Source organism: Ahaetulla prasina, chromosome 1 (genome assembly GCF_028640845.1).
Source record: "Ahaetulla prasina isolate Xishuangbanna chromosome 1, ASM2864084v1, whole genome shotgun sequence".
Lineage (NCBI taxonomy): Eukaryota > Metazoa > Chordata > Lepidosauria > Squamata > Colubridae > Ahaetulla > Ahaetulla prasina.
Window position 1 is genome coordinate 337,034,812 of NC_080539.1, and position 266,213 is coordinate 337,301,024.

Here is a 266,213-nt window from a genome sequence, read left to right on the forward strand (position 1 = left end):
TGGAACAAGGAACATGAGTATTACACAATCATCCTACATGCACAGCCCTAAATACTTAAATTTGGTCTTCCCTGATCTATCACCCTCCAGAGATGGTGGATTAAAGCTCCTGCCACTTCCAGTCAACAAGAGGGAATGGGAATGGTGGGTGATATACTTGGGAGAACTCTAAATTAGTTTATTTCACAAGTCAAACAGGACAGAACCTTTCCGAATTACAAACACTCCACTATACTTACTTAAGCCTGTAAAAATAAAAAAGGGGTTCAGTTATAGCCAAGAGAGACAAGTGTTTGGACACACGATGGGTAGAGTATACCCATGGGTAGAGTATACGATGGGTAGAGTATACCTTAAATGACATGCCGAAATTTAAATTGAAGTCAACCCATTTCAAAATTTGACACAGGCCTCTGCCTACTAAATAAGGTAGATGGCATTAAAAGGGAACAAGTTGCCCCTTGGGAAACAATATGATTTAACAAAGTTGTTTCAGGCAGGAATTTTACACAATACAACCAAAGGAGAACCAACCACATAAACAAAACAGAAGGGTGGTAAGTGAAAGGAATTTATACAACCCTCCTTCAATCAATAAAAAGGGTTTGGTGCCAGTTCAAGAAGGACTTTGATTGCACAGTACATAGTCATCTGTTATGAAAGCTAAAGAAAGCTATGGTAATCAGAGGAGGACCAGGGGTCCCTAGCTGAGAGACCATGACTATTCACCTGAATCATCCCTCCCCAGAGAACTGCTGTGCAGTAAAAATAAATAGAGAAATGCCTTTAAAAATGAGCTTTCTGGAGGAAGAAGACTAGATTAAAAAAATAATTTTAAATAAAATAATAAATAATAAATTTATTTTAAAAAGGTAGCAAGCCTCATCATTGTTTCATCTGGTCCCTTTGGTGTTGCTAAACTAGATCCCACTAACGATCTCACATGATAGATCCAGGGGTTCACAATGTATCAAGAAACTTATTTGTGACAAAAATAATCTGAAAAGAGGGAGAGGAGAAAGGTTTAGGTTTATTTTAAACTGGAAAGTAAGGTTTTAATGAAGGGCCAGGGGAGGAAACAAGAAGATATGGGGTATTGGTTCCTTAGATGATAATGTATATGCTGTTTTGCTTTTTTCAAAATCTGATCACAAGCCAGCCTTGCTACTTTTGGGGATCCTTCTTACTAAATCCTCTGAGAACCTCTGACTCTGTTGTCACTCTTTTGTATCTGTTTTAATTATACTGCAAAGGATAGCTTGGCAGATTTAGTTGTTGTTCAGCATGACTGCAACAAACAGGAATCATTGTGCCCACTAGACTTTTCTTGCTTACCCCATATTCCACCAAACACAAAAAAACAAAACCTCGCATCCCGATCCTTACTACGACAAATCCTGTTGAAAATTCATTTGTGAAGGAAGCAGAGTTTACGTAGGAAACTGGTTTAAAGCCTTAAAAGTCTCTTATCACGATCCCCCAGCTATCTCTTTCTCCCTCTCCCTCTCCCTATCTCTCCCCCTCTCTCTCTCTCACACACACACAAACACACACACACACACTCACACACACACGGAAAATTATCCTGCGCAACGGCAGCACCTAGCCCATCATAGGATCTCAAACTAAGCAGGTTTGGAGCTGATCAGTAGTTGAATTAGGAATCCAGGCTTCTGTATTCGTTGAGAAACTACAAAGGTGTCCTGGAACGGGACGTGGCAAAGCAGTTCTTCCTTGACTCTGAGGAAATTGTTAAGGCTCCTAACAGGCACCAGAAGACAAGCTCGACTTCAGAGTTTGCAGGCGGGGGGAGGAAAGAACGAGAAGCAAGGTGGGGAAATCCAGCCGCGCTCATATGTCATCCCCAGCGATAGAACCGATCGCCAACTGGGAATAAAGGGCAACTCTTTGCGTTTAAGAGGGGAAAGAAAAGGTGGCCGAGTGCCTCCATCTCGCCAAGAGAAGCGCCCTTTTTTCCCGAAACGTTAAGCCAGAGTCTCAAGCCTAACTTACCCAAAATCTCCTTCCTCCGTTGCGTATGGGGCTGGTCAGTGTAAACCCACTCGAAATCCCCACGGGTGACTCGGTTACCCATCCCTACTATCACACTAAACAAGCTGGCCGCTGGTGCTGAACAGAAAAACGCGCTCCAGCGAGGCACCTTATATCAGCCCCGAGCAGCCTGGAGGCAGACCCCGCCCCACGCTCGCCCGCTTCAGCCACCGAGCTCCCAGGGCCGCCCAGCTAACCTGGCTTTGCGAATAGAATAGAATTTTTTTATTGGCCAAGTGTGATTGGACACACAAGGAATTTGTCTTGGTGCATATGCTCTCAGTGTACATAAAAGAAAAGATACGTTCATCAAGGTACAACATTTACAACACAAATGATGGTCAATATATCAATATAAATCATAAGGATTGCCAGCAACAAAGTTACAGTCATATAGTCATAAGTGGAAAGAGATTGGTGATGGGAACGATGAGAAGATTAATAGTAGTGCAGATTTAGTAAATAGTTTGACAGTGTTGAGGGAATTATTTGTTTAGCAGAGTGATGGCCTTTGGGAAAAAACTGTTCTTGTGTCTTGTTGTTCTGGTGTGCAGTGCTCTATAGCGTCGTTTTGAGGGTAGGAGTTGAAACAGTTTATGTCCTGAATGTGAGGGATCTGTAAATATTTTCACGGCTCTCTTCTTGATTCGTGCAGTATACAGGTTCTCAATGGAAGGCAGGTTGGTAGCAATTATTTTTTCTGCAGTTCTAATTATCATTATAATTATCATTATAAAATTATAAAATCGTTATAAAATTATAAAATCATTATAAAAATCATTATAAAATATAATTATCATTATGAATGGAGTCAGCTCCCCCTTTGCGTTCAGGAGAGCCGGTGGGGCGGCCACTTTTGCCGGCTAGTCGGAGCCCGCCGGCTTCCTTAGGCGCAGGGTGGTGAACGTTCATCGTTTAGAGTCGCTGCTCCTGGTCCAAACCAAGCAGGAGGCCCTTGGCCTGGGCTCGGCAATTCTGGAGGAACATTTGGGGGAGGGGGGTGCAAAAACCAAGAAAGGCTTGCTTGCTTGCTTATGTATATATCTATGTATCTATGTATGTATGTATGTATGTATGTATGTATGTATGTATGTATTTATTTATTTATTTATTTATACATATTAGATAATATATATAAGTGAATTGAATACATAAAATGAATACAATTAAAGGAAACATTAGGACAGGGACAGTGGGCACACTGGTGCTCTTATGCATGCCCCTTACAGACCTCTTAAGAATGGGGTAAGGTCAACAGAAGCCAGTCTAAGGTTAAAATTTGGGGAGGGGGGTTGGGATGAAACCACAGAGTCAGGTAGTGCATTCCAGGCATTGACCACTCTGTTGCTGAACTGCCATCGAGTTTGGTGCTGTGCACCTTGTCCCAAAGGTGCTTTTTTCCCCCAAGAGGCAACTGGGCTTTCTGGTTTTGCTTCTCATCGAAGAAGCTTCTTCAGCTCTGAAAAAAAGCACCTTTGGGACAACCATGACCTGGATGACTGAGAATCTCATAGACAAGAGGGGCTTGGTAACTGTGGAATGAAGTGACTGAGGAGTTAGTAGGAGGTGACCAGGGAATGAGCAAGAAACAGCTGGGATGAGGGACAACACAAGGCTTGGGAGAAGTAGGACCCTGGAAGAAGGATAGAGAGTGTCCTGCTTGATCAGGTCAGAGCCAGTGGGTTGTGGTATGCCTTCTAGTGCAGGGGTCTCCAAGCTTGGCAACTTTAAAACTTGGGGACTTCCAACTCAAAACTTGTGAACTTCAAGACTTAAAGTTGCCAAGGTTGGAGACACCTGTTCTACTGGTATGGCTCTTGGTTTAAGTGGTTTCTCAGTTAAATCCCAAAATATGAAGCAATTGCATTCTGATGCAAGAAGAATGCAGAAGTGTGCTACAATTAAAACGACTTCTGCAAAATCTTCAGATTAGCATGGTTTCATAACAACAATGTTGTGAAAAGTCTAGAACAGGAGAGAAAGTTGATATGGGGTCTAGATAGTATATATCCTGCAGGAATCCTCCTGAGAAAGGTGTCAAAGATAACATCAAAGGAGATGGAAGCTTCATTTATCAGACTGACTCAGATCAAAGAATGGTGCTCAGTTTCCTGATCCACTACTGGCAGGAGCTGCAGGAATATCATTGATCATTCAGATCTGATTAGCATGAAGAGTCAGGAGATTATATGCCTAAATTTAAATTCTTGTTAGGATGATAACATTAATAACAATATATTGTGGCCGTGCTTGGAGACAGCAGAAGAGAAGAGAAAAAACTGGAGATGATAGCAAAATACAAAGACCTGCAAATAGAAATAAACCAACTCTGACAAAAGAAATCAAGTACCAATAGTCTATGGAGATTCTCAGTCATCCAGGTCATGGCTATCCTAAGGGTGCTTGTTCAAGAAGCAACTGGACTTTCTGGCTTTTCTTTGAAGACATTTTGCTTCTCATCCAAGAAGTTTATTTACCTTTAACATCATAAAAAAAATCAACAACTGCCTATCCCAGGTCATTGGGAAGGACTTGATAAGTGGGCAAAAATACCAAATCCAGTCTGAACATCTGGCTGGCCATGCAATAAATAGAAAAGTATAGTTAAGAGTGTTCCAGTATGAATTTGGGCTTGAGTGTTTTCTCCAATTGTTCACCTTGAAGTGATTTGCAGAAGAGATATTATTGAAATTACAAGTATGAATTTGATTTAACTGTAAGCCAATAATATATGCTTGCTGTGTGTATGTGTATAATAAAATTATGTTGTGCTCAACTCTACTGAGCTGGATAGCGACAGAAATTCACCCAACAACTTTTGAGTTTTAAATGATTTTTGCTGAAGTAAGGAGCTCACCACTGAGAAGAATCGTGTTTATTGCTGTCATCATTGAATGCCTTTACAAGAAAGAGGTACCCTGGACAATGGAAAAACAAAAATGTGTACAGAGGTTAAGGGCTACAAAGTGGGAAATCCTAGGAAATCGATTTGCTGGCCAGTTCTGGAGAAGCTAAGAAGCTGCTTGTCCAATTTGGGATTATTTCTATTGTTAGGGAAAATGAGCTAAATTGGTTAAATGGGGTTACAGGTGACTTTGTCTGGGGCGGAGTGTGTGTGTTAATTTGGGTTTGATGGGATTAGGCAAAGAGAAGAACTGGGTTTGATCCTGGTCATATCCAAAAGCTGAGGGTAGAAGGAAGAGATACAGCAGTTGTGAAATCCAATTTTTTTTACTACCAGTTCTGTGAGTGTGGCTTGGTGGGCATGATGTGGCTTGGTGGGCGTGGTGTGGCTTGGTGGGCATGGTTTGGTGGGCATGGCTTGGTGGACATGGCTTGGTCGGTGTGGTAGGGGAACGATACTGAAAAATCTCCATTCCCACCCTACTCCAGGGGAAGGATACTGCAAAATCCCCATTTCCTCCCAACTCCTGGGGGAAGGATATTGCAAAATCTCCATTCCCACCCCACTCTGGGGCCAGCCAGAGGTGGTAATTGCTGGTTCTCCAAACTACTCAAATTTTCTGTTACCGGTTCTCCGAATTGCTCAAAATTTCTGCTACCGGTTCTCCAGAACCTGTCAGAACCTGCTGGATTTCACCCCTGAGATACAGCCTCCCTTTGCCTGTTAGGTTTATTTTTTCCACTAAGGTAAAGGTTCCCCTCGCACATATGTGCTAGTCGTTCCTGACTCTAGGGATGCTGCTCATCTCCATTTCTTTTCCTTTTTTTAGAAAAAGTTTCTAAAAACAAAAAATAAAAATATCTTCAATCCAAATTGTTGTGTCCCACTCCCACTCCGATGCACGAGTCAAGGAAGTCCATAACAGACTTGGCAATGAAGCCTTTGCAGCTTGCCAAGCTCCTTCAAGATTTATCAGGGCAGGCAGGAGTCCAAGTTGTGACTTCAGCGATAGAGTCCAATATCAGCAAACTAGCTAAGACTTTGCTTGACTCAAGGTTGGAATGCCAAAAGCAGGTCCTTTATATAGGGTGTGGGGTGTGGCTCCATGACTCAGCATTTATCCAGGCCTGCCCCATCCCTCCTTCTGCTGGCATTGCCTCTCAGATCTCCGGAAGCGAGGGCCACCTACTCTGAATTGTCTTCAGCTGGATCTGCTGTCAGTAATTCCAGCACCTGGCTGGCTTCCTCTGACGGCTGAGCCAAAGGAACACACGCCGTATGAGTGAGGTTTATCGGGCTTGTTTGTTCACTTCTGGCATCCTCTCCAGACATGGGGCCAGGGCCGGTGGCTGGAGGCATGACAGGCCGTTCATCTTCATTATCAGACTCGGAGTCTGATAAAAGGCATGGTTGGAGATGGGAGGGGCCCAGCTTTAACTTGTTCTTCTTCTAATTTAACCTCTAATAAATATCCATACAATTTCCTAATTAAATGATCATTAGTACCTGCCAAATTTTAACTAAACTAGTCAAATTATTATAAAAACCTTCTATTTTAGAGTCTTTATTGTATCTGGAGTGTATTTGCAAATAAGAAAACCAATTCACTTTTATACCTTCTGTTTCTAATTCTTGCATAGTTTTTAGTTCATCCTTTTCATTCAACAATTCATTGTATCTAAGAGTTTGTTCCTTTCTAAATGTTATTGAATATGAAAAAGCCTCAATAGTGGATACCCAGACTGGAATTTTTAAATAGTAGCTTTTCTTAATCCTTTCCCAGTTTAATAACAAAGCCTCTCTTATAAAATGTCTTCTAAAATACCCCTTTAGCTTGTCCATACCATAAAAAGCATGCCATCCCAATAACAAGCTGTGCCCTTCCAAAGTCAATATTCTATTATTCCTTAAAGTTATCCAATCCTTGATCCACATTAAATTTGCTGCTTATAATATAATTCCCAACTGGGTGGTCCAAAACCTCCTTTTATTCTCGCAACTTGCAATATCTTTAATTTTATCCTCGCTTTTTTACCTTGCCAAATATATTTCAACATTATTTTATTCAATTCCTCAAAATATCCTTTCCCCAATCTAATTGGAATTGTTTGGAACAAATATAAAATTCTAGGCAATATGTTCATCTTGATTGTTGATATTCTTCCAATCAGTAATAATTGTAAATTCTCCCATTTTGCCAAATCTGACACAATCTGTTGTTTGAGTTTACTATAATTATTCTCTTTCAATGTACTGCATCTTACTGTCAAATATATTCCCAAATATTTAACCTTATTTGTGATCTGTATCTCTGATCTTTCTGCTAGTTCAACTTTCTACTTCATTAACGTATTTTTTGTTAAAATCTTCGTTTTATCTTTATTTATTTTCAGACCTGCCACTTTCCCATATTCTCCTATTTTATCTATCAATATGGTTATAGATTCTAGTGGATCTTCAATAAAAAAACCAAACCATCCATGAATGCTTGCTGTTTATATTCTTCCTTTTTAATTTTCTTTTTTTTTCCAAAATATTTTTATTTTTTATAAACATGAAAAAAGTCATTGTGAAAAAATTATTGGTCAGGTACATCTTAAAACATATTAAATTTCACCCAAATTATAATCTAATACAATGTATTTTCTTCTTCTTCTTAAATTTAATTATTTTGCACAGATCTAATTAAATTCAAATTCAACCTATTCTGAAAGGTATTTAAAAGAAGTCTAGTCCCCAAGCTTAACTCCCTAAAACATCATTAATAAATCTTCTATTAAGTTTTTAAATTTCACCAATCAAAGCTTTATGTCTTCATTATTAATCAGAGATCAGACCATCTAAAAACTCTTTCTTAAAACTGCCCAGCGATCACATAGACAATTTCTTTCTTTTATAGGAGTAGTCCTGAACTCACAAAGACCACTCCCCCCATCATCTTCCTCTGCCTCTAAATCAATAACTTATATTTAAAATTTTTCTATCTCATCAGTTTTTAATACCTAACAAAAAATTTAACATTTAAAAGGGTAATTACTAATCATTTCCATTTCCTCCAGTATATTAAATTGTTTCCTTATAAGTTTTTATCAAATCATTTTATTACCTTATTCATAAAAACAAGGAAAAAAAGACTTTTTCCTCAATGTAATAACACTCATTTCCCTCTTATCCCAATTTATTCTGCTGTCTTTCCCTCCATTCCCCAAAACATCAATTATTTTGATGTTTTGGGGAATTATTATAGTTGTCACTTACATTTTAACATAAATATTAACATCTTCTAATTAAATTCTTGACATAATTCTGAGAGCAGCCATTAAGTCCTTTCAAAAAAAATGTCGTGTGACCACATCAACAGAGCCTTCTCCATGGGTATAGTCTGCTATTCCATTCTTGCATTTCTCCTCTGCCTCTGGATTCGCTTAAATAACAAATTCACCGCTTAATTTCTGTAATCCAAAGACAAGCCATCTATAGTTCTCTTCCAAAACTGTTGTGTAGACCCAGCAACACCAATCCTCACGGGAATAGTTATTAGAAAACTATTCTACGCTTGCTATCTTCCTCTGCCTCTAGATGTCTCATTGAAACAGTTGCGAATCACAAATAATAAGTAGCCATTTTGGTAACAAAGTTTCTTTGTTCTCAGTTGCTTTAGTATGTGGAGGTCAATTTTCCAATATTTTTCCCTAACTACATTATGGAATTAAGTTGTGAATATTTTAAATCCGGAGAAACAATTTTCCCTTCATTTTTCTTCACTCTTTAATTATCCTCTTTTAAGTTACAATCACAATTTAATACTGTATCCATTTTATATTTCTCAGCTTATTTGTCTTCGTAACATTTCTTTTCTTAAATAGTTCATTAAAAACGTCATTTTTTTTATTCTGAATAGTCCATTAAAACTTCCAGGAATCTCAAAACCATTATTTAGTAAGAGAATTTATTCCTTTTCTTATTTAATTAAGGCTCTTGACTTCCATTCCAAGCCCCATTCAAATTCATTCACTTTTCAGAATGTGTATTCTTTACATTGGTTTCCACTTTCACTTCCCATAGAATTTAGCTGCCAGTCTCAAGTTCTTTTCCCCGAGGCTTGTGCTGTATTTGAGACAAAGTATCTTTGTGAGATCTTAACTCACCTGACTTCAACAATCTACTCCTCCTGCCCGAATGGCTTTGTTGCAGCTGCCATGATGAACAATGGCTGCTGCATTCCTCCCTGCTGGGTCAGGGGAAAGAAATCCGGAGCTGCAGGGAGTTTGCAACCTGCCCGTTCGCTCCGGCGGCTCCCCCATTCTTTGGTGTCCCTTCAAGGCAGCTATGGTCCGATCCTAGGAATGGACAGACCCCCATATAGGGGGGGATTTTGGTGCACACCCCGAAGACACCAGGGTTTGCAACCGTCTCGCTCGCGGCACTGGCCACGCCTCCCCTTTTTAATTTTCATACCTTTTATTTCTTCTTCTTCTCTAATATTTCTATTTAGCACTTCCAGTGTTAACACAAACAACAGCGGAGACAGCGGGCAGCCTTGTTTGTTCCTTTTTTTATTTGAATCGATTCTGTGAATTCTCCATTTATTATTACTTTAGCTGTTTGCTTATGATATATAGCTTCTATAGCCTTGATAATTTTTTTTACCAAAGCCCATTTGTTCCATTTGTAAAAGCATAAAACGCCAGTTAACATTATCAAAGGCTTTTTGTGCATCAAGGAAAATCAAGGCCATCTGTTTTTCTGGATGGGCCTCATAGTATTCTAAAGTGTCCAGTATTATCCTCATATTATTTTTAATATGTCTTTTAGGCAGAAATCCATTTTGATCAGAATGTATAAAATCATTTAAATATCTTTTAAGTCTTTCTGCCAGTATTAAAGCAAAAAAATTATAGTCTGTGTGTAACAGTGATATAGGTCTTTAATTCTTGATTCATTGTGTATCTGTGTCCTCTTTCGGGATAAGTGTAATATATGCCTCTGTCCATGTCTCAGGTATTTTTTTCTTTTGCATCACTTCATTCATAACCTCCAATAATTGGAGGCTCAACGATTCTTGAAATGTCTTATAGTATTCTGCTGGCAACCCATCTGGGCCCAGCGCCTTTCCACTTTTTTGTTTTTTAAGTGCTTCAATTAATTCCATCATTGTTATATTTCCTTCCAACATCATTTCAATATCTTTGGGGATCTGAGGTAAATTTGCTTTCTGTAAATCATCTCCATTTCTAAGCTGAAGAACCAGCGCTGTCCAAAGACATCTCCATGGTCATGTGGTCAGCATGATTAAATGCCAAAGGCACATGGAACGCTGTTAACTTCCCACCAAAGGTGGCCCCTATTTTTCTACTTGCATTTTTTACATGCTTTCAAACTGCTAGGTTGGCAGAAGCTGGGACAAGTCACCGGAGCTCACCCCGTTACAAGTCACTAGGGATTCGAACTGCTGAACTGCCAACCATTTGATTGACAAGATCAGCATCTTAGCCACTGCCTCCCTTTTTCCACTACACTAATGCATATGCTATCTTGGTCCTGTTGTGTTCAGCCCCCAAAATTTGACTGAAGAGATGTCAATGTTATGGAGCATCTGAAGGTGGGAATTTCCTGTGATTTACTTATCTGTTCAGAAAGGCAGTAGGAAATTGGCACTTGCCTTCACAATCAGAGAATTTAGGGCTGGAAGGCTTCTAGTCCAAAACGCTAACTAAGGCAAGAGTCATTGTATAACAAATATAACAAATATATATATATATAACAAATATAACAAAAAGAGTCCTTTGTAAAACAAAGCAGAAAATCTATACAAAACAAAGCAGATGAGTGAACCAAAGCAGGCTAGCAAAAAACAGCGGGAAGCGGGCTGCTATTGATTTCAAAAGAAAGCAGGCAAGCAAAAAGCATTGGGAAACGGACTTCCGCTAATCTGCTGCTACCTTTTAAAATGACACTGCTACTGCTCTTATAACCAACACCGCTGCTGCCTTTTTAAACTGATGCTGCTGCTACCTTTAAACCGATGCTGCTTCTATCTTTTAAACTGATACTGCTATCTTTAAAACCACCACTACCCACCCTTTCATTACTTTCTTTCAATAATATTAACTAAATTGATTCACTGATTACTGATTTAGTGTTTAGTATAATTAGTTGATAGTTATTTCCTACTTTATCATTAATTGTCTAGTTGCTTACTTTATCATTAATTGTCTAGTTTATTAATTGATTGTCTAGTAGATTAATATTTTAGATAAATTGATTCATTGTCTAAATGATTAATTAATGTTATTAATGCAGCTTTAATTAATTAATTGCCTATCATATTGATTAATTACTGTTACTGATTACCAACAAATGAGATTAAGTAATCCATACCAGCAAATAACAGATGATGCATCTACAAAACAAATCCACCATGCCAAGCAAAATATCCAAAAAAGCCACTACTAAAACCTCCCCGATAAAACACATCTCTACCAACAACAACCTAGACGACTCCTGTACATGCTTTAAATGTTCTGCAACTATCAGCAATAATGAAGATACCATTAAATGCCTTACACGTGACAATTACACCCATCTCACCTGCTTAAAATTAACCAATTAGCAAATTTCATACAAGCATCAGATACACTTCTTTGTCAATGTCCATCATGTTTCCCTAAGCCAGACATTCAAATGTCCCGTCTACATCCATTGACTCCATAGATGCATGCTTAATAACACGTTTAGAAACAATTTTACAAGCAAGTTTACAAGCATATCTAACATCTCTTGAAAAAAAAATAGAAATGATAAATACCTAAATGCTCAAAATACTACCTCAACTCAACAACAACTACCCCAATCACAACCACAAGAACCATCAACATAACAATTAATTCAAACCCACTGAATAATATGACCTTACTTATCAAAGATGCCATTGAACATGAACCAAAATGTCCGAATGCTATTTTATTTGGCCTGGATGACAATGACGAATCTGATGCTAAGGTTCGCAACATTATAAGAAACTCCAATAAACCAAACATCTCCCCTGATGACATCATCAAAATTTCAAGAGATGGCCCTGAGTTCAAATACAACGATGGCTCAGTAGCTCCATGATTTTGCAGAGTTATTTGCAAAAATGAGTCCATCAAACGCATATTCATACATACGATAAATTCAATTGCCAAAACCAACATCAGCCATAACAAACTTCGCTCATGTCCCGACTTATCCATATTGCAAAGAATCCGCTCCCGTGAACTCCGATCACAACTTAAAAGACGTCAGGACCAAAGACATACTATGCTGACTGTATCAAAAGAAAGTCCCACAACCCACATCCTAACATCCAATCCTCCTCCATCGAACCCCCCATCATCCAAAACTAGGCATGCATGTCCCTAATTTCCTCTATATCAACTACTTCTGATCTTAAATTCAAGCTACTTAATGCAAGAAGCCTTGTAAATAAAATCCCCAGATTCCTCCTCTTACTAAATACCACCATATTTGACATTATATTGTCTGTGAAACTTGGCTGAATACATCCCTCCCTGACTCCATTACTACAGTAAGTAACTATCATGTTTACTGGCCAGATTGTGAAATCCGTAGAGGAGGTAGAGTTGCTACCTTCTACAAAAAGTCTCTACATCTAAAAAATATTCAAGTTACATGGGAACTTGCTCTTCCTGAGACCATCATCTGCAACCTGTCCTTAAATACCACATTACAATTCTTACAGAGTCCCAGATTACGACATCAAACATGGGAACAAGTTAACTTCACTACAAATCTGGGCAGCCTCCTGCCCACACCCAATAATCTTTCTTGGTGGCATTAATTTACCACTTATTAATTAGGCCCTAAATGAATGTACAACTGAACCTATACATGCAAATTTGTACAATACTGTAACTAATCTGGGACTTGTTCAACTAGTAACTAACAACACTAGACTCAACAACTGCCTTGATCTCATCTTCTGCAACAGTTTAAATTCAATTTATGGACTACAAATAAAAGAACTATTCTCCAACAGCGACCACAGCATGATTGACTTTTGTCTCAACTTACACCCTCTCAAAAATCATAATGATGGGATTCCCTATTATAACTTTAAAAAAGCCAACTATGATCTCATAGACAATGAACTCTCATATCTTGATTGGCTAATTCTATTCTCTGCCTGTAATACTGCTGATGACCATTACAACATTTTTTGCGCGAAGTCAAAAGAATTATTACACTTTATTTATTAATTTAATTTATTTATAATTTAATTTCTATACCGCCCTTCTCCCGAAGGACTCAGGGCGGTTTACAGCCATATTAAAATACAGAAAATAAATAATAAATTTAAAAAGAATTTAAAAACAAATATTTAGTAGGCCAAATCAACTAAAATGGTCTTAGACCTACTTAAAACCCCTTAAAATTTACAATTAAAATACACTTAGGCTAGTCCCGCTCGATGAAATAATAAAGTCTTCAGTTCCTGTTTGAAGGTCCGGAGGTCAGGGAGTTGGCCTAACCCCAGAGGCAACTCATTCCAAAGGGCCGGTGCTGCCACAGAGAAGGCTCTCCCCCTGGGGGCTGCCAACTGACATTGTTTGGTCGACGGCACCCTGAGAAGGCCCACTCTGTGTGAGCGCAGAGGTCGTTGGGAGGCTGTCGGTGGCAGAAGGCGGTCTTGTAAATATCCCAGTCCTAAGCCATGGAGCGCTTTAAAGGTGGTCACTAACACCTTGAAGTGCACCCGGAAGGCTACCGGCAGCCAGTGCAGGCCACGCAGGATAGGTGTTATATGGGAGCAACGCGGTGCTCCCTCTATCACCCGTGCAGCCACATTCTGGACCAGCTGGAACCTCCTGGTGCTCTTCAAGGGGAGCTCCATGTAGACAGCATTGCAATAGTCCAGGCGAGAAGTAACGAGGGCATGAGTGACCATGCGTAAGGAGTCCCGGTCAAGGAAGGGGCGCAACTGGCGAATCAGGTGAACCTGATAAAATGCTCCCCTGGCGACAGCTGTCAAATGTTCTTCTAAAGACAGCCAATCGTCCAGGAGAACGCCCAAGTTGCGCACCCTCCCCCTGGGGGCCAATACTTCATCCCCAACAGTCAGCGAAGGCGTAAGCTGACTGTACTGGGATGCCGGAACCCACAGCCACTCTGTCTTGGAGGGGTTGAGCTGGAGCCTGTTCTTCCCCATCCAGACCCATCCAGACCCGCACGGCTTCAAGACACCGGACCATCACCTCGACGGCTTATGTCCACTAATATCCCACAAAACCAGAAAAAATAAGCTACCAATATTAATAAGGAAATTAAAATCCAGAAAAAAATCTCTTTGATGAAAAACAAAATTAACTATGTAGCTAACTTCAAAAACTGCTACAGAAACCTATGCCAACAAATAAAGACTGAATGTACCGATTATCACATCAAGCAAGAAGAAAACCTTCTACGGACAAAATCCACCCGTGCCTTCTATAATTTTGTAAACAACAAACTTAAAGACTCGAGATCCATCCCACCCATAAAAGGACCAAACAACAAAGATTGTATTGATGAAACTGTTAAAGCCAATCTCTTTAACATGTTCTTCGGCTCAGTCTTTGTAAACAGCAATAACACACACCCAATATTTCTCAGCCGTACTACAGACAATTACAATGATTACAGTGATCTTATACATATTGATTTTACAGAATACAACGTTGCAAAGGCACTATGCAATCTAAAACCATCTCTATATATTGGGCCTGATGGACTATTTGCATACTTCTTAAAAAAGCTTTCCACTGCAATTCCCGAACCTCTAAGCATAATTTTTGAAAAATCTTTCAGTACCAGCACCTTGCCCTACCAATGGTCACAAGCCAAAGTCATACCTATCTTCAAAAAGGGAGACCCTCACCTAGTTGAAAATTACAGACCAATCTCTTTATGTTGCATCAACTGCAAAGTCATGGAATCAATCATTAACCAATCTATTACCCTCTACCTAGAGACAAACAACCTACTTTCTATCAAACAATTTGGTTTCAGAAAAAAATTAGCCTGTAATCTACAACTACTACATTGTAAAAACATATGGACTACACATCTCGATCAGGGCAAAGGAATAGATGCAGTTGACACAGACTTCTGTAAAGCTTTTGATTCGGTGGTACATGACAAATTACTTCTAAAACTAAAACCCTATGGCATTTCTGGACTCCTACATAAATGGATAGCTGTCTTCCTGCCAAACAGACAACAAGTGGTCACAATAGGAAGCACTCTATCAAATTCTGTACCTGTTAATAGTGGTGTTCCCCAAGGCAGTGTTTTAGGTCCAACACTCTTCATACTTTACATAAATGACCTTTGTGATCATATTAAAAGCAACTGTGTTCTCTTCGCTGATGATGTTAAACTATTCAACACTACAGACAATGCAACTACCTTCAAAAAGACCTTGACTATGTGTCAGATTGGTCTAACAAATGACAACTTCAAATCTCAACTAACAAATGCTCTATCTTGCACAGTGGCAAAAAAATAAATCAAAACATAAAATACAAATTAGATGGACATGACCTTATAGAAGACCCTCACTCTGTCAAGGACCTTGGAGTACTCATTTCTAAAGATCTAAGTGCCAGAGCCCACTGTAACAACATTGCCAAAAAGGCACTAAGAGTTGTTAACCTAATCTTGCATGGCTTCTTCTCTGGTAATATTGTACTACTAACTAGAGCATACAAAACATTTGCTAGACCAATTCTTGAATACAGCTCATCTGTCTGGAACCCACATTGCATATCAGACATAAATACAATCGAGAGAGTCCAGAAATATTTCACAAGAAGTGTCCTCCACTCCTCTGCTCGCAATAAAATACCTTATGCAACCAGACTCCAAATTTTGGGCTTAGACAACTTAGAACTACGCAGATTTCAGTCTGACCTAATCATAGTACATAAAATTATCTACCACAATGTCCTACCTGTCAATGACTACTTCAGCTTCAACCACAACAATACACGAGCAAATAATAGATACAATTTCAAGGTAAACCACTCCAAACTTGATTGCAAAAAATACAACTTCAGAGTGGTCAATGCCTGGAATGCACTACCTGATTCTGTAGTTTCCTCCCCAAACCTCCAAAACTTTAAGCTTAAACTGTCTACTGTTGACCTCACCCCATTCCTAAGAGGTCTGTAAGGGGCGTGCATAAGTGCACCTGGGTGCCTACCGTCCCTGTCCTAATATTCCTTTTTACTTACTCTTTTCATGTATCCAAATTATGTTTATACTTTTACCGGTTATCTTATATATGATTGACAAAAATAAATAAATAAAATAAAATAAATCTCATACAAATGGTTGTGCAATCTTTTCTTGAAAACTTCCAGTGATGGAGAACGTACAAGCTGTTCCACTCATTAATTGTTTGCAAGCTGTTCCACTCATTAATTGTTTGCACGGTCAAGAAATTCTTCCTTATTTCAAGACTGGATCTCCCTCTGAACTCCCTCCATCCGATTTCACCCAATTTTTTTTTTTTTTGGTAATCCAACTACTGTATATTCCTTTCTTCTTGAGGAAAATAAACCTGCATATTACTAATAGAATATGGTGGTAGACTTTAGGAAAAACCCTTCCATACTTCCACCTCTCACAATACTTGACAACACAGTATCAACAGTAGAAACCTTCAAATTTCTGGGTTCTATCATATCACAAGATCTCAAATGGACAGCTAACATCAAAAACATCATTAAAAAAGGACAACAAAGAATGTTCTTTCTGCGCCAACTCAGTAAGCTCAAACTGCCCAAGGAGCTGCTGATCCAATTCTACAGAGGAATTATTGAGTCTGTCATTTGCACCTCTATAACTGTCTGGTTCGGTTCTGCAACCCAACAAGAAAAACACAGACTTCAGAGGATAATTAGAACTGCAGAAAAAACAACTGCTACCAACCTGCCTTCCATTGAGGACCTGTATCCTGCACGAATCAAGAAGAGGGCCGTGAAAATATTTGCAGATCCCTCGCATCCTGGACATAAACTGTTTCAACTCCTACCCTCAAAACGACGCTATAGAGCACTGCACACCAGAACAACTAGACACAAGAACAGTTTTTTCCCGAAGGCCATCACTCTGCTAAACAAATAATTCCCTCAACACTGTCAGACTATTTACTGAATCTGCACTACTATTAATTGTTTCATAGTTCCCATCACCAATCTCTTTCCACTTATGACTGTATGACTATAACTTGTTGCTGGCAATCCTTATGATTTATATTGATATATTGACCATCAATTGTGTTGTAAATGTTGTACCTGGATGAACGTATCTTTTCTTTTATGTACACTGAGAGCATATGCACCAAGACAAATTCCTTGTGTGTCCAATCACACTTGGCCAATAAAATTCTATTCTATTCTATTCTATTCTATTCTATTCTATTCTATTCTATTCTATTCTATTCTATAATGCAAATTGAAGGGGACAGAACATCATGTGAGAAAAACAGTTTGTTCCTCCAAAACATCAGCAGTAATGTTAGGTCATGTTCCAATAATCAAGGTGGCATTTGATAAATTGCAAAAATATCTCTCTTTTTCCCCCTGAGGTCACCATCCAGATCTGCAAGTTTTCTTCATGGTTACTCCAAAGTTAATCGGTTTTCCACCTAAGTATCCACGTAATAAGCAAGAATGTGAAAACTTGACTTATTTTGCTTTCTATGGTTTCTTTTTTGATCCCTGCATGGTTTGCGGATTTGGTCATAGAAATATAAATAATAACTGGAGGAAATTATCCCAAAGGTGTTTTTCAGGAGGCAACGGGACTTTGTTTTTTCTTTTGATGACGTTTTGCTTCTCATCCAAGAAGCTTCTTTAGCTCCGACAGAATAGTGGGGAATGGAAGGATTTATACTCCTTGCAGACAGCTGGTAATCTGCATCTGTTTAGAGCAGGGGTGTCAAACTCAACAACCTCAGGTTACCCTGAGGACACAGATAAACCTACAAGTGTTTCAATGACCCTCTAAAAGGATGAAAATTACCAGCTGTCTGCAAGGAATATAAATTCTTCCATTACCCACTATCCTGTCAGAGCTGAAGAAGCTTCTTGGATGAGAAATGAAACATCTTCAAAAGAAAAACAAGAAAGTCCAGTTGTTTCTTGAAAAAGCACCTGTTGTGACTCGTCTTCCCTCCTCTCCTCAGCCAGGCCCCTCCCGTCTCCAACCGAGCCTTTTATCAGACTCCGAGTCTGATAATGAAGATGAACGGCCTGTCATGCTTCCAGCTCCCGGCCCTGGCCCCATGCCCAGAGAGGATTCCAGGAGTGAAAGGACAAGCCCGATTAACTTCACTCATACAGCGTGTGTTCCTTTGGCTCAGCCTTCAGAGCAGGAAGCCAGCCAGGTGCTGGAATCACTCGGCCCTACTCCCTCTGACCCCTCCCTTTCCCAGAAGCTGACAGCAGATCCAGCTGAAGACAATTTAGAGTAGGTGGACCCTCGCTTCCGGAGATCTGAGAGGCGACGCCAGCAGAAGGAGAGGTGGGGCAGGCCTGGATAAATGCTGAGTCATGGAACCACACCCCACAGCATCTAAAATCTAGGATTGATTTTATACTAATTTCTATTGACTTACTTTCCAGGGTGAAGAAGACCAAAATATGTCCAAGAACTTTAACTGATCATAGTCTGGTGTGGGTGGAATTCAATCAGGAAAAGTCAGATAGGAGATCTTGGAGATTAAATGAGAATTTGTTTAGATATGAAGAAAATGTAAAGGAATGTAAAAGACAAATGAAAGAGTTTTTTGTTATGAATATGAATAAGGGTACTCTGATAGAAATAGTTTGGGATGCAAGTAAAGCATATATGAGGGGAATTTTAATATATATGAATAATAAACACAGAACTAGACAGCAGAAGAAGCGTAGGGAACTAGAAGAGGAAATAAAAAAGAAAGAGCAACTACTTATACTTAATCCAGAGGATAAAAAAGCTAGAGAAGCAATAAATATACTGCGAGGACAGTTTAATATGCTTATAGTTGACCAGGTTGCAATTAATTTACAATATGTTAAGCACAATACATTTTGTAATGCTAATAAGCCAGGCAGGTGGTTAGCACATCTAATAAGGAAAAAACAGAAATCACGTGTTATTGGTAAGATAGAATATAAAGGCAAAGAAGTATATCAACAGAATTTGATTTAAAAAGCCTTTTTAGAATTTTATACAAAATTATATGCTAGTGACTCAATTCAAGGTATCGATATAGATAAATATTTACAGGAAGGAAATATTGATGAACTTACGTTAGAACAAAGGGAAAGATTGAATAAATCTATAACATCAGAAGAAATTATTTTAACTATTAAGCAGCTAAAAATAGGTAAAGCCCCAGAAACAGATGGATTAACTGCTGTTTATTATAAAAATGTACAACTTGAAATGGTGGACCCTCTTAAGGAATTATTTAATAAAATTCAATTCGGAGGAAATGTACCTCCATCCTGGAGAACTGCTTTTATGTCACTGATACCAAAGGAGGATCAAGTTCGTACTAAGCCAGAAAATTATAGGCCAATATCACTTTTGAATGTTGATTATAAGATCTTTGCTAAAATACTAGCCAATAAATTAATGTTGGTTATACAACAAAAGATTCATAATGATCAATCAGGATTTATAGAAGGGAGACAAATGAGAAATAATGTTAGACAAATTGTGAATTTACTAGAATATTTGGAGAGAAACAGCCAGGTCCCTGCAGCTTTTTTTTTTCTTGGATGCAGAGAAGGCTTTTGATCGATTGAACTGGGAATTTTTATTTAGAGTAATAGAAAAGATAAAGTTTGGGGAATGTTTTATACAATCAATTAGGGCAGTATATCAGAGACAAATAGCTCAAATAATAGTTAATGGTAGTTTAACAGAAGTTTTTAGAATTGAAAAAGGAACAAGGCAAGGATGCCCTTTGTCACCATTATTGTTTATTTTAACGTTAGAACCTCTATTGAATAAGATACGTGGGTCAATTAACATAAAGGAAATTAAAATTAGACATCAAGATTATAGATTAAGGGCATTTGCAGAAACCTGGTGGTTACTTTATCCCAACCAATACAATCGCTTATATATTTGATGGATATAATTAGTCAATATGGGAAGGTATCTGGATTTAAAGTAAATCAACAAAAGACAAAAATAATAACTAAAAATATGACTATACAGCAAAAAGTATAATTACAGAAAATAATGGGATTTCAAATAGTAAAAAAGGTCAAATATTTGGGTGTGTATATTGCAGCTTCAAATGTGAATTTATATAAAAATAATTATGAAGTTTTATGGCAAAAAGTGTAGAAGGAAATGGAGAACTGGAAAAAGCTGCAGTTATCTTTACTGGGAAGAATAACGGTTTTAAAAATGAATGTTTTACCCAGGTTTTTATTTTTGTTTCAAATGGTACCAATACTTAAAAAAGATACAAATTTGAAAGAATGGCAAAATGGAATTAATAAATTTATATGGGCTGGTAAAAGACCCAGAATAAAATTGAAAATAATACAGGATATACGTGAAAGAGGGGGTCTTAAAATGCCTAATTTAAGACTATACTATGAAGCAGCTGCCCTATCTCTAATTAGTGATTGGTTTAACTTAACAGAAAATAGAATATTGAATATAGAGGGTTATGATTTGTTATATGGTTGGTATGCTTACTTACTGTATGATAAAAAAGTGGATAAAGTTTTTAAAGCTCATATATTAAGAAATGCTTTGTTACGGGTTTGGAAAAAATATCAATATAAGCTAAACTACAAGATACCTATATGGGCATGTTCTAGACATGTAATACAGAATATAAGTACAGAACAAAAACAACTGGTAATTACCTATAAAAAACTTCTTTTTATGGAAAAGGGTAAGCTGCAATTGAAGTCTTTAAATATATTGAAAGAGGAAAAGATAATTCATACTTGGTTTCAGTATGGACAGTTGCAAGCCAGATGGAAAAACGATCAGAAAATTGGTATCATGCAAAATGAAGAAAGTTTGGTAAAACAAATTAGAGATCAAAGCCAATCACATATTAAAAGATTGTATAATGTATTGTTAGAAATAGACTCAGAAATGGAATTAGTTAAGGATTGTATGATAAAATGGGCACAAAATATTCAAGAACCTATAATGATGGAAACTTGGGAGAAAATTTGGGTTAGAAATGTTAAATTTACACAAGTACAAAATTTAAGAGAAAATTTTTATAAAATGTTTTACAGATGGCATTTAGATCCTAAAAAACTAGTGTATATGTATTCGAACTTGCAAGCTAAATGTTGGAGATGTGATGGGGATGATGCTACTTACTTTCATATATGGTGGACTTGTAAAAAAATTAAGCCATTTTGCATAAGAATTTGGTGGATTATACAAAATATTCTGAAAAAGAAGATAAAATTTACTTCACAATTGTTTTTATTGGGTATAATTATAGATTTTACAAAAATAGAGACTAAATTGACTTTAAATTTAATATCAGCAGCCAGACTATTGGTTGCGCAATACTGGAAGAAGGAACACTTGCCTACGATTGAAGAATGGATATTAAAAGTTGCAAACTTAGCAGAGATGGCGAAAATCTCAGCATTCCTGAAAGACTGCTCACAAGAAAGATACATATTGGAATGGAGAAGATGAATTGACTATATTCAAAATAGATGCCAGACTAAGAAATACCAAATAGCTTTTGAATGAACAGTTTACAAGAATTATGTTTATGTTTTTTTCTTTGTAAAAGGAGAGTTAAGGTTCTAGGGGAGGATGGGAGTTTACAGATAGTTAGCATAATTTAGCTTATGATTGTTAGATTTAATACCCTGTATTTTGTTCCGGGAAGTCCAGGGGTGGGGGGTTTCGGAGAGGCAGGGGGGGCAGAGGGGAGGCTGGGGAGAGGGGGGAGGGGGAAGGAGGGGTAAATCTTTGTAAAACTTTTTCAATAAAATAAATAAATAAATAAACAGAGTCTGCATCAGTGATGAAATGCAAATTTTTTTGCTACCAGTTTTGTGGGTGTAGCTTGGTGGGAATGGCTTGGTGGAGGGCATGTGACTGGGTGGTCATGGCCAACTTTTTTTTTTACTTTTTAAAGCATTTTTTACTACCTATTCTATTCTATCTTATTACTACCTATATTGATATATTGATATATTGATCATCAATTGTGTTGTAAATGTTGTACCTTGATGAACGTATCTTTTCTTTTATGTACACTGAGAGCATATGCACCAAGACAAATTCCTTGTGTGTCCAATCACACTTGGCCAATAAAATTCTATTCTATTCTATTCTATTCGCCCGAACTGGTAGTAAAAAAATGCTTTAAAAAGGTTTTTTTAAAAAAGGTTCTGATGACTGTGCAGCACAGCTGTGATGGACCTTTTTTTACTTTTTAAAGCATTTTTTTCTACCTTTTCACCTGAAGTGTAGATGTTCACCTGTAAATGCCGTAAATGCTTCTCTATACTCTCTTGTGGTAGCAGCCAGGCTCTGTACAATTGTCTTAATGATTGCACAATTTGCATGCTGACGTATTCACATGCACACTTCTCAATTTCATTGAATTGTATTTTTATCTGGCTGTTAACCGCCCTGAGTCCTTCGGGAGAAGGGCGGTATAAAAATTAAATAATAATAATAATAACAATTATTATTATTACTATTATTATTATTATTATTATTATTATTATTATTATTATTATTATTATTATTATTATTATTATTATTATTATTATTATTCATCTTCCAAACATAAAATGATGTAGGCCAGTGCCTTATCATGCTGTCATTGATCTGCATCTGCTAATGGCCCCTGAGGTGGATTCCTAACAATATCCCAGAGCTCCTTAGCCTTCAGGAAGCATTCCATTTTTTCCGCCAAAATAATATAATTCTTCTGTCCCAATTGAGGCAGAGAGCTCTCCTTGAAATCAACAGCCATCCTGCAAGCCTTCTCAGCCTTGTTCTCTTTTGCTTATAACACAGGCTGTCCCTCAGCTTCAGTCATCAGTTCAGTCTTACTGTGTGTTTGGACTGGCTGGATGTGCTCTGGGCCCATAACCTGTCAGAGTTTGTAGCAATCCAGCCAGCACACAAGCAAATAATTTATCAGGATTCATTATATAGAAGAAACTTCTTTATATACAATAATATAAAACATGATGCGTGAATACAGTACCAGGCAGCTCTTCCAACATGGTAGAGAGAAGGAGAAAAAGCAAATACTCTCAAGCAAAGACAAAAGAACTCTCACAGCACATGTCTGAGCCATGTGAGACAGCTTGAAGCCTGGGCGTGGCTTAACTTAACTGTTGTTAAGTTAAACCACGTGCAGGCTTCAAGCTGTCTCACATGGGTCAGACAACAAATCCTGTGTCTCAGTCACCAAATAATTCTCATTGGCTGACTTGTTGCTATCGCTATTCCAGTTTATAAATTTGTATACACTGACAGAAGATACTGCAACTAAGTGGTATATAACTTCAACAGTTAAGGAACAAGAAGTCAAAAAATACACCGCACTTATCAAATGCTATGATGTGTCTATATTTACAAAGGACAGGATTTTGAAAATAAAGGTATACCCACTGACACTTTGGAACTGGGATAGGATAAATATTAATACTTTAGACCAAGGTTGTCAAACTCAAGGCCTGCAGGGCTGGATCCGGCCGATGGGGTGCTTAGATCTGGCTTGCGGGGCCACTCAGGAAACAGTGAAGGATTGGCTCGTGGTGCCTCTGCCACAGAGTTCCGTGTTTGCTGGCAGAGGGCTGCAGGAGGCCATTGCAATTGATAATGGATCTCTCCCTGGTCTTATCTTCCTCTGCTGGAGACAATGGATCCCCCCCAGCCCTGCCCAGACCACCACAGGTACCCCCAACATGAGTGTTGTCAAACTGGCCCCGTCCACCCAATCCATGCTCACCTACGCCCCAAGGTCAAACACAACCCTGATGCAGCCCTCAGTGAAATCGAGTTTGACATCACTGCTGTAAACCTTTGGCACTGGAGATGATGCCCGAGAATATTTTTATTTTATTTCATTATTTATTTATTTGTCACAACAGTATATGTAAGCATAAGCATGAAATAACTATACAATATATAAGCATATATATAAGCATAAGTATTAAAAAAACTATACAAATTGGATACAATCAAAGGGGACATTGGGAAAGGACGGTAGGCACGTTGGTGCTCTTATGCATGCCCCTTACAGACCTCTTAGGAATGGGGTGAGGTCAGTAGTAGATAGTCTTGTTAAAGCTTTGGGGATTTGGGGAAGAGACCACAGAGTCAGGTAGTGCATTCCAGGAATTAACAATACTGCAGTCAAGATTGGAGCGGTTCACATTAAGCTTAAATCTATTGTGTGCTCGTGTAATGTTGCGATTGAAGCTGAAGTAGTCTTCAACAGGAAGGACATTGTAACAGATTATTCTATGAGTTAAAATCAGGTCATATCTGTTGTGACTCGTCCTCCCTCCTCTCCTCAGCCGGGCCCCTCCCGTCTCCAACTGGGCCTTTTATCAGACTCCGGGTCTGATAATGAAGATGAACAGCCTGTCGTGACTCCAGCCCCCGGCCCTGGCCCCATGCCCGGAGAGGATTCAAGGAGTGAAAGGAGAAGCCCAATAAACCTCACTCATACAGCATGTGTTCCTTTGGCTCAGTCTTCAGATCAGGAAGCCAGCCAGGTGGTGGAATCACCCAGCCTACTCCCTCTGACCCCTCCCTTTCCCAGACGCTGACAACAGATCCAGCTGAAGACAATTCAGGGTGGGAGGACCCTCACTTCTGGAGATCTGAGAGGCGACGCCAGCAGAAGGAAAGGTGGGACAGGCCTGGATAAATGCTGAGCCATGGAGCCACACCCCACAGCCTATATAAAGGACCTGCTTTTGGCATTCCAACCTTGAGTCAAGCAAAGTCTTATCTAGTTTGCTGATATCGGACCCTATTGCTTGGACTCCTGCCTGCCCTGATAAGCCTCGAAGGAACTTGGCAAGCTGCAGAGGCTTCGTTGCCAAGTTTGTTACGGACTTCCTTGACTCGTTAGTTGGAGTATGGGTGGGACACGACAATATCGAAGTCGGCGGAGTTCTAAATTTTCTAAACCCAGTATTTCTAGTCTGATGGCATAAAGTATTTTGTTGTATTCAGAGGAGTGGAGAACTCTTCTTGTAAAATATTTCTGGACATGCTCAATTGTATTAATGTCTGAAATGAGGTATGGATTCCAGACAGGCGAGCTGTATTCAAGAATTGGTCTAGCAGATGTTTTATATGCTCTGGTTAGTAGTGTAATGTTTCTGGAGAAGAAGCTACGCAAGATTAAGTTTACAACTCTTAAAGCCTTTTTTGCGATGTAGTTGAAATGGGCTTTGGCACTTAGATCATTTGATATGAAAACTCCAAGGTCTTTAACAGGGTGGGGGTCATCTACAAGGTAATGTCCATTGAGTTTGTATTTAGTGTTCTGATTCTTTTTTCCAATGTATAAGACAGAGACAGAGATTTGGAGTTGCCAAATTTTTGACCATTCCGACACAAAGTCAAGGTCTTTTTGTAGGGTAGCCGTATTGTTGGTAGTGTTAAATAGTTTAATATCATCAGCGAAGAGAACACAATTACTTATAATATGGTCACAGAAATCATTAATGTATAATATGAAGAGTGTTGGTCCTAGAACGCTGCCTTGGGGGACGCCGCGATTGACAGGAGCAGGATTTGATAGGGCACTGCCTATTTTGACCACTTGTTGTCTGTTTGACAGGAACGTTGTTAGCCAATTATGGAGGGGTCCGGAAATGCTGTAGGATTTTAGTTTTAGGAGAAGTTTGTCATGTACCACTGTGGACAGTCGAGAAAACAAATGGATCAGTAAATCAAACCAGAGTTCTCACTCAAGATACGAATGATCAGCTCAAATTATCCTACTTCAAACATATTATGTGAAGACCCAGCTCTGTTGTGAAGGACACAGTGCTGGAAAACAGTGAAAGAGAAGAGGACAACCAGCAGAAAGATGGATAGACCAGATACAGCGTTGATGAGTGCACCATTGAAAGAGCTAAAAGACCATGTTAGGGATAGATCATCATGGAGAAAAATCTGAGTAATCCCTGAGAGGCCACAAGGGAATTCTTCAGTTGCTGGCATGACCTCACTGGGAATGTGACCTTAAAAATAAATCAAATCTAACATGAAAGGGTAAACATATTGACATTTTTTTAAACTGTTGTTTGATAATATTTTTGCACTGCCTTTTATGCATATAGATGTTTTAAATAAAGATAACACATTGATAACTTGAACAGACTAGCCTTTTTTATCACCCTTTCTGTTCTATTTTCCCATTTATTTATGACCAGGAACTCTTTCACCTGGCATCTTGCTCAATAACTGTTGAACACAGCCTTAAAATACAGTTGTAACTGATATTCTCTCTCTCTCACTCACTCTTGCTCTTGCTCTCGCTTTCTCCCCCCCCCTTCCCCCCCCCCCACTTATTGGTCTTCAACCCTAATAACTTTAGTTTACGTCTTTGGCCTGTAAAGCTTTAGATAGGGTAATGTTTGGAAGGGGTAATATTGTTTCTAACGTTTATACTGTAGGGCAATCTGAACATTTAATTATATTATGACCAATGCAACAAAATGAACTAGATAATTATCAGTAAGGGTCAAACATTTTATAACAGTGTTTATGTGCTTTCTCCAGATCACTAACCAATAATTCCCTCTGCTGCTGCATTTCCTTCCTACACTTTGTTCCTGATTTCCCTGATACTATGTATGCCTTATGTCGATGTGAAATGCATGCAGAATGCGGTTAGACCAGTGTGATTGGGCTTATTCGCAGGATATGACCATTACACCAAGCCCATATGGCAAGAATTTTTGCCTATTGCATGGTTTGCTTAACTTCCTAATGACTTTTGGAGAATTTTCAAAGAAAATCATTATTAGTACCTAATGTCTGGTTAGTATGAATTTGTAAATTATATGTTCTCTGACTAATACGATTACGGTCAAACAGATATATGGGGCATACAGTATGTACTAAGAACTTGAAGTGCTAGAAAGACCAGGAAACTCTGATCTTGCCTTAAGCATGAAAACTAGCTAGGTGACCTTAGCCATTCCGCTCTAAAAAGAAAAAATCCTTCTAATCAGTGCATATTCAAGTAAGCATATATGGTTAATATTCATATTCACCATTCAATTCTGATTAACTTCGATAGCTAACTCACAATACTACCATTGGCTTTTTTCCATCCAATAATTGTTAAATAATTATAAAGTATCTTTAGGGCTTATTCCAATGTATATTGTTTGAAAGGGTATATATGTCACATATATTACTATCTCAGAATGATGGGGGAGGGGTTGTAATCTGAAAGATTATTTCTCCCTTTTTTTCTAAAATGGAAATTGCAAGGCAAAAGTTAGAGGCTATCTTGTCCATTCATTTATGAAAACATCTTGAATGAAAAACATTTGATTGTTAACAATCAAAGTTTGAGGTTTTTTTCACATCCATGATTAACTCTGCAACTCTTAAGGTACTTTCACATTCATAATTAACTCTTGTGTACATCGATGGACCTTAAATATGCAAGTGTTGTGTCTTGCCCGCCCTCAGAGCAGCCGGGGCCTTCTTACCTGCTCCCGAACACTGAGGAATGTATGCCTCCCGGCCCAAGTCCTGGCTCCATGCCCACACAAACTGCAGAAGAAGGAGCATCTCCCGGCCCCAGCCCTGACTCCATGCCCAGGCAAACAGAGCAGCTAGACCCCTCCCCCTCCTCCACAGCATGTGAGCCTGAGGAGGGTTTATTCCCAACAGCTGCTGATTGGTGTGACCCTCGCATCAGAAGGCTGGATAGGTGGAGGCAACAGAAGGAAGGGAGGGGCAGGCCTTAATGAGTGCTGAGTCATGGAGCCACACCCCATGGCCTATATAAAGGGTCTGCTTTCTGGCAGTCTCTGAGTTGGGCAAAAGTCGAACTTATCTTGCTGAAGTCACTTACTGGTCTCCTGCCTGCTCTGAGGACTTTGCTAGGACTTTGGGCAGAGCTGCAGAGGCAAGCCTGATTCAGATTTCCCTGACCCGGCAGTCAGCGGAGGAGTGGGACATGACAGCAAGTGTATGCAATGAAAAAACCTCACTCCCAGTTCAAGGGTGGAATTCAGCCAGTTCGGATCAATTCGGGCGAACCGGTAGTTACGATTTTGCTCAGTTTGGAGAACCGGCAAATCGCATCACCAGCTTGCCCTGCCCAGTCATTTCTCATCTTGCCTGTCTTCACCTGCCATTGCTGCCTGCCTTTGCCCGCCATTGCTAACCTGCCTTCCACCATGGCCCTGATCTCCCTGGGTGAGTGAGAGCCTGCAAGTTCCAGTTGAGTTGACTGCTGGGCCAGACTAGGGCTGCAAGCCCCGGGTGAGTCAACTTCTGGGCTGGCCTGGCCTACCTGCCGCCACTGCAGAAAGCCCTGGTCAAGTGCCAACTCCCGGGCTGACCTAGATTGCCCCTGCTACACTGCCCCCACCTCCATCCCCGGCCTTGCCTGGCTAGCTCCACCACTGCTGCCACATCTCCATCACACACAGCATGCAGCTTAGCTAGCTACATGCTCCCTACTCTGTCCCCAGCTCCGCCACCACATCTACATCACACGTGGCATGCGGGGCTGGCCTAGCTAGCTAGGTGACCCCCCCCCCTCCTGGGTCAACTCCTGGGCTGGCCGGCCTACCTGCAGCCGCCTCTTTTTTTCAGTGCAAGAAGCCTCCAGCTGCCACTTTTTGCCAGCACAAGCAGGCTCCAGCCGCTGATGCCGGCTCAGTTCTGGCTGCGAAAGAATGGCAGCTGGAGGCTGCTTGCACTGGCAAAGAGGCTACACCTTTGGATGTTTTCTGATGTTTTCCAGGCTTGAAAATGGCCCCAAATGGCAGAAAAATGGCCTGAAAAACATCCGGTATTTCCAGCGCCTGCGAGGAACCCAGGCTTGGAGCAGTTGGAGCTTGTTAAGGAGGACCGCTCCTCCACCCCAGCCATTTGTAACATGTCCTTAGCTACGTCCTGCGGCAGGGCATGCCATGGCCGATTTATGCTGTTTGATCAACTGGGCAGCGCAGGTTGCATCCAGCCGGCGCCTTCCAATACCAGGCTGCTGCAGTCAGTGCCACCATCACTGCTGATTCTGGTATTGCTGCCATGGTTGTTGCTACTATTGCCGTCGATGCCGCCATACTCGGTGGTGCCACACTCACCTGCTGCATCCCGCCCAACGCGGCCGGTGCTGCCATCGCCGCCGATTCTGCCATTGCTGTCTTTCTTCGACATGCTCACCTTCCTCCCGCGGCTGACCGCTGGTGGCAGCGGGGAAGGCAAAACCAGGGCCTAGCCGTCCCTTTGATGGATGTTGATGAATATGCTTTCAACTACATGGAGAAGCATGCAAATGAGGCAAGCTGTGTTTGCTAATCCTTATTTTCTTTGAAGGCATATATGTGGTTTTATAAGGGCAACTCTGAAGATATTTGAGGATCAAAACAGCCATCATTGTTTGATTTTGTAAAAAAATAATATGGTCTATGAGTAATACATGCTACATTGTGAGTTTGGTAAATGCCATGGAGTTTATTTTGTGATGCCTGATGACTTAAGTTTACAGACTGGTTTTTCATAATGTTCTAATCCTCCCTTTGTTTTAAGAAAGGAATAAAAAAAGAATAATGATAGTAACTGGATAGTAGCTGGACATATGGTATTTTCCAATTCTACGCTACAAAACAGCAAGAAAGAGAATGGTTTTCTTTTGCCAAGTACAACGGATTGCCCCAGGCTGTATATTTAATTTGTGAAAGTGTGACATCTAGTGGCAAGTGACACAAATATCAGCTTATTCATTATTGTTGGTGGTGAGCCAGTTTTTCCATGATGCTAAAAATATCAGGAGTCTGGTAGCATCTTTCCCTTTAGAAAATTTTCTAATTGAAAAAGTACTAGTAGACTCCTCCTGATGTTTTTTTTACCAACATTTCAACAGGAATTCTCCTTTCTTCATTAACAATTTACAGCATCCCCACAGGAGCCTGGCTACCTCCACTTTCTTCTCTTTCCCCATTAGATTGGCAGGGTCTTAGATAGCAATAGCATTTAAGACTTATATACCACTTCACAGTGCTTTACAGCCCTCTGTAAAATGGTTTACAGAGTCAACATATTGCCACCAACAATCTGGGTCCTCCTTTTGTCTACCTTGCAAGGATGGAAGTTCTGAATTAACCTTGAGCTGGTGAGAATCAAACTCTTGGCAGTCAGCAGAATTAACCTACAATACTGCATTCTAAACCCTGGGTGCCACCACAGTCTAGATCAGACCATGGCTAATGTAGCTTTATCCTGCTATTTTCTAGAGTACAAAATATTAGCCAGCTACAATGAATGGAGGATGTACGATGAAAGTGAGAATGCATCTTTATGCTGGCAGCATTTATTATGACAGAAGGGCTGTGTTCTGTGAAGTATCACATATAAGGAAAAGTTCTTTGCTGTGTAAAGCACCACTATTGAGTAGTCTGGGGCCAATTAATACCGTTATATGTATCTCTTAGTTTATCCTGATTTACTTGCCATTACTAAAATATATGTAAAATATATCCCTAATAATTTATTTTGGGGATTATTTTGGGTTTGAACTTCCAACCGTTCAAACCTTTCCTGGAGACCTATAAGCGATTGGGATTTCAGGGGTGTGGGCAGACTCCATTCCATTGAATCTCCAAATTCCCCAGGTTTTTTGGTTCTCCATTGTGATTGGAAAGTAGGTTGGGAGGAGACTTCTGGTGGCAACGCAGGCTTCGTGGATGTCCCTTTGGGATCGTCTGCCCTGAGGTTTCATCAAACTGTTTCTGACAGCGCAAATCAGCTGTCAAATGGTTTGAAAATTCTTCCCCCAGGAGAAGGGGGAGAGAAGAGTGGTCAGATTTGGGTAGAGCTCCTGGGAGCCCCTGGAATCAAACCAGGGGCATGAAGGGTGAGAGCCCCCCTCCAGCCTGACGAAGCTCCGAACCCAGGGTGCTTCTGTTTACACAGAACGAGAAGCCGCGACCATTTCTGTGCCGAGGATTATTTTTAAAGAGAACTCAACGCAGACAGAACAAAGCAGGAGGACTAGCAAGAGGATTTACAAGTAATAAACCTTAACTTCTGTTTTCAAATAGCTTTCCTTTGAACTAACTTTCAACTTGAGTGGACCTAAAATGGTGTTCGCAATACACAAAGGAAAGTGAAAGTTAAAGAGCTGCTTGTTAAAGCCACTAGTGCTTTTAGCGATGTTTAAAGCCACTGTTTCTATTTGATAATGGACAGTTGGAACTAATTGGAAGAACTATAATTAGTTAATATTTTTGCTAAAGACTGTTGGAGATTTTTAAATATAACTACAAAAGGATAAAGGAAGAGTTTTTAAGACTGTGGTTGCAGAAAATTTAAAAAGACTTTTTAGAAGATGGCAGCTAAGCAATTAAAAACATCTGCTTCTAAAAGTGTTGGAGTATCCCCAGCAGCATCCCCAGCTCATGCAGCACATACTAAAGCATTACATTTGGAAGCATTACAGGAAAACCTGAAAGATTTTGTGAAAGAATCCCTGAATGATGCTATAAATTTGCAAACTTCCCTTATTGAAGAGAAATTTAAACAAATGGCAGATGAGATGATTGAAGTGAAAAATCAGATGTTGGAAATGAAAAATCAGATATTAGAAATTCAAGTAGGAAATAAAGAAATTAAGGAAGGATTAGTGTCAGCAGTTCAAAGTTTGGCATCAAATGTGATTTTGTTGGAAGAAGAGGTAGAGGAAATTAAGCAAGTTAATTTAAAGTTGGAAAATAAAATGGAGGAGGTTCAGACTAAAGACTGGATTAAAATTTTATTGGGGTTATTTATATTTTAAGATTTTAAATTTGTTTTAAATTTTCGGCCACATTATAATATGTTTTCTTTTAATTTCTTTTAATCTGTATATAGTGTATTTTTACTTGGCTGTACACCGCCCTGAGTCCTTCGGGAGAAGGGTGGTATAAAAATCAAAATAAATAAATAAATAAATAAATAAAATAAAAAGTGGAGAAAGCAGATGATGAAATTGTTTTGGTACAATATAGGGTGATGGAATTTGCTTTAAGAATTAGAGGGTTAAAGGAAGATAAACAGGAGAACTTGAGAGAAATATTTTCTGAAGTATTTGCAGAGATATTAGCAGTCCAACCAGCAGATGTGGCTTTTCAAATTGATAAAATTTACTGCATGAATTCTTGGATTGATAGGCAGAGAAAGTTGCCAAGAGACATAGTTATTTATTTTACAACAAGAAAAGTGAGAAATGAAATCTTACAAGCTTCCTGTAAGGGGGAGAAAATACAAGCTGCTGGTGAAGAAATTTTAATATTAAAAGAAATCCCTCTTAAAATGCTGAGAAGTAGAAAAGAATATGCTTTTCTGGTGAATGAACTTAAAAAGTGACAGATAGAGTACAGATGGGATATTCCGGCTGGAATAATAGTCTATTATGCAGGTAAAGCACATCGTCTCAATACTATTTGGAAAGCAAGAGACCTTTATGTTGATGTACTTAAAGCTGGAAGTCCACCTTCACCGGAAGATAGGAGGAAAGAGGATGAAGCAAAGAAAGGAAAAGAGCTGAAACAGATACAAGAACAAGCTGGAGTTATAGTTATGGAAGAAGACTTGTTGCAAGTGGTAGATATATCTAAAGTGGGATTAGAAGGTGCAAAAGAACAAAGGTTGAGAAGAGCAGCTGCTAAACATAAGGAACAAGAAGTAAAGGCCCAACAAGCTCAACTGGCAACTATCACAACTGAAACAGTGGGAGGAGCAAGGCCCAAAACAAAATATGATTTGCAACTGGTGCTTCAAAAGTTTCAGTCTACCGATAATGGCAGTTAGACTTTTATCTTGGAATGTTAATGGTTTAAATTCACCACAGAAGAGAAGGAAGATATTTCACTATTTAAAACAATTTCAAAATGATATTGTTTGCTTACAAGAAACAATATTAGAACTTCAGATCAAAAATATTTGATAAACTCAAGACTAGGTACACATTTTGCTGCTTCAGCTCCAGAGAAAAAGAATGGAATTGTTATATATAGAATAGAATTTTATTGGCCAAGTGTGATTGGACACACAAGGAATTTGTCTTGGTGCATATGCTCTCAGTGTACATAAAAGAAAAGATACGTTCATCAAGGTACAACATTTACAACACAATTGATGATCAATATATCAATATAAATCATAAGGATTGCCAGCAACAAGTTATAGTCATACAGTCATAAGTGGAAAGAGATTGGTGATGGGAACTATGAAACGATTAATAGTAGTGCAGATTCAGTAAATAGTCTGACAGTGTTGAGGGAATTATTTGTTTAGCAGAGTGATGGCCTTCGGGAAAAAACTGTTCTTGTGTCTAGTTGTTCTGGTGTGCAGTGCTCTATAGCGTCGTTTTGAGGGTAGGAGTTAAAACAGTTTATGTCCAGGATGCGAGGGATCTGCAAATATTTTCACGGCTCTCTTCTTGATTCGTGCAGTATACAGGTCCTCAATGGAAGGCAAGTTGGTAGCAATTATTTTTTCTGCAGTTCTAATTATCCTCTGAAGTCTGTGTTTTTCTTGTTGGGTTGCAGAACCGAACCAGACAGTTAGAGAGGTGCAAATGACAGACTCAATAATTCCTCTGTAGAACTGGATCAGCAGCTCCTTGGGCAGTTTGAGCTTACTGAGTTGGCGCAGAAAGAACATTCTTTGTTGTCCTTTTTTAATGATGTTTTTGATGTTAGCTGTCCATTTGAGATCTTGCGATATGATAGAACCCAGAAATTTGAAGGTTTCTACTGTTGATACTGTGTTGTCAAGTATTGTGAGAGGTGGAAGTATGGAAGGGTTTTTCCTAAAATCTACCACCATTTCTACGGTTTTGAGTGTGTTCAGTTCCAGATTGTTTTGGTTGCACCACAAGGCTAGTCGTTCGACCTCTCGTCTATATGCGGATTCGTCATTGTCTCGAATGAGACCAATCACTGTTGTGTCATCTGCGAACTTCAGTAGCTTAACAAATGGATCATTGGAGATGCAGTCATTGGTATACAGAGAGAAGAGAAGTGGGGAGAGCACACAGCCTTGGGGGGGCCCTGTGCTAATTGTACAGGTATTTGATGTGATCTTGCTTAGCTTCACCTGCTGCTTCCTGTTTGTTAGGAAGCTTGTGATTCACTTATAAGTCTGTTCCGGTACCTGTAGCTGGTTTAGCTTAGTTAGAAGAATGTCTGGAATGATGGTATTGAATGCTGAACTAAAGTCTACAAAGAGGACCCTTGCATAGGTCTTTGGAGACTCAAGATGTTGTAGGATGTAGTGCAGAGCCATATTAACAGCATCATCTGTTGATCTATTTGCTCGGTATGCAAATTGCAAGGGGTCTAAAAGCGGATTCGTGATGGTTTTCAGGTAGGAAAGCACTAGCCTTTCAAAGGTTTTCATGACTACAGATGTTAGAGCAACTGGTCTGTAGTCATTCAGTTCCTTGATGGTGGGCTTCTTCGGCACTGGGATGATGGTAGAGCGTTTGAAGCAAGAAGGAACATAGCACATCTCTAGTGATTTATTGAAAATATGGGTGAAGATGGGGGCCAATTGGTCAGCACAGACTTTTAAGCAAGAAGGAGTTATCTTGTCTGGGCCTGGCGCTTTTCCTGGCTTTTGTCTGTGAAATAGGTCCTGCACTTCCTTTTCTGTGATCACTAGGGGTTGTGAACCCAATGAAATGGGGTCAGTTGTAGGAGGCTTGGCTGTTGTTGCTGTGTCTGAGATGGGGGTTGTGGAGATAGGTGGCTGTAGTTTCCTTTCAAACCTGCAGTAAAACTCATTCAGGTCATCTGCCAGTTGTTGATTACCTTCAGCCTGGGAAGGAGGTTTGCCATAGCCGGTGATATTTTTAAGAGTTTTCCACATGTTTGCTGGTTCATTTGCTGAAAATTGATTCTTTAGCTTTTCGAAGTAGCTTCTTTTTGCTGCTCTTATCTCCCTTGTTAGTGCATTTCTGGCCTGATTGTACAGCATTTTATCACCTTTTCTGTAGGCTTCCTCTTTGGAATGTCGTAGCTGCTTAAGTTTAGGTGTAAACCAAGGTTTGTTATTACTGTGTATTCGCAAGTTCCTTGTAGGTACACATAGGTCTTCACAGAAGCTGACATATGATGTTACAGTATCTGTGAGTTCATCCAGGTCTGCAGAGGTATCTTTAAAAATATTCCAATCAGTGCAGTCAAAACATGCCTGTAGCTTTAATTCTGATTCCTCCGTCCAGGTTTTCACTGATTTAATTATTGGTTTTATGGCTTTAAGTCTTTGCCTGTAAGCAGGTACAAGGTGAATCATGCAATGATCAGAGTGTCCTACAGCTGCACGTGGTAAAGACCGATAGGCATCTTTTAGTGTTGTGTAGCAGTGGTCTAGAGTATTCTTGCCTCTGGTGGGACAATTGACATGCTGAAAGTATTTTGGTAGTTCTTTCCTTAAGTTTGCCTTGTTTAGATCTCCCAAAACAATGGCCAGTGAATCAGGGTGTTTGGCTTCAGCCTCCATGATTTGGTCAGCTAGAGTTCGTAATGCCTCGTTTACACAGGCTTGTGGTGGGACATAAACAGCAATTAGAAGAAATGAGGAAAATTCACGAGGCGAATAGTAAGGTTTGCAATTGATAATTAGAGTCTCTAAATTGTTGTCACAGAATTTGTAAATTATGTTAAAATCTTGACACCAGGTTGAATTAATATATAGGCATAAGCCTCCTCCTTTCTTTTTACCAGATGTTTCTGGAATCCTGTCTGATCGTTCAATTTGAAATCCTGGAATGTTCAGGCTGCTATTTTCAATGGATTCATTTAACCAGGTTTCAGAGAAGCATAGGACTGCTGAATTGCGAAAATCAGAATAGTATTTGTTTAAGAGGAGTATTTCATCCATCTTATTTGCAAGTAAGCGTATATTTGTTAGGAAAATTGAAGGCAGAGGAGTTTTAGTGCGAGTTCTTAGCTTGATTAAGATCCCAGATCGTTTACCTCGTTTCCTTCGTTTCCGTCGTTTGGTTTTTTTAGTAATCCATGGCTCCGTGGGAATTGCCTCCTCCTGTGTTAGAATCTCCTCCATGTTTGTAAAGACAGGCGGGGGTGAGATTAAAGAAAGCTGCTCCTTAAAGAAATGTTCCTTAATTTTTAGCAGATGGTCTCGTGAGTAGGAAATCCGTAGTGAGTCACAGAGAACAATTAGAAATAAAGAAACAATTAGAGAGCATTTCACCGAGGCAGCCTTCGTCGGCGCCATCTTAGTTTAACTAATATATAAAGAAGGGTTTAATAGCAAAATTAATTGAGGTGGACAATCAAGGAAGATATATTGCAATTGAACTTTTATTGGAGGGGAAAAAGATACTTTTAATTGGAGTTTATGCACCTAATCAACAACAGGAGAATTTTTTAAAATTTCTACATAATAGAATAGTATATTGGGATTATAGATCACATATATTAATGGGTGATTGGAATGGAGTGATGGATACTCGAAAAGACAAAAAAGGATTACAAAATTTTTCAAGTCGTGTGAAATTGCCAAAGGTCTTTTTTGATACGATGGAAGACTTAGAATTAAAAGATATTTGGCAAGAACGCAATATGGAAGAGAAAGATTTTACTTTTTTTTCTGATAGACATCAATCCTTTTCTAGGATTGATTTCTTTTTAATTACTAATGATTTGCTCTAGGGTGAAGAAGTCCAAGATATGTCCAAGAATTTTATCTGATCATAGTCCGGTTTGGATAGAATTGGATCAGGAAAAGGGAGTTAGAAGATCATGGAAGTTGAATGAAAATTTGTTTAATAATGAACAAAATGTAAAAGAATGTAAAAAACAAATGAAAGAATTTTTTGTTACGAATATGCAGAAGGGTACACGAGGTTTGGGACGCGAGTAAGGCCTATATGAGGGGAGTTTTAATACATATGAACATTAAATATAGAAATAGATTGCAGAAGAAGAGAATGGAGTTAGAGGAGGAAATTAAAAAGAAAGAGCAGTTATTGGCAAATAATCCAGGAGAAAAAAATAATAAAAGAATCAATAAATATATTACGAGTTTAATATGATGATGGCAGATCAAGTTGCAACTAACTTATAATATGTTAAGCATAATACCTTTAATAATGCTAATAAGCCTGGAAGGTGGTTAGCCTATTTAATAAGAAAGAAACAGAAACTACGTACTATTGGTAAAATAGAATATAGAGGTAAAGATGTAGATCAACAAAATTTGATTAAAAAAGCCTTTTTAGAATTTTATACAAAGTTATATGTTGGAGATTGTATTAAAGATATAGATATAGAAAGATACTTACAAGAGCAAGGTATTCAAGAAATTACAGTAGCGCAACAAGAGGAATTGAATCAATTTATAACCTCAGAAGAAATAATTTTAGCAATTAAACAGCTTAAAATGGGTAAAGCACTAGGAACAGATGGTTTAATGGCTGTTTATTATAAAAATTTACAAAATGAGATGGTGGAACCACTTAAGGAATTGTTTAAGTTAGGAGTACCTCCTTTATGGAGGACAGCTCTTATTTCACAAATACCAAAGGAAGATCAGGATGGTAATAAACCAGAAAATTATAGGCCAATATCACTTTTAAATACTGATTATAAGATTTTTGCTAAGATATTAGCAAATAGATTAATGCCAGTTATGAGTCAAATAATTCATAATGATCAATCAGGATTTATTAGGGGGAGACAAATGAGAAATAATATGAGACAAATTGTAAACTTATTGGAATATTTGGAAAGAAACAGCCAGGTTCCACCAGCACTCTTCTTTCTGGATGCTGAAAAGATTGAATTGGCATTTCTTATTTAAATTAATAGAAAGAATGCAATTTGAAAGTTATTTTATACAAGCTATTAAAGCAATATATCAGAGGCAAACAGCACAAATAATAGTTAATGGTAAATTAAGAGAATCTTTTAGAATTGAGAAAGGGACGAGACAAGGATGTCCTTTGTCGCCATTATTGTTTATTTTGACTTTAGAAATTTTATTAAATAAAATACATGGCTCAAATCAAATAAAGGGAATAAAAATTAAACATCAAGAATATAGGATAAGACATTTAAAAGTAATATAGTTAGAAATGCATTGTTGAGGGTGTAGAAGAAATATCAATATAAGTTAGATGGTAAGATACCAATATGGGCAATCCCTAGACATATGATAGAGAATATAAATATATTTAGACTCAGAAACGGAATTAGTTAAGGATTATATGATAAAATGGGCACAAAACATACAACAACCTATAATGTTGGAAACATGGGAAAATATTTGGGTGAGGAATGTTAAATTTACACAAGCACAAAGCTTGAGAGAAAATTTTTACAAGATGTTTTATAGATGGCATTTGGATCCTAAAAAGTTGGCATGTATGTATTCGAATATGCAAGCTAAATGTTGGAGATGCGACTGTGACGAAGCAACTTATTATCATATATGGAGGACTTGTAAAAAAGTTAAAGCATTTTGGATTAAAGTATGGTGGATTAGGCAGAATATTTTGAAAAAGAAGATTCAGTTTACTCCACAGTTGTTTCTACTGGGAATAATCACGGGCTGTACAGTGATAGAGACTAAGCTGATTTTAAATCTAATAACAGCCGCAAGAGTTTTGATTGCACAATATTGGAAGAAAAAAGATTTGCCTACAATTGAAGAATGGACACTTAAAGTATCAAATTTGGCAGCGATGGCTAAAATCTCTGCGTATTTGAAAGACTATACACAAGAGAAATATGTATCGGAATGGAGAATGTGGATTGATTATATTCAAAATAAGTATCTGACTAAAAAGTACCAAATAGCTTACGAGTGAATTTAGGAATTTTATTATATTAGTTTATATGTTTAATCGGGAGAGGAGTTGAGGCTACAAAGGGTGAGGAGTGATTATGAATTATGATTTATGTTGTATTTTAACTTATGATTGTTAATTTTATACCCTGTACTTCGTTCTGGGAAGTCTCGGGGAGGGGGGGAGGGGAAGGGAGGGTGAGGGGGTGGAAGATGAAGGATTATTAATGTACAGGAATGATTGAAGATATGTAATTAAAAAATAGAAATAATTTGAAATGAAATCGGGGCTGCTCAGCTGCCATTTCAGAACGGAATGGAAAGGGAGAGAGGAGTAAAGGAGCGAAGGAAGAAAGTAGATAGGAAAGAGCGGTAGAAGAGGGGAAAGGAAAAGGAAAGTAGTTTGGGAGAACTTCGCTCACCCAGGAAACCCACGCCCCTCCGGCGATCTCACCTCTGGTCCCCTTTCAGGAGTTGGGTCAGATGGCAACTTCTCCAGGAATCAGATCCGCTGGGCCGTGTTCCTAGCTCACGAGCCTTCTCTGCAGCTTCGAGGCTCCGCACCAGCTCTTCCGATGGGGAGAATCTGATATCGATGAGCTCCTGAGCCTCTGGCCCCATCACCTCCTCTAGGACTTCTTATTCTTTTCTTTCCATCTTTTTGCTGGGTTTCGCACCATCTCGGGGTTTTGGCGGATGCTCGGGCCCAGCACCCCCTAACGGCCCCCCTATTTAGGATTGGAGAGACAATTTGGTGTACAGGTTGTCCTCAACTTATAACTGGTCATTTAACAACTGTTTGCAGTCACAATAGCCTTGCATTTGGTGCTTTAAAACCCGTAAAAGCACCTCCAGTCATTATAAAACATCTGTCAGCTTTGGAAGCCATACTAGGCCAAAGGCTGCCACTTTCTCCAGTGTGGGAAAGTAGGAGTGGGGGGTGAGGGTACAGGGGGCTATTAGACATAACCCTGCCAGTCAAGGTCAGGTTGGGCTCACATCTGGAGGAGGAGTGGCCGGAGTGATGCTTCGACATGGGACGATTGAGGATTGGAACGTGTGACCGGCAGAGGGGTCATGAGGGTGGAGATTTTGGAGTTTCTATTACTGAGGGAGGAACCTGAATCCCGAGTTTTGGTTTAATGTCAGCATTCCAGAAAACCCCTCTTGCAGAAAAGACTCCAAAGCCAACATCTTTCAAAGTTCTTTTACTAGCATGGGTAAACTGGCACAGTTGGATGAACAATTTTTATCCATGGGCTGTCAGACTCCTGAATGTGAAATAACATCATAACTACATAGTACGATGGGCTTGCAGGGCTGGCACAATCTGTAACATATTCACACTGGTGTAATAGGACTGGGTATTTTGTTAATATGATTTATTGGGTCAGAGATTTTCAGTCTTCACTGTGAGTTGTATTGTGTTGGATGAGTGCACTGAGGGAGCTCAACCAATCTCATTAGACACATGTCGTGCACTGACAATAAAAATTTGAATTTGAAATTGAAATTAAATGAGTTGAAAGACTGAATTTCTGGCACTTGGCAACCTGTTCACATTTTTGACCAGTTGTCAAGTGATCTCCAATCGTATGATCGCCATTTGCAATTTTCTCTGCTGGTCTCCCCAGAAATCAAGGGGGAAGCTGGCAGGGAAAGTTGCCAGTGGAAAGGATGCTGTATTGGAGAGCTATTATCCCCCAGTGTACCCAGGGATTTCCACTTCCCTCCATCCAAGGAGAGGTTGTCCTTCCGCACACTGAAAGAATGGACCTCAAATCTAGCAAAAATGCTAGTGAACATCAGAATTTCAGAGTACTGACATTTGTTAGCATTCTTCCCTCCCCACCAAAAGGTCAGAAAGGCTCCGAGGAAATTGCTACTGAACATCAGCATTTTGAGTTTTTATGCTAGAACGCTAACATTTGCTAGCGTTTTCCCATCTGGAAGCGAGAGGGAAATGCTGGTGAATCACTGTGTTCTTATAGTCATTCTCCCTGGTGAAGTGGGGAGACACCCCCAGGCTTCCTAAGTGTGGTGGGAAGCCTGGGCCCCCTATACTGTTGTCCACTTAATGACCTGCGTGGTTGCTTAATGATTGCAAGTGGGAGAACCAGGATTGCAGTTCTTGAGTGCAGTGGTCATGTGATATCTAATTTAATGACTATTTCACTAAATTACCAAGATTCTGGTATTCCAAATTGTGGTCATAAATGGAAGACTATATGCAGTGGTTAAATATGTCAGGTTATAAATCAGGTGACCATGATTTCTTGTCCTGTCTGGACATTGGTCCAGTCACACTGGCCTAAGAAGCAGGCAATGGCAAAATACTTGGTAAATTTTGCCAAGGAAATTGCAGGGACTAGTTAGACAGTCACCAGAAGTCAATACTGATTCAAAGTGATTAAAAAAATTAAGAGTGCAAAGTAAAAAAAAAGAAAGCATATTTCCAAAAATGTTAATATAGATTTTCATTATTAAAAGCTGATATCCATCAGTCACACACTTTTGACACCACATTTATTACCTTTTTAATTGCATTGCTGTTTCACAGCTTAGTCGGATAATTACAGATAATTACACATCTTTACATAATACTTGTCAGCTGATTTTCAGAACTGTACCTCAGGCTGCAGCTGTTTAATTTACTAATTACAGTTCTCTCAAAGAGGAGCACAGGGATATATAAAACAATTAAAATACATATTGTATACATAATAATAGTTAAGGCAACCAACCATAAGATAAAAATACTTGTAAAATAAATTTGGTATGTGGCCTATCTTGGAACACCTTAGGACTGGTTCTCAGAAACTTCCAAAAATAGTTACCAAGTGCAATTTTAATATGATAAAAAGGGGGGAATTATCTGACAAAAGTAATCATATTAGCTAAATAAAGGGTAAATGAAATCAATTTTAGATTTTGTTTCCAATCTACTACTTTCTTGAGTCCTCTTGACACTCCGGCTCATGAAAGCTGCAGTTCCAAATGGACGGTACTTCTAACAAATTTGTGTAACACCCACTTTGATCTCCAGAAATGTACTTGGGAGTGAATAAGAGTGTAAATATTCAAAATGCTGATTATATTCTATAAAGCTGTAAGTGACATAGGGCCAAGCTACTTGCAAGACCGCCTCTCTCCCATTGTTCCTGCTTGTCTCACCAGATTTTGCAAACGGGCATATTCCAGGTCCCCTTCTATCATGTCATCTGGATGAACACAGGCGTTAGGCCTCTTGAATAGCAGCACCTGCCTTACAGAACAGAATCCCTCTGTTCTGTTCTCTGACCCTGACCCTCTTAGCATGCTGTCAAGCTTTGAAGACCTGGCTGCTTCCTCAGGCCTTTAGCTTAGGCTTCCTGTTGATATGGTTTTTCTGCTTGGGATATATTGCTTACTTAGGATGCAATGAATCAGTGCTTGTAACTATTGTTTTAATTCTTGTAACAAACATTGTTATGAGATTAGTGGCCATATAAATAATATAAATAATTACTTAGAGTAATTTCTTTACGTATTCACATCTTTATCAGATTTGCATGGCGAGTATAAAAGGAGGTTCAGAAATAATTTAATCGCATGCCTTTCAAGTTAATGCACTTTGTTTAAGACTGCAGTTTCACTCTTGCAGGCGATCAAGTCAATCTATCCCACAGTATTTATTTAAAATCTGTTTCATTTTCATCACCCTAAACATATTTCTTTTATTTCAGATTGAACTTCACATCATGCGGTTTTGTGAGATGATGTGGCAGGAGACAAAATCTGAGAAATCATTATTATAAGAATATATGCTGGTCAGTACAAATTTGGTGAGACCTTCTAGTGTAGGGCTAATATGTATGTTGTGATGAAATACCTAAAAGAAATAGAATTAACTCAAGAATTACTTGTAATTTTCTCTGCAATCCAACTCTACAAATTAGTTATAATGGAACCACAATGGTTGATATAGATTCTACTTAAACAACTTTTAAATTATAGAGATGGATGGATGGATGGATGGATGGATGGATGGATGGATGGATGGATGGATGGATAGATAGATAGATAGGTGATAGATAGATAGATAGATAGATAGATAGATAGATAGATAGATAGATAGATAGATATTATATGGGACTTAGAAAAAGTCCCTTGAACAGCTTTTCAGCATTGCAAAAAATTCTACCAACTCCTATGGTGGACATTTAAAAAAACTGCTAAAAAGATACTTTTAACAGGTGTCATGCTGATAGAGCAGTACAAAGAATGGGTTTTATATCATATCATTGATGGCTGGATTATGCTTGCAGACATCATAAATCACTGTAAGCAGAAATAGCTGAAGTAGGAATGCAATTGTATATAATCTTCGATATGGTTCAAAGTTACACATTTCCTATTAGCACCTTAAAATGAATTTGGATCAAATTAAGATGCTAAATTAAGAAATACAATGCTAAAAAGGAAAGTCTTCAGAAAAATTATTACCAGAGTAGAGTGCTCCAGAATTATATTTATAAAAATGTAGACCATCAATTTTGTTTACTCTTGAAATAGTAATTAGATCCATATGTTCTGCCAATTTATGATTTCATTATCATCAATGTCTTGGTCCCTGTAACAAGCATTTCAGCTTAGGGTTCATCTTAATGTCACAATGTGAAGATGCTCCACAAACCCCTTGTTGATGTCGTGACTGTACAACGTTCTCTTCAAACTGCCCTCCGTGTACTTGGGAAGCTGGTTTCCACTTACCATTTTTCTTCAAAAGTAGCATTCCCACTTTCTTCCAGCACAACCTATCCTCTTTGGTTCTTCTGAAGCATATCATACCAAAGTTAGGGTAGGATGGGGGGGCCTCTTCTGTTCCTCTTGGCCATCTAAAGCTGCTGTGGCATGTACATCCATGCACCCATTCACCCACCTTGATTCCTGACCACTGCTTTGCAGGATTATTTGCCTTCCATTATACCAAAAAGACATGGGAGGGAGATGGGCACTCCCACAAGGAAAAGTGTAAGCAGTGTTATTCCAAGATTGCAGGCTGCCTTATTGTGAAAGGAAGCTGGAGAAATGCAGGTCGGCCTCTACTTTATGGAAAGAGTGTTGGGAGGATTCAGCCAGAACCAGTACCAAAAAGGGCTCCAGTTGAGTAGGAGGACGAAAGGGAAGAAAAGCAGGGAAAAAGAGTCTTCTGATCTTACAGGCTGATCGCTCTATGGGACTGGAAACTTGGGGGGGGGGGGGAACCCTTGCTTTCTTGCAATAGGAAGAAAGGAAACTAGCTGGGAGGAACAAAGCAAAAGGAGAAACAGATCTCTTCTCTTCTCTTCTCATAAGAGAAGCAGCAGGAAAGGACTCCTTTGATGCCGGTCTTGTTATGCAATGGAGTGATAGTTCTGAGGGACAAAAAAATAATCAGCAAAAGAAATATAGTTCTTCTGCTGCCAGTTACTAATACAGTAGAAATTATTTTTAACTCTGCCTTTCCCCTCATTTCATTTCTTATTGGCTTGCACGTCTTGGCTGGTGCCTTAGAGTTACACTGCGGCATAGCTGCAGCTGCTCCTTAGCTCCCTTGCCTCAACCACCTGGCCATGCGACCCAGCCTACTTGCCTGCCTTTGCCATGGACTACGGTGTGGTGGCCTCCCGCTCATATGACTTGGCCTGCTCCTGACCGCTCCAGCAGCAGAACAGGTAAGCCAGGTGCCCCCTTGTGGAAGTGGGGCTGGGAAGGGTGCTCGACCTGCGTCTGCCACCTGGCCGGGCAGCACAACCTATCACCATCTGATTGCTGCAGCCTCGTAGGCCTCCACCTGCCTCCCACCTGGGCAGCCCGGCCTACCCCCATCCGATCACTGCAGCCTTGAGTCATAGGCCTGCGCCTTCCTCCTGCCTGCCTGACCTACCGGTAGATCCGCCTCCACCTTCTGCTTGTCTTGGCCACTTCAGCAGCAGGTAAGCACAGTCGGATGCCCCCTTGGGAAAGTGGGGCTGGGAAGGGTGTTTAACCTGCACCCACCCAGCCCCCGGCTGTGGCCTCACCCTGCAGCTGGTCCTGTAGGCCTGTGGCCACCGCCCTTGTTGGTGCTATGTGCACCAGGGAGACGCATGGCTTTTCTCCATGCCGAGACACTGGCTGGGCCAGCTGTAGCCGATGTGCCACATCATAATGGGCTCCAGAAGGAGGAGGGGATGCTGCCTCCCTCATTTGTGAAACACGCTAAGTTTAAGGGTGCTGCACCTTTGAGGCAAGGAGAGGCCAGGCAAGGTACCTCTTAATGTGAGTGATGTCAAGTTGGCCACTCCCACCCAATAACACCCAGTCACATGACCCACAAGCTACGCCCACCAAGCCACGCCCACAGAACTGATATTAAATTTTTTTGAATCCCACCATTTGTGTCACCAAAAGATGTAAACCACTGAAAGGCCAATCAGCAGTTGCAGTAAAATGATCAGCAGGTATGTCTCCCAAATGTTGAATTTCTGATTATCAAATCACAGCATGTTCAAAGAAAGTGTAGTTTTTTTTTCATACTCCTCCAAAGCAGTATGAAACTTTCAAGCTTTCTCTTGTTTCAAAATATGGGATACAATTCCAAACAAAATACTTGCTTGTCCAAGGTTTGATATCTTTGTAGCTTTCATTGGGCAACTTAGATACCTGTAGAATGAATATTGGGATTCTCTATATCCAAGTTATAAAGTTAACTCTGTCATGAAAGAAAAACATGCACAATATGTTAAATGAGTATACCTGTAAGATATAAATTCATAGCATTTTCTTTATCTTGGGATTTCTGTTACAAAGATAATGGGCATATAATTTGTTTTATTAAAGTGTGGAAAATATAAAGCATTGTTAAATGCAATAGTTTAAAAAGCAACTGTAAAATTATCTTGCCTTAATTTCCATTCAAAAAAGTAAACCTAATATTTAAAAATTAGTCATAATGAAGCATGTAGCATTTCTATCAAGGACCATGTTGGATTAGACCAAAGGCACCCTCTGAGAAGTCAACTATTAGAATAAGAAGGCAACATAATCATGCTTGCCCTATATCCCAATTAATAATCAGCACCATTTTGCTTCTGAATCTGGCAGCTATTAATGGCCTTATTCTGCATATATATTAAAAATTGTTCAGGTTTATTGTCCTTAATTATCTAGTTTTACCGTCCAAACAACTACCATGTTTCCCTGAAAATAAGAACCAGTTTTATTATTTTTTTTGCCTCCAAAAGAAGCACTATTTTCGGGGGATGTCTTACCCACTTACCTTAGAACCACTGCAGCCAGGTGACACCTGTCATGCCGCTGCCCGACTTCTGCAACCACTTGCAGCCACCCATGGCCAGATGCCATGCGGTGCACTGTTGCCGGTGCTATCGCTTGCGGTAGCACACCTCATGGCATATCATGTCATTGCACGCGCAAGTGACAGCACTGCTGCGCCTTGTGACGTCTTGCCACAATGTGCCACACATCCTGCTATGAGCAGCAGCACGGTGCAATGCACCACATGGCGTCCAGCTTCAAGCAACAGCACTGGCACAATGCACCATGTGGCATCTGGCCATAAGCAGCCAAAGTCAGGGAGCGGTGCAACAGGTGTCAGGGTGTAGGAGGCCTGACTGCGGCAGTCTTAAGGTAGATGGATGCGGGGGCACATGGGTCAGTTCCACCCCCTCACCCTTACCCTAGCTTGATTTTTACGCATGCACCTCGCCTCACCTCATACAACCACAGTGGGATGGAGTGAGTGGGATCTTAACTAGGTCTTATTTTGGGGGATAGGGCTTATATCAGGCACACATAAAAATCAAGGTAGGTCTTATTTTTGGATAGGTCTTATTTTTGGGGAAACATAGTATTTCTTGCTGCTTATTTCTTGCTTCATGTACAGTTGTTTGCCAAGTTGACAGTTGAATGAATCATAGGTATGCTGAGGGAATCAGTTTACCTTTTTAGATAATATCTGCGGGAAAATCAATCTCTGTATAAATATTAAGAACTAGAATCAATTTCATCTAAAATAGTCTGCTATCTTAGATAAATATTATCATTTAATAGTTGTCGTCAGAAAGAGAGAGAGGATTAATCCGTGCAAAGCTATAGATAAAAGGTAACTGGGAGGCTGTCAGTTAAGAAAGCATAATCATGTAACGCATACTAAGAATAATGAAATTAAGGCAGTGTTCATCCCTCTTGAAATATAGTTCTAATAGACTTTCCCAGTGGTCACTCAGCAAGTGTGAAACATCATAGCAGCAGGAGAATTACAAGAGGCATGTTAGAGCTGTGTGTTCTAAGCTGTAGAACTACTTACAAAGAAATATTTGTGAGATACAGTGTCTTGTGTATACAATTCAGTTCAACATTCTGACTCCAGAATGTCCCTGGGTATTCACAATAAAACAAGAGAAAGTAAGAGAACCCTTTTCCATACTGGAAGTTCCTGAGCCCATTTTAGGTAAATAGTGTCTTTAACATGAGCACAATATTGCATTCTCTCAAATCCAGTGACCTTCATCATCTAGCCACTCCATGTTCAAATATATCTACCCTCATCTCCCTTGCTCAAACACCATGGGAGTGCTTGAACAAACAGGCCAGTGACTGCTTCTGAAATTCATGAGGTCATCATTTCCTGTACTTTTACCCTGTTAACTAACAGGCTGCCCCTGTCTTCCCCATTATTTTTATAGCTAGTACAAGAAAAGATGGATATGAATGTTTTCTTTTCTGAGCTGAACTAATGGTTCCCCTTGCACATATGTGCTAGTCGTTCCCGACTCTAGGGGGCGGTGCTCATCTCCGTTTCAAAGCCGAAGAGTCAGCACTGTCAGAAGACGTCTCCATGGTCATTTGGCTGGCATGACTCAATGCCAAAGGCACACAGAATGCTGTTACCTTCCCACCAAAGGTGGTCCCTATTTTTCTACTTGCATTTTTTACGTGCTTTCGAACTGATAGGTTGGCAGAAGCTGGAACAAGTAATGGGAGCTCACCCCATTACGCGGCACTAGGGATTCGAACCGCTGAATGGCCGACTTTTCGATCGACAAGCTCAGCGTCTTACCCACTAAGCCACTGTGTCCCTAGTGACATGATTAGAGGCACTTAAATATTGCTCATAACATAGAACAGAAAGAAAAACAGACTTGTTCCATTGTTTCTGTTGAGGGATCTCTGCTATCTACTCTATTCTCCTTAACAATCATGCATTCCACTATTTACCAACATTTTATCCCAGCAAGGGGTGGTAAGAACTGGAATTTAAACTTTCTTGTCCTCCTCTTTTACCTTACTCATTATGTATTCTGATTATGGAGTTGAAAATTTGAGTTTAGAATTAGAATTATATAATATTACTGCTGTTTATAACATACTCTGGAACAAGATTGCAATTAAAATGACGCATACATTTCTGTTTCACAATTATGGAACATAACCAAAAAGCTAGAATCTTCTTGAAGTCAAACTCAGCTCCTGGGGACTTTGCCCATCTAGTTTGCTTTCTTGCTAATATAAGGAATTATTTGCCATTGTCGTCACTGGTTGTAGAGTCACTGTGAGTTGGTTACTATATAAATTTAATAAATAAATATTTCCTAGTAATCTGCCATCCTATTAGTAAACCGATATGATCCTTTCCTGTCACTGAAGATCTCCTTGCTTAAGTCTTGCTTAACATATTTTCATCCAGTTAATATTTGCAGGGAAGACTCACAGATTTCAAACAAAAACTTGACACAGAAATTGCACTGAGGTTTTATTGGAAATTAAACACACAAAGTAAAGTGGGCCAAATTAATTTAAGAATTTTTAATCTCGTCTTTCTTATTTTATAAGTAACTCAAGTCCAAACATCCATAATAGTATTCCTATTTTCCCCACAACCACCACCCTGTGAAGTGAGTTGGGCTGAGATTGTGTGACTGGGCCAAAGTCACCCAGCTGGCTTTAATCCCCAAGGCAGGACTAGAACTCATGGGTCTCCTGATGTAAGCCTGATGCCTTAACCACTAGGCCAAACTGCTTCTACTAAGGTTTCAACAACAACAAGAAGTAAAGGTGAAGCACCGAGAAAGGTATTCTTGCTGTAAACATTTAATGACAGTTGCACTCAGCAGAATGGGATGCGCGCTACAGTAACCATCCAAGTTGCAACATTAATTGCACTTTACCCAAAAGGGAAAATGACATTCTGTACGAAAAGCTTAGCAGAAACATGCCCGTACCATGCCTCAACGCATTGAATAACAGAGTGGGAACTCCGTCAGCTCAGGGGATCCCTAAAACGAAGAGCCCGAATAGCAAAATAGGGAACTTAGGGAAATCCTGCGCCGTTCTGCGAGTGGTCGGAGAGGGGGACCCCAAGCTTCCCCCCACCTCATTTTGTCTTTCACGGAAAAAGAAATCTCCCTCTTCGCGCCACGCGTAAAACGTCGCTAACTGAGCTGCAGTCTATTAAGCAACCGCGGTTTGTTTAGTTCGCACAAGGACCCACAAACTCAGCCGCTGTAGAGCGTGGCGCAAACCCGGACTGCGTTTGTTTGGGATCGTGAAAAACGAGATTCGACAGGACTGCGAGAATTCGGCAGAAATAAAAATAAAAAATAAAAATAATTAGGACGAACCAAATTTAAGATGGGGGCAGAAAATCGACAGGGGCTTCACTGCATTTTTCTCTCGCGTCTACCTAAAACAACAACCAGGAAGCTAAAGACGCGCCAACGTTCACCCTCTTAAAGTTCCCAGGTAGGCCGAGGCGACCCGTCTCGCTCCCTCAGGTAGACCAACCAACCCAGCCACAAAAGCTCTCAGGACCCGAAGAGAAAACAAAACGCCTTCCCAAACCTCCCGACGCAAAAGGCAATGGAACAGACCGGCCAACGCCAACAGTAACTTTCTCTCACGGCTCATTTACAAGAGTGGGCGTGACCACAGGAGCAACGGCTCGCTCTCCCTCCCTCCAAGAAGCCAGCTAAGTGGAATCGGCGGGGCAGGACTTGATCTGCTCAACTTCGTGGTGATAGGTCACGCTCAGGAAGAAAAGGGGCGGTCCCGAAGTAACCGGCCCGTTTGCCAGTTGGTGAAGCCGGAGAGTTTGTTCGAGGAGAGTTGTCCTTAAACCAAGCCGGGGATTGCGATTGGGCCAGGGCTAGTAGTGGGCGTGTCTCGGCGGCTACCGCGGCCTCCGCGGGTGTGGATGGCGGGTGAGGAAGAACTAGGGTGTCTGCATCTCTCGGCGGTAGTCTCGCGAGGCAGCGCAAGCGGGATTTGGCGGCGGCTGAGGCTGCTGCCTGCTTGCCTCCCTCCCACCCTCCTAACGAAGAACTGGTGGTGTTTGTGTGGAAGGGGGAGGAGGCGACAGCGGAAGAGAAGGAAGGAAAACCAGAGGAGCCTGAGTCCCACCGACGTCGGGCAGAGGAGTGGACTCGAGGCCCTGTGCTAGGCTTGGGCCCACCGCCGCCGCCACTGGCGGCTCAGCCACCATGGCCTCAGGAGATACCCTGTACATTGCCACAGATGGCTCGGAAATGCCCGCCGAGATCGTGGAACTGCACGAGATCGAAGTGGAGACCATCCCAGTGGAGACTATTGAGACCACTGTGGTGGGCGGCGAGGAGGACGAGGACGATGAAGAGGAGGATGAGTGTTGCGAGGACTGCGGCCCTCATCACCCGCCCCACCGCCGTCACCACCACCACCACCATCATCACCACCACCCTCCCATGATCGCCTTGCAGCCGCTGGTCACCGACGGCGACCCGAGTGGCGGCGGAGTCGGGGCCGGCGGGGGCCAGCTCCACCTGCACCACCACCCGCACCATCAGGAGGTGATCCTAGTGCAGACTCGCGAGGAGGTGGTAGGAGGCGACGACTCGGACGGTTTGCGGGCCGATGACGGCTTCGAGGACCAGATTCTCATTCCAGTGCCGGCTCCGGCCGGTGAGGATGAGTACATCGAGCAGACTCTGGTCACCGTTGCGGCTGCCGGTAGTAAAGGCGGCTCGGGCGGAGGTTCTTCCTCTGGCGGTGGCCGGGTAAAGAAAGGCGGCGGGAGCGGCAAGAAGAGCAGTAAGAAGAGTTATTTGACGGGAGGCGGCGGCGGAGCCGAAGGGGGCGGCGGCGCCAGGAAATGGGAACAGAAGCAGGTGCAGATCAAGACCCTGGAGGGGGAGTTTTCAGTCACCATGTGGGCCTCGGGTAAGTAGAGCGGCTGGGACGAGTCCGGCACGTTGCGGCGGGGACTGGGGAAGGTCTGGGGAGCCCCGGACGGTGCCCGGCAGGCTTCTTCCCCCGTTTTGTTTTGAAGGGAGGCCATGTTTGGATGTGTGTGATGGGCGCCGCCATGTTCATCTCGCCAGGGCAAGTATGGCGGCTTCCCCCGAAAAGATGGCGGGGTCTGCGCTGCTCCTGCCTGATTGCCCGGCTCCCTCCGGCGGGGGGGAAAAGGGAAAGAAAGATGGCGGCGGCCCCGCAAAGATGGCCGCTGGGACAGGCAGAGGGGGGAGGGGACACAGCGCGCGCGCGCCCGCCCGCCCGCCCTCCCTCCCTCCCTCACTGACTGATTCCTGGACTAGGCCGCAATGGCGTAGTTTCTGCAGTAGGAGGGAGGAGGAGGAGGAGGAGGAGGGAGGTTGGGGGCGGGGCGGGCGCGCGGCAACCTCGGCGGCCGGTTCCTTTGCCTTCCTTGCTCCGTTTCTTTCTCGTTCGCCGGCTCTGGCGCTCTTCCTGCCGCCGTCGCTTCAGCGCGCGCAGCCGTTGCCTTTTTCCCCCCTTCTGTCCTCGCAACTGAGTCGGATTTGGTTTTATTTAACCGCTGCTTCTGCTCGACATCTCTTGGCGCCCCCTTAAGGTTTTATCCAACTGTTCCTGGCGAGCTTCTTTCCAGTATAGTTCCTTCTTCTAAGTATTCTCAACGCGCAGGCTGCTTCTTTCAAGTCTTCCTTTGGATGCCCCTCCTAAATGTCCTTTTTCCTTTCCCATCGACGGTCATGCCTTCGCGGCGATTTGCTTCGCAGATTCCTCCTCATTTCCTTTTCCTCCTTTTTTCTTTTCCCTCCCACTTTCCCTTCCTAAACCTTTAGATAGCAACTCTTTCTCTGGTTAGAATGAGGAGTAAAGTAAGGGGACGAAGACCATTGCACCTGTTCTCTGTTTTGGAAAGGGCAGGCTATACTTTTAAAGCTCTCAGCACTGGTAGTGTTATAACAGTGCCTGGTTTCACTGTATTCTGTTTGAACTCTTCACAAGAAATAAAAGTTTTTCTGTACTGTTTACATGACATATACTTTGGCTTTAAATAACTAGGGTCTTGAAAGTATTCTAAAATAGCTGCTTTGGTTATTTTTAATACTTGTTATTATCCACCTTGAGAGAAAAAAGGCAAATTCTTTACCTCTATAGATACTGGTTTTAGATCTTTGACTCCAGAGCTGTTAACTGGGACATGTTTTTCACATATGACACAGCAAGAATATATGATTTAATAGTTTCAGTCCTGGACCCCAAAAATGGCTTTAAACTCTCTTTCCAACAACTTTAGAAGAAACTGCCATCATATAATCAGATGAATATAGTTGCTGCATGACAATTGTGAAGACCCTGCAGGTTTTTAGAACTTAAATTACTTTCTGTAAAAATGCTTTTTAAATGCATAAAATTAAGGGTAATTTTAGAAAATTAAGTTTTATTGCGATTCTCTGCTGTGTATAAAAGGCATTGAATTCTCATACACTTAGCAGAAACATAAAAAAGAATGCAGCTTATTTATTGCAGGAAATCTATTTTTTGAGCACACTATGCCTGCTGTGTTGATTAGAACGTTTTATATAATACTGTAAGTATTTTTTATGATCAGTATTTAAAATTCAATGGTTTTGTTTCAGAGGTAATATATAGTTTGAAAATATAATGATTGATGAGTTGATATAATCCCTAGAATAGAATAATTAATGGTAAAGGAGGGAAAAGTTTCCTTTTTGAAATTCATGGATTTTTGAAGAGGCCTATGTCTTTACTAAATTCTACAAAAGAAACTTTTAATCTCTTTTTACATTAGACATTTGGCCCCACCTAGGGGCCAAAAGTCTTTGTGGCTCACATTTCCTTTATGCTCTAGTTCAGGGGTCACCAACCTTTCGGATCTCAGGGACCACTAAATCCCTAATTTTAAATCCCATGGACTACTAATATGAATTTTTTAAAAAGATAAATAGGGCAATATAAAAAATGCAAATAATTTTTCTGCGGACCACCAAAGTTTTCTCACGGACCACTGGTTGGTGACCACTGCTCTAGTTTGTGTTGCTTAGAAACTAGTAATAGTTTCATCTAAAGCTAAATGAAATTGCTTACTTTTGAAAGCAAAAACTGATAATTCACAAGACATACCTACCTGTACTTGCCCATGAAAATACTTGTCTGTTTTATTTGCTTATATATATTTTATTTGTATTTCACCAAGTGACATTGGGTAGTAAATAATCTTAAATTAAAAACTTGAGAAGTACAAAAAATAAAACACACAGCAGCCAAGGAAAATACTATTATATTGTTGGCACGGCATGAGATAGGACCCTTTACACCCTTAGTGCCCCAAGCTCTGGCACAGAACCAGGTCTTTAATGCTTTGCAAAAAAGATCAGCAGGGTCAGGGCCGTTCTAATAACTGGAGGGAGAATATTCCATAAGGCAAAGGGTCTATAGTAGAAAAGGCACATCTCCTAGGCCCTACCGGCTACCAACAGGGTCTGAATCCTGCCCAAATGGATGGTTATGTTGTATGTGCTTAATAATTGATACCATTTATTACTACCTGTGCAGTTGCATTCTGCACCAATTGAAGCTTCCAAATGCTTTTCAAGGGCAGCCCCTTGTAGAGTGCGTTGTAATCCAGATTACAAAGTTATGACAATGAACCCAGAGGTTTTACTGAGTAAGCATAGATAGAATTGTACTTTCTGAATTTATATTTTATTGTTTTTTAATTGATAAGAACAAAACACGATAACAATGATGGAAATACTATGTAAACATTGTCAAAAGGAAATAACACATAAAAAGTGCTCTAAGAAAAAAAGAGAAACAATATAATAAAATACATATTATAACAATAATTGTTATACATAGAGAATAAATTCTGAGTATTATCTTTTTGTTCTGTTAGTTTTAATTTGAAGTCCATTGATAGTCTTGCTATAGAAGTTAAGACATATTCCCTTGGTCTAGACCACAGGTGTCAGACTCGTGACATCACGTGGTCACACGATGTATCACAACTTTTTCTCCGCTAAACCGGGAGTTGGTGTGGCCAGTATTTGAGGCGTTCGGGCTGTGTGTTTGACACCTGGTCTAGACAATATAGGAACCTCTAGTTCTTTATTCATTTATTAACATCTGCATATCAAATTGATTTATTGATAACAAATACTTATAAAAACCAATAGATTTTTTTTTTGTTTTAAAGGATTTAACAAGTTATTCTACTATCTCAACTGAAAATGCTGCTGGTCCAAACAATGTTGTTAACTAATGCTTAATTGTTAATATTTAAATTAGGTTATATATCTGATAGATGTTATTTGTCCCATAACAGTAAACTCTTAACAGTATGTTACAAATTCATCATCTGTTGGTCCAAAGTTGATACTCTACTTCCAACCAATTTTTTCATATTGCCATATTCTCCCAATTTTTAAAGTTGGATTTTCCATAAATTCAATTTGGCATGGGATAAAGGATCATTTTTTAATTAGACATTATGTTCCAAGATAGTACTGTATGATTAGTTTAAGTTTTCATTCTGTTGAAATCAGTGCGCTAAATTATTACTCAAATCATGTTGATTTAAATTGGAATTAAGTCTGAATCCAGCCTAATGAGAGATTATCATGATAAGAGTTGTATACACAGAAAATGAAATAATAAAAACTAGACTCTACTCATTTTAAAAATTAATGATTTATTAAATATAATTGAAATGCACACACACACACCAAAATATTGTATAATTTTCACCATGCAATACTTTTATTCTACTCTAACTTGCTCTAAGTTTTTTTTTTTTTTTACATTTATATCTCGCCCTTCTTCGAAGACTCAGGGCGGCTTACAGTGTGTAAGGCAATAGTCTCATTCTATTTGTATATTTACAAAGTCAACTTATTGCCCCCCCAACAATCTGAGTCCTTTGAATGAATCCTAAAATTAATCAAAGAACATTGCTCTTTACAAATATATCAGTTTGCCTTCTGATCAAATGTATAGGATATTATAAAAAGACTATGAACATTTTGGTTTCCATATAAGGTAGATATGGGAGCCTTGGATGTGCAAAAATACAATATATAGAAATAGTTAAATCTTACGTTATAGTAATTTCTGTATTACTAATTTAATTGCTGTATTATATTTTCAAATAATTACATTGAGTGATTTCATAGAATTCTGTTAATATTCAGAATATATAATCATAATTGCAAGATGTATGCCATCTGCCACAGATTTTGCTGCATGCTCCTACACAGGTTCAAGTATTTGCAGCTTTCTTCAATCTTCCAAATGTTAAGTTCAGCTCTCATAACTATTAGTCAGCATAGCTAATACGTCTGGAGAATGCTTGTAGAAGTCTGGTATATAGAATTATAAAACTAGATATCATGTAGAAAGAATTGAGTTCGTTAAAAAATCTAAGAGCAAATACAATCCGTGATTTTTACTTGAGTTCTTCAAGTCAGTGATTTGTTTAATTTTATACCTTGCTTATTAAACCATTTTGCAAAATGCCCATTTCTTAATTACCAAATTCTGATGTCAATTAGTTGTTTGATCTGTTTCTCTAAACTGCTTCTTTTTAAAGTTATATGTTACAGACCATTAGATTAGCAATGTACTGATTGAATACTTCATGCTTTTATAATAGTGCCATTAAAATAATTGTGCTCAGTTCAGGAACATTGAAATAAATTTTTATTAGTACATAAGTACATAATAACTTTATATTAGTATATAAAGAAATATTTTTGATGTAATATGTTTTGACATATTACCTTATTATTGAGTATACAGGAATCTTGCTCTGTATTGTCTATTTGACCATGCTTTTATCTTAATATTGTGACTTCTTTGGGGGTTTTCATGCTCCTATTTTAAGATTATCAAGCTCAGAATAGGAGTACTATACAGCTGTTAGAATTAGGGCAGATTGTTCTGGTTCACCCCTTGATGTTCTGGGCTTTCCAAAATTTTGTATGGTTTTGTATGTAACACTAAGTTATGATTTTAAAATGATCATTTGTTGAATATGTTCTAGTGACCTGATATACACGTAGTCCTCATTAAACACCCACAATTGGGACTGGCAACTTCATTGCTGAGCGACATGGCCATTAATTGGAGGATGGTTGCACCTAATCTGTGAAGCAAGTTCTGCCATGGCCATTAAGTGAATCACCTGCAGTCATTAAATGCAGTGTCATACAACCACAGCTTGTGATTTCTACTGGCTTCCTGATTGACTTTGCTTGTTGGAAGTCAGCTTTGAAGGTTGCAGATGGTGATCATGTGATAGCAGGATGCTGCATCCATCATAGGTTCAAGGATTATTCATAAAACTACTTTTTTCAGTGCCAATTGTAAGCTTGAATGGTCACTAAATAGGGCAGACATTAACTGAGGACTGGCTCTTTCAGATGAAATCATAATGGTCATAGACCAGTATAGACTTAGTATATATTTTTGTGTATATAAAAGATGTATTTATCGCACTAAGTTAAGTACATATAAACATGTTTAGGCTTGGTATTATATATTACAATCAATATTACAATCATCTCATTGTGTAGGGAGATTCACAAGTAGGTATCAGCTTTGAATCTGAAGATTGAGGAAAGCTGCACAGATACTTGAACCTGCTTGCGATTTTGTTGGATTTTGCTAGAATATATTAACTATTCTGCAGTAAACATTGCAGCTTTTGGATATCCAAATAGTCAAATCAGTTATAATATGTGAATCTGTCAGATGCCATAACTATTTTCTGACTTTCTATACATATATTTCATAAACCCCAAGTGTTATAATTTGGATGCCAAATAGATTGCAACATAGCTAGTTAGACTTCCTGTACCATTGCATTTATGTTACTTTACATAAGATCATGGCACTGAAGGTCCTACAGCCAAATTTCTCCACTCCAATCATGCATGTAGAACAATACATAGATTTGCCATGAAAATATTATTTGTTAAATTTATCTGCTGCCCATCTTGCCATGGGTGGATCTTGTGAGATTAAATTTTGTGAGATTAACATCTGATTATTGTTTGACTAGATAACCACTTTAGTAGAAACAGGACTGCTATAACATATCTTAATTTCAAAGGAACATCTGATAAAATACCCATGATGTTCTGATAGTTACTTACCATATTTTTCGGAGTATAAGACACATCTTTTTCCCCCAAAAAAGAGGTGAAAATTCAGAGGCTGAAAGAAGCTTCAGAAAAAAGCCTCAGAAAGGAAGCTTCAGGAAAAAAGCCTCCAAACAGAGCTTAAGAAAAAAAGCCTCTGAAAGGCTTTTATCTAAAATAATATGGCAAGCAACAAAAGAAGACTCAGTAAAGGTCTAACCAAACTATGCTAACAAATCTGGAGAATGACATAATAACCAACAGATCGGAAGAGGTTAATCTATATACCAATACCAAAGAAAGGAGATTGAACAGAGTACAGATAGTCCTTCAGAATAAAAGCCTCTGAAAGAAGCTTCAGAAAAAAAGCCTTTTTCCCCCTGAAGCTGTTTCCTGAGGCTTTCAGAGGCAGAAAAAAAAACTTTTTTCTGAAACAGTTTCAGAAGTTTCAGAGGCTGAAAAAAAAGCAAGGCACAGAGCTCACAATCAACCAAAATTGCTAAAATTCACCTCTGAGAACAGCTGATGGGTATTCCAGGAGGCTGATCCACCCACCAATCAGTTTTTTTAAAATTTTCCTCCCCAAAAACTAACTCTTATACTCCCCAAAATATGGTAATTGTGGTCAAATGTTCCATGACAAAATAAGTGGAAATAAAAGTCACTTGAAAACTGCATGAAAAAGAGTGGTTAGCAATGTAGTAGTCATTTGCAGAGGTATGAAAGAGAAGGCCATGAATTCAATTTTAGGTTCTGTATTGTTTCATCATTGTATCAATAACATTGATGAAGAGGGGAAGAAATATTGCTAGAAGTATAGATGACACAAAATAGGTGTGATACTTTTATGTATTCAGAAATAAAATTTAACATTTTTAGTGAAAGGCTTAAAATGATTGTTTTAATTATTAAGTATTGTGCTCCATACTTTGAGAAAGTATTCAGAAAATCTAAAATTTAGAAAAAGGTAATGAGGATTATTGGGGAACTAAATTTTAAGTCCTGGAAGAGAGATTTGAAGTAGCTGAAACAATTTAGCTTTGTGAAAAGACTGAGAATATGGGAATATGATACCATTCTTCACATATCTCTGGGCATATTGTACAGAGGAAGGCCTGGACCTGCTCTTTTATTATTACAGAGGGTAGAACATGGAATAATGGATTTAAGTTACAAGAAGGCAGATAGGTTAAAAAAAAGTTTTTTAAAAAAATCCTCCTAAAAGCAACAATAGTTTAATTAATAGTTGAGCAGTTGGCTTCCATTTATTGGATATATTCTAGCAGAAGTGTGATAGCCATCTGCCAGAAATTATCTCATTTGAATTCCTGTACTTGGTACTGTTGGACAAAGCATAACATATAGGAAATCTATGCCACCATCTGCCTATTTGAATTTTATTTCACAACTTCAGCTTCCACATAGCATAGTTAAACTTAACATCTTTCTTCCAATTTAAATATGTACTTACTTGCTGTGGATTCTCTATTTGCTGTTATATCTCCTCTATTCCTCCCCCTATCTTCTCATTGCAGTGCAGAAATAATCCTTGACCAGTGAGTTTGATATGTCCTAATAGACCAAATTCTCCAACGTGTCAAATATGATTAATGACTGCAGCTCTGCCTCAGACTCCAGTTTTCTTTGACAATGCCCACACTTCCAAGCTGCAATTAAAAAGTGTAGAGATTGGTAGAAGCTTTAGCACACATTCTCCAAGTCTGAGAACTGTTCATAAAAGAAACTTGGCTTATGTTCTCTTTTTGTGGGCAAAGTTCAAATCTACACAGGAGGATGCAATCTCTGGCAATGAACGTCATAATATTGGCCTTATTTCTCAAGGATGGTGATTTATCTCCCCTGAGTTGAGAACAAGGGAAAGGGTGTGTGTGAATGGTAGGGAGCCCTGAGGAGTCTGATGAGAACAGCGGAGGGGGGGAGGGATGATTCTATTTTGATGGCACTGAGAGCTAGGACTGTAGTATTTCAGGGGACTTAGCCTTCACTCTTAGGGATGCAGGACAGGAGGAGACCTCTGGCCTTGGATTGGGCAATGTTTGGACTTTCATGAGATGGATAGGTGAGAATATTATGGTGGAAATGGTCATGGGAAGGTACAGCAAGAAATGGGGAGTGAGCCATTCTCAGGAAACATGAGCCCACAGGTCATCTTTGTCTTATATTGCATTGCTAAGAAAAGCAGTTGTTAAGCAAATTATGTTGTGCTCTAGTTGTGCCTGTTTCTTGATGGGGAAGCTCTACTCATGGTTAGTTATTCCCCAGTAATTTCCTGGGTGGACTGTTGTAATGCAGTCTACATAAGGCTACCCTTGAAGTATATCAGGAAGCCTCAGGTGGCAGAGAATAAGTGGTGCAGGTAGTTATGTGTACTCCTAGAATGGCCCATGTTGCACCTCTACTCTGCAAGCTTTATTGGTTGCCAGTTTCTGGATCCAATTTAAGGTGGATTTTAAACACTAAATGGTAGTAGGCAAGTTTATTTGAGAGACTGCCTCTTCCCGATACATCTGTCCATCCCATTAGATCCAGCAGAAGAGATATGTTGTGGGTCCCATCCACTAAGGAGTTAACATCTGACAGGAGCCAGGTGATGCGCCTTCTCTACTGTGGTATCCGCCCTGTGGAATATCATCCTTTCCCCAGGTGAGATTGGCCATTTCTCTGCCATCCTTCCAGAAATCCCCCAAAATGTGGCTTTGTCAACAAGCCTGAGTCTTAAAGTGATCTGCTGAGGTGGCTTCATTGTTCATAATATCCAATGCTCTTAGTTAGCTTTTTTAATAATAACTTTAAATATTTTTAATAGTGTTATGTTTTAATATTGTTATGATTTTATTATACACTGCCCAGAATCACATTCTATCAGGTGGGCAGCCATGTAAATATGATTTGTAAATACTTCAGACACATTTACATTAGTATGAGTTCTGTATCTCAATTAATTGAGTTATAAATTTGCCTAGAGAGCAGAACTGATCTAGGAACAAAGTCTAGTCTCCTTATCCATATGGAAATAAAGGAAATGGATTATTTGCACAATTGTAATAGAGGGAAAACAGCTGTTTAAAATTAGTGACCTAAGTGACTGTATACTGAATAATTCTAAACCAAAGTGAATAATGAAATCCTAATGGGACAAAACAAAGCTGGAAATGAAAGTCATAATATATTCTTTGTTGGGTTCTATGCTGTATTCCATTAAAATCTTCCTCGATCCATCCTACTGCAAACTATTTTTCTTTCTGGACTGCGGGCGGCATAAGATTGTATTCATGACAAATTTATACAGCTATCAATCTGCTGCTGGATCTTTCAAGGTAGTAGACAGAGAGTCATCTCATTGTTTTGTATGCCACAGTATTATCTATTTACACCAACACATCATGCACACATCAAAATTTTGTAATTTAGTTATCCTAGCCTGTCTATTAAAAATAATATATAAATTTGGAATTATTAAGCTACTTGAGTCCTCATTGAAACAAAGATTGAAAATTTCTGATAATTTATTAGTGGAAACTATTCTTTAAATATGTTTATTTGAAAAATAATAAACTTGCAGTTTTGATAGCTAAAATAAAAGGAAGAGAAATTGCCAGAGAAATTTTGCTCAAATATATTTTTAAAAGTTGCTACAACTAATGTTAAGTTGGCCTAATTATAGTAAGTATGTGTGTGTTGTTTTATTCATATCTTGCCAGACTGGGGGTTTTGGTGTTAATTACATAGCAAGTATTCAGAATTTTTTTAAGTTAAGGGGGGAAATGCTTTATAAATGTATGATTGAATTAAGATAAATAGCAGATATTATAATATACAAATTATTGTGATATCTTAAAAAAGCTTTTTTGCAAAAGATGTCTTGCTTTAGTTGCAGTGCATTAGGAATAATTATGTGTCAAATGTTATAGAATAATTCATAACGCATGTTTTTAAGGAAATTAGTTTCTAAAAATGAATGCTCAATATACTTATTATATAATACACTTATTATATATGATTTCTTATACTTAAGTGTAAATTCTGTATTTTTGTCTAAAAAATAGCTGAATTTGTTTCTTAGTACAAACATTTGTCTAAGAAACATTTTCCACACTATCAGTGTCGTCCTTCGTGGATGTTAAATCAAAATTCAGTTTTCTCTAATCATTGCAGATGACAAAAAAGACATTGACCATGAGACTGTGGTGGAAGAACAGATCATTGGCGAGAATTCCCCTCCTGACTACTCTGAATACATGACGGGAAAGAAGCTACCACCTGGAGGAATACCTGGGATTGATCTTTCTGATCCTAAACAATTGGCTGAATTTGCCAGGTTGGTATTATAAAACTCTTTTCACAAATAATTATTCCGATTTTGAGCAATATGTGATTTTTCTGTTTTCAGTTAAAATCACTGAATTGGATCAATGCAGAGATGTAATTTCAATACAAAGATAGTCACTTTGATATTCACAGAAGGTTCAGAATAGAATAGAATTTGTTTTTATTCTTATTTAATTCTTATTATTCTTACATATTATTATTTAATAATTCACAGATGTTAAAAATTAATGTTTGCTGGCTGGACTAGCTGCCCCAGTCTCTAGATTTCACTTCTGGTTGGGTAGACACTTTGCTGTTAGTTTTTGAAAGGTCTCAAATGCTCAGGCTTTTAATTATTTCCTGTAATATATTGATTTTAATGTCCACCAAGAGATGTTGGTGGTTAGTATTAAAACAAGCACAACAAATGAGAAATTGCTATCTAGTTTTTCAATCACTTGCTAAGTAATCATTTCTGCAATTAATTCTATGTCAGTCCTACTGTCGTCAAAGCATATATTGTTCCTCTGGGTATACTTCTGAATTTTTAACTGAACCAAACTTGGCAGCTTTTTCTTATCTCATAGAATCTGAATTGTAGATTGTTAAATTCCTTAATTAAAGCAGTTAAAGGCAATTCATCAAGAAGCAATAGCATTAGAGTATAATGATTTATAACAGACGGTACTTCTGATAATTTATCTGCTATTCAACACTCAATGCTTGTGTTTGTTTTTTTTCTTGTAAGAATGAAACCAAGAAAAATCAAGGAAGATGATGCACCAAGAACGATAGCATGTCCTCATAAAGTGAGTGAAGCGATTTTGAGCAATTTATTTCAGTAAGAACCTTTTTAATATAGGAGTTTCAAAAATGTTTTTCTTATGTTCTGGGCTTTTTTTGCCAATATTTTGCAGTGTAGTTTAAATGTCTCCTATGGCGTATTAGAGTCATTGTGAACCTATGATGTGTGTCAAAGGTGACACACCATAATGTTTTGGGTGATATGCCGCCAACACCCAACAACTATTTTCAAAAGCAGGCTCCATTCATTCCACACCTCCCCCCCCCCCAAATGCATTTGTTTTACTTGCATTTCATTTTTGTAATTATTGAATGTTTCTTTATATAATACATAGCACCATACATGATTTGACTGTATTTTTTTAAATAAATGAACATGTAAAGAATTGTTTCTTTTTGGAGGGCACTGCACATTAGCAGAGTTATGTAAGGCATTTTATAAATTTTTGAAATGCTGAAGCCAAAAGGTTCATCACTGCTGTAGTATATAAAAAATTCTAATTCCCGTTTTCAAGAAAGAAGAGATTTTTCCTAGCAATCTCCCTTCATACAGAATTAGGTCATAAAGGCAGCAGTGGCCATGGTTGGGCTTTGCAGTATACCAAAATCAAACCATATTTTGGTTCAGTATAATTGTAAGCCTAGTCAGTGTATACAGATTAAGATGATGATAATTCTGATATTTGGACGCCTTGACAATTAAATAATTTACTTGTGTTGTTTTGAAGGGCTGCACAAAGATGTTCAGGGATAATTCGGCCATGAGGAAGCATCTACATACTCATGGGCCTCGGGTACACGTCTGTGCAGAATGTGGAAAGGCCTTTGTTGAGAGCTCAAAGCTAAAGAGGCATCAATTAGTTCATACTGGAGAAAAACCCTTTCAGGTAACTATTTCAAATATTCTAGATGAGACAATCATGACATTGTCATGAGAATCTAGTTAATTTCTCTTTGGTGTATATTCTGTTTTTACTTTATTTCTGAAGCTAGATAAACTGTATGATAGATAATATCCAGTTGAAGTACTGGAAGGAATTTGTTTAGAGGCTAAATTGTGTATTTAGAAAATAATTGGAGAAATATTAAAAGTATATTTTAGTCAGTATGTTCTGCTTCCTGACCATATCTCTTATTAAAATATGCTTTTTAAAAAATTAATATTTAAATACAAAGAAGCTACTTGAACAACATTTACTTCTGTACATAGATGATGTTAGCTGGATTATTATAGTAAGCTGTTAAAATGTTCTTGATAATCTTCATTGGTAATTTACATTAGTATTTTGTTTCAAATGGTTTAAAATATATCAAATTTCAGTTAATGTTTTCTAAATAATATATGTTAATTCCCCCACTTAAATATGGGCCACCACCATGTAGTGAGGGATAATAGGTAAGATAAGGCTATTAAGATTTTTTTTTACTATTGTCAACTTTAAGTTGCAAAAAGAAGGAAAGAAATACTTTCAATACTTTTCTGAATATTTTAATAAATGGAAGTATAAATAGAACATCAGAATCTTTTAGAACTTTCAAACTGTAGAAAAATCTTATACACATGTTTTGACTTAGATGAAATATAACTAAAAAAGGTTTTTGGTACCATATTTTTTGGAGTATAAGATGCACCTTAGTTTTTGGGGAGGAAAATAAGAAAAAAGCTGATTGATAGGTAGATCGGCCTCCCGGAATACCCCCAATCAGCTGTTCCCAGAGGTGAATTTTAGCAACAGGTTCATTGGTTGTGAGCTCTTGTACCTTGCTTTTTTTTTTTTTTCAGCCTCTGAAACTGTTTCAGAAAAAACTTTTTTTTCTACCTCTGAAAGCTTATGAAACAGAGCTTCAGAAAAAAACTGTTTTTTTTTCTGAAGCTCTGTTTGGAGGCTTTTTTTCTGAAGCTTCATTTCTGAGGCTTTTTTCAGCCTCTGAAACCTCTCTTTGAGTGGCTGGGCAGGGCTATATTCGGAGTATACAACACACCCAGATTTTAACCCTCTTTTTGGGGGTGAAAAGGTGAAAATTGTTATACTCCGAACAATACAATAGATTTGTCTTGGGAGTGAATTCTACAAAGTACTATCATCTCAGAGAAAATCTTGTAATCTCTCTGCAAAGAGGATATACTTACGTATTTCTTTGCTGTTCAACAGCACAAGAACATTTCCAATTTCATGGAACTCACTTATGAATAACAAAGACCCAATTTGAAATTGTATAGAATAGAACCTTTATTTCATGTAAATCTAATATTGCAAGTGAAGATCTGTAAACAAGTTGCTAATTTCTTGTGTTTTCTTTTCACCAGTGCACATTTGAAGGCTGTGGCAAACGCTTTTCACTGGACTTCAATTTACGCACACATGTGCGAATTCATACTGGAGATAGGCCCTATGTGTGCCCTTTTGATGGCTGTAATAAGAAGTTTGCTCAATCAACTAATCTGAAATCTCATATCTTAACACATGCTAAGGCCAAAAACAACCAGTGAAACTGCAAGAAGAAAGCTCTTGAACTCAAAACATCTTTTACCTTACAGGAGAATGGTTGAAAATAAATAAGCTTCCCCCTTTGTATATTGTTTCTAGGAAAGAATTTAAAAAAACACAAAAAATGAACCTTACATGCCTAAGGGACTTGTTTTTGATAAAGTAGCAAAATAAACTTTAAGGCAGCATTGCTCCAATGCTCCATTTTGCTCTGTAATTTGGTTTCAAGAGCATGGTGTTTTTGTAAAGTGTGATCCTACCTGGAAGAGACAGACAATTCGTGGACTTGCATCAAAGACAGTTCTTTCTACAAACAGTGCTAAAATTGGACTTTTCACATTGTTATAAATATGATGCTCACCTGTTGCTTACAATTTTTTAATTTTGTATTTTCAAAGTGTGCATATTGTACACTTTTTGGGGATATGCTTAGTAATGCTATGTGTGATTTTTTTCTGGAGGTTGATAACTTTGCTTGCAGTAGATTTTCTTTAAAAGAATGGGCAGTTACATGCATACTTCAAAAGTATTTTCCTGTAAAGATTAAAAAAAAGTTATATAGGTTTTGTTTGCTATCTTAAATTTTTTTTGGTTGTATTCTTTGATGTTAACACATTTTGTATAATTGTATCGTATAGCTGTAATGAAATCATGTAGTAACAAATATTAGATGTGATTTAATAGTGTTAATCAACTTAAACCCATTTTAGTCTCTTTTTTTGGGAAAAATACTGCCAGATGCTGATGTTCCGTGTACTTTCTCTTTGCCTGTTCAGTTAAGGAAAGTGGTGCTCAGTTGTAGAATGTATTGTACAGGCACTGACCTTTTAACAACACCTGATATGTACATCCCGTGTAATAGAGTGGGCAACAATAAAACAGTGGTCCTGAAGAATATGGCAGAAAATTATCTGTAAGCACAGCCTATTTTCTTCTGTTGTCCAAAACAAATTATAGTTCTTTAACCTCCCAGAAATTAGAAGATAAATAAAACTCAAGTTACCTTTACTTGTTTTTGCCTTCAATTAGATTTTTTTTATTTTTAAAAAAACATAAGTGTGCTTGTCTTCTGCATAGCATTCCATTAAATGAGTATGGAGTTCTGGTTTATCCAGATAATAATGGATTTTCCTGAAGTAAAATTTCAAGTTTTATTGGATTCCTTCCAGGATTACGTAAGCAAACATTTGCTGTGGGATTTCCCATTCCTTTTATTCTACCTTCAACCTCTCAGATAATGCTCCACAGGGTCTCCACCTTCAAGAACAGATCTGATGATTGCAAGAAAAAAGAGATTATGTTTTCAGCAGATCATTCTTGGCAGATACTGTGGAATATACTCATATTCCCTGCAATCAGTGAACGATGGGACAGGGTAATTCATGGAATGCTGTTGCTTTAAGGTAAGGTGGTATCAGCTGAATCAATTGTATGGTATGATACACTGGGCTTGTGAATTCTAACATATCTATGTAATTGAGAGATCTCAGATGAAAGCTGGTATTTAGCATTAGAATACTTTGGATTGAATTACATTAGAATAGCTGTTCTATGCAGAGCATGTCTATTGTTAAAAAAAACCCAAATTTATAACCAGCCAACTGAGTTTCTGGGTTAAGGAAATAATACTTTCTTCACATTAAAAAACCTGTTTTGGATAATTTTTCATTGTCTTCCTTTTGTCCATAATTCTGGCAACATTACTACTTTTGTAGTGGAAATATTATGGTCTTCTAGATGGACATCTCTTCTAATTAATGCTATTACACAGTTGGATCAGGTCAAATGGTTTTACTTGCTCTTGCACATACAAGAATAGAGATGAAATATGTCATAATTAAGATATTATAAATTATAGGTTCAGTCTGTTGCCTAAAATGCTAAAGATGTATACAGTGCAAACAAAACCACCTAATTTTAGAACTTGCAACCCCTGGGCCGCTGCCCACTACTGGGCCTTGAACCATTTGGAATCGAGCCATGGAAGTGGTGGGAGGTTGTGGAAAGTTGCTAGATGTTATAATTGAATGTTAATTTTATTGAAAAGTGGATTCTGAATATAATAGATAGTTCGTAAGGAAGATTAGGAAGTAGAAAATAACTATTTTATGTTTTGGCACATTATTTCTGTAGTAGTTTTCAAACAGATCTATTTCAATAGGTTTTGTAGGCTTTTTTAATACAGGATTCTGAAAATTTCCAAAGAGGATAATTTTGAAAGCTTATTAACTTCTAGCTGGAAGGCAAAACTTAAGATGCCTTCTGAATGCCCTTCTTCTTTGTAGAAGAAGACTTTACCTGTTAGCTCTATTTTAGGACCTGAGAAATAAGGTGGGCCAGATACTCTGAAACAGCTTCTGGGAGCTGATTGGCATGCCAGCAAGAAGGCCACAGCCAAGTAAGTTTCGTGACTGAGTTGAAGAAGCCCCCAGAAGATGGGTAAAGTCCATTTGGCCAATTGGAAAGTAAGAGTAAGAAAGTATATGTCTGGTTTCAGAACGAGAAGAATGTACTACAGGAGGTGAGCAAATAGCAGTAATCAAGACACTGATTTTCTACCACGTGAAGATTTGAAGACTCCTCTAATGTTCCCTACTAGAATCAAACTTGTCAAACTTGATTTCGTTTCAGGGTTGTATTTGACCTTGTGGGGACCAAGGTGGGCATGGCCAGCTTGACGTCACTCGTGTTGGGGGCGCCTGTTGTCGGCAAAGCAATTCTGCCAGAGAAAACTGGCTCCCAAGCTCTGTTTTCGGCTGCGATAGCCTCCTGCAACCCTCTGCCAGTGAAAACAGCTCAGGAGGGCCGCATGCAGACCTCTCAAGCTCCATTTTCGCTGGCAGAGGCACTATGGACCAGTCCTTAGCTGTTTACAGAGTGGCCCTGTGGGCCAGATCTAAGTACCCTGTGTGCTTGGTCTTGAGTGTGACATCCGTGAAGAAAAAGTACTAAGAATAATGAGGCAGCCATAACTCAGGTTATGGAAGTGCCTGCTTCCAGAGCAGATAGGCAAAACAATAGGAAGTCACATGACAGATGTCCTTTTCACTCCCTCTTAATAACGTTTCTCCCAAAATAAGACCTACTCTGAAAATAAGACTTAGTGAAGATCATCATCATCAGCTTGGGAGTGTGGCCAGCATCGAAGGTGGCAAAGTCGTGGGAGCCAATAGCGTCTGGCCACTGCCTGCACAGCGCAGGTGAGTTGATTACCTTTTCAGCAGGCAGGGAGGCAAGTGATCCAGATATACCACACAGGCCACAAGAAAACGAAGAGATGGGCCCAAGCAGGCAGGTGTCCACAGGAGGCCCGTCTGTGTGTTGGCACCGGCAGCAGACGGAGGCAGGGGCATGGGGGGAAGGCAGGCGATCTGGATGATGTTCACAGGCAAGCCGAGAGACATGAAGATAAGCCTCCCGTGGCCACCCACCCATTTCATCTCGGCTTGCCTGTGGGCCATGCGATACATCCAGATTACATGCCTTCCCCCGCGCCTCTGCTGTTGTTTGCTGCTTGGACAGCCAATTAACTTACCTGAGGTGCACAGCCCCAGAGTGCTCTGAACAGGAGACCAGCGGGCTGCAGCTGCTGCAAGACAATGTTGTCCCCCGCACTATCGGCACCTTTTGTATGTGCGCCAGGAAGGTGGGGCACCCAGCCGAGCTGGTCACCCTGAAATTGTGTTTCTCTGAAAATAAGCTCTAGTGCTTATTTTGGAGCCCAAAGCTATATCCACAACTAGGTTCAGTTTTTTGGTTTTTTTTTATTTATTTATATCCCGCCCTTCTCCGAAGACTCAGGGCGGCTTACACTATGTCAAGCAATAGTCTTCATCCATTTGTATACTATATACAAAGTCAACTTATTGCCCCCCAACAATCTGGGTCCTCATTTTACCTACCTTATAAAGGATGGAAGGCTGAGTCAACCTTGGGCCTGGTGGGACTTGAACCTGCAATATTGCAAGCAGTTGATGTTAATAACAGGCTGCATTAACTTGTTGCGCCACCAGAGGCCCAGTTAACCTGGCACACTTTCAAATGATAATACTATCATTGAATATTGAAACTACAGGGACTCTACAGGTAGATCTAAAGAGGGATCTGGCAACAAACCTAGAAAGTAATTAACTGAGTGCCTGTTACTGCTTATCTCTGCTTGGTAGGGGATAGGGACTCATTCAACTATAAGAGACCTGTGTGTGTTCCACCAGGCAAGGTTTTAGATCTTTTCATGTCCTTGGTTATTTTTCAAATTCCACTTGGGAGAATATGCTTTCCAACTCCTGGTTGGGAGTTTAACCCCACCTATCAACCTAAGGCTCAACTTAGGTTGAGCTAAATGAGTTCAGAACTATTAGAATACTTACATTAGGTGACAAAGGGTCAATAATTGTTAATCTTACAATGCAGGAGGCAGGCAATACAAATATTCCAATAGCAAGAGGCAGCACTCTTCATAAGGGAGATGGTTATGTCAGTGGCTTTTTACTGCAGGAATAATTTCCAGGGCAGAACTGTATACTTTATAAAACAAATAAATCTATATCCTCTGACATGGATTTTCATTGTGTGACTGTAAAGTATGACACTGACGTCTCCTGGGAATACTGCCTTTTGTGTTATGTGCTTTATCTCTGATGTTCTGGTGGCAACACAAGTTGACCTTACCAAAGTACCTTTCCCATCAGCAGAAGTTGGAGCAAATAATTCAACTCTAGGAGAAAATTATGAGGTCAAGGATTGTGGTGTAAGTTATTTTACTATGTTATGCTAAATTTATACATTATTCTTCCATTTTCACACATCTTAGTTTCAACTTCTGTTGTTACAATAGAATATACACTTGAAGGAAGAGCTAACCCACAATCACATAAAGTCAGTACTTGAGACTGGAGGAAGTTTTCGCTACAGAACAGGAAGAAATCTTAGAGGAAATTGAGTTAACTGTTTCCTGTTGGTGAAAAATACTTCCCGGTAAGAAATATATTGGTGAAGGCTTTTATACTTGTTTCACATATAAAAAATGAGTTTGAAACTATAAGCAGAGTAGTAGATTGTGATATTCCTGTATTTGTAGCTTTGTGTAAACGAGAAAGCAGGTGGCACTTTCCATTGCATAAGTATTTTTGCTGAATTGCCTGCCATGTCCTGTAAATATTTGACAAGAGAATTTAGAATGTACTGAGTGGGGGATTACATAACCTGGATGTGAGTTACTAATTTGGTTAATTAACAGAAGCCAGTAACTCTGCAATGCAGTTTTGTCTTGTTCCTGCTCAGCAGTATATACAAAAGCAAGTCTCTTGAAATCAGTGCCAGTTTACCTACCAATTTTCTGCCACTTTGGTATTCAAATTCTGTATTATTCAGCCCATGCTATTCCGGAATATTTTGGAGGAAAAGAAGGACTTAAAAGACTGCAAATAATCTTCTGCAATCATTAGATCTACATCTGCTAAATATATTTAAGATATAAAATCTTTTATTTCCCATAGCATGATGATAGATTGGTGTCTAAACTCTTCCTCAGACAAGCGATCTTTGTAGAACCACCTTGGGATACCTAGTGGAGTATATTGCCACATGAAGAATGAAGCATATGTACTGTTTCTCTTTTAGCTCTTGATTTACATAAATGCTTCACCATAAAGGGATCTTGGCTTGGTACCAAGGTGGGCAATCTTTTGCAGGCCAAGGGCAACATCTAACACTGAAGGGTTAAGAGTTGTCAAATGGGAAGGATAGATGGGGATTTTCTAGATTTTTAAACTATGTTTATTAGGATTCGTTATTAGGGTATGTATGTTTTCCACTTTGCAGGCGTCATAAGAGTTTTTGTAAATTCTTATTTATTTATTTATTTATTTATTAATCACATTTATATACCGCCCTATCTCCCGAGGGACTCAGGGCGGTTCACAGGCAAGTAAAAGACATATAAATACACACTAAAACCACATTTAAAAAACTTATTCTACAAAGCCGAATTAAAAAGCAATATAAATAATAAAAACCCATTTAAAACCAATATAAATTTAAAAACTAATCCAGTCCTGCGCAAATGAATAAGTGTGTTTTAAGCTCGCGACGAAAGGTTCGGAGGTCCGGAAGTTGACGGAGTCCTGGGGGGAGTTTGTTCCAGAGCGTGGGAGCCCCCACAGAGAAGGCCCTTCCCCTGGGTGTCGCCAGACGGCACTGCCTAGCTGACGGCACCCTGAGGAGTCCCTCTCTGTGAGAGCGCACGGGTCGGTGAGAGGTATTCGGTAGCAGTAGGCGGTCCCGTAAATACCAGATAGGTTTCAGTGCTTATCCTTGATATTATTTCCACCAAAGAAAGAACTACATTTTTAAAAAAAAAAGATTTATTGCTTTTATGTACAATAGTTACAGAATACTGTACAAAAAAAAGATAAGTCGTTGCACAACAAACAACTTGGGTTTCACATTCAATTTGAATGTCCTGCAAGTAGTGTCAAAACATCCACTATACCTGCATGGTATAGAAGCAGCAATCCAGTTTTATTGGTTTCTCCAGCGTAATTATTATTAAAATAAAAAGCTAGATTTTAATTAAAAAGAGTTCAGACATATTGCACCTGTCCCAAAAAATATCTTCCACTGCAGTTAGTCAATGGTACATTCTACATAAGAGCCTCTGTTCTATATCACACTGCTAGTTTTTCTACCTGTTTTTCTTCATCTTGTCTATTCAACAGCTGTAATAATGGCCTTCAATTGATGTTTTGGACCCATAACTATGTAGGCTCTGATCCAAAGCTAAATCTGCAAATGGTACCTTTTTTCCATTGGGCTTGCACATTCTTCATGGCAGCAGTGGAAAAAAGAATAGGAAGTACTTAAAAGCATGTGAGAAACATGGTGTTTAAACAATTTATATATTGCAGAGCCAAGTTAATGGTGCAACTGCAATTTAAAGCATTTATAAGGCTCTCTAATGACCCACTATATGTGCCAAATATTTGGTTGAATGTCAAAGTGTCCTTAGAGGCAATGTGAAATAGTATGAAGTTGTCTTACATCCTGCTTCTTTTAAATTTCAGTCTAAATGTTACTCCGAGTTCTTGCTGCTTGGCAATCTCACATTACATATAGTATTTCTTGAATGGGTAAGTGGCAGAGTTAATCCATGCTTTGCACTTGAGGAATTTCACATCATCTTTTTGCCCAACTCGGTTGAATGAGCACATTTACATTGTTATTGTGGGACACAGTTTGTGAGGAAATTAACCAGAGCAGACATTGTACCCAATCCTATAGTATTGTGCTGAATGGCTTCAATTTGAATTACAGAACCAAATTGGTTTAATTTGATTTTCCTCAATTGATCTGGAAAAATACTCTGCATGTCCAAACTCCCCCTCCAATGCATCCAATTCAAGTCCATGTGAAAATGTTGACATAAAATTAAAAATATTTTTTTTCTGCTCACAACAGTTCTATTAATTACGAGCAGATCTTTAAATGGGGTGGATATGGATAGAAACAAAACTACCTATAATTACTAATTAAGCTAATTGGTTAAGCTAATTCAGATTTCTTAATACTTATAGGCAACCCCTACTACAAAAGGAGATGCCAAAATTCTGATTTAGTGTAAAAAAAAAATTCTTCACTTAGTGATGTGGAATAGATGTTTGACTGGCCACTGTACACCTTACACACCTTGAGAGATATTATGACTAGGCCAATTATATTTATTGCTGTTCAGAAATCAGCCCAATTGGAGTTTAATCATCCAGATAAGTGTGTATGGCACTGCAACCTTAAACATTTGTTAATAAAACTCAATTAACTTAGTATTATTGCTGATGTTAATGAGACAATATTGCAGCGTTTTTATTTAAGAATGCTATGAAATAGGCTTAATAGTTTGTCAGGTCTCTTATCCACCAAAGTTTCCAAAACTACTGAGCTTGACTTGTGTTTTCAATATATAATTCCCTAAAACACACTTCTGTTAAATTCTTTTAAATATACTTTCATCCTTTATCTTATTACTTATAGATCATAATTATGCACATACACCCCAGTAATGAAGAAATGATAATTTAAGCACATCTATCACCATCACCCTAAAAACAATAGTCTACATTTTGGGTTGTAACATGATTTCTAGATATACTCTACCTTCCAACTCAAAACATAGTAACTAAAATATGTTTAAATATTTACAAGATGCAACTGCATACATTAAAAAAAAATTAAAAGCCAAATGCTAATAGAAACACAACAGAAAAACAAACCATAATCTAAAAATAGCAGGAAAGCATCTACATGACTTGAGATACTGATCCGATTGCATACTGATCAAATAATAAAGCATAGACTGTACTAAAATATTCACAATTAGCAGGAAGAGGCTACAGGCTTCCTGACAAGTACTGCTAATTAACAAGAATGGTAAAAAGTGTAGCTTACATCATCTAAAGAATGATTTGCAACAGGTTGTTAAAATATAGAATCAAGGAAAGGCTTGTAGTTCTCCAGTTGTTGTTCATCTCCATCAGTTCCCGTCAGGAGGGTCACTGATCAGATGTTGTAAATTATAAGCTAAAATTATTTGGAAAACACAAGCTCCCCTAGGATAAAGTGCAGGAAAATGAAACAGATGTTGGGTTGTTGTTTTTTTACTCTACATTTACCAGGACAATCGGCTCTAAATCGAATATAGTGGTCAGACAGCAATAACCAGAACAGAGAATCCATCCAGACCGTTTAATGTGTGTTGAGAGAAGTATGCTGCTGGCCCTAGTCCTAAACTCCCAATAAACATGAAAGGGACATAACATCTGTGCATACAAGCCTTTATTATCTGTTCAAAGCCCCATTTCTTCTATTGTTTGAATAGGAATTTAGCATCAGGGTTGATAGATGTAGTAGCTATTTTGACTTGTCTGCAATACATTGAAACTGACTTCAACTAATGACTGCATTGGATTTCCTTAATAATGTGCTGGCTGAGGATTGTAGGAATTGAAGTCAAGGCTGCACTGGAAAAATCCAGCAGATGTGGTTTGAGCACATGTTCAAAAGGCAAATCCTTTTATTGTCCCGAGTTTCTAGTGTCAACTCAGAGTTTTCCTAAAGCATTAAGCTGCTTTTATAAGTGAGATTTTTAAAAAGATGCTTTATACAGACCAAAATGTATACTCTTGGTATCCAAATATTCTTTTTTTAAAAAATGATGACATCTTACATGTAACAGGTACAACTTTATCTTCCAGTCAATTTAAAAACTTGAAGGTTGTTGCATCACTGGACCAGCTTCACATCCACTTAAATCACCTCTGATCTGGCCATCCTCCGACCTCATATATGTAAGGAATATTGTAACAGTGGCAAAAGTTGCAGCATTAACAGGGAAAGCCCGAAGCAAGGTGGATGTAAGACCCTTCGTGAACACCCTTGGGCCTTCATCCCGGTAGCTTTTTCTAATGCAGTCCAGAATACCGTGGTACCGTACGACTCCTCCAACTCCATCAGCCTGAAGGCGGGACTTGATTACATCCACAGGATACGTAGAGAGCCAGGAGACTATGCCAGACATGCCTCCTGCCAGAAGAAGTTTGGGAACAATGTAACTATCTTCCGCTTCGCACCCCAGATACCTTGTGAGGCAGTCATAGGTTAAAAAGTAGAAACCAAAGCTGGGGGTCTCTCTCAGAAACGTGGAAACCATTCCCTTGTTGATGCCTTTTAGGCCCTCCTTTCGATAGATCTTCACCAAGCAGTCCAAAGAGTTTTTGTAGTTCTTGGACTTCAACTTGTATTCCCCTGTTCCTTGCAGCTGCATCCGTGTCTTAGCCAGTTCCATAGGACAGCAGATCACACACTGAATGGCACCTGCTGCTGAACCTGCCAGGAACTGATGTACAGGTGTGTCTTTTCCGAGAACACGGAGAGCATTCCCTTGAACGCCAAAGACAAGGGCATTGATGAAGGTGAGGCCCATCATAGGCGATCCAATACCTTTATAAAGTCCAAGAGCCTAGTTGGAAAACAAAACAAAGAAATGATGAGTAGGAATTTTAAGACTTTTCTCAAGCAACATACATACAATAAGCTGTTAACATTCTGCACAAATGTTTTGTTTTGTACATGAATAGATAGATCTCAATTATCCTTTAGGCATGGCACTCCTAGACTGGGAGTGCCATGCCATACCCCAAATCACATCCCAAAGATCTGCTCTTTTTTCAGCAGCAAAACAATTAAATATTTGTGTGCAACCCCAAATGCCAAAGATACGCCACAATTTCCAAGTCTACACATTTCAATGTGCAGCTACAGTTTTCAAAAGTTCTGCTATTTCTTACCCTTTATCAGGGGTTTCCAAACCCCGTTTCCATCATGCATGCATAAAGAAACCTGCCCATTCCGACCTCTGGGCAGTTAACCCAGAAAGCTTGGGAAACTCTGCCCAATATTACATTTTTTACGCTTGGCAGCTACTTATTTAATATCAGAATATGAACAAAGCATATTCCACCTCCCTAATCTGGATTGGATTCATGTTCTAACAAAATAGAGACCATTAATGATCAGGAGATGAATCAACAACAATTACCACTAACTGCTGGAGTTATCTGCCGAGCAAATCCCTTTAGGAATCAAATGCACATCTTTATACAGCTATGAGGAACCTGAGGTTCCTTTCTATATGAATCCTGAAGTTTTCATCTTGCAAATGAGGAACTGAGATTAATAGTAATAGCAAGAAAAGCATCAATCTTGTGTGAGATTTGTTTGGGGGCATAAATTGAAATAATTCAGTGTTTCCCCCAAGCCTTCCAAAACTTTGAGGCAGAGAGGGATACTAATGAAATTAAGGATCCTGCCATAAAACAGGAACACATTCATATACATGGTCTACAGCAGGGGTGTCAAACTCAAGGCCTGCAAGCTGGATCTGGCCCATGGACCGGTGCCTCAACCCCGGCCCAGGCCAACCAAACACTAATCAGTAACTTGATGGCTGCCATCCGGGCCGGAACACGGTCAGCCTTAGATCCCATCTTAGCCCTGCCCTCTGGGCACTCACCACCTCCTGTGCTCATGGTCAAGGGGCGGGGCCAAGGCAGCAGGCATGGCTCTAAGGCTCCTATAGCCGCCATCCAGTTATAGATCAGCACCACGCCCACCACGAGCGCCTTCATGGTGGGCTCACCGGCCTGGCCTTGCAGCCCATATGCTCCCCTTTCTCTGGGACTGCTCTGCGTGGGAAAGCCACAGGCTCAGTAAGCACAGCCACCGGCAGCACCACCAATCTCTCCCCCTTCCCCCTGTTCCTTCCTGAGTGCAGAGAAAGGAACAAGATGGCTTTCCAGGGAGGGGGGGAGGGGGGAGGCAGGCAGAAAGGTAGGTAGGTGGGAATGAGGAGGCAGGGAACTAGCCAGCCCCCCCCCGCCACATCCACACACACCTGCCCCCCCAAAGTCAACCATAAGTCTGATGTGGCCCTCAATGAAATCAAGTTTGACATCCCTGGTCTACAATAATTACTATGCATATCTCTGGATATACTCCAAACTTGGGCCAGTTGTTTACTGCAATATTCCCACACAGCAATACTTCTGTTACAACTAGGTATTAGTGAATTTACATTTATTCACTACCTGCTAGGAGTATCAAACATCCACCCAATTTGCATCATCAAACTAAACTTAAATATGGATGGAACTACAGAAGAATGGCCTCATCTCATGGCTTTGGATGACAGTGAAGCCTGGTAAGCCTTTGGAGATTATCAGCCACAGTAAGATCTGTGCTACTGCTGCTGTTATTGTTTTGTGGCTTGTTATGGATTTTACTGTACTATACTATGATCTTTTCTAGTGAGGGTAAGAATGCAATATTTTTGTGCAATATTTCAGAATTTATCTCCAGAATCTTTTGAACATCCATCTGCTATGCCTTAAAGGAGCCACACCTTTTCCCATGATCATAATTCTGTGCTTAGTATCTGTTATGTAATTCTGGGACATTCATGGGACACAACTGTTTTCAGAAGGCGTAGGGAGATGTTACATTCACACAATAACAAATGCCAGCTTGTTATTGTATTCAACCGGATACGGTGTGTCTAACGCTGCAATGCTATATATACTTACCTGAGAGTAAGTCCTATTACACTCAGGATGCTTTATTTCCAAATAATCATGTATAAATTGAATCATAGAAATGTAAATATTTTAAGTGAGGCCTTCTTTTCTTCCTTTTTTTTCTTTTCTCAAGAAACCCAACATTCCCCATTTAATTAAGCATACTCACTTTCCATTGGCCTACCATTTTTAAAAAAACTTTTGGCCTTTATTTCCTTAAATGTTTTTCTGTATCTTGCTAAAGCTGGTCAACTGTTGACACTCACTGCTAAAGTTTAGTTATTAGAAAAAGCAGTTTAAAAGAATGTAGTAAAGTCTTGGTCTTGATCATTTCAGGTTGTGAGAAAGCGGATGGGTGACCACCAACAAGAGAAAACTAAGGTACAAGAAGGGTGAGGTTTAACCATCTAAAATCAATCAATCTAAATATAGTAATTATACAATTAAAATGTATTCATTTATGTCTATCTTACAAACATAAGAATAACTGACTTGGATTCTACTTAAATCAAGCTGCACCTGAATGTGTGCAACCTATATTACTATTTTTTATTTAGATTTTTTTAAACCGGTTGCAAACAAATGTCTTGGTGGATTACAGTCTCGGTAATAAATATTGGTATAAATAGTTTTAAATAATACTTAAAATTATATGTAAAATAAAATGAAGCAGTTTGGTGGTTAGTATGGTATAGTATGGTAATTTGGTGAACTGCTACATCTTTGGGGCAATTTGTATATGATCCTTATTATGTCCTGGGAGGAGGCCATTCTTAACAGGTGGCCTGGGTACCTTCAAACTATCAGGTGGTTTTGCAGTTCCAGTACTACCAACATAATGTAAAAAGGGGACCACATTCCTTTTATTTAAATAGCGCCTCCTCCACTTAAGTGCCCATCATGCACATTCATTCAGGAAGTTACTTACAGATTCTTGCTTTATGATAGACTGGAAACAATGTACAGTCCCACGGTAGAGTGGTTTCTCCATACTTTGAACTTGAAGACGTACCTATAAAATGTAATTAGAAATTACTGACATGGCAAAAAATCAGCTGATAGTATGATAGTACCTTTGGGTGCATACACATAATGTAGTTATGTACATGTGTGCAGGCATGATGCCACAATAAATTAAAGAGAACACAGTTTGCGTTTTGGGAGCCACTCCGATTTATGCTATATCCTATATGGAATGGTCACTTACTAGGATGTTAAATTAAGATGTTCAGTGAGGCAAATCCTCACTTGGCTGTTCAGTTATTGCTGGTTTAATTAGCACATCTGATGTTTCTAAAGAATTAAGTGTTGCTCATCTATAGAACCATGAATAGCTAAGCTCAAAATGTATCAGTCATAAGTGAAAATGTTCCCCAGGCATAGAATTACATTTTTTTCTATAGGACCACAATGCAAGACTTTTACAAGCTTAGGTTCACAACTTAAATACGCCAAAAGTCTAAATAATCTTAGTACAATGCATTCCAGCAATCTATACAGGGTCAGAAAATCCTGTTTGGAGGAACAATTTGGAACCTGGATATTTTAAAACTATTTAAGGATCTCAGAGACTAATAACAATAGTTTAAACCTTTAGAGCGTTGCATCTTTAGAATAAGAATTCCATTTTTGTCCCTATGTCATTTCTTAATAAAAAATCATTTTTATTAAGATGGTTCCTACTTTTTCTTCTTATTTTGTAAAGGTGAGTAACAATCAAATGTTGGCAATTCAAAATACTAAAAAGTATACCAAGAGTGGGCTCAGATATCATTCCAGTAGCAATACCTAAAACTCATTAACACAAAGCAGTCATAGCTGTATGGGGAAATGAAAAATGGGTTCCTGATTTAAGGAAAGGCTGAAACAGAATTCACAATTTAAGAGGCTTTTGCTTGTTAGCACAGGTATACAAACTTTAAGCACAAAAGGGGACAAAGAAAAACACTAGAGAACAAATTGCAAAAGTTAGACTTTTCTTTAAAAAAAATACAGATTATATTTAAAGGCATTACATACCCCACACCCTCCACTCTAGAAACATTTTAAAAACTAAAAAAAAAAGGGGGAAGGTACTTTTTGCTTGTTTATAAAAATTTGAACTAATCATAAATGTTGGAATAAATTAAGACCGAGAGAAACAGAATGTTCACCTGGTCTATACTTACTAGGTAACTCTCCCGTGATGAGGCTTATCTGTCATCTACAACAAAGTAACACTTTTGCTGTTAATGAAGACAGCCCCTAGCTCAAAAAGTAAAGGCAGTTAAGCAACAAAGCAATTGTACACATTACATCAACAAAGTGGGGCAGGAGTCTCCATTTGAAGAGCTGGTTCCAAAACAGTTCAGCATCTTCCCATTTTACAAGCCCTACCCTCCCCGTCCCACAAACCCAGCCGGCCTAATCGTTACAACTACTTGAAAGTTATTAAACTTTGCTTTAAATTCCATTACATTTAAAAAAAAATAGCATTTAAGAGAAAATAGTGCCTAACTACATTATTCTGCTTCATCAGGAAAAGACTGTCATATTAGGTAAGGCTCAACAAAGATTTAATGAATGTCTTTTCGTAAAATCAGTTGTTTTATTAAAATAAAACAACTAAAGCAATTAAAATAAATTAGATTAAAATAAAGCAATGATATAATCCTGTCCATATTTTCTTGAAAGCCCTCAGTAGGGCATGCTTTCAAATAAATCTGTCTGCAAAACAGATTTCCCCCTCCTCAGTGTGAGTAACCATATCACTCTTCCTTTAACAACACAGTAGCAAGTTAAGCATTTAAGATAAATGCTTTATAGGTTCGTATATTTATAGAAGAAATTATGTTTTCACATTGAAATTGTGCGAATCATAAAAGTCTCTCGGCGATTTGTGATAAATTAAGTAACCTCCCAAATATGATAGAGTTTTCTTACAAAGCAAATGTATTGAACATATTTCCAAGAATGCAGATAGCTTGATCCCCAGACACAGTTTGAGAGTATGTGATGCAATAATTGTTTTTAAACTAAGATAGTCAATGAATATCCACTTAAACATCCCACAGATACCATGTTTTTGATAGGTGAAATATAAATACACCAAAACAATTAAGCTAAAATAAATTTCAATTCAGGAGTGCCAACTCATTCTGTGAACCTGTCCATTATAATATATGCAGGATTACCCGTAAATGTAACTCCTAAAACCTACTCGTTCTGATAAGAAACAATGTGAAAAAAGTTCTGTGCAATTTAATAGAATGAATCCATAGCAAAGATTATTTCTTGGTATGAAATAACTAGAAAATGCATTTATAAGCCAAGAAGCTACATTTCTCAAGGCTTATATGGCTAACATTCCTTTACCTTTTAAGGTTATTTAAAGAGTGTTATTCAGCACATTTTCTCTTCAAAAAGGTTACGTAATTCTCATACAAGCCAAAATACTTGGATTTAAATCCATTTGTTTTAATTTATATTCTTAGCATACAGCTTCACCCTGCACATTCATATTCCAAAATAAACCCCATATATTTTAATGAGGGATTCCCTTAATTAAAAATGCAATGATGTTTGAAACTTGAAATCCTTGTACTCCCATTATTAGTATCTTATTTCACAGTCCTGTTTTGAATATTATTTGACTTCCTTACAGGCACAAATATTACCCAAATTCTATTTTTTTTTTCTTGACAAATAATCTACTATTGAATTCTCCAACCGCAGCCAATATACATCCATGTCTTAAACAAGAAAATAAAAATTATCATTGAAAACTCACAACATCTTTTCTTGGATGGGAAGAAGCACATTAAATCAGCAAGACTGTTTCATCATGCAGCAAACAGTCATCTGGTCAATATAATTAACAAATTAATTGCTTCAAACGCAAATAAAATAAGTGTACCAGATAAAGCAGGAACAAGGAAAGTGCATTTTAAAATTTTATTTTAGTACAAATGAGTTATGTACACTCAAGACTATATCTAGGATTTATTAGATGCCATTGAACTATCATATTAAAAATATGGTTGAAGACATATACCTCAGAACACTTTTTAAGTGCCTCAAACAAGAAATGATATAATCTGAAACTCTAAATGTTCCGTTTCTTTGAAACATTGGATGCAACATGGGATATTGCAGTGTTTTAGTATAACTGCAATCTATTGCAAGGTCTCTATGAGGTGTTTTACTTAAATGGCCTCAAACATCTAGATCCCTTCCCTAGTCTATTGGTAAGGGCAACTATTGCCTTCAGTCTAATCACATATTCCAAGAAAGCTTGTGAAAAGAAAACCCACCTTAACTGTATCAAATGGATGTCCTACCAGTACACCAGCAGCACCTGAAATAAACAAGAGAGCACCATGAGACCATGCCATCGAGGCCATTTTGTAAAATAGAGATGCATTAAGGAATTTGCAAAATAGAAACATTAAATACACCTTAGCGCAAGGTACTAATCCATCTACAGTGGGTGGTGAAATAGATCAGACACTGAGAGAAAATAAAAAGGATAGGATAACATTAAAATTGCAAACAAACAAACAAACAAATAAATAAAAATACTAACACAATAAGACCAATAAAAATAATGGCTCAGTGGCTAAGATGCTGAGCTTGTCGATCTAAAGGTTGGCAGTTCAGCGGTCAACTCAATGTCACTCCCACCCAGTCACATGACCTGCCCCCCAGCCATACCTACCCAAGTTTTGTGGCTCCGGGTGTTTTCGGTGGGAAATGGCTCTCTCTCTCTCTCTCTCTCTCTCTCTCTTTCCTCCCTCCCTTCCACCCTCTCATTTCTATTTTTTTCTCTTTTTCCACTCCCTCTCTTCTTTTTTTCTCTACCATTCTCTCTCTCGTTTCCCTCTTTTCCCTATCTCTCTTCTTTCCCTCCAGCTCTCTCCCTTTCCCAATTCTTTCTGTCTTTGTTTATCTTTCCTTTCTCTGTCAGCCCTTGAGGCCATCTTTTTCTTTGGATTTTCAGGGCTGCCACTTAGTGCTGTGGGAAACTGGGAAGGGGGATTGCATAGAGTAGTAGAGATATCTAGCCATAATAACATTATTTTCTCTGGGAGTAAAGGACATTCTGCCTGCACCTAGAGTAGCATGACTGGGAGGCATCTCCAGCTGGGACAGTGCATTGATTGGACCATGTGATGGACATGTGGGTGCAGGGGAAGGGACTTGGACTTTCTTTTGGGTGGGGAAAACCTGGAAACTTTCAGATTCGGGTTTTCCCAGATGTGCCAATATGAAAATTCTAATAAAATGGAACTTTGAGGCACTTCTAGCCTCAGAGTCTTCTTTCGTTGGGGGGTATTACTTGGAACCCTGACACTCTCATTCTCTTCTTCCATCATTTTCTCATTTCTCTCTTTCTCTCCCATTTTCTCTCTCTCAACTCTCATCTTTCTCTCCTTCTCATTTGTTTTTCTCTTCCCCCCTTTCGTTTTCCTTCTTTCTTTCTCTCCCCTTCTCTCATTTATTTCTCTTTTTCATTCTTTCCCTTCAGCTCTCTCTCATTTCTCTCTCTCTCTCCCTCTCTCTCATTCTCTTCATCCATCATTTTCTTATTCTCTTTCTCTCCCCTTTTCTCTCTCTCATCCCTCTGACATGCTCACAAGTGGGATCCTGGGCCAGGATCATGGTGGCGGCAGCGACTCCTCCTCCTGCTGCCACCACTGCGCACTCAGGTGAGTAGCTGGCCGCACTGCACAAGAAAGCCGGAACTGCATCTGGCAGCGGCTGCTGCTCCTACCCGTTCGCCCCCTTCCTGAGATGAAACAAGGGGGACTATGGCTGGTGCTGAGCTGCCCGCGAAGGATGTGATATCGCAAAAAGCAGTCAGTTGCGGGCAGTGTGGAGAAAATGCCAGGGGCGCTTCAGCAGGGCGGCTCTGCAGAGAGGCTTGCGCCTTCTTGGGGTGGAAAGTAGGTCGTGCAACCAGGTCAGCAGGGAGCCACAGGAGAGGGGTCAAAGAGCCACATGCAGCTCTGGAGCTGTGGGTTGCCGACACCCGTCCTATGGCATGAAAGACTTCATAAGTAAAAACCAGTACCTTGAGTTGGACCTGGAAGCTTACGGTAACCAGTGCAGCCTATGCACTGAGTGGTACATGGAGATATTGAGGCCTGCCTCATCACAATTATTGCCAGCTGCAGTTTCCCAGTGGCAGCTTAGAGAAGGTCAAATGAGAGACACTTCATTTTTCATTCTAGCTGACAAAAGGCCAGTTGAAAAAATGTATAGGAAATGTTGCCACAGGGTCTGTAAAGCCACAACAGCATATACCCTCTGTAGACAATACAACTGGGACAAAACAATGTTGTCACTGTCCTTACTATACTTCTAGAAACCACTTCCTGTCTTATCACATAACATCTAGTTCGTCTAGTATACCTGAGTTTGCTAAAGACAGGCATATTTAAAGTTTCATAATTTAAGAGTGTATCATTGGCAACTTGAAATAATATAAGGTGGTTAAAAGTCAAAGGAAGGGGAAAAATACCAAGCAGGAGAAAAGCCAACTCAAGCTCTTCACTAAACAATTAGGTTTTTTCCCCCAAGAAAAAAACTAACCTGAATAGTCAATCTGGCAAAGTATTCCTGAGCACAGAAGGCCATGCTTCCAATATGAACCCCACATGCAGTCCAAACAATATTTCTCTAATAAAGTGTTTTCTTACTCCATGCTTTGCTGGAAAATGCATGCTAATTCCAAAACTATTAAAAAAAAACAGTAGCTGCATGTTGAAAAAAAACTTCAAATGTTTCATCAACCTTAAACCTATCCCTCATTGCACATGATAGAAGCTTGGGTTGGAAATGATTGGCTTTCTCAAAAGAGCTAAATATTTACTCTCTGGGCAAGCTTAAAGTTCCACTTTTTATAGGCCAGTGATGGGATTCAATTTTTTTTACTATGGGTTCTGTGGGCATGGCTTGGGCATGGCAGGGGAAGGATACTGCAAAATCCCCATTTCCTCCCAGTCAGCTGGGACTCTGGAGGCAGAGAATAGATGGGGGCGGGGCTGGTCAGAGGTGATATTTACTGATTTTCTGAACTACTTAAAATTTCTGCTACCAGTTCTCCAGAACTGGCCAGAACCTACTTCTGATTATCATCAATTAGTTTCAATTGGGAGGACATTACCTGAAGTAACACCAGGAAATAGGACAGGATGGCAAAGTTAATGGCTCCAATCTTGGAATCCCTTCAGGAAGACCAAAAGGCCTTTGGGCTCCAAGAGAACCAAGGCTGCCTCTGATCTGAATGCCCAGGTTTAGGGCATTCTGCCAGTAGAAATAGCTATGAAGGGACCTATGATCCCCGTCCCATCAATGAAGTTACTTTTTCAATATGTAATCTATATAATTTGCATACTTGTAAGTTTTGTAGATAAATTCTCTGCATGTTCAGCTAGAAGACTGCTGTATTACTATAGCAGTTAAACCAGCACACAGGTTAATATTTCTGTACAGGCAAAACTGTAAATTTACCCAACGCTAGTTCAAGTGTGATGAGAAAAAAATAACAGAAGTGGCTTGTAAGGTAGTATTCTCAAATGATGGAAAATAAAATACAAAGTATCACCATAGCTCTAATACAAATCCTTTTACAAAAGATTACAAATGTCCTATTAAAAATTCAATTTTTTATTTTTATCTTCACAAAATCAGTACTCTGATGCTCTGGGCTAAGGAAAAACATTTTATGCCAAATAAAACCTCCCACACGCCTTATCGGGACAAAGGGGGAAAAATCCCACCCGTTTCTCTTTATTTGCTAGAATAGATGTAAATTACACCTCCTCCTACATTCCTCACTCCTTTATCTTGCTTCTATCTTTTCTTCAGAGGAGCTTATCTTTTCCACCCAAATCTTGACAGCCTACTTTGCAAGAGGCAAGACAGATACACCCTGTCTGCAAGGCACTTGTGACTCCTGCATCATGTGAACAATTCCAGCACAGGCTAAAAGGAAGGCAATGCCTACAAATCTGGGCTGCTGAAACCATAAACTGATACACCAGTAAGCATTTGTTATAAGACATGAGGACAAGCCTTGGGGTGTGGGGTGTTTCATACATACACATAAAAACATTTAACTTTGGGAGTACAGGTATAGGTTTGCCTCGCACATATGTGCTAATCGTTCCCGACTCTAGGGGGCGGTGGTCATCTCCGTTTCAAAGCCGAAGTGCCAGCACTGTCAGAAGACGTCTCCGTGGTCATGTGGCCGGCATGACTAAATGCCAAAGGTGCACGGAATGCTGTTATTTTCCCACCAAAGGTGGTCCCTATTTTTCTACTTGCATTTTTTTTGTGTTTTCAAACTGCTAGGTTGGCAGAAGCAAGTAGCGGGAGCTCACCCTGTTACACGGCACTAGGGATTCGAACCACTGAACTGCTGACCTTTCAATTGACAAACTCAGCATCTTAGCCACTGAGCCAGCGTGCCCCACTATCTTTGGGAGTAAGGCAGGATTAAATCCTAAAACAAATTAGCATTTGACATTCTTCTTTTAAAAGCACAAATGTGTCCTGCAACATGAAATATGTTAAAACCTTGCCAAACCATTTTTAAGTTACATTTAAATGACTTAAATGCTGGAGCAGAATTTCTGAAAAACAGCATGCTTGTCTATGTAATGACATAGAGAAGTTAGTAACTAAGGGAAGGATTTGATTGGCTAGAGCCATGATGGAGAACCTATGGCACGCATGCCACAGGTGGGGTGTGGAGCCATATCTGTGGGCACGCGAGCATTGCCCTAGCTCAGCTCCAGCACGGATGTGCACGCCAGCCAGCTGGTTTTTGGGCCTTCCAGGCCCACTGGAGACAAGCTTTTTATGGCCTCCGGTGGGGTGGGGAAGGCTGTTTTCGCCCTCCCCAGGCTCCTAGAAAGCCTCTGGAGTCTGGGTAGGGTGAAAAATGGGCCTTCTGTGCCCACCGTGCCAAAAGCAGGGGGAGCGTGGGTGGGTTGCATGCGCATGCACTGGGGGTTGGGCACAGGGGGGCACTGAATTATGGATGTGGGCATGTGCACATGGGACACAGCACCCTCGCGCTCCCTCCACTTTTGGCACGCGACGGCAAAAAGGTTAGCCATCACTGGGCTACAGATTACCAGCATCTCTGAATCAATATAATGCAACCATGGGCTAGAACCAGAAAGCCTCAGGTACAAATTTAAGGCACAAAAACGACTTTCTCTCTTTTGGTCCAACCTACTACTCACTGATTGCTTGCATGAAAAATTAAAGAAGGGAGTACTATGTATGCCAGTTTCAACTCTTGGCGGAAAGACACATGAAAAAAATTAAAATAAATATCCCGCGCTAGAAATGAAAACAAGGGCGATTACACTGGAAAATGTTATTTATATCATCGTGACAACAAAACAACTTTGTTTCATGTTCTGGGACTTCATTAAAAACAACTATGAGGAAGTGAAATTAAATTACCGACAAGTATTTTCTGAATGTTTTGAACAAATGCCAAAATTCCTGGGAGGCTATGACTAAAACCAGAAAGCTGCCAGAAAAGAAAAAAAACAACTAAAAAAGCTTTTCCCCCTGATTTTTAATTTTCTACACTCCCACCCACCACCCCATCTGTAAAATGTAAAAGAGAATCTAGCTGGGAAAAGCCAATTTACAATTTGCTATGTACCAGGGCTCAGAGCAACATTACCCCACTACAGTTTCAGATAAACCGATTACTAGACGCTCCTTCTCATGTGATTTTACAATGAAAGGGACTGGAGAGATACTGTACTTTGAATCTGTGTAGAGACAGTACAAATAAAAAGCATAGTTTGAAAGGTCCTTAAACACTTAATAGGAAAATTAATAAGCTGTCCCATTTCTAAAAAAAATAAAAATAAAAAATGGTCCCGCACTCACTGGAGAGAGAAGTCTGGTTGGGTCTACTTTGGTGAACGCAACAGCAAGAGATTCAAGAATTTTCCTTGTAAGAATTAATTTTTGTCTATTCTTCCCCAGTGAGTATTTATTTAGTTTCCAAGAAATGAATGTGTATCCCATCTATTCTGAGGGGGAGAGGGGGAATCATGCAAAAAGAGCAATCAGGAGATGGGGGAAATGAGTTCTGGGCTGCTTTGGCCTTCAAAATATCTCAACTCTCAACTCCCCAGTCCACAAATGGGAGTCCAGATACTTGTTTTTAGTGTGACTTTAAACTGTAAGGCTACATCTAGGGATTTCGTTCCATTACACTTAACAGAATTTTCTTCTTAACAGACCCTTACGGATTTGGGCCATGTCCGAAAGCCAGAACCAGTTCCCGGTCTGGAAAGTTGAAGTGGTCGAGGAGAAGATAAATGAAAGAGGAAGAGCCGGTTTCCGCTTTAGCACAATAGCCTCGGCAGTGGCTGTGGTGGAGAGGTAGCCGACCCACCCAAAGCCACCCCGTTTCCCAGCAGCCATTCGCCGATTGCGCAGTATGAAAGCCAAGCCAGCTCCGAAAGGGACAATGGGATCAGCAGAGAAGCGGCGACCCACCTCCCAGGTGTGGGGAACAAAGCCCAGGACAAAAACGAGGGGAGAAAATCACCGCTCACGTGGAGGCTTCGGGTTGTCTTTTCCTCACCCCCCCACTCCACCCTTTCATAAGCGGCTGCGCATGAATGCAACACCTCCCGGCCTCCTTCGGGCAGCGCATCTTCACTGCAGTGCGCCAAGCCGTGGAGGGATCGCCATCGCCTGCCTACCGCAGCTGCCTCTCCCCCCCCCCTCCCTAGGATCTAAGCAAACCATTCACCGTCGTGGCATGAACTATGTCAACCTCGATCCTCCCCATCGCTCGGGGCGCCGCTTCTTACCTCCTACGCAGCCTGCGAGGAAATCCAGCGCCATGATCGCTGTGCCCGACGCGTGCTTTCAAATCTGAAGTGTTTCAAACGCGTTTTGCTTCGGGTTTGGGTTTTTTTTGTTTTTTGGGGGGCAGTTGCGATGCACCTTGTGGCTCCGAGTACCGTAACGACTTTCCTTACGGAATGAAGGAGGGGGGTTGGGCTTCCTCCAAGGCCGAAGGGAGGAAAGCAATCCAGAGGCTCTTTGCGATGGGGAAACTCGTCCTTTCTTTGGCTCCTCGGCTTTCCTTTGCGTTCTGACAGCGAGCCAGGGAAATCCAGGGCGCCCTTGGAGCCGGTGCGTTCCTCTCTCTCGATTGTCGCCAAACTGGACCGAGTCGTTTCTATTTCTGACGCCAGCGAGAGGAGGGAGGGGGTGGGAGACCGAGCCTTATGGGGAAAAGGCAGCCTCCAATAGCAGGTCGCTTGCGAGACAACGCCCTTCCAGTGAAGCCCTCCGCTCCGGCCGTTCATTGGACAATCCACTGGGCGGCATCTTGCCACTGGAAGGCAGTGGCTGCAAAAAGACTCGGGGTGGTGGGGAAGGAGGGAGCGCCGCCTACTAGAGCCGGGCGAATACCAGCTTCTGCTGTTGTGGCAGCGCATCTGCGCAAAGCCGGGCAGGTGCTGCGGGTTTAAGGCCGCTTTAGGGGCGGCGCACTGGCTCTTATTCAGTGGAAGGTGCGGGGGAGTTACGCATCAAGGGCGCGGGTGGGAAGCTGGAAGCGCGGGTGGGAAGCTCCTGCCTGCCAATTCATCATGCCCGTGGGGGATGAAGAAGATCGTTCGTCCGCTGCAGTGAATGCGGATTGCAAACGAACAAGTGATCTGGGGCAGCCAGAGGACCGAGACAGGAGAATAAGCTGGAAGGCCAAATCTGCCAGTCTGCGCTCATTAACCTTAAAAGATAACGCTTGCTTTCGATAGACACGCACAACGTTACACAATGAAACGGGTCGGCGATTTTGGTTTTCAGAGACGAAGATGGCCCTGGGAATTCCCAAGGAAAATGTAATGGTTGTATTTCGTGCGGCATATTGAGCCACAAAGCAATTCTTTGAGGGGAAAAAATTAAAATAGTTTTAATGCCATGGGAATCCAGGATTATTTAAAGAAACAATGATTGTTGGCCATGGGTATGTCTGTCATGCAGACTTTGCTTACCAGTATTACTCAGTGCTTGTTGCCTGCAAATATTTTGGGATGGTAGCTTTGTTAGTCTCACAATAACATCTGTTATTGTCTACCAGTATTACTCATTGCTCATCACCTGAGATGTATGCTGCCTGTGAATATTTTGGGAGAGAAGCTTTGTTAGTCTCAGAAAAAAAGGAAAAAAACAACAACACCCTCAACAGGTGTTAAAATTATTTTTTTTAACCTTGACAACTTTAAGATATGTGGACCAGTGCTAATCAGAGAATTCTGGGAATTGAATTCCACACATCTTTAAAGTTGCCGAGGTTGAAAAACATTAGGACATCCCAAAGATGAACCCAAACACTAAGTACTTGCTTAATGGACATTACCTTACAGATGACCCCCATCCCGTTAAAGACCTTGGAGTTTTCATGTCAAATGATCTAAGTGCCAAAGCCCACTGCAAATACATAGCAAAAAAGGCTCTAAGAGTTGTAAACCTAATCTTGTGTAGCTTCTTTTCCAAAAACACCACACTACTAACCAGAGCATATAAAACATTTGCTAGACCAATTCTAGAATACAGCTCACCTGTTTGGAACCCTCACCATATCTCTGACATCAATACAATTGAACGTGTCCAGAAATATTTTACAAGAAGAGGTCTCCATTCCTCTGTAAACAACAAAATACCTTATCCCACTAGACTTGAAATCCTGTGCTTGGAAAACTTGGAACTCCGTCGCCTTCGACAAGACCTAAGTTTAACTCATAGAATCATCTATTGTAATGTCCTTCCTGTTAAAGACTACTTCAGCTTTAAGTGCAATAATACAAGAGCAACCAATAGATTTAAACTTAATGTTAACCGCTTTAATCTAGATTGCAGAAAATATGACTTCTGTAACAGAATCATCAGTGCTTGGAATACTTTACCTGACTCTGTGGTCTCTTCTCATAATCCTAAAAGCTTTAACCAAAAACTTTCTACTATTGACCTCACCCCATTCCTAAGAGGACCATAAGGGGCGTGCATAAGCGCGTTCCTGTCCTATTGTTTTTCTTTTTTTCTATACCTTTATATACTATATAACCTTTCTGTATGATAGTTACATATATTGTTGTGACAAAATAAATAAATAAAATAAATAAATAACTGGGCTTTCTTGTTTTTCTTTGAAGACATTTTGCTTTTCATCCAAGAAGCTTCTTTAGCTCTGATGAGCTTCTTGGATGAGAAGCAAAGCAACTTCAAAGAAAAACCAGAAAGTCCAATTGCATCTTGAAAAAGCACCTTTGGGACAACCATGGATGACTGAGAATCCCCATAGACAGTAGTCTAGGACAACTAGATTCATTTTTATAGAACACAACTGGGAGTAGCATAAGCTAAGAGCTGGGTATACAGAAGATACTGTTTCAGAATCATACAAAATACACTTCAGAGTGAATGCAAAGAGTGTGTATGTATGACATGTTCAGCTGTATCTGGCTCAGTCCATGAGTAATCCAGTGTATCCAGTGACCTGATGCCAAATGACCCAGCAAACTAAGGATAGTTTTGATTTTCTTGGAAGCAGCTGTCTTGGCTGGTACTCCAGCTACTTTTGCAATGGCTGGCAGACTGATGTTTCCTTGCCTTTTTAAAAAAGAAACCAATTGTAAAACCAACAAATGCCCTTCTGTGGTAGCATGGTGGGCATCGTGGTCACCAGGAATAGTATGTCACACAGCAGCTTCTCTGCCCATTTTTCATCTCTGCTCTGCTCCTTAGTGTCTGCATGAAAAAGAAAGCTGGATAAGAAAGCAATTTTTTGTAATAGTTGTTCATAAATCTTCATAATGAATCAAGAATAGTGTTGATTTTAAAGTAATTTTCCATTTATGAGGAAGTTGGAATGAGTAGTTCTATAAGATAGCTTGCTAACAATTGCAGTTTACGCCCTTTACATTAATCATGCTTTTATTTGGCTTTGTACAGCATACTACATCCAGAAATAATCTAACAGATTAATTATATATGACCATGCTATTGACTTTGACAGTTGCTTCCTGAGTCTTTTTCAAATAAACTTATTTAGTTTATGTCATGTAAATCACAGATGCCTTTTTTTCTTTGTCAAAGTAAAATTTGTATTCATCTGTGAAATTTAAATTTAATCCCTTATTTTATTCCAGAGTTGCTCATGATAAAGCTTTATTTATTTATCTTTACACATGATTTGTGCATGTTTTGCTGCATGAAATGAAAATAAATATAATTTATTTATATAATACTATTATATAAATTGTACTTATACAACTAATACAACGTATCATGACATTATTTTCAAAGGCATTGATAATTTCTGAAAGCAATGGGAGAGACCAGGCAAAGGTCTGCTCTCTGGCAAGAAGTTAAATATTGTTTTTCTCATTTGTATGTAAAATATCCATCAGAGGTTAACACTGAAATCCCTCTTAAAATACATATTAACATTGAAATTCCTCTTAAACTATACATTAATCTCAATGTACTATACACTTCAGTTATATTGATCTTACATTTGCATGTTTGTAGTCACAAACAACATAGTTCTATAATTTACATAGGCTGGTAACTTGTGTAGGAACTTTAACACCTGTGTTATATATACTGATAGCAAAATAATTTTGACTCCTTGTTTTGTATCAGTCTTGGCTTCTGGTTTATCTCCAAAGGCTGCTCTGCATGGAACAAGTTATGATAGTCTAATAGATGATGATTGGGGAATGAGTAATGTCATTTTGGCATCCTGGTCAAGATAGAATCTTGCGTCCCCCATTCCACTCCACTCTTAACATGACTTCCATCTGTGGTTCCAGAAAAAGTCAAGGGTTAAGGAGGATTTTTTAATATATAAATGTTATTAAATGTTTTATAGATAAAACTTACAAAACCTAATACTAAATAAGGAACACAGAAAAAGAAACAAGACAAAAGGTAGAAAAAGAAAAGTTAAAAAGAAATAGAAGCAGTTTCTGATTTTCTTTGCAGCAAATACAAGTATAATTACAAAGTTATCTCTTACTCCGTAGTTCCAAAAAAGTTCACATTTTTCACATATCTTTTTTCCTAATCATCAAAACCACATGTCACACAAGTGCATTTTTTGTTTCATGCAAAAAGCTTGTAAGGTGTTTCCAGTCAGCAATAAATGTAAATGTCTTTACCTTAATCAAGGAAGTTAATTTACCCATCTCTGCAAGTTCCATCATCTTCATCAGCCATTTTTTCTATTGTAGGAAATGTTGAGCTTTTCCACTATCGAGCATAATCTGGCTGCAATTGTCATATATAAAAACAAAGTTCCATGTCTTTTTTCTAACTGTACAGACCCAAAATAAAATAAATGAAAATGGTTTCATTTGTATATTAGTCTTTAAAATTTTCTGAATTAGTCAATGCATTATATCCACATTTTTTCCACCAGACCCAAAAATGTCCCTTCATGTTATTCACATTTTCAACATAAATTTAAGATACACATGCTAGACTATTTCTCTGGTGGCAAATACCAACGATACCTCATTTTATTAAAAAATTCTTTCAAACATAATGTAATTTTCAGTCCTTTCAGCTACATATTTTCCCATTGAGCCATTTGTATATTATAACCAAAATTATTTTAGCCCATTTTGTCATGCACTCTCACTTGTTCGTCTGTTCAAGTTTCCACAAAAGTTTATACATTGTAGCAATAATGTTCTTCAGTATTTACACATTTGTGTTAAAACTTTGGCAAAACCATAAAATGTTTTATCCACTTCAAAACTTTTTAATAATTGTACATAGGAATATTATTGGCAAATATATCCTTCCATTATCAACTCTTCCCTTGAGTTTATTTTATATTTTCTTTGCGAAAATTATAGAATATCATGACAAGTTAGCTGTTTATGTTTACTTATAATTTCCTGTGTATAAAATATTTCTTGTGCTGAAAGCTACAAGTGTTTTTGGAAACAATCTAGATTTGCATTTATTCAGTTTCTCAAAATGGCACACGATAAGAAATTGCAAGTCATAAAGTAACTTTTTCCTATGACTCCGTCAAGATCCTCCACACCAGAATAGTGTTATTAGACTGCTGAGATATTCATTAAGAAATAACTACTGCATCTTGGAAAGATTTAATCTGACTTTGTTTTGGCCCTTACAGCTTTCTGGGCCCAATTCAAGATGATAATTTATAGCTTCGTATTAACTATATGTTGATGAAACCTCTTCCTAAACCAATGGATGACTTTCCTCAGAGGTTGAATATAAATGTTGAATAACATAAAGGAAATGATCACACCTAGAAGAAGATAGGGATTCAATCACTGCTCCTCCTGGAATCATTCATGTAGGTGGGAGTGAACCTACCAAAGAATGATTCCCCCAATTTTCAACTGTTGTGAGGAGTCCAGAATGTTCCATGGTCAATGATACTGAACACCATCATGAAATCTAATAGGGTCAAGAGGGACCCACTTTTGCAATCTAAGCCCAAATATAAATCATCTACAGAGCAACCAGTATTCCATGAACAGGCCTGAGTACTGCCTAAAAATTATTTGAGAAAAAACTGAGGAGAAGAATAGCCCGGATATGCTTTTTTATTTATTTATTTATTTATTTATTAAACTTATATACCGCACCATCTCCCATAGGACTCAGGGCGGTTCACAGGCATATTAAAACAATATAAAACAATATAATAAATAGACTTTTAAAACCCAGATTAAAACTAAATATTATCAAGGCCTGATCACTAAAACAATAAGAACCAATAAAACCCCCATTAAAATTTGTTTAAAACATTTTTATTCTTAGGCTAGTCCCGCGCGCTGAAATAATAGAGTCTTCAGTTCACGTCTGAAGGTCCGGAGGTCAGGGAGTTGTCGTAATCCAGGAGGAAGCTCATTCCACAGGGCTGGTGCCACCACAGAAGGCCCTCCTGGGGTCGCCAACCTGCATTGTTTGGTCGGCGGCACCTGAGGAGGGCCACCCTGTGGGAGCGCACAGGTCGTTGGGAGGCAATCGGTGGCAGAAGGCGGTCTTGAAGGTATCCCGGTCCTAAGCCATGGAGCGCTTTAAAGATGGTAACCAAAACCTTGAATTGCACCGGAAGACTACGGTAGCCAGTGCAGGCGCGCAGGATAGGTGTTATATGGGAGCAACGCGGTGCTCCCTCTATCACCAGCGGCCGCATTCTGGACTAACTGGAGCCTCGGGTGCTCTTCAAGGAGCCCCATGTAGAGCATTGCAATAGTCCAGGCGGGAAGTGACGAGGCGTGAGTGACCGTGCGTGGCGTCCCGGTCAAGGAAAGGCGCAACTGGCGAATCAGATGGACCTGATAAAAGCTCCCTGGCGGCGGCTGTCAAATGATCCTCTAAGGACAGCCGGTCGTCCAGGAGAACGCCTAAGTTGCGCACTCCTCCTGGGGTCAGTACTTCCTCCCCACAGTCAGCGATGGTGTAAGCTGACTGTACCGAAGCCGGCACCCACAGCCACTCTGTCTTGGATGGGTTGAGTCGAAGCCTGTTCCTCCCCATCCAGACCCGTCGGCCTCAAGACACCGCCCATCACCTCAACGGCTTCATTGGGGTGGTTCGGGTGGAAATGTACAGCTGGGTGTCATCAGCGTACAGGTGGTAATCCACCCGAAACCACGGATAACCTCACCCAGCGGCTTCATATAGATGTTGAACAGGAGGCGAGAGGACAGACCCTGAGGCACCCCACAAGTGAGGCGCCTTGGGGTCGACCTCTGCCCCCTGCCAACACCGTCTGCGAACGGTCAGAGATAGGAGGAGAACCACCGGTACACGGTGCCTCCCACTCCCAATCCCCAACCGTCGCAGCAGGATACCATGGTCGATGGTATCAAAAGCCGCCGAGAGATCTAATAGAACCAGGACAGAGGAACAACCCCTGTCCCGGGCTCTCAGAGGTCATCCACCAACGCGACCAAAGCCGTCTCAGTGCTGTAACGGGTCTGAAGCCGGACTGGAGCAGGTCCAGATAGACAGTTTCCTCCAGGTGCTGAGGAAGCTGATTTGCCACCACACTCTCAACAACCTTCGCTAAAAAGCGAAGGTTGGAGACTGGACGATAGTTAGCTAAAACAGCCGGGTCCAGGGAGGGCTTCTTAAGGAGGGGCCTCACCACCGCCTCTTTCAAAGCAGCGGGGAAGACACCCTCCAACAAAGAAGCGTTGGTAACTTCCTGGAGCCAGCCTCGTGTAACCTCCCGGGTGGCCAGCACCATCCAGGAGGGACACGGGTCCAATAAACATGTGGTGGAGTTCAACCTGCCCAGCAACCTGTCCATGTCCTCAGGAGTCACAGGATCGAACTCCGCCCAGATAACATTCTCAAGACCTGTCCCCGTCATCCTGCCTGAATCTATCCAATCAATGTCCAAGCCGTCCCGAATCTGAGTGATTTTATCAGACAGATATTGAACAAAATCCTCAGCACGCCCCTGTAAGGTCCTCCGAGCCCCTGTGTGAGCAGGGGCTGGTCACCCTAAACAGGGTGGCTGGGCGATTATCTGCCGATGCGATGAGTGTGGAGAAATAGTTATGTTTCGCCACCCTGATCGCCACTAGGTAGGTCTGAATATATGACCTTACTAGTGTTCGGTCAGATTCGGAGCGGCTGGACCTCCAGGCGCTCTCTAGGAGATAGCACAACTGAAACTATATCCTTTCTAATGAAGTGATAATAAACTCCTACATCCATTTGTTAAATGCTGCCAAAGAGCCAGGAAAGTCATGGATCAAGACCAATTGTAATACCAATCTGACTACCAAGGACCCTGTTCACTTTCTCAAGCTTGATGAAAGAATGCCAGATAACTCCACAAGGTATTTTTTTCATTCATCACCATAGATTTTGTCCAATTGGCATCCAAGTCAGAACACATAGAAGCTCATGAACTGTTCAGGATCAACAGTGAGGAAAACTTGCCTTATCTATATTTTCTGAAACTTATCTAGTAACAAAAACAGGAAGCTGGATTAGATGACTGTTCCATCTGATTTGGTAAAGTTAATTCTTGCTTTATGCCTGGTGGCCATTCCTCATTTTTTAACCTCTTGTCTGGTCAATGATGCAATCACTTCTTAGTGAAATACATATTTTATTTACATCTCTTCTAGCAGCAAAAAGCACTGATCTTGTGGATTTGAGCTGAAACTAGTTAAAAATTTTTTTCCTAATGATACAATACTTGCAACTCTTTCTTTGGGGTGGTGATGGGAAGATATGCACATGGTGTAATAATTAAGATATCAATGGGCCATAGAATATAGACACAAACTAGATGCAGTAGGTTAGAGTTGCTTGTAAAGGTACATTGGACACAAGAACTCAAATGACTCTTCAGTCCAAACTAAGAATCTTAGGAGGAACATATATCATGAGACCCTTCTATTCATACTTGGCAAGAGGTACAGAATCAAATGGACCAAATGAGAAGTAACCTTGTTAATCACTCACTTATAATGGTTAAGTGTTAACTGGACAAAGCTATTGGTTAACTGCATTTTGATACTCTCCTTTCTCAATTTACCTTCTGATTTGAGGCATGATTCCTAGTGTAATTGTCTTACACTGAATTGTTTACGTATATTGGGCACCTACCAAGAGGCTACAAAAATTTCTCACAACCAAATGTGAACTGCAACATCCATAATTGCATGCTTGTAATTGGGGTTCTAACAAAACTGGAGGGCACAGTTTGGAGTAGACTGGCTTAAGGCAATTTGTATTTTAAAGCAAAGTATCTGAATTACTTGTCTTTTTAGCAATTCATTGCGTGAATCAAGCTATTATGGTTTATAAAATGCAGTTTATAATACAGTATGCTGTGTGAATCCATCTAACTGTGCCTTAGACAATAAGCCATATTTGCAAACTATGAGTGAACGTAGTAATCACTAAATCAAGTAATCCATTCACTCCGTCTCGTACTGGCTTCACTGAATGAATATTTTGCAGAAAAAGGGTATTTCCCAGCCTTAATGCTGAAATAACTGATGTAGGAGTTTGGATCTCAGGCACCCAGAGAACTCTAAACATGTGCCCAACAGAAGCTCCCCAACAAATTATGAGAGAGAGAGAGAGAGTGAGGGTGGGGGAGGGAGGGAGGGAGGGAAAGAGGGACAGACACATACAAAGAGAAAAGTGTTTACTTAGGGCCATCTCATCTGAATACCAGACTGGACTGTATCTCATTTTCTGCTGGGGCATCAGATTCAGCAAGTCGAGAAGCAGGATTTCACTTTTAAAGTTAAAAGACTTTGTATCTATTTTCTGGTCTGGTTCAGCTCAGAGTTTAACACTTCAGTTTGCAGGGCAAAAGGCACCAGAAGAAAGGTCTCTGTCCTTTGTAACAATTACAGCTGGAGCTATGACGTGATGAATTGCCCATGTTCCGGGGACAATTTCCAAATTCTGGTGATATACCTCTTTCAATTCACCTTCAGAGAGAAGTTCAGAGAGCTGGTGCTGCTGACTTCAGCACCTATTATTCAAGAACTCCCTCCAGAGTCCTCGTTCCTAGGAAAAACAGATTTTTCTTCAAATATTTTTTCTTGGATGAGCAAACACAGCAGACTTGGTGCAGATGGATTTCGTCGCTGGAGCTATTGGAGGTAACAAATAAAATGTTTGTATTACATACAATGTAATACAAAGATGAAGAGAAACAAATGTTCTTTGATATCATGGGCATATCCGTGATATGCATTAGTAATGTATGCGTATACATTAGAGTTAAAGAGTTTTGGGACATCAGGCAAGAAGTTAGCTGAAGATGCTATCAGATTTGGGATTAGTGCCAACAGTTCTTCTGCATTTGATTCTTTAATATGATTATGTATTTCCTTTTTAAACTTACAGACTAGCATTGTTTCCAGCACAACCTTATGTTACTTCAGACATTGCTCTTTGTTTTAGATTTTCACCTTTCTTTTTGAGGCTCTGATCAACTCCATGCGAAGTTTATTTTCTTTGTTTCCCCCCTTAGTCCTTTATTCTTTTAAATATACGTATTTAATTCACAATTCAATTCTTACTGAATTGAGCAAGATTCTTAAACATATTTCTTTTGCAGTGTTTATCGTTTTTTATTTTGTCCATAATAATTCAAAACCCACCTCCTTTTCCATCCTTATTAAACAACCTATTCTCACTGTGCTCCATTTTATGTTTCTTTCTTTTAATATACTCAAGTCTACTTCTATCTAACAAAATAGGCCACAGCATGCACTTAAACATAGCCACTTTCACTTCTTTAGTCAAATATTCATTCCTCTCAATAGGTCACATATTGTCTACCATCTTTCTAATAACATTTGCATATTTTAAAATTTCTTCAAGTATTTCCCCAAACTGTACTCGTTAGCTTCAAAACAGTGGGTGCAACTGAATAATCCAAGACCAACCCTTTTTATTTGTGTGTAATGCACATTTTTTAAAAAAGCAGGATTTTGACAGCGGGTTATACCTGCTGTTTTGAAACCAGTGTCACTGGGGATGCCCCGTATCATTTTACTGTTCTATTTTTTTTTACTGTTTATGTATAACTTGAAATCATTCACTTCATTTCTCCTCACAATCACCATTACCCAACTCTTCCATACATTAATTTTTCAAATCAGTAGTTGTGAATCATACAATTGATCTAACAAACCTTGCAAACCTTTTGGATTCTCAACTACTTTTTGCACACATGTACATTCATGCTCCAAAATATCGTGCCCCTAGTATTATCCCTAATATTTCTTATGCACATCACTAAATACACTAACAAAGGAACATCACACATTCTTGCCTTACTCCAGATACAGTGTGGTATCATTCACTAGATATAACATTTACGGTATTTGCATGCATCGTTTACCACCATTATGTACCACTTATATCACATTCAGCAACCATTTTCAACTCCATATTAATAGAAAGCATTCCACAATTCAATCTGATTCTGTTTATCATAAAGCTTTCTTCTACACTAAAAAAAAAGTACAATAAACCTCACATTTCTGAATGACCTGCTAAAGACCATTTCCCTTGCTCAAAGAAAGCACAAACAGATTTTCTCATGTTTTGTTCACCATCTCCTCTCATAACCTTTTTAATCGAAATTCTGCCCAAAACCTCCTCAGTCATACTTAGCAAACTCATCCTTTTGCAGTTTTTCCATTGCATTCCTTCTTGCTACTTTTCCCTATATAGACTGGAATCATAATGGTAATTTTTCAATGGCCTAGCATAATCATCACACACATTAAACCAATTGCTTAGCTATAAACAAACTGCATGACTACTTTAGCTTTTTTCCAATTATACCATCTGCATTTCTAGCTTTACTGTTTTTCACTTTTTTATCATTCCCATAAAAAATACCTCTTCCACAATATTCTCACTTCAGTCTCATCCCAAATAATTTCATCACATTTATTTTTAATTCTTCATTCTGCTGGAGGCTTCTTTTTATCCAAAAGATTGAACTGCATTTCAATTGACCATTGAAGTTAAAATGAAAGTTGATTGCCCTCACCATTGTTTGTTGGTACAATACATCCATTATACATCAATGAAATTTGTCCTGATTTGTCCTCCTTAAATCAGGCTGTGCTAGAAATAGGGCTGGACTTAATTACTTCTAATGTTTTACCACTGTAATTTGTAAAGAAGTTATTGAGGGGAAAAAAATGCATCTGATGCTGTGATTTCTGGAGAGGGTGGCATGTGTATAAATGAGGAATTTTACCAATTCTGTAAAAGTAGAAATGTTATTCTGTAAAAGTAGAAATATTCGTGACCAATCTATTCAATGTTCTGGTGGTTATTTTTTAGCCTTTGCTCCACTCTTTGCTCCACTCTTGGCTTTCTTTGAGCCATTACCAGTTGAGTACTGATTAATGCAGTCTACAGAATGCCATGGTTCAGTCTTCCTGGAACTACATGATTCAGCAGATAAGAAGAGTCTATGTTTAAAAAATGTGAAAGAGTGAAGAGTGAAAATGTTAGGAGATTTTTTTTCTACTCTCCCTGTTCTTAATACAGAACTAGGCCAAGCAAAACCTATGGTTGAACTTTATATGTTCACTTTCCTTATTTATGCTCAATAAGGCTAAGTCAAGGTGATATTTTAAATATTTATTTTGGAAAGATTTTTTTTTGCAAAGCTGAATATGTATATGGGTTATGACTTTACAGTCAAGGTGGATCAATGGTGCTGAATCCTACTGAATCCAAAAACTGCTGCCAATATATCCAGAATTCTGTGCCATCCTAAGGGATGCCAGATATCAAAGACTCATTTCGATTATTTTAGGACAGATCAGAAGTATCTTCTTTTCCATTTTTACTTTATTTCTGGGTGAAATTAGGAAAATACATGTTGAAGTGATAGTGACTCAAGAAATAAAGAAGGAATATTTGATATAGGGCATGCCAGTTTGGTCTAGTGCTGTCATGGCGAACCTATGGCATGCATGCCAGAGGTGGCACGCAGAGCTCTCTCTGTGGGCACCTGCACTGTCGTCAGTTGCTCTTCTGGTTTCTAGAGCGCATGTGCGTGCCGGCCAGCTGGTCTTCATGTGCGCTGGAGTGCCGGTTTCCAGAGCTCCGGTGTGTGCATGCACGTTCCGGTTTTGGCACTTGGTGGCGAAAACATTCACCATCACTGGTCTAGTGGTTAAGGCATCAGGCTAGAAAATGAAAGACTGGGAGTTCTACCTTATGCATGAGAGCTGGCTGGGTGACTTTGGGCCAATTGTTCTCATTTAGGCCAACCCATCTCACTTGGAGTATGTTTTCTGCCATGGGTTTTTTATAAAAATAACAGTGGGATAAAAGCTAACTAACTAACTAAAATGCAAATCATTTTTTTCTATAAAATGTTGTACAAAACTACATAAAAAAACCAGCTCTGGACACATATCAGGAGACAAAAGTCTTATTTGTCAATTTGAAACAATTTAAACTCAGCATAATGTTTCCCTAAAAGAGAAAAGTCCCTTATCTTTCCCAGTTCAGAAATTCTTTCATTTCTCCTTTGGCTAAATATGGCATGCATTTATTTATTACATTTTTATCCCACCTTTATTTACAATAATATTCTAAACCACGTTACATTGTCTACCTTATTTGCAGCTTACCTATAGACCATAGGTTCCTTTTTAACTTACTGAAATATACTTCTCTAAATATGCAGAAACCATGCTAGGCAGGATTCATAAACTTCAGACTTAGCCTTTTTAGTCACAGATATTCATAACATTTTTCATTTACCCTATAGTGATAGAAGACACATATATGTTGAAGCTAAGTTTGTCTCTGATTAGAATATTTGCATTGGCAATATTCCATTGCCTTTAGGATTACCATGGCAAATTAAATTAATTGCAGAATGTGGAAACATACTTGTGATGCAAATGAATGTGGAAAGATACTTGTAATGCAAATCATCAATCTGGCCTTTATATAACATTTTACAAAGCAGTTGAAGCAAGATCAGTCTTAAACCTCAGATACGAGAATAACCCTACCCACTCTCAGTGCAGTCTAAATCCGATTCAGAACAGCTTACATTTATTGTAAACTGTTTGCAAAAGTAGCATAATTGGTGCTGCTGATTCTATCATTGGATGCAGGTGAGAAGACAAAGCTCTATTTTCTATTTGAAACAATTTAATCCAATTATATCCTGAGCAGATCCGATAGTGGAAGAGAAAGTTTTCTGTGCTCCCAGCAACATGGCCACATCGCAGAAGAGAATGAATATCTTTATTGCAGATCTTTATTTCAGTGCTCAGTTTTACCATGGGATATTTTGCCAACTGGAGAAATTGTAGCCATCTCATATGTGTGTTGGCTACATGAATAGAATTACTTTGGAGGGGTGTTTATTAACTGGCCTCCTCTTCCATACTGGGCTAATACTAACACACACTAGTTTTTTTTTTCAAGCTATCATGCAAGCTGTTTAGAGTCAAAATGAATGAAGACGCATAAAAGTAGTCATAATAAAACAAATATTTCTTAAGATGTCTGGTATTCAGGCTACCACTGGGAAAAACACGCGTGCATAAATTTCCCATATGATGCATGAGCTCCTCCTCTGTAAAGCTTGGAGGCGTTGGAGCAGCAGGCAATACGAAACAAAAGCAAAGACAAAGAAACCAAGTTTATGAATGCTTATGCAACATGTGATAATGAGTGATTCATCATGGGCGTGGTCTGGTGGGAAGAGGAAGAATGATTTCCCCATCTGTGCCGTTCACATGGGCCCCTGTATGACTGTATCCTTTGATGTCTCAGATACCTTTGAATAGACTTCATATTTATTAGAACACAGAATAATAGAGTTGGAAGGGACCTTGGGAGTCTTATATCAGACATTTTAAGAAATCTTTTTTTTATTATGAGTACTTGTTTATTTTGAGTGTCTTCATTCATTTTGACTCTAAACAGCTTGCATGATTGCTTTAAAATGAAGCACTGATATTGTGTACTAATGATAGCCTAGTATGGAAGAGGAGGCAGGTTAATACAGACCACTCCTAATGCAATTCTGTACATGTAGCCAACCCCCTGCTATAAGCAGAAGGCCCTATACCATTCAGGATAAATAGCATTCCAGTCTTTTCTTAATAACCCTCCAGTGATGGAGCCCCACAACTTCCGGAGGTAAGCCATTTCATTGATTAATTGTTCTCTCAGGAAGTTTCCCCTTATTTCTAGGTTGGATCTCTCTTTAATACTCTTCCACCCAGTACTTCGTGTCCTGCTCTCAGGTATTTTGGAGCAGGGGTCTCCAACCTTGTCAACTTTAAGACTTGTGGACTTCAACTCCCAGAATTCCTCAGCCAGCTTTGCTTTGCTGGCTGAGGAACTCTGGGAGTTGAAGTCCACAAGTCTTAAAGTTGACAAGGTTGGAGACCCCTGCTTTGGAGAATAAGGTCCCTCTTTCTGATAACCCCTCAAGTACTGGAAGACTGCTATCATATCACCCCTAGCCTTCATTAAACTAAACATACCTAGTTCCCTCAATTGTTCATCATATGGCTTAACCTCCAGTCCCCTAATCATCTTTCATGCTCTTTTCTGCACTCTTTCTAGAGTCTCGATATCTTTTTGTATTGTGCTGACCTGAACTGGATGCAGTATTCCAAGTGTGGCCTCACCAGTGCACCATAAAAGCAGTAATTCACTTCATATCATTTCTTGAAAGTATCCCTTTAACATTTTTGGCTGCTGCAGCACACTGCTATCTCATACTTGTTTCTTAATTACTCTGTTGTTTTTTTCTAAACCACCCCCACTACCGGGGATCGATTTTCAGGACTGAAAACTCCAATTCTGAATGTTTTTAAATATGCAGATAATTCTCCATTCAGTTGCATAAGAACTGAGAACTGTCAGCATAGGTAACCTTTCAAAAATGCAAATCCACTGTGTTTCAAGACTTTCACCCCTTGAATATATTCAAAATGTCATTTTCTCTAGAGAAAATATTATCTTGAAATATAGTAAAAAAAAAGTATCAATGTGGTACATACTGAGAAATATCATGGAAGTCTCCTTTTTTTGTACTCCAAATAAAAATTGCAGTACTGTGGCCAGGAAGTGGGGAAGGAGGAGGATTAAAATTATTAAATTAAAAGGGTGCCCACCGGGACATATTGTCAGGGTTGGACAGAGCATAATTTCTATGTTTGAAGAGTGTTCACTGACTTTAAAGGTCACTGCAGGAGCAATTGCAGGTTATTTTAAAAATGCCAGGAATGCAACAGCTTAGCAGCTCTGAGCTAAATGGCTGCTCTGGGCAATTACTAGATGGAAGAGATGGGACATAGCAGGCCATTTAGCCAATTTAAACTGGGGCTGCTCCTAGAATGGGACATTTGCTCTGAAAGGCTCAAGTTGGAAAGCTTGAGTTTTGAACTGAAGCTGGAAAATATATGTAAAGTGTGGGTGTAAGAAGAAGATGATAGCATTCTTTTTTTACAGTCAGGAAGTGGTGACAGGCCTATACTAAGGATGGGCCAGAGAGAAAGCACAGCTTTGCTCTAAATCAGCCTAACCTGATGCCCTCTAGTTACTATTTATAATAGGTTCACTGCTTTAGCTATTGGTTTTGCTGGCTAAAGATGGTAGTAAGTTAGCCCAACTTCTAGAGGCCACCAGTTCAAGAAAGCTGCTATAGACAGATGTCAGGCTAACAGCTCTGATATTCAGAACTGGAAATATTACCCTTTCCCGTCCTTGCTATATAACAAGTGGCACTGTTAAGGGAGATTGCACTAAATAAATATCTCTACTGCATACTTATTGCACATATAACAGAGTACCAGAGTTGAAGGGGACCTTGGAGGTCTTCTAGTTCAAGCAGGAAACTCTATACCATTTATATCAGTGCCCCCCCCCAACTTTTGATCACCAGGACTGGTTCAGTGGAGAGAGATTTTTCTGCGGACTGGAGGGGGTGTAGTTTCATGTGCTGCCTGCATCCCACCGATGGGGCTTCGCTTGTTTGCACGGACTGGTTTCTGGCATGCCATGGATCGGTGCCTGTCCTCATACTAGGGATTGGGCAACCCTGATTTAGATAACTTCTGAAGAAGGCATTCCTCTTGAATTTGACAAGTTCTGGTCCTTGATCATCCCATGAGCTTTTGTACAGAACAAACAGATCTTTCTAAGGTACTCAGAAAGCAAAAGGAGAAAGGCCATAGCAGAGAGAAAGCTGATCTTACTGAAATCCAGCTGAAAGTAATAGTGATTTGTTATCCAGTTTACTGCAGTGAGGTTTAAGGAGGTAATGAATATCAAGCAACCAGTATATATTTCTTAATCTGGAACGCAGTACAGAATGTTTTCGGATTCCATTCATAATACATTTGATAACATGCAGGTAGGCCTCACTGTCTTTCACAGTGATCATTTGTATTGGAGTTTGTAGCGATCCAGCCAGCACACAAGCAAATAATTCATCAGGATTCATTATATAGAAGAAACTTCTTTATATACAATAATATAAAACATGATGCAGGTATACAATACCCATGCGGCTCTTGCAACGTGGTAGAGAGAAGAAGAAGAGCAAGTATTCTCAAGCAAAGACAAATGAACTCTTACAGCACAGAACAGTTAAGCTAAGCCACGCCCAGGCTCCAATGGTGTGAGCTATGTGAGTCTCACGTGGCTCACACAACAAATCCTGTGTCTCAGTCACCAAACAGTTCCCATTGGCTGACTTGTTGCCATGGCTATTCCAGTTCATAAATTCTTATACACTGACATTCTTCCCTGTATGACTGGAATAAACATAAAACCAAATAACTTAATATTCTTCCCATGGTGCACTCCACCCAATGTATGTAACTCTAAGGTTACATCTGCAAGAACAGTGTTCTGAAGAACAGTGAAGCAAGCTAATTAATATACATTTGATGGCTCGTACATTACAATATTTAATAACCACATACTTCTTCTATTTTTTACTCTGTCACCTGTTGACATTTTAATGCAAGCAGCATTATCTTTAAACACTATTACAGCTTCATTTACCTTTACATTTAAATCCTTTAACAGCTGTATGTACCAAGTTACCTCTGAACAAAGTTCAGATAGAGCAATAAATTCTGCCTCCATAACAGAAGTGGTTACGGTTGTTTGTTTTCTGGACTTTCAACCAATTAAAGCCCCTTCAAATAATATCACAATCTCAGAATTAGACTTTCTGGTTTTTATATCATTGGCATAATCACTGTCAATATAACATTCAATTTTAATTCTTCAGAGACCTGTATTTGAAGACCTAAATTCACAGTTTCCTTCAAATACCCTTCAAATCCTTTTTACACCCATCCAATGCAATGCATTGGTGCTGCAGTAAAGCGACTTAAGATGCTTACTGCACAAGCTATCACTGTGACAGATATAGCAAGCTATTGCTGACATATATCTCTTGATCACAGGCTTCAATTTTGTCCTCACCCAAATTGTTGTGAAAATCTGTGCTCATAGATGTTGGAGCAGAATTACAATCCTTCATGTTATATCTCTCCAACAGCTGTTCAATTTTCCTTCCTTGATTGAGAACATAATCACCTTTCTCAGTTTTTTGTTTTGCAATTTACTAAAATCTTCAAATTGTGGTTGCTAAATGTGGACTACTAATATTAAGCAGCTGTTGTCTGAAGTTGATCAAGAATTAAAAAGCACACTTAAGGGAGGTCAGGATTAATATGTGCCTGGTAAAAAAACCTTCTACTTCTTGAATTCTTGGAAGTAGAAAGCCAGTCAGAATAATTATGATGATTTTATTCAGGAATACATTTTTTCCTGTTGAGAAATTATATAATTAGAGGAATGAGAGAACTTGCAAGAACCTATTCTATGCAGTTTGATTTGCGTAATTATTAGTTCAGGTTAAAGCTCCTTCAAAACACTGTGAACTATCTGTTTGTTATTTTAGACTGTTCTATTTCTTCAGGTCATGTGGCTGAGGGACACTTATTTTGATTCTCAAATAACTGATTTATCTGGTCCATTAAATGTCACATTTTGATTATTTGACATTAGGAATTCTCTCTAAGTGTGAATAGGCAAGAATTAGACATGTATTGCTGGTGTAACAAATTTCCTCAACTGTTGTACTTTCCCAATACTCTCCTAAATCTTTGAATGAAAGTTGCAACCACAAACTGTAAGACTAACTCTCCCCACCCCCACAAATCTGTTTTAACAGGTTGAAGTCTGTTTAGGTTTCAGTTTATGGTCCTATATTGCAAGCATCATTACCAAAGGATTACAGGAAAGGGGAACTTCACCTCTTCTTTCCCAGTCTATTCATTCAATTTCTGTGAAACCTTTAATCAGATATATTTCCAAAATGGTGGCCAGCTGGGAGAGGCAAGTATCAAGTCACCCATTTCCAGTTAGTCAAGGAAAGTGCTAGTAAACATATACTCTGGGAACAGCTGAGGATTTGAGCTATTTCCATGAATGCATCTTGCTTGACAGATAGAAACAAGAAGATGAAAGTATGTTATCATGGTGGAGAAACTCAAAGAGGGAGGCCTAGGAAGAAATATAACCACTAGAAACATCACTGAAGTACTTCCAAAAAGAAGGAATATTGTGGAAATCCCGAGCTTTGGCAGAGTAAAAATAAGGTTGTGGGTTGGGCTTCTTTCTAAAATTACATTTGGAAGGATGTTTAAAAAAAGAACAGGGACAGTAATGTCTATATGAAAACATATCTACATCATCACACAAATGCTGCCTTTATGTATTTGTATCCCAATGTCTGATGCAAGTATGTAGATCGCATTTGCACAATTACACAGTCATATTTATCATTTGGCCCCCTTTCCCCCCCTCTGTTCCTATATATTCATGAACAAGGAATCTTAAGCAATAGGCTCACGTTGACAGATTGATAGCATTGTTAGTGTTAATGATAGCAAACCTCAGTTTATAGACCTGTGAAAAAAGTACAATGTCTTAACTAGAAATATACTAAATAACCTCTAAACTTTTGTGCTCAATCTACTATCCACTTGCTGAATTTGGATGGACAATTCATGTTCTTTGTTCTAATGATTCTTTATCTTAAGCCAGATGTAGATTGAGCAGCTCTTCAAGCAGAGCACATCAAACAAATGACTGTGAAAATTACTACAGTATAAGGAATAATCCACCTGGCATTGGATGCCCTGAATTAAAACCATGTACATATAAAAAAGACAATTGAAAAGATTAGATACAGAATTTATTTTTTCTCTGTATGACGTATTTGGTCTCTTGTTGAATGTATCTAAGATGTTATGATAAGAAAGCATCTGTCCTAAAGCTACACTTTATTTATATCTCAACTTTTTTGATGAGAATGTACACAAGAGATCTCCCCTGATTCTATGCCTACCACAGACAGATAAGACAGGTTGGGTGAAAAACAGTGACAAATTATCCAATGAGCTTACAATTGTGAAGGATGTAGAATTAATGTACATTAATTAATTAATGTAGAGATCCTAAAAAGGATTTTTAACATCTCCCTGCAAACAGCCAGTGTTCCATCATGTCTAAAAGCAGCCACTATCATTGTAGCCCCAAAGAAAACAGCAATAAACAGCCTGAATGACTACAGACCTTCTGAACGCAACATAACACCACAATTAGGTTTAATATGATAGACTTGCAGGGCTAGCGCAATATGCAACATGTTCATACCAATGTAATATAATATAATGTTACATACATATACCGTGTTTCCCCGAAAATAAGATCCTGTCTTATATTTTTTTGAACCCTGAAATAAGCGCTTGGCCTTATTGCCATGCGTCAAAAGCCCGATTGGGCTTATTATCAGGGGATGTCTTATTTTGAGGGAAACAGGGTAGGTATATGGGAATATGTATTAGTTATTACTTATTTGGGTTTAGGGATTCTATTTCTTTCATTTATTGAGTTATTGAGATGTATTTTGTGTTTGGGGGGCGGGGGCTTCACCAAGGGAGGCTCATTCAATTTCATTGTACACATGTTGTGCATTGACAATAAAGGTTTGATTTGATTTTGATTTGATTTAATCTCGTGGTCAGGGACAGAATGAATGAGACAATAAGGGGGGAGTTGCAGAAAAGGTTACAGAGTTCTGAGAAAGGGGAAATGTGAAATAGAAACACAAAATAACTCTGCTTTCATTTTGTTTCATATAAGATAGGGCATTGAAAAAGTTGAATAGGCCTTCAAGATTTTGATATGCTACCATTAAGGCACATCCCGTCCATAATGATTTCTTGACCTGACCTTCCTCAGTGTGCTTACACTAGTTGAATGGAGACAAAGACCTAAGTCTTCCTAGTCCATATCCAACACTTCAACCACTATAGTTTTAGAGTATGTTTCATAGTATACACCTACTTAAACGGTTAATGGAAAATAGAAAATTCACTCATGAATTGTATGACTTGTTTGTTTTACTTCTCCAGTTGTGGCAGCAGCTCAAATTTTTCAGACCCAGACTATTTTGGGCCATAGAAATGTCTGATGGTGGCTATATTTGGAGTATGAAAATCTCCTGAGACTGTTTAAAAGCTATATAATTACTGTTATTCAGGGCATTCTAGAAAAGGTCAATTGATATCTAGAACAACAATTTTATCAAGACTAACATGGGCCTTATTTTTTCACTTTTTGCCTTCTTTCATTTATAGTTTATGCTTGGGCTGGTCTTGTATTATTGTTTCTATTAGCAGACTTGGTACTCCTTGAGGAGAACACAGTATATAGCAAGGGAAAAATATTCCCATGATTCATCAAATTCCTAGGTATGTGAAAGTAGAATATCAACCACAAACCACAAACACCTACACCCCCAGAATAAGCCAATAGGAATAAAGTAGGCTCAATAGTTGCTAGAAGGCATGGTATATTAAGTATCAACTGAAAAATGGAAATGTACCTAAGATAGAGAAGTGAATTAGCTTGCTTGAGCTCTAAGCAGAAGGTTCTGTGGCCATCCAGTTGTTGTTAGACTATAGCTCTCATCAGCCTGATCATTGGCCATTCTGGCTGGTGTTGATAAAAGATAATAACAATTAATTTAATATGTTTTAATCCCAGAAATTGAAGTAGGAAAGTTGTAGGTGCAGAGTATTCTGCATTCTTCATTGTGGATGTAGAATATTAATTTCCTGGAGAAATGTTTTGAAAGAAGACCTGGTTATTTAACATTTCTTCATATGCTAAATATTTACAGGACACATATAATCAACATGCAGAATCAAATAATGTCTAAAAGTTTAGCTATATTTTTATTTCTCTGACAATGTTTTGCTGAGACTATCTAATCCAGTGGTAGTCAACCTGGTCCCTACCACCCACTAGTGGGCATTCCAGCTTTCATGGTGGGCGGTAGGGGTTTTGTCCGATACTGAAGCACTTTCCTTTTTTTTAATTTAATTGACTTTTTTAAAAAAAATCATAGCATTATTTAAAAACATTTTCATTAGGTTTTCATAAAATTCCCTGTGACAATTTAAATTTCTGAAAATACACTATTTGTATCGCCCGTGCATAAGTTTAGTTCACGTTATGTAAGTGAAACTAAATGGCGCTATAGTGCGACTGCAAACAAAAGAGCCTTGTCCCAGAATAGCTCACATATCTTCCCCCACATCACCCAGCTGTAACAGACAAGCAGAGCTGGTAGCCAGCGCCGCCCCCAAACCCAATCCATAATGCACAAGAGGCATGCGCAGACGATGATAGATGGCACATTACTGTGGAACCGGTGGACGGTTAGAAAATTTTACTACTAACAGATATAAAAGTGGGCGGTAGGTATAAAAAGGTTGACTACCCCTGATCTAATCATAGAACACTGCAGAAAAAAGGGCAAAAAAGGGGTAAAAGCAAAGGAATGGCAGCTAAAGAAGAAACAGCTTTACAAAATCTAGATAAGAAAAGAAACTGGGAATGGAATAGGAACATTTTACACTGAAATTCTTGATTGCAGGATCTTTTTGTATTTTTTTAATATTTGAATTTGCTGAATGAACTACCACAAGATGTCTGCCTTCCCACCCTTGTTTCATATTTATTAAGCACCAGTATTTCTGGTTTCTTTGTTAAGATTTCCCTTTCCACCAGGAATTCAAGGTGATGTGCGTATTGCTTCTCCAATCTGAGGATGTTTACACTTCCCATCCACATTGTATATTTTTTTCTCCTTTCTCAAGTCAGTTTTGGCATTATGAATATAAGCTTAATGCATGATAAATTTAAGACAAAGACAATCTTCGCGATCTGGCTGCAGTAGATTTTGTATGAGTATTCAATCCCAGCCACATTCTGCAGTGCATTTTGGGGATGCTCACATCTAATTATATTTTCTTGTACAAATTGCATTGTTGGTTTGGGTGGGGGAAAGTCTTAACTTTCATAGTCCATCAAAAAGTATATACAAACAATAATTTCAAAGCAAGAGGGAAGGATTTGGTAAATGCGGAACATGGATGGGATGGCTTGGGAAGTTTTAACGTGGTAGCTTGAGGAATGTGGTCTGTCCTCTGTGGCCTTGAACATATTTAATTATAACACTTCCCAAACAAATTCACATACAATTACCTGTTTCAGGTGGTGTTAGTGCTGCAGTAGGTTATCCATTGGATACAATAAAGGTATGTCAGCCAATTTTTTAAAAGTTCTATTTTGTGTATAATCCCTACCACATGGGTAACTGTAGGTTTCTTCTTTGTGACTGAGTTAGCACTTTGTGTAGCTGATGCTTTGTTTAATGAACTATATTCAGTGGTGGGTTTCAATTTTTTTTACTACTGGTTTTGCGGGCATGGCTTGGTGGGTGTGGTATGGCTTGGTGGGCGTGGCTTAGTGGGCATGGCAGGGGAAGGATACTGTAAAATCTCCATTCCCACCCCACGCCAGGGGAAGGATACTGTAAAATCTCCATTCTCTCCCCAATCCAGGGGAAGGTTACTGCAAAATCCTCATTTCCTCCCGATCAGCTGGGATTTGGGAGGCAGAGAATAGATGGGGGTGGGGCCAGTCAGAATTTTTACTACCAGTTTTCCGAACTACTCAAAATTTCCGCTACCGGTTCTCTAGAACTGGTCAGAATCTGCTAAAACGCACTATATAACTATACATTAACTATAATAACTATACATTATTTTACAATCCACTGTGGGTGGGTGCACATAGTGTGCCAAATAAAAAGCAAACAAATCATACAATGGTTTAACTCATTGTGTCCACAATTTTTTTTTCTTTTTCAGGTAAAAGCTATAGGGGGAGTTAAAGAATTTAGCAGAAGGATTTCCAAAGTTCACCCTCCTAATCCTGTCAGAACCATATTAGACAGTTATAGCTCTGTTACTTGTGGTTAACTGACCCATACATGATTCTGGGTTTATAAATTGGTGCATCACATCGAATTATAAACTCTCCCTGCCCAGCCTAGAGTTTCACAACATGCTAGGCCAAAATGTGGTTGGCTAATTAAAAATGTTCTTGGCTGATTTGGTGTGTTAAATACTGCTTGAGTTATAGATCTCTACTATTCTTCTTCAAAAACAAATTTTCTGCACCTTTAACTAATGTAACATTCTTGTTCTTATTGTTTGTAAACAAAATGTATGTTTCATAAAATGCCCAATTGTGGTACCTCTGTTTATACATTTGATGTGTATGGTGGATTGCTTTACTTTGCTTTGGTAGGTGAGAATTCAGACAGAAGCACGCTATCGTGGAATATGGCACTGTATCAGAGATATATATAGAACTGAAAGGGTATGTATATCTAAGAATAATAACTCTATCTTGATCAAAGAATCCATTTTTTGCTTTATTACTTCTTAAAGAGCCTGACAATATTCACAAGGGAAATCTATAGATTTGCTTGCAGTTCCAAATAATTTTTAAAAAATTAGCAAATTTATTCTGCAAGCTAAAGACATTAAAGGTATAGAACTTTTCCTCTAGAACCTTTTTGACTTCAGTTTCCATCAACTGCAGCCAGGATGGCCAATGATGAGGCATTGTAGAAGTTGTACAAGGACCCCAAATTCATTAAATGTAATTTCTTACAATGTAATGTACATAGAAAAAAGATAATATGTGGCATTGCACTAAAGCCTATTTAGTCCAAATATTTTACCTGGCTGTTTTTTGTGACTTTCTGTTTAGCCAGCTGAGTGACTTTGGGTCAGTCATTCTCTTTCAGCCCAACTCATGTCACAGGTTGTTGTAGGGAAAATAGGAGGAGGAAGGAGTATTGTGTGTGTTCTCTGTCTTGAGTTATTTATAAAAATAATAAAGGTGGAAATAAAATAATATAATATAACTATGTGTGTCTGTAGCTTTTTTTTATACCTTGCCTAGCAACAAGAACTCAAACGATTAGACCATTAGGGTGTCAAATTTGATTGCATCACATGATGTATTATGACATATCGTAGTTTTTTGCCTTTGCGGAGCCAGGGTGGATGTGGCCTGTGCATGATGCATTCAGCCCATGGGCAGCCAGTTTGACAGGCCTGTAATAAATACTCAATGAGTTCCTTACACGGAATCTTATGTTTTTTATTCTTCTATTCTGAAAAGGCATTTTGCTCACTTTTCTGTTCCATTCAGGTGGCAGGTTTCTTCAAAGGCATTTCAATGACAGTTTTAATGGCATCATTGATTTCATCATTTTCATTTGGAATCTACAAAAACTTCCTTTATAGTATCTGTAAATTACGATATGGCTCTGCAGACAGAAAACCATCAAAAGTGGATATATCTTTTGCAGGTTGTGTAACTGGAGCTGTTCGGGTAGGTTAAAAAATGAAATAATGTGGATAAATCAGGGGTGAAATGCTATCGGTTTGCTTTGGTTCAGGCGAACTGGTAGTGATAAAAATACCGGTTTGGACAAACTGGTAGTAAAAAAATGCTTTAAAAAGAAAAAAAAAAGATTCCAACGATCACAGCTGTGCTGCGCGATTGTCGGAACCTTTTTTTTTTTTTTTACTTTTTTAAAGCATTTTTTACTACCGGTTCGGGCAAATAGATAGTAAAAAATGCTTTTAAAAAGTAAAAAAAAAAAAGTTGGCCATGCCACCCAGTCACATGACACCCCCAAGCTGGTAGCATAACTGGTAGCAAAAATTTTTGCAATTCACCACTGGAATAAATATATCAGTGGGCTGATGGAACAGGGCCTGTCAGCATCTCCTATTTATCTTCGAATCTTTAGAAGTGAGATGGGCAATCTGTGGTCCCACGTTCTGCAGTTTCCAACTATTTAGGATGCAGAGAAACTACAAAAGCTGCATTCTAAACGCTAAAATACATGTATATATTAATTTCCCTTAAACTAAAATAAATCAGAAAGCTCTTTGCCCTTCTCAGGTATATAATCCAAATTTTTCATTATGAACCTTTCACAAACACTGGTTTGAAGCTGGTCCTCCCTGCTACTAAAATGCTGCCTATTCCTCTAGACCAGGGGTGTTCGAACTTTTTGCAAGGAGGGCCAGATTTGGTGAGGTGAAAATGTGTGGGGGCCACCCATTCAGCCTGACATTCTTTGAACCATTAACATTAAATGCAAATGAACTATTTTATGAAAGACTAAACAAATAACTTGTGAAAAAGTGCTGCTGTGCCATTAAAGGAGCTTCCAGTTCCTTCCATTTTTTGCCACATTTGTTCCCAGTTATCTTGTTGTAGTTAGCATGTGTCATCTGGGACTGCCTCTTGATATTGAATTCCTTGAAAACAGCCACAGTCTCTTGGCAAATTAGGCAGACAGTTTGTATTTCAGTGAAAAAAATACTCCAATTTCCACTTGTCCCGGAAGCGGTGGCCCTCACTTATCAACTTTCCTTTTTTTAGTTACAGTCACCATTTTAGAAATGGGTACACATGCTCACAAGGGTCACAAGAGTGCTGACTCAGGTCTACCACCATCTTCCGGTGAAAAATATGGCTGAGATGCTCTGCAGAGCAGAGTGGCTGTGGAGCAGGAGGCAGCAGGGGACAGCTGCGGGAACCGCTGTGCGATGAATGACGGCTGGCGGTGATGAGTGACAGGCTGAGCCGGCAGGGAGATGAGGTTGCGGGCCACTCGAAATTTGAACATGGGTCGCAATTGGCCCCCGGGCGGGGCTTTGGACATGTCTGTTCTAGATTGTTACAGAAAATTTTCAGAGCAGATATGCGAAATGCAAACATGACTGGAAAATATAGGAATATATTTTGGTCAAAGGGATCAGGTATGATACATGAAGCTGAGCTAGGGTCTTTGTGGGCAGCAAGATCTGATTCTAATGTATATCCTAACTCTAATCTACATTCTCTTAATTATATTCTCTAGGTTGTGCTAATATCACCTGCAGAAATAGCCAAAGTAAGATTACAGATCCAGAAAGAACCATATTACTTGATAGGATCATCTCATCCCTTTGACTCCCGACCTAAGTATCAAGGTTCCTTGCATTGTTTGAGGACAATAGTCAAAGAAGAAGGCCTTGCAGGTCTGTACAAAGGATCTTTGGCTCTGTTGGGCAGGGATTGTCATTCATGTGGAGCATATTTTCTCACCTACTCTGTCCTGTGTGATTGGCTTACTCCAACTGGTAAAAACAAACCAGGTATGTGCATTAAATGGGAACCATCTGTTTCAGAAGCTTTAGATGTCTGTCTTGGCTGTTTGCGTCATGATAGCGGGATATATATTCATTTCCACCTTGCATTTTTCCTTGTCACCCTGTGGTATACAAACTTTTTAAAGCATCGTTAAGGATACTGGAGGAAGAATATATTCATCTTTTGAATACAGGCTGTCTTGCCTTAGATCTCTGTAATGTTTACATGGCCACATATTTTTGTACTAGAAATGATTCCATAGAGGTGTAAGATGTTCCTCTGCCTGATCCCAGATATTGCAAATTCCCACACCCTATTTCCACAGAGTTAAACAAAGCACTTTCTCAGGATGTCTCTTCAGAATCAGAATAGAGCTGGAAGGACCTTGGAGGTCTTCTAGTACAGCCTCCTCCTCAAGCAGGAGGTTCTATACCATTTCAGACAAATGACTGTCCAGTCTCTTCCTAAAAGCCTCCACTGATGAAGCACCCACAGGGTCTGAAGGCAAGCTGTTCCACTGGTTAATTGTTCTCGCTGTTAGGAAGTTTCTCCTCAGTTCCAGGTTGCTTCTCTCCTTGATTAGTTTTCATCCACTGTTTCTTGTCCTGCTTTCTGGTGCTTTAGAAAATAAATTAATTCCCTCCTCTTTGTGGCAGCCTCTCAATATTGGAATAATACGATCATGTCTCCCCTAGTCCTTTTTTTCTCTAGATTACCAAACCTAAATCCTGCAACCTTTCTTCATATGTTTTACTCTACAGGCCTTTAATCTTCTTAGTTTCTCTTCTTTGCACTTTTTCCAAAGTTTCAACATCTTTTTTGTAATGCGGTGACCAAAACTGGATGCAGTATTCCAGGTGTGGACTTACTAAGGCTTTATAAATTGGTACTAATACTTCACGTGATTTTGATTCTATGCCTCTGTTTATATTTAATTTTTCTTCTTTATATTTAATTTTAATCCCATTTTTTTCACGCTGCTTCTTGGTTTTTATAAGTAGATGTTGCAGATTCTTTGCATATAAAATAAGGTAAAATAAGCTTAATGATAATTCACATAGATTACACAGATTGTGTAACATTGTTAAAGTGCTTATTACAAAATTCTGTTTGTACTCTTATGAAATTGGTTGATAGAGGCTGTGTTCTCTGATGTCATTCACCAGCTTTTCCTGCATAAAAGGATTTTTTTAAAAAAGTTTTGTTCTCTTGAATTTATGGTAACTAATGCTGTGCATTTAAAATTTAAACTATTAAGGCAAGCATATATTTGGCAAAGGTTCATAATTTATTGTAAAAATTGACATACCGAAGCAGCAAGAATTGTGCAAGGATTTTTCAAATTGTGATTTTTTTTCTTTTATTGGTGAGAACAAAAGGAAGTTGTATGAAGCGATACATAGATATGGTGGAAGCATGGATGATTTGCAAGCGTAGAAAACTTTGAAGGGGTTTAGTAAACGGTGTTGATATAAACTTGGTTTAGCTGTTTTGGCCTAATATTGTTTACCTGGAAAGAAAATGGGGTGAAGGATATGTATATGCTCAATAAGTGAGGGAAGAACGGATGGAAAAAGTAAAAAAATAAAACAGAAATCTTAAGGCAGCAGTCCTCATTGCCCCCCCTTAATTCTGGGAATGATTTCCAAAATAATTTTAGGTCTTAAGGAGAGAGTAGACCACTGTAAAAAAATTGATTTGTGTATTACTGTGCAAAGAAGCTCTCATCTATGGAAATGAAGGGAAGGTACAAGAATTATAGGAGTAATAGCTTTTCTGAGTGTGAGACATAAAAAATGATTATTCATTATGGTAGGAAATTGAGTTATTTCTTTTTTGCTTGCCTTAAGGGTTTTCTTTTGGTTCAACACCCATGCTTGTTTTAGCAATACAATCAGCTGTCAGAAGAAGAATAAATCATAATTTAAGAGTTGTGTTTAAAATTGCATGGGAAGTATGATGGCGAAGGTGTGGACTCCGATTGCTTCCCACTATTGTTACTTTTATTAGTAGGGTCTCAGGGTCATTCTGGGTGCTTATAAACAAACAAATAAATGAACAAATAGATAAATATTACAGCCCACCCACCCTCTTCCCAGCTGTTGCCCTCCAAATGACCAATTAGCAGAATTTATCCAGCCAGCAATCCCAAAACACTGAGGAAAGGCTGACACTCTGGCTAACAACTTTTTATAGCAGATTACAAAACTGTAATAAGGTTTTATTTAAGGTTAAATTTTAACAGCTTGAGCCTTGAAGAAAATACCAGTTTCTCCCGTCATTGAAGTGTGTTGCCTTGCAGGGGGAAAAAAAACCCCTAATAATTTGGCTCTCACACTATATTGAATTTACCTTGTAAACAGATTACTCAAATCTGTGACACAATCCTGTAGTTTAATTTAACAGAAGGTCATAAAAATCAAAACGAGATGAAGACAGTGAACCTTATTTGGAATTTTTCAGCAAACAACTCAGCCAAACGTAGGTAGTATTTGAAGAGGGAGAGAAACTACTGTCACATACTTGAAAAAGGGGAAGCATGATGATTAATAGAATTAGAGAACTAGTTGAATGCCTCATCTTGTGTTTCACAATAGGAATGTCAGGCATCTTAGGCATGAACTATGGAAAGCAGGTCAAAAAGGCATTATGACAATTTTATTTTAGCTATGCCCTTTTATCTAATAGTTCACTTACAGACGGGTGGTTGGTTTTTTTGGCTTAATATACGATACATGGTATGAAGGGTTATGTCAATATAGCAAAGTACCTCAAATTCTTCTTAACATTCAGATTTGATTCCAAGTGGTCACTCTATAATGTGTTTAAATATGGTTATTTATATGGTCTGTCCCAATATCCAGGATCCAAAGGGGCCAGCCAGATGCCCTTGAAAAATGTTTGATATCCTCCATGAATTTGTTTAATTTCTTTTTGACAGCTATATCAGGCTACTATTATCAAATTCTGTAGTCACACCTTTCATGTGGATACATGTGTGTGTGTGTTAGATGGAGTTTGATTCGATAATGAGAATTGAAGGTCTTTTCTTTGCTTGGGAAAAAGACACAGTGGCTCATGTTTTGCCTTAAAGTGATATTTTATGAGGATTATATTAATTTACATAATGCTTTGTTTACCCAAAGGAAGATGACACTGAGTTTAAGATCCTCCTCTCAAAAAAGATAAAAACCCAAAACCAAAAAAAAAACAACTTGTCACCCTTCACTACTTTATTTTCAGCCAGTATAAGAAACTCTCCTATGTTAAGGTGGGAAAATGGCTTTCTTTGAGGTACTTATAGTAATGTTAATAGAAAGTTTGGGATATTTCTTTTACCAACATTTGGATTTTTAATAATTTTGGAGTATTAATGATAAGTTACCTTATTTATACTTATGTTTACAGACCTGTGGGCTGTGCTTCTATCTGGAGGCTGTGCTGGTGTTCTTGCCTGGGGTACAGCAACCCCAATGGATGTCATTAAAGCCCGAATGCAAGCAGATGGTGATGGACAGCGAAAATATACTGGACTAATGCACTGTGTCAGAGACAGCATAAGGGAAGAAGGAGTAAGAGTTCTTTTTAAAGGCCTTGGACTAAACTCGCTTCGTGCATTTCCTACAAATATGATGATATTCTTAACTTACGAAGCCGTTCTTAGGTTTGGGAAACGTTTGGAGAAATGAAGATTTTATTTCAGCATTATTCTATAAGTGCTTGCCTATTTTTAAAGCCAATTTATTTAAATATTTTTTTCAAAAAAGTCTTGTGATTATAAATTATCTTTATGTTTGCAAATTTCAGAATTGGATATATGCATTAAATTTTTATTATGCTCTCAATAGTTTTTTTTTTTTGATGTGTGTGTGTGTTTGTGTAGCATGAGGGGAATAAATTAGGATGCTTTTGTTTATTTTCTGAACTATAATTACAAACAAGTTAGGATGAGTTTACGTTGCTAGAACTATTGAGCTTCTTGCAGGAGCTTCTTGTAGGAGCTGAAGGCCTACTGTAGCTTGTTCATTTAATCAATCCAAGAGGGTCATAATTGTGTCTCAATCTTGAATGTATTTTTTATTGATTAAATATGCTTTTAAAAATAACTCCTTGAAGATTAAAGACACTGTTAAAAATAAGATTTCACTTGTAGTCTGAATCTCACCTAAGTTTAAAAATCATTGGAAGGGATGAGGGAGGGTTTGTATACATTTAAACAATGACTGCATTGCCTACTTCATTAATTATGAAATGATGACAACTAGTTTCCTTGTCAAGGGAATTGTTTCTAAATCCAAATAGTACATTGATGGTTAAACACATTCTTGAGACTATAAAAATTGGGTATTTAAAAAAAAAGTTTTGCACATATTTAATTTTGTGTTATGTGTTGCATTTGCCTAGCTTGTGTCTCAATCAAAGAATAAAGCCACCTTCAGCCATTTACAATTTACTTATAATAGCACAATGGTTCCCCCTGCCCTGCCAATCATTTGTCTTCTCTCTTTCTGTATTTAATGTCAGAAAAGGAGGGAATTCAAATACCCAGGAAGGGCATAAATAAATTCAAATACCCAGGAAAGAAAACTTTTATATGTCAGATGCTCACCCATTACAAACTCTTGGGCTCAGAATCTCAGAATACTCAGAATTGCTCCAATTCAGGGACCCCGTTTCTTTGGACTGACACCTAGAATATGGGTCAATTGGCAAATCTAGAAAGTCTGGTCATGGGGGAAAAAAGCATAAACTGGGTTTGAAATACCTTCATAGCATGGGAAAAGCTACCAATAGTGAATTGTTAGCTTACAGATTCAAATAGGAAAGAAGTAAAACAAAGTAAGAGGTTGTAAAAACAGCATTTACGGATTACAATTGATTAGCATAAATTCAAAGGTGCAAAATGGAAGAAAGAAGACCTGGTTTTCTGGTTCATCTACAAACAAAGGTCCAACAGGGCTCTTTGAGAAAAATCAGTTTGGTCCTATAGTTGTGACTGTCTGTATAAAAGGCTCCCACAAAAATTTCAGCGCTTGCTTGGCAAAAGAAGAGTGGTTTTGAAATAATACCCTTGTCACTCCATCCAAAAGATATCTAACAAAAAGGGAAAATTAAGAACGCAACTGTGGGAATGCCAGATTAATATTGTAGGATTTAAAGAGAGAATGTTCCTTAAAAGTTCAGGGTTTTAATGTTTTTTTTAAACATTTTGCCTGAATTTATGACCTTTTTCCAACTACAATACCAATCATAAGGTCCTTCCAACTCTTTCAGGCCATAATGTGCACTAATTAAAAAACAATTCCCACAATTCCTGATGAAGAGGCAAAACTCTAGTGAGGAAAAATCGGCTATGCATTTTTTAAAAATTTTTTGCCTTTAGTCTCTCATATACTGTAATCCCAAGAACATCCTTTTCATGTTAGAAAACCCCGCCCTAAAGCAAAGTTTCTCAACATTGGCAATTTTTAAAATGTTTGGTTAGGGAATTATTCTGGGAGTTGAAATGCCTACTACTTAGTGGTTGAGTGCCAAGGTTGAGAAATGCTGCCCTAGGGTGCTCTGTATCTGTCAATGCTCTATTAGCATCTACTGCTCTTGAAGGAGACAGCATTGTAGCCCTGTCAATCTCCTTTTTCATTCTGCTTTGGAGATGTACTCATGACTTACTCCTTTTGTTTTCTGCTTGATTCATTCCTTTTGATTGTGATTCAACTACAGCTGTCTGCCCAAGAAATGTATTTAATCACCTTTGGACCAATGGTGAAATCCTGCCGGTTCCGTCTGGCTCGCGCAAACTAGTAGCGGCGGTGGCAGGTGGTTCGGTGAACCTGTACCAGCGGCAGTGTGAGGCTCCGCCCACCCGCATGGACGTCATTACTTCCTGGTTTTAACTAGGAACTAACCCTTTTTTGACCCTCTGCACATGTGCAGGCGGCTTCGCACATGCGCAGAGGGTTAAAAATCGGTTGTGACGATGGCACACGCACGAGTGGAGCAAGCACATGTGCCCAGTGCGTTTACTTCTGAACCGATAGGGAAGATAAGTAGATTTCACCCCTGCTTTGGACCCTGTGCTATAGAAAGAGAAAAGGGAAGCTGTCTTCTACTTTAAATCTTCTGTTTTCTCTTAACAGTAGACAAAGCTATGATTGATATTACCATGCTGCTGGCTTGAATATCACCTGAGATAACAATGCCCCTGCAAGATCCAGCCCGGACACCTTTTCTGAAGCCCTATAAAAAGTATTATGTAGCTTACTTTCCACATTGTTCTGAAGTTATGCTATGCAAAGGACATTATGGAAAATAATAAATTTCTCCCCAACCCCAATTCACACTTATTTACCATAAAGATTTATATAAGAGGCAGCACCCCAAGGAAACGTTGGAAAGAGATTCCTTATATCTAGAAATTGATTTTCCCAAAGCAGTTAAATTAAGTGGTGAATGATTGGTGAGCAGAAAACAATAGGTTGACAGGACCAATGCTCTGATTGGAGAATATGGATCTCTCAAAATGGCCCCATCTAATGCTACATTTTGTTGAGCTATTTAAACCTTATTTAAAGTGTGTATCTATTCCTTTTAGGTTTCTCTATTCAAACAAATAAGAACACGAACTGCTATACCACGGAATTTGCTTATTAAAGAAAATGTGCAGGTGATATAGACATTGTTGTACCTCCAAGTACTGAATTGTAGGAATTTGCATTGATTTTGCTCCATTCACTGCTAATAAAACAACACAGATGTCTTCAGAAATAGGAAAATCACGTCATCGGCCAAACGAAACCTACCTAATTTAATTTTCGGTATACAGTACAGATTTTGGTGATAATCCAGAAGATTATCTGATTATCAGCAACTGCCTGCAATATTGCAGGTTCAAGTCCCACCAGGCCCAAGGTTGACTCAGCCTTCCATCCTTTATAAGGTAGGTAAAATGAGGACCCAGATTGTTGGGGGGCAATAAGTTGACTTTGTATATAGTATACAAATGGATGAAGACTATTGCCTGACATAGTGTAAGCCGCCCTGAGTCTTCGGAGAAGGGCGGGATATAAATGCAAAAAAAAAAAAAAAAAAAAAAAAAAAAGATGTTGAATAAAAAGATTCATGCTTTTCAGTTTACAGGGGTCTTTTACAATGATCACTTTGAAACCTTTAACTGAATTCCATGTACATCTTAACTATCTTATTCAATTCAAAATGCTGTTTTATAAACTGCAAAATTTATTGTGATACTTACACATTTTTAAGGAATTTGGCATTAGGGAGCCATATCAACATTACAGTATATTGAGGCCACCAGGTTGAACAGCATGCATATTTACTATGTATAACAGTTTGCTATTTACAATAACTTACCCTGTAAGCAGCTGACTATAAACTAAGAAGAGACACACTAGCAAATTTTACAAATTTAAGTTTACAGCTTTTGATTTATTTGCATGTGTGTATATGTGTCTATTTTTATGCATGTATGTATGCATGTATCATGATAATGATAACAAATATATACATATGTGTACAATTGGTATTCATGGTGAAATTGCGTTCCACAAGATCTAACAGTTTTATTGTACATCACCAAGGAATTGTCTTTATTACTAAGTTGTTCTACAAAATGATCGAGTATGGCAATTTTTTGTTATTTTTAAGTGGGACTTTTAACAATTGAAGAAAAAGTGAAAAAGAAAATACAAATGCACAAATATACACTGGATACATTCTTTCCATCTCTCTCTCTCCCCCTACTGTATCTTCCTCCACCTCCTTCCCTCCCTCTCCCCCCCACCCTCGCTCTATAATCTCCATTATTTACTCAACATAACTGTACTAATTTCTTTTTTTTCTGTCCAAAGCTCCTGTTGATACTCAAACTTTAGATGTAAAATAAGTAATTGGAGAAACTTCCAAGTTATTTCTCCATATATGCAGTATTAATGTGTACCTCAAAAGGAAGAGGAACCTGAACTTCGGACAATTTAGACAATCCCACACAAAGAAAGGAAAAAAAGGAAGTGATTAACATTTTCAAATTCTCTATCTAGTCAACCTAGGATTGACAATTTCAGCTAAAGCAGCCCTGAAGATTATTTGTGCCGAATACATAGGTGCATCTGATACCCTTATATATACAGTAGTGTGTGTGTCAAAATCTACAGTTCAGAAAAGTTAAGATGAGGCAAAATGATAAATTTATATTAATAGAATAATCTCATATAGAAAATTCCACATTTCATATTTTCACATATAACACACATGTTCTCCTCTCTTTCCAGCCAAAAGAACCAAAATAGTATATTTAACTGCAAATCCAGTTGAATTTCCAGTTTATGAAAATAAGACTGAAGGGAAAAGAGTTGTATTGGGAAAAGAAGAGAATTGATTTTTTGGGTGGGGAAAGGGAGAACAAAATGGATGGCAAAAATACAAGAGTCAACTGGATAGAAAGAAAGAATAGAGTCAAGTACTGTGTTATAAAACAATTAACCAGAAAAACAGCTGCTCTTGAAGGGGTGAGAGCAATCTTCAGAGTGATCTGTCCTGATGTCATTTACATTTCCACCAATTCTCTTGTTCCCAAGGGCTTTTATTTTGTCAGCAAAACTAAAATCAATCCTAATTCCAATTCACAGCTATTATAAAACCAATTCCCAAATCAATGCATATTAATGCATGGATTTTTCAGAGAGATTTAATGCATAAATGTTCTATTTTCCTGAAAAAAAAATTTTTTCACTCAAGCAGAAAGTAAAGTAAAATTCTATTATCATACAACCTTTGTTGCATAAAATATATCCTACTACAAAATTATACAAGGAATAGACTGGATATGCAGATTAAAAAAAAACCACAAATAGCCTTTAGAAATGCTGATAAGGCATAGAAATAATGTGAGCAAATATCTATGCAACAGAGAGTCTTCCTGAGTTGTAAACATTACAGTTTTATACAATCTCACTTCTTGTACATTGCTTTGCACAAATATACACATATATGTTATTTCACAGGATTTGCTGCTATAAAAGAAAACTTGTCAAGTCATGGGCAACAGGAACATGGAACAATTCTATTGATTTCTTTCAAGTTCAAATCAGGACTGTTGTTCCCCGATTCATCAATACTACTAGAACATTGATCTAAACGTTTTTGGATCAGTAGAGATATCCCATCTGATTCCTGATAATCTTTTCTAGATTACCTCCTTCTTGATAAACTGGGATAATGTGAAATGGATAATCTCATTACTAAATGTGTTGGCCAAATGACTGTGGCAACATGTGGTCCTTAATGGGTCTACGTTCCCTCAAAGAGAGGTATGCACTGGATATCTCAGGGTTCTGTTCAGAGCCCAATACTCTTTGACATCTTTGTAAATTATTTAGATGAGAGAATAGAAAGAATGCTCATGAAATTTGTCAATGAAACACAGCTGGGAGAGAGTGTTAACACCACAAAAGATTCAAAGGATCTTGAAAAACTTGAACACTGATCCCCCATCCAAAAAATGTTCAGTGATGACCAAATGTTAAGGTTCTGAACTTATCTTAGCAGTAAGAAAGATCTGGATGTCTCGATAAACTACAGGTTAAGCAATACGGCACAGCTGCCAAAAGGGCCAATGGACTTTTTGGCTGTGTAAATAGACATATAATGTCAAGATCATGAGAAGCAATAGTACTACTATATGCTGAACTAGTTAGATTACATCTGGAATATTGCCATAATATAAAAAGAATGCGGAGGAACTGGAGACGATAAAGAAGAACAAATATGGTAAAGAGCACAGAGGTGAAATCCTATGAAGAATTTGGCCTTTTCAGCATAAGGAAAAGAGAGCTAAGGAAAGGCATGACAGCAGTCTACCAACACATGAAAGAATGTCAAGGGGCAGAATGTGTGGATTTATTTTCCACAGAATCTGAGGATAAGAAAAAACCTAGAATGAGTTGTTTTACCAATGAGATCCAAACTGGAAATAAGGAGGAATTTCTTGACTGTAAGAGCTGTTAAGCAGTGGAATAGCCTGCCTCCTGAAGTTTGATGAAGGTACTTCATCACTGGAAATTTTAAAGAAAAGATTGGATGCCCTTTGTCCAGGATGGTATAAGGATTCCTGCACTGGGCCAGGAGTTGGACTAGAAGTCCTCCAAGGTTCCTTTCAACCTCTATTATTTTATTTAAAATTAAAACAATGGAATCATTATTATTGTTTGCATCCAAAGCCAAGAATCTATATATAGGAGATATGACAAGCTACATTCTGAAGATTACTTTTTGTTGAACCATTACACTAGAAATATAGTCATTTAATATAAACAAAACAAAACAGAAATAAACATATCCTTTGAGATCTAAACTTCACTGATATCATGGAATAGCTTGACGTAACTAGAGCATTCAGGATGCTTGGAAACAAAGACAAGAGGAGAACAGTTTCCACTCTGGTAAATTTCTTATTGCTCTTAGGCAATAATTGTGTTGTTTTTTTTGTTAGAAATACTATGTACCATGATTTGGCAAAAGTCAACTAAAATTTCAGTATACTTTGACTATTTCCCAGCTAGATATCATTCAAAGAATAAACTTTTTTGTCTTCCAAACCATCATATTCTTTTGACTGTAAAACACATGAATACTTCACAATTTTAGAAAGATAGAACCATAATTAGTATAATGAAATGTCTGAAAATATATTGACTGTACCAAAGAATTTAGAGTAAAGTTAGAGATGAAACAGGAAATCTTACCTGATATAAAAATGTTCCACAGAGTTGGATTCTTTATTAAGTCAATTTTCTTCCTATCAACATGTTCACTGAAACTAGGTATTTTGTGGAAAAACAATCTTCTCCAGGAAATAAATTACTATGCTAACCTATAAAGTTCAAATATTATCTACAATTAATTTCTGTTTCATGTGTCAAGTACAGACACATGGTTTTCTCACATAACCATTAATTGAATATGAATAATTTAATAATTAGAAGCAGTGCTCTTTATGCCTGTACATAATTAAGGCAAAAAAAAGAACAACAAAGTACAATAATATGTGATCTTTATGTACTGATAAATTAACATGCAGTTGTAGAATTAGTAGTCGAATGCCAGCTTCCGTGGGGTCATGAATTCCTTCACTATTTCATCAGTGATCTGCTTTCGCCTTTGCTGGTGAGCCGCAATCAAGGGCTGAAGAGTTTCAATCAACACCTTCTTGAGTTCTCCTGTCAGTAGGGCTCCACTTGTGTAAGCCTGCCAAAGAATGTCACAGTAAAAGGGAATGGTCCTATCCAATAACATCTCCTGCTAATCTCCTGAAAGGTACTGTGCGGGCATGGAAAGCACTCTGCCTTTCTTAACTGAAAGTATCATTCCCTCCAAAGGTCTTATACAACATCATAGAAAGGGATACTTTAGGCACAAGAAAGTGGATTGGAGGTGCAATTTGATGACTCAGGAGTTCCTTCTAACTCCCTGAATAGTTAGCCAGGGCAGTGGTATAAGGACTGGGAAGAGACAGAATCAATTCAACTTTCAGACTTGGAAATTGACTGAATGACTTTGGGCTAATCATTCCCACAACCATTTAGTGTTTGGGATAAAGAGCCGTGGTGGCTCAGTGGTTAGAATGCAGAACTGCAGGCTACTTCTGCTGCCTGCAATTTGGCAGTTTGAATCTCACCAGACTCAAGGTTGATTCAGCCTTTTATCCTTTAGAGGTTGGTAAAATGAGGACCCAGATTGTTGGGGACAATAGGCTGACTCTGTAAAACCGCTAAGAGTGCTGTAAAGCCCTGTGAAGCGGTATATAAGTCTGCTATTGCTATAAAGCGGGAGAGAGGAGAACCACATACACCATCTTGAATGTCTTGGAGACAAGGCACAATTTAAATTTTAAAAAGTAACTTTTATTTTAAATAATTATGCTATATTGAGAAGAAACAATATTAAATTTATAGATGAAAAATATAAATTTTATATTTTATGAATGAAATGCTTTAAGAAAAAAAAACTCTTATAGTTTGGCTCAGGAATCTGGCTCCTTGTGGTACCAAACCATGATGATCATCTCTGAATATTTTTTTCAAGATGAACAGAATGTCAGGCCATTCATCCAGAAAAACCTCTTCTGCTAGTAAAGAACTCTGAAAGACAATGGCTTCTGAGTTTTTTTTATGCAGAAGAGGTTTTTCTGGAACCTTGACACAGAACATTTCAAAAAGAAGATGGCAATTACCTGCTTAATTTGTTCTAATCTGTCATCATCCTCAAGGAAGAAGGTAAGGTACATATAAGACACATCTACATCACAATTGCCACCATATTGTCTGTGCTCTTCAACAGTGTCTTTGCCACCAGAGAAGGCATGCTTATTAATCTGGAGCAAGATAGAAGAGTATGTACATGCATTAGAAGTGGGGGAAAGCTTTTATACAAAGTAAACTTTATATATAATAAACAGCATCTATAGATTTTTTCAATATTAATCAACGTATTACAGTTAAATCTTATATAAGCTTCAGGTAGCATATAGTATTCCGATACTGCAAAGTAAAGAAGGTCACATCGAATCAAAAACAAGAGCATATTAATCAAAACTGAGTTACATTTCAACCTGTGGTCCACCAAAAGCCTGCGAAGCTGGCAGCAGATTTGGGACAGTGAGGAGACTGGGGAGGACAATGGGCCAGTCCTGGAGTCAGGGAAGGCCCCGATGAGGGCTCTTCCCCGGAGGGCTTTGCGTCCAGGGAAGGCCTGGACGAGGGCTCTGTGATGGGGCCAGAGCCATCTGGAAGCGATGCGTGGACTCTGGAGCCTCCAGAGGCAGACAGCAGAGAGGCAGAGAAACAGGAGGAGCCTGTTCCTAGTGCACAAATGCAAAGAGCTGCCAGAAGGCAAGAGCAGCTAAAGCAAAAAGGACGACTCGGGAGTAAGGCCAGGAGATGATTGGCCCCTCCCATAAGGCTTAAAAGAGCAGCAATGGCTTTGGGCTCTTTGTAGGAAAGCAACGTTGCTACATCTGTTTTGAGTTGGCATCTCTTGTTTCTGAACTTCATGTACCTTTGCCAAGGAAGGTCTTTGGCAGGCTGCCAAAGAAGATAAAGGTTTGTGATAAGCCCGAAGGACTTTTTCTGAAGGATTTGTTTTGGAATTAATTTGGACTAAGCTGAGAATGAAGTAATTCTCAGCTGTTCTAATAAAATGTATTTGTTTAGGTAATATATTTGTCTGATAATAACTACTTATTTTGAATATTTTTGTAACTGAGGAAAAACATATTCAAACATGGCATCAGAAACAAGTGAAAAAAACAAAGCATTTTGGGTATTACACATCTAAGAAATATGTTTTTTTCCTATTAAACCTGTTCTGAGATTCATTTTTGTTCAAATATCATATTGATGTTGCTTTGCAAAGGGTCACATGCAATCTCCTTCAGGGAAGAGATTGCATGTTGTGAGAGATATGCAAAACATGGCTGATGAGGGAAGCCCACGCTCCTTAAAGCCAAGCAGACTGAGATTACACACCTTGATAACTGGCCTAGCAACTGTCAAATGATTCCATGGGGCAATGGAGAGACAGTCAGTTGCAGGATCCTTAATACATTAAATACTTCTGTTACTTTAGCTTGCAGTGCAAAGACACATGGTTAGTGTGAAGTATTTAAGTCTCAGTCTGCTTAAGAATATAGTTTTCAATATTTGCTACATTCTTGGGGGAAAAAAAATGTAGAGCTGAAATGAATAGTCTGTGAAGACAAAGCAGCAAGCTGGAATTCAAAAGCAACACAACCTGTGTGCAGCACTAGTCTCTTACCTTTGTTTTGATTTGCTTGGGTGTATCAGTAAGAAAGATGGAGGAGTTAGGATCGCTAGCACTCATTTTTGTTTGTGCTCCCTGCAAAGCTGGGAAGAAGACAGAATGCAGTAATGCTGGCTTGGGAAAGCCAATCCGAGGAGCTACATCTCTTGTCATTCTAAAATAGGGATCCTAAAAACAAGGGGGGAAAAAACTCAGAACAAAAAGCATCACATCATTGCCCTGTGCGCTCCCATAGGGAGGGTCTCCTCAGGGTGCTGTCAGTCAAACAATGTCGGCTGGCGACCCCCAGGGGGAGAGCCTTCTCTGTGGGGGCACCTACCCTCTGGAATGAGCTGCCTCTGGGGTTACGTTTGCTCCCCGACCTCCGGACCTTCCGACGAGAGCTCAAGACCTTTCTGTTTCACCGCGCAGGGCTGGCCTAATTGTAATATAGTTTTAACTTGGGTTTTATTATCGTTTTATTAATAGTTTTAATGGAATTTGGCTTAATTGAATTAGATTTTTAAAATTATTTTTTAATTTATTGTTGAATCTGTTTTATGTTGGCTATAAACCACCCTGAGTCCTTCGGGAGAAGGGCGGTATAGAAATTAAATAAATAATAATAATAATAACCTGTTATAATGTAAGTCAGGAGAGGAAGAACACTACAAATGGTACAAAGTGTTGGAAAACTTTTGTTTCTTAAATTTCCTTAGTTAAATTGTGTAAAAAAGATAGAAGCTTGCATTAAAGGCAAGCTGCAACTAGAGATCTGCAGAATATATATCTAATTCTAATAGATACTCTCGCTTTTTGTAATGGATTTGATGGAAGTTGTTTAAAACATCTCAGGTAGCTTTCTTACCTGATCAATTGCACATGGGATCAAACACTGGATATCCTTCCTATTGTTGAAGATCTCGGGAAATGATGAGCTAAAGGATGGAGCTGCTTGAATAGCAGGAAAACTTATCTTTCCTAGGAAAGCACAAAATACTCATTTGTCCAGTAAAACATAATGAAAAATAAAGTAGTTAAATATACAGAAATTAGATTTCAATGTTATAAGAAATGCTAGTTAAGAGAGGCCTAAAGTTAAATTACTTATTACATGTAAAGAATGTATATAAATATATATCAGAATTAAATATTTAGCAGGTAACATGCAAGCAAATAAATATTTTAAAATCTTAGATAGTAATTTGAAGGATAACAATTGAAGGTTTGCAAAAATGGCTGTTACTTGGTGACAGTGATTTTTACTTGATGTTATGATCTTGGAACCATTTCAATAACCGAAGTATTATTTTCCTTTTCTGTACACCACACTTTTAACTTTCTAAACATTATCTAAGCAGAAATGACAATCTCCCAGGTTCAAGTACAGGACGGAAAAACCTGAGACCATCAAGTTCACCCTCACCATTAGCAATGGTGTTTGAAGATGTTGTGAGCTGTAGTTCAGCCATATCAATTCAATCACAACAATACACGAGCACACAATAGATTTAAGCTTAATGTGAACCACTCCAATCTTGATTGCAGAAAATATGACTTCAGAAACAGAGTTGTTAATGCCTGGAATACACTACCAGACTCTGTGGTCTCTTCCCAAAATCCCTAAAGCTTTAACCAACTTTAACTATCTAATATTGACCTCACCCCATTCCTAAGAGGTCTATAAGGGGCGTGCATAAGAGTACCAACGTGCCTACCATTCCTGTCCTAAAGTTCCCTTTGATTGTATCCAATTTCATATAGTTATTACATACTTATGATTATATATTTGCTTATATATCGTATAATTATTTAATGCTTATGCTTATATATACTGTTGTGACAAATAAATAAAATAAAAAATAAAAATAAATATATCTGAAATTCTCTATCTATGGTAGATTGCAACTATAACAAATGTATATGTATATGTATATTATCCTTATAAAGCAAAAATGCCTCCAATGAATTTACTTAAGACATTTTTATTTCATATCCACCCTCACAACTCCCTCCAAAAGCTGAGGATAGTTTCTACATTAACTGTATCTCCAGAAAAATACGCTGAAGCATATGAAGCAAAGTTCATCATCTGTGGGATTCTTCATGGTTAAGTAAAATTTGAACCTGCTGTCCCTGGCATTAGTCCAAGATTCAAGCACTGTATTTCACTGTTTTGCTTTTTGGAACCAGAACTTCAGGTAAGTTAATGTTTCCAATATCTTCTATTAATTAGTTACTAGAATTCTATCGTAACTCACCTATGCAGTCACTATCTGTGAAACCGAAGATTCCTTTCACTTGGTTGAATGTCACATGCTTTTGAACTTTAACAATATTTTCATAGAAGCCTACGCTTGTCCTGGGAAAAGGGTAGAGAAATCAAAATCTAAAATCTCAACACAGAGAAGACTGTTCTTGAGAATGCTCATAGTCAATATTGCAATCAGATATGACGAAACTTGGATGTTTAATATATTGTATTCAGAATTAAGTTTAAGTAAACTTTAAGTTACTTTAGCTTTTTCACAAAGCATTTCCAAATTATTTTATTATAGATTTCACTTTACTATAAAGGTACTTACAAGCTTATACAGATTTATTATGTTTCATATTGTATTTAAGCCACAAAGAACTGTCATACTTTTTCATTCTATTTTTTTTCTTCGGATAAAGGATCACCAATTGATTTCAATAACCAAAGTTATTTCAGTTTTCACTCTCCAAAGCTACTAATGACCACAAGATATTAGCAGAACTCATTCTGCTGTGTTCATCAGGTCAATGCAGCCTGGCAAAGGTCCAGGAATTGGGCCAAGTCAGCTCAAAGAGTTTAATATATTACACATTCTAAGTTTGCAATCTTAGAATGTTAAAACTCTGTAGAAAACCACAAGATGGTTTTTCAGAGCCTAGCCAAACAATATACACAGCACAATTTAAGAACGTTTTTCTTTGAATAAAATACTGTTTCTTCTAAAGCTGAAAGAATTTAAAGTACTGCTGTAGCTCTATTTATTCCCCTTAATGCAATAAAACGTAAGAATTACATTCCAGCCATGACATTTGAATCTCTTCAAATGACTCGTTAGTGTAATAAAGAAATAAAGGGTTATCAAACATACTTTTAACTCAAAACAAAATTATTCTATAGAAAAATACTCTTTATGATGGCTTTTATTTCAAAAAGCTTTTTTAAGCAGTGTTCTTTCTAAAACTGACACATGCCATATTATGTATTAGATTTCCTGAAAGAAGCTTGGTTAAAGAAGCACCAGTGAACTGTGTTAAGGTTGCTGGATAGTTTAATATCACCTAAAAATGACTAATTTTGATCATTCAATTATTAAAAAAAATGAAATCCTTACCCCATATAAGAGAAATCAGAAAAGATAAAAGTTTTATTAATGTCAAATCCACAGGCTATTATGTCCTTGATGTTTTCTATAGCATACTGGTAGGCTTTCTCAATGGTCAGATCTTTCCATAAATATTTCTCATCATCAGTCATTTGAATGACTAATGGAACATTAAATGTTTCTTGTAACCACCTAGTAAGAAACAAAACAAGTTTACAAAAAACAAGTATTTCTAGGTAACATCTACCCTGTTTCCCCCAAAATAAGACATCCCCTGATAATAAGCCCAAACAGGCTTTTGAACACATGGCAATAAGGCCAAATGCTTATTTCAGGGTTCAAAAAAATATAAGACAGAGTCTTATTTTCGGGGAAACACGGTAGTTAAATTATGTGATATGCAAATGACAAGTTAATAAACTTATTTACAATCACTTCTGTAGCCTTTGGACAAGGCTATTTTCTCAGTCAGCAACATTTATTTGAGTATACCTCTTGGTATGTAGATACACACCTGCCTACGAATATGCTAATAATAATGTGGTAATGCATATATAGCTATTTTGCAAGAAAAATACATGTACCTGTATATGATAAATTGTGGAAGTAGTTTATCTTGTAACTGATATGTATAACAAGCCATGCTGACATCAAAATGATACATGTATCTTTGAATCATAGTGTAAATGATATGATTACATAATTATTTTATGACATTTGAAGCAAGTACATTAGACATGTCATTTAAGTGATGATGCCATGACAAACAAATATTTGTTTTCCTGCCCAGTCCTTGGAGATGTTCATGCGTCCTTGGAATGATAGTACCCTCTTCCTGCATAGTAGTAGTTTTCATCTTAAAATACAAATCAATTTAGTAATGCCATTAGTTTATTTCTATTAATAACACTGTACATTACTGAAACATTAATTTTCTTCACATCATATCAATACATTGTACCTTGAGTTCTAATATTTGATTTTATTGTGCTTAATTGTGCATGTAATTTTCCTACAGCAACAATTATTTTGGACAACTCATGCAATTACAGTACTTAAATTTGTTATTCAGATTTTGGGAATCAACTATTTCATTTCCCCCCCTGCAGCATTAGATATAACTTATGTCTCTAGATACCATACACCATACTTGGCTCATGCTATGACAGATATTAATAAATACTATGCCCTGCCTGTATAAAACAACAAACTGCCTGAACAATCTCAAATAATAATTGTTCCTCTTATCTCCAATCCTTCAGTGAAAGCTGTTGGTTTCAAATTGATGCATAATTGAGTACCTTATTTATTTTATTTATTTATTTTATTAGATTTTTATACCGCCCTTCTCCCGAAGGACTCAGGGCGGTGTACAGCCAAATTATAAAACAATACAATATACAAATTAAAACAAAAACTTAAAACAAGCATATTTCATAAATGGCCGAAATTTAAAACAATCAATTTTAAACCCTTAAAGTTCATAAATAACCCCGATTAAAATTATTTAATAAACTTTTACGCCAGTCCCACTTGAATAAATAAATGCGTTTTCAGCTCACGGCGAAAGGTCCAAAGGTCAGGCAATTGGCGCAAACCAGGGGGAAGTTCGTTCCAAAGAGTAGGAGCTCCGACAGAGAAGGCCCTTCCCCTGGGGGCCGCCAGCCGACATTGCTTGGCGGACGACACCCTGAGAAGACCCTCTCTGTGTGAGCGTACGGGTCGGTGGGAGGCATAAGGTAACAGCAGGCGGTCCCGTAAGTACCCGGGCCCTAAGCCATGGAGTGCTTTAAAGCAGCACCTCACAGGAATGTTCTTGAGCAGCCTTTGTGAGAGCCCTTGATTGGATCGCATTATCATTGTATTAACTAAGTTTTGGATTAATAGATTTTGAATTCTACAATACTGGTACCTTGTAAATTTTTCAAGCACCTCTGGAAATGGAGCACTATATAAACTGAAGCCAAAATTGGATGCAAATATTTTTAATGAGCAGAAACATGTATGCATTAAAAATATTTGTATCTTTTTATAAGATGTTTTATAGATGGCATTTAGATCCTAAGAAATTATCATGTATGTATCCAGATATGCAAGCGAAATGTTGGAGATGTAATTGTGATGATGCTACATATTTTCATGTATGGTGGACTTGTAAGAAAATTAAGTCTTTCTGGATAAGAATCTGGTGGATTATGCAGAATGTTCTGAAGAAGAAGATAAAGTTCCTACCGCAATTTTTCCTTTTGGGAATAACAACGGACTGTACAGTGATTGAGACTAAGTTGATTTTGAACTTAATAACAGCAGCACGACTGTTGATTGGACAATATTGGAAGAAAAAAGAATTACCCACAATAGAAGAATGGATATTGAAAGTTTCCAATTTGGCTGAGATGGCTAAAATCTCAGCCTTCTTGAAAGACAGTACTCAAGAAAAATATTTAAATGAATGGAAGAACTGGATTGATTATATTCAAAATAGATATCAGATTATGAAATTTCGGATTGCTTTTGAATGAAGGATGTTATTTTTGATTTTAATGGAAGAAGTCAGGTTATGTGAGAGAGAAAGATTATAATTGTGTTAGATTTTAAAAATTTAATGTATGACTGTTTTGTTTAAGGAACTATACCTTGTGTTTGCTCCGGGAAGTCCGGGGGGGGGAGGGGGGTTTAGGAGGGAGGGGGAAAAATGTAATTGTTGTAAAACCTTTTCAATTAAAAAAATATATATTTGTATCCAATTTGGGGTGATTTCCCCTTCCCACAAAAGTACCTTATATACAGCACAGTTCAGGAGAGTATACTAAAGTTCAAGAGTTATTTCCAGAAGAGACAACAACGAAGAAATGATATTTCTGTAAACTTTTCTGTATATTGATCTCAACCTTCATGTCCTAATTCCAGATCTCAGCAATTAGCATAATTGCTAGATCTTAGCATTAGCATAATCTACCACTGAAATTAACCACTTTTAAAATAAGAAATCATTTAATAAAAAAAAAAAACTTAGCAGAATTACTTACTTTGTAAACATAAATGGGATAAGGTGCCCAACATGCATTGTCTCAGATGAGGGACCTCTGCCTGTATAAAGGTAAAATGGCTTCTTCTGTTCATAGGCATCGAGAATTTGGTTCATATCTCTGGAAGAAAATGAGGAAACATTGTGTGCTTTTTAAGAAAATGCCCAGTCATATAAAGATAAATGAGAGCAGCATGAGCACATTTTAGGGATTATTTTGTATTTAAAAAAAATCCTATGCCATAATTTATATCATGTGACAACATTCTAGCTTTGAAATACAAGGAATGTAGGACCACCATTTCCATTTCATGGTCCAAGTTTTAGTTTTCTTTCATAGGGATGCTTATAGAATAGTACTCAAAATATTAAGATGAATGAAAGAGGCGTTTAGAAAGGGTATTTTGTTTGATTCAAATAAACTAGTGATAAAGCACACTTACCTATGAGAAAAGAAAATACCTCGCCGTAGAAAATGATGTGGTTTATGACCTGTAATTCTTTCTATTCTATTGATGAGGTCTTTATCAATTTTGCTACTGCCAAATCGAACTGAAAACAACAGAAATAGAGGCTAAATTACATACATGATGGTGAATAAATTAATGAACAGTATATCATAAGAGCCCCATTCCTCAGAAAATAAATGGGAAAATAATTGAAATGTTTTGAAAAGGTTGTACCACATGTAATTGATGAACATATAAGAGAACTACATTTGATCTCAAATGAAAGGTCAAACAGTGATGATTCATGGTGATTTGATTGGTCTCCTAAAATCTCCACTTATGATGGCTGGTCTTGTCTTGAAAATTAACTGTACAATAAATGTTTGCTGACAGAACATGTCTACTTATGCAATTAATTAGATTTCAAGCTACCTGTTTCAATCTATATTATATTACCTTCATAATTCAGTAAAAATTTCATCATCATGTCTGAATATATAGTATATCCTAAGATTTATGCTGTAAAATCTACTGAATACAATGCATATTTTGCTTTTTGAAGGATCAGTTAAACTCTACAGCAGCTGTATTATTTGGTTTCAATCCTTAAATAGTAACATAAAAATGGGCTATTTCTATGTTACTTATCCCCATTCCAGTGACACTGTCACATCCCACGGCTTTTAGAATCTAAATAGAATAGAATAGAATAGAATAGAATTTTATTGGCCAAGTGTGATTGGACACACAAGGAATTTGTCTTGGTGCATATGCTCTCAGTGTACATAAAAGAAAAGATACGTTCATCAAGGTACAACATTTACAACACAATTGATGATCAATATATCAATATAAATCATAAGGATTGCCAGCAACAAGTTATAGTCATACAGTCATAAGTGGAAAGAGATTGGTGATGGGAACTATGAAACGATTAATAGTAGTGCAGATTCAGTAAATAGTCTGACAGTGTTGAGGGAATTATTTGTTTAGCAGAGTGATGGCCTTCGGGAAAAAACTGTTCTTGTGTCTAGTTGTTCTGGTGTGCAGTGCTCTATAGCGTCGTTTTGAGGGTAGGAGTTGAAACAGTTTATGTCCAGGATGCGAGGGATCTGCAAATATTTTCACGGCCCTCTTCTTGATTCGTGCAGTATACAGGTCCTCAATGGAAGGCAAGTTGGTAGCAATTATTTTTTCTGCAGTTCTAATTATCCTCTGAAGTCTGTGTTTTTCTTGTTGGGTTGCAGAACCGAACCAGACAGTTATAGAGGTGCAAATGACAGACTCAATAATTCCTCTGTAGAATTGGATCAGCAGCTCCTTGGGCAGTTTGAGCTTACTGAGTTGGCGCAGAAAGAACATTCTTTGTTGTCCTTTTTTAATGATGTTTTTGATGTTAGCTGTCCATTTGAGATCTTGCGATATGATAGAAATAATCATGATTTTAAAAATTCTGAACTGAAAAAACATCCTTCCACTGCTGCCCATAAAAGTAGGGAATTAAAAAGGAAAGGAAACTTAATAAGGCTTCTTTGGGAATCTTGAATATTAAAAAAGCATAGAAGTTGAATCAAATCAAGGTCAATGAATTCTAGCATCTTAACAATGACACGTTCATGAAACCCCACCTGCAGAACTTGAAGCTAGTGCCCATCTGGCAATAGGGAAAGATAATATTTTATGAGAAGTGCTATTTGAAAATGAAGAACCAATTTTTACAACTTCAAGACTATGGGAAAAATAGAGCAGTGCCTAAAGAGCATCCTTAGAGAGTCTTTATAAGTGTGCTGTATTTCAAACAACATCTATACCCCCATTTTATTCTGCTAACTCATTTAATTTTAATTTATATTAATATTTAATGTTTCAACATTTTTAATATTCTGTACTACATTTTAGAATGTTGTAAGCCTCTCAGTGACATGGGTGGCATATAAATGTAATAAATACACAAATATGTTTTTTAAAGGTAATAGAACCCCACACACCTATAAGTTTATCATAGTCCACTCCTTTTGCATTGGATGTCTGCACTGTCCAGGGGTCCACAAAATCATCCTCTTCAACGCTGTCTGGACAGTTACTGACTGGAGTGAAATCTGTTGGAGGAGAATCTGCTTTATATTCCTGACCTGTTGCTGTTTTATACGTTACTTTTAATGACAGCAACAACTTAACTGCAGCATCAATTTCATCCTGGGAATAAAATAATAAAAAAACATAATAGCATTCAAATAAATTAAGTTTAGAGACACTGAACTTAGCAATTATATACATATATACATATTCAATGTTCTCAACATCTATCAGGCATAGAAATTACAATGCGAAGACAAAAATCTGCATGAGAATGAAATAGCTGGCTCTCTCTCTCTCTCTCTCAAAAAAAAAAAAAAAAGCAAAAGAAAATTCTCAAAACCACAATTACAGCCAAACAATCTTCTTGTGTAATGTTGAGCACGTCACTCAAGGCCTCTATTGCACTTTTTCCACTTGCAAAACAGGTACAAATATTTATCTATTTCATATGGGTACAGTGGAATCAAAAAGGAAAGGTTATTATAAGTATTTCATGTAAGATTTTGGCGAGCTTACTCCAACCAGAACCAAATTGCTTCACTTGCTTATCACGTCTTTCTTCAAAATCCAAGTATTTTTACAGAATGCTTTATTTATATAATTTATACGGCTGCCTGCCTCACAATATGATCCCTAACTCACTATATGGCTTGAGATAGTGCACAAAGATTAAAAATCCAACGGGGGAAAAACATTAGTTCAGGATGGTAAATGATTCATTCTAATCCTACAATAACCTCAGTAACAAAACTTGCCTAACCTCCAGGCCTGAAAGTCTGAGAAAACAGGTCTTCAGTGACTCACAAAAGGCTAATAGGATTGGGGTCATCCAGAATCTCTTGGGGTTGTGTGATACTGTTCCACAAGGCAGGCTGTGCTACAAAGAAGGCATGATTTCTAGATCCAATAAGTTGACATTGTTTAACAAAGGTCACTGGGGCATGTCCTTTTTGCAAAATCCAGAGAGGTGAGCAGAAACAATGGGAAAAAGGCAGCCCTGCACTTCATTTAGGCTTAGCCTTTATGCATATCTGTGCATATATATGTATCAAAGGTGAAATGCTCCCGGTTCGGACCGGATCGCCTGATCTAGTAGCGATGGCGGCGAGTGGTTCGGAGAACCGGTAGCAAAAATCCCTGCCCCCCCCATGCCCAGCTGAGTCGCACAATCATCAGAGGGTTTTTTTAACTTTTAAAAGCATTTTTCTTCGGCCGAAAAAATGCTTTTAAAAGTAAAAAAAAAAAGCCTCTGATGATCACACGGCTCAGCTGGGATCGTCAGAGGCTTTCAAAAGCATTTTTTCTACAACTTCTTCAACCAAAGAGGTTGTAAAAAATGCTTTTAAAAGGCTCCTCTGACAATCCCAGCTGAGTTGCCTGATAGTCAGAGGCTTTTTTTTCTTTTAAAGGCAAAAACAAAGATGCTTTTAAAAGAAAAGAAAAGCCTCTGACGATCAGGCAACTCAGCTGGGATCTTCAGAGGAGCCTTTTAAAAGCATTTTTTCTACAACCTCTTCGGCTGAAGAGGTTGCAGAAAAAATGCTTTTAAAAGTAAAAAAAAAAAAAAAAGTTGGCCACGCCCACCCAGTCATATTTACCACCACCACCACCAAGCCACGCCCACAGAACTGGTAGTAACAAATTTTACATTTCACCACTGATATATCTACACATACATACACACATACACACTTCTATTGGAGCATCATATCTGACATGTTATAATTGGAGCACAAATTGCACAATCCTGAGCCTAAGTTTCCTTCAGGTAGAGTGAATGAAAGTTGGAGGTAGAGTGCGCAAAATAGCTTCCTGCCTGCTACTTAATGAAAAATTTCATTTCCCTCTCCAAATTCCTGATAACATCTAGTCTAAGATTTTTCAACCTGGACTTTATAGAACTGTAGGGTTATACAAGAACCTGAATGGGTTTCTGTGAGACTAAGGTAGAAAAGTAACTCTCTGCATGGGTCTGAGGGTTATGGGGAGGGTTTTTCCTTTAGTCTCTGGTAATACAAAAGCTTTCCATTTAAAAACTCTTCGCTAGGGAGTAAGGTATTCCCTCCTTCACAAAATCCTTGAATTCACTCAGCCTTCTTCTACCACACCATCACAGTGGAACTCATTGGTTACTGAGATGTTTACTAATCCTAATATATACCTAACTGCTTCAGGCTTGGAAGATTTCATATGCCACAATGGGCAAAGATCCGAAGGGCAGGTAGCAATTGTCAGTTTTCTAAGCAGCTAATTCACAACCTTAAGTGGTCCAAAGCAAGACTGTATCCATCTTAGAACAGATAATACATTCATTGGTTACAGCTCTTACAGATTCTGTTAAAACTATTCAATCTAGATTGGAACAGATCTGACTGATTTTATCCATAGAATGTATGGCAGAACATTTACTATGAAGGTCCAGATTTTTTTTTTTTACTAAACCTACAGTAAAGATTTAGCAATTGAAAATAGGCTAGACAGATATTAAGTAAAGGAAAGCAAGCAACCAAAAATTATTTACACATTGCATTGTCACTGAATAAATCCTATGATGAATTCTAAATTTGTTCTTGCTCATTTTGTCATTTTTACTAGCAGTTAAACTTGCTGGAGAATAAGAAAAAGGTCTGAGGGACTCAGGTGGCAGTCAAGTAAGTAATCTGTTTGTGACCATTTCTTCCAAGTAATATTTGTGACTAGATGAGATGAACAAGCCAAGGATAGAGCAAAGGCTGAATCAGAAAAACTTTCCACTAGCCCAGTGATGGTTTTAAATCACTTTCAACAATGTAAGGAACACTTTTGCTTACAGAAGAAATGCTCTGGATCTAATACTATATTTTATCAAGAAACTTACAATTCAAGTCTGGTGGCATGATGACAGAAACACCCCCCCTCCAATCCAATTCAATACTCAATATTTTGTAGTAACACAATTTTATTACAAGGCAATTATGAAAATGTTTATATAGGTGGAATCCACCTATATAAACATTTTATATATATATTATGTGTGTGTGTGTGTGTATGTGTGTGTGTACACACACACACATATAAAAACAGATACATATAAATAAAAAATTCAACTAGCAAAGTATTGCTTTACCTTTGGTGCTTTCTTGGATTTCAGTGATCTGACATTTTCTCCTTGTGCAGCTATTTGTTCAAACAGTTCAAGAGGCTTAAGAGAGTAAAAGCTTCCATTTGGAATATCTGCCATTTTAAGGAGTGTGGAAAGTCTTGTATTTTTAATTTAAAGTGCGTCGTATGTTTTATCCAGAAACTTGAAAGCAGCAAGCTTGGAGAATTCTATAAGACAAATAAGAAATATTAGAATCTATCTATCTGTCTGTCTATCTATCTATCTATGAATGAATTACATAAGAATAATTCATTTACAGGTAGCCCTTGACTTATGACCACAATTGGACCCGGAACTTTCATTGCTAAGTAAGGCAATTAAGAAAGTTATGTCTGATTTTATGATTTTTTTTGCTACAGCTCTTAAGTGAATCACTGTGGTAAGTGAAGGATATGGTTATTAAGTGACATGGCTTCCTCCATTGACTTTGCTTGTCGGCTGGGAAAGTCACAAATGGTGATAACGTGTCCTTGGAACACTGCAACAATCCATGCCAGTTGCTAAGCCCTGAATTTTGACCACGTGATTGTGGAGGCATTGCAATAATCGTAAGTGCAAGTACTGGTTGTATATTACCTTTTTCAGTGGTGTTGTAGCTTTGAATAGTTGCCAAAAAAAGGGTTATAAGTCGAGGGGAATTTGTAGTTATTGATAAGATTAGTAGCACAATTACTAGTAAATGTACTTCTTTTAAAACAATGATACTGTTACTGTAATCAATGTCCAGAAGCAATTACATTTTAAAAATTCGTTTGTCAGCAAGGATAGATATTCCATAGCCTTTTCTGCCCTGCCTTCATCTGAAGTAGCCAAACCTATTTCAGACATCATTTGACATTGATAGCCTATCACATTCAAAATTAATTGGGGTTGTCTGAGCCAGATATTCTTGAGCACAAACTAGCGGGTCAGTGGTCAGGAATAATGGAATCTGAGGATCAAGGTTCATTCTCCAAGCTTGTGGGTTGCTTTCTGAACATTTTGTTACCAGGCTAGGTAGCATCTTTAGTGGAATTTAGGGAATGTCCTTTTTAGATAATTTAGGGGATGTTACCTAGCCTGGTAATGAAACGTTCCAAAACCAACTCACAAGCCCATAGAACAAACTTCCACCCTCATCCTACACCCAAGCTACAGATATTCACTACTATTGCATAATGGAATCTGTACTCCAATAATACCTGAAGAACAACAGATTTTCTATTCCTGATAAAATATCTTTAGAATTAAGTGGGAAACACCTTTACTTTTAACTTTTGCACATTCTGTATCTAAGTAAAATCAAAATGTCTGTTTTGATCAAATGGCATTGGCGGGTACAAGATATTAAACCCTGTCCCCTGTATCTGCATCATTTGCTCCTGAACTATCAGCTCCAGTGAAGATGTTGAACCACATAGGAAAAAGAAAGAAGAAAACTCATGTGATATGGCATTTAATCCATTTTTTACTATTTCATTGTATTTCTCATCAAACATTTTATGATTACATTGAAACTACAATTGCACAATCAACTAATTCCCTACTTTAATATGAGTAAATAACCTTTTCTATAATGCCTTTTAGCTATTTTTTGAGCTTTGACACATTATGTAATTGCCATTCCTCCAACTCAATGACTATATTTCTTCAAAAGTATACCAATTTTAACTTTGTGTTATGGCTTTGGAAGAGTATCATTGTACTAAATCAATTCAATTGTTGTATCAATCCAATATTGTTATTTGGATTTGAGGACCAGTTCTCCAAGATTTGACCATCAGGGCATACATCATCCTCACATGGCTCCAAAGGGGCGTGCATAAGAGCACAAAAGTGCCTACCGTTCCTGTTCCCTTCATTATAGTACTATATGCATACTTTTACTTATACTTTTACTTATATATACTTTTTCTCTCATGATGGGTTATTGATGGGTTATTGTTTATGTTGATGATTGTATATACTGTTGTGACAAAATGAAATAATAATAAAAAAATTTACAACTCCAAACCATCAATTTACAGGTCATGAGAAAGCCATTAGCCACTAGCAGAGTCCTCTCAGTTGACTTCCCACAAACCTGGGCTGAAAATAATCTGCTCTAAAATGAGCAGCTTCCCACATTTCCTTTCTGCACCTGGACTGCACCAGTGTCTGCCAGCATAGGAATATAGCAAACGAACACATCTTTTAAAAAGGAGAACAAGGAACCAAATCGTACCCTGAATATGAAAGTTACATCTACAAAGGTCTCATTAGACAATGTTAGGGAAGGGTTCAGTTTCAGTTTGCAATATGGGCGGAACAGTCGTCGTGGCATCTTTTACAGGGCCAGTATATGCATTTAACGAGAAAGCTTGAAAAGTCCTTTAAATATTGAAATCTTAATTATCAACCTCTTGATCAGGGTGGCCTGGTATTTACACAAGGGCTAATTTCCACGACAGCAAAAAAGATACATACCACGCCTATCTCCGAACTCAGAAAGTCAGGCAGAAGAAGCAGGTTTTCCTTTCCAACCCTAGATTCGGTTCTTCTGTCTCTCCTACGGAAACCTCTTTTCCCCTCCTCCAAAGATCCCCCCCCTTTTTTTTCTCCGATCCCCAGCCGACTTTTCAAGATAGCTAGAAGCCTCCTCGCTCTGCCTCCTTTCACCTTCCTTTTGCCTGCCTTTTACCTTACCTGTCCGCGGAATCCCCACTTCTTTCAGCGGCTCTCCAGCGGGAGCAACCCCATTGCATCAGCTAGAGCCACAGCTAGTGCGACGCTGATCGTCTTCCGATCAGGAAAGGCGTCCCTAGCCCGGAACTGAAGACAACGAGGAGGAGAGAAACCGACAGCGCTTCGCCCTGCGGGAAGGTCCGTCGGAGAGGCCAAACTCTCGTTAAACAAATAAAATAAAGAGCGCACAAACCAGGACGAAAGACGGATGACGCTCATGAGAAGTAAAAAAAAAAAAGGAACGTTTGACAGCCAGTCGAGTTTCCTAGGGGAGGCTTTCTTCGAGGAAAGGATGTGGCCGCGCTGCAAGGCGATCTAAATCTGATGTCAGAGGAGGCTGTTCTCAGGTAGTGTTGCTGTAAAGTGGATCCCCCTTTAGGTCAATGGTTTGAGTGACTATGTTTCCCCCTCCGCCTTATACGCTAAGTCCCCGGTCCACTCAGGATCTGTTTCAATGGCAACGGTTGCAGTTGGTAGCAATCAAGCTCCAGAGCGATCTTTGCTTGCCCTAAGAGAGGAAATAAGCGTACCGAAGCACGTTATGTAAAAGCCTCTTATTTCCTAAACAGCCTGGTCAGAGAGGACAGAGTCTCAGACTGATTAGCAGTGGTTTGATTCTGGGTCCCAACCCACCTGCTAAATTGCCTAGTGTGAAAAGATGCAGGAGCTGGCTTCTCCTTTTTTTAATTTTTTAATTTATTTTTTGTCACAACATTATATACAAGCACATATATTGAAAGGAAACAATAGGACAGGAACGGTAGGCACTTTTGTGCACTTATGCATGCCCCTTGCCTTCCCCTGCTTCTGCTTTCAGCCATGCCAAATATAGTTGCTTTTTCAAACACATCTACTTTGGTGAAATGTCCTAAGTAGTTCTTGCTTTGCTGTTGATAATCTTTATTTAGCACGAGGGTCAGCAACCTTAAACACTCAAAAGAGCCGCAAAGGTCCTAACCCCAAGCCCCCATTCAATTCTGGAGCCGACCAGAAGTCCAGTTCCCCCATCATAGTCTCCTCCTAGTGCTGCGTCCTTTTTCCTCTGCTGACCAGAAGTCCGGTTCCCCCACCATAAAGTCTCCTCCTAGCGCTGCATTCTTTTTCCTCTACCAGTCCTAACTGAAAGCCCTATTAATTGTGGAGTCGACCAGCAACAGGGAGCTGCAGTAGAAGGATGAAAGAGCCTCATCCAGAGGCATGGGTTGCTGGCCCCTGATCTAGCACATTCATTTATAACAGAATAACAGGGTTTGAAGGGAGCTTGGAGATCTTATAGTCTAATCCTCTGCTCAGGCAGGAAGCCCTATACCATTTCATCCAGTAGTGAAATGTAAAATTTGTTACTACCGGTTCTGTGGGTGTGGCTTGGGGGGGTAATGTTGGTAGGCGTGACCAACTTTTTTTTACTTTTAAAAGCATTTTTTCTGCAACCTTTTCCGATGAAGAGATTGTAGAAAAATGCTTTTAAAAAGCTCTGGTGATCCCAGCTGAGTTGCCTGATCGTCAGAGGCTTTTTTTTTCTTTTAAAGGGAAAAAAATGCTTTTAAAAGAAAAGAAAATGCTTTTTTTTGCCTTTAAAAGACAATCAGACAACTCAGTTAGGATCATCAGAGGAGCCTTTTAAAAGCATTTTTCTACAACCTCTTTGGCTGAAGAGGTTGTAAAAAATGCTTTTAAAAGCCTCTGACGATCCCAGTTAAGCTGCGCGATTGTCAGAGGCTTTTTATTTTAACTTTTAAAAGCATTTTTTTGGCCGAAGAAAAAATGCTTTTAAAAGAAAAAAAAATCTCTGATGATCGTGCGGCTGAGCTGGGCATGGGGAGGGGCAGGGATTTTTGTTACCGGTTCTCCGAACCACCTGCCGCCATTGCTGAATTTGCTGAATAAAAAAAACTGTCATGGAGCCAGCACTTCTGATTTTATAAAAAGCAAGTAGAGGGCCACGTTCAGTTAAATGAACAATACATCAGGCGATCCGGTCCGAACTGGGAGCATTTCACCCCTGATTTTGTCCAATCTCCTCTTAAAAATCTCCATTGTTGGAGCATTCACAACTTCTGGAGGCAAGTTGTTCCACTGATTAATTGTTCTGTCAGAAAATTTCTCCTTAGCTCTAAGTTGCTTCTTTCCTTGATTAGTTTCCATCCATTGCTTCTTGTCCTGCCTTCAAGTGTTTTGGAAAATAGGTTGACTCCCTCTTTTTTGTCGAAGCCATTAGATATTGGAACATTGCTATCATGTCAGCAATGTTTAAAAGCATTTTTTCATTGAACTAGACATAACCAATTCCTGCAATTGTTCTTGGTATATTTTAGCCCCCAATCCCCTCGTCATCTTTGTTGCTCTTCTCTGCACTCTTTGTAATGCTTAATCTGTCTCTGAGCTCAGAAAAACAAAAGTATCACTTTTGCTGTCACCTGTGAGTTTAACTAAGCATGTTAGTTAACATAATTGTCTTTTTAAAATTTAACAATCCAGATTTTTCATTTTCCATGTTTACTTTCATAATGAACACTTCTAAATCCAAGCTGTTTTTTTTACTGTACAAGTAGTATTGCCTCACATATCAAATTGTTAATGTTTCAGTATTCTATTAGGCTAGTTGGCTAGCCTTAAATGTATGTTTATTACATACACTGTTGGACACACTTAATTCACACTTCTATATCTATTAATGTATTGGTTCATTTAACTGAACATGGCCCTCTACTTGCTTTTTATAAAATCAGAAGTGCTGGCTCCATGACAGGTTTTTTTATTCAGCAAATGAGTAAAATTATCTTAGTTGGGAAAAGGCAATATGTCAGCCAAATTAGTATTTTGAGACTGTCATTTTATTGATTATACAGTAATCCAAGAGCTTCTTCTTGAACTAGAATTAACCAGCCCTGTATGATCAGGGAGGGAGAGGCTTCTTCTGCATTTTTGCAAAGTCAGATGCTGAAACGAGAAGAATGCTGTTTTATATTAGTACTAACTTTATAAAGCAGTCTTTCTCTAGATATTAGATTGTATTGTAAGGTACAGGCTTTCTGGAGACCTGTGAAGACAGAATTGTTCTAGATTATTCTTTTTTGATTGATATTAATTCTCAGTGCAGATATATGCATTTTTCATAGGGATTTTTGCTCAGGTTACTTCTGAATCATTAGATTCTTTTATCTCATCATGGATATTTTAATATTTAATAACAGGTATTATAGGTATTGTAACAGCTATTTTAATGCTTACTGTGGATATTAATGCCTAAGTGCATTATTACAGATGGTTATACGTGTTGCTGCTGTTGATATTTATATTTGATTTTGACTATAGGCTGAGTCCATGAAGATTGGACAGCAAATAACATGAACAATTTAATAATTATTTATTTAGTATATTTATTTAATTAATAAATTAATTAAAATACACTAAAAATTAAAAGTACAAATATTGTTAAACTCTGGAAATAAATTATGATGACTTTTGTAAGTAAGAAAGACATGAAACAGAATTATTTAAAGTGACTACTTGTATTTGTGCTTTCATTACAGAAACTACTCATTGTTGATGAGAATTCAAAGACGTACTGGTACATTTCAGGGTCCCCCCTCCTACCACTAGTTCACATAATGAGTTTTTCCCTTGTTGCTTATGATGATTCGGATTCTGAAGCAGAGACTGGGAGATCCAGAGATGTTATTAGCAGTGAAATCAATCTAACAGATTCTGCTGTGGATATTGTTCAGCCCAGTGATGACTTAAATATTATTTCTGAGACAAAAGTCGAATCTGTGGAATACATGGGCAGCTCCAAAAAGAACATGTTTTATGAGGATACCTTTCAACAGCATTTACAACCTAATGAAAAGACTATAATAACAGCAGTACAACAGCAGTACAACAGAAATTGTACTTTGACAAAAACAAGGACTAAGTATACCCAGCCATTAAATCCTTTATTGGAACCTAAAATACCTGGAAATCCATATGCTCAGAAGATGATGCGTAATGATGGAGATGTAACTATTCAAAAACTGAGACCATATGTTTCAAAAAAACTTCAACAGGAAAGAAAGGAATACCAAAAAGAGAGAGTATCTTCTCCAGTTAAATTTAGTACAGCTGAAGATAAAATGACAATTAAAGTTTCCCAATATATTATGCCATACATAGGATCAAAATATGCAGTTACTGAAATTCCAAAGAACTTGGTGTTTCACATGGCTGAGCATAGTGGACCAGTTAATGCAGTTCGCTGGTGTCCTCTGGATAGGTGGAGCCATATGTTGCTTTCTGCCTCTATGGATAAGACTGTCAAGGTAACGTGTTGCAATATCAATGTCTTTAATTAACTATTATTTATATCATGATTGAAGCTCCCTCCAAACCGTTTTCTAAGCTATATTAAACAAAACATAATCTGTACCATAACAGTCTGAATTAAGATTAAATTGTCTGTTGATGAATATTAATCTGTACATTTTGTGGATGTGAAAAATACTGAACAGTGCAGTTTCATCAAATTCTTGCTTATGGGTGAATGGGAGAAACAAAATATCCATATCAATTGCAGGAGAGAATGCCCATCAGGCATAGCCTCATGTGAACAGTATCTCTCTTGCTTCGAAAGCTGCATTTGGGTTTTTGAGATGGTGGGGGACATAGAGTCATGAAACAAGTGCATCTTTTTAATACAGGAAAAACATTTGAGGAATCAGCCTACACCTTTGTTCTGTGGTCAGTGTCATAGCTATTTTGTTAACAGTCAGGACATCATGTCTAGCTTAGTCATTGAAGTTTGATGCATTTTACACAAAAGAAATCTCACTGTTTCAAAACAGATAACTTCCATTTGTGTGGATAAGATAGCACTTATCAAGCAGAATCAATTCAGAAACAAGAGTACTCAGAAATAAAGTGAAGACTGTGAGACATTAAAAAAATAATAGTTTGGACATTAAAATCTTCTTCAGGCTCACAATGTATTCATTTGTAATTGTCTTGACCTCAGTATGCTTGATGTCAGCTTGAAGGATGCTCAGGTATTTGTAATGATCATCTTCACCCAGACTTTTAATTTTATTTCCACAGGCTATCTTGATTCCTTTAGTTTTCTCTATTTTCCTCCATTGATGGTAAAAGTGGCACATTTGTCCAATTCAAACTCCATTGGCTGTATATATGGACAGTGTTGAGCAGTGATTTATTTGAACAGTGTTGTGATTTATGATGAGGATGATGATGGTTGGTCACATGGTCATCTAGATGTTTAAATTAGATTTGGTATTTTTATCCTTCTACTAATTATTCTTATTATTTCAGTAATCAAGCCGCTTCTTAGTTCCTACTTTGTGGTCTCAAAACTTAATTGACAAGAAGTCTCCTTTCTAAATAAGAAATAAGTATGTTTCCTAATTTAAATGTGAGAGGCATATATTGCAATAAGTACATGAGAGATATGCTAAAATGGTCTCTTGAATTCCTTTTTAAAAATGCTGATTTGCAACTGGTACATTTAGACAATCAGGATTTAAAATTAGAAGGCCAATTTTGTTGCCAATAGGTCAATGTTTGAGAATTATTGGATAAAACCACACATACGCATATAATGCATACAGTCATATAAATGTTGAAAAATTTCTGGATACTGGAACTTGAGTAATTCCTGTTTAATTGTTTTGTAGAATAACTATTGTAGAGGTTTGTTTATTTTTTAAAAAGGTGATTAATACTGTTACTTTTTTTCTTACTGTTGTCCTGTGACTTTAAAGCCAGTAGAGGGCACAGTTAGATTAAATATAAATGTTGCAAGACTAGAATCCTAACTGCGATTTGTTTCTCAGCTTGGTCTGTCATTGCAAAAAGGATACTTTGTAATAGACGGCAACATGCTGTTTAAGGTCATCATTGCATTTAATTTGAGAAGGAATTTTAGTTACTTTAAAGCAATTGTAAGGATCAAAAATATGTTTATTTTTGTGTCTCGTTTTCTAAATGTAGTTTTCCTATGTTAATTTGTACTAATGAAGTTTAGTACAGGTAGTCTTCGAGTTATGACCACAACTGAGCCCAAAATTTATGTTGCTAAATGAAACATTTGTTAAGTGTGTTTGCCTAGTGGTGAAATCCAAATTTTTTTACTACTCGTTCTCTGGACGTTGCTTGGTGGGTGTGGTGTGGCTTGGTGGGCGTGTCAGGGGAAGGATACTGCAAACTCTCCATTCCCATCCCACTCCAGGGGAAGGATACTGCAAAATCCCCATTCCTTCCCCACTCCTTGGGGAAGGAAATTGCAAAATCTCCATTCCCACCCCACTCTGGGGCCAGCCAGAGGTGGTGTTTGCTGGTTCTCTGAACTAATCAAAATTTCCGCTACCGGTTCTCCAGAACCTGCTGGATTTCACCCCTGAGTTTGCCCCATTTTACGAATTTTTTTGCCACGGTTGTTAAGTGAATTGTTGCATTTGTTAAGTTAGCATGGGGATGCTGCAATGGTTGTAAGTGCGAAAAATGGTCATAAGTCACTTTTTCAAGTGCCATTGTAATTTTGAACAATCACTAACTGAACTGTTGTAAATTGAGGACTACCTGTGATTTCAAACCCTATGTTTCGAACTACAGCTCGAGAGAGAAAGAGTAAAGAAGTTTGTGAACTCAACATAGCACTCTGCTTCTTCATCTTAACTAATCTTGTGAATGTGGATGAAAAATGGCACTGATAATTGCTATAAAAATGGTTTGGTATGGTGTCCAAACTGGACCTTTGTCTACTATTTTGATGTGTTATCAGACAAATATCTAAACCAGAAATCTGGGGAATTCTGGGAGTTGAAGACAACATCTTAATTTTGTCAAGGTTGAGAAACACTACACTAAGCTTACAGAAAGATGACTGATATCTGTGTATTTTAACTGTCTTCTGTAGATATGATTGACAGAATATAACAGCATAAAAAAACCCACAATAGTACTAAAAGTATTGATTTATTAAATTTAATGCCAGACATCTACCCAGTAGAGCAAGTCTTGGTAACATCAAGAGCAAGTAATATCAACAGCAAAAGTAAACTATTATTATACTATATACAACAAATACATTCCAAAGTCTGAATGAGCAACATTTACAAATAGCAGCAAAAGTACTGGATAGTTTTCTCTGAAGAGGTTGTTTGATAATCAGAATATTTTTTTCGTAGTTAGCACCAGAAAAAAGGGAAATGGGGAAATTGATGAGAAAAGTTCAGGCAATTAAAGGGTACACATGTGGTTTACACTTCTGTATTCACTACCTTGGATCAAGTAAAATCTTGGACAATATTGGTCAACATTTCCAATTTAATAAAGTAAACAATGCAAGGATATAAAGTGGAGTAGAAAAACAAGGGAAAAGACAGGAAAAGAAGAACTTTGGCCATAGCACAATGGCAGAGAAGAAATGACTTCAGGAGTTATCATGAATGAAGGTGAATTATAGATTTTTATCTTTATTTAAACCAACCAAGATGCCCAAACGACTTCCTAAGCTTATTTGATAACTGAAATTATTGATAAAGAACCTTTCTATCACCAGCATTTTGGCTGCCCTTGTTGTGGTAGAAAGATAATAGCTAGTATTGACCCTTTCAGCACTCACAACTGTAACAGATTTAGGTTTTTAGTGGTCTGCTGAATAGTTGTTTAGTGAGATACGGAGAATCTGACAAAATAATTAGGAGTTGTATTGCATAACTCAGCAGAACTTTTCTCAAGATCTCAGGAAGGAATGGGGTTGAAGTCTCTCTTCCTCTTCCCGGTGATTTTGATTAAGATAATTGATTTTCTCCTGCTAGATCTTGATCAGGACTGGTCTGTCTTCAGTCCAAATTCCCCTAAGTAGTGACCTTAATACAGCCCAAATCATTGAATAGGGATTGTGTTTGTGTGTATGCAATTATAGATATGCTGTCTCTACCAACTATTTTGTTTTGTGTGGCTAATAGAATGAAATAGAATATCTAACCATATTTACCCAGTTGATGTATGTTTAGGGAGAACAGAATTTAACTTCCCACAATATTCATCTTGCTGGACACTTCAAAGAAAGAATGCAGAATATAATTATAAAATTATTATTAAATATAGTATCTATTATAAATCTTATTATGTTTAATAATATAATATTATTAAATATTATATGGTGCTTAGAACACAATACTGCAAGCTAACTCACTGTTCACTCCAGGAGTTTGATTCTGAGCGGCTCAAGGTTGACTCAGCCTTCCATCCTTCCGAGATCAATAAAATGAGGACCCAGATTATTGGGGGAAATATGGTAACATTCTAAACCGCTTTGAGAGGGCTGTAAAACACTGTGAAACAGTATATAAGTCTTCAGTGCTATTGCTATTAGTTACTATTATTGGTTAAAGAAATTGTTTCATGTATTTATTTCATTTATATAATCCTTATCCAGGAGTTATGAATGTTTAGCTATAGTGTCTGCTAGTATGTTCTGCTGTACAGTAATTCTGATTTCTTCTGATTCTAAGTTCATTTAACCTAAAATTATTGGAAAGTTAACCATATTTTTTGTAGTATAAGTCACACCTCTCCCCCCCAAAAAGGTGAAAATCTGGGTGTGTTTTATACTCGGAATGTAGCCCCTCCCAGCCTCACAAACAGAGATTCAGAGGCTGAAAGAAGTCTCTGAAAGAAGCTTCAGAAAAAAAGCCTCTGAAAGGCTTTTATCTAAAATAATATGGCAAGCAACAAAAGAAGAATCAGTAAAGGTTCTAACCAAACTATGCTAACAAATCTGGAGAACGACACAATAACCAACAGATTGGAAGAGGTTAATCTATATACCAATGCCAAAGAAAGGAGACTGAACAGAGTACAGATAGTCCTTCAGAATAAAAACCTCTGAAAAAAGCTTCAGAAAAAAAGCCTTTCCCCCCCTGAAGCTCTGTTTCAGAGGCTTTCAAAGGCAGAAAAAAAACTTTTTTTCTGAAAGAGAGTTTCAGAAGTTTCAGAGGCTGAAAAAAAAGCAAGTCACAGAGCTCACAACCAACCAACCTGTTGCTAAAATTCACCTCTGAGAACAGCTGATTGGGGGTATTCTGGGAGGCTAATCCACCTGCCAATCAGCTTTTTTCTTATTTTCCTCCCCAAAAACTAAGGTGCGTCTTATACTCCAAAAAATATGATAGGCTTCTTCCTATTTTTATTCATTATGAAAAATTACAAAGTCTGTTTAGAAAAATTGTATAAATGGGAGAAAGCCTCTCTTTCCCTTTCTTTGCGCGCAATAAAATTAATAATAGAATAATTCCAAAGGAGAGCTCTTTCTAGAAATATTTTCTTTTTATCATTACTCTGAGAATGGTTATTCATGTTATTCATGCACATTTCCTTAGAGAAGTATTCTGAGATTGAACAGCAGAGTTAAAGAGAAAATATATACAGTTTATGATTGAGATCTATTAGTAAATCATGATTTATGAATGAGCTACTTACGATAAAGCACTTTGCATGTGGCAAAGTACTTGAAAAGAAATTAATAATGCATAGATAGCTCAGGGTTACAGTTTTTATCATCTGTCTTCTTTTCTGATAGGAGAGAATGTTTGCCACCTTGGCAAATTAAATAAGAAATGAACTATCTCATGCAGGAAGAAGTACAGATTTTGTTCATTTTGTGGGTAAAGAAGAGAACTTCTTAATGTGCAGTCAAATGTTGAAGGAAAGTCTTCAGGGGAAAAGTAAAAGGGTTATGAGATTCTAAAAGTTGTAGCATATAAATTGATCCAGATGTCTGCATAATGAAAATAGGCCTCTAACTTTCTGCCCTGGATGAAGCACTAATATCATGCAGTATTTACATATTCTTCTAAGTCCTTCTTCCCCATCCTGTGCCTTTCAGAGCTGCATCAGAATTGTTCATACACACATATGTAGATCTTTGCTTATTTTCAAGCCTTTTGCTGCTTGGAACCTAAACTGCTGTTGGTCCAAAATTGAAATTATCTGCTTTTTGCACATCAAAGATTTCCTGGGTCTAAATTGCTAGAATCTTGCCAGAGTTTTATGTCTTTCTTTCCCTACATTTATCTTTGCATAATTCCTGATGTTTTGATACAATCAAAACACACAGTACATGCATGCGCAGTCTGCAAAGGCAACTGGGATATTGTTCAATCATCTTTTGCAGTAATTGCGTGGTCCCAATGTATTTGGTCAGGGGTTTCATATGAGATTTATATAAATGTATATATAATATGGTTTATACACTTAATTATGAGTATCGTTTAACCCTTTATTAGAATTGTCCTTCCCTTTATTTAGTTTTTCAGCAGAATGAAGAAATATTCACCCTTTTAGCTACAGTGGAAGACAGTTCCTAATAGGGACGTGACTGAATGGGCAGGAAACAGAAAAAATGTATGTTCCTCATCTGACCTGTCATGGCCTGGCTCTCTTAAAACAATCTAATTATTTTGAAAGTACAACCTGAATTTATTAACCATGCAAACACTTACAGCATATGCTGGGCTCCCAGTAAAGCCTAGACAGCTTGCTGAGCATCCCTGAGCAAAAACAGAGCCACAGACTATGGAGGGCAGGGGTGAAATGCTCCCGGTTTGGACCAGTAGCTGTGGTGGAGGCTGGTTCGGAGAACTGGTAGCAAAAATCCCTGCCCCCCCACCATGCACAGCTGAGCTGTGCGATCGTCAGAGGTTTTTTTTTTTTTACTTTTAAAACATTTTTTCTTTGGCCCAGCTGAGTTCCCTGATCGTCAGAGGCTTTTAAAAGCATTTTTTACAACCTCTTCGGCCAAAGAGGTTGTAGAAAAAATGCTTTTAAAAGTAAAAAAAAAAAGTTGCCCACATCCACCCAGTCACATTACACCCCCCACCAAGCCATGCTCACAGAACCGGTAGTAACAAATTTTACATTTCACCATTGATGGAGGGGTATCTTTTTAGTACCACTTCACACTTTTTCTTTCTATATCTTTCTATCTAGAAATACAGTTACTGTCACATATTTTCCAAATACTGTATCTTACATTATTTATGTGTATGTGTATGATGCCTTCAACTCAGTCCTGACACTTGGTGATGGCCTAGACAAGTCTAGGAAGTTTTCTTGGCAGAATTTTGGCAGTGGTTTGCCACTATATTTTCTTTGGGTGAGAGGAAGCGAGTGACCCAAGGTGACACAGCTGTGCTATTAATAAATTTGCCAGGTTTTTTATAGGTTATAATAACTCTTGGTTATTGGGAAAAGGAAGTTGCGTTTGATCAGCCCTGTTCTCCTGAAGGTTTTTTCCCCCGCCCCATAAAAGTCAAAGTTCTTCTGTTTGAACATACTTTCAGTCCTTATAGTTTCTGGGCGCCTAATTTATGTGTTCTATTTTTTATTTGGGTGATTGCGGACTCTATATTTTATCCTATTGTTACTTGTCTAGAGTCTATTAGGATTGGGATGAAAAATAAATACTGGAAAATAAATAATCAGAATAGTTGCTTTGTTTGTTCAATCTTACATAAAAAGCATACTTCTCTTTATTTAAAAAGTTCATTTCATGTACATATATAGAGACACTCAGTATGGTGCTGACAGATAATGGTTTGGATTGGAAGGTAGTGTTATTATGAAAGCATGTTTTTCAAGTAGTCTTCATTGAAATCAGTGGCAGTGATATAGAAATAGCAATTAGCAATTGCTATTTGTCAGTCTTAGCAATTTTTTAATGAACCATCTGAAACATTTTGTCTCTGGACATACAATTTCTATGGAAATGGAAAGTTGTCATTGAAAAGCACAGTTCTATATTTTTCATTGTCTCTGATAAAGTTTATAGTAGTACTTAGCACTTAGTATTAAAGATTTGACCTAAATGTTCCCTTTCTAAAGAAACTTACAAATGCTTATGCATTTGCAACTATGTGAGCTTTATGTACAAGTAATGTTATTATGCCAAATAAAATTAGATCATCTTTCCAACATTTAAATAATACTGTTTATATATTGTTGATGTCAAAGCCCAAGATGATATGTATAGTGATTCAAAAGAAATCCTTGCACATCTGCTGTTAGGAAACCTAGACATTGTATATTTTATACTGTGCAATTCCAGTTTTGACATGCCACTTCATGGGTGATATTGTGGGAAAATACAGACAAATAGGGAATTGATTTACCAAGAGGATTATTTAGGTTAAAACAATTTGCTTGAAACCATGTGGGTATTTGAATCCTTCCGGGGTTAATGTAATTCTTAACCATCTCTTTCATGGAACTTTACCATAAATTTTAGTATATTAAATTGATTCCATCCTCAATATATGCATATCCATGCCTACTGGAGCTAGACTGCAAATGTCTGGATGACCAGAAATGGACACCAAAGAATTATATTTTCTGTATTTCTTTGTCAGCTAATTTTTTAGCCATAATAAAATGCATTTCATTATCTTGCTTTTCTGCCTGGAACTATGCAAAGCGTAAATGAATAAATGATGGATGGATGGATGAATAGATTTTATATGGTTGGTCTATTTGAATCTAATGAATCATATTTTGAAGAGTTTCATTTTGGAAGCTGTTTGTTTAAAAGGATTCTTAGTTTTAAATAAGTGTTTGGGCTTTAACGGCTGTGGAAAATCCCACTCAGAGTTTAGATCAATTTAGTGAAGTGCAATTATGTTAATTCAATACAATTTAATTAATTTAATACTTTAAAAATAAGTTTATATTAGAAAGATATTCCTTTATGCTTGTTTGGAAATTTCTTCTCATTTCTCCTTTAACTTTTCTCTGAGTTTGTGGTATTTACAATTTTGTTGATCATTTCATATAAAGCATTGAAAGCATTTTTACATGAGAACTTCAGAAACTTTGCACATTTATTTCTTGAGATTCAGGAATGATTTATGTGTACAGAGGCAAATGAGGAGGCTGAGAAAAACATGTATCATTTTTGGTCTTTGATCAATGTGCTAGGGATTTAAGCAAACGCTATGGTTTCCTTTAGTCTCATAATTGGCAGAAAGCAAAAGGTAACCTGTAGTCTTTTGTCAGGAAAAAAAATTGTGCTAGGTGGGTCAGATTAATATTAGCATTAGCAAGCCATGTTAAATTTAAAATTGATAATAGATAACTTATGTTCTATGCAAGGTTTCAGCAGACTTACAATTTTAGATATACCATGCTTTGCCTCTGAGTGGAGTGTTTGACTTTGTATCCCCTCAAATAGGCATGGCAGAACAAAGAAATAAAAAGGACTAGGCAGAAACAAATTAACATTAAACTTAAATTGATTAATTCTATGGATTTAATTTATGTGCATTTATAATTCATTGGCAGTTTTGGTAAGGGATCTGGGGACTGCATGTTTCACTTAGAGATTCAGTTAGTGTTCCTCTGTTAGATCAATTTCTGAGCAATTAAGGCAAACTGAACTTGGTGAGGCTTGATTTGAGTAGACAGGCAGAGAATGCATTTTTAATCTTACCTTTTAGTAGTTTTTCATGCTATGGTTTTGCTTGGTTGTATTTGCTTAATTTGGTGTACTCTCGGATTGATGACCTTGATGTGGAATGAAAAGCAGTGTAGACAGTGTAGACAGTTAAAAAGAAATACATCCAATATTTAAAAACAGCTGTCAAATTGGCAATTTGTAAGCCTAAAATTAAATGCTATCTTTAACTCATATACCTACAAAAGTCCATTTTCTTTTCATGTCATTTATTATTTATGTAGAATGACTAATTGCAATAATGTAATACATTTGATTTCAGCTAATTAGTGCTATCTTTTAACTTGATTTCTCAGTGCTGAAGAACCTGAATTTCATCATTCCAAAGATTATGTGGGGATTTTGTAAGGTAACGTGAACGTGGAAATGAAATCAAAATGTGCGTATATATGTGTGGGAGATATAGAGGTAAACGGACAGCAAGCATGTATAATATTGATTCCCACCCCCTTCTGTCATGTTCTTGTCTAGAAAAACTCTGCTGGAAATCTCCCTGGGAATGCTCTTAATCATTGATAGGCAGGTTTGTGGTGCTGGTTTTTCAGTGGAAATTTTCTTCTTTTTCTGTTGTGGTCCGCCAGCAGCCTGTGGAGCTGACAACAGAGTCGGATAGCGATGAGGCTGAGGAAGAGCGTGGGCCAATCCTGGAGGCTGGGTAAGGTCCAGATGAGGGCTCTGCGTCGGAAGCTGAAGTGAGGCCAGGGCCATCAGGGAGTGAGGTGCGGACTCCAGAGCCTCCAGAAACTGATAGTAGTGAGGCAGAGGAACAGGAGGAGCCTGTTCCTAATGCACACATGAGAAGAGCTGCCAGAAGGCAAGAGCAGCTCAAGCAAAGAGGACAACTCGGGAGTAGGCCAAGAGATGATTGGCCCCTCCCATAAGGCTTAAAAGACCAGTAACGGCATTGGGGCTCTTTCCTGGAAAACAATGTTGATAGCTTTGTCTTGTTGCATTTTGTTCTGTATCCGTGTCTTCTGAACTTTTGCCAAGAAAGGCCTTTGGCAATTTTCCTAATTGGACCAAGGTTGGTGATAGGACTGAGGAATTGTGTTGGGAGGAATTTGCATTAATTTAGTGGAACTATGTTGAGAATGAAGTAATTCTGAGCTGTTCGAATAAAGTTTGTTTGTTTTTACACTGACTGAGTGTCCTACTACCTACTTGGGCCTGAGTCACAACATTTTCTTTTCTTTTTCTTTCTTGTGTCAAAAATAGTTTAAATAACTACTAAAAGGAAGAAGCCAAAGAATAAGAATTTTAATAACCTGCATTGTTCAACCACTGTGATACTTTTACGTTTTTACATGTTCCCTGAATAAGAAGAGAATGGCCTCAAAACCTTCCCCAACCTCTAGGCTCTTTGTTTTATGAATGAAATCAGGTAAGAATGGCTGCTGTTGCAGAAGTTATGTTTTCAGGCTGGCAGATGGAAAATAATGCCAGGGGTAACTTTTTTGCTTTATTTTTATAACATCATACTCCCAGCAGACTCCTGGTAGAGCTCAGTATGAAAACACAAAATTAAACATGCTTCTTAAGATACTAAAAATACATTGTTTATTGGCATCTCCCAACAGCAAGATATATTAAGCTTTTCTTAACAGCTCCATTTTCACTGTCTCTGGAGGTAAGGACCATTACTAAAAACATGGAGTTTTAGCCCCATCCTCTGAATCTCTCTCTTCATCCTCACATAGGAACTGTGAACTTTTTGCTTCATACTGTTCTGCTTGTAACAGGAGTCTGGATATCAAACCATGTAAGAGTTTATAGATCAAAAACAGTATTTTGAATTGCACTTGGAAGCTGATTGATAGTTCAGGTAAATTTCTGTGGTTTACAAACTACAGTGGCCATAGTTAGCTAAACTCTAAACCATAAGCAAACCATATCATGACTTATATTCAATAGTAGACAATCAATACCAGATAAACAGTCTGATATGAAACACTACCCTAATCAATGAAGAAATCTTATCCCAGCCAGCTGTTACATATAATTTACCAGTAAATTGTGCTTGCTCATGCACTAATGATGATACCTAGCCTTGTACAGGTAGTTCTCCCTTAACAACCAGCAGCTCCATTACTAAGTGACACAGTCATTAAGCGAGACCTGTGACTGCACTGGACTGCAATCTCACTTCAATTAAGTGAATAATCCATAATCATTAAGAGAGACATCATCTGATCATGATTTGTGATTTTACTCCATTGACTCTGCTTGTTGGAAGTCAGTTGGGAAGCACACAAATGGTAATGTGTGACTGTGGATGTTGCAAGAGTCATAGACATCCGAAGGTTGCAAAACACTCAAATCTTGATGATGAGACCACAGGAATGCCGTGATAATCATAAGTATGAAGACCGGTTTCAAAGTCACCTTTTCAGCACTGTGGTACCTTTGGAAAGGTGCTAAATAGAACAATCATTAAGTAATGTCTGCCTGTAATGAAACAACCAAGCTCAGAGAATGCCCATAATCTAATAATGCAGTATATTAAATAGATCTATTGGATTTGTTTCTGACAAATCATGAGTGGAATTGTATTTACTTTAAAGTTGCTGTGATGGCCATTTATATTTTAATTTTAAACATAAAATTAATCCATACAGGCACTGATTTGAAAGAACATAAAAAAGTTATAATCTTATTTAGGAATGTGAATTATTGAAGAAAGTTTGTTAGTTTCTTGAACATATTTAAATATTAAATGATTAAATTTTAAAAAGAGACTTCTGGCAGTCCATTGAAGATGAAAAGATGAATGAAAAGAAGGAACTATGTAAGCTGCTAAGATAAAAATCTAGTTAGTTAATATTTGCAGATCTTTGATTCATTCTGCACTGGCAAGCCTGCCTTGGTGTCTTGAAATCTGTTGGTAGATTATCTAATATATTTGAATATTTAGGAACTGATAGTGTTTGCTTCTATGCTGTACTGCAGTTTATTGATTTATCACATTTAGAAACCATCCATCTCCCTCACTGAATAACTCTGGGCGATGTACAAATAAAATGTTACAAACATAAAAACTGAATATAAAAAATTTAAATTTTAAAATAGAAGCAAGGATGGTTAAAATTCAATATTGAATATTAATTAAAAGGTGAGGGAGAGGCTTCAGTAATTATACTGCTAGATTCTCAGACACTCTTGAGTTGCTTACAATTCTCTAAAGAGCTAGTATTTTTAAATTAATATAGTAAGGGGTAAGGTATCAAACTGCATGATCATGGACTAGTGGCAGGGACCATCAAGCTATTCATGTAAAAATAACATAGATATTCTTCTAAGTCATTGGTTGAAACTATATGCTACATGAGACAAGTTCTTTATTAAAGAATATTTATTTTCTTTTTTTGAGAGAGAAATAATGGTTGGAATTAAAAAGTGATTCTTTGCTTATTGAAATGACCTATTGTTTAAGAACAAAAACTTGGTATCATGATAATTGAATCACATTCATGTAAGCAAATTTTGTATGTGCTGTGTGTTTAGTCACATTTTCAATGTTAAAGAAAGTTGGCTAGGCACAGCTTCATTGAAAATTTGAGCTCAGAATGCTGTATTTTCAGGTAAGAAGTATGTCTAATTTTCTAGAGCAAAAAAATTCTTGATTACAGTTTTAATGATAGCTTAAGTGGTGTTTTCAGATGTCTAGCAATCAAGGTCTTGTAGCAGTCAAGTTGAATTATCCCTGGGTCTATTCATGATCACATTAGGATGCTCTAAATGGAAATGTTGCCATATTGCTAGTTAATTAACAGAAATTACTAAATACTATACTTACACTGTTGATGTTTCTTGCCTACTAGCTTCAGTATTAATATATTTAACCCATTTTTATAGTAACTGAGGCTAGATAAGTCAGAATTAAACACAACAGGCCTTAGATACAGGATTTTGGTAAATTACAATGCAGGTATTCCTCAGTCAAATTAGTAAATTTAGGAAAAAAATAATACAATAGACAATAACATTAGAAATAATATTATAGCTAGTACTATGTTTGAGATACTCTTATTCATGTTTTGTTTTGTATTTAGTTTCTTCCATTGAGTCAGTTTTCAGCAATTCTAAATATGAATGTTTCTTCAACCAGACTGTTAAATGGGCATGATTTTCTTTGTTACAGGTAATATAGTTTTAATTACTATGTTTTTATCTTTAGTTTAAAAATCTTTTTTTTCCTAATTCTGTATTTTCTTTTTATGCTGACATTTTGTTTAGGAATATTAAGGCTGATTATAAACAAATGAAATCTCAAAATCTGATTCCCGCCTCAAGCCAGCGGACAGATTTTGATCATGTTTTATATTGTATAAATTCCAGAGTTCCTAAATTTTGTACTGCTCTCCTCAATTTGATCCTGACATTAGAAGACAACCAGTTTTATAAACATTTGAAAATAACATTAGTTTAATCATTTAAAAGTCCTATTTTTTGTAGCCAATTTGATTTTATAAGATTTGTGTTTTGTGCTGGCACCCCAAAGTGGTACATTATTTACATCATTATTATATTTTATTACATTTTAAATTACCCCATAGCAAAGCTTAAAAGAAGATGGAAAAGAAAGAAGATGCTTTTGAATTATATGCTGTAGTTTGATTCTACAACAATAAATAATAGACTGTTGTGCACGGCAGCTAGATGCAATTGATTATTGTAATTCCCTCATCAGACATACCACCAATCAAAGACCACACAAGCATATGGAAATAATCCTGAAGCTTCAGATGTTCAGATCATCCAGATGTTACAAAACCTCCTTTTTTTAGAAGTTAGGTCTAATTGCTTTTTGAATATTGGTAAAGGTAAAGCTCTTTTGAAGAGGTCTTGGTGATCAGATGCATTAACATTATCTGTCTCCTTATTAATAGTATTTTGTACTGACTCCAATTTTTTTATTTTAAATAATTGCTTTTAACCATAATCTTAATTTATGATTGTTTATTAACCTGGAAGTGGATTATGGTTTTAATTCTATACTTTCGTTGTTAACTACTGGGAGTTCCTATAGAGTATGGTAGTGTATACATTTGATAAATATAATTGGCATGTGTTACTTAATTTATATTCTTAAATATTGTAGAATTAACAATAAAATACTATGCATATTGGTTAAAACTAGGTTCAAATTATCTTACTTTGGACATTATGCAAAAATCTAGCTCTCTGAAGAAAGCTCTATTGTTGGAAAAGGTGGAAGGAAAGAGAAAAAGAGGCTAACCAGCATCTAAGTGAATGGCACCCAATAAGGAATTTGCTCTAATTTGAACCAGTTGGATTGATCTCCAAAGGTATTGGCATGTAAAACACATTGCAGTAGTCCAACTATTAAGGTAATAAGACATGAGTCAGTATAGGAAGATCATCCATTTCCCTGATGGGCCATCTGAGATTGGGCATAACCCTCTTGGCCACCGTCTTCATCTGCCCATTCAACAGTAGCCTCAAATTCAGGAGGATTCCCAAGTTGCAGACCAGTGACCACACGTAGAAGTAACTAAAAGGGGAGAGAAGACTGAATGCTGCAGCAGTTACTAGGCCAAACTCTCTCTCTCCCTCCCCCACCACCAACTGGGACGGCTGATTGAGGAAGAAGCCTATTTCCAATTCCCAACCTTCACAACGGGATATTGCAGCTGATGGCATCAGAGGTTGCTACCAACCTGATAAACCTGGCAGGAACTACCTGCCAGATTGCTGGTAAGTTTCCCAAGTTCCCTCTGGAAACTGTTCTGATCCATCGGGCATGTAAAGCAGGTTGTTCTAATAAATCTCACGGCCATGTGCAGATTCTTGATGGCAACCAGTTATGTAGACTAGGAAGTGATCTCTATCCAGAAAGCAGCATGACCCCTCAGAAGTGAAAACAAGAGCCAACATTTGTCTGCCTGCAAGATTCAGGCCAGAGGTGACCCGGGACAGCCCATGACTGCCGTGGAGGTCATGGTCTTATCGGCTCCAAGCTAGCACTGAGGACATAGAAGTTTAAACTACCCAACTCTAAGAGTGAGGGATTAAGTCAGGTATCTTGAAAAGAAATTGATTGGAGCATTAAAGTGATCAATATACACAGCTTATCTCTACGTTCCAGTTTAATATGCAGATCACAACCTATCATTTTTGTGTGAGATTAATCTCATTTGGTTACTCTTCTGATATAGAATTCTTCGTTAGCTACAAATAAGTTGCCTGTTTACTTGAAAATGCAGCACTGTGATTTTAAACTTTCAGTGAAATCCAACCTTTTCAGTTATTTGTAGTTTATGCATGCAAAAGATGCAATAATTGTAATTAAAAAATTGTGTACATTATAGTAGATGGGTCATAGCCTAAAACTGAAACAGAAATTATAAAATGACTAACTTCTGTCATTTTTTCCTTATTGACAGAATAATTTTAACTAAAAACATACTAATTAGTTTATATAAAGGATTTTTAAAAGCAATTAGCACATTGCTTAGGAAGATAAAGTAAGCTTATATTTATAAAAAAAGCATTTGGAAATGGATGGCAATATTAACACATAATACGAATGGAAGAAAGATCCAATTTGTAAAATGCCTGGGAATTCAAGTGGTAAATTCAGTGAAGGATAATCTAAATGAGCAAATAAACATTACCTAGGGTTTTTCTGTATTGCTAATGATGTTTAAATGTAACTTGTAAAGAGATTTAGCTAATAAAGTTTGGTAAAGTAGAGAAATAGGATGTTGGATTTGGATTTTTTCCTTCTAAATAGAATTTGGAATTAGAATTCTGAATAGAATAGGTTCCCCTGGTTTTCAGTATTATTTTTTTAAATAGGAAAAAATCCACTGCAGCTGGGACGTAAACATGCTGCTCTTACTATGGTGTGCCATGATCTCCCAATTACCTGATTTAGATACTTTAAAAGTTGTTTTGAATGCATCAGATATTTAGGTAGCTGTCTGTCAGTTGACAAATAGGTCACTGAGTGCTTCAAAAGCTGGTTCAAGCAATGACAAGCTTTACTGAGGAGAGAAATGTGCCTTCTTTCCTATAGGGATTATCTCTGCTGGCAGCCATTAGTTCATTTTTCTTCCTGTTTGCTTTATTCTCCCTGGATGGATTTAAGACACAGACAGGAAAAGTATAAGGTTATGTGCATAGTCTACAAATGTGGAGTAGTGTTGATTGTCTCTTGACATCTCTTCAGTGAAAGTTCTAAATATCTTGCAATCAAAGTCAAAAGGACAATCAATTTACTGCAAATAAGGGCTATAGTGTCACTACTTCCCTGAGGATATTTCTGCAATAACTCTCAGCTTCTGAAAATCCCTGTCATGAATGTTTCTTAAGAAGTTGAAATTAAAATATTTGTTAACCCAAGTAGCTGCTGTTGTCTGTTGGGCAAAGACTGTATAGTTTGATCTGTCAGGATTTAAAGATCGAGTGGTGGATTATTCTGCCTTCGTGATGCAGGCTGGACTGATTTTCTCTATTTTTTTTAATTATTGAAAACCGCTGCCTAGCATGTACTTTATGGTGATATGGCCTTATTAAAAAGGCAGATAGTGAGAGAAATAAAGCACATTCTGATGGTGTTAAAAATTACTTTGAGGGTAGTCATTAGAGCAACTGGTTCACTTTCTCCCAGCATGAAAACTGTAATTCCAGATAGCATGATGAGTAGTGTTACAGCCAATACTGTTAATGAAAAAATATAATGCATGGGGACGACTTCCGGTGTCCGGTGGCAACGGACGTCTGGAAGGCTTCTCCTGCCTCCAGTGTCCGAATCCGGCCGCCGCCGAGGCCCTTAGGGGCCAGGTGTTCCGAAAAGGACACCTGCCGCACGGACGGCTCGCCAGGGGTCTCCCAGCCGATATACAGGACTGGGGGACCGATGCTGGCGCGCCCTAGGCTCGGCGGGGTTCGAGGCCACAGGCCGCCATTACTTTGGTCGCCGCCTGGGCCGCTGTGCCCGTGACACCGGGCTTTGGATTTATAATTGCAGCAGCCTGGTGGTGAACAGGAACGGAGAAGAATTGAGGAATGAAGAAGGGAAGGAATATCGGCAAACGTGAGTGGAGTACTCCGGAGTGCGGGGGTTTTTCTCCCTGCGACTGGAAGGAGTACGAATCACTTTGGAGAGAGGAGAACTTAAAATAACAAGATTACCGGTTTTGTGGAGCTCTGGAGAGAAGAGGTGATGGAGAAATTTAGGAGGGAGGGTTTGAGGCCCCTCCTCTGGGGAACAATGGTGGCGCCCAGCTTCCGCCTTCACTATGAGAATCTTGATGACATCACTTCCTTCGGCTTCCTGGTTGATTAACTGTACTCTGGACTCGTTGCTCCTGTGAGTGCCCCTGGTGGATCCGGAGGAAATTATAAGGATACTGTGCTTGCCTGAGGATTTTGAAAATTTTTTTAAATAGGAAAAAATCCACTGCAGCTGGGACGTAAACATGCTGCTCTTACTATGGTGTGCCATGATCTCCCAATTACCTGATTTAGATACTTTAAAAGTTGTTTTGAATGCATCAGATATTTAGGTAGCTGTCTGTCAGTTGACAAATAGGTCACTGAGTGCTTCAAAAGCTGGTTCAAGCAATGACAAGCTTTACTGAGGAGAGAAATGTGCCTTCTTTCCTATAGGGATTATCTCTGCTGGCAGCCATTAGTTCATTTTTCTTCCTGTTTGCTTTATTCTCCCTGGATGGATTTAAGACACAGACAGGAAAAGTATAAGGTTATGTGCATAGTCTACAAATGTGGAGTAGTGTTGATTGTCTCTTGACATCTCTTCAGTGAAAGTTCTAAATATCTTGCAATCAAAGTCAAAGGGACAATCAATTTACTGCAAATAAGGGCTATAGTGTCACTACTTCCCTGAGGATATTTCTGCAATAACTCTCGGCTTCTGAAAATCCCTGTCATGAATGTTTCTTAAGAAGTTGAAATTAAAATATTTGTTAACCCAAGTAGCTGCTGTTGTCTGTTGGGCAAAGACTGTATAGTTTGATCTGTCAGGATTTAAAGATCGAGTGGTGGATTATTCTGCCTTCGTGATGCAGGCTGGACTGATTTTCTCTATTTTTTTTAATTATTGAAAACCGCTGCCTAGCATGTACTTTATGGTGATATGGCCTTATTAAAAAGGCAGATAGTGAGAGAAATAAAGCACATTCTGATGGTGTTAAAAATTACTTTGAGGGTAGTCATTAGAGCAACTGGTTCACTTTCTCCCAGCATGAAAACTGTAATTCCAGATAGCATGATGAGTAGTGTTACAGCCAATACTGTTAATGAAAAAAATATAATGCATGGAGTGATGCTGCTTATTCTACAAGCTGTTTACCATTTTAATAATCGTAGAATATAGTGCATGTGTGAGATCAATGAACAATTTCTAAATCTACCAAATTATTTTGGAAAGTCTGTGTAAGTACAACATATATGTAAGTATTTCATTACTCATAAGCCATATCAAACCAGAGGTGGGTTTCAGCAGGTTCTGACCAGTTCTGGAGAACCAGTAGCGGAAATTTTGAGTAGTTCGGAGAACCGGTAGTAAAAATTCTGACTGGCCCCACCCCCATCTATTCTCTATCTCCCAAGTCCCAGCTGATTGGGAGGAAATGGGGATTTTGCAGTATCCTTCCCCTGGATTGGGGAGGGAATGGAGATTTTACAGTATCCTTCCCCTGGAGTGGGGTGGGAATGGAGATTTTACAGTATCCTTCCCCTGCCATGCCCACTAAGCCACGCCCACCAAGCCACACCACACCCACAAAGCCACGGCCACCGAACCGTTAGTAAAAATTTTTGAAACCGACCACTGTATCAAACCCAGCCTTTAAAATGAGAGGCTAAAAAAAAATCCTTTCATATTATTTTAGTTGGTTGTAAAGTCAGTCAGATGTTTAGACTGGTTTTAGTCATTTTTATCCGGCTATCGAATCCTTCCCAAGGAATTAGGATAGGAAGTTGTTGCTTGATAGCATTAAAGGTATCGCAGGTAAATTGTTCCAAGGGAAGTTGCCTTTTGCAAATGCCTGAATATGATTTATTCAATTCCGATAGTGTTCAAACTACAATTCCTGTAGTTTTGGATTGCACCCAAGGTATCTGCTACTGTTGGTACCATTTTTGCTTTTTTTTTTTTGCTATAGTCATCTTATTTCTATTTGCAGGTATTTGTATTTTGTGATTTTATCCAATTCTTTCTCTTCCATTCTGTTGTCAACTTCCACCATCCAGACTTTTCTTTCTTTCTTATCAACAATTGTTAAGTCTGGGGTGTTATGTGGCAGGTGTTTGTCTGTTTGAATTCTATGTACTGGCCATGCAACACTTTGCCTTGTCAGGTCTCCTTTCTATTCTTCACTTGATCTTTCTTGTAGGCCACTTTAGCCTCTTTGATATTCAGTAAAGCCTTCACGGTGAGGTAGCTCTGATGTATCTTCTTCACTATCCTTCAGATATTCTTTCAATGCCTTTTTGTTGTTGTTTTCATTTGTCGCAGTCAGCCAGATATTTAGACTGACTTTAGCTTTTTTATTCACTTATTGAGTCCTTTTTCAGAACCTGGAATAATGATGATGATTAATTTATGTACATTTAATATAGCTGCCCATTGTTGTAGACTTTGGGTGGGTTACAGATATGAAAGAATCAAACCCATTAAAAATAAATAGTTCCATAGACTAAAACAACCAAACAATAACAAATCAAATCAAACCAACTAGAATAGAATAGAATAGAATTATTTTTATTTGTCAAGTGTGATTGGATACACAAGGAATTTGTCTTGGTGCATATGCTCTCAGTGTACATAAAAGATACCTTCATCAAGGTACAACACTTACAACACTTAATGATAGTCATAGGGTACAAATTTAACACCTAATGATACAACACTTAATGATAGTCATAGGGTATAAATTAGCAATTAGGAAACAATCAGATCAATCAGATCAACTCCAGTCCTAAAATCAAAGCTAGGTCTTAAGTTCAGAATTCTAGAAAAGAGAGTAACTGTCTGTATTTCTGGAGGAATTGGTTGGCAGACAGATATAGTTGGCAATAGATAGTCTCTTGGAATCCAGCACCCATGCCATGAAGGGATTTATAGGTAATGACCAACACCTTGAATTGAACATGGAAGCCTACTGACAACCAATCCAGCTCATGTAGTACTAGAGACATATATATTGGGACATACAGTGACATATCATATTGGGAGGTGATTTAAAGCTGAGTATCATCAATGCATTATTGAATGCTAAATCGACAGTTTCTTGTAGGAATTAAATGAGAAAGGAGAGAGTGGCAAACTCTGAGACACTCCACCCTAAGGGTCTGTGGATATGATTTCTCTCTACCCATCAGCACTGTGATGACCCCGGGCACAGCACAGAGATAACACAAACAGTTGGCAGTTCAAACTGCCCCTTTATTGCTCCAAATCTCCCCCAAATGCTCCCACATTTCTAGAAAGTCCCTGAGCAGAGTGATAATAAACCCCAACACAAACCTCAAGCAGCCTTTGGCTGCAATTAGTCCAATCCAGCGCTGACTGCACCAAGGCTGCACGGCAATAAATCCCAAATGTATTTGGCAAAACAAGAGCAAAGCAAGGAGTTCAGGGAGCAAAAATTCCAGATTTATTTATTTATTTTATTTTATTTATTTGTCAAACACAACAATATATATAAGTATAAGCATGAAATAACCATACGAATTGGATACAACCAAAGGGAATATTAGGACAGGAACGGTAGGCATGCTGGTGCTCTTATGCACGCCTCTTACAGACCTCTTAGGAATGGGGTGAGGTCAACAGTAGATAGTCTTTGGTTAAAGCTTTGGGGATTTTGGGAAGAGACGATGGAGTCAGGTAGTGCATTCCAGGCATTAACAACTCTGTTACTGAAGTCATATGTTCTACAATCCAGAACGCCAACAAAGAATGCAAGGACTCTTGATAAGTTCAAACATCGGCACATGACACTTCAAGAACTCGGCATTTGTTCCTGACAAATGCCTCTCCCCATGGCATCTCCTTAAGTCTCATTCCCCAGGTATCCTGGTGAAGCTGGGCGGGGCACTCTCCTCGCAAGTTTCCTGCTCCATCTGCACTGATCACACCTTCTCTGCACTCTCCCAGCCCTTGCATCAGGATGGGGTGGTTCTTGCTCCTCGTCTGAGCTCTTGTCTTTCCTGTTCATCCTGCCTCTGTTCCTCCTTGTCTGCAGGCCTTACTAATTCTGAACAGCCTTGCCTGGTCTGACTCTTCCCTTCCCCAGTTTCCTCCAAGGCCAACAAAGTTGCCCTCTCATTTGCTGTTAGTTCTTGTTCCAACTCATCTTCCGCTACAGATTCAGACTCCAACGGGGGGTGGGTGGGCATAACAAGTACCATTGAAACTGACCTGCAGCTGGTTCAGAAGGATGATGAATTCAGTCTGAAAACTTTTATTTATTTATTTATTTATTTATTTATTTATTTATTTATTTATTTATTTATTTATTTATTTATTTTGTCACAACAGAATATATAAGCATAAGCATGAAATAGCTATACAATATATAAGCATATATATAAGCATAAGTATGTAATAACTATATTAATTGGATATAATGAAAGGAAACAATAGGACAGAAATGGTAGGCACTGTCTGAATTGAGTCCTGATAATTTGTTTCCTTCAAGATTGTCTGTAACTTGTTGTTTGACCATGAAGGAAAAGTTGGCAATTAGATGATAATTGTCCAGAACGGAGAATCAAGTGATGTCTCTTGAAGATGGGCTTTACTACTGTCTCCTTCAAAGCAGGCAGATCTAATGCCTCTCTCAGAGACAGATTCTACTGAATGGACTCTTCCCTTGGCCATCTCCCAGGCCACCTTAGTAGTGAGAGTCCAGGCGGGTCCAAAGCAGGGGTGAAATCTAAAAATTTTCCCTACCCGTTCTGTGGGTGTGGCTTAATTGGTGGGCGTGGCTTGGTGGTCAGATGACTGGGTGGGCGTGGCCAATAACAATAAATAATAAAAATAATAAATAAGGTATACAAAACAATAAGAGGTACCAAAAAACAACTTTCACACTTTACACACACACACAATACAACACAACTGACTCAAACACAATGTAAAAGCAGCTGCACTTCACCCAAAATGGCCCCTGCAACAAGCAGGAACCTCACACTTTACACACACACACCACAACTGTCACACACACACACAAACAATGCCACAAACAGCTATGTGAGATTTTGTGTGTTTGTGTAGTTAGAGTGAAACACTACAGAAACACACCAAATCTCAGAAAGCTGCACAAATATTTTATTTTATTATTTTTATTTATTTTTTTAGATTAGGGGCTCCAGCCTTAGTAACTTAGTTTGTGGACTTCAACTCCCAGAGTTCCTCATTCAGCAAAGCAGGAAGTCAAAGCAAGCTTTTTTTTTCTTCAGTAGCTGAAGAAAAGCATGCAGTTGCAGCCGGAAAGGAGCAGTAATTATAGGTAAGGGAGGAGGGGGAATTGGCTGGGCATGGGTGGGGGCTCTTGTAAGTGGGGGCTGTTAAAAAGTGAGTTTAAAAGCCTGTGAGGATCAGGAAACTCCTCTGGGATCGCCAGAGGAGGCTTTTAGAACCTTCCCCCCCTCTTTTTCCCCCCTTGGGCTGAAGAGGATTTTTAAAAAAAAACTTTTAAAGGGTTTTGATGATCTCTGCTCAGCCCCACGATCATCAGAGGTTTTTTTTTTTTACTTTTAAAGGCATGTTTCGGCTGAAGAAAAACTGCTTTTAAAAGTAAAAAAAAAATATCTCTGCTGATGGTGCGGCTCAACAGAGGCGGGGGGGCGGGGCCAGGGATTTTTGCTACCAGTCCTCCGAACCAGCAGCTGCCATCGCTACCTAATCGGGCGAGCCGGTGCGAACTGGGAGCATTTCACCCCTGGTCCAAAGACCTAACAAACAGGTGGCCAAAGTAACATACATCACAGAATCAAAGTCAATCCAGATAACCTCACAAGATTATAACCTGGGAACTCTCTTGGACTTGCGTAGTTGGAATCCTATTACAAACAAAGCAACTTTATTTACCAGAAAGCTGCAGCCCTGCAGATGATCCTTACCGCCCAACCTTACCCCCCAACAGGAAAGAGAAATGTGTTTGATACATTAGGGCAGCTGTTTCCTAAAGCTAGAATAAATTTAGGGTAGAATATTTCATAGCAGAATTCAATATTATGAAATAATGCATTTAAATTCAATGTGGAACATGTATTGTTAAACAGATTGAATTTTCCTTAGTTTTTCCATTTCGTTCTGCCTGTACACTGAATGCTAATATTTATGTCTTCTCTTTTATAATTAAGGAGAATGCTGTATTTCTTCCTTGAATTGTCAAGTTTGCTCATTGTATGAGGAAAAGGAAACAAATTACAGATAGTCCTCAATTTACAACATTTCACTTAGTGACCGTTCTAAGTTATAGCAGCACTGAAAAAAGTTATTTCTAACCATTTTTCACACTTATGACCATTCTCATGGTCACATGATCACAATTCAGACAATTGGCAACTGGTTCATATTTATGACGGTTGCAGTGTCCCAGGGTCATGTGATCACTTCTTGTAACTTTCTGACAAGCAAAGTCAAGGGGAAAGCCAGATTCACTTAACAGCTGTCTTACCAACATAAAAGCTGCAGTGATTCACTTAACAACCGTGGCAAGAAAAATCATAAAACGGGGCAAAATTCATTTGACAAATGTCTCACTTAGCAACAGAAATGTTGGGCTCAATTGATCGAACGCTATAATTAGCATTCAGTTTTCTCACCAACTCTGAACTGAAGTTGTTGGAATTGCTGTTTTTAGATTTACGGAAATGTATTAGTTATTAGGATAATATTTGAGGCACATTTATAAATATTACTTTGGAGCTTTCCAGCTGTCCAGCTTTTCAGCTGTCAACATGATCAGAAAGCAAACATAACTCTGGTGATGTGTACTAGCATTGTGATTAGGCAACTATGGTGCACTCTGCAGGACTAGGCTGCAACTGTGGAGCTATCTACCAGCCTTGGAACTCACACAACAATAATCAACCTAAATATAGACAAGAGGAAAGAGCAGCAGCTAAATCTCTTTTTTTAAAACCAGCCAGCATGAAATCTCAAATGTACTTTCATGTAGCTCAGAGTGCAGTTTTAGAATAAGACTAATCACAATGTTTCCAGGGAAGGCGCATCCCAGAACTAGGCACATATTGTTGTGATCTCATCAGTCCAAATTATCAATATTGCAGTATATAGCTTTTCAGTGAAGGCTTGCCTTCTTTTTAAAAAATTAAATGCATGAATATTTTGATAAAAAGCCAAAATATTTAAGAAATATAAGGTATTTCTCTTATATAGCAGGGCTATATAGGCTATATAGGGGACAATGCCAGTGTCAGCTTTGGAAGCCATATTAGCACCGGAAGCTTCCATGCTGCCACCTTCTTGCGCTTGGGAAATTAGGGGCGGGGGATTTAGTAGAGGGATTGTAGTTAAACATAATAGCATTCTTCTTTTCGGTCAAGGTCAGGATGTTCCTGCATCTGGAGGAGGAATGGTTGAAGTGGTGGCTCAAGATGGGATGGATGTTTATTGGGCCATGTGATAGGCTGAGGGGTGCAGGGGCTGGATTTGGGATATTGAATTTCTGAAGAAAACCCGGAACTCTTAGATTCGGGTTTTCCCAGATGTGCCAATATATCTACTCTAATAAATTGGAACTTTGAGAAAATACCTGTCTTGGAGTTTTTAATTGGAGTTGGGTTCTTCTGGAATGCTGATAGCCAGAAAAGCACTAGGATGGAGTTTTCCAGGATATTTATCAAAGATATATTCTAAATTTTTTTATATAAAACACACTAATTTTGTCCATTTGTCATTAGAGGTTTGGTTTCAGATCAAATATGAGCGGACTTGTTTTAGTAGAAATTAAAATACAAAAATTCTGTCACAGCTAAAACTTCAGTAGAGTAGATAATATTTTAATAATTTTTAATAAAAGTTTTAGTTGTAATAGGAAAAGATAATGCAAACTAACAAAGACCAATGAAAAAGTTGCAAAAAAGAAAAAAAAAAGAACTCTAAAAAAGCAATTTCCCATCCTCATCATGGCAAGTATAAACAATTTCATAATCTCTTCACCCTTTTTTAATTACCAAATATGAATCTCTTCATCCCATAACTCATCTCTTCACTTTAGGCAAATCCAGTAAGTAATATCTTCTCCAATCTAGGTATCAGCAAAAAGTCCAAAAAGTACCTAAAATAACATTAATTAACATATATAAAACTCGATATTCTATATCTCAACTTTCAGCTGTAAGCAAAGCTACATTTAAAAGGCATAAAATGGTCCCAATATCCTAGTGTAAAGAAAAACTTGAAGTTTAACATGACAAAGAGGGACCATTTCCCCTTTATAAAAAAAAATCACAAATATTCTTTAATTGGGGGGAAAAAAAGCTTAAACACCATGTTAACTGTAAGCAAGCCCAACATAGAACCCATTCCATTCCAAATGCCAACAGTTCCAAAGAGAACCACCCCAAATAATAACATATCCCACTCCCCTTATCATTAGAGCAGGGGTTTCAAACTCAAGGCCTGCAGGCCAGATTCAGCCCATGGGGTGCTTAGATCTGGCCCACAGGACCGCCCTGGAAACAGTGAGGGACTGGCCCATGGTGCCTCTGCCAGAGATAACAGGGTTTGGGAGGGCCGCACACACTGGCAGATCACTGCAGGAGGCCATCACAGCCAAAAACAGAGCATGGGTGGGGTACCCCCGACACAAGTGATGTCAAGCTGGCCACGCATACCCTGGCCACGTGCACCTGGCCCCCAAGGTCAAACACAACCCTGATGTGGCCCTCAATGAAATCGAGTTTGACACTCCTTCATTAGACCAACAATTAAGAAGCAAGCAATACCCCATCAAGGAACTATCAAACAAGCTAACAATAAACAACAGCCCAGTCAAGGAATCATCAAGACCACTTCTACCACTACTGAAAGGGAAAGCCACTAGTAAAATAAGAGCAGACCCCATTGCCTATTAATACTGATACTGTTACCTAGTTTGGTAATGAAACAGCTGCAAGAAAGCTACCGAGCTCAGAGAGCTCCAAGGAACCACATATCTCTTTCAAAAAACATTCCATATCTCAACTCTTAATGATAAACCCACATTTAGCAAGATATAAAGTAACCCCTTTAATGAGATGCTTGTTTGTTTATTCCAAAGAAGGAGAAAATGTGCCGCTTGAAGTTTGTTAGGGACATTGTCTATTCATAGTTGATCATTTAAACATCAGAGAGGAGCTTCTAAGTAATTTACAACCTGTCTTTTCCATTTTCTTCAAGCAGCTGTTTTCTGAAAAGGGGATGCCCTCTCACATTGCACCTGGATATGATTTACTCTTTATTAGGCTAGTGAAATGTGACAGCTCACCCAATCTTTCTAAAAGTATTATTTCCAAGAGCGTTTACCGCTTCTCTGCAAATAAGATGAAATAAACTATTTTGACAGTAGGACTTACTCAAATATATTCTCAAAGACTATTGTAATTCATTGACCTGCAGAGCATTTTGTTTTTGAGGACTAATAAAAAGACTATTAAATAAAGACACGTCTGTTAACATGCCAAACACAAAGTTACCATATGGTGATGAACTCCTATTGTGGTTACACTGAATCAATAGACTTCAACCAACTGCCCAATGTAGTAGAATAGAATTTTTTTTATTGGCCAAGTGTGATTGGACACACAAGGAATTTGTCTTGGTGCATATGCTCTCAGTGTACATAAAAGAAAAGATACGTTCATCAAGAATCATAAGGTACAACACTTATTATAATAATAACAGAGTTGGAAGGGACCTTGGAGGTCTTCTAGTCCAATCCCCTGCCCAGGCAGGAAACCCTACACCATTTCAGACAAATGGTTATCCAACATTTTCTTAAAAATTTCCAGTGTTGAAGCATTTACAACTTCTGCAGGCAAGTTGTTCCACTGATATTGTGTTGTCTAGTATTGTAAGAGGTGGAAGTATGGAAGGGTTTCTCCTAAAGTCTACCACCATTTCTACGGTTTTGAGTGTGTTCAGATTGTTCCAGTCGCACCATGAGGCTAGTTGTTCAACCTCCTGTCTATATAGAATAGAATAGAATAGAATTTTTATTGGCCAAGTGTGATTGGACACACAAGGAATTTGTCTTGGTGCATATGCTCTCAGTGTACATAAAAGAAAAGATACGTTCATCAAGGTGCAACATTTACAACACAATTGATGATCAATATATCAATATAAATCATAAGGATTGCCAGCAACAAGTTATAGTCATACAGTCATAAGTGGAAAGAGATTGGTGATGGGAACTATGAAACGATTAATAGTAGTGCAGATTCAGTAAATAGTCTGACAGTGTTGAGGGAATTATTTGTTTAGCAGAGTGATGGCCTTCGGGAAAAAACTGTTCTTGTGTCTAGTTGTTCTGGTGTGCAGTGCTCTATAGCGTCGTTTTGAGGGTAGGAGTTGAAACAGTTTATGTCCAGGATGCGAGGGATCTGCAAATATTTTCACGGCCCTCTTCTTGATTCGTGCAGTATACAGGTCCTCAATGGAAGGCAAGTTGGTAGCAATTATTTTTTCTGCAGTTCTAATTATCCTCTGAAGTCTGTGTTTTTCTTGTTGGGTTGCAGAACCGAACCAGACAGTTATAGAGGTGCAAATGACAGACTCAATAATTCCTCTGTAGAATTGGATCAGCAGCTCCTTGGGCAGTTTGAGCTTACTCAGTTGGCGCAGAAAGAACATTCTTTGTTGTCCTTTTTTAATGATGTTTTTGATGTTAGCTGTCCATTTGAGATCTTGCGATATGATAGAACCCAGAAATTTGAAGGTTTCTACTGTTGATACTGTGTTGTCAAGTATTGTGAGAGGTGGAAGTATGGAAGGGTTTTTCCTAAAGTCTACCACCATTTCTACGGTTTTGAGTGTGTTCAGTTCCAGATTGTTTTGGTTGCACCACAAGGCTAGTCGTTCGACCTCTCGTCTATATGCGGATTCGTCATTGTCTCGAATGAGACCAATCACTGTTGTGTCATCTGCGAACTTCAGTAGCTTAACAAATGGATCATTGGAGATGCAGTCATTGGTATACAGAGAGAAGAGAAGTGGGGAGAGCACACAGCCTTGGGGGGGCCCTGTGCTAATTGTACAGGTATTTGATGTGATCTTGCTTAGCTTCACCTGCTGCTTCCTGTTTGTTAGGAAGCTTGTGATCCACTTACAAGTCTGTTCCGGTACCTGTAGCTGGTTTAGCTTAGTTAGAAGAATGTCTGGAATGATGGTATTGAATGCTGAACTAAAGTCTACAAAAAGGACCCTTGCATAGGTCTTTGGAGACTCAAGATGTTGTAGGATGTAGTGCAGAGCCATATTAACAGCATCATCTGTTGATCTATTTGCTCGGTATGCAAATTGCAAGGGGTCTAACAGCGGATCCGTGATGGATTTCAGGTAGGAAAGCACTAGCCTTTCAAAGGTTTTCATGACTACAGATGTTAGAGCAACTGGTCTGTAGTCATTCAGTTCCTTGATGGTGGGCTTCTTGGCACTGGGATGATGGTGGGCGTTTGAAGCAAGAAGGAACATAGCACATCTCTAGTGATTTATTGAAAATATGGGTGAAGATGGGGGCCAATTGGTCAGCACAGACTTTTAAGCAAGAAGGAGTTATCTTGTCTGGGCCTGGAGCTTTTCCTGGCTTTTGTCTGTGAAATAGGTCCTGCACTTCCTTTTCTGTGATCACTAGGGGTTGTGAACCCAATGAAATGGGGTCAGTTGTAGGAGGCTTGGCTGTTGTTGGTGTGTCTGAGATGGGGTTGTGGAGATAGGTGGCTGTAGTTTCCTTTCAAACCTGCAGTAAAACTCATTCAGGTCATCTGCCAGTTGTTGATTACCTTCAGCCTGGGAAGGAGGTTTGCCATAGCCGGTGATATTTTTAAGAGTTTTCCACATGTTTGCTGGTTCATTTGCTGAAAATTGATTCTTTAGCTTTTCAGAGTAGCTTCTATTTGCTGCTCTTATCTCCTTGTTAGTGCATTTCTGGCCTGATTGTACAGCATTTTATCACCTTTTCTGTAGGCTTCCTCTTTGGAATGTCGTAGCTGCTTAAGTTTAGGTGTAAACCAAGGTTTGTTATTACTGTGTATTCGCAAGTTCCTTGTAGGTACACATAGGTCTTCACAGAAGCTGACATATGATGTTACAGTATCTGTGAGTTCATCCAGGTCTGCAGAGGTATCTTTAAAAATATTCCAATCAGTGCAGTCAAAACATGCCTGTAGCTTTAATTCTGATTCCTCCGTCCAGGTTTTCACTGATTTAATTATTGGTTTTATGGCTTTAAGTCTTTGCCTGTAAGCAGGTACAAGGTGAATCATGCAATGATCAGAGTGTCCTACAGCTGCACGTGGTAAAGACCGATAGGCATCTTTTAGTGTTGTGTAGCAGTGGTCTAGAGTATTCTTGCCTCTGGTGGGACAATTGACATGCTGAAAGTATTTTGGTAGTTCTTTCCTTAAGTTTGCCTTGTTTAGATCTCCCAAAACAATGGCCAGTGAATCAGGGTGTTTGGCTTCAGCCTCCATGATTTGGTCAGCTAGAGTTCGTAATGCCTCGTTTACACAGGCTTGTGGTGGGACATAAACAGCAATTAGAAGAAATGAGGAAAATTCACGAGGCGAATAGTAAGGTTTGCAGTTGATAATTAGAGTCTCTAAATTGTTGTCACAGAATTTGTAAATTATGTTAAAATCTTGACACCAGGTTGAATTAATATATAGGCATAAGCCTCCTCCTTTCTTTTTACCAGATGTTTCTGGAATCCTGTCTGATCGTTCAATTTGAAATCCTGGAATGTTCAGGCTGCTATTTTCAATTGATTCATTTAACCAGGTTTCAGAGAAGCATAGGACTGCTGAATTGCGAAAATCAGAATAGTATTTGTTTAAGAGGAGTATTTCATCCATCTTATTTGCAAGTGAGCGTATATTTGTTAGGAAAATTGAAGGCAGAGGAGTTTTAGTGCGAGTTCTTAGCTTGATTAAGATCCCAGATCGTTTACCTCGTTTCCTTCGTTTCCGTCGTTTGGTTTTTTTAGTAATCCATGGCTCCGTGGGAATTGCCTCCTCCTGTGTTAGAATCTCTTCCGTGTTTGTAAAGACAGGCGGGGGTGAGATTAAAGAAAGCTGCTCCTTAAAGAAATGTTCCTTAATTTTTAGCAGATGGTCTCATGAGTAGGAAATCCGTAGTGAGTCACAGAGAACAATTATAAATAAAGAAATAATTAGAGAGCATTTCACCGAGGCAGCCTTCGTCGGCGCCATCTTAGCTTGTCTTAGCTTAGCTTAGTTTAGCTTAGCTTAGTTTAGCTTAGTTTAGTTTAGCTTAGCTTAGCTTAGCTTAGCTTAGCTTAGCTTGTCATATGTGGATTCATCATTGTCTCGAATGAAACCGATCAGTATCATAAATCAGTATTTATGGCTTGTTCCAAGTACTAGAAACGTATGCTTTTTGACATAAGGTCTGATTCTGAAATCACCATACTTTGCTACCAGTGCTTTGACTTCATTTTCTCCCTACAGCTACAGAAATTGCTTTAATAATAATGCAAGAATGTTGAAATCATGATGATCCATATCAACTCATATCTATTCGGATATTAATTTATTGGTAGTTCTAATTCTGAAGATTAAAATTGCCTGAAAAATTAATTATAGTGTGCAGCTTGAAAGCTAAATAACCAAAAGTTTTAAAGCAAACTAAATTACTAAAAGTTTTAAAGCAAAGTAGATGATAGTAATCAGGAATGTTATTTTCATCATTTTTATTGCCACAGGTTATTAGCATTATGCTTAGTACAAAAAAGAAAATCAATATAATGTCTCATAAAGAGACCTATGTACTAGCCTTTTAACAGGATATTACTTTTCTGATAAATTTTGTAGATACATTTCTTATTAAAATGATGAATACAAAGCTGATAGCTTTTGATTAACGAAAAATCTTGATTATCCTGAAACGTATAATTATAAGTTGTAATTCCTAATGTCTAGTCAAATTTTGTGGAAATTAAATCTATCTAATTTTCCCTGGCTATTAAAACAATTATCTTTGTTTTCTTGTATTAATCATTTCAGCCTTTGCCAAACTAACTTACTTCCAAATTTGTGGAGCCATCTCCAGTCAAAATGTCTGAGATTATGAGATACATTGTTCGATACATTTGGAAGACATTGGATTTTTCTGTTAAGCCATTATAGAAATGTGTCTTTTATGGCAGATTGGCCTCATGGGAATATGCCCTACTCTTTCAAGCATTTTGTTCTGCAAATAAGAAAGAGTTAGATGTCAACTTCAAAGAGTACATTATTGTATTCTTCATACTCACTGAAATAAAGGGCACTCAGTATTTCAGTGCTTTGCAACTGCGTTACAGCACAGTAGACTTTCTCTAAGCAACACATGTAAGTGGATGTCCTCATTTTAGACTATTATTTTTTAACCTAAAAATGCTAGAAACAGTTTAAAAAAATCTCTCAGTTGCAGCAGATTAGAAAAGAAGGAATGAAGATGTTTATAGATTTAATGAATATGCTGAATACAATTCATATACCTTTCTTAATGCAGAGTATGGTCAAATATTTATTAATTTAAAAAGATCTGTGCATTGTAGTATTCTGCATTATTAGTATATTTAACATAATTGGAAGTACCATTTGACTTTTTTTCTTCTATTTAGGTCATGTCTGATTCATGGAGACTGCCTGGGCAAGTCTGCATTTTTCTTGGCAAGGTTTTTCAGAATTTAAGATGGGACTAGAACTCACAGTCTCCTGGTTCTTACTTTTAGACCTTAGCCACCACACCAAACTAGTTGTCTTGTTCAAATTATCTCATTTTGTCATGTATTAAATTTTTTAAAAAAAAAATTAGATAAATAAATGTTATTTTATGATGACATTCTGGTTACTCATTGAAAATAGTTCAGCAGAAATCAGTACTGCTTCTTGCTGACTCTAAAATAAGCTACTGGTTATTTTATATTTTTTAATAAAATCTATGTATATATATTATATTTCAGGTTTGGGATGCTGTGGATGAAGGACGCTGTTTGAAATCATACTTTATCCATACCGGTGCTGTCCGAGCTGTTCAGTGGTCTCCCTGTGGAAGAAATGCACTGAGTGGAGGCTTTGATTTTATGCTTCATTTAACAGATATTGAAACAGGTACTAATACCCATAAGTAATAATAATAACAGAGTTGGAAGGGACCTTGGAGGTCTTCTAGTCCAACCCCCTGCCCAGGCAGGAAACCCTACACCATAGTCAATAGTCAGCACTAAAATGTAGTTAATAAATATATATATTATACCTAATAGTATTTGGGGGTTGGAAACAGAATGCCATCTTCTTACTAACTGGAATGTTCTGCTAATTTAAAAAAAACCCACAATTATTTGGAGCATTGTCTTCTGTAGGCTAAATTATTGTTAAAGTATTTTTATGAGCAGGGAGTTTTTGATGTGAATAAGCATTCTGTTATGTGAAAACTGTTTTATACATTGTAGTTGCAACATGTTTAAGTTCTGATTCTGGTTTAAAGGTAAGATGTTAAGATGTTCAGTCTACAGTCAGCTCTTCCTTTTCTGTGGGAAAACCACAAGACTGCTGGCTGCTCTGCATAATGGTATAAGCAGTGTTTTTCAATCTTGGCAACCTTAAGTTGGCTGGACTTCCTCTCCCTCACATCTTAATATTGTAAAATGCTATGGTAGAGGCTTATAGAGGGTAATGGGAGAAAGAAACGAACCAGAGTCAAGTTAGTTATACAAAGAAAACAAGAAATGCAGTGATACTGAAAATGAGGCAGAATGGGGGTAGGGAATAAAATATCAAGGTAACAAAGAGGAAAAATATATCAATACTTGAATACAAAGACATAAAGAATGAAGAATAAATTAAATACATGTAATCCTTGACTTACAACCAGAGAAGAGATGAGAGAAGCAGAGGAATCAAGATGTACGGTATATCAGTGGCAAGAAAGCCACGATAAAGCAGCATCAAGTGTGGTGATTGGAAGACAGTGGACCTAGAAGGGGAAGATTGGAGGATCTGGGGCCTGTAAAGCAGATTGTAGCTTACACCAGATACCCCATTGGGCTGTACCTGTTCCACTTCAACCACGTTGTGGTTAAGCAAGATATTAACACACACATTATCTCTATCATAAGGTTTCATTGGTGTAAAACTCTTAAAGAACTTTGGAAAGCCTTTGTCCTAGATGTTGAGAACAAGCAAGAAAATTAGATTTTGTGCTTCTTATAGCAGGTTCTCTTTTTAAATTCCACAGAGTGTTGTCCTTGAAGCTTTGGCTTTCAAAAGCATGTTAAAAGATTTTTTTTGTTGGTTTGACCAACCTTTACAAAAATGTGTTGCTACATGTTGGAGGACTTAATATTTAATTGGTACACCTGTATGTATGTTTGTGTGTGGATGGGCGTGCATGTATACACACAACATAAATATCATGATTAGTTTACTGTAAGACTCCCCATCCTCCTTTTCTTGTTTATCATTAACGTGCATTTCTCACAAAGGTGTCACTACTGCTTTCAGCAAAAACCAGCTTGTTACCAGAAATCAAACTGGGTGCATTCTCACTTGAAAAATATGAAACCAGCTGTTCAGATTAGAACTTAATTACAGTTCATTCACCTGTCTTCATTATTCTCCATCAGCACAGAGCTTATTTCATTAGTGATTAATTTCATTTAGATATATTTTAGTCACAAGTTTGTGGATAATTTTTTTTCTAAAAAAAATACTTTTTCATACAGGTTAAGAGAAACTTTTTGAAAACTGGCTTGGAAGAAATCTGGCCTGATTTCTTTGGTGCAATTATATAGGTAAATTACAAGTTTGTAAAACTTTATCACACACATACATACCCCTCTGCTTTTTAAAGCCAGTTTTCACCAACCTAGCACTATATAAAAAGTGATTTTGAAAGTACAACACCTCTGGAGATACCTGGTTGGAAAGGCTGACTAATGACCTGTGTTATATGGAAGGTATAGCAGCCCAATTTTTCTATGCTTTGGGGAATTTATGAAGTTCCTGGTCAAGTAAGGAGAATCTTTGTTCCTCTCCTAATTACTTAAGTGTTTAATTTTCAAAGAGCTACAATCGATCTCTGTTTCTTTAATATCTTCCCAGTAATTTGGAAACAAGTACTTGTCATGCTTAAAGCAGGAATGTGATTCTCAATGATCCAGTAGAGATAATTGAATCCCTGGAAGAGCAAATTGGTATCAGATGAAGTATAGATAGGTGATAGTTAAGGACAAGTGGATGGCTAAGGTAGCAGTGTTGACTCATAAGGCCGTTTACCACAAGGCATTTTGGAAGACATTTTGCGAAGTGTTTTTGAGGACAGGTCCTCATGATATTAACTTCGTGTCATTGTCATCCCACTGCTGAAACAGTGATATTATTTTCCCCTTGGGGACAATGTAGGACACCAGTTTGCTCATTTCCATTTTGCCTGGCAAGCCTCTGGTAGAAGTGCTTGCCCTCTTCTCCTGTGTAGGGCACCTCTGTAGCCAGTTTGGCTTTTGCTGCAAGAAAGACTGGATACTGTTGTTTTTCTGTTTACACTGGTCTATCACACTCTCGGGAGTTCAGGAGATCTATCACCCAGGAATTGGTTCGTGTGGGTATTCCTTGTCTGCTGTGGAGTACACAAAATAGATGTGGGTGAGATATAGTCGTGCATACACCAATGTGGAATGGAAATGGGAGAAGGAAGAGCTTTTTGCGTGACCACAAACAATTTTCAGAGGACATTAGCTTCAGGAGAAGCTAATAGAACAGAACAGAATAGAACAGAACAGAACAGAATTCTTTACTGGCCAACTGTGATTGGACACACAAGGAATTTGTCTTGGTGCATATGCTCTCAGTGTTGTTGTTAGTTGCGAAGTCGTGTCCGACCCATCGCAACCCCATGGACAACGTTCCTCCAGGCCTTCCTGTCCTCTACCATCCTCTGGAGTCCATTTAAACTCATGCCTACTGCTTCAGTGACTCCATCCAGCCACCTTGTTCTCCACTCCGGTGAGAAACGGCAGTCAGGATGATGGGTTTGACCTATCCGTCAAGCTTGAAGGACCGTGTCTGCAAACTATTTAAGCCCCGCCTCTTCCTCCTGGGCTCCAGTTTTTGACTCGGTCCCAAGCTCGACGAACGTGTCTTTCTGGACTTCCATTGATTGTTCTCCTTTGGATACACAGTTTCACCTTTTTACTTCGTTTCCAGCATGAATGACTTCCTAGTCTAATCCGCTGAAGCCCGTGGACAGGCAACGGGCTGCTGGCTGGCAGTTCCGAATTAGCAGCATTTCTCCCCAGTGAGAGCTGCAATCTCCCCAGCGGCTTTGTTCTGCGCCCGGGGGCGATTTAGCTCCCTGCAATTCAAAACCCATTAGCAGCAGCAGCAGCGGAGAGATTTCGCAAGCGCGCGCGCCTGTTTGGCCAGCTGAGCGGCGCTTATCTCTCCGATCTTTTCATCGCGGCCGCCTTTTGTTTTTTCCAAGTGGCTTGAATCAGCGAGGACTGAGGATTCCTTTGAAGCCCGTAAGTCACAGTTGGTGCGGGGGGCGAAAAGCTTATTTGGGCATTGACTTGGCTAGCTCGTTCTCAGGCAGCTTTAATTGCTGAAGGGGGTTAATTTTGGTGCGAAAACCTTGGACGCCATTTTGGGAGGCTCTTTCTTATCTGGATCGATTCCTCTACCTTCTGTTTTTCTCAATTCTGGATGATATACTCTAATTAGGGGACAAGCCTAACATTTGTACATAATTTGGGCGTTTTATTCTCCCATCCACCTGCAACTGAGATTGTTTAATTGCCTTAGGAGAATTTCTCATTTCTCCTTTCTCCAAGATGGTGGACCAGGCACAACCTCAGTCAAAAAAGGCTACTTCCAAATGCCGCCATATTCAGGATTCCTTAGAGGGATCATCTGGAGCTCCAGCCCCCAAAAAGGACAAAGGAACCAAACTTCCTTCCCATGCTCCAACCAGGGAAGAATCTAGACGACACAAGGCTCTAGAAAAAGTTGTTTCTAAGGCATAGCATCAAGCTCAGGAAAACCCTGGCCTTTCTCCTTCATCCACCCATAGGGCCCAAGATGTGGTTTCCCCTCAAGCACAACCATCTACTTCAAAAAATCCTCCCAATTGGTCTCCCAACCATTTGGGCTCAGCTCCTCCCATTGATCCTGTATCTCTCTTCCACGATTTGACTCATCAATCCGCTTTGCAACCTGTAGTATCCACCCCTACTCAAGATACTAGAACAAGCACCAATCCAAATCCTCAGTCAGCCCATCCCAATTTAGGGGATTTATCCAATCTGCAATTACCCCCTACATTTGGAATTCTTATTGGAGAGGCTATTAAGTCTAATCTGGCTCAATGCCTTCCCCAAATGTCTGTTCCTTCTTCTGCTGGTGTTCAGACACACCAAAGTTTCCACAGACCAGACCTTTCTGTCTCAGAACAGGGGGGACCCCATTCTCCAGACCAGTTGGACCATGAGTCCTTATTTGATGAAGGAATTCCACCAGATGACGCTTTATCAGAGGATGAGGGCCTGGATTCGGACCAGCCATCTTTTGTAGGCCTGTTTAAGCCTCAGCTCTTTAAATCTCTCCTATACAAAGCACAGGTTTCTACCAGCTTAGGAGATGTCTCCTCTTCTAAGAACTGCAATCCAGCAGGGGAAGGTCCCTCAGGTTCACTGTTCTCGGAACCAGCCACTTCCAATGATATGGTTCCTGCACCCAAACTGTTTACTGAGGTGGTGCAGCGTCAATGGGTAGTCCCATATCCAAACAATATTGACAAACGTCTTTACAACATGGCACCAGAGATGTCTAATCTTCTTCAGGTTCCCATAGTGGATGCTCCTATAGTTGCTCTGTCATCATCCACTCATCTCACAGGTCCTCCGGAGGAATCTCTCCGTCCTGAGGACAAACGAGCGGAAAAAGTTTTAGTGAAGGGGCACCAAGCAGCAGCTTGGTCAGTCAAAGCAGCAACTTCTGCTTCATTCTTCAACAAGGCTACCATTATTTGGCTCAAACAATTACAAGCGAGGACTCCTTCTACCGATACATGGTCTCACCAGGACCTTAACAAAATTATCGCTGCCCTGGAGTATTCCGCTGATGCTATGCTCAATGCCACCAGATTTGCCTCTAAAGCGGTGGGTTCCTTCACCGCTTCCCGCAGATTATTGTGGCTCAGGAATTGGCAAGCGGACAACAGAAACAAATGAAGATTAGCTTCTTCCCCCTTCTCAGGTGATAAATTGTTTGGTGCTTCCTTGGATCCTATTCTCATTGGAACCCGCGACAAACAGAAGATTCTTCCTTCCCTTTCAAGACGCACAAAAGCTCGAGCTGCATCATATCCACATCAGCAGTCCTTTCATCAATCGGACTCAAGCTTCTATCAGTCTAGAGCTCACAGGCCTTTTCAATCCAGAGGAAATTTCACCCAGGAAGGCCAGGTCAGATCCAATTCCAAATTCCCCCCCAAGAAACCTTTCAGGGATTGCAGGGGCAAGGGATTTCGTAAAAACAGATAACTCTCCTTCCTCCCTTCCCATTGGCGGCAGACTCATTTACTTCTGTCACTACTTCCATTTCTTCACCATCTATCTGCCAGGAATTGAGAGGGCCGGATGCCATGATTTTAGTTTTCTTAATGTTGAATTTCAAGCCAACTTTTGCAGTCTCCTCCTTTACCCGCATCAAGAGACTCTTTAGTTCCTCTTCGCTTTCTGCCATTAGAGTGGTATCATCTGCATATCTGAGGTTGTTGATATTTCTTCCGGCAATCTTAATTCCAATTTTTGATTCATCTAGCCCTGCCTTTCTCATGATGTGTTCTGCATATAAATTAAATAGGCAGGGTGATAGTATACAGCCTTGCCGGACTCCTTTCCCAATTTTGAACCAATCAGTGGTTCCATGTCCAGTTCTCACTGTGGCTTCTTGACCCGCATACAGGTTTCTCAAGAGACAAATAAGATGGTCTGGTAATCCCATCTCTTTAAGAACTTGCCACAATTTGTTGTGATCCACACAATCAAAGGCTTTAGCATAGTCAATGAAGCAGAAGTAGATGTTTTTCTGGAATTCCTTAGCTTTCTCCATGATCCAGCGTATGTTGGCAATTTGATCTCTAGTTCCTCTGCCTATTTGAAATCCTGCCTGTACTTCTGGTAGTTTTCGATCCACATACTGCTGGAGCCTAGCTTGTAGGATTTTAAGCATAACCTTACTAGCATGTGAAATGAGTGCAATGGTGCAATAGTTTGAACATTCTTTGGCATTGCCTTTCTTTGGAATTAGAATGTAGACTGACCTTTTCCAATCCTGTGGCCATTGTTGAGTTTTCCAAATTTGCTGGCAAATTGGGTGTAGCACTTTTACTGCGTTGTCTTTTAAGATTTTGAATAGCTCAGCTGGAATACTGTCTCCTCCACTAGCTTTGTTGTTGCTCAGATTTCCTAAGGCCCATTTGACTTCACATTCTAGGATGTCTGGCTCAAGGTTACTATCCACCCCATCGTGGTTATCAGGGATGTTAAGCTTATTGTATAGTTCTTCTGTGTAATTTTGCCACCTCTTCTTAATCTCTTCTTCCTCTGTTAGGTCCTTGCCATTTTGGTCCTTTATCATGCCCATCTTTACATGAAACGTTCCCTTCATATCTCCAATTTTCTTGAATAGATCTCTGTCCTCCCTATTCTATTGTTTTCTTCTATTTCTTTGCACTGTTCATTTAAGAATGCATTCTTATCTCTTCTAGCTATTCTCTGGAATTCTGCATTCAACTGGGTGTATCTTTCTCTTTCTCCCTTGCCTTTCGCTTCCCTTCTTTCCTCAGCTATTTGCAGAGTTTCCTCAGACAGCCATTTTGCTTTCATGGATTTCTTTTTCTTTGGAATGGTTTTATTTGCTACCTCTTGTACAATGTTGCGAACCTCCGTCCATAGTTCATCAGTGTACATAATCTCAGTGTACATGATCTCAGTGTACATAAAATAAAACATACATTCGTCAAGAATCATATGGTACAACACTTAATGATAGTCATAGGATACAAATAAGCAATCATATCATATTAGAACACAATCAATATAAATCGTAAGGATTTAAGCAATAAGGTACAGTCATACAGTCATAAGTGGGAGGAGATGGGTGATAGGAACAATAAGAAGATTAAAGAAGAGGAGGGTAAAAGGAAAGTAAGTTCTAACAGTGCTGAAAGCCCTCTGACTTTGAATTTACTTTGAATTTCAACTCAGCTCTCCCAATCTCTTAAGAAGGCTTTGGGGAATGGGGGTTGTTTGATAGAAATGTATCAGTCTTCTAGCATTCTGACAAAACTATTTCCAGGAAGATCAATAGTCCTGGTCAGAAGAAACAGAACAATAATCAGACACTAAAGATAAATAATAACAGTTAAAACTTGAACCCCCAATTGCCCTACCATATATTCAGGAGAACAATTGATTGCTGGTATTCCAATTGATAGATGATGCCTGTCCTGAAACTACCCCTTATGAAGCTTGGGAAGGGCATCCACACTGTGCAGCCTCCTCTGTGAAAGATGTGAGAGGTGAGGTTGAATGTTGCTATAGCCCAATTTAAGAATGGTAATTTGATTAGAAAAGTCTTGGAATGTGCAGAAATGGATAAATTTACAAAGGAGATACAAGAAAAAGAGGAAACAGAATATTATATAGTGTGGGAGAAATGGTACGAATGGCTAGAGAAGAGAGATAAAAGGCAAGGAAAGATCATATAAGGAAGATATAGGAGTAGAAATGTAACAACAAATAAAAGGAAACAGAAAAAATGTAATTTGTAGAAATGAAATTGGGCGCACTGTTATTTATATGTATATCTGTAAATAAATTAGTATTAGACTTGTATGCATAAAGGATACATTGAAATAAGGGAGAAAAAATGGACAAGTAAGAAATGTTTAACCGTTGTGAAATTGTTGGAAAGAAACTATTGTTTAAAGATTCTTTTTTGTTTTCTGAAAAATGTTTAATAAAAATTATTTTTAAAAAAAAGAATGAAGGGGAAAGCTCATTAATTAATCATTAATGTTAATCATTAATCATTGTGTTGTAAATGTTGTACCTTGATGAACGTATCTTTTCTTTTATGTACACTGAGAGCATATGCACCAAGACAAATTCCTTGTGTGTCCAATCACACTTGGCCAATAAAAAATTCTATTCTATTCTATTCTATTCTATTCTATTCTATTCTATTCTATTCTATTCTATTCTATTCTATTCTATTAGTGTAACCATGGGGAATGGCCAATAGAAATACAGAGTTGAAAGGAGCTACCATCAAATCAAATCCCTCCTTAGTGTAAGAATCCAATTATCCCTTGTAGGTGGCTCTCAGGACTTCATATTAACACATCCAGAGGGGAGAAATCGCCAGTGCTCTCCAGTGATTGATCTCATATCAAATTGTTCTTACTTTTAGAAAGTGCTCTTAATGTTCAATGAAAACCTACTCTGCCATAACTGAAAAACCATTATTTCATGTCTTGCACTTTGAGGCAGCAGAGACAGTCACACATCTTACAATATTATTTTGAGTACTTCAAGAGTACTGCCACATTCCTCCTCAGTTGTTCCTCTCAAAGATGAACAGACCAAGCTCCTTCATCTCTCTTCACTTCTCTGCATCAAGTGCAGGGTCAAAGTCAGGAAGAGGCCATAGTCCAAAGCAGCTCTGTAATCCAAGAATCATAATGTTGGAAGGGATCTTAGAAGTCATGTCGTCCAACTCTCAATTAGTCTAATCAATATTGCACAATGAGAATCCGTTGATAGTGCTTGGGCAGGCTGGCACTACAGTTTTGAAGAGGTTTTTGAACCAAAAACCTAGTCCTCTTAGTTTGTCAAAACGTCAGAGGCCTCATGATTCAAGGAGAAGAGGTGGCATGCTTTCTGCTGTGGCTTTTCAATCTGAACAATTAGTCTTTTCATGGTAGTCCTTTATGGATGAGACAAGGCTAAACTATTAATGTAGTTCTAAGTTTTAGTCCTAAACTGCCCAGAAAGTTGATAGGAAAATCAGAGAAACGCACACATAATAACGCATATATAGAAAGATTACAATAACAACAGTATTGATACAACCTCACAAAATAGTCAGTGGCCCAGGACTATAATCCTATGCAAAATTATTTAGGGTTAAGCTCCACTGAATGCATCCTTGCTTATTTCTGGCTGCTTATGCTGAGTTTGAAAATTATACTGAGCCAAAGAACTTCAGCTTTTAATTAGAAATGTAAATATTATTAATTAGAGACTTTTTGATTACAAAAATTGATACACTCCATCAAAGAAAATACAAGTAGATGACTGTTTGCTTATGACTGGTTGCTTAATGACCATTCAAAGTCTGAAAAATGGGACTTAAAATCCAGATTGATGGTCTGTGACCGAACTTCAGGCGCCTAACAATATGGCCACATTTAGTCATTTGCAGCATCCCACAGACCCAAAGTTACTGTATTTTATGCTTGCTTCTGCTTTTCAGCAAAACTGCATCCATAACGAAGAACCATTCTGTAATGGTTGTGGTGCTTTCTTAACAACTGCGGCATTTGCTTAATTACTGCCATAAAAAAGATCATAGAATCAGGTTGGTCACATGACTGACCTGTTTTATAACTGTTATGACATATGACCACACATGCTTGTGCGACCTTTTTTTTTGCTCCTTTCATCCAGAAGCTCAAAGCAGCCACACTCCTTTCTAGTTTTCCTTACAACTCCCTCGGGAGAGAGCTTGGTTGACCCGGAGTCATCCAATGAGTTTTGGTGGTTAAGAGTTAACTAGGATCTGAGCCTTTTTACTCCTAGTTTGCAGTTTAACACTACACCATACTTGCTTTCCCGGCTTCTATTGTTTATCCTAGTAGTCCTGCAGAATACACAGTGTTCTATTTTGCTCTTCATCATCTTTTTTAGATTCTTAGCCACACTGCATTGGCCCAAAGAAATGGATGATCGCCCCACTAACTCCTACAACCAAATTTGTTACGTTGACTTATTTTTTTATCCCACTTCCCCCTCCCCCAGAAAACAATTGATATATATATATATATATGTATATATATGTATATATATATATATATATATATATATATATATATATATATATATATATGTATATATATGTATATATGTATGTATGTGTGTATATATATATATATATTTGTTTTCTGAGGTTTTCACGGGTGTTTGTATATAGGTCTTTGGTTGTTCGGGTTTTCTCCCGTGTAAAATTGGAAGTGTCTTGGCGACGTTTCGACGAAGTCTCATTCGTCATCTTCAGGCTTCAGCTTCGTGCTTCTGGGAGCAATGTGTGATCGCAGCTGTTTCTTCCTTTTAACTGCTAGTGGGGGTTTGAACTGATTGGGTGGGAGCTTGGCTGTGCTCTGATTGGATGGGGGTTTTTCTGTGCTCTGATTGGCTGGGGGTGTGTCCTGTGTTGGTGGGGGCTTGGTTGTGCTCAGTCTAATCTGTGCTGCAGGGGGATTTGAGCTGGTGAGCTGCACTGCTGCTGTTTGGCTTCGTGTTCGTGGTCGTGCTACATCTTCGTAGTGGGTGTCAGTCTGCTGCATGTATGGATTGGAGGAGAAAACCCGAATAACCAAAGACCTACATACAAACACCCGCAAAAACCTCAGAAAACAAATATACACACACACATATATAAAGATTTTGTCAAACAAGAACAAGAATAAAAGAAAAATACAGTGATGGGTGATAGGCACGTTAGTGCACTTATGCACCCCCCCTTTACTGACCATTTTCGTATGAAGTAAGGTCCACAGAAGTCAATTTGTGACTGAAACTATGAAAATTTGCAGCTGAGACAACTGGATCAGGTAGAGCATTCCTGTTCTGTTTCCCTTCCCCCAATACTCCCAAAAGCGTTAAAGCGTTAAAGCGTTAAAGAGGCCTTCCTTTTTCCTTTTATTTACATAGATACATGTCCTGGCCACGTCTACCCAGGGCCTGCCAAGTTTCGTGAAAACCTCAGAAAACAATTGATATATATATATATATATATATATATATCCATTGAAACAGTTAGCTCGCAATTCATTAGCTCGCCAACTCATTACTTTGTCCAAGACAAAAACCAGGAAGTCCGCCTCCTATTTATAGTCTCTGCAGATGTCACTGCATGACAAATATACACACACATATATAAAGATTTTGTCAAACAAGAACAAGAATAAAAGAAAAATACAGTGATGGGTGATAGGCACGTTAGTGCACTTATGCATCCCCCCTTTACTGACCATTTTCGTATGAAGTAAGGTCCACAGAAGTCAATTTGTGACTGAAACTATGAAAATTTGCAGCTGAGACAACTGGATCAGGTAGAGCATTCCAGACTTTGACAACTCTATTACAGAAATCATATTTATGTAGATCATTCTCTCTGAAAGAAAGAGAAACTGCTTCTCATCACTCCCTAAATGTCCTGATGGAATTGAGACACAAATTGAGGTCTTATGATCCTAATATTGTAGAGCAGTTTATTCTAACTAGCTAAGCCATCCAGCTAGGTTTCAGTATATATATCCCATCATCCTTAGCACATTTGCTATGCAAATCCCTCCATATAGACGCATACATATATGCTGTACAGAGGCAGCCAAGAAGAGCATAAGTCCTGCAAACAATTCAACTTGCTTAAAGATTAGAAAGAAGTGATTCAGTCTGTATACTTTACAGGATCTTTTTTAACTGCCTAAGCAGATCTATTAATAAGGACAATAGCAATCTTATACCTCAGGAGGGCACCAAAAGGGAATATCTGCTCAAGCCAATACTAACTTTTTGTTCTCTACGTTGCATCATGATGATAGAAAACAATAATGGCAAACAAACCCAATTCAGTGCAAAACAGTTAATATATGAAGTAGTTCTTTTTCTGAGATAACTGGCCAGTGCTTGATTATTATTTTGCACAAAGCTTATTTTCTTTTGCCCTGGAGTATAATATTAATCTTATTGTGTCATTTTTGGAGTGTGTTGTAACTGATATTGCATATTAAAACATAGCCACATCTAAGATCCCAATTTTGTGTTTAAATCGGAAATTTATATGTTGCAGCATTTACATAACAGTGAACATTTTAATTAAACTGCCAGCACTTTGTCACAAATAAAACAATACAGCTGCACCTGCAGATTGCTGGGTAGGATGAAGATAATCATGTTATTTGTATGCCATGAGTGCAGTGTGGTCCATTAGCAAACTGAAATGCCACTCTGGTATGATTTAAAGCACTTTATTTGATGGATGGAAAGTTGCCCAACACTACAGTTACTTTAATGCTCATGAATTAAATATAATTTAAATTCTTGTCTCCATAAGTACATTGACTAGTTTTCATGGGAAGATTAGGTTATTTAAAACTAGTCTGCTTGATTTCACATTTTTTTCCTCCATCATTATTCAGACTGGAATAATTGGAAGATGTAAATATTGAGATTGGAAGATGTAAATATTGAAATGAGTAAAATTATCTTATGTTATCCAAAAATTAGAGCACCCTCTCCCCTCCCCAATTGTAATTCTTCGGCTTCTGAGTGGATACTAAGTAAGTTCCTGAAATACCAAAGAAGTAGAACAAGAAAATGGAGCTAATATATTCAGTTAAATTTATGGCTACCACTGAAAGAGCATTTTGAAAAGTATAACTAAGTAATATCTTTTCTTTGAGAAGAATGACTGTCAGGGAGGAAATAGATGGTTTATAGAAGAAAAGCTAGTTTGGAAAACTCAAGAACGAGTTAGCCTTCCTGCTTCCTTACCTCTGATTTGAATGGAATGCAACCTCATCCCCAGGTAAGCCTCCTTTCTTGAATTCAAGTGTAACATCTAGCTAGGATCAAAATAATTTAGGAGTTACAAGCAAACAATTAAACCATACGTTTAGATTTTCAGTATGTAAACTGAGGAGAGATGTAATAGTTGTTCAATGTACCCTCATTGAAAAGAAAACAAATCTATAAATTGGCAGTTAGAATTTAAAGTTCACTTGAGAAGCTAGATGTTTTAATAATGCAAATCTCTTGACTTTGTACTGAAAACATGTAATTGCCAGGATAGTGAACAGCATACAAGTGAGGCAGCTAACAATTCACAAAGCAAACCACTAGTCAACAGCATAATAATGTACTGGTAGCTATTTATTTTATTTCATATTGCTATGGATAACTCTGCCCTACAAACAGCTTAGTATTTCTTAATCATGGCATGTTTAAAATGTGTGGATTCTCATCCAAGAATTTTCCAGCAAGAATTAGAGAATTTTTACAAATTAAAATGGTGCATGGCTACTATCCACTATTTCACCTGGATAGTAATAATCAGCTGTCCATTTAAAAAAAGGCAAAAATAAGTTCTGTTCATAGGAATAACTTCATCAGTTTTATCTTCTGGTAAATGGACGATATATGACTAGGAACACCCAACATGACAGCCATGTTTATGAAACTAATAACTAATAACATGGTTTCCAAATGCCAAACATATTGAAGACCAGAAATAGATTGGGGATGTCAACATTTTTGTCATTACATTCTATGTACTCAGGGCATGGTAGGGCCACAGATGTCAACATAATTTTTTAGAGTGCTAATCTGCTTGACCAAGAAGGACTGAATAATAGATTGGCAATATTTATAATTAACCTGATTGCTCTGCAGGCATCATGTTGCATCTATTTCCAGGAGGCTGATGTGAAAAAAACATGCTATTGCTTGCCTTCCCTGAACGGGATATGAGATACCATCTCTGTGTTCCTAGTGACTGACTATAAATAAATATGTCTCTGCGTCTGTTTTTATATCTTTACTGCTTTATAGTTTAAGATGATCCCATCCTTTTTTATATTTTTTCCGTAACATCATTTTGACAATTCTACAATGTCACCTTTTATTCTGAGGAAAGTAGAAAAGGAACTAAGTTGAAGATAGAATGGTTTGAGTTAAAAGAGAACTCAAAGGAAATTGGAGTAAACATTAGGGACAAAAGGATGCCACTATTGACATGACAGAAGGGAATAGCTAAAGTATCCCAGGACATTAGCTATCATTTTTTTTAAAATATTTTTTTGATGTCATATTGCCTATAACAGAATAGGCAAATGTTTGCTTGCAAATCATACTGTTACTTTATTCAAGCATTTGAAACTTGTATGTCAGTTCTCTTAAGTTTTTATCATTCTTTTTTTTGGGAGTTGAGGATGTGACACAAAAGGGAACAATTAAAAGCAATCTTTAGTGAGAAAAATAGATACGGCAGCAATATAGGTTGTCTTCTGACTTACAGTTGTCAGGTTAGTTGCACCCCATTTTATGAGTCTTTGCCATCGTTGTTAAGCAAATCACTGCAGTTGTTAAGTGAATCATGCGGTTGTTAAGCAAATCTGGTTTCCCTGTTGACTTTGCTTTTCAGAAGCCAGCTGGGAAGGTTACAAATGATAATTACATGACCCCAGGACACTGCAACTTTTATAAATGCAAGGGCCTCTGGTGGCTGAGACTGCTAAGACAGTCTGTTATTAACACAGCTGCTTGCAATTACTGCAGGTTCTAGTCCCACCAGGCCCAAGGTTGACTCAGCCTTCCATCCTTTATAAGGTAGGTAAAATGAGGACCCAGATTGTTGGGGGGGCAAGTTGACTTTGTATATAAATATACAAATAGGATGAGACTATTGCCTTACACAATGTAAGCTGCCCTGAGTCTTCGGAGAAGGGCGGGATATAAATGCAAATAATAAAAAAAAAAGCCAGTTGTCAAGTGCCCAAATTTTAATCATGTGACCATGGGGATGCTACAATAGTTGCAAGTTTGAAAAGTGGTCATAAGCCACTTTTTTCAGAGCTGTTGCGACTTTGAACTGTCACTAAATGAATTATTGTAAGTGAAAGATTAGCTGTATGTCATAAACCAATACTGTAAAGTAGAAGTTTATTTAAATTAAAACAATGTTCATTTTAAGAAATTGTAAAGGCAATCTGATTCTGGAGTAAATTTCAGGGGAAAGAGGTATATTTTCTGTGTTGTTTTAGACAATATGAGAGATCCTGGATAAAATGGCCCATAATAGCAAAACTTACTGTGGTGGATATTGAAGGGTGTTTTTCATGGCAGGCAATAAAGCTTTCTGGCAGTCTTAATGCTTTTTGCCATTTTATCTTCCTGTATCTTTTTTGAACATGGAAACAAAAATTAGAATGAAAAGAATTGGGTCTTTTCTTTGCATTCTCCCTTTGGGTGCTGTTACACAATGACTTTAGAGGCAGTAGACAATAGGAATAAAAAACTCTTCCTTTGAAACCATTATCTGTGGTTCTGTTTTGAGATTGCTTCGGGCCACAACAGCTTTTGAACTTTTATTATAAACCCTGCAAAACATTTTCTGTCCTTAACAAAGTAAGTTTCAAACATTCACCTGTTGCCGTATCACAGAATTGCCTAAAATCAAAAGTTCTTAGGAGATACCATTTTCACCTTCACTAGATGTCACAGGAAGATTAGTAGCTTATCCTATTGTCCAGCAGGTTGGGACTGGCAACCAGACATGGGTATAACTCCGTCTGATATGGGATCAAGTTTGCAAGCTATTAAGCACCTCTTCCTCCTGTTGCTTCCCATCTTTCAGACTCGGTCTGATTGGGACAGATGCTTTTTTCTGAGCTGCTGTTTTACCCTTTGAGCTACGATCTTCTTTGGCTAATTTACTGAGACATTTCAGCCCGATCCTGCTACTATTCTTTGTGGCAAATGTCATCAGGGTAGAGGCTCCCAGCTGTTGGTTGAGCTCTCCCCCTCCAGCGAGAAGGGCACTCCAGCCCGACACCACTGAGGACTGCATCAGTCTGCCGGTTGAGGAGGAAACATTTTTCGATCAGTTTCCTCTTCTGCCAATGTGAACAACAATCGCTGGAGCCCGCTGAAGGCTGCTTCGCGGCGACGTTCATGCGAACGCAGGCCTGGGCCTTGTCCCAATCATCTATTCCGGAACAGAGAACGGAGGAACCAGCCACCTCAGTGCCATAGCCACCTCCACGCCATAGCGCAGAGCGCCACAACATCTTGCGCTCCAATTCCTCATTCCGGCATTGGGAGCTACAGGAGTCCAGTAAGATTGCCCCAATTACTTCAACCACCTCCGGCTGGATTCCAGCCATGTGGTCCATTGCACAGTCTCAGCTGAGACCAAGGGACATTGGAAGAGGAGGTTTTTATCCAATATTCCCCTTATTTGCCTCTGGAAGCTTTCCAGTCTCCAGTAGGGTACAGGGACGTTACCTTGCACAGGCTTCGGACATGTGCAGATTAGAGACCTATTCAAAGTGCTGCAGTTAAAATGGCCACCGTTCCACCTACCCGGCCTAGCAAACGGGCCCAGCAAGCACAACCTTCTGAATGCAGTAGTCTCCAGACTATACCAGGCCCTTCAGCTGCCAGGGCCCCCATCAGGGGCATGGCCACGCAGCCCCCCCTCCGCCAAGCTTTCCAAACAGGCTTCTAAGAATTCTGAAAAAGAAGCTTTGCAATGCCAGAAGGCGATGGAAAGGCCATAGAATGGGCTATTAAGGAAACTAACAGGAAGGTCCAGAGTCAACTAGCCTCTGGCTAGTGGCCCCTATGGCCGAGCCTTTCTTACAGGCCTCTGGACAGGCATCCATGGCCTCCTTATCCCCAGATGGGTCAATTGACATTCCCCACCTTCAGAGCACCAGTGATCTGTCATTTCATCCTCTAGCCAATCCAGATGTAGCAGTTCCCTTGGGACCACAGGCAGACCGGCCCACAGGCCATTCCACCACGGCCACATGCACGCCCACAGCCTCTGGCCTCCTCCAAGACTCAAGTGGCACACCCCAATTTCCAGAAGGCATGGCTGACCTCATTGCTGAAGCAGTTCAGCGTAGCATTACTGCCAGTATGCAAATGAGAACCCAGTCCTGGGTCTCCAATTATGCAGGCTCCCAGGCCAGCCAGGAGTTGGAAAATGAACAGGTCACTAATCAGGTAGTGGACTACCAAGAGTTTTCACCTACTCAGAGTTCAGTCTCTAGGGAGGATAATTTTAAGGACCCGGATTTCTTGGAGGACTAAAATCTGGTCCCAGACCAACTGTCCTTTGTGGGCCTTTTTCGACCCCAATTGTTCAGATCCTTATTACATAAGGCCAAGTCCACTACCCGGCTGGGAGTGGGCCATCCCTCCTCTGACCCCACCTTGGCTGAGACTGACTCATCCCTGCCTTTATTTTATGAACCTGCAGTTGAGGCTGAGGAGGTACCCGCTCCCATGTTATTTGCAGATGTAGTGAGCAGATAATGGTCAACTCCCATTTCAGGTCCTAACCCCAACACTATGGACCGCCACCTCTATAATCTGGATATGAGCTTTACCAAGCTCCTACAGGTGCCCACCGTAGATCCCCCATTGGTGGCCCTATTGGCTCCCCCTGTAGTGATGGGTCCTCCAGAGGAGACCCTACATCCAGAGGACAAGAGGGTGGATCAATCCTTAGTGAACGCCCATCAGTCTGCCGCCTGGGCCATACGAGCTGCTTCATCAGCTCTTTTTTCAATAGGGCTGCCCTCATGTGATTGAAGCAAATGCAAGAGTGCTTAACTGCCTCTGACATCAGGTCCCAACAGGACTTAAACAAAATTGTTGCGGCCCTGGAATATTCAGCAGACGCCACCCTGAATGCTTCCAGGTTTTCGGCCAAATCTATTGGGTCCACAGTTTCATCGCATTGCCTGCTTTGGCTGTGATGTTGGCAAGCAGACACCAAGAACAAATGGCATCTTGCGTCCGCCCCGTATTCGGGGGGCACGCTATTTGGAGCTGCCCTAGACCCCTTATTAGTAAAATCAAGGGATAAGCACAAAATCCTGCCCAACGTGTCCCGACACTTGGATGCTAGACAGGGGCCTTATTTTCGGCCCTTTCGGTGTTCAGTCTCTGGCTTCATGCCACAAAGGTCTCAGAGACCCTTTTCACCCAGAGTGCGTAGGCAACAGGACATACAGGGAGATCAGGGAGATCAGGGACAGACTCCAAATGGCCCTTTTGGGGTGGGAGTGGTCGCCCATTCTGCCACTCACGTTGACTGCACCTCTGATCCTCCCATTGGGGGCAGGTTGGCTCTCTTCACCAGCCAATAGGAGATTACCACATGGATGCTTGGGTCAGGGAGATGGTCAGGTCAGGCCTCTCCCTGGAATTTCTCTCCACCCCTCCGAGCCACTTCATCCGGTGTCCTCTATCTCATGACCTGATGAAATGGCTTCTCGTGGAATGGGCCATAAAACACTTTCTCACTATTGAGGCCATACATCCGGTTCCACGGGAACAATACGAACAGGGGTTTTATTCCCCCCTGTTTGTCGTTCCAAAGTCTTCGGGGGGATGGAGAGCAATTCTCAATCTCAAGGCTCTGAACCGCCATATTATTTACAGACGGTTCAAGATGCAGTCTCTCCAGACCATCTTGCAGAGCATCAGGGAGGGTGACTTCCTCACGTCAGTGGACTTGACGGAGGCGTACCTCCACATCCTGATCCTTCCAGCCCACAGGATGTTCCTCCGCTTCTGCCACAAAGGTCATCACTATCAATAATGTGCCCTTCCGTTTGGTCTCTCCTCAGCCCCAGAGTCTTCTCCAAATTGATAATAATAATAATAATATTTTTATTTATAGACCGCCCTTCTCCCAAAGGACTCAGGGCGGTGTACAGCCACAAGTAAAATACAGAAAGAAAACAACAGTACAAAACTAAAAACAACCCTTAAAAAACCTATTTAATTTGGCTACTTATAGATAAAAATATTCCCACTAAAATTTACTAAAAAATTTAAAAACCCATAAATCAATTTAATAATATAAAATTTAAGCGAGTCCAGCAAGATGAAATAAGTAGGTTTTGAGTTCGCGGCGGAAGGTCCTAAGGTCAGGTATTTGTCTGAGTCCAGGGGGAAGCTCGTTCCATAGGGTAGGAGCCCCCACAGAGAAGGCCCTCCCCCTGGGGGCCGCCAGCCGACATTGCTTGGCTGGCGGCACCCTGAGGGGCCCCTCTCTGTGGGGGCGCACCGGTCGGTGGGGGATAGACGTTGGCAGTAGACGGTCCCGTAGGTATCCCGGTCCTAAGCCATGGAGCGCTTTAAAGGTAGTAACTAACACCTTGAAGCGCACCCGGAAGACAACAGGCAGCCAGTGCAGTCTGCGCAGGATAGGTGTTACATGGGAGCTCCGAACGGCTCCCTCAATAACCCGCGCAGCCGCATTCTGGACTAGCTGGAGTCTCCGGGTGCTCTTCAAGGGGAGCCCCATGTAGAGAGCATTGCAATAGTCCAGACGAGAGGTAACGAGAGCATGAGTGACTGTGCATAGGGCATCCCGGTCCAGGAAGGGGCGCAACTGGCGGATCAGGCGAACCTGATAGAAAGCTCTCCTGGAGACGGCTGTCAAATGGTCTTCGAAAGACAGCCGCCCATCCAGGAGCATGCCCAAGTTGCGCACCCTCTCCATTGGGGCCAATGACTCGCCCCCAACAGACAGCCGCGGCTGCAGCTGACTGTACCGGGGTGCCGGCATCCACAGCCACTCCGTCTTGGAGGGATTAAGTTTGAGCCTGTTCCTCCCCATCCAGACCCGTACGGCCTCCAGACACCGGGACAGTACTTCAACAGCTTCATTGGGGTGGCCTGGGGTGGAAAAGTACAGCTGTGTGTCATCAGCGTACAGTTGGTAGCTCACCCCAAAACCACTGATGATCTCACCCAGTGGCTTCATGTAGATGTTGAACAGGAGAGGCGAGAGAATCGATCCCTGAGGCACCCCACACATGAGGCGCCTCGGAGTCGATCTCTGCCCCCCTGTCAACACCGTCTGCGTCCGGTCAGAGAGGTAGGAGGAGACCCACCGATAAACGGTGCCTCCCACTCCCAACCCCTCTAATCGGCGCAGCAAGATACCATGGTCGATGGTATCAAAAGCCGCTGAGAGGTCTAATAGGACCAGGGCAGAGGAGTAACCCTTATCCCTGGCCCTCCAGAGATCATCCACCAACACGACCAAAGCCGTCTCTGTACTGTATCCGGGCCGGAAGCCGGACTGGAACGGGTCTAGATAGACGGTTTCATCCAGGTACTGGGGTAGCTGATGTGCCACCACACTCTCTACAACCTTCGTCGTGAAGCGAAGGTTGGAGACCGGACGATAATTTCCTAAAACAGCCGGGTCCAGGGAAGGCTTCTTGAGGAGAGGTCTCACCACCGCCTCTTTCAAGGCAGCGGGAAAGATCCCCTCCCGCAGAGAAGCATTAATAATCCCCTGGAGCCAGCCTCGTGTCACCTCCTGTGTGGCCAGCACCAACCAGGAGGGGCACGGGTCCAGTAAACATGTGGTGGCATTCAGTCTTCCCAGCAACCTGTCCATGTCCTCGGGAGTCACAGGGTCAAAATCATCCCAAACCACCTCAACAAGACGGGTCTCGGAACTCTCGTCTGGATCTAACCAATTTTGATCCAATCCATCCTGAAGCTGAACGATTTTATCGTATAGATAACCGTTAAACTCCTCGGCACACCCTTGTAGGGGGTCCTCCCGCCCCTCCTGTTGAAGGAGGGAACGGTCACCCGAAACAGGGCAGCCGGGCGGTTATCTGCCGACGCAATGAGGGAGGAAACGTAGGAACGTTTCGCATCCCTCAGTGCCACTAGGTAGGTCCTGCTATAGGACCTAACTAGTGTCCGGTCAGCCTCAGAATGGCTGGATCTCCAGGCACTCTCTAGGCGTCTTCTCCGGCGTTTCATCTCCCTCAGCTCCTCGGAGAACCAAGGAGCTGGTTGAGATCGATGCCGGGTCAGAGGCCGCAAAGGCACGACACGGTCCAAAGCTCCAGCCGCGGCCTGTTCCTAGTTCTTCAGTCGTGCCGTGGGCCAGGTTCTCGGGAAACGGCCCAAGCTCCATCAGGAACCTCTCAGGGTCCATCAGGCGCCTGGGACGGAACCAATGTATTGGTTCCGTCTCCCTGCGGCAGTGGGTAGCGGTCTGAAAGTCCAGACGAAGGAGAAAATGATCTGACCATGACAAAGGCTCAATACGTAAATCATTTAAAATCAGATCATTCAACCACTGGCCAGAGATAAAAACGAAGTCTAGGGTGCCACCCCCAATGTGAGTAGGGCCATCAATTAATTGAGTCAGGTCCATGGCCGTCATGGAAGCCATGAACTCCTCAGCGATCGAGGATGCCGCATCAGTTGATGGCCTCTCTCGTGGCCCATCTCCAGTCAATTCCAATAAGGATCCAATTTTATCTCGATGACCTCCTTATCCAATCCTGGCGAGAGCAGACTTGTCCACCACCCTACAGGTACTGGGAGACTACGGATTCTCCATCAACAGGGCCAAAAGTCACTTACATCTGACTACTCGGATTCAACATTTAGGGGCTATTATAGATATGGTCGAGAGCAAGGTCTATCTCTCCCAGGAGCGCCTCTCCAGTCTACACACTCTCGTGTTAAAGGTCAGGTCGGGATGGCCAGTTTCCCTGAAGGTGCTTTCCTAGCTCCTGGGAAAGATGGGCTTCTGTATCGGCATCATGCCTTGGGCACATCTCCACTGCAGGGCTCTGCAGTGGTTTCTTCTCCCGTATCAGAAAGCCCACAAGCTACGATATCCTTACTAGTTCAGGTTCTGCAACAGTTCATCGCTCCCTGCAATGGTGGATCTTCCCAGCCTTAACAAAGGGCCAGGAGTTCAGGAACCCCATTGCTTGGTCCTGATGATGGACGCCAGCCTTCATGGCTGGGGAGCTCATTTGGAGTTACTCATAGCCCAGGGTCAATGGTCCCCAGAGGACCTGACCCACAACATCAATTGGCTAGAGCTACGGGCAATCCACCTAGCCCTCCGGTCATTTCAGAACATAGTCCAAGACTGGGACATTCTAATTCTGATGGACAATGTGGTCGCAAAGGCCCATGTAAACCGCCTCGGAGGGACACACTCATGGCACCTGATCCAGGAAGCTGCTCTGCTGGGCTTCTGGGTGGAGACTCATCTGAGGTCCATCCGGGCCTCACACATATCAGGGGTGGCAAACGTGCAGGCAGACTGACTCAGCAGAGCTTCAGTCAACCACAGGGAGTGGCTCCTGCACCCAGACCTGTTCAGCAAGTTCACTGGCTGCTTCAGAGTTCTGATAGTAGATCTGTTTGCCACTCAAGACAACCACCAGGTGGAGAGATTCTTTGCCAGGTTTCTGACGCTGGGAGCAGAGGGCGTGGACGCTCTGTGGAGCCCTTGACCTCCGGCCTTACTTTATGCCTTCCCTCCCCTTCTGATAATCTCCAAGGTCATCAGGAAGATGTTGGAGGAACGGGTGGAGCGAGTACTGTTGGCTCCTCATTGGGCCCAGCGTCCCTGGTTCACAGACCTGGTAGCCCTATCAGTGGCCCTGCCCTGGAGACTTCCCCAGACCAGGTTATCACTCAGCCAGGGGCAGTTGGTCCACCCAGACCCTCAGTGGTTCCAACTGACCACCTGGTGCTTGAGCAGTGCCTCCTGAGGAGAAACCAGCTGTCATCCAGGGTTATTGACACCATCCAGGCATCGCGACGCTGTTCCACCAATCGAATCTACGACGTGAGGGGTGAGACGTGAGACCGATGGATGCCTCCACGAGGCACATCCTGGACTTTCTACAGGACGGCTTCGAGCAGAGACTGGCGCCTAATACTCTACATAGACAGGTAGCAGCCCTTTCCTCTATTTTTGTCGTGTGGTTCTGGGAGTTCACTAGCTTACTTCCCTCTGGTCTGCCAATTCCTTAAGGGGGCGGTTAACTTTTGTCCACCAGTTATCCACCGTTACCCACATGGAACCTCAAGAAGGTCTTGAATGCCCTTACCAAAGGCCCATTTGAACCATTGCGGGAATCTAGTCTAAAATTTTTATTCTATAAAGTGGCCTTCCTGGTGGCTGCCGGATTTCTGAGTTGGTGGCCCTCTCAACCAGGAACAACCTTTGTGTCTTCCACACTGACAGGGTCATCCTCAGATTAGATCCCACTTTTATCCCAAAGGTTAATTCCATGTACCTACAGAACTGGTTCTTCCCAATTTCTGCCCCGATCCAGTACACTGGCTGGAATGTTTGTGGCATACTTTAAACGTCTGAAGAGCCCTCCGTATTTACCTTAAATGGACTTCCTTACTTCGGAGGACAGAAGCTCTCTTCATGTCCTTTCAACCTGCCACCATGGGTCTCAAGGTCTCTACCTCCACCTTAGGTAGATGGCTTTGAGCATTGCAAAAGCATACGAAGCCCAGGAGTTACCTCTCTGTGGCATATTACCGCCCACTCGACTAAGAGCGCGGCCACCTCGGCTGCTTGAGCTACTCAGGCCTCCTTGGAGGAGATTTGTAAGGCTGCCACATGGAAATCACCAACTGCCTTCATCTGCCATTATAAATTAGATGCCTACATGTCGGGGGACGCAGCCTTTGGGTGCAGTGTTCTCCAACAGGTTCATACCGTTCAAGGGCCTCCGGACTGGGCAGGTCCCTCCCGATAGGACTTAGCTTTGGTATGTCCCATGCCTGGCTGCCGGTCCCACCCTGCTGGAGAATGGGCATTGGTCCTACCTGAATGCCCTTTTTCCGTATGGTGGGACCAGCAGCCAGCCCTGCCCTTAGCCACCTGGGTCCAGGGTGGATGACAGGGGGTGGTTGGTGTTTCCCACTTCCTGGGGTGGGGCATAACCTTGTCTTTGCAGCTCAGAGCGTCGGTCTTCCGCATCATCTTCGTTGGAAAGCTGGGAAGCAACAGGAGGAGGAGGTGCTTAACCATTGGCTATCAGACGGAGTTATACCCATGCCTGTCCCACGATACAGAGAATGCCTACTTGGCATTCAGGTAGGACCAATGCCCAATCTCTTCCTGGGCTATATTTAAACAGTAGCTGGATACCTGTGCTTCGCTAAGAAACTATGTGATGGGGCTTGATAAAGTAATTTCGATCAGTCTCTCCTCGTCTCTCCCCTTCTCTCCCTCAGCCTTGCCCCACAGAAACGTGTCCTATCCTATCCCCTTCTCTCCCTCAGGCTTTCTACCCCTTCTCTCTGTGAGGCTTGCCCCACAGAAGCCTGTCCTATGCTATCCCATTCTCTCTTGTATTGTAAGTAGTTTTTGTCTCTGATTACAATTTCTCTTGGTTGTACAGGAAGATTTAATTTGGTGATAGAGTCTCCAATTAAGTTGCAAATCTGTTTGAGATCTTAAAAGTAGATATAATGAGTATTTTTGATAGCAGAAATAACCTTTAGCATTGGGGTGGAGTAAATTAAGGGTGGCCAAGATAGAGCCACAATATGAGAGTGGACAAGAAATGTGGAGGGAGGTTAGGAATATTTTTTTAAATGGTAATATGCAAATTTTAGAAATTACATTACTTTTCAACAAGGTAGGAAAAATTGTCAATATTTAGCAGTCATGGTCAGACTTGTCCACTGTTGAGCTTAAAGTTGTGTAAGATTAATTAGAGGACAGCTATTGATTTTCCTGCAAACCAAGATGCTGCTTGAATGAATGAAATTAATGAAAACATATTTAAAATAGACCTAGGTTGAATATTGCCGAGTAGCTGGTTTCTATTGATAAAACAACAGAGATCTTGGCAAGAATGTACCACACCTAGGAGGAAATGGCTTATAATACAACCTTGGTTGAGCATTATATCATTCACTCAATCCAGTGAAAAACAGCTGCTTTTTGCTCCAGAACACGGCTTTCCCAAGTGAGGACAATTATATTAAATTCCTGGAGCAAATAAAACTGTAAAGGTTCTTGATACCTTTTCACGTGTTGGTGAGGAGGATCAGAAACACTGCAACTCTGTTTTCAAAATAAATAACCAGTTAATGTTGCATAGCAAGGACAGGTAAAGATTCTTGGTGTTTCCCCCCCCAAAATTTACTCATAACTGGAGTCTAAAATCTGTTTTGATAATGAACAAGGATTCAGTGTTTATACCAGATGTAATTATTAAGAATAAAAACATGTGATCTTGTCAGTGCACCTTGAATCACCAGGGAATAGTTTTATCATGTTATGAGGGAACAGGAGGAAGCATTACATCAAATTATTGAATATTGGGAAATGATTTCCATCTTAACCCTGTAAACAGACTTTATAGAAAAACAAGATTTTGCTATAAACAAGGCATTCATAATACATACTATGCATCAAAATAGGAAAACAATGAAAATAGTGTAAATGTATTTGCTTTCTCACTTTAAACTGCATATTAACATCATTAGTTTGATAAATATAATGGATTTGATAACATTCAAATCCACATAGCTGAATTTCCCGGGGCATTAATTTACAGCTCCAGAAGGGTTGTTTACAAAGCCGATTAGTATTAAGCCACAGGATTCTGTAAAGATTACCACATACAATTAAATTTAGAAAAGAATGTATCCATGGGAACAGCCAATGCCTTACTTGAGAGTATATGCAAATCCTCATTTGATTTAAGAGAAAAATTCAGTGTCCCTCCCACACCATATCTTAAATCAGCACAAAATAGATTTTAATCTATGGAGGTTTGCTGACAAATATATTGCATGTTTTATTGTTTTCTTAAAGACCTAACAATCAGAGAAGTCCAGTGGTTTCATTTAATGAGATGGCGTCTGACTCTTATGGGAGACATTGCTGAAATGTTGTTCAGTAGTTTACATGATGCTTATTTGCATAATTTACCTTAGTTAATTCTCTCAAATGTGCAATATTCCCTTGAACTGCAGTAACACAGTGGAAGACTGACTAAATCTATTTTCCACAGTACACTCATGTTGTTCTATTTGTGCAGGTTTCTGGTTGAAAAAGGAATGGAAATTCACAAAATCCTTCAGGGCAGATCCATGTTTTAATAGCTCCCCACCCCTTATCTTCTCTGTGTTTTAGAATTATTCTGCATCTCCTTAATATTGTATTTACACAAACTTTAAGATTATTTTTGGTGCCTCATTTCTCCACCTCTGTCCTTCTGCCCCTCCCCCACACACCAGCCAACAAATTATTCTAAGATAACTATTGCCAGCCTGGTGCCTTCCAACAATTATGCTTGCTGGATGTTGAGGGCTTTAGTCCAACACATGTGAAGGGAACTAGGTAGGGTCACAATATGCTAGTGCTATAATGTTATTTCAGAGAAGTCCATTTTATCTATTCAATTGCAGTGTCTGCAGTGACAATGCAGTACAATATCAATTTGGAAGCTGACACCATTAAGTAATTTCTTGACTGCAATTTTGATTACAGAGCAGATAATTAAGCTTTCCGTAACCATCCATACAACAGAATCTGTGACTACATAGAATGCATTTCATCACTCTTTTTTTAACTGCGCTACTTCCTAAATTTCTTTCTTTGAAATTCTGAATTATTTGTACTTAAATTTTCTTAGTGGCTGAGTTTCTGAATTATTTGTACTTAAATTTTTTTAGTGGCTGAGGTTTCTGAATTATTTGTACTTAAATTTTTTTAGTGGCTGAGGTTTACTTAGCTATGAGTGAGATCTTAATGTAGCCAGATCTGCTGTATGATATCATGTCTCTGTGTCATTTCTTTTAACTACCAGATTGTCTTTCAAACTTTCAGTCTTTGCATTTTTATAATTTCTATGATATCATTCCTGACTATGGTTTTTTTTTTAATAGGTTGTCCAACGATATAATTCTAAGTAAAAAAAAAATCCTGTCTCCTTTAATGGTAACTTACATTATTTGCAAATGTGATAAATCAACCATACTGTCTTTTGGACAGCTCTCTTGCTTATTCAGCTGAGTGGGGCTCTAGACTTCTGCCTTCAAATTAGTCTCTTATAGAACTTCTCTATATTATCATGTTCTTATTTTATATCTTTTGCTCCTATTTTTTTTCTGAATTTCTTTCCTTACGTTTAATTTGTATTTTTTTATGCTGTTCCCCAAACAGTATAGTAAATAAAAAGACCTCCATTCATAAACCTTTCTTCTGTATCAGTAATTTACATAACATTCCAACATGCAAGTTAACATGGTTTCAGCAATTGAACACTTATATATAAAGCATACTTTGTACGCTACCTAGAGTCGCATTTTTTGAGATAGGAGTTTGCTTCCTTGATATTTATTCCCCACAATATATCATAGACTATGTTTTTTTTAACCAGCATTTACATATCCTAAAAAATTCCATCCATTTCCTCATCTTTAGTAAACAACCTTTCAATTTACAGAATTTTTTGCCATTTATGCATAACTTCCAACTGTTCAATCAAAGTTCATGTAAAAACCATACTCTTTTGGGTATTAATTTTTAGAACCTTCTTATTGCATCTTAACACTAACTAAAATTTTCTTTAAATCATTTGTTTTTAGCCAACAAAAAAGGCATCTATTGCATTAAAAATATACCAAAATTCCCATCCCTTGTCCCATCATTACAAGCACACATTTATAGATCAATACATTTATTGTACTTAGCAATCAATCTTTATAGAAAATATGTCATAATTCAATCCTATTCACTTTATCATAAGCCTTCTCTAAATCAATACAAAAACAATGAATATCCTTTCTTCTATTCAAATATTAACAATTTCTCTAAAAAACAAACATTGGGTCTCTGTGCCTTCTGTCTGACATAATGCTGAGCAACATTTCTCAAATTTTATTCATTGTTATTTCTGATATGTTTTCGAGTGCTGAATAGTGCTGAATAAATTTCTTCGAACACTTAACAAACAAACCTCTTGTAGTTTTTGCTTTCATTCTTTCTATCACTCCCTTATATCTGAAAAAATAATAACATTTTCCAATAGAAAAGGAATAGGTCCAGGCCTTGTACATGTACATTAAAGACGCTGTACTTCATAGTTTACGCTCTTATTTTCACATTTTCCAGTTTTCTATCTATACCTATGACTTTATACTTTTTAAAATACTCTCATAGCATTTAGTGCTTCCTTTTTATCATTTTTCTTGGATACTAGTTTTCACCCTTTAATGTATCATCTTGTTGATAAGAAGTTTAAAGTACATTCTATCATTTTCTTACTTCAGTTTCATCTCAAATCATTTCTTCACTTCTTTTTAATTCCATTCACTCTGCTGGACATTTTTGGCTAGCCCTTTTTACTTATTTTCAAAATATATGAAGCTGTCCCAAAACTGCTATCAAAGTCAAGCTTTACATTATTTGCATTATATGCAAGCCAGGATCCCTAAACTAGAGGTTATCTTGCAGGCCAGTATACTGTTCATTAGTTCCTATCAACTTATATCATTGTATATGCAGTGTTCTTTACTACCATACTTGCAATTTGGGGGTCCTCCTAGATGCATGACTCCTGCTCAAGGAGCAGGTAGCAGTCATAGCTAGGAGGGCCTTTGCACAGATTTGTCTGGTGTGCTAGTTGTTTCTGTTCCTGATTTGGCAGGCCCTATTTACAGTCACTTGTGCCTTGGTCATCTCCAGATTGGAGCATTGCAATGCACTCTACATGGGCTGCCCTTGAAGAGTACTCAAAAGCTTTAACTGCTAGAGAATGCAGTGGCCCAAACAGTGATGTACTTTCCTAAGCCAGCATCGGGTGGGTTCCACTTACCTTTATTACTGGTTCGCAACGGGAGTGTGCTCACGCGCTTCTGCGCCTGCGGAGATCACCCATGATGACATTGTGGCGGGTGAGCGAAGCCTCTTGCTGGTTTTACTACCGGTTCTGTAGAACCGGACCGAAGCGGGAGCAACCCACCATTGAGCAGCATATGTTACACCTCTGCTCCATGAGCTGCATTAGTTACCAGTTTGCTTCTGGGTCCAATTCAAGGTGCTGTTTTTAACATTTAAAGTCCTTCATGGCATGGGGCCTGATTGTCTGAGGAGCCCCACCTCCCTGGTTACATCAGCCTGCCTCATTAGATCTGCAAAGTAAGCATGTTGTGCATACCATTGGCCAGGGACCTTCATTTGATGGGACCCAGGAGACATGCCTTTTTTTTTGCCTGCCTTATGGAACATTCTTCTTTTTGAAATTAGACTAGCTCCTTTCCATTTGCTATTCCTTAAAGCCCTCAGGCCTTGAATATGTTATCAGGCCTGGAGCTGGTAGGCAACTGGAGATCTGCTCAGATGGTTCCATTGCTGAGATGGCCATTTGTATCCTCTCTCTCCTATGGCTTGTATTTCCATTTTTATGATATTTATTAGCAAGGTTTTTATATTGTATACTTTTTGTTTTTATTTTTCATTTTTATTGATTTTTATTTGCTGCCAAGAGTTGCCTTTGGTGAGATGGATGGCTACAAACATTTAACTAATAAATAAATATTAATCGATAAATCGTACTTGGCTGTACACCGCCCTGAGTCCTTCGGGAGAAGGGCGGTATAAAAATCTAAATAAATAAATAAATAAATAAATACTGTTATGCTCTTTAAAGCAGTCCTCAAATACACCTTCTTTAGGAAGTCTTTGACTTAAGTTCTTAGTTCTTATGCTTTGGTGCAACTTAGTATGTAAGAATACTTCCTTTAGACTGTTTGCATTGACATCAGAATGTGTTCCAAATCTCAGTATTCCTACAATAGAATTACTATCTAAGACTTCTTTTTTCTGGTTCCATGCTGATTTGTTAGAAACCAGAGCAAAACTGCTATTTTCTTATGCAACATTGCAGTTCTGCAGGATTCTAGAGGATAGTTGACTTTTCCATGGGTGGAAATCTTCTTTCACTGTGTCTCCTGACCCTGATCTTCAGCTTCCTGATTCTGGAATCTATAGATATTGATCATCAATTGTGTTGTAAATGTTGTACCTTGATGAACGTATCTTTTCTTTTATGTAACACTGAGAGCATATGCACCAAGACAAATTCCTTGTGTGTCCAATCACACTTGGCCAATAAAATTCTATTCTATTCTATTCTATATGATTTAGTATCTCTCTCTCTCCCTGCCCCCTGTTTGTTGCTATAGCAGCATTCTACCATATCTGTTGGTATTGCCGGCTATAAAAAATACTAACAAGTTATCCTTTCACTTTTGCAGGTTGCTAGAGGATTTTAAATTTAAGAAAAAAAAGAAGCTGTGCATTTGAAAATGTTTTCCTCATAATAATCACTCCAATTTTTTAAGGGTTTTTTTTGACAAATGATCATAGATGTGTACATGACATGAACTCAAAATGTGCATGGGGGCATTAACAATTTTACATGCCTTTTACATGAAGTGAGATGATTTTTGTTACTTCGGGATTTGTGTTAGTTTAGAAGCCTGGCAGTGGTTTATTTATTTATTTATTTATTTATTTATTTATTTATTTATTTATTTATTTATTTAAACTTTTATACCGCCCTTCTCCCGAAGGACTCAGGGCGGTGTACAGCCATACATAAAACAATAAAAATATACAAAGTTAAAATATCATTTTAAAATACATATTCGATAATGGCTGAATTAAAAACGTCAATTGACCCAACCTAAAAACACCCCATATAAAATTACAAAATTTAAAATTTAAAATTTAACAAATTTAAAATCAGGCCAGTCCTGCTTGGATAAATAAGTAAGTTTTTAATTCCCGGCGAAAGGTCCAAAGGTCAGATATTTGGCGCAAACCGGGGGGAAGTTCGTTCCAGAGGGTAGGTGCTCCAACAGAGAAGGCCCTTCCCCTGGGGGCTGCCAGCCGACATTGCTTGGCGGACGGCACCCGGAGAAGACCCTCTCTGTGAGAGCGTACGGGTCGGTGGGAGGCATAAGGTAACAGCAGGCGGTCCCGTAAGTACCCAGGCCCTAAGCCATGGAGCGCTTTGAAAGTGGTAACCAAAACCTTGAAGCGCACCCGAAAGACCACAGGAAGCCAGTGCAGACTGCGCAGGAGAGGTGTTACCCGGGAGCACCGTGGTGCTCCCTCAATCACCCGCGCAGCCGCATTCTGGACTAACTGGAGTCTCCGAGTGCACTTCAGGGGTAGCCCCATGTAGAGAGCATTGCAATAATCCAGGCGAGAAGTGAAGAGAGCATGAGTGACTGTGCATAAGGCATCCCGGTCCAGAAAGGGGCGCAACTGGTGAACCAGGCGAACCTGGTAAAAGGCTCTCCTGGAGACGGCCGCCAAATGATCTTCAAACGACAGCCGTCCATCCAGGAGAACACCCAAGTTGCGTACCCTCTCTGTTGGGGCCAGTGACTCGCCCCCAACAGACAGCCGCGGTTGCAGCTGACTGTACCGGGGTGCCGGCATCCACAGCCACTCCGTCTTGGATGGATTGAGCCTGAGTCTGTTTCTCCCCATCCAGACCCGTACGGCCTCCAGGCAACGGGACAGCACTTCGACAGCTTCGTTGGGGTGGCCCGGGGTGAAAAAGTACAGCTGAGTGTCATCAGCGTACAGCTGATAACCCACCCCGAAGCCACTGATGACCTCACACAATGGCTTCATGTAGATGTTGAACAGGAGAGGCGAGAGAATCGACCCCTGAGGCACCCCACAAGTGAGGCGCCTCGCAGTCGATCTCTGCCCCCCTGTCAACACCGTCTGCGACCGGTCAGAGAGATAGGAGGAGAACCACCGATAAACGGTGCCTCCCACTCCCAATCCCTCCAACCGGTGCAGCAGGATACCATGGTCGATGGTATCGAAAGCCGCTGAAAGATCTAACAGGACCAGGGCAGAGGAACAACCCCTATCCCTGGTCCTCCAAAGGTCATCCACCAACGCGACCAAAGCTGTCTCTGTGCTATACCCGGACCGGAAGCCGGACTGGAACGGGTCCAGATAGACAGCTTCATCCAGGTACTGGGGAAGCTGCCATGCCACCACATTCTCTACAACCTTCGCCACAAAGCGAAGGTTGGAGACCGGACGATAATTACCCAAAATAGCCGGGTCCAGGGAAGGATTCTTAAGGAGGGGTCTCACCACCGCCTCTTTCAAGGCGGCGGGAAAGACCCTCTCCAACAAAGAAGCATTTATAATTCCCTGGAGCCAGCCTCGTGTCACCTCCCGAGTGGCCAGCACCAACCAGGAGGGACACGGGTCCAGTAAACATGTAGTGGCATGTAACCTCCCCAGCAACCTGTCCATGTCCTTGGGAGCCACAGAATCAAACTCATCCCAAACAACATCAACAAGACGTGTCTCAGTCATCTCATCCGGATCATCACAATCTTGGTCCAAACTATCCTGAAGCTGAGCGATTTTATCATATAGATAACCACTAAACTCCTCAGCACGTCCCTGCAAGGGGTCATCCTGTCCCCCCTGGTGTAGAAGGGAACGGGTCACCCATAACAGGGCAGCCGGGCGGTTATCTGCCGACGCAATGAGGGTGGAAACATAGGAACGTTTCGCAACCCTCAGTGCCACTAGGTAGGCTTTCGAAAAAGACCTAACTAGTGTCCGATCAGCCTCGGAACGGCTGGACCTCCAGGTACTCTCTAGGCGTCTTCTCCGGCGTTTCATCTCTCTCAGCTCCTCAGAGAACCAAGGAGCCAATTGAGATCTGCACCGGGTCAGAGGCCGCAAAGGCACGACATGGTCCAAAGCCCCAGCCACGGCCTGTTCCCAGGCCGCAACTAGTTCTTCAGTCGTGCCGTGGGCAAGATCCTCGGGAAATGGCCCAAGCTCCATCAGGAACCTCTCGGGGTCCATCAGGCGCCTGGGACGGAACCAACGTATTGGTTCCGTCTCCCTGTGGTGGTGAGCGGCGGTCTGAAAGTCTAGGCGGAGGAGAAAATGATCTGTCCATGACACCGGTGTCCTCACTAAATCCCCTAAAACCAAATTATTTAAGATCAAGTCCAGTGTGGACCCCCCGTGTGTGTAGGGCCATCAGTTACTTGATTCAGGTCCAAGGCCGTCATGGAGGCCTGGAACTCCTGAACCGCCGTCGACGACAAGCCGGCCGATGGCAGATTGAAGTCACCCATGACCATAAGTCTGGGGATCTCAATCGCCACCCCGGCAAGCACCTCAAGCAGCTCAGGCAGGACTGTAGTCACGTAGCAAGGAGCCAGGTACGCGATCAACAGACCCATCTGATTCTTATGGCCCCACTTCACAAGAAGGGATTCACAACCGGCTATCTGAGGCACAGTGGCCTCTCTCGGCTCTAGACTCTCTCTCATCACCACCCCGCCACCCCTACCCTGGGCCCTCGGCTGATGGAATGCTCGAAAACCCGGCGGGCACAGTTCAACCAGGGGCACACCCCCTTCTGCGCCCAGCCAGGTCTCCGTAATTCCCATAAAGTCCGCGGACTCCCCCCGAATATGATCACAAATCAGGGGGGCCTTATTAACCACGCACCGGGCATTACACAACATCAGCCGAAGGCCCAGGCCCTGGGGATCCTGACCTTCCGGGGAACGGGTAAGAACTAAGGGACCGGAGCACATTATCGCTTTTACACAGCGAGTCCGAGCTCCCGGAAAACGATACGGCCCCTTGCTTCTCCCATATCTGCCCCTCCCACTTACCGTACAGATGGAACCAACCTCTATGTCTGGAACAAACCCCTCACCCCCCTCCCTCGGACCAGATAAAACGCCATGGACAGACCCTGGGACTGGACTAACCCTCCCCGACGGGTTTTTTTCCCCCCGTCGTTTCCCTCCCCCCCTTAAAAAAATCCTTATTAAAAAACCTATGTACAAAACCCCAAAGATTCTTCTTCCTCGCATGCCACCTCTCTGGGTCCCAAGACCCCTCGTTAAGACAGGCCCTCGATAACCCAGAGGGCCATTCCTGCGAGGCGGGGGAACCTCACAGTCGGAGAAGGTCAGCCGACGAATATTTCATGCAAAAAGATTAAATAACGGTCGGAGAAGAAAGGCGTTCCCTAGCCACTTGATAGTATCGCGGCCTACGGACAAAGTCCGGACAGTCACAAAACCAAGGCCAAGTGGCCGGTAAGGGCAAACAAGATGAAAGTTCAGCTGATGGATTCCGTCCTTTAGTGCCGCCCATAATGGATGCAGCAAAAGTTTTTGCCCACTGGTGCCGCCCATGATCAGGTCCGAGGCCATCCAAAGTTGTTGCCATAAATAAATAAATACCGGGGACAGGAAAAAAGATTTCAGCCGCAGATGTCAAATGATGGTATATATAAGAGTCAGCTAAAGTTCTAAATTCCAAAATGCCTAAGCTATCTGTGTCCAACGCCGCTGGTATCAATGCCGCTGAATATAATACGGCAAACAATCCAGCCGCCGGCCGCTGATAACAAATGCGGCCATAACGCAGACAAAAATGGACCCAGGTGTTACTGATGGTACCGGGCGATACTCCATACCATTCCACACCCCACCGGAATGGGCACCGCCCTCTACCCACAGATGGATGGAATCATAGCAACCATACCGCTGAACATTGCCACTGAAGGATAGAGCGGCAAAATATCCAGCCGCCGATGACATGTGCGGCCGGCAGCAGCAAGCCACGATCCAGCCCGGCCATTCCTAACGAGCGGCGCGCCGCGCCCCTCCAAAATGGCCGGCGCCATCTACCGTTGCCGCCAATGGTATCAACGCCGCTACTGGTATCTAAGCCGCTGATGGTATCACTGCCGCTGTACGATACCGCTGCTGGCCGACACGTCGCACACCCAGCTGGCCGCCGATGTCCAAGCAGCTGCCTCGCCGCGAAACCGCCGTGAAACCGCACACCGGCCCTTTCCCGCGGGCGCCGCTCCGCGCCCAGCCAAAATGGCCACCGGCAATCGTCCGCCGCTCGCCCGCTTCTCCAGCCCCGTTCCTGGCAGCCGAGGGTCTAACAAGACCCAAAGATCTCCTTTCGGCTGCCGGAAAGATGTTCTACGGGGCGGCGGGCCCAGATAGCTTAAAAGCCGCCCCAAGGCATCGCGGCTAGAAAAAAACGCCGACCCACCGCCTGAATGATTCTCAGATCGCCGCCATTTCCGCACATGCGTAGTAGAAGAAAAAGTTGAGTTGACTGGTTGAGTTGACTGGTAAAAATATGCAAGTCAGTTGAACGGGAGCACAGGGTTCATGGGGTACCCTGCATATCCTTTAAGATCAGACAGAATGATTGCAGATCAGCTTTGAAAAGTTTTGGAGTAACTGAAGTGTAGAAACAATGTTTTTTCATATTTTCCTTCTGTCAAATTTTAGATTATAAGATCTTCAGAAGACCAAAACAGTCCTAAAATATTTTGTATAGTGTTTACAAGTAAACAAGTATAGTGTTTACAGAAATAAGAACAGAGGTGACAACATTCAAATAGAGTACCTTCTCTGAAATTTATTCATGTAAAATCCTTCTGTATTATTCAAAAGCCTTGTACCAAAGCCTTTAACAAATGCTCTCATATTTATTTTATCATTATAATTTTCCGTTTGGCTTACAATATGGGAATACTATGTACACTAGTGTAAACTCTTCCAAAAAAAGTCAATCTTGATGTTTCTTCTGTTGTTATTTTAGGAACACAGCTTTTTAGCAGCAAGAATGAATTTCGAATCAGCACCCTGACATTTCATCCTCTTGATCCAAATGTTTTTCTTTGTGGAGGATTCAGTCCAGAAGTTAAAGCCTGGGATATAAGGTCTTCTAAGGTAAAAATAAAATTGAAACCAAAATGATTTGTACTTGCTTTTGATAACCATCCTGGAAATAATAAATGTATGTAGGTAGCTAATGATATTATTTCGGAGAGGATAATTGGCATTTTCTGTTGAAATAGCATGGGATCATGGTTTCTTTTCCATTATTTTTGCACTATGATGTAAAAGGAAACAGCTAATACATTCTCTTTAAAACAAAAACCGAATAAAGAAGAAAAAAGTAGGAGCATGTTTGATATTTTGTATTTAATTTCCTTGTCACTTATTGCTGTGCATATTCTGATAGCTATTAAAAAGTAATTTTCACCTGTAGAAACTGATTTATTAGTAAGGCATCATTTGCTGAAATAAGCAGCAATTTTTGAGTTTTTGAAACTGTCTGCCAGAGGTTTTTTTCCCCTGTTTTTCTGTTCACCTGCAAGAACCTTTAACATTTATTTGTGGATTTCTAATGTTAGAGTCTTGATCTATCATCACAAAGATTGATATCAAAACTCCACTCTGTTTATCTGAGGAAAATTTGATTAAACACAGTAGGACTTACTTCCAAGCAATCATGATAATGATGCACAGTTACAGAACATATAATGTTCAATTTACAGGAAGTAACTACATAGAAGGAGAATATGATAATTAACTATTATTTCATATGGTAAAAGTAAGAGGTTGCATATAAAAGGAAACTGACTAATTACCCAATAATAACTGTCTCTCATTATAATAAGTAAAGGGCAGCGATCAAGTTCTCTAGAGAATAGTCTAAGGCAATTGAATATGATGTAAGTTATTTTAAGAATTAATATTTTGATGCTTTAATATCCATAGAGATATAATCATAAGAAAGAACATGTCTGCTCTAATCACATATTTTGAATATTCTGGCATTTGTCAGCCTTACTAAAATCCACAGTGCTGGTCCCATTGGATTTTCTACCAATATTCAACCTGGAAGTTTCAAAACCCTTTTTCATATGACTTCTGAGTTTTTTTCTATTAATAATAATTTTACATCCTTTTTACATTTAAATCTCTCTTGTCCCAAGTTTTAATATTCTTATAGTATTTTTGATTTAAGGACCTCTTCATCAAAATACTTACAATATGTTTCAATATTTCTGAAATCATTATTTACAGTCAGGTTGATTCTAATGTTATGCAATCCAGGTCACTTGGCAGGATATGTACGTTGAAACATCTTCTTTGTGACCAGTGATATGTTAGGGAGATAAGGATATTTTTTGATAGCAAAACAGATTGAAAAACAGGTATCGGTATGGGAAGTATAGAAAATGGCAACCTTAGTACAAAATACTAGCTAAAATGGTGATAGTTACGTTGGGCCAAGTGTGTCAGCTGTAACTGCATTGAAACCTGGCAACATCTGCTAGAAGATGGATACCCAGTGGAAGGTTACCCTGACCATCACAATCTTGAGCATCTTCAGACAATCAGGAAGCTGAACCATAAAACAAATTCAATGCTCATTGTTTTTCTCCTGCTTTAATTTTAAAATTACTTCCATCCTCAGCAGCCATGATAAAGGGGCCCATGATCTTTCCAGGAAACATAATGTGAATGCTCTGATACTGACTCTCAGCCTGCCACTGTCATGCCTCCCGAAAAATTTGCTGCTATTAATGTTCCAATAGCAAATCTGCTTCACAAATTACAAAAACAGCAGCAACTAGACTACTATGCCCAGGCCCATCAGAGGGGAATTGAGGCCACTCATATTAATCCTCCTCAATAATGAATATTGAACATTGGATCAGAATCTTTTACACTTGTTAGCCTGGTATTACATTCCTGTTGGACTTCTGTGTGGGTACAGTCCTGAAACTGTGCCATGACATCCCATTGGTCGCTTCAAGATTCTGCCCTCGGTGGCCAGAGATTTTTGGTGGCCACATCTCAGAATGATGGTAGAGCAATATGTACCTTCATGCCTTGTTTGCTGTCTATCCAAGGCATTCAGAGGCAGCTAGTTGGAGAATTCCCACCATTAACAACACCATAGAGACCTTGGCAAACTGTATCACTCAACTTTTTCACAGAGCTACCTCTGTCAAAGGAAGCATTCTCACCAAGATGGTTCATTTCATTCCTTGTACAGGCTTACCCACTGACAGAAATGCGACAAATATCTTTTAAAATAACATATTCCAAATATGTTTCAAGTTTCTTTTTATTCTACATGGGTTACCAGAACACCTGATGTCAGACTGGGCTCCACAGTTCACTTCTTGGTTTTGACAGACACTCTGACAGGTTGACATGCAACTTCATCTTTCTCCGGGTCATAATCCACAATCAAATAAGAAAATATGCTTCACTTCCCATTGTCTTGGATGCATCTTGCATACGTTTATCAAGTTCGTGTTCCTTACTTTCTATAATACAGGACATCCCCTTGGTTTTCAGAGGGTCTCTAGGAGATAAAGCAAAAAATAGCTAGATCGTAGTTGAAGGAGGGCAGAACATAAATCTGACTGATCATGGGTTTATACTCAGGTTCTGGCCTTCTCAGTGTTGATAGGAGAAGCAAAGGATTCCTTCTCCTTATTGCATCTGGTATCATTAAGATAACTAATTCCATTCTGGGAAGGATCTGATTGCATTTGTAACCAGTTAACACAGCATTTTGCTGAGGAAGTCACTAAGAATTGCTCAAGTCTGGATTTCACTTGGACAGAGTCTATTGTGGCTTCTGGGACCTCTTGCCAGGATATCTAGGATTCATTTTATCTTGAGGAAGTAATTAGGATGCTTTTGATAATGTCCTCTGCTACTTGTAGCCTAAACCTTTGTCCTCCTGGCTTCTTTATGTGCCCAGACAAGGGTATATTCTCTGGATCTGGAAGATTATCAGTGCCTCTTTTGGGAAGAGGGTGTTTCTGGCAGCTTTGAGCGAGGTTGTGGTACACTTTCTTCTTAGGAGTCCCTCTCTAAATTCAAGCTTCTTTTTTTAGCAAAGGTTGCAGAGACAATGTCAGTGCTTTAAGTTTGGCAAGGTCAAGTAACAAAAGCAGCAGGGATTTCACAAATGGGCTTTATTTTATAAAGCCCATTTGTAATCATCTATTACAATGTCCTTCCTGTTGAAGACTACTTCAGCTTCAATTGCAACAATACAGGAGCACACAATAGATTTAAGCTTAATGTTAACCGCTCCAATCTTGAATGCAGAAAATATGACTTCAGTAACAGAGTTGTTAATGCTTGGAATAAACTACCTGACTCTGTGGTCTCTTCCCAAAATCCCCAAAGCTTCAACCAAAAACTGTCTACTATTGACCTCACCCCATTTCTAAGAGGTCTGTAAGGGGCGTGCATAAGAGCACAAGTGTGCCTACCGTTCCTGTCCTATTGTTTCCTTTCGTTATATCCAATTAATATAGTTATTACATACTTATACCTATATATATGCTTTTATATTGTATAGTTATTTCATGCTTATGCTTATATATATTGTGTGACAAAATAAATAAAATAAATAAAATTTTTGTGAGCAAAATAATAGAACCTTGGAGATCTGTTGGAGTTTCTCTTCACCACGTTCTTATACTTAACAAAAACAACATGTGATTATTTTCAGTTTCTTTCTCTCACTTTTCTCTTTCTCAAGATTGAGTCGCCATTTTCCTCTCTTAATGGTTTATTCTTCCTCCCCAAAGACAGTTCTTCATTCTTCAGATTAACTGTAGAGTGCCCTAGATGAAATGTCATCCTTATCAGTCAGGATTTAGGATTTGTGGGTGCATTAGTGAATTATATTTGTTAAGATCTGGATGGGAGGTAGTACGTCTGTCCTGGTCCTGTTAAATATATCAGTACCATGAACCGGGTATCTTTTTGGGACTGGAATTTGGGGGCACTGTTCTACAGTAGTTCCAGACTTTCTTTAATGGCTGGATCTAGTCAGAAATAGTAAAGAAAAAGGGGGTTGATTCAGTGGCTGCTACTTGTTTAATACCTGCATGAAACTGCTAGGTGAGATCATCTGTCAACTTGGGATGCAGTACCATCAGTATCTCCTTGATATCCAACTTTGCATTACTATTTTGAGATGCACGGGTGAGATAGATGAGATCTTATCCTAGCATCTGGAGGCTGTGAAGATCTGGATGGGACAGAACAGCTTAAAACAGAATGCTTGCAAGATGGAGTTACTGTTTTGTCCTTCAGGATGCTTGAGAACTTCCAGTAGCGACACTTGTTGGGGAAGCGTTTATCCCTCTAGAAGTAGGTCTATGACTTGAGGTTCCTTCTGTCTCCTGTTTGAACAAGGGATATGCATGTAGATGTCCATGTTTTGATTGAAAACATAATAGATCATCCTTTCACCCTGTACAGTAGGTACACGGAATTAAACTGTTTACCTATATTTAAATTATATTAAATTAAATAGATTATAGTTTTGAAATAAAAGAAACGGTCACTAGTCTATATGTAAACAACAGGCATATACTGTGTATGTATCCATGCATTTATACCTACACATATGCAAGCACTCAATTCTTATCTTTTCCCTTTTTTCCACTTTTCCAATAATGTCTGTTCTTTGTTGTACTTAATTTAATTCTTGACGGTGAGCGAAGTTCCTGTGCTTAGAATGTTCGTATTTAGGGAAGCAAATAGCAGTGACTGGCTAATTCTTTTTTCTTAATATCCTTGCAAAATTTCAATAGATGCAATTAAAGCAAAATAATAACAGCAAGGGAAGTAATGGCTAGTTTATGCTTTGGATTGATTTATGGTGTTATTAGTTAGGTGAGAGTGTTACATTTTATTCTCTTCCAGCCCAGTTAGCCAGCTATAGGACACTAATAGCACCATATAGACATATACAGAGCAGAAAGGCTGTGCAGCTTTATGCTTGCCTAGAATTTGGCAGAAGACATCATGGTGGTGCAGTGGTTAGAATGCAGTAGTGCAGGATACTTCTGCTGCCTGCAATTTGGCAATTCAAATCTCACCAGGCTCAAGGTTGACTCAGCCTTCAATCCTTCTGAGGTTGGTAAAATAAGGACCCAGATTGTTGGGGACAATATGCTGACTCTGTAAACGGCTTAGAGAGGGCTGTAAAGCACTGTGAAGCAGTATATAAGTCTAAGTGCTATTGCTATTCTTCTTTTTGGCTGCACATCATCCCAGGCATCCTACACCAGAGTGCCGAAGAGGACAGAGAAATGCCTGTGTTCCTCAAGCTTTGCAGCCTGGTCATTAACACATTTAAGTCACATGTATTGTAGCAAAGTATGAATCAGCTGACATTTTTCATAAAATCTATTTTTTGGATTCTGCTTTTCCATTAAAAAATACTTAGTTTTGCTTTGCTGTAAGTTGGCACAGCCCTCTTTCTTTTCACATACTCCTCCTATGTTTCCGTTGTAGCCTAATAACAATTTCTATGAAAGTTGCAAAATGCTAAAATAACAAGCTTTTTTCACTTTCCTCCCCCTCTTCCTCTTGAAAAATGTATTTGACTAGTCATAAATCACTAGACCTAAATTACTGCAGCTCTCTGTGTATGATATTTCAATATACATCTATTTTCAGATTTCATTAGTTTTTCCGGTTACATTAAGCCTGATTGTGCAGACCAGGAAGCACAGTTTCCCTCTTTTCTTTTTCCATTTTCATATCTTTACAGTCATATCTGGAATGGGAGGAAAAAATGTTCTGCCTGGCATTTCATAATTGGGAGGCCATAATGTATTGAATTTACCCTTAATTTGAAAAGTGTTGGCTGGTGACCTTCCAGTTGCTTTGCAATGCATATTCAGAGTGCCTTATCCTATAATATATGCATTTTAGGTAGTGCTTTCTCATTCTGAAGGATCCATGAAATATTTTTTTGTTATTTACATGCCAAAGCTTTGATCCTGTTTTCCCTTAAATTGGATTTTAAGCCTTTCTGTTTGCCATTCAAGTCAGAAAAGCTGCTGACAACTCTTTGAGTCTATATGAATTTTTTAAAACCCATCTCTCCTTTTTTTTCCAGATGAACAAGCAATTTGCCAGTCCTTGGTTTTTGTTTACTTTAATTTACTAGAAAAATCATTTACCCTGTGATTCCTCAAGGTGAAATTGAGAAGTTCATGAGAACACTAAGTTTAATAAAGAGAATATGCCTAGTCCTTATCATAGGTGAAGACATGCTTGAAAGTTTCTGGCTAATTCCTACTGATAATCCTAGAATATGGGTGGAATAAAATAATAAAATTCAGAGTTAATGTGGTAACATTTTTCCTTTTTCTTAATGAAAAACTTCATACCAGTTTGATTAAAATGTTAGGATACCTAATTGTGGCCAATTCATATTTCTTGCTGACTTTATCTGGCATTATTCAACATTTGTACTGAGCAGTCTCCTTATTTTAAGGACAAAAGCCCAGAAGTTTGTTTTTCTAAATGAAATATACCCATTTGCATTGATTTTGTTGGCCAGTCAGACCATTTTTGTCCAATAATAGTAGATAAAAACGTATTTTGAGACCTCCCTTGAGCCTAATAGTGTGGTTTAGTATCACATACATAAATTCAAATCTCCAACTATACTTTGTCCTGATCATAACTTTTAGAAGAGAGCACATTTACTTTTAAACTAGTTGATTTAGATATTATACATAAATTAATTTAATTAAAGATAAAAGGGGATAGTATCACTCTTTGCCTCTAGAATGACTACAAGGAGTTAAAAAAAATATTACAGACTTACAAATAAAGGCTCCTTCATTTCTTCCCTATGGAATATATGCTTGTCAGAGAGAAGGCAAGGCAATAATTCAAGGGTAGTGAAGTGATACTGATGGACTCCAGCCACAATCATAAATTTATTTGAAAACAAATTTCCTGACATTTACTGAATTCTCAAGTTTACCTGGGTTTGTTTGTTTGTTTGGATGATGGACACTCTTCCAAACAATAAAGTAGTAGCATAAAATGTTACCCATTATCTCTATTTTCTGAGGAAGATTTGTGGCCTATTGTGGCCTTAGAGACCTTCTTGTAAATAAAGACGATGCCAAAAGCTGGTGTTTGTCTTTCCAGCACTTTTTTTTTAATTCAGAAGAAGCAAAATGCTGCTGTGTTCCTTCCCAATCCCTTGAAGTTGACAGATGAACAGCACAATAATAGTGCTTTGAGTTCAGCTTTTTCATTTGTTCATAACGTTGAAAGTTCCTCAACAGCTTTCATGTGCCTGAATGATCTTTTATGGTTATATGGTTAGCAGTTGTGTGATCAGACAGGTGTAAGATCTGTTTGCCTTGGAAAGATTAACCAGCACCCATTTTAGCAGAAACCAGGATCAGATAAACAAGAATAATCAAAGAAGAAGAAGAAAAAAACTTCATTCAAAACAACAACAACAATCAGGAAGAAACAGTAATCTAATCAAAGTGAGTAGAACAAGCTATCACATATAAACAGTAAGCAAACTCTACTTCCCCATGCATTGATGCTGGTACCTAGCCTACAGAAAGGGAAGCAAGCTCAGAGAACAGTAATTATGAACTTAACAGTTATCCATCCTTAGATCCATTAGCAAAGTTGTAGGAATCTGTGGGCTACATGTGACTCTGAGATATCTTTTCTACAATCCTTGGAATAGCAACATGTTCCTAACATGAAATTTGGCACCAAATGACAGTTTGACAAGATTTTTCATGATTTTCATGACAATAAAGTGCGTCTCTTCTCCTTCAGATGAATAACAGTTATTGTCATTTATAACAGCATATCCAGAGCTCCTAGAAGGAGAGATGTATCTATCATCAAGGCAACAGAATAATTATTCTTTGTCCTTTAGAGTAACTGTAACTTTGGCTTCATCACTATGATAAACTTCACTTGGATGAATTTCTGTATGCTGCCAGGATTTTTGACTGCCTTATTGTCTTTTCCAGATTGGATGCAGCCAATTAGCCCCAACATGGAATTACATTTCTGTTTATTACATTTAACATTTCAGTAGATATAGTTGCCTTTGAAGTGATTTCATTTATTACATTTAACATTTCAGTAGATAAAGTTGCCTTTGAAGTGATTTCACTTATAAATGGTTTTGATATATTAGAAGGCATTTTTCTGGATAAAATATCCCATGTGTTTGTCTCATTTAAACATTTTTTTTGTTGCCACAGGCTATGCACATGCTGTAAAGTTAAAAAAGATTGCAAACCATCTTAACTTATTTAAGATTCTTCAGAGAGAGACTTAGTCAGTAATAGAGCTTGCTTTGCACATAGACCAGGGATCTCAAACTCAAATTGTCTCAAATGCCATATTAATGCCATATTAGTTTGTTAGCCTGAAGGCTGCAACTATGAAGTTCTATTCTTATATTGATTCAAAATCTCTAGTGAGTCAAACATGGAGAAAATGAAAAATATAATAATGTTATTAAACATACATCTATTAAATAAGCTATTTTTAATTGCAAAACACTACTTGTGAATAAGAGCTGCGTTATCGCCATTTCACTTTGACCATTTGGCTGGCAGTGTTTTCTACTAGCTAAAACACCATCTTATGTACTGTATGTGTGGGTGGGTGTATTTCAAGATCATATCTAGAACAACAGCATCTAAGAAACCTGTTCTAGAACTGTCTAAATCTTCTTTGCTTGCTTGTCTCAGCATCATTTATGAGCAGCCAAGGAGAAGGTCCAGGCGTGGCTGTCTCTGTTGGACAAGGAATGGGAAAGATAGTGCCAAGCAAGCAAGATTTGTTTTTTAACACAAAGACAGCAGAGAGCCACTCCTGGACTTCCTCCTTGGCTGCTGCCTCCTCTTCCCCCTTGGTCAGGCCCTGTCTGCTCTGTCCTACCTGGGTCTCCTTGTCTTTTCAACCCAGAGACTTGGTGCAGTCTTAGTGCTGCTTGCTTGCAAGAAGTCTCAGGGTTCTGACAATGTAGCCTGGCCTGCCAGGAACTACTTTTCCTGGGAAATCTGCTGAGGTAAACTGAAGTGACACCCCCTGCTTTTGTTCTTCCAGGAGAATTTCCCATGGCCCCCTCAGGGACCCGTCCTTTTCATCAGTATAGGTGCCTCCAAAATACTGTGAGTCTCAGAAAATTACTTGCAACCCACAGGCCACATGATGGAGAGTCCTTATTAGACAGGTTTTTTTTATTTTATTTTTTTTATTGAAAGAGTTTTAAAAAACAAAAACATTTTTCCCCCTTTTTTCCCCCCTCCCTCCCAAAAAACAACAACAAACCCCTTTGCTTCCGGGTCAATCACAAGGTATTGTTATACATAAACCAAACATAGAATAAAATTTTCCTTCCAATCCAAATAACCACATCCAAAGCTTTTCATCTCCCAACCCCTCCCATTACATAAAATAACTTTCTAATTATTCAAAGGCAATCTGATATTTCTTAATCTGATATCTGTTTTGTAGATAATCAATCCATTTTTCCATTCAATTAATTATCTTTCCTGCGTATTGCTTTTTAAATACGCTGAGATTTTAGCCATCTCAGCCAAATTAATAACTTTTAATATCCATTCTTCTATTGTAGGTATCTCTTCTTTCTTCCAGTATTGTCCAATCAACAGTCTTGCTGCTGTTATTAAATTCAGAATCAATTTAGTCTCAATCCCTGTACAATCCGTTATAATTCCCAAAAGGAAAAATTGTGGCAGGAACTTTATCTTCTTCTTCAGTACATTTTGAATAATCCACCAAATTCTTATCCAAAAGACCTTAATTTTCTTGCAAGTCCACGAAATAAGAAAAATATGTAGCGTCATCACAATCACACCTCCAACATTTCGCTTGGATATTAGGATACATACGTGATAATTTTTTGGGATCTAAGTGCCATCTATAAAACATCTTATAAAAATTTTCCCTTAAATTCTGTGCTTGTGTAAACTTAACATTTCTAACCCAAATTTTCTCCCATGTTTCCAACATTATTGGTTCCTGAATATTTTATTAGACAGTTTTTAATTCAGTCCCGGGCAAGTCCACAAAAGTCTGGAGAAGAGCATCTGAAATTTTGGGAAAATGTAGCTAAAAGAACCAATCCTTGGTCTGTAAGTTAGTTTATGTGTTTCCAAGATTGTGTAACAGCTTGTCCAAAAAATAAAAGATAAAAAAAAGTGTGTGTGGCCTATATACTAACAAACAAATCCTCTTCTTTTTTAATTTCATTGGTACCCTTATTCACATTGTGAGTGATGTTTTCTTTCTATCTTTTTATTTTTGGCCTCCCTTATTCTAGGATTTGCAGTTGCTACTGCTTTACTTCTTTTTTTCCTCACCTTTATGTTCTCTCTACAGCTAATTAGCTTCTGTCACTTCACTTGCTTGTCTAGCATTCTCTGCAGTTTCATGCTTTTTCCCATCTGATCTTTCTAACTTCTCTCCTTTCCAAAGACGCCTGTTGCCAAGCAACAATTTCCTGTACAGTGTGTTTATTGGAGTGGTCCCTTTCAATCAGAAATCTACAAATTCTTTGTGCAGCTTGTAATCATTCAAAAATTTTATGGCAAGTTGTTGATATGAGATGTTCCTTCCATCTCATGGAGGGCTGCATCAGGGTTGTGTTTGACTTCAGGGGGCCAAGATGGGTGTGGCCAGGGTGAGCATGGCCACTATGATTTCACTTGTGTTGGGGGGCACCTGTGATGGTCCGAGCGCTCTGCCAGTGAAAACAGGCTCCCAAGCTCCGTTTTCAGCTGCGATGGCCTGCAACCTTCTGCCAGCAAAAACGGAGTTCGGGAGAGCCACAGGCAACCCTCACAAGCTCCTTTTTCACTGGCAAGGCACTGGCTGGTCCTTTACTGTTTCCAGAATGGCCCCATGGGCCAGATGTAAACACCCTGTTAGTCAAATCCAGCCCCAGGCCATATGATGGAGAGTCCTTATTAGACAGTTTTTATTTTAAGTTTTAAAAACAAAAACATTTTCCCCTTTTTCCCCTCCCAAAAAACCAACCCCTCCTCCCCCGGCTTCCCGGGTCAATCCTTATACATAAACCAAACATAGAATAAAATTTTCCTTCCAATCCAAATAACCACATCCAAAGCTTTTCATCTCCCAACCCCTCCCATTACATAAAATAACTTTCTAATTATTCAAAGGCAATCTGATATTTCTTAATCTGATATCTGTTTTGTAGATAATCAATCCATTTTTTCCATTCAATTAAATATCTTTCCTGCGTATTGTCTTTTAAAAACGCTGAGATTTTAGCCATCTCAGCCAAATTAATAACTTTCAATATCCATTCTTCTATTGTAGGTATCTCTTCTTTCTTCCAGTATTGTCCAATCAACAGTCTTGCTGCTGTTATTAAATTCAGAATCAATTTAGTCTCAATCCCTGTACAATCCGTTATAATTCCCAAAAGGAAAAATTGTGGCAGGAACTTTATCTTCTTCTTCAGTACATTTTGAATAATCCACCAAATTCTTATCCAAAAGACCTTAATTTTCTTGCAAGTCCACCAAATATGAAAATATGTAGCGTCATCACAATCACACCTCCAACATTTCGCTTGGATATTAGGATACATACGTGATAATTTTTTGGGATCTAAGTGCCATCTATAAAACATCTTATAAAAATTTTCCCTTAAATTCTGTGCTTGTGTAAACTTAACATTTCTAACCCAAATTTTCTCCCATGTTTCCAACATTATTGGTTCCTGAATATTTTATTAGACAGTTTTTAATTCAGTCCCGGGCAAGTCCACAAAAGTCTGGAGAAGAGCATCTGAAATTTTGGGAAAATGTAGCTAAAAGAACCAATCCTTGGTCTGTAAGTTAGTTTATGTGTTTCCAAGATTGTGTAACAGCTTGTCCAAAAAATAAAAGATAAAAAAAAGTGTGTGTGGCCTATATACTAACAAACAAATCCTCTTCTTTTTTAATTTCATTGGTACCCTTATTCACATTGTGAGTGATGTTTTCTTTCTATCTTTTATTTTTGGCCTCCCTTATTCTAGGATTTGCGGTTGCTACTGCTTTACTTCTTTTTTTCCTCACCTTTATGTTCTCTCTACAGCTAATTAGCTTCTGTCACTTCACTTGCTTGTCTAGCATTCTCTGCAGTTTCATGCTTTTTCCCATCTGATCTTTCTAACTTCTCTCCTTTCCAAAGACGCCTGTTGCCAAGCAACAATTTCCTGTACAGTGTGTTTATTGGAGTGGTCCCTTTCAATCAGAAATCTACAAATTCTTTGTGCAGCTTGTAATCATTCAAAAATTTTATGGCAAGTTGTTGATATGAGATGTTCCTTCCATCTCATGGAGGGCTGCATCAGGGTTGTGTTTGACTTCGGGGGGCCAAGATGGGTGTGGCCAGGGTGAGCAAGGCCACTATGATTTCACTTGTGTTGGGGGGCACCTGTGGTGGCCTGAGCGCTCTGCCAGTGAAAACAGGCTCCCAAGCTCCGTTTTTGGCTGGGATGGCCTCCTGCAACCTTCTGCCAGGGAAAATGGAGTTCGGGAGAGCCACAGGCAACCCTCACAAGCTCCTTTTTCACTGGCAAGGCACTGCGGGCTGGTCCTTTACTGTTTCCAGAATGGCCCCATGGGTCAGATGTAAACACCCTGTTAGTCAAATCCAGCCCCAGGACTTGAGTTTGAGACCCCTGCTCTAGAGACTTACATAAGTTGATTTATATCTCTGGACAGTGGTTTAATGATCTGGTATTAGGAGATTTAGTGACGATACTTGTGTCATGGTCAGATCATTTTCTCCTCCGCCTAGACTTTCAGACCGCTGCTCACCACCGCAGGGAGATGGAACCAATGCGTTGGTTCCATCCCAGGTGCCTGATGGACCCCGAGAGGTTCCTGACGGAGCTTGGGCCGTTCCCTGAGGATCTTGCCCACGGCACAACCGAAGAACTAGTTGCGGCCTGGGAACAGGCCGTGGCTGGGGCTTTGGACCGTGTTGTGCCTTTCCTGCTTCTGACCCAGCACAGATCTCAATTGGCTCCTTGGTTCTCTGAGGAGCTGAGAGAGATGAAACGCTAGAGAAGACGCCTAGAGAGTACCTGGAGGTCCAGCCGTTCCGAGGCTGATCGGACACTAGTTAGGTCTTTTTCGAAGACCTATCTAGTGGCACTGAGGGAGGTGAAACGTTCCTACGTTTCCATTCTCATTGCGTCGGCAGATAACCGCCCGGCCGCCCTGTTTCGGGTGACCCACTCTCTCCTACATCAGGAGGAGCGGGATGACCCCTTGCAGGGACGTGCCGAGGAGTTTAGTGGTTATCTGTACGATAAAATCGCTCAGCTTCGGGATAGTTTGGACCAAAATTGCGATGATCCGGGTGAGATGACGGAGACGTGTCTTGTTGATGTTGTTTGGGATGAGTTTGATTCTGTGGCTCTCGAGGACGTGGACAGGTTACTGGGGAGGTTACATGCCACTACATGTTTACTGGACCCGTATCCCTCCTGGCTGGTGCTGGCCACTCAGGAGGTGACACGAGGCTGGCTCCGGGGAATTATAAATGCTTCATTGTTGGAAGGGGTTTTCCCGACCGCCTTGGAAGAGGCGGTGGTGAGACCCCTCCTCAAGAAGCCTTCCCTGGACCCAGCTATTTTGGGTAATTATCGTCCAGTATCCAACCTTCGCTTTGTGGTGAAGCTTGTAGAGAGTGTGGTGGCATGGCAGCTTCCCCGGTACCTGGATGAAGCTGTCTATCTAGACCCGTTCCAGTCCGGCTTCTGGTCCGGATATAGCACGGAGACAGCTTTGGTCGCGTTGGTGGATGACCTCTGGAGGGCCAGGGATAGGGGTTGTTCCTCTGCCCTGGTCCTGTTAGATCTCTCAGCAGCTTTTGATACCATCGACCATGGTATCCTGCTGCACCGGTTGGAGAGTTTGGGAGTGGGAGGCACCGTTTATCGGTGGTTCTCCTCCTATCTCTCTGACCGGTCGCAGACGGTGTTGACAGAGGGCAGAGATCGACCGCGAGGCGCCTTACTTGTGGGGTGCCTCAGGGGTCGATTCTCTCGCCTCTCCTGTTCAACATCTATATGAAGCCGTTGGGTGAGGTCATCAGTGGCTTTGGGGTGAGTTACCAGCTGTATGCTGATGATACTCAGCTGTACTTTTCCACCCCGGGCCACCCCAACGAAGCCGTCGAAGTGCTGTCCCGGTGCCTGGAAGCCGTACGGGTCTGGATGGGGAGAAACAGACTCAGGCTCAATCCATCCAAGACGGAGTGGCTGTGGATGCTGGCACCCCGGTACAGTCAGCTGTAACCGCGGCTGACTGTTGGGGGCAAGTCATTGGCCCCCACAGAAAGGGTGCGCAACTTGGGCGTTCTCCTGGATGGACGGCTGTCGTTTGAAGACCAGTTGGCGGCAGTCTCCAGGAGAGCTTTTTACCAGGTCCGCCTGGTTTGCCAGTTGCGCCCCTTCCTTGACCGGGATGCCTTATGCACGGTCACTCACGCTCTTGTCACTTCTCGTCTGGATTATTGCAATGCTCTCTACATGGGGCTACCCCTGAAGTGCACTCGGAGGCTTCAGTTAATCCAGAATGCAGCTGCGCGGGCGATTGAGGGAGCCACACGTTGCTCCCAGGTAACACCGCTCCTGCGCAGTCTGCACTGGCTACCTGTGGTCTTTCGGGTGCGCTTCAAGGTGTTGGTTACCACCTTTAAAGCGCTCCATGGCTTAGGACCCGGGTACTTACGGGACTGCCTGCTGTTACCTTATGCCTCCCACCGACCCGTACGCTCACACAGAGAGGGTCTTCTTAGGGTGCCGTCCGCCAAGCAATGTCGGCTGGCGGCCCCCAGGGGAAGGGCCTTCTCTGTTGGAGCACCTACCCTCTGGAATGAACTTCCCCCTGGTTTGCGTCAATTACCTGACCTTCGGACTTTTCGCCATGAATTGAAAACGTACTTATTTATCCAAGCGGGAGTGGCTTAATTTTTTAAATTTTTTGAATTTTAATAATTTTAACTGGGGTATTTTATTTATGGGTCAAATTTGACGGTTTTAATTTTCGGCCATTTATAGAATAGGTTATTTTAACTGTGGTTTTAATTTGTATATTGTACTGTTTTAATCTGGCTGTACACCGCCCTGAGTCCTTCGGGAGAAGGGCGGTATAAAAATCTAAATAATAAATAATAAATAAATAATAAATAAGTTCCTTCATGGTGGAGTTTTTACTACCAAATCTTGCCCCAGTTGTAAATTCGTCTGTTTATGTTAGTAATGTGACTTAGTGGAACATAGGGACAATATAGATATACAGATAGTCCTCGACCTATGACCACATTGGGCTCAAAATTTATGTTGCTAAACTAAACAATTGTTAAAGATAATTTTGTCTCATTTTACAACTTTTCTTGCCACAGTTGTTAAGTGAATCACTGCCGTTGTTAAGTTACTAACAAGGTTGTTCAATGAATGGTTTCCCCACTGACTTTATTTGTCAGAAGGTTGCAAAAGGTGATTACATAACCCCAGGATACTGCAAAAATAATAAATACATGTCAGTTGCCAAGCATCCAAATTTTGATCACGTGACCATGGGAATGCTGCAATGGTCATAAGTGTTAAAAATGGTCATAGTCACTTTTTTCAGTGCTGTTGTAACTTTGAACAGTCACTAAATGAACTGTTCTATTTCAAGGACTACCTATATATATATATATATTTATATAGATACGACATGTCCTCTGAATGGCATTAGAACTCAATCCTCCCATTTTATACCATATCCATCAGCTAAGAGACAGTGTTTCTTTACATTTCTTTGAGTGGCAGGTTTCATTTAGCTAATCATCATAAGATGGCCTTTTTCTATTGGTCAGAGAAGGGAAGTTGGAAATCACTTGAGAGGGTTATGCTATATTCACTTCCTGAGGAAAGAAGATAGAAACATAATGAATTAACAAAAAATATTGTCTTTTTTGAATTTTTTAAAACCATAGGTTATAAAAGTCTACAAAGCCACAGTTCAACAAACCTTGGACATCATGTTTCTCCGTGAAGGAAAAGAATTTTTTACCAGCACTGATGCAGTGAGCCAAGATTCAGCCGATCGTACCATCATTGCCTGGGACTTCCAAACTGCTGCAAAGATCTCCAATCAAATTTTTCATGTGAGATAAATATTTACTTTCTAATTTATTATGAGGGGTTCCTATATTTCCGTATATGAAAAATTTATCATGAACAGCAATCTTTTTGGTTTAGTTTATTAGTTTAGTTTATTTAGATTTTTATACCGCCCTTCTCCCGAAGGACTCAGGGCGGTGTGCAGCCAGAGTAAAACAATAATATACAAAATTAAAATAACAATTAAAATACATATTCAAAGATGGCCGAAAATTAAAACCGTCAAATTGACCTGTACTAAAATACCCCAATCTAAAATTATTAAAAAACCAGAAATTTGAAAATTTAAAAATCAATCATTGGGAAGCAGTTGAAAGAACTTTGATGTGTTTCTGAAATGATCACAAAATAGGATGACTTTAGAAAACTCAAGTACAGCCCAAGGTCAGTTGAATCTCTGTAGAAACATCATAATAGTCATGTACTTCAGTTCACTGTATGTTTGTTTGGAATGTTTATCTACCCCAAGAAATGTCTTGGAATTATAATTTTAACAAAGCTGTTGTCTTTGATTTAAGACATTATTATTGTGCCAGGAAAGTAAAGCTGTCTTTGTCTCAAACCAATCTACCCAAGTATTAAAGATATCATCAGAGGGCTTTCTCTAAGTCTACATACTATCAGAAGCTAGGCAATTGGTTCTTGGAGTGACACCTTTTTTATTTTGCATAAACATTTTCTTCAATTTTATATCTCAAGTGAAGACCATTTTTGCTGAGTCATTTGCAGACAATTGTATTGTAATCTGCTTCCCACCGCCTTCCCATGATCCTTATTTGAACTGCTTTTCTTTCTGAAGTCCCTGATGGTACTATGTGATCTTCAAAAGTTGAACAAGGTCGGAGCTGATTAAAACTTGATGGAAAAAACCATCAGAAATCATAAAAGACACATAGAGAGAGAGGGAGGGAGGGAGGGAGAGAGGGATGGGAAATACAAGGCAGAGTGGAAGGAAGGGTTATTTGTGGACTTTCTCACAGAATGCATAATCATTCTTTTGTTGAAGAAAAGTCTTTCACAAATGAAGGCAAATATACATGTCCCAGGATAATGTTGCAAAATTGAATCTGGGTCAGTTACCGGGACCAGAGGTTTACTTTTCTGAGCTTTTTGACTCATGCTGGAGGGCAACTTCAGGGAACTTTTCTCTACTGGAATATGTGCTTTGGGTTATTTTGTGAGTCGTATTTATGGGCTGCTTTCCTATTGGTTGATTGGTGTGTTGATGGCTGGCAATTGGTTGTTTCTTTGTAACCACCAGCTTATCAGGTACTTAGGAGCTTAAGGTTTGGCACACAAGGAAACAACAGCCAATCGCCCGCCATAAACACATCAATCAACCTATAGGAAGGCACCACATAATACAACTCACAGAATAGCCCAAAGCACATATAGTATGTCATAGAAGTGAGTACACTCTATCACAATTTGTAAATATTTAAGTATATCTTTTCATGTGACAACACTGAAGAAATGACACTTGGCTACTATGTAAAGTAGTGAGTATACAGCTTGTATAACAGTATAAATGTGCTGTCCCTTCAAAATAATGCAACATACAGCCATTAATGTCTAAACTGCTGGCAGATGATGAGAAAGACTGTTTGAGACCTGTTAAAATAAAGGCAGACTAGTTAATTTTGGACTGGAGGAACAAATATTTTTAAAAAATAATTCTGCATACTAAACCCTTTAAAGGTAGTTTTTAATTTTCTTTGATGTATGTAGGCTGTACCCCCTGTGACACTTGAGAGATGTTTGAGGCTTTAGAGCCCTTCTCCCTGGCATCCAAAATTCATATCCTTCTATTAAAATAAGAATATACGGCAGGGTGTTGTGTATGCATGTATATACTCATTTAGAGAGCCTTATTTCTGTGTCTTGTTGAAGGAAAGATTTGGAGCTTTAGAATAACTAAGGCATTATCTACTGTCAAGCCTGAACATGTGAAGAAGACTTATTTATTTATTTATTTATTTATTTATTTATTTATTTATTTATTTATTTATTTATTTATTTATTATTTATATTTCTATACCGCCCTTCTCCGAAGACTCAGGACGGTTTATAGCCAGAATAAAATAATTACACAAAAATTAAAAAACAGAATAAATCTTTAAAAATCTAATTCAATTGGCTGAAATTTAAAAATAATGAAATAAAATTGTAAAAAAACCAAGCCCCAATAAAACCCCTGTTAAAATTACCATTAGGCCAGCCCTGCTCGATTAAACAAAAAAGTCTTGAGCTCGCGCTTAAAGGTCCGGAGGTCAGGGAGTAGACATAGCCCCAAAGGTAGTTCATTCCACAGGGCAGGTGTCCCCACAGAGAATGCTCTTCCCCCGGGAGTCACCAGCCGGCATTGCTTAGCTGATGGCACCCTGAGGAGGCCCTCCCTGTGAGAGCGTACAGGTCGATGGGAGGTTGTTTGTGGCAGTAGGCGGTCCCGTAAGTAACCTGGAGCCATGGAGCGCTTTAAAGGTGATAACCAACACCTTGAATTGCACCCGGAAGACCACTGGCAACCAGTGCAGGCTGTGTAGGAGAGGTGTTATATGGGAGCTACGAGATGCTCCCTCTATCCCCCGCGCAGCCGCACTCTGTACCAGTTGGAGCCTCCTGGTACTCTTCAAGGGGAGCCCCATGTAGAGACCATTGCAGTAATCCAGGCGGGAGGTAACGAGGGCATGAGTGACCGTGCATAAAGAATCCCGGTCCAGGAAGGGACGCAACTGGCGAATCAGGCGTACCTGATAAAAAGCTTCGCTGGTGACAGCCGTCAAGTACTCTTCTAGCGACAGCCGTACATCCAGGAGAACGCCTAAGTTGCGAACCAACTCCCTTGGGGCCAACGACTCGCCCCCCACAGTCAGCGATGGGACCAGCTGACTGTGCTGGGACGCTGGTATCCACAGCCACTCTGTCTTGGATGGGTTGAGTCGAAGTCTGTTCCTCCCCATCCAGACCCGTACGGCCTCAAGGCACCGGGACATCAGATCGACGGCTTCGTTGGGGTGGTTCAGGGTGGAGATGTACAGCTGAGTATCATCAGGTACAGTTGGCATCCCGAAACCATGGATGATCTCCTCCAGCGGCATCTTTGAAGATGCTGTCCATTTAATGATTTTAAAAAGAGGTCTTATACGTTCCTTAGGGAAGGATACTAATCTCAATTATAGCTGAACCTCTGTACAAAGTCAGTGCAAGTTTAGCCTCTTTTGAACTGCAAAGAATAAAGTCAGTTGGTATCCATTCAGTTTTGAAAAGGAGAATTTCTGCCCAGGTAGAAAGTGGAGTGTATGATTTAATAACACATTCCTATCACCATCTTCCAAGGTGGCCTTTGTCCAGTTTTGCAGATGTGCAGTTCTGTGTAAAAGCTGTTATAGTTGATTTGGCATTAGAACTTCAAAAGGAACACAGTTCAGTGAATAAAAAACTGCAGTGTGCTCAGTTTTGATGTATTCAGAAACTTTTATAAGATGATTTTCTCTGGAGAGGAGAATGAGGTAGTTTAATACTCTCCCCAGAGGAAGTTTGAATTTGAGAGAAATTGTTGTGAGTGTGGTTAATAATTATTAGAAATAGTCTTTAATATTTTTAATTTCTATTTCTGAATTTCTAGATAAATGGCTTATGTACTCCCAGACATCAGTGTCCTGCTTAAGGGGTGATAAACAAGTTTAAATAATCTCAATTTGATTAGCACTTGGAAGGATCTGCAGTTTGCTCATAAACTCAGTTTGGAAAATCTGCAAACTTTTTCACAAAGTTGATGGGAATTGATATTAGGAAAAATATCTCACTTTATAATGGCTTGGTAAGACCACACTTGGAATACTGCATCCAGTTTTGGTCACCACAATGTAAAAAAGATCTTGATACTATAGAAAGAGTGCAGAGAAGAGCAACAAAGGTGATTAGGGCACTGGAGGCTAAAACATATAAAAAATGGTTGCTGGAATTGGGTATGTCTAGTTTAATGAAAAGAAGGAGTAGGGGTCATATGATAGCAGTGTTCCAATATCTCAGGGGCTGTCACAAAGAAGAGGGAGTCAAGCTATTCTCCAAAGCACCTGAGGGCAGGACAAGAAACAATGGGTGGAAACTAATCAAGGAGAGAAGCAATCTAGAACTAAGGACAAATTTCCTGACAGTTAGAACAATTAATCAGTAGAACAGCTTGCCACAACAGAAGTTGTCAATGCTCCAATACTGGAAGTTTTTAAAAAGAAATTGGACAACCATTTGTCTGAACCCTTCCTGTTCTGTTCTGTTCTGTTCTATTCTATTGACACCTTTTGGCTTCAACAAGTGGTCAAGAAAAAATGAAGCCTGGCACTTTGCATATAAAAAGCAAAGGCTCTGAAGGTCAGTTTTACAAAAAAACTTTGTTTAGAAACATTTTCCATTCAGAATGGGACAACTCGCTGTGGCCGACTCACTGTAGTCAACTCATTGTGGCACAACTCACTGTGGGACAATTCAGTGTGGGTGTAACTCAAGAGAAGGACAAGTTAATTCCAGTGGGCCTTGTCTTGCTTTAGGTCTGAACCTTCTCAAGTTAGAAGTCCTCAAGGCTGGGGTCTCCACGCTCTGGCTCACCCCAGCTTCTCTTGAATTATCCTGCATTGAATTGTCCTGCAGCAAGTTGGCTGCAGTGAGTTGGCCATGGTGAGATGGACGGGGCAAGATGGCTGGCATGTTATCCTAGACCCTTTTCCATTTCTATTGCATTTGCTATTTTCAGGGATTGCTAAACCTTGCCAAAGCATTGTTTTCTGGTTTTTTCACAAGACATTTTGTATGAATTTGTAGCATCCTCAGAATAAACATATGTGCTGTAGATAACGTTTATCAGTGACCCCTGAAAATTTGGAGATGGTGAACAACAAGGGAAGGAGAAATTTCATTATTATTTTTGTTTTATTCTCCAACAGGTTAGGGACGGGGCCAAAATGAACTTCCTCAGAACATTCCTGACTGAGAAATTTTTGCCCAGTTAATACTGAATACAGTGATATTTTCATGCAGATATGTTATTGAGAGAAGTTAATAATATAATATAATATAACATCAGAGTTGGAAGGGACCTTGGAGGTCTTCTAGTCCAACCCCCTGCCCAGGCAGGAAACCCTACACCATCTCAGTCAGATGGTTATCCAACATTTTCTTTAAAATTTCCAGTGTTGAGGTCTTAGAACAAATTAGTAGGAGTCAAAGTCATAGTAACTACTTTCTTCATTAATAAGTATTGCTCTGTGTCTCAGATGGTTTACTCTGTTATGATAAAATGTAGGGGGTTAGTAGAGTTCGTAAAATATTATCCATAAGGATTAAGTAAATCTGGAATGGTTCATATGAGCATAAGGAGAGACACACATTTTCAGAAAATGAAATCTATTTTCCAAAACATTTTAATTTAGCTTAATTTTCTGTACACTCCGTTATTAGCAATATATGGTGTTTCAAAGGGAATAAAAAGAGACGTTTCTATATTAAATAGATTATAATCAGCTTCAGGAAATCCCTGAAGGAGGAAATAGATTCTTTTTTTTTGCAGCAGTAGGGTGGGGGTTCAATTGTTTCAGGTTTGGTTGCAGTAGAATAAAGACAGACTACTTTTTTGTGCTGGGACATTGTTTATATAAGCATTTTTGACAGCCTCTAAAGGTTGAAGATGGCATTATAGTGATGCAGATATATGACTGGATAGGAAAGGGTAAACATTTATTTGAGGGATTTGAGGTTTTATTTTAAAAATAAAAATAAATACATAAAGTAAATTGAAGAATTGATATTAGGGCTGTGTAGCACTTTGGAAATAATTCAGAAGGGAGGTTTTGGAACATGTGAGAGCATGAGTGCAGCACTTGTCACAACTTTAAGGTAGCCATGCATTTTCTTGGAATCATGCAGTTGCTCTCTACAGCTGCCTTGTGATCCTGGGGGAAGAATGGCAAGCAAGACCTTATCGTCCGTCCCCTCCCTTACATATTAGGGCACCTTTTTTGGATCTGAAACTAAAGCGCAAGCGCAATCACAATCTTTCTTGACACCCCTACATCATATTCTAAACCTGTTGTTGGGTCATCAATTTTTGAAGGTGTCGATTTGGGGAGAATCTTGAGGGCCACAAACAGAGACTGATGTCTCATTTGACCTGCAAGCATATATAGTTTGATTCAGAGTCTGCAAACATTTTCTTTCTAATTTTCTTTGCAGGAACGTTTTACCTGTCCCAGTCTTTCAGTTCATCCTAAAGAGCCTGCCTTTGTTGCTCAGACAAATGGCAACTACATGGCTTTATTTTCCAGCCTGCCACCTTATCGAATCAACAAAAAGAAGAGGTTTGAAGGGCACAAGGTATACATCTCTCAATGGGTTTTATTCCTTTTATGCACCAAATTATGTTACTGCTTTTCAGTAGGGATACAATTTAATAGACTTCAGTACTATTGTCTGTAGTTTAGTTAATGTAGAATTTAAATTGCAGTAAAGTAACTAAAAGCATTATTAGTTAGTAACTAGACAATCCGTGACCCCTTGGGCCATCATTTCAGAGATTCTTCAGTGACTTCAACAGTGACATTATTTCTAACACACTGCCTTGAAAGTAGCCATGTTGATCTGTATAGCATAATCAAACTTCAGCACAGAAAATATTTTATGACATTTTGTATTATGTCATAAACTGTTTTATGGTCATATTTGTCGTAAAAGATTTTAGAAAATTAGCCAATTTCAATTCCACAGGAGTCCTGAGTCCCAGATTATGGGTGTATTATGAGAGTGAACCCATTTGAGATTCCTTGGTTCAATATTTGGTGCCCTATGATGGAAAGAGAGTTTTAGTGATAGATTAGAGAGAGAGAGAGAGAGAGAGAGAGAGAGAGAGAGAGAGAGAGAGAGAGAGAATAGATATGATTTATATATATATATATATATATATATAGAGAGAGAGAGAGAGAGAGAGAAAGAAAAAAAAAGAAAAAAATATAGATAGAGAGAGAGGCAAAAGAAGAAGGGGACGACAGAGAACGAGGTGGCTCGACGGAATCACTGAAGCAGTAGGCATGAGTTTAAATGGACTCCAGAGGATGGTAGAGGACAGGAAGGCCTGGAGGAATGTTGTCCATGGGGTCGCGATGGGTCGGACACGACTTCGCAACTAACAACAACAAAGAGAGAGAGAGAGAGACAGACAGACTTGTCACCTAATCAGCAACTACTGCTAACAATGACAAGGCTTATTAAATACCTAGGGAAATGATTAGGCCATTATGGTACAAATTGACAAGTTTACTATAGTGTAAAATTTCAGGAAGCTATAGATTATATTGTAATTCATTAATAAATGAATTAATAAATTCATTTATTAATAAATCATTAATAAATAAATCTTGATATATTTTCTCTTAATTCTTGACTCAAACAGGTTGAAGGATTTGCTGTAGGCTGTGAATTTTCACCGGATGGAACACTTCTTGTGACAGGGAGTTCAGATGGCAAAGTATTTTTCTACAACTATCGCACAGCTCAAATTCTCCGTACCATGTCAGCACATAGTCAAGCCTGTGTGAATGCAGTCTACCATCCAGTCCTTCCATCACTCCTTGCCACCTGTGCCTGGGATGGGATAATCAAGATCTGGCAATAATAGGAAAGTTAGATAGCCAACTGACTTTCCAACTTTGTAAATATACTTTTTTTCTTGTAGTTTCATTTCTTAGAACTTTTATGTTCTGTATAGTGGCACACCAAACCAGTACTTCTCAATCTCAGCGACTTTATGAGGTGTGGACCTCAAATCCCAAAATCCCCAGGGCAATATACTTGCTGGGGAATTCTGTGAGTTGGTTAACATATTTAGAGCAGCTAAGATTGAGAAATACAGTACTAAACCAATTTTACTGTAATGTGACTATGTGGGGCAGGAAATATAAAATACTCCAGTCACGCTCCACAAATAATTAATTTGCCCGGCGCTGTTTTTGACTCATACTTTGCCCTTAACTGTTACCCTTCTCCAAAGAGTTTTTTTTTATGGTGTTAGAGCTGCAGTATTCTTTTAAACAGCTGCTAAATATATAGCTACTACTAGCTTTCTCCAAGTGTTTGTTGCAGGGAATTAGGACAATGTGAGCTAGATTGAAAAAGGAATTAAAGATTAACTGAAGCCCTAAATCTATATGTTCTGCCTGTTTTAATTGGATGTGGAATGCACAAATTTAATTGATAGAAGTAATTAAAAGGAATTCAATATCATTCCAGATTCTTCTGGGAGCCTAGATTTTTTTTAATCACTTTAGTGTTATTAAATCAGCACTCTTAGATTAAAACTTAACTATTCTTTAGCTTCTGTCACTGCTTTACCCTTGTACTATTACTTGATTCTGCAGGCTTTTCATCCAATTTTAATGGAGTCACACTATGCTAAAACTGGTGTAGCTATGAAGGCTTTTCTGAGTAATGTGGTTAGTGGGTCCTTGGTGCTCTCTAAGCTTGCTTGTTTTCTTACAGATGTACTAGCACTGATGATGTTGCCTAGTTAGGGTAAGGAAACATCTGCAAGAAAAAAAGCAAGCTGAGAGAGCTCCAAGGACCCTCATTTCAACCCTGAGCTACAAATATTCTCCTTTATTGATAATGTGTTAGGATCTGATTCTGATATCTTTATGGTCACATGAGCTCAAAGAGATTTGGATGCTTAAGAATATCCATAGAGATTTATGACAATTTACGTGTATGGTTGATACTTGCAATAAAAAAATCTCAATAATTTGCTTATATATAATTTTAAATAGTTTTCTTATAAAAATTTACAACAAACTTGGAAGCAATAACATTTCTAGCACCATAGCTATTTCCAGTTTGCTAAGCTCAAGGATATAGTAAGCTTCTTTTCCCAAAATCACACTTTTCTTCCTGATTGGCAGCTGATATATTTAATTACAATAATGGAACTGTTTTTGTTAGTGCCTTGCATTAATGTAAAATTTACTCTGAAGGAACACATTAGGTTTCTACAGGATGTAGGAAGAGGAGAGTATAGAGTTTTGTTGCTCCATGGAAACATTTTGGAGGTAGCCCCCCAGGGCCACACCTAATAATTATCTTTCCCATACGGTAGCCAGGAACGGAATTACTTAGAAAAAGTATCTGTCTTTTCTTTGCAAAATAAGTAGTTTTATATTTTGCTAAAATGTGCAAAATAATAAACATATTACACATATAATATAATGTTACATAAAAATTAAAATGTCAAAGTACCCAAAATGTAACTTAAAAGTTTCCTGTTGTAAATATACTTTTTTTCTTGTAGTTTCATTTCTTAGAACTTTTATGTTCTGTATAGTGGCACACCAAACCAGTACTTCTCAATCTCAGCGACTTTATGAGGTGTGGACTTCAAATCCCAAAATCCCCAGGGCAATATACTTGCTGGGAAATTCTGTGAGTTGGTTAACATATTTAGAGCAGCTAAGATTGAGAAATACAGTACTAAACCAATTTTACTGTAATGTGACTATGTGGGGCAGGAAATATAAAATACTCCAGTCACGCTCCACAAATAATTAATTTGCCTGGCGCTGTTTTTGACTCATACTTTGCCCTTAACTGTTACCCTTCTCCAAAGAGTTTTTTTTTATGGTGTTAGAGCTGCAGTATTCTTTTAAACAGCTGCTAAATATATAGCTACTACTAGCTTTCTCCAAGTTTTTGTTACAGGGAATTAGGACAATGTGAGCTAGATTGAAAAAGGAATTAAAGATTAACTGAAGCCCTAAATCTATATGTTCTGCCTGTTTTAATTGGATGTGGAATGCACAAATTTAATTGATAGAAGTAATTAAAAGGAATTCAATATCATTCCAGATTCTTCTGGGAGCCTAGATTTTTTTTAATCACTTTAGTGTTATTAAATCAGCACTCTTAGATTAAAACTTAACTATTCTTTAGCTTCTGTCACTGCTTTACCCTTGTACTATTACTTGATTCTGCAGGCTTTTCATCCAATTTTAATGGAGTCACACTATGCTAAAACTGGTGTAGCTATGAAGGCTTTTCTGAGTAATGTGGTTAGTGGGTCCTTGGTGCTCTCTAAGTTTGCTTGTTTTCTTACAGATGTACTAGCACTATGATGTTGCCTAGTTTGAGTAATGAAACATCTGCAAGAAAACAACCAAGCTCAGAGATCACCAAGGACCCCTCATTTCAACCCGGAGCTACAAATATTCTCCTTTATTGATAATGTGTTAGGATCTGATTCTGATATCTTTATGGTCACATGAGCTCAAAGAGATTTGGATGCTTAAGAATATCCATAGAGATTTATGACAATTTACGTGTATGGTTGATACTTGCAATAAAAAAATCTCAATAATTTGCTTATATATAATTTTAAATAGTTTTCTTATAAAAATTTACAACAAACTTGGAAGCAATAACATTTCTAGCATCATAGCTATTTCCAGTTTGCTAAGCTCAAGGATATAGTAAGCTTCTTTTCCCAAAATCACACTTTTCTTCCTGATTGGCAGCTGATATATTTAATTATAATAATGGAACTGTTTTTGTTAGTGCCTTGCATTAATGTAAAATTTACTCTGAAGGAACACATTAGGTTTCTACAGGATGTAGGAAGAGGAGAGTATAGAGTTTTGTTGCTCCATGGAAACATTTTGGAGGTAGCCCCCCAGGGCCACACCTAATAATTATCTTTCCCATACGGTAGCCAGGAACGGAATTACTTAGAAAAAGTATCTGTCTTTTCTTTGCAAAATAAGTAGTTTTATATTTTGCTAAAATGTGCAAAATAATAAACATATTACACATATAATATAATGTTACATAAAAATTAAAATGTCAAAGTACCCAAAATGTAACTTAAAAGTTTCCTGTTGTAAATATATTTTTGTAAAATACTAACTGTAAAGTACTCATTATCAAACCCATTTGTATATTTTTATTGACTGAATGTATCTATTGATCAGCATTCCTGTGCATAGTAAGACAAGCATTCACTAAGATTAATAGTCTTTTATTTTTTAAGTTGTTTTAACTTAATATGCACTTAATAAGTTTCATAAAACGTAAATTTTAACAGAATTTTTATAATTCTTGGTCAATGATTGCCTTGTTTAGTGACTGTTTGAAGTTGCAGTCACACTGAAAAGGTTACTTTATGACTGGTTCTCAAACTGTGACCATCACACTATCTCAATGGTCACTTGATCCCCATTTGTGCACTTTGCAGCTGGCTTCCAACAAGCAAAGTTAATGAAGAAGCCAGCTGTGAAATTGCAAGTCGCAGTAATGAGATGACTCACTTAATGACCATGTCATTAACCTTTAAGCTACAGGCTCTCCTTGCTTTGTCAGCTATACCAGGGGAGAGATTGTTTTTTATCAGGGCCACCTGGTCTAACCAAATAAGGGACGAAAGCGGAAGCACTTAATTACCCAAATTAGGTAACAGCACTGATGATGTTACCTAGTTTGGGTAATGAAACATCTGCAAGAAAACAACCAAGCTCAGAGATCACCAAGGACCCCTCATTTGAGCTACAAATTCTCTTCTTTATTGGTTTCCCTGATGTATACTCAGAGGGCACTGTTCCATAGTATGTCTGTTTTGGAGCACCACAGCTCCATTCCAAAGAGGGAAATTTCCCCCATTTATGGAGGAGACTACAGTAGTGAACCGGCCATGTTGAGTCCTAGACCTAGTGAGCATTGACTAGGTTTTATGGGGTAGATTGAATCTTTTTGGTTCAGCTGTAAAGCAGTAAACATTGTGACAGTCTGGAGGAACAGTAGAGTACTATTCTTGTGTCCAGGCTGAAGCAGATAATGATATTCTAGTGAGAGAAATTGACAGTAAAGCAAAAAATAAACTGATTATTGTAAATACAAAATTAACATTTTGAATGTGCAAAAAATAAAACTTTAATTTCACAATTAACTTGGGAGATTAATGTTTTAACCAAACAGATCAATATTCAATTCTTAGATGTGATTGCATTCCTTAGGGAAAAAAATTCAATATTTGGAATAATTGATGCTACTTGTAAGCAGAGATCATCTTTTATACTTAGTCTATTTCTGTGCTGGCTTGTTCTCTTTCAAAGGTATGTTATTGCAAATGGCATAAGATATTTCAGTCTTGACAGGCAATATTTTTTTTAGAAGCTCTAGCCAGAAAATCTGCAAAAGGAAATGTGGTTTATAATGTGAAATTAGTTGAAGTGGATCTACTTTGTTTCTTCTTTAATGGTAATTCAGATGCAGTATAGTCAACATAATGATTCTGGACCTGGTTAATTTTTTTCATTTTAAAGGAGAAAATATGTCCTTCCTATGGCACATAAATCAAATAGGTGTTATATCACCAAGGTTTTGACATTTTCCCTGAGGGAAATTTTGTTTGGAAGATTTGGAAAGTACATAAAATTATTTTAGAAATATACTCATTTCAATGTGTACCTTTAAACTAAATTGCATTCATTTGACTTTGACATTTGAATCTAGCTATATGTATACCTTGAAGTGAAATACTAGTATCATTCAGATAAATAAATATATATCTTTTGCACCCAACAATTGCCAGTCAATTTCTGTGCTAGTTCAAAAGAATGTTCCTATAAAAAAGAAATATATCTTCTTACTGCTTATAAAATGAAACCAATATTTGCTGTGAAACAGTCATTTCACTTCAATATACAGAAGCAATGTGTTCTCTAGACAACACAGCACAGTAAATGCCTTAGAGTTGAGTGTTCTTGCTTTTGTAAGATTCGTGATTTTAACTGCCTTATTGGGTACAACCTTGAGTTCTGTTGGCATGTATTACAAATAAATGACAAGACCGCAGTGATCATGCTTAATAGGCGGAGCTGTATTTTTCATGTGGGCCTCATTACCTGACATTATTCTGACTAGAACTGCTGCTCCACCACTACATATACTGCAGTACAAATGCAGTATATTTTGTGGGTTTTTTTCCATAAATGTAAAATAGATCAGTGTAACTATTCACTTCCTGTAGTTCAGGTAGGAAAAGGTTTGCAAATAGGCATATCTTTCACAGGTGACTCACACAAGCACAACACGAGAAAGATTAATAAAGCTGAAAACATTAATGGATTTAACCATTGGAACGGAGAAACCTGTAGTATTCTTTTTAATTGTTTTCTTTTCAGAAAATTTGACATATCCTTGAAGCTATTAACAAAGAGTAGCATACATTTACACGAAATGTTTCAATTAATCATGCAGAGAGCACCAAGCTTAAAAGTTTTTAACCAACTTTTCTGCAATAGTATGAGCTTTACCTGCTTTTGCTCTGCAATAAATGATTAAATAAGAAATTGGGCATTTTTTGATACACAAAAATGTATGAAGTGTCTTTTATTTGGAATTCATTTAAAATAACCAGGGTTTAATTTCAGATTTTAGTGTTTGGTGTGCAAATATCTTCATAATTTTGCAAGATTCATACTGTTGTCTAATTCTTGCTCACATTCAACACACATTCCACTTGATTTGTCTTCCTTGCAGCTTCAAGCTCTCATATTTACAATTTCTGGTTTTGTGCTTGAGCTTAATGTCTCAATTCTTATGGTACAAGAATTACAGTAGCACCAACACCAGCAGCATTGGAGTTTGTTTTGTATTTCTTTTGATTTCACATTTTTCTATACTGCTTGCGGTTGTACCAGTGTGAAACTGATGATCCATAGCTGGAAAAATATTCACATAACATAAATATTTATTAGGCCTAGTAAAAAAAATAATATGCAAATACGGAGGATATGACAATTTAATTCTGTGAATCTGAAAAATTATGCAGGAAAATCACCATTTGTATATGCACATACAGTAGACAGTATAGAAAGGAGGGTGGGTTTTTATGTATTTTTGTATTGTTGATATCTTGCTTAAGCCACTAAGCACTCATCTTCCTGTCCGTCTTAACTTCACAAATACAAATCTCTATGTTTACTCCAAAGAATTCCCTTGGCAGATATTTTTATAGCTTGTGCCTTCCTTGCAGGATGGACGTACTAGTATTCCTTGTCACTTCGTAGCTGCCTGTTTGCCCTACACCACCAACCTATTCTTTGTTCCTGGTTTTTAGGGAAAAAAACCTTTAAAAGCCTGTGGTTAGTGTATGTGGCTTCTTGTTGCCAGGGAATTCTTTTCTGTAAAGGAGTGAAAACTTCTTCATTTTCTGGTGCCCAATAAGATAGTCCTGATATTTTCTGGTGTTCAATACAGATAGTCCTCTACATACAAATGTTCATTTAGTGACTGCTTGAAGTTACAACGGCGCTGACAAAAGTGACTTATGACCGTTTTTCACGCTTATGACGATTGCAGCAGCCCCATGGTCACATGATTAAAATTGGCAAACTGACTCATATTTATGATGGCTGTAGTGTCCCTGGGTTGTGTGATCATCTTTTGTGACCTTCTGACAAAGTCAAGGGAAAGATAGATTCACTTAATAACTGTGTTCCTAACAACAGCTCCAGTGTTTCATTTAACAAATGTGGCAAGAGGTGTCGTAAAATGGAGCAACAAACATCGTCACTTAAATGTTTCACTTAGCAATAGAAATTTTAGGCTTAGGTGTGGTCATAAGTCAACTACCTGTATCTGTGTCTACCTTCTGCCGCCATGTGATGAGGGTCAAACCTGCCCCTCCTCTGAGCTCCTTCAGTTATAAAGTAACTATGCTGTTTGATTACCTTATAGGCCACTGGCTAATTAGGTATCCTTTCTTCCACCACCACTAAAGTGAAGACTTTAAACCGGTTTCAATCTTTCACACCAGCCCTCTGGGGAGCCAGAAGATGATTGAAGGGGAAATCCTTGCCCCAACTTTGGACTGGCCAAACACCAAAGGGAAACCAAACCAAAACAAAACTTTAGGAATCTGTACCTCTGGCAAGCTAATAAAAGGTGACAAAAGGCAACCAGTTGGAATTGAAACAAAAAATAACTGTTATTATAGTTCAAAAAAAATTCCGTCAATTTTAAATTAAAAAACCATTACGCAAGTCTAACTCTCAACCTTGCCTCAGGTAACCCCATCATCCAGCACCCAGCCAAGTCTCACAAAAAGCACCCCAAGCAATTTCTGTCAGAACCCCTTTCTTCTCTTGTATTGACCTCTAGGGGTCATCTGGCTGGCCTTTGATTTAAAAGGTCAGCTGCTCCTTACTATACATTCTAGGTGGAAGGAGACATGTTGCTTCTGCAGCTCTTACACTTTTTATTCTGTCTCTCTTGCTGCATTTAGGACAAAGTGATAACCAGAACTAAATCAGGAAAAGGGTTTTAAGCAGCAGAGAAGGAGGGAGGAACTTGCTTCAGTTGATCTGTGTTGCTAAGCAAGCTTGAAACTCATGCTGAATTTCTAGCTTTCCTTGCTTGGAAGCAGAGATGTACTTTCTGGACTATTTCCAAGTTAATTTGGAAGAAGTCCCTTATTGTGAATGGTCTAAAAGTCTACAGGAAGGAGAATGCTATAGCATACCCGGGATGTTAAATCTTTAATTGGTTTCATCATCTATTGACCTACCGTCTTCTACGTTAGGTTAGTAACATTTTAGGTAATTGGATGTTAATATTGCATTGTGACAGTTGTCTTCCAAGGATTGGACATACCACAGCCTAGAAGATAACTGTACACCATACTTTAATATAGTGCACACCTGTAGGAGATGAAGAGCCTGGGAACTGAATCAAGAGGCATCAGTTTGGAGTTGTGCTCCCACAAGCAATTCAAATTCAGGTCCCCTTGATTTCCGTTGACTTTTATCTAGCACCAACTTACTCCTGAGCATTAGTTGACTAGATTCTTAAGCACAGGTGTGAACAATGTATCTTCTTAACTGAAGCTTAATGTGTGGCCCTGATTCTTTGAGCCTGATATTAATCTGGTCAACTCGTCTCAAAACTTTTCATCGGACTACAATGGAAAATCCTCTAAGATGGCATCAGATCTGCAAGCTGGAGCAGCAGTTGACAATACCAAACTCTTCTGCAGTGCCAATATGCAAAATATATCAGCTAGGATGCTCTGGTTGGTCCAGCTTGTTGTGCATTTTTATTTCCTTTCCAATTAGACTCTTTATTTAGACTTTCTCTAGAGCTCTTTGAGTTAACTAGGTACATTTAAAGTTCCAAAGATTTAAAGAGTAAGTAATTGAAATATATATCAAGCTACTTTGCTCACCTGTAGGCTTGCCAAACAAAAGTACAGTATTATCACGATAAAGGTTCATTTTATAAATAGCACATCACTGGGCTTTGAGTGGAGGCCTACAGAGGAAGAATAATGGATCTGAAGCTGGAAAAAGGAAGCACTGTAGGATGGGAGACAGGTGGTAAAAATTATCAAGGATTTTTTTTTCTTCCTGCTGTCATCACTGTTGTCTGCCTTTCATACACACATATTTTTAATTGTACTGGGAAATAAGTGTCTGTTACCTGAAAGGAAACAGCTCAAATTTAAAACGATCCCTTCAAAAAAGTAAAATTGGACATAAAAATATCATGTCTTCATCACCACAGTCTCAGGTAATCTAAGATGACTCTTGATCTGTTCACATTTCTTTATTTATTTTTGTCTTAATAATAAGAATACATTGCTTTTAACCTGTAATCTCTCTGTTATAATGACTTGTAACGCCTACATCATCATAAGTTTCCTTCTCCCTTCTCCTCCGAATACTTTCTCCCCCCAAAACTGAAAGTTTTGCAAAGCTGTCAAAGAACAATAGGAGCAATTGATGTCCCTGGTATTGTTTTACCACCTACAATAAATAAAAGAAATATAGATATGCTAAAAACTAGATTATATAACTTGTGATCCATTAATTTAGATAATTCAATTAACCTTAGCTTGGTTAATTTGTACAAAACAGTTTACTAAGTCCTTAAATCTCTTATCTATCTGGAAGAACCTATCAGGGAATGTTCTTTGCCAAAACTGAATCTGGCTGTCTAGTATGAACATCTAGAGAAGGTCTTTGAGAATTCCCAACTTAAGAAGCACTCAAAGTCTGGAATAGAGGGTCCTACACCATGAAATATTCTGCTATAGGGATGCTTGACCCCATCCTTTCTTGTGTTTTACAAATAACTAGAAACCCAACTATTCCAAAGTGTTTTCTCCCCTAAATACTTGGAAGTTTCCATTTTTGGGGGTGATTTATGCTCAAGCAAGGAATATATGTAACAGCCTTTTTTGTTTTGCTTTTTGGCAGTCCGCATCGAGAAGTACATTGCACTATGTACATGGATCTATTCTTGCATATAGTCTTGCATATATAGTCATTGACACTTCTATCCTCAAAGAATTTATACAATCATTTAAAAACACACTGATAGTCATTGCCTGGGCATGTGTGCATTGAATTCCAAAAGCTAATGTCTAAATTTGATAAAGAGTTAAAACATCATACATATTTAAATATTTATATGCTATCCTTTACTATGTCAGAATTATGGGGCAGTACAGAATTATATTACAGTGTAATTCTAAACCTTCTCAATAAACTTAACAGACATGGAATAGAAGGGCAGGTTCTCTTTTGATAAGCAATTGGCTAAAGAAAAGAAAACAGTAGGAGTGAATGTCTGTAGAGATTCTCAGTCATCCAGGTCAGGGGTCTCCAACCTTGGCAACTTTAAGACTTGTGGACAAGTCTTAAAGTTGCCAAGGTTGGAGACCCCTGATCCAGATCATGGTTGCCCCCTTTAAAAAAAAAGGATCCTCTCGGTCCTAGGACTGGTATTTTATAAGTTATCTAGAATTGGTTTGAATAGCAAAATAAGCAAGGTTGCTGCTGACACTAAATAGTTCAAAATGGTAAAAACAAGCGACTGTAAAAGCTTCAAAATATCTCTGCACATTAGAAGACTGGATGTCAAAATGACAGTGTCATTCAATGTCAGCAAGTACAAAGTGATAAATATTGGTGCCAAACTACTCATACAAATTAATGTTAGTAATGATGACTGATGAGGAGAGAGATCTTGGAGTAATGATAAACCATTCAATAAAGACGTCAGCATCTACTAAAATAAAGGCCAACAATTTGTTAGAGATAAGGAAACAGGGATACCAGTCTGATAATGCCTTCAGATAAATTAATGGTGCATCTCATCTGGAACGGTGTGTGTTATTCTGGTCACCACACTTCAAAAAAGATATAATGAAACTAGAGAAGGTTCAAAGAAGGGCAACTAGGATTATCAAGGACTGAAGCAGCTTTCCTATTATAAAAGGTTGACATATTTGGGGTTTTTAAAATCTAGAAACTAAGTGAATGGCAGTCAATATAAATGAGGTGTACAAGATTATGCATGGTGTGGATAAGGTGGGCATGGATAAGCTATTTTCCTTTCCACAAAATACAGTATTAGAATCAGAGGTCACCCAATGTAACTGAATCTTGGAAACAACAGACAAAGGTGTTTTCTTTTGCACATGTAATTAAACTTTGGAATTCTATTAACATGAAAAGTGGGGCTGACTAAATGGGCTAGGGCTTCAATCCAATGAAGCATAATGTAACTTTTATGTAATAAAAATTAAATAGAATCCTTAGCATTACTTTAGTTCCTAGACTTTAGTGTTTTGGGGCCCATTCATCATATGAATACAGCTCTGTATACACAAAAGAAGTAGGATAATGTTAAAATATAGGAAAATCTAACATAAATCTATGCTATAAATCAGGGCTCTCCAACCTTGGCAACTTTAAGTCTGGCAGATTTCAACTCCCAGAATTCCCCAGCCAGCAAAGCTGGCTAGGGTATTCTGGGAGTTGAAGTCCTCCAAGGCTTAAAGTTGTCAAGGTTGGAGACCCCTGCTATAAATGATACATAAAAAAGAACACTCCAAAGATGCAGCTTTGTTACACTGATACTCTTCCACAAAACGTGGCTGTTCATTCACAATCACATGGGAAAAAGTGTCATAGCAAACAAGGTTTAGAATAAAAACATGGCAATATTTTGAATTCAAGATAATTTAATGTAATTGGAAAAAAAGAAAAGAAAAAAATCATACGAGTGTATTTCATCCATGAACTAGTGGAGCCCCAAGACTTCAGGGGTTTCATGGTATCTTTCTCTGGGTTTCCAATATTGGTGCTGAAGAAGTGAATAAATACTAAGATTATTCTGCCATTTTGATCTCCTTTCAAAATATGGTATAGAATTGTCTCTTAATTTCTGGAGATTCTATGTAACACCTGTTTCTTTTTGTAGTGTTTGCATGGCTGCAGCATATGTGCTTTGTTTACCACAACAGTAGGTTTTAATGACACCCTTGTAGTAGTATTACAGCTTTCTTTTCCATTCTCCCAGACCTCCCCCAGGCTCAAGGTTTTTCAAGATAATAAATGCTTTGGGGTTTCTCTTAATGAAAATAAATCTCGCCATGGACAAGCAACCAGGAAAACAAACAGATTGGCTAACCTGGCACCTACATGAGGGCCTCAATTTTTCATTAATGGTGCAATTCACAGCCAGAAGTGATATCTTTTGTTTGAGAATGTGTGAATCCAAAGCAAAAAGAAAAAGAAAGAAAGAAAGAAGGAAGGAAGGAAGGAAGGAAGGAAGGAAAGAAAAAAAGAGAAAGAAAGAAAGAAAGAAAGAAAGAAAGAAAGAAAGAAAGAAAGAAAGAAAAGAGAGACATTTAGAATGTGAAACCTGATGTTGCTGAGGGAAGGATACATTTCTAAAAAAAATTCAAGACAATTTATTGTATTCAGTTTGTTTAAAGAGTTCTATCTCTCAAGGAGTATTTGGCTGTGCACACGGTTTATTCAAAGATGTACCTTGATTTCAAATTCTGCAGCTCCAACACTTACTTTTTAGTGGTGCCAGACAACATGGCAAATCAGTAGTTGGCTTGTTAACCACTGTTTTTTATAATATCTTAGTCTTCTTTGTGGTGGGTAGCCAGCCAAAACTGCTGAATTTGAATTGGCTGATTACTAATTCAAAGGCAAAGCGGGGGAAAATGGGAGCAGCAGAAACAGCTTTGTTGGAGCAATCTCATTTTGCAGCCATTCCTTCATCTGTCTGTCCAGAGGTTGAAAGGAGAAGGTAACCATCGATAAATTCTCATTTCCAGGCTCTGAAGATATGTCACACCCAAATTTAGTTGAATAATTAACAGCAGTGTTTTCCGATAGTAGTAAAACCACTCCTTCTTAACTTTAATTTAATCTATTATTTTCCATTTGGAAAACTTGTTAATTTAGCCACAGGATGGCTTAGCACGTTGCTCCTCACAATGGCACCTTCTGTGCTATGTGTCACTCCTACAAGGTAAATGGACCAAGAAACCGATGACATACAGGTCAGGACTACTTTTTTTGTAACAATCATAGTAATAGAATCTTGAAAATCAGAATGTGCTCCCTCCACCCTTTAACTTTGTGTGAACTAGGGAGTGGCTTGTCTGAAACGCCTTTGTCGGTTTGTCAGATTATTTTCTTGGCCTGGGCTCAAGCTTATCCAACTGTTGCCTTGGTAATGACTCTTCCTCCTGTCATTCAAGGCAGGAGTGAAATTCACTTACCTTTGCTACCGGTTCACAAATGTGAGAGCGTGCGCCTCCTCCATGCATGCACAGAGGATCAAAAACGTGACGTGATGATATCCAGGCGGGTGGGTGGAGCCTCCTGTTGCTGGTGCTACTGGTTCACCCAAGCCAGATAGAACCGGCTGAATTTCTCTTCCAATGTTTTCCCCCACCCCCTTTTAGAACTGGCTGAATTTTACCACTGATTCAAGGCCATTCCCTCTATGCCTATAGATACTTACTTTGGCACCTCCAAGTCTGTATAAATCAACTGCTTCTTGGAGGAGGAGGAGGAGGAGAAGGAGGAGGAGGAGGAGGAAGCAAACTGCCCACTTCAAGTATTTTATTTTCAAGAAACTTTCTAAGTCCTTATAAGTTCAGAGGTAGTCTTCCAAGAAAATAAATTGGGGTATTTGACAGCATCCTGGAAGGTTAGAAGGGATAGTGAGGAGCAGTTTACCTTTTCTGACAAGTCACAACTACTATTACAGCCATTTTGTGACAATGTCCATGATATGCCTTTAACATTTCAAATATGCCCATTGTCTTGAAAAACTGTCAGACCCTTGGTTAAGAGTGGTATGTGAAAAAAGTCATGGAGAATTAAATCACTCCCAGATGAGAGAAAGAATGATCTTCGTCCCCTAATGTCAGTGACTAGAAGTGCAATTCTGCCTTTAAAAATCTCACAGTCCATCTGCATTTAGCATGTGTCCATCCTCTGTTAGCATATCTTGCAAAATGCTGGCTAGACAATCGACTTTGGCATCATATTCCAAATAACTGATTTTTCGGTGTAAGGGATGGCTCCATTCCCCCAGCTTCAAATCAGTTTGTGCTACATCACAGAATCTAAATAATGAGTTGTTATAATTAAGGGTTCAGCTAATACAGTATGAACACTGAAGAATTTGTTGTGGTGTATAATTTCGGGTTTTGTCTAAATAATTGTTGCAACAAAGATATCTTGTATATTTTCAGTGAACCCATTTTCCAACTCACAACAATGTGTCCTACCTTTCATTCCAACTTCTTAATCTTCTGGCAATTTACTTTTTGCATGCCAATGGCTGAACGTCAAGCTGTTTCTGACTGATTTAGAAGCCATCCTTGAAAAAGGCATTATTCCACAATGTTTGTTCCTCAAATGCCTCCTTCTACACAGTCCAAACCAACTGGTATTCATGTTACTAAAAGCCTTCTCTCCCAGAGATATTCTTTGAACACGATTTAAAGATCAGGGCAGCATAATAAATGTTTTGACTCTCATGGCTTATTATAGTGAGGCCGTATGCCAGTTCCCATTATCAAGCAGGAGAACATGACAGTGGGGGGTAGAAACAAACCAAAAAAGAAAGAAAGAAAGGAAAAAAGAAACTCAATCAGGCAGGCACAGAACAATAACTTACAAGTTCTTAGCTAAGGGAGCAATTATTTTTTGCCCTCGATGCACACTTCAAAGCAAACCAAGCATTCTGCTTATAAGAGATGGGGAGGGGTGGGATGTCACCAAAAAGGTGGAAGAATACATTTCGTAGGAACTGCTAAAAAGCTACATTAGTGCAATAAGAGAGTATACATTTAGGTTACAATATATTGGTCTGTGAAAATAAGAATAAATGTTACCTGAATAAAGAGTCCAGATCACCCGAAGTGTTAATACCATTGTATAATGATTGGTAAGTCCAGACTTGGAATACTGCATCCAGTTTTGGTCCCCACAATATAAAAATATGTTAAGACTCTGGAAAGAGTGCAAAGAAGAGCAAGAAAGATGATTAGGGGACTGGAGGCTAAAACATACAAAGAATCGTTGCAGGAACTGGGTATGTCTAGTTTAATGAAAAGAAGGACTAGGGGGAAGATATGCTTCAGTTGTCTTTTGAGAAATTCCAAGGTAGATTTTCACAGAGTATTAATGTATACATATGTGTGGAGATGTATGTAAATATATATTATAATTTTGCACCCTTAGTGCAATGTTCTTTCTGCGCCAACTCAGTAAGCTCAAACTGCCCAAGGAGCTGCTGATTCAGTTCTACAGAGGAATTATTGAGTCTGTCATTTGCACCTCTATAACTGTCTGGTTCGGATCTGCAACCCAACAAGAAACACACAGACTTCAGAAGATAATTAGAACCACAGAAAAAACAACTGCTACCAACTGCATTCCATGGAGGACCTGTATACTGCAGGAGTCAAAAAGAGGGCTGTGAAAATATTTACAGACCCCTCAAATCCTGGACATAAACTGTTTCAACTCCTACCCTCAAAACAATGCTATAGAGCACTGCACACCAGAACAACTAGACACAAGAACAGTTTTTTCCCGAAGGCCATCACTCTGCTAAACAAATAATTCCCTCAACACTGTCAAACTATTTACTAAATCTGCACTACTATTAATCTTCTCATAGTTCCCATCACCAATCTCTTTCCACTTATAACTGTATGACTGTAACTTTGTTGCTGGCAATCCTTATGATTTATATTGATATATTGACCATCAATTGTGTTGTAAATGTTGTACCTTGATGAACGTATCTTTTCTTTTATGTACACTGAGAGCATATGCACCAAGACAAATTCCTTGTGTGTCCAATCACACTTGGCCAATAAAAATTCAATTCAATTCAATTCAATTCAATTCAATTCAATTCTATTCTATTCTATTCTATTCTATTCTTAGTTTAAAATTTCATTGAAACTCAATGGAACTTACTTCTTAAATGGGTATCTATAGGATCAGACTATTAGTCATACCATGGCTAAGATTTCTTTAACAGATTAACAGAGTTGGAAGGGACCTTGAAGGTTTTGTAGGAAACCCTACACCATTTCAGACAAATGGTTATCCAATCTCTTCTTAAAAACCTCCAGTTTTGGAGCATCCACAGCTTCTGGAGCCAAGTTGTTCCACTGATTAATTGTTCTAACTGTCAGGAAATTCCTCCTTAGTTCTCAGTTGCTTCTCTCCTTGATTAGTTTCCATCCATTGTTTCTTGTCCTGTCCTTCAGGTGCTTTGGAGGGTAGGTTGACCCTCTCTTCTTTGTGGCAACCCCTGAGATATTGGAAGACTGCTATCATGTCTCCCCTAGTCCTTCTTTCCATTAAACTAAACATACCTAATATCTGCAACTGTTCTTCATATATTTCAGTCTTCAGTCACCTAATCATTTTGCTGTTCTTCTTTCTAGAATCGCAACGTATTTTTATATTGTGGGGATCAAAACTGGATGCAATATTTCAAGTGTATTATAAAGTGGTATTAACACTTCAGGTGATCTTGACTCTATCCCTCTGTTAGTGCAGCCTAGGACTGTGTTGTTTTTTGTGGTGGCTGCAGCACACTGCTGGTTCATATTTAAGTCATTGTCCACTAGGATTTCAAGAGCCATGTATTACCTATTCTATACTTGTGCATTTGGTTTTTCTTACCTAAATGTAAAAGTTTACTTTTCTCTACATTGAACTTAATTTTGTTAGATTGGGCCAATGTTCAAGTCTGTCAAGATCCTTCTGTATTTTGAGCAGGGGTGTCAAATTCAAGGTACCTAGATCTGTTAGATTCGGGCAATAACGAGGCAGGAGACCAGGATAGTGACAACAGCTCTTTACTATATGGTGAACCCAGCAGCTCGGGCTGGGAAAACCCTCTCTTTATATACAGTTTAGCCGGAGGCTTCATCCAATCAGCAACGTGCTTTTTCCCGCTCAGTTTTCCCTCCACAACTTTTAAAGATACATTACACTCCTTCCCTCCCAGAGAACACTTTACCAATATTTACATAGAATTAACATCTTATTTTTCAACGTAATCACGCAAGTAGACTGGGCGTCTCCTGACTCTTTCGGACCTGCGCAATTCATTTTCTGGGAGTGAGTCGAGCTGACCGGAGGGACTGTTTGTTCCTCTCAGCTCCTCCTCTAGGCCATCCGGCCCTGGATTATTTGCAGAGTCGTCCCTGCTGTTTTCAGGAGGAACCGGTTGGCGTCGCTGGACCTCCTGGAACTCAGATAAGTCCCGCGTTTGCCCCGGGTTTGAGTCAGCTGTGGATTCAAACGTTGGATAGTCAGGGCCTGTTTCGTCTGATTCTGATTTACCGGTTATGCGTTTCCTTATTTGGTCTATGTGGCGCTTCCATACCCGGCCATCCTCTATCTCTACTAGATATGATTTTGGTCCTGTTATTTCTAGGATTTTTCCTGCTAACCAGGTCGGGCCCTCGCTGTAGTTGTGTGCCCACACTAGGTCGCCTATTGCCATCCCTCTTGTTTTACCGTGTGCCCCTTTGTAACCGTCTGGTGTGTAGTTTGGGTTTAAACGGTCTAGTGGGCACCTAAGCTTCCGACCCATTAATAGCTCTGCCGGGCTGCGGCCAGTTGTTACACAGGGGGTTCTGTGTTGGACTGCTAGGAATGTATCGATTTTTGTTTGCCAATCGCCTGGCCTGATTCTGGACAATGCTTCCTTTGCGCTCCGAACAAAATGTTCTGCAAGGCCGTTAATCGCAGGGTGGAAAGGTGCCGAGAGGACATGTCGGATGCCCTCCTCTGCCAAGTACCCCTCAAACTGGGTTGCCGTGAATTGCGGGCCGTTATCGGAGACTAAAGTGTCGGGCAACCCGTGGGTTACAAATAGGTGCCGTAGGACTGAAATCACGGCCTCGGCTGTCATGGATCTCATGAGAATGATTTCCAGCCATTTGGAGTAGGCATCGACTACTACCAGAAAGGTTTGGCCGTGGAAGGGGCCGGCAAAATCGATATGGATCCTAGACCAAGGGCCCTGGGGTCTCTCCCATTCCCGAATCGGGGCCGTTGGGGGTAGCGGTCTGGACTCCTGGCAGGCCTGGCATTTCCCTACCCTTTCAGCAATTTCCGTGTCCATTAAGGGCCACCACACATAGCTTCTCGCTAAACCCTTCATTCTCACGATCCCTGGGTGGCCTTCGTGAAGGAGCTCCAATACCTTTTCCCTCAATTTCTCCGGGATCACCACTCGATCCCCCATAGCAGGCACCCCTTGAGCTGAGAGTTCCCACGTTTTTACAAATTCTTTAAAACGCCGCCCGCAGCGGCCAACCTCTTTGTACCCAACCAATTACAGTCCTTATTGTGATGTCCTTGTACGAAGCCCGAGCCACCTCTTTGGATGTGACTGGGCCAGAGTCCAAAGAGTCAATTAGCAGAACTGGTGTCCCCGGAGTGGGGTCTTGATAGTCTCTGGTAGCGGGCATCTGCTCAGGCGTCCGCATGCCCTAATTCCTTCCTGGCCGGTGTAGTAGTTTGTAAGAATACGCTGCCAGGAAGATAGTCCATCTGGTCAGTCTGGGCGAAAGTGCCACAGGCGTTGGGCGGTCACCTGCCAACAGGCCTAGCAAAGGTCTATGGTCCGTGATGATTTCGAAATCACGACCAAATACATATTCATGGAATTTCTTTACTCCGGAGACTATAGCCAAGGCTTCCTTATCAAGCTGGCTATAATTCCTTTCAGCTGATGACATGGTTCGGGAGTAGTATGCAATAGGGGCTTCTGTGCCATTTGGCAACCTGTGGCTGGGCACAGCCCCCACCCCATAGGGAGATGCATCGCAGCTTAACACTAATGGCAGCGTGCCATTGTATTGGATAAGGAGGCTATCACTCGATAGGAGATTCTTTACCCCTTCGAATGCCCTAGCTTCCGCCTTTCCCCAAGACCATGCAGCCGTCTTTGCTAGTAATTTATGAAGCGGCTCGGCTACTGTTGCCTTATTTCTTAAGAATACCGCGTAGAAGTTGACCAGACCTAAGAATGCCTGTAACTCCGTTTTGTTCTTTGGAACCGGGGCCTTCCTGATGGCCCGAACCTTGCTTTCAGTGGGGTGAATCCCTTCCCTGTCTATCCGGTAGCCCAGGAATTCCACAGATTCAACCCCGATCTGGCATTTGTTCAGTTTAACTGTGAGACCGGCAGACCGGAAAATGCCCAAAACTTTTCGCAGCCTTACCCCTAATTCCTCTAGATTCTCAGCGGATACCAGTACATCGTCAAAGTATGGTACCACCCCTGGTAGTCCCTGCAATAGCCGCTCCATTAGGTTCTGAAATAACCCTGGAGCCACACTAACCCCAAACTGTAACCGGGTACACTTAAAAGCCCCTCTGTGAGTCACAATTGTCTGCGCTTCGGCTGTGCTGCTATCTACAGGCAGCTGTTGATAGGCTTGGGCCAAGTCTAGCTTGGCAAAAACCTGCCCTTGCCCCATTGAGTGCAGTAAGTGCTGTACCACCGGACGGGTAAGCACTCTTTGCAACGCTTTGTTAAGCGTTGCCTTTTAGTCAGCGCAAATCCGGACCGACCCGTCCGGTTTGACTGGGGTGACTATAGAGGTCTCCCACTTAGCATGGTCAACTGGCACTAGAATTCCCTGGTTTACTAGCTTGTCCAGTTCCCGGTCAATCCTGGGCTTTAGGGCGAACGGGACCCTCCTAGCCTTTAAACGGATAGGGGCGACTTGTGGGTCTAAGTTAAATGAGATAGGGGTCCCGTGTACTTGCCCAGGCAGTCTCTGAAAACGTCCCCAAATTCCTTCATGAGTGCGTCTTTGAGGTTGACTTCGTTTCTGAAGATTCCAGTCACTCCCATGCCCAATGCTCGGAACCAGTCCAGTCCCAACAAGCTTGGCAGGGTCCCCTCGACTATGGTGATGGGCAGAGTTTTCTTGTATTGTCCATACTCGACGTGGACGGACGTTACCCCTCGAACAGGGATGCGATTCCCTTGGTAGTCTTGTACCTTTAAGTTCTGTGGTTTCAGCTTGCGCTTTGCGATGGCGGGTAAGGCTTTCACGAGAGTGTCCCAGGACATGATCGTGATCGCTGGGCCGGTGTCCACCTCAATCGGCACGGCACCCCCTCAATCTTTGTTTTCGTAAAGATTTTTTTCTCTAGGCGTGTTGCTGCGTGACCCACTCTCACGGCAGTCTGATTCAACTTCGCGCCTTTTTTGAATTGACCAATCACGGGCCGCTTCGCCGTTCCCGCGCTCTGATTGGTCAGTTTGAATTTTTGGCGGGAAGGTTGGGGTGCTCGACAGACCTGTGCTATGTGCCCCTTCCTTTCGCACCGCCGACAAGTCGCATCCTTAAATTTGCATTGTTGTCGTTGGTGTTGCCCTCCACAACTCGCGCAGTCACCCCGGTCTTCTTTCTCCGGCCTCCCGGTGTGGAAGACTCCTTCCTCCTCCTCACCGTCCGACTCGGCCTGGACCTCTTCATTGTGGACCGGGGTTGATTTCGCACCAGCCGTTGGTGCGACCTGCTTTTGTAGGGTTTCCGCCGCTTGGGTAGACATCTCATGAGCCCTGGCTTCATCCAAGGCGTTTGCCAGCGTTAGGTTGCTTTTAGACAGCAGCCGCCGTCGCAAACGGATGTCCCTGACCCCACGAATGAGTTGCTCCAGCAATGCCTCTTCCAAGTCTCGGTACTCGCAATGGTTTTGAGGCTTTCCTCAGGGCTGCCATGTATACGCTGATGGACTCGCCCTCTTGCTGCCTACGCTCCCTGAATTCGTACCGTTGCACATACTTGGACGGCGTTGGTGCATAATGGGCTTTCAATATGGTCTGTAGAGTCTGCCACGGCACCGATTGTACCGGCGTTGGCTCCGCCAACGATTCTGCGGTGTCGAAAACCTCTGGACCGCAGTGGCTCAGGAAATACGCTCGCTTCCTGTTGTCTGAGACTCCTTGAAGTTCGTTCGCCTCGAGGAAACACTCGAAACGAGCCATGTATGACCCCCATTTTTCCTTAGCTGGGTCGAATGGCGCTGGCGGTGTGTAGCTGGACATCGCTGCTTTCCGCCCCTTGTTTGCTGGGTTCGCGTCTTCCTGGTGACTTCAGCTTTTTTCCTGGCGCTCTTAGCCTCGAGATCCCACCTTCGTCGCCAGTGTTAGATTCGGGCAATAACGAGGCAGGAGACCAGGATAGTGACAACAGCTCTTTACTATATGGTGAACCCAGCAGCTCGGGCTGGGAAAACCCTCTCTTTATATACAGTTTAGCCGGAGGCTTCATCCAATCAGCAACGTGCTTTTTCCCGCTCAGTTTTCCCTCCACAACTTTTAAAGATACATTACAAGATCTGGTTCGTGGGGCCACACTGGAAACAGCAAAGGACTAGCCCGTGGTGCCTCTGCAAGCAAAAAAGGGCATGTGGAAGAGAAATGTGTGTGGCCATCCTAACCCCTGTTTTTGCTGGCAGAGGGTTGCAGGAGGCAAGGAAGGAAAAATAAGGAAAGAGGGGAAAGAAGAAGAAAGGAAAATGAAGAGGGAAGGAAAAAGAAGAAAAGAGAGAAAGGAAGGAAGGAAGGAAGGAAAGGAAGGAATGAAGGAAGATTATAATGAGAGTGAGGGGTGGGGTCTGAGGGAAGTCCTGCCTTAGCACTTGGCCACCATAGGTGCCCCCGACACGAGTGACATTTAGTTGCCTACCCCCACCCCAAACATACACCCCGGCCACCCCCCCACCCCTCCAAGGCAAAACACAACCCTGATGCGGCCCTCAATGAAATCGAGTTTAACACCCCTATTCATGCCAGCTTGATATTATCTGCAAATTTGATGAGTTGACTTACTATCCTCTTGTTTAAGTCATTGATTAAGATATTGAAGAGTATTTGTCTTAAGACAGAGCCTTGGGGCACCCCACTGCATACACTTCTCCATGTAGATGCAGTTCCATTAAGTGCGGTTGGCAAGTCAGTTACAAGTCCATCTGGCGTGATTACAAAATTACAAAAAAGATGTTAAGACTTTGGAAAAATTGCGAAGAAGAGCAACTAAGATGATTAAGGGCTTGGAGACAAAAACTTATGAAGAACCGTTGCAGGAATTCGGTATGGCCAGTATAGAGAAAAGAAGGACTAGGAGTAAGATGATAGCAGTATTTCAGTATTTGAGGGGCTGCCACAAAGAAGAGGGGATCAACTTATTTTCCAAAGCACCAGAAGACAAGAAACAATGGATGGAAACTAATCAAGGAGAGAAGCAACCTGGAATCAAGGAGAAACTTCCTAACAGTGAGAATAATTAACTAATGGAACAGCTTGCCTCCAGAAGTTTTGGTGCTTCATCACTGGGAGTTTTTAAGAATAATAATAATAATAATAATATTTTTATTTATAGACCGCCCTTCTCCCAAAGGACTCAGGGCGGTGTACAGCCACGAATAAAATACAGAAAGAAAACAACAATACAAAACTAAAAACAACCCTTAAAAAACCTATATAATATGGCTACTTATAGATAAAATATTACCCTCTAAAATTTACAAAAATTTAAAACCCATAAATCAATTTGATAATATAAAATTTAAGCGAGTCCAGCAAGACGAAATAAGTAGGTTTTAAGTTCGCGGCGGAAGGTCCTAAGGTCAGGTATTTGTCGGAGTCCAGGGGGAAGCTCGTTCCATAGGGTAGGAGCCCCCACAGAGAAGGCCCTCCCCCTGGGGGCCGCCAGCCGACATTGCTTGGCTGATGGCACCCTGAGGAGCCCCTCTCTGTGAGAGCGCACCGGTCGTTGGGAGATAGACGTTGGCAGTAGACGGTCCCGTAGGTATCCCGGTCCTAAGCCATGAAGCGCTTTAAAGATAGTAACTAACACCTTGAAGTGCACCCGGAAGACAACAGGCAGCCAGTGCAGTCTGCGCAGGATAGGTATTACATGGGATCTCCGAAATGCTCCCTCAATAACCCGCGCAGCTGCATTCTGGACTAGCTGGAGTCTCCGGGTGCTCTTCAAGGGGAGCCCCATGTAGAGAGCATTGCAGTAGTCCAGACGAGTCCAGAGACTGGACAGTCACTTGTCTGAAATGGTATAGTTTCCTGCTTGAGCAGGGAGTTGGACTGGAAGTTCTCCAAAGTCCCTTTCAGCTCTATTCTGATTGAAAAGAGATACTGTCTAACCCACATTTTTCTATTTTATCAAGTAGCAGGTTGTGGTCAAACGCCTTACTGAAGTCCAAGTAAATTATATCCGCAACATTTTGCTGGTCCACTAGTTTTAAGATTTATCTGTCCTGATCTGTTTTTGACAAATCCATCTTGGCCTCTGGTTATGACTTCGTTTGCCTCTAGATGTTTGCAGATTTGTTGCTTGATAACGATCTTTTCCAGAATCTTTCCAGATATTGATGTCAAGCTGACAGTCTGTAGTTTCCTGGATCCATTTTTTTTTTTTTTGCCTTTTCCAATTTTCCAATTTCTCTATACCGGTTTTGTCTTGGCCTTCTTATTAATCCCCTGCAATCGATGGTTTTAATGTGCTTTAAATTCAAGTAGTGTGCAAGATATGAAATAGCTGCTCTGAGTGTTGGATTCTGGTAAAGCATTTGTTGTTGAGGTTGCTGTGAATTACCCTGTGGAGGATATAAAATAATGCAGGCAACTATTGATGCTGGAAACCGAGGAGAGTAATTAATTGACAACTGCTGTTATTTCTATTTTTAAACTTCAGGGATGCATAGCATTAAACTAAATTCGCTTTGGCAGGAAACATCAAGCCCGTTGAGTTGCTCATATGCATCTGTGATGAGGAGGAATACAGATTGAATTGATCAGGTTTATGAACGCAATCATTTTTTACTTTTTATTTGGTAAATCAATACGCACTGGAATGTAGTGGGCATGATGAAGAATGTGATCAGATCTTCTGAATTTGGCAATTAAAAACTCAGTCTAGTTCATATCTTTCACCTAGAAGAGCTGATTTGTATTATGAGAATTCATCATCTTTACTGTATTGATGATGTCATTATCCTTATTATAAATGATCATCAAATGTATCTATTGTCAGAAACAGGGCAACAATTATGTGACTGCAACCATCTTGACTTTCGTGATTTTCCCCTCCCGCTCCAATGCTTTGGATCTGAAATTAAGTCTTTGATATATGACAAGGAACATGTCAAAGATAACATTCACTGTGATCTGGATCTCCTTGAACATATTATTGTTATTTTCTTTCTCAATTAGAAAAAAGAGATAATGGTAACGATTTTGGATATAAAAGATTCTTTGGGAAACAAATATGGCTGATCCACCTGTAATTAATAATAGTATGAATGCTAATATCAAATGATATTATGATGTCCTAGTCCGGTGATGGTGAACCTATGGCACGCGGAGCCATATCTGTAGGCACGCGAGCATTGCTTTAGCTCAGGTCCAGCGCACATGTGTGCGCCGGCCAGATGATTTTTGGATCTTCTGGGCCCACCAGAAGTCAGGAAATGGCCCATTTCTGGCCTCTGGGGGGGCTCCGGGTAGTGGGGAAGGCTATTTTCGCCCTCCCCAGGCTCGTAGAAAGCCTCTGGAGCCTGGGGAAGGCGAAAAATGGCCCTATTGGGCCCATCATGCCATCGCGTACCAAAAGTGGGGGGAGCACAGGGGGTTGTGCATGCATGCGTGGGGGGGCAGTGCACATTGATTTATGGGTGTGGGCACACACGTGCATGACCCCCCCTCCCCCCCACTTTCGGCACGCGACAGCAAAAAAGTTAGCCATCACTGTCCTAGTCTCTATATTGAACACACCATCTTACTATGGAAACCCATAAACATGATACAGTAGCAGTGTTTTTAAAAATACTTACATCAGTAAAATAAGGATTTAAAATCATGTGATCTGAGAAAGCTTAGATTTTAAAAATTGAAAGCAGAATATTTTTTTCTAATTCTATGAATTAGGGAAAAAATAAGAAAAATACTTCGCTTGAAAAGAAAATTGCTAGGTAGGATGTTGATTGATCTGCAGACTTTGATTGGTGGAACTGGAATTGGATAATATGGAATATAGAATACAACTATAAACAATGATGCAAACCATCCTTGTGCTCTTAGCAGAGTTGAATGAATGAATGAATGAACCTTGCAGAAATCCAACAAAATATTGGATAACCATCTGACTGAGATGGTGTAGGGTTTCCTGCCTGGGCAGGGGGTTGGACTAGTTGTAAGGTCCCTTACAACTCTGTTGTTATATTATATTATATTATATTATAGAAATTGTCTGATTCCAGTGCCCAATATAGTGAAATATCGACTTAATGGACCGCTTGGTGGGAAGGAATATCCATTAAATTTAAACTTATATTAAACCCAAAGTCTTAATTTATGTAATTAATGCAGGTTTTTGTAATTTTATATATAATTTTCATCCATGTCCATTAATTGATTTAGGATGCTCATAATTTTTCAGCTGAAATTATTGTTAACTCTTCCGTGGTTTATTTCTATGTGCTTGATCATTCAACTTACTATAGCACAAACAACACATTATGAAAAGGGTAATATCAGCACACATCAAAAACATCTCAGAAACAACCACACAACATTACCATAGCACAGAAATCAACTAAAGCCCTCCAAAACATTTCAAATGGACCAAGGACCGAGCAATCTAAGAAGAAAACAAACCAAGCTAAATTAAAAAATCTACAGACTTCTTGGAAGCTTAGCATTCAGACAAATCAAGCATCTATAGACACATATAAATGAACCATACTTACGCACTATTCAAAAGAGACAAAAAATATGCTAAGAAGGAAACAAAAAGACCAGAGCACATCTCCAGCAACTAACACCCAGATAAGCAGGACTTCTAAGAGACAAGAATCAAACAGAAAACAATACTTTAATCAAAGAGAAAATCATACTCTGACAAAATTGGCAGGGCAACTTATGGTATACAAATGGAACAAACCCCCAAATTCACTTTTTTACTGAAGCTGCTATCTAGTTGGCCTTCAAATAAACAACCAAGTTTAGAGAGCATTCTGAGCTGGGCAGAGAAGGATAAGGTAAACTTGTGGGCGGAGTTTCTCTTCAAAGGGTTTGCCATTGAAAGCAAAGAGCTATTAGCGGATAAGCAATACCTATCTCTATCCCTTAGTTTGTCTAGGTGAGAAGTTCTTAGCTTTTCCACACAGCATTTTGCCTTTCAATCCATCATTGGAACAAAATAGGAAGGAAGACAATTGGAATTTTTCT

At 39.2% G+C, this 266,213-nt stretch overlaps 6 protein-coding genes across 11 annotated transcripts in view; 3 read left to right on the forward strand and 3 right to left on the reverse strand.

Annotated features, from left to right (window-relative positions):
* DEGS2 (delta 4-desaturase, sphingolipid 2) overlaps positions 1–2,095 on the reverse strand; it is a 37,785-nt gene extending 35,690 nt beyond the window's left edge. Inside the window, exon 1 of the mRNA XM_058162701.1 lies at positions 2,014–2,095. Coding sequence (XP_058018684.1) covers positions 2,014–2,095 — 82 coding nt within the window. The remainder of the gene's footprint in view (positions 1–2,013) is intronic.
* A 46,792-nt stretch (positions 2,096–48,887) lies between these two features.
* Positions 48,888–66,751, forward strand: YY1 (YY1 transcription factor). 2 transcript variants are annotated; one of them, XM_058162702.1, is made up of 5 exons: positions 48,888–51,259; positions 61,645–61,807; positions 62,546–62,606; positions 63,330–63,488; positions 64,910–66,751. In XM_058162702.1, exons 1-5 carry the CDS (start codon positions 50,545–50,547, stop codon positions 65,090–65,092), a joined length of 1,281 nt encoding a protein of 426 aa, XP_058018685.1. In that variant the 5' UTR covers positions 48,888–50,544; the 3' UTR covers positions 65,093–66,751. The 2 variants fall into 2 exon arrangements, with proteins under 2 accessions (XP_058018685.1, XP_058018686.1); XM_058162703.1 differs by having other exon boundaries at positions 48,890–51,259; positions 61,657–61,807.
* Positions 66,752–72,739: 5,988 nt separating this feature from the next.
* Positions 72,740–88,663, reverse strand: SLC25A29 (solute carrier family 25 member 29). 4 transcript variants are annotated; one of them, XM_058162707.1, is made up of 6 exons: positions 88,057–88,660; positions 81,508–81,551; positions 80,985–81,055; positions 79,384–79,418; positions 78,144–78,227; positions 72,740–75,102 (listed from the first exon to the last, which is right to left on the reverse strand). In XM_058162707.1, the coding sequence occupies exons 5-6, from the start codon at positions 78,204–78,206 to the stop codon at positions 74,344–74,346; spliced, it is 822 nt and encodes a 273-aa protein (XP_058018690.1). In that variant the 5' UTR covers positions 78,207–78,227; positions 79,384–79,418; positions 80,985–81,055; positions 81,508–81,551; positions 88,057–88,660; the 3' UTR covers positions 72,740–74,343. The 4 variants fall into 4 exon arrangements, with proteins under 4 accessions (XP_058018690.1, XP_058018689.1, XP_058018688.1 ...); XM_058162706.1 differs by lacking the exon at positions 80,985–81,055; XM_058162705.1 differs by having other exon boundaries at positions 78,144–79,418.
* A 16,498-nt stretch (positions 88,664–105,161) lies between these two features.
* On the forward strand, positions 105,162–119,344 carry SLC25A47 (solute carrier family 25 member 47). Its single transcript, XM_058162649.1, has 5 exons — positions 105,162–105,167; positions 112,505–112,576; positions 113,420–113,602; positions 115,149–115,425; positions 118,829–119,344. The coding sequence occupies exons 1-5, from the start codon at positions 105,162–105,164 to the stop codon at positions 119,107–119,109; spliced, it is 819 nt and encodes a 272-aa protein (XP_058018632.1). The 3' UTR covers positions 119,110–119,344.
* A 3,294-nt stretch (positions 119,345–122,638) lies between these two features.
* On the reverse strand, positions 122,639–144,093 carry WARS1 (tryptophanyl-tRNA synthetase 1). Of its 2 annotated transcripts, none has more exons than XM_058162710.1 (11): positions 143,957–144,093; positions 141,257–141,459; positions 138,060–138,267; positions 136,066–136,174; positions 135,624–135,743; positions 132,604–132,786; positions 131,497–131,597; positions 130,104–130,216; positions 129,251–129,424; positions 127,668–127,808; positions 122,639–126,682 (listed from the first exon to the last, which is right to left on the reverse strand). In XM_058162710.1, the coding sequence occupies exons 2-11, from the start codon at positions 141,368–141,370 to the stop codon at positions 126,524–126,526; spliced, it is 1,422 nt and encodes a 473-aa protein (XP_058018693.1). In that variant the 5' UTR covers positions 141,371–141,459; positions 143,957–144,093; the 3' UTR covers positions 122,639–126,523. The 2 variants fall into 2 exon arrangements, with proteins under 2 accessions (XP_058018693.1, XP_058018694.1); XM_058162711.1 differs by lacking the exon at positions 143,957–144,093 and adding an exon at positions 143,738–143,884.
* A 111-nt stretch (positions 144,094–144,204) lies between these two features.
* On the forward strand, positions 144,205–241,860 carry WDR25 (WD repeat domain 25). Its single transcript, XM_058162709.1, has 7 exons — positions 144,205–144,342; positions 147,529–148,296; positions 180,695–180,842; positions 216,303–216,433; positions 232,373–232,543; positions 238,785–238,925; positions 239,998–241,860. Exons 2-7 carry the CDS (start codon positions 147,607–147,609, stop codon positions 240,217–240,219), a joined length of 1,503 nt encoding a protein of 500 aa, XP_058018692.1. The 5' UTR covers positions 144,205–144,342; positions 147,529–147,606; the 3' UTR covers positions 240,220–241,860.
* The last annotated feature ends 24,353 nt before the right edge of the window (positions 241,861–266,213 follow it).

Bases quoted from the DNA above. Each gene is read 5' to 3' on its own strand.
- WARS1 (XM_058162710.1), bottom strand. From the start codon at position 141,370: ATGGCAGATATTCCAAATGGAAGCTTTTACTCTCTTAAGCCTCTTGAA. The intron at 135,744-136,065 runs GTAAGTGTGCTT...ATTTTCTTCCAG, and splicing joins GGTATTTTCTTTTCTCATAG to AGATATGAACCAAATTCTCG. The intron at 127,809-129,250 runs GTAAGAGACTAG...ATCTTGCTCCAG, and splicing joins CCAAGCAAATCAAAACAAAG to ATTAATAAGCATGCCTTCTC.
- SLC25A29 (XM_058162704.1), bottom strand. From the start codon at position 88,090: ATGGCGCTGGATTTCCTCGCAGGCTGCGTAGGAG. The intron at 81,552-88,056 runs GTAAGAAGCGGC...TGTTTATTTCAG, and splicing joins CCTCGCAGGCTGCGTAGGAG to GTGCTGCTGGTGTACTGGTA. The intron at 78,228-81,507 runs GTGGGTTTTCTT...TACATTTTATAG, and splicing joins ATCCATTTGATACAGTTAAG to GTACGTCTTCAAGTTCAAAG.
- YY1 (XM_058162702.1), top strand. From the start codon at position 50,545: ATGGCCTCAGGAGATACCCTGTACATTGCCACAGATGGCTCGGAAATG. The intron at 61,808-62,545 runs GTTGGTATTATA...TTTTCTTGTAAG, and splicing joins CAATTGGCTGAATTTGCCAG to AATGAAACCAAGAAAAATCA. The intron at 63,489-64,909 runs GTAACTATTTCA...TCTTTTCACCAG, and splicing joins CTGGAGAAAAACCCTTTCAG to TGCACATTTGAAGGCTGTGG.
- SLC25A47 (XM_058162649.1), top strand. The intron at 112,577-113,419 runs GTATGTATATCT...TGTTCCATTCAG, and splicing joins ATATATATAGAACTGAAAGG to GTGGCAGGTTTCTTCAAAGG. The intron at 115,426-118,828 runs GTATGTGCATTA...TTATGTTTACAG, and splicing joins AACTGGTAAAAACAAACCAG to ACCTGTGGGCTGTGCTTCTA.
- WDR25 (XM_058162709.1), top strand. From the start codon at position 147,607: ATGAGTTTTTCCCTTGTTGCTTATGATGATTCGGATTCTGAAGCAGAG. The intron at 180,843-216,302 runs GTACTAATACCC...TTGTTATTTTAG, and splicing joins TTTAACAGATATTGAAACAG to GAACACAGCTTTTTAGCAGC. The intron at 232,544-238,784 runs GTGAGATAAATA...TTTTCTTTGCAG, and splicing joins TCTCCAATCAAATTTTTCAT to GAACGTTTTACCTGTCCCAG.